At 43.8% G+C, this 226,502-nt stretch overlaps 3 protein-coding genes across 11 annotated transcripts; 1 reads left to right on the top strand and 2 right to left on the bottom strand.

The window, feature by feature from the left end:
- The first annotated feature begins 40,319 nt into the window (after positions 1–40,319).
- Positions 40,320–81,372, top strand: LOC143335895 (uncharacterized). The gene is made up of 17 exons (XM_076755562.1): positions 40,320–40,603; positions 43,515–43,736; positions 46,302–46,468; positions 48,348–48,385; positions 50,586–50,620; positions 50,858–50,994; positions 53,306–53,455; positions 54,782–54,840; positions 56,777–56,797; positions 59,334–59,527; positions 59,788–59,843; positions 61,104–63,999; positions 64,282–64,988; positions 70,814–71,033; positions 73,397–73,604; positions 80,005–80,087; positions 81,230–81,372. Exons 1-16 carry the CDS (start codon positions 40,540–40,542, stop codon positions 80,042–80,044), a joined length of 5,214 nt encoding a protein of 1,737 aa, XP_076611677.1. The 5' UTR covers positions 40,320–40,539; the 3' UTR covers positions 80,045–80,087; positions 81,230–81,372.
- A 1,338-nt stretch (positions 81,373–82,710) lies between these two features.
- On the bottom strand, positions 82,711–197,717 carry LOC143335896 (unconventional myosin-VI). 4 transcript variants are annotated; one of them, XM_076755563.1, is made up of 34 exons: positions 197,520–197,717; positions 178,993–179,127; positions 174,769–174,838; positions 173,987–174,060; positions 172,707–172,836; positions 172,068–172,173; positions 171,605–171,660; positions 171,419–171,516; positions 170,389–170,553; positions 166,204–166,284; positions 158,405–158,585; positions 152,784–152,928; positions 137,400–137,557; positions 136,570–136,661; positions 135,166–135,238; positions 130,994–131,121; positions 130,115–130,210; positions 129,491–129,661; positions 124,405–124,443; positions 124,027–124,120; positions 119,471–119,601; positions 119,288–119,365; positions 117,683–117,812; positions 115,343–115,433; positions 112,714–112,864; positions 109,846–110,054; positions 107,316–107,394; positions 101,898–102,058; positions 100,935–100,973; positions 96,337–96,440; positions 94,118–94,249; positions 92,609–92,635; positions 89,448–89,666; positions 82,711–86,164 (listed from the first exon to the last, which is right to left on the bottom strand). In XM_076755563.1, the coding sequence occupies exons 2-34, from the start codon at positions 179,107–179,109 to the stop codon at positions 85,965–85,967; spliced, it is 3,825 nt and encodes a 1,274-aa protein (XP_076611678.1). In that variant the 5' UTR covers positions 179,110–179,127; positions 197,520–197,717; the 3' UTR covers positions 82,711–85,964. The 4 variants fall into 4 exon arrangements, with proteins under 4 accessions (XP_076611678.1, XP_076611681.1, XP_076611682.1 ...); XM_076755566.1 differs by lacking the exon at positions 92,609–92,635; XM_076755567.1 differs by lacking the exon at positions 100,935–100,973.
- Positions 197,718–200,409: 2,692 nt separating this feature from the next.
- Positions 200,410–221,739, bottom strand: senp6a (SUMO specific peptidase 6a). Of its 6 annotated transcripts, none has more exons than XM_076756031.1 (24): positions 221,588–221,739; positions 216,152–216,245; positions 215,068–215,131; positions 214,153–214,259; positions 213,782–213,934; positions 213,236–213,256; positions 210,749–210,819; positions 210,018–210,112; positions 209,395–209,785; positions 207,875–208,113; positions 207,031–207,171; positions 206,813–206,846; positions 206,352–206,540; positions 205,472–205,665; positions 204,816–205,030; positions 204,558–204,674; positions 204,347–204,469; positions 204,164–204,256; positions 203,746–204,083; positions 202,654–202,742; positions 202,461–202,543; positions 202,278–202,346; positions 201,315–201,465; positions 200,410–201,209 (listed from the first exon to the last, which is right to left on the bottom strand). In XM_076756031.1, the coding sequence occupies exons 1-24, from the start codon at positions 221,616–221,618 to the stop codon at positions 200,973–200,975; spliced, it is 3,339 nt and encodes a 1,112-aa protein (XP_076612146.1). In that variant the 5' UTR covers positions 221,619–221,739; the 3' UTR covers positions 200,410–200,972. The 6 variants fall into 6 exon arrangements, with proteins under 6 accessions (XP_076612146.1, XP_076612147.1, XP_076612148.1 ...); XM_076756032.1 differs by having other exon boundaries at positions 213,236–213,253; positions 221,588–221,725; XM_076756033.1 differs by lacking the exon at positions 213,236–213,256 and having other exon boundaries at positions 221,588–221,725.
- Between the last annotated feature and the right edge of the window lie 4,763 nt (positions 221,740–226,502).

Below are 226,502 nucleotides of genomic sequence, written 5' to 3'. Positions count from 1 at the left end.
CCTGAAAAGCATGTTTTTTTAATTTCTGTAGCACGAAACCTGAATTTGATGAGACCTTTGAGGTGAACAGATTTTCCTGGTCGTGCTTTGTTTTTCCCTCATAAACAAGAACAAACCCGGAGCCAGAGGACAAGACAAAGCTGCTGCAGTTACTGACAGAATACTGAAAAGGCTTTGACAGCTGCTGCAAGGAGGCAGAAATGTAATTTTTGCTTTGGTGTTATTAGATGTGGTGTCTGCTTCGACTTTTGTTTTAATGAAGCGAAGGATTAAACAGAATCTGCCTGCGTGTGAAGGAATATTTATTATTCAATGTCTGCATTTTACTCCATTCTCCTGTTTGCACGTCTCATTTTGTAGACTCACACTGATATTTTTGAATGTCAGACTTAATGCATGTATTGCATGTACACGTCGCCCACTCCAAATGAGGTTATTGGTTCATTTAGTAGCAGGCAAAGTGTCATTTTCCTCGTCGTCCACGTGTTTGTCTGTGTAATCTGGCCTCATATTGTTGCCAACATTTTCAGCCTTCATGAAACCCATTATCAGTGGGAATTTATGTCCTGTGCCAGCGTTCATTTTAACACCAGCCAGTGTAGGAAGGAGGTACAGAGAACCTGTATTTCATCAGGTAATCTCATGGAGATCTTCTGCAGGAGAGACTTGGAAACAGCAGATAAACCGACAAACAAACAGCCAGACGCAACAACAGGACGTTCAGCACCAGAGACAATCACACACACACAGAGTCAAAGTTCAAAAGTTTGTCCAAATCAGACTAAAGACTGAGTCCTCCTACCTGTACTGAGGAGCTACAGTGGAGGGCGGGATGAAAAGCCTCCAGGCAGCGCTCCTATTGGCTGCATCCAGCTGCTGTGTCTTCTGTGTGTCTTTGCGTTCTCGACGTGATCAATTGATCGATCGTGGTGTTCCATACATGGACTGTAGAACACATGGAGTCCCCGTGACGTCACCTGTCAAGCTCAGTGACAGTGGCTCCACCCGCCGCCATCTTGACTCCTGGCTAATCCAAAAATGGGTGGAGCCTGGGTGGAGCTGAGGTGTCCATTTCTGCCATTATCTGACTCAGCTCCTCCCGACCACAGACGGTTAACAAACCATTTTTGATCGATTTGATCAAACCGTAAACGATGCAAAACAGGCGTTTTGAGTGTGTGTTACAGTGCTTCCTGTGCAGAAAATCACTTCCTGCCCTCCATCTGCAGGTCACGGCACACAAAGAGTGAGATGACGTCATCTGCACACGAACTATATCAACACTCTGTTGAAACTTAGTTTTATAGTTTACTTTGTTGGACGATGAGTAATGCTTCATGTCCCACGTCTTGAATTTCCCGTAAAGTAAATATTAATTAATCATTTTTAATTAAATTAAGGTAGAAACACATTAATGCTATAAAGAAAATAGAGCTGTGTTCAGTCAATTGTTAGTGTAACTTAGAGAGTCTTTTTAAATAATGAAACAATGAGCGAATAATGAATTAAAACGTGCTTGTGTTGGACTTTTTTGCCTGTCCAGGCTATAAATCAACTGGTTTGTCCTCTGACGGCTCCTTTTAACCGTCCTCATAATAGACTTTGTGAAGTTTGAAGTCTGGTCCTCACTGAAACGGGAGCAGAGGGTTAAATTGCTGCGACCGTTCTGGAGCCAGGAGTTCCCCTTTATTATTCAAAGCTCTGAAAGAAGCTGGGAATAATGTCCATGATGTGACCAAGAAAGCCTCTGCAAAGAAACTTGTCAGATGAATCTTAGTCTGATTTCATCCACGTCAGCAGAAGGACGGGAAGCAGAGAAGGTTCCTCCCGCCTAATTTCCACCCTGAGCGTCTGCCTTGTCAGGATTCAGCTCGGGCTCGAGCACCGGAGCCTCTCGTGACATTCAATTTGCAGGAATAACGTAAGTGCGATTATCCTCTGACCCTCACTCTGCTTTTGAGGATTACAAATAGTCCATTTTGAATTCATGGAGAATGTTTTAAACGAGCTAACGCCGGCGGGGCAACGATACGCCGTCCTGCTCGGCGCATGAAGTGGCCTTTTTGATTCGCTGCATGTGAAGGCGAAATTAGAAAAGCTTTGTTCAGACGAAATGTCACGCCGGCATCCTCGACGTCTTAATGCAGGAGGGAGGAGACCTCTGTAATTTGCTGGCCATGCCGCTGCATGCTGCCTCCTCTCTGCGGAGACCTAATGCGTCCGCCGAGCTGCAGGTCGACGCCTCTCTGTAGGTGTTTGACTTTTAAAAGGAGCTGATGTGCAAGACGTCACAGATCACCACAGAGTGCTGTCGAAAAGCACAATAACACATTAAAAGTGACCTTTGAGGCAGTTAACGGACTCACTTATCCGCAGCTTCAGACCCTCGATCAGGAACACCACAAACAAACACTCAGGGGTCAGAAGGCTGTCCTGTACCTACAGAGTAATCAGCCATTTTAAATATATCATAAGCAAAGAAGTGGAAAGAAGAGAGAGAAGCTCACTTTATTATCCTTAAAAGGCCAATAAATATTTATACCAGGTCTAATGTTTTATTTGTTCTGAGCTTCAGGCTGATGATGGATTCAGGAGCTCTGTGAACCTAAATCTGTGGTTTCATCACTCACCTGCCTCTGCAGATTTCAGCCCAGTCACGGTATGACGGGCTTCGTCTCCTGGAACGAAGTACTGCACCGAAGTACAAATCTTCATGGAGGTACTTTAAATTCCATTTTATGTAACTTTTATAATTTACTACATCTTAGAGGAAAATATTGAACTTTTTACCCCTATTAGGTACTTTTCAGGTGATTTTTTTCCTGTCCAGTGGAAACCACGTATCTCCAGATGTGTTGATGTGGAGTGTTTGTGATAAGCTGGAGGATGAAGTGTTCCATTTCCTCCTTCTTCAGCTAAATAAACTCTTTAAAAAGCCTCTAAGATCAGCTGGAAATGCATCGTCACAAAGCTGAAAACAGGCTTTTTAGAGATAAGTGGTTCTCACAGGACGGCCACGCTACAAACACACGATAAACCAGCCAACAGTGTACAAAATACTTCAAATGAGCTCAGCCTTCAACATCTACAGCAACAGTAATGCAGCCGTAATATTAATCCACAAACAGCAGATAGAGGAGAAAAACACCAACAGGGATTTTACTTGTCATGCAGTATTTTCAGTGCAGTATTAGTACTCTCACTGCGGCTCAGGATCTGAATCCTCGTGTACTCCGCAGCAGCCGTTCAGCAGGTTTACAGTGAAGCTCGTTTTTCTCAGACTCATCGGCGTGCTGTTCATCATCGCCTCTGTCCATCTGCGCCCGTGTTTCTCTTTTAGTCATCCTTGAGTCATTCTGCTGTTTCCTCACTGATGTTTCTGCTTCTGCGGTATTTAACCAGCGCGACGATGTTTGGAAACCGCTGTGCTTCAAACTGACACTCGTTCTGCTTTACCTTCATGTGATGCTGCAGCTGCAGAGACGCAGAGAGGAGTGCGGGACAGGAAGCCAGTGGAGGTTCTTCAGGACAGGTGTGCTGTGATCACCTGACCTGGATTGAGTGGGTGAGCAGCAGGAGCGTGGGTGTACTGCACGTCTGCCTCAGTTGTGTTTATTCTTCTATTCTTCTTTATTCTCTGCATCTCTCGTTATTCTCCTCACCTGACCCTCTCTGCACACCTGCTCACCTGTTAGGGTTCGGTTAGCCCTCAACACAGTCTGACAGGTTGAAACTGAGCCGACCTTTTATAACTGAGCCCTGATAACAACCTGTTCTTCTTCTACTGGGCGTCGGATGTTCCTGAAATATGACTCAGCCCAGGTTTGCCGCTTTTATTTATTATTATTATCATTATTAATATTGTTACAGCAGGCCTTAATGAGCATTTTCAGCACCTGTTGTCGGAGGAAAAGCTCTAAAAACCACCGTACACGAGCTGTTCAGCACCACACAGCAGTAGCTGGTGAACATTCAGCAGCCAAAGAGGCAGATATCTCCCTGAGGAGTTGATGGAGACCAAAAACGGAGCTAAAAGAGTGAAACTTAGCTTCATCGACTCCAAATCAATCATGATGTTGCTGGATGTGTAAATTAGCAACTGTTTGCTAACAAGTTCAGCGAGTTCACAGCTTGTTTCTGCTGCCCTCAAGTGGCAAAAACAAAATGTGTAAGATCCTCACGTCATTAGACGTTGTGCTTAAGTGGCCATTTTCCAAAACTTATCACGAATCATATCACCCCCGCGGAGAAGCTGAGGCCTTTACCCGAAGACGCCTAATTTGCCGGACTTGTAATTAAGCCTTAGCCGGCCAATTAGCTCTTGATATTTCTATCATTGGCCCAAGGGTGGCAGTGAAAGAAATATCAGGTGGGGTCACCAAAAGCATTAGAAACCAGCCTGCAGGGATCGTAGCTATTAACACCAACATCAGTCCGGCCAACAGTCTGTCGCTGGAGCAAAGCTCAAACTGAAGTTAGTGAAAATCCTCTAAATTAAAGCAACAATCACAATTTGTGGACACTTTCTGTTTCTTTTTCCTCTCTTGCTGCTTTTCATTTAGCTTCATTAGTTCGCTGGGTTGCAGAATCGGAGGCTGATCTGAATCAGTGATACTTACCTGGATCTGCTCACAGCGCAGCAGCACCTCAGGCTGCTCTGCTTCGTAGGCTGACTCAGAAATAGAAAGAGCAGCTTCGTTCAGCTCAGCCCTTCAGTCCTGTGTGACCGCAGGCAGCTGGTTTTCACTCCTGTATCCATTCTGCTTGATTTATTTTGCTTCTTTATATTGACGACTGGCCAAATGCTGATGACCCGACATCACGTACAAACATCCCCGGCAGCAGCGGTGAAGTCTGATATCAGAAAACTCTTCAGTGATGTGAAGTTATCAAATAGAAATGTCAGATTTTGGCGTCAACGCCTCGGGATCAGGCTTCTCTCTGGAGCCTCCGTTTTGTCCCGAACTGGAAGAAATCCATCAGAGATTAAGCACAGAAACCGATTTCCACACTCACACGAGCAGAAAGTAGGACAGAATGCAATCAAGCTACGAGACACTTTGAAAAAGAAATTCTGGGAAACAGGAAATCACTAAAGCTGATGAGTCAGGCTGAGAAAATGAGCACGCCGAAAAGTAAATTACAACATTTTATCACAAAATGACCAAAGCAGAGAGCGACCCTGGCTAATGGCAATAACGATGCTCATTACATCGAAGTACTCTCTCCTGATGACGACCTTTATCCAAACGTTATATTAAACTGAGAAATAAAAGCTTTTGATACTAATGTGATTTCGATGTTTCATTATATTTAACAGTCTGAATTACTGAGAGCCTGTTTGAGGTCACATCAACAGATCAAGACATGCAAAATTGATGGTTTTTATGCTCCTTTATTTAAAGGATCGTATTTGAGGCATTTAAAGTCTGACAGGATATTTATTATTGGTCGATGACTGCTCTAAAACTGGTTCTAAAAACCTGTATTTGCACTGCTATGGACCTTTATTGGGGCAGCACTGAATGCTTATTTTCTAAATGAAATAACTCTTTAAAAGATTTCAGCAGACATTTGTGCATCATTTATAAAAATTCATTTATACATGTTAAATCAAATAAAACAGTTAATCTGTGTGAAATCTGAATCAGGAGCTCAGGTGAAAGTTTAAGAAGATGAAGTCAGCAGAGACACATTTTCTTTCCCTCTTTGTTTGATTTGTTGATTTGAGTAAAACCAGAATTGTAAAAGAAAAATGAATATATAAATAATGAGAGAATAAATAGTAAATGAGATGAAATGATGATGTACGATGTTGTGACTGACCAGCGTTAGCATCTTCTCAGCCTGCTAGCATGTTAGCATTGCTGCTTCCTCATGTGACCCTTAATTATTCCCCCGGTAGCTCAGGATAAACAAACAGTGCTGATGCTGAACTTCATTATCCCGATAAATGAATCTATAAATCTTTTGCTTTTACGTGCTCGCAGCTGAAACGTCTCGTCTCCGGCTTTTGTCCGTCACGGTCCATCAAAGTCAGTCTGATCATGAAGTCATAACTCGGAGATAATGAAATGAGTCACGAGCGATTGTTATTGAAAAAAGTGGATCATGGAGTCATGAGAACAAGGACACGGTTTCTTATGTGGAGGTAACAAGATAATTAGGTCTTGATCTCGGGATGACAGCCGTTGAAAATGCATTAGGAGCAGCGCCCGCTGTCGTCTGGACGGCTGTCGGAGGGCTGAGCTTTGCAGAAGGATTCAGATCAAACAGTGTTTAAGGGGGATTTTAGCTTTTGTAAATGATACCTTAATGCCCGTCTTTACCCGACAAACACAGCGGCTCATTCTCTCCTCCAGCCTTCTGTACACTCACTAATGAAGGCTGATATGTTAAACATAAAATACGATGAAATGCATCTGCAGAGTGTGCAGATTAATAAAGTGCTGTAACTGCTTTGGAGGCACGTATCGATCCACCGCATCACACCACCAAAGTGTACATCAGCTGTTCGACTCGGGTTGAGATGTGTCATTGGAATAACTCCTTCAATGATGATAAAACTCATGAAATAAATGAAGTTTATGTTTAACGTGCAAACCCTCGCTGGGACCTGGAGCTTCAGGGAGGTGTCGCGTCTTCCTGCAGCCGCTCAGCACATCGCTGCCCGACCACACTGGAATAACACGCCTGGTGTCACCGGTGCAGCGGCAGCTATTCGTCTGCAGACTAATGGTGTTTACAGGCCCCTGATGCACACTTAAATTGTTTTTTAAATCATTTTTTAATTGGCCTGTTTTTGGTCTTTACCACTTTGGCACCTTATTATGTTTTCTCCGTCTCCCCGTCTCGCTGCGCTCCGCAGGGATTTGCTGTACGGAGCAATTTCTTCCAAATAACACAGGAGAGCTCTGCTAGTAATAAAGTGCCTATCTGTGCGTCCACCTGTCTGTCTGTCTGTCTGTCTGTCTGTGTTTCTGTCTGGATGAGATCCCCCTCCATACGTTTTAGGCCGCACTGCATCCACATCGAGTGTCCTCAGCGAACCTTTCTCTGCATAAATGAAACGTACACGTCTGTTTCTGTCCACCTGACCCGCTTCCCTCTCACATATCTGCGATGTTAACAAATCCACTTATCGCCCGATGTTATTAATCTGAGAGCAGCACTGACCAGCTGTTTCATGCTATCGCGGTGATTTATCTCTCAGGAGCAGCAGGTCTAATCTGATGGTGATAGCACTTCGCTTTGCAGTGGCCTTCTTCCACAGAGTTAACCCTTAAGGAACTATTTAAGGAATCAATACCAAGTCTTTGCTGGCAGCTAAGTGTTGATACGAAGGTCTGCAGCAGCGCTGAAAACCAAACAGCTGCTGCTGCATTGATTTGGAAAATGTGGGCCGATACATCCTCCTGACATCAGTTCAGGAGCCCAAAGTGGTTTTCTAATGATTTGTGCAGTGGCGGGATGCTGGACTCTGCTGCCTCTGGTGTCTTGTTACGTGTTTCTTTCCGCTGCTCAATGAAAACATGTTTTATTTAAGTAATTTTAGTTTTTGCCAAATTGTGCATTTGATTTCAAGTTTTCCTGCGTTTGCATTGGTTGACGTATTTCCGTTCTCATTTTATTTTTATTTGTAAGATCTACATCCTCCACATACCCACATCCTCAACATGTACAATGCAAAGAGAATGCACATCTGCACACCCGCACACACACTCCACACCAGCACGGGGGCATCACCGCCTCTCACGCATTCATCTTAACTGTACTGCGTGTATTTCTGTGCAGTTCGTCCCTCTGTTTAATCCCTCGTGCTCTTCTGTCTGTATGTTTATGTATCTTTTTAAGCCACTTAACCTCAGTGCCAGTGAACTGGAGCACTTCTTGCCCTGAACATGTGCTTGTTTGGGTTGCCAGCAACTTGCACATTTTGGAGCTCCGCCAGCAGAGTGTCTCAAATAGCCGATGCAGCGCCTCCGACCAGATGTGAAGCCGAGAGATTCCTGCAATTCAATGATAACACGCACGAGCAGACAGAGGAGAGGGTGAATATGATGATCCGACCCCCGATGGCTCATCCGGTCTCAGGTTGGAGGCCGTACCCGTGTCAGAGAGAGTTGATGAGCAAACCCTCCCATTCAAGGAGCATCAGCTGCCCAAGAAACCAAGGAAGTGAGGCTTTAAGTTCATGGTTCTGATGGCCTCCCACACAGCTTGAGTCGTGCAGCCAGTGGAAACGTGGTCCTCTGCCTGGCACGGCCTGTGCATAAGTACAAGAACTACAAGTTTCACTTAAGTTAAGACTGTGTTTTAACCCTAAACAAACCCAGACGGCAGCAGAGGAGAGTCATATCAGTCATTTTTACAATGTTTTGGCTGCAGGCAGCAGGTCAGAAAGTGACAAATGACACCTGTTTCTTTGCTTGGTGTGGACTTGCTGTTTCACACACACGTCCACCAGCCTGACCTTCACTGTCACGTTCATTTTGACCTGCTCGTGGACAAATGTCAGTTTCTGCTAACGCTGCCAGCACAAAAAGCCACATGACGCGTGATGATAAGATGGATTTCTTTTTTTTTTTTTTTTGTCAAGTCTAATTTTCTCATCTGTCTCTGCAGTACAACAGTAATCCAGAGACGGGAACTCACAGCTTCCTGTCCACATCGCCTGTTTTCTTCTTTCTCCTTCATGTTTAATTTCACTCTGATTTTACAGGTTTGGTTTTTGATTCAAAACGTTTTCTTCCCTTTTGGTTTCTTTGCTCAGGTGCACGAAGAGAAATGCAGGTTTCTGTGACTGGACCTTGCCGTGCAGTTGATTTTCAGTGTGTACATTAGTAAAATCTACTCTCTCTGCACAGTATTTGGCTCTGATGTGTCAATGTTAGACACTTCATTATCACACAGTGCAGGAATCCTGAGGTAGAAAGCAAAGAGAGTCACATGAGGTGATTTAAATTTAAATCCTCTGGCGACTGTCTGCTCAACCTGGAGTTCATTTCTGATTCGGTTTGATCTTCATCTCTTAAAAAAAAAAAAAAGACTTGATTTCATTAACCATCAGCTTGATTGAATTTTCTGCCACAGCTGTCTTGTAGTCTCAGGCGATTTGGTCTGACAAAGAAATTAAGAGATTAATTTAAGGATCCGCCGTTGTAGCTGAAATGATGGCTGAGCTTCATTTGCAGAATATTTTGATCGTTAATATCAGTCACAATTATTAACTTCATAATTTCAGCTGCAGTGTTGCATATTTCCTCTGTTCCATAATGTTTTGCAGACTGATGGATTAACCTGAAGCAACCATGGAAATAGAACATTAATTGTTTTCAGTGGAGAAATAAACATGAATAAGTACAGAAATCCCCACTTTATGTGTGTTTATAAGTGCAATGTTGGCCTCTCTGTTGAAATTAAAAACTGCTCATGTTCGGACATGCTAACATTAGCAGCAGATAAACACACATTTAATCCGTTCTTTAAAATTTAACTTGACTGAAGGTAGAAGAAACACTCCACCGTCGAAGCTCCTTGTATGGCTGCTGGTGTTGTCCCATTCCTTCCTCCCGCCTTGTCTAGTTATGGTTGCTTTGATTGTTTGCTTCCCCCAGAGCCGCTTCCACTCAGAAATGTTAGAGCTAAAACTGGTGTTAGAGCTGAAAATCCACTCTGTTCTTCTCTACGATCTTAAATTTAACTCCCACTGCCACGTCGACCCCACTGGGGGAGAACGTTGCGTATGAACTTCCTCCAAGTTGGCGTTGGAAGAACAGAAGCCTTAAACCCTTTTGCAAATCTGCCTGTCAACAAGTATTTATTTAGCCATTGGATATGTTCTGGTTGTTTCCAGCTGTTCAAGGCTAACAGAGATAAAAGAAGTTTGAAGAAAGAGGAGACGGAGTCGAGCTTCAAATCCTGTAACTGTGGGAGACGTGTTGACTGCAAGCTCTAATGGAGAAAAATATACAGAGGAGGATACAGGGGATTTTTCATGTGTAGGTTCGGCTTTGTGTGTGTTTAAAGAACAAGTCTGTTGATATTCTATGTCTTTTCTTATTCACAGCAATTCCCATGAAGCTCCATTGTTCCACAAAAACTAATAAAAACACATCAGTGAGCCACAGTACACACACTCAGTCCCGCACACACACATAAACTCACCAGAGCACCAAATGTGGATTAATCCACCGCTGAAAATAGTCCCAAACAAATGCACCACTGCCTCCTGCTTAGAGACATTAGCTATGAGCCTTTATTGCTTTAAGGTTCAAAACGTGTGAGCTGGTATTATGAAGAGCTACATTACTTAATTTTCTTTTTTAATCTAAAAGTTTTTTTAGTGCGTCTTGAGTGTGTCTTTCAACTTCAACTTCTGCTTATTTAGTGGATATTTTATGTCATAGGAAAGTTTTAAAACACCTGTCATAGGAGTGCCAATCAGGAGGACAGACTATACACATAACATCAGTGGTTTCTACCCTCAGAAATACACCCACAATCTGACACGTGGCATTTAGGAATTCCCTTCTTTTTCATTCGAGTAGTGAAGCTGCTATTGACATATCCAGACCAAAAACTACAAATCCAACCCAGAGAAATGTAGACCTTTAAATGATCTCAGGTCATTTTACACCTGCTGAAAGAAAAGGCATTAGAGCCGGAGTAGATAGTCACATTCTTCAATCCAAAAAAAAAAAAAAAACAGGCTTTTTGCAAATAGCTGGTTTCCATCCAACAAAAGCAAAGCGCGGCCCTTGAAAAGCCATTATACGGCCTTCAGTGTGATTATGTGGCAGTTTACGGCGGAGCTGTCGAGCATTCAGACGGGAGGTAATCCGAGGTCTCCTCTGTCATCAGCAGTCGGGTTGAGCTGTGTCTCCTGCAGCTTTATGTCTGGCTGTCCTCAGGTAGGATTCACTCTGACCTTAGTCAACACTGTGATCAAAGTAAAGCCGCAAAGCAAAAAACACATCACTTCACCTGATGTTCCTCCTGAATGCACAGAAATATTAAAGCGAGATGTTTACTTACTGCACCACAGCTGAGGCTGAGGGGGTACAGCAGACCATGCAGGCGCCTCTTGGTCCAAACAACAACTATGCAGTGAAAATACACACGATTCGCTTTCTGTTGTGATCACAGTAAACAGGGTTAGCATGCATGGCTGAGCAGCCCATAGCCTGAGCTGCAAGGCCATTTATATACATTAGAAACGCCCCTTTCAGGACAGGATGTAACACTGGTTCCAGCTGGATGTTGCAGAGTTACATACTGTCTGTATAATACTGCACTATAACACTGAGGCTGACTGGATCTGCACTGCAGTTGTCCTCCATGCATTCTCAACACCGAGCCCATTGTCCTGACTTAACTGTAGTGGCAAATATATCCTAATATACACATGCAGGGCAAATACAAGACGGTCACCCGGGCATGTGCTCACCTGTTCTTTAAACTAACAGCGATGCATTATTGAAGGCTTTTTAATTCACTACCTTCTGAGCGCCTCAGACTTATTGACCAGTTCTGAACTATTTATTTACATCCGAGCAGCACTCCAAGTGTTTTTCTCCTTTTGACTGAATATTCTGACATACATTGCATGCAGATTATGTTTATGTACTAATACACAAAATAAAATATATCCAGGTGTTAAAATACATCCAAACACTTTTATTAACGTGATAAGAACATAAAAACAGAGCATGAAAAGTTTGTTTCAGGCTTTTCTAAAAGAGGAATTAAAATGATTTTATCCACATGAGGCTTCATGTTTGGAGCGTTTGGAGCAAACAGCGACAACAACAACCAGACAGAAGGATAATTATTTTCAGGGGATTGTTTAGATTGTGTGACACGCATATAAATCGTCGTGTATGTGTTGAAATCCTCTGCAGACCTATAAATAAACAGTCGTCCAGGCGTGACTGTATTTTAACAGTATTTTCTGGCTTCATTAGCGATCGGTTTGGTAATTGCACATCAGCGAGAGCTTAATGTTCTGTCGGTTAGAAGATCGACAGTGAGAGCGGCAGTGAGAATAATTAATGTGTCAGTCGATAATGTGTGTGTGCTAATTGTTTGGCCGCCGCTCTGCAGAGAGGAGGAAGCCTCCTGCCTGTGAGGTTCACACTGTGTCTGTTCTGTCTGACCACTGACTGCAGTGGGCGGTCAGCAGGGAGGCGATGAGGGTGACAAGTTTGTCCCACATGTGTGAATCACACAACACACTCCTGTCTGTAACACAAATTAAAGAAAAAAAACCTGTGACTGCATGGATCATAAGGCTCTCCAGCCTCCTCAGGTGTGCTTCTGTGCCTTGGTTATTGCATTATTTAGCAAGATGATACAGATGTTTCTGTTGGATCTTTGCTTATTATCTTTGTGTTTTTGCTGTTGTATTGTTGGTGTTGCATTTAAACACTACAAATAATGACTGTATCCCTTATCGTGTCACCGTAGACTGTTATGATGAATCTGACTGAGCTGTGTGAGGCTCTGCTCGGGCACAACGGTGCTTTGAGCTAAACGATCGCGTCATTTAGCTCCGAGGCTGATGGGACTGCCATTGGTTTTGCAGGAATTTGATCATAAACCAAAAGTATGTGACAAAAGAGTGATAACAATCCACCCTGAGGGGAACATGAACGTCAGTACAAACTTTCATGGTGATCCGTCAGATACTTGTTGAGATGTTTTAGTCTGGATTGACCAGAGCCTTGAACCAAGCTGCTAATAGTTCAACAAATACAGCAAATGTGCGTATTCACACTCATGTAACTGCATTAGTTTGATCAACATCAACATCCACTGAAAGTGCCCAAGGATCAAAGCCCTGATTGCACTTTAATTGTTTTGTCCGAGCAACACTTAAAAATCCTGAAGGGATTCAGTTGAAATGAATCTCAAACAGTTCCCGTAAAGCACAGCCCACACAGACCGCTCACACACTGTGTATGAGTCAGCTGGTTTGTGGTAATTCGATTAAAAGCCTCATCATTAAGTTTTTACCATAAGCTTTAGAAGAGTTTCACATTTACTGGAGTCTGGATCAGAACACATAATCACTTGTTGTTAGACAGTCATACGTTCAGATGGAGGACTTTTTTTTCAGCTGATTTTATGTCTAATTGTCTGAATTCCCAAAGAAAACTCACAGTTTTTCCCATAAAACTCTCCAATATACAACCAACGTGGAGGCTCCAGGGTCCTTCAGGTCTCCACCTCCTGGGCCCTGCTTTGCAATGCAGCTTTAATTTGCTCTGAAATAATCAGCTGAGGTGTCGCTGTGTTTTTGACTGTACAGCTTCAGAAAAGTGATCACACCTGCCGACAGTAACGAGCTAATAATAATGAGCCTGTTGGAGGTTTGTGATGAACATGAAGTGACCTTAAAGGACTTTCGTGAAGGAGGTGGACACAGATTTTTCTTTTCACGGAGGAGGAAATTCTGCAAAGTTCAGATAAGCAGCTCAGAACAGACTTGGCGTCAATTTACTGTAAAATATTTATTGCAATGATATCCACAAACAGGCAAAGATAAACTGACTCGCATTCACAGATTTCAGACGTTCAATGGCCGTTTAAACGTTCGGCGAAGCAAACAGAAGCATCTCTTCCACATTTGCGCTCGCCTGTCATGACATTAGTCACGCTAACCTTTACATAATTGCCTGTCGCCTATGTCAGCGGACTGTAAACGATAACTTTGAAATGGAAACGAGCATGAAGACAGCCCGAGACCAGCAGCACCACCGTCCCCGCTGACTCCTGTGTGTGTGATTCAAGAGACTCCACATCAAAGTAAGGCCATTTCCCTCCTTCACACTTTAACATTTAACTCAGACACTCAACGGTTTGGACTAATCCATGTCCGAGGGCACAACTAGAATAATCAGCAAGAATATAAACGTCCCAACGACAAATTTAAATAGAAATCCAAACAAGCGTTGAGCCGCTGAAATCGTCTCTCAAAACTGAGGATAGAATCAAATCTGACACTTTTCACACATAATCAGCTTGAACTTGTTAGATATTTTGGTGTAAACAGACCTTGTGCTGACCTGGCAAGATTAAAACTAAATGCATGAACAAAGCGCTGATACGCCTTGTTGAATTTCAAAAGCATCATTGTCATGCAACGTGTTGCTCTCCTGACCACCCGTTGCCTAGGGGATATACTGCATGTATAAATCAGAGAAAAGCTTATTTTTCCACATCCGAGGCTTGCCTTTCATCTGCACTTTTACAATCTGCGGGTACCAGAATCTACTTGATAAAACATTTTCATCTTTTCTCATGAACGTAATTGATCCTTGTGCATCGTGGCGTGTTTCCTGCGGACCCCCGCGGGCTCCTCGACGCTCTACGACAAACTGCAGAGGTTCTTGTGATGCACAACTTTTGCAGAAACCTTTCCCTCTGATGCATTATTCACCTGAGGATGAAACGCTCTGCACCCATGCATGCCGTACAGCCAAGCAGCGCTCTGAATCCAAGTCACATCTGCAGCCTGTCGTCAAACCGCTCGTCCTCAGGAAGAATAAAGACTCTGATAAAATTCATCAGATGGACGTCTGGGCGGCGTCTTCGCCACTGAAAGATTTTCCTCCTGAGTTTTGTATGAAAACCTTGAACACTGAGAGGAGGACCGGCAGGCAGCAAAGCAGAGATTTTTGTTTTTTTCACTCAACAAATGGAAAGAACAGAACATTAAAAGTCATCAGTCATATATTTCAACACAGTGCAGAGCTGCAGCTCCCACTGACACCGAGGTCATGTCCTTGGTATTGTTTTGGGGAATCTGGGACTTTTAACAACCTGAGAAGACCTTGTGAAATGGCAGGAGTTATTGCAGACATCCAGGAGTCTGGAAATAAAAATCTTGTAGACAATGTTGGATTCATCGGTATGACACAGAGGTACAAGCCGGTGCATTTCAGTAAGAGACGTCCAATCACGGAGCTTAAAATTCAAAGAATCAAGATCATTTTAACATAAGCTGTTATAGCTGCTTCAGTAATAAGGTTGACAGTGTCATGCTCTGTTGGCGTTAGCTTGTGTTCTGTCGAAGTCTCTCTCTGGTCAGCGCTCAGCATCTCTGCAGCTTCTACCTGGATCTCTGTGGTCTGGAGCTTTGTGTCACTCCTGTGTTCCTGTTTGTACTTTCCAACATCAGCAAACCGAACACTTCTTCCTGCTGCTGCTTCACATTAAAAGCTTCCCACTGGATGACCAGAGCGATGCTTTTAATGTGAAAAGTTCTATGAAATGACGCCTCAGTCACCAATTAACAGACCTTCAGAAGTATTGCTGTTCATGAAATATCATCGTCAATATGAAGCGATGAATTAGCGTGATATCATGAACGCGGCCATTAAATAACAGAGGAGTCGACTTTAGGTGCAGCTGATAAAATCTGACATTTCATCCGACAAAATCAAGAGCTGACGACAAAAAAGAGAAGCTGCTTTTTTCTCCTTCTGCCTGACATCAAGGATGCAGCGTTTAAAAGAAAAAGAAAAAACGTACAACACATTTTCAGAGGCAGACCGCACACAAAGCTCGACAACAATACCGAGGCTCAGCAGAAGGTCGGTTAGCAAAATTACACTAACTTTGAAGCAGACCTGAGCAGTCGGCCTCATCCTCACGTCGTACTGCAGCTCAGATAATTCTGAGATAAGGATAAGACTCACCCTGAGTGGGATTAAGATTAAGGAAGATGAGTCTGTCTTAATGTTGAAAGGGAATTTGGATTCATGACCTCAGTGTTTCTGAAATCCTGGATATGGCTCTGCCACAATGCGCAGTATCTGGCATGAATGTGTGTGAGTCACTGGCAGCAGACTGCAGCTGTGTGTGTGTGTGTGTGTGTCTGTGCGTGTGTGTGTGTGTGTCTACAAGTATCTGTGGTTTTGTTTGGCTTTGTGTGTGGGTGCACAAGTGACTGTGCTTGTGTGTGATTGGCTGTGGAGTAGAGCTGTTAATGGCCACTACAGCTCCTGCTTACCAATGATGCTACAAAGACTCCTCAGTTATCTCATAATAGGATTTATTCAAATTGCCGACGACTGCTAGGGGAAATTTTGGGGCTGCATTTTTGAGTTTTTAAACGCTATTCATTTTAATAATTCAATTATCCGTACTGACTGCAGGCCAGGGACAGTTTACCCGAGCTCTGGGGATGTTGTTGCCCAAGTCTATTTTTACAGCTTGATAGCAGTTTTATTAGACAGTAGGGTAGGAGGCAGGGAGAGACAGGAAATTACAGGAGAGGACCGACGACAAAGGTCAGCAACAGGATTTGAAGGTGTGACATTAAAAATAGACGTGTGGCTGCATGTTGAGCCGCCAAGAAACACCCAGCGTTTAATTTCTTGATATTTTTCAGCATTAAATGCAGTTTGTTTGACATCTTTAGCTGTCATTATATGTAATGTTTGTCACGTTAATTTATTCGTTTGTGATTTCAAATGTACAAATGGTGTAAAACTAGTAAAAACACATATCAGAACATGTTTTTGTGGTGAAAAATCTATTTTTTTTATAGATATATGTCGCTGTTTTAGGCTTCTTGTACAAATTTTAGATATGTTGTGAATCAGAAAGTGTATATCACTTGCAAGGCTGCAACTTCTCTAAGTTTGTTCATTTAATTATGGGAAAATGTATAAATCAGTTCAGTTTTAATTGGATCTGAATCAGAAAAGACACAGAACACTGGTGCACATGCAGGTGTTCCAGTTCATCCAGTTTACGCTGTGCTATCACACCTGCACAGTGTTGACTGCAGCCCTCTGAAGGCTTGTTGTTGATTTGTTCCACAGTAGTTCTCCACTGCTCTTCTTTTGCAAAGCATTGGTTGTCCTCATGGATTCAGAGGTATCTGATTGGTCTGCCTGACCAATCATGATCAATCCGTGCCCCCTGAAAGTACCTGAAGCTTGTATTGACTGTACTTTGACCTCATGAGCTCTAGTTTACTTTTCCTCAAAGTGTGCAGAGAACAGTCCAAACCAAAGCTGTGACACGCGACCATGGCCTCTCGGGATACTCTGCTCTGATTGGCTGGAAGGTGTCAGCAAACACCACCAGCCACAAAAAGGATAAACAGCTTCTCGGTGAGGATCACACCGTCAGGTAGAACTATTCTCTATTCTGTTTCATTACATATTGATGGCACGCAGTCATGACAGAAGCGAGATAATTCCCTCACATCAGGTTCTTGGTTCTCAGCCCCCGGTCACGCATCGCAGTTATGGAGTGAACAACCTGTCGGGTATTATCCATTTCTTAAGTTCCTGTACTTATTAAGTTTAATTTGTTGATGGAGGGGAAACTTTTCCCAGCTGCTTCGGAACTTTCTGGTCATTATCTTCTCCTCTTTAGGTTACACCTCCATATACACACAGGAACAGCTAATTGAGCTACTCAGGAGCATTATGAGGGTAGTTTCTACCATAAAGAGCTGCTGTAAACCGCTCTCTGAACTCCCTCCTCCAGGTGTTCACGCTGGCGGGCTTCCCTAATGCAGCAGGAAGAAGTTGCTGAACTGCGGTGAAAGTTGACGAGTTGTCCGGGCCGATGGGAAAGTGGGCTGAAACGGGGCCGGAGGTTGCTTCTACATTTACCTCCTGCCTCTCACCCCGAGGTGCTGCAATTTGTCTCTTTGACAGGTGCAAAGTGTAAGAGATAGATCACGGAGAGCTCAGCTTATCCCCGAAGATCACGAGGAAGAGCTTCATTAACGCCTGGAGCCTCAAGGAGCAAAAGTACACAAAGAGGAGAGGCGCCTGAGAGCTGCTTATATGATGCTAATGACTTCCCCAGAAAATATTTATTAATCTTTTCTGAGACGTTGAAATACAGAAGAAGACATCATGCCGCCACCTGCTGCCGGCCTGCACCATTAGAATAAAATGGATTGTTTCACATCGTCATTATCCCCTCATTAATGATCATTATCTCTGTGTTTCAAATGATCAGGAAGCATTAAATGTGATTCTGTAGTTTTAATTGAGAGTTTTTTTCACACACAATGTCTCTGAACTCATAAATTTTACATTCTGATTGTAGATGCAGTGAAAAAGATGCAATCGTCAGCTGCAGGTCTATGACTGGACGTAGTTGGACTTGCTACATCTTCGTCCTCCACCTCCACCTCTACCTCTGCATCCTCCCTGCACTGCTGCTGGATTTCAATTCAACTGCAATTTAATACAATTTGCATGTAAGGCTACTGTTCTGTATCCTGTTGTTAATTATCATTAACTCCAGGTTTCAAATGTTTGTGAACATTTCTAAGTCCTTCCAAAGGCAAAGGAATTCAGCAAAACCCTTAAAACAATACACGCACTGAAGCGACAAAGAGCTCCAGTGGCCGTAAGAAATATGACTCCTGTTCTTTGAGACGTTTCTATAGAGCGACAAACAAGATTTCCCTGTTAATAAATCATCTGTCATTCAGCTGAATAAGACCGTGTGTCACAGTTCCTGAAAGTCTGAAATTTCAGAGGCACATTTTAACCTATAAATGCCGGAGAAGTATAAAGTCTCTCAGACTAGAAATATTCCAGTACCGCAACATCTGAATTGTTCATAAGCTAATGTACTCAAAGAACTCAGTACCCTGTGAAATACACTGTGAGTACAGCTCTGTCAAATACTTTTCCAGATGATGACCTCTCATCTGCAAGCTCAGAATATATTACATGCACTATAAAGGTATACAGTGTGTGTACCATATAATAAGCTAACCCAGTTTGCAGGGCCATCAGTCATAAGTGGACAGAGGAGGGCTTCCAGCCACACAGAGGACCAAACCCAGAGACAGAGCTGCCAATGACAGTATGACCCAGTTCAAACTCCACTGACTTAAAAACAGCCTTTCAAAGACAGAAGCTGCTTCACAAGTTTCTTTTATCTCTTTTTATGGAAGCAGTGGCTGGAAGAAAACCAAGTGGCTCCCAAAGCAGAGTCTGGGGCCCCGCAGGGGTCCTTGATAGGGTTCTTCAGGGTCTGCTGCACAATGTGAAGAGGTTCCATGTCAGTATATTCTCATTTACCGGGGAATTATCTGCAGAATGATATCATGTTTTACAGTGTCTTTCCTCTCACTACTTCATTGGGCCTTTAGAGAGTCATGAAGTTCTGCTCTACATAATTCCAGACAATCCAAATCCTGCTCAAAAGGGTCCCTGCTGGAGTCTAATCTGATGTTGGCTCACTAGTGTTAAACTGGCCGTAAATACCTGTGAGGACAGAGATAGTAGAGTAATGATAAAAGGAACAATAACTACTTTCCAGCCACGAGCCAATCACTTTGTTCCACACAATTATTGGATAGATTACTATGAAATTCCGGACATACATCCATGGTGTTTGCAGGATGAATCCCACTGACCGCTTAATATTCTAATTTGTCCATTACTGTGGTTTATGACCAGCTACCTGATGACAGTCTCATCGGTTCAGTGCTAATTAGCAAACGTTAGCATGCTAGAGGGTGCACATGGTAAACCAGTGTGTGAAATCTAACGCCAGCGTCTTTATTCTCACTCTCTAAAATGTGGTGAAGGATGAGAAAACATTGTGGCTACAGACACTAAAAAAGCAAACGTTAACTGCAGAACTTCTGCGTGAGAAATGAGCTACACGGCCATCCTCCACCTCCACCTCCACCTCCACCTGCAACATCATCACTTTCTGCTTTGCCGCACAAAGGACAAACTACTTCCTGCATTCTTCTGGTTTGATCTCCTTCAACCTCTCTTGTCAGATTCTGGCTTCTCTTATTTCCTCAGTTTCACATGTCTTACCTGTTTTTATGCTGTTTGTAAAGGTACAAAAGGAAACGGTTCCATCCAGCCCTGAATCAAGGTGTGATTCCCTCAGTACTGACACAAACGTGTCCTTGAACATGGCAGCGATCTCCTGCCGGGTTCAGTGGATCAGCTCAGTGAGGAGCAGCAGCATCAGGAGGACGAGCATCTCTGGAGGGACGACACATACGGGACACTGCATTTCTTTTTCTCTTCAGGCTCAAACCTTGACTTAATCGCTCCACACAGAGGAGCATGAGGACTATTTCAGGCTGGAGGCAGCGCAAATAAGATGTCTTTAGAAAAGACCTGAGGGCGACCATCATTAGCCACACCTGCATATTAATCAGACCCACCGTCGAAGAAGTCATGACCATTCAATGATATGATGGCTTAAAAATCCACAGGCGTGTTGTCTTTTCATTCTCTCCACAGTCTAATGCATATTTACTCTCGAATCTGAATTTCATAGGAATAATTAGAAGAGGCAATTTACCCAGAGATAAATTAAGACAGAAATTCAATACCTGTGTGGCTCAGTGCATTTAATCCACATTTGACAGGTAAATGGAAGAACTGCTGTAAACCAGTGGAACCTGAAATACTGCAGTTCGGTGCTCCTCATTCATACTTCCACCATAATAAACAATCAGTAAGTAAAATGAGATTTCATCAATCATGACATTTGACATTTTTCATACGAACAGGAGAATAAATACAGCACAAATCTTTCAGCCTCAAGCTTTTGAATGTCAGTGAATGCAGCGTTTCTGTGTGGTTGACCCAGCTGCCTCAATCATGAAGTGATTCAATTAGATGTCACAAAAGATAATCCACCACTACATCAGACGAATCATCGTAATGTATAACCAGGGACATCCTGTTTATGGCTTCGCAGACCTAAAACAGCCCTTTGTTTCAACAACACCAGGGGCTGCATTGGTGGATGTGCTCCACAGATACGAGCAAGACCTGATGATCCATGAAGTCCAGAGTGAGCGACAGAGCCATGCACAGCGGCTGTTGCAGTGCAGCACCTGCAGGACAACTCTGTGCTTTGTCTTTACAGGAAGCAAACAGGAAATGCAGCAAAGGTCCCTATTCTGAGTCAAACCGGAGACAACGTGGCGTCCATGTTCACCATTTGGCCATCCAGACACCTTCTCTGCTGTAACACGTTAGGTCATGATTATATCTCACTTCACTCCGACTGTTAGTGTAGATGTGTCACTACACACGAGACTCATCACTTTGGATAGAGAGCGCTGCATTGCTCCACATCAGTCCAGTGTGAACGAGTGTGTGAAAGGGTGAACGCTGAAGCCCTTCGAGTGGTCGGCAGAATAAAAAAGCGTTATATCAAAGCAGACCATTTACGACTCGACTCATTTAGGCAAAACAAATGACCCCCCCCCCCCGCTTCCAAACAGAGATGGATTAACGAACATGGCGTCAAGGCTGAATATATTAAGCGAAACAAAATCGCACTTCAGTCTAATTATGAGGCCATCACTTCTCAGCTGAGGTGGAAAAAATTCTGCATTGCTAAAAAATAGAAAATAAGCACAGCATGAAACGTGACAGAAATATCCACTGAAACGTATGTTTCACTGGAGAGAGAGAGGACACTGTGACCTTCCTCACATTATTACATGAAATATGCATAAATACCAAGTATCCATCACGTTTATCATTGTCTGAGGTTTGAAAAGCACTCTTTAATCATCTCACTGTGTCCTCTTCCTCTGCTGTGGTTTAACAGCTCCCAACTGGAGAATTAGCACCAGCAGCTGTTTACCTCGATCCACCCAGCTCCTAATATTCATATAACAGCAGTGGATGAAAACAGATTCATTTGCATTTTCTGGAAAATTGGTTAAAATTTCAGTTATATTTGCCCGGAAGCTTGACTCGTGTTTGGCAGCCACCTTTTATCCAGACATCCGAAGGCAAACAGTTTTTGTGAAATTGAATCCAGTCAGCCTTTCTGTCCTATCCAGGTAATTTCAGCTAACAGCATTCACCTGGTGTCCCAGGTGTGAATCAGCTAGCAATTAGCTGGCTGGAGTGACACCCAGCAGGGTTCAGAGTCCAGCGCTGCAGATCACATTTAACATATTTAACTTTGCATTATGTAAGAGCTGACCGCTGCACCTGAGGTAAAATGACCATATTTATAATGCCGACCGTCTGCGAGCGAACTCCTCTGGAGCTGCGATGGCGTTCCTGCACAGCAGAGCCGCTCTGGCACATCAGGCTGCACTTGCAGTATCATGTCACATACTGCTCTTTGTGTCTTCCATCTAAATTATGCAGCATTATTCTTTTGCAAGTTTAAACAGCTCTTACGGCTGTTGGAGACACTCAGGGAAAATCCAATAAAGCCACAGCTGTCAAAGCAGGCGAGGTTCAGGCTCTGAGGCCTCCGGCCTGGTGGAGCAGCGTCGATAGCATCTGCACTTCAGCGGGGAACTTTTGATATGAATTCACTGGACCCGAGAGAGGCTTTATATTCACCTATATCCCCACATTACCTTCCCTGTCATGCCTAGGCTGGAACATAACTGTCACAGGCTAAACTGACAGAGGGTATTGAAGAGGAACTGACCTCCTGTGTGAAATGAAATGAAATCCCAATGAATAAATACATCAGATGACAACATCACGGCTCCACTGTCTGATTTCTGTGCAGGGACGAAAAATCCTTTGGCTGCAAAAGGAGATTTAATCTGTGGTCAGAAAAGGTTCGACATCCCATCAAGGTGGAAGCACCGCTAATGAGTGCATGCAGAGTAGAGGTACGTGTTTCTCTCTGAGGATGAATCCTGATTATATTAATGACTCCTCTGATCTTTCCTCTGATATCAATGTGTAACGAATAAGAATATTTTGATATACACAGTATAAATTATAACATACCGGGCAGGTTGCTCTTATCCATTGTCCTCAGAGGATGAACCTTTCTTATTCTGGATGCTCTGTGACCTTTCCTCTAGCGCCACCACCAGTAATATTAGGTCTGGTGTTCATGGTTCCCAGAGGATGAATTCTGCAAGGTGAGGCCAACTTTTTGAAAAAGAAAATCTGAATAGACTGCTTTTATCATCATTGTAACCTCCTCATGTGCTGAGCTTTGTGTACCAGATAACGCACTAATGTGGGATTTCAATGATATTAGCTATCACAAACACTCAAGGTCCCCAGAGGATGAATCATAATGGTTTCAGTGACTTGTGATGTTCGTTCTAGTGCCACCACCAGGTCAAAACCACCTGGAAAATGTAATTTGAAGATTTCCATAAAAGTGTAATGATGTTTATTCATGCTCCCCAGAGAATGAGCCAGAGTAGAACTGTGGGACTCTAAATAAAGGTTGGCATGAAATTTTACTGAGCCTAATTATTCTCCCCAGAAGTTTAACTATTCCAGTGCTGGACACTTCATGACCTTTCCTCTGGCGCCAAACTCAGGATGAATAATGGTGTGATTTTAATTAAAGGAACCGTTGACATTCATGGTCCCAGTGGATGAACTGTACTGATATTTATGATCTTGTTCACAACCAATATCATATGACACATGGAGTTGATTTAAATATTCACAGGAGGTAGTAAAGATATTTTTCACTGTGTGTTTGTGATATTATTCTGTTGAAGATAAATGCTTTAAATTACATTAAAGCTGCAGTGCAGACCACTCTTTTGTTAAAGCCTTGCAGTTCATTTATCAAGCACACGTTACCTTCATTAGAGTTGTTTTGCTGAATCTAATGCACCTGCTGTGTCCTGTACACACTTTATCTGTACTGTGTGTCATGGCTGTGTGTACAAAGCAATAAGGTTGGGGACCCAAAGGCACACTGAGGCAGAACAGGTCAAAAAGAAAGGCTTTACTGAATCAATGTTCAAATTAAGACACTGATAGTCTGGCATGAGGAGGCGGTCCAAACAATCAAGGAAACCCAGAGGGGCAGGGCAGGCAGGTCATAAACAGGAGGCAGGACAAAACACAGGAAGCTAATCATCAGGGACGGGATGGCTGGACCGCAGGTGCACAACATCACCAACTGGAAGAAGGAAAAGGCTGGTTTTATACACTGAAGGTCTGATGAGATGATGAGGGGCAGGTGTGTCGCAGGTGGGGATGATTTGGAGTCAGGTGACCAGGATTGGTGGGAGGGTCTGTTACAGAGTACTGGTCCAAAACCATTTCTCTCTTTTTACCTCATTTAAAATCTATTAAACTCTCTGTGGGGAACAAACTATGATCAATCTTCAGTGTGTGTGTTTTAACTGATGTGAGGCTCTAAGTTCAAATCAGTTCTTAACTTAATCCTTCAATCTTTTGTTTTTGTTTTGCTCTTTTGTCTTTTTGTCCTCGTTGAGCTGTAAGTGCATTGAGTGCAGTGTTTAAATCAGAGTCAGATTCCTTGCATGTCCACACATGCTTGGCCAATAAAGCCGATTCTGATTCTAAACTACAAGAGAAGACGTCAACAAACATCCTTTTTTAGGTTTGTGCAAAGTTTACTTGTGCTGTTGTTTATGAAACCTTCTTGTCTGGAACATGTGACACACGCAGTTCGTCCTGCAAAATAACTGCTGTGACGGACACAGATCTGACAAACCGCAGTGAGGAATGATCATAGTTGGTGTTTGTGCTTCCACACAGCAGTGGGGAAAAAGCTTCACTCAGCATAATTACAAGCTTCTACATCTCTTCTCTGAACTATGTCACACAGCAGAAAACAGCCCCGTCTCTTAGAAATGACACTTTTATGTGTTTTTGAAGGAGTAAAGGCATTTATTTATTCACTGCACAGAAGTCATATGGTGATGGCCGGGGTGGATGGTGGGTGTACAAAGCACAGGATCACTGAAGACCAGGTTTCACATCCTCATTCCTGTCTGTGGCTTGATTTAGAGGGAGAAAAGCATTTCAGTTAAGGTGAGTGAAAGTTTGTTACAGGAACGACCCAGAAACCAAGCAGGTAAATATAAAAGACTGTCTTTGTTTGATGTCATAAAACAGGCAGACAAACGAAGACAGGTGAAGGGCAGAAGATCCAGCTGGCAGGTAACAGACAAGCAAATAAAGTGGCTGCAACACTTAACAAGGAACACATAGCACAATGTGACAGAGAACAGGTGTAAATAATAATAATAATGGCAGCTCAAAGTGCTTTACAAAAAAGAAATCACATGCACCAAGTGAGTGCTTTCCATAGAAAGGACAGAATGGACATAAAAACAGGAATAAAGGACTAATGTAGAATAAGACGGACAATAAAACCCACTTGGTAAAAAATAAAGACAATGCATGAAACCACGGAATAAAATAATAAAATATAGGTAAAAATAAATACTAACACTATCAAACTGTGACTCGGAGGACTGCTCTCTGTTTCCAACCGACAGTTAACACCAAAAAACAACAAAAAAAGGCTCTTTCTGTAACTTTAACCACGTTTATTATCGTCATCCACTCATTTTTGTGCCTGAACCTGATCTTCACTGCAGCACTGACAGATCATAAAACACATTTTTTGATGCAATGCTTCCAGTTGGTCACATCAAAACGCACGTACAGCAAAGCGTACGCAGGAAATGAGCTGCATGCATCAGAATTACTCACTGCATTACACGAAAGGAGCAGAAAAGAAGATGACTGAACGCGGATCGGTCACACCTGACACATGAGGTCAGTATCAGCGCTGACAGCGACGTTACAGAAACACAGACAGAATGAAAGCATTGAAAATCCTCCAGAATAAAACCTCATCAGGTCATAGTCGTTTTAAATAATCTGTGTTGTTATTACAGCATAAATTAACAGGGACTGAGAATGTGAATGTCTGCTCAGATAAGCATGTCTCTGCTTAAAGGTCAGAGAAAGGAAGAATAGAAATGGGACAAGGTGGCAAGGACGACACCATTCTTCCCATCCTAAAGATAGAGGTTTGTTCCTGATCTGCCCCACTTGTTTTCTATCTATATCAGCGACCGACTGTGCAGGATCACGTCATATTAAGCGTAGAGGACTGGAAAATGTCTCTGCCCTCTCCTCGTGTGGAAAAGTGTCAGAATTGGACAAAGAAATCTGGAAAATTGACGTTTCTTGTTGCTGCGAGGAATGATTTTATGGCTGAATGAAAATCACTGAATGTAAGTCTTTGTAATGCTGCAAGCGTACTTTAGAAACTCAAGCAGCACTGCAGCTAATGTGGAGCTCCTCTGAAACGGTGTCAATGAACGTGACACTGAATATTAATGGAGATGAAACAACACGTTTGCCGAATTGTTGTGTGACTTCTTCTTCTTCACTTCTTGTAAATCCTGTGATCGTTCTTACTTTTTATAATTTCTTCTGAGAGATATTTCTTTCCACCTGAAACCCAAAGTTCTTTGTTAGTTTGATCTTAATCACCATAATCACCAAAGCCAATCTGTCAAAGCCTCATTTTAAGAATTATTTTTGGCTCAGTGCTTTGGCGTTTCTGCGCTGCACTTGGTGCTTGTTCTACTTCTGCAAGCCTTTTGTTGAAGTCCGTTCTCTATTGCAGATAATGTCTTATTAAATTTCCTTCTCGCAGCTTGACTTATAATTACTGTGGGCATACATTGACCTAAATTGTGGCCCCCTTCTGAGCAGGACAGAGACTAACCGGGATATTGATCTTCCCCTGCTCAGTAATTCTTTGGCCTTTGAATTATGACTGCCACAGAGGCTGATTAGTTGTATTGTGCGTGCAGAGGTAGACTCACCGAGCCGGACATGTTCTCAGAATCTGAGCGCATGCAGAGGTCCAGGAAGGAGGGAAAATATGTACAGTAAAGTAGAGAAAGCATAATTGTACTTTTCACGTCACTGCTTTTACATGACAGCTTTAGTTGCTAGTTACTTCACAAATCAAGATTTCAGCACACAAAAACATACGAAAAGCTTAAAAAATATGTCTTCTTATCGGCTATCCAGCTGGATTTACTGGTCGATCAATAATGTCGATTTTTACAGTACTTTTACTTAAATTAACAAGCTGCATATTGGAACATGGTAAATGTTATTACGTGGACGTAAGCATGTTAGCGTTGTCGTTCTGAACCTGCCTTTGAACTCACTGGAAAAACATTCACACTTTGGTGTTTGCTGCCTTGAATGTGTGTTTGTCCTTCTCTGCACTGGCCTCATTAAATTAGCCACACACTATCATCTGTTTTCTGTTCTATTACTGTCAAATATGCGATTTAACCTTTTTCCAATTAATAATAATGAGATAGTAACTGCAGAGAGGCGAAGGACTTGTGTTAAACTGAAATTGAGGACTGTGTGTTAATGATATTTCCATCCAAGTGAAGCATGATATCTAAAAACGAGCCTCCATTAATCTTTTTTACTTGTGCTGAGAAATTAAACGTTGCCCTGAGTTGTTTGTATTCTTCCCAGCTCCTCTTTTATTGCCCTTATTAAGGACATTTCCACAAAGACATGGACGGTGATAATCTGGCTTGTGAAAAGGCGGCAGCTGCCTGTGAAATCTCTTCAGTTTGGGCTTAAAAATGAAACCTCCAGCAACTCTGTGAACTCAGCTGAAATTATTAAGAAATAATGCAGGAGTGTGCCTTTATACTGCAGTATTCATTAGAGAGCAGGGCGTCTGCTCAGCCCTAAAAGGTTTAGGATCCAAAGGAAAGCCCTTTAAAAGCCTTCAAACTGAAAGGGCATGGCCTAAATTTTTATTAAAGAGAAATTAAAGATAGTATTTTTTATTTGCAAGATAATTATGGAAGAGAGTAGGTGTTCCACATTCAGACATCGACTCAAGAAAAGGTTTCGGCAAATAGAAATGTTGCCTTGAGTTGTGTTATATCCCTGCGTGTTTCCCACCCTGTAGATTCTTCTGTTTTCGTAGCTCATCTATAATTAAAATACTGTGATATGGTTAAATGCTTTAAAACTCCAACTCGTTTTGAAATATTTCTTGTACTGGCAGCCTTGGGTATTCTGGAAGTCTTCAGAAACAAAGTACGTGCTGCCAAATAGCTTGTCGGAGTTTTCACATTTTTTCATTTGTCTCCAGTCGAAAACAGCGGCTCTTATCTGTGAGCAGGACGTAGGATGCATGCGTGAAATGTGTGAATGCACGAGGCTCAAACTGAAGCAATGACTGACTGAGAATGAAGGCTGAAGCAGGGACTTAGAATTAGCAATGATAACAGAGAAGGAAAAGAGCGCCACCTACAGAGACGAACATTTTGGGAAATACACTCAGGTTATTTGCTTTCTTTACAAGAATGTCAGTGTGTTACGGGAACAGATGGAGGTTTTGGGAAGTCTGCTTATTCGCTCTCTGGTGGAGTGTTAGATGAGAAAATGACACCGCTAACGTGTGTGTACCATAAATATGAAACAACTGTGAGGAGCTGGTTGACTTAGCTTAGCATAAAGACAGGGAACGGGGGGAACAGTTAGCCTAGCTCTGTCCAATCACTGCCCACGCCTCTAAAGCTCACTAATTATCACGTCATACCTCATTTGTTTAATCTGTACTAAATCCAAAATGTAAAAAATAACAGTTAGGCTTTTAAGGTGCTAGACTTTGTTGTACTATTTCCAGTATTTTTGCTAAGCTAGGCTAAGCTAAGCTAACCTGCTGCTGCCTCTAGCCTTGTATCAAACACACAAGTATGTATTGTTTAAGCACAGAGCTGAAGTCAGGACGTAGTTAGCCTAGCCTAAAGTCAAGTTTCCAAACCACGTATACGAAAAAATGTTGCATCTGGCTGATAATGATTGAAATACACACTGTGCTCCAACATGTATGTATCATGTAACATGTATTTATATACCAATTCATATATGTACATGGTAGCTCTATGTTCATCTTTGCCTCTCGTTGTTCAGCCTTGTTGTCCTTGTTTGTAGCTATATGTTTATTTCTACGTTCCTTTAAGTTCTTCTGTGTGAGACACTGAAAACATCTTAAGATCTGAGTCAAATTCAGTGTGTGTGTGTTGAGTCAAATCAAAAATCGAAACGCCACACAATTGAACAGTCAACACCAAACATGTCATCAAACTTAAAATAGAGATCTCTTCCTTCAGTATAACCAGACTGAAGTCAACCTTCAGCTCCTGTCACAGACCTACAGAACCTTTGATTTCATGAAATCAAACAGAATGGAGGATTCCAAACCTCATTATAAATGCTCCAGCTTCCTCTCAGCGTGAGCCCTGTGCACAGAGATGAAGCTACATTGAAAAGGGAATTCGATCACCCCAGTCATGCCTGAGAAATAAAACAGCGTATTTGTCTGCTGTGTTTGTCTGTTTGTGTCTGTGGAGGCTTTCTGTCCTGACAATAAACATATACCTCACACTGCATCTCTTTACCTTGATGCAGCAGATTCAGTGGTGGTCATTTTTTCAGTTAATCGTGTAGTTTTTCCCTTGAGGATCGATGAGCTCATCATGTCCTCAACACACACTTCTGTTAGAATAGAATGAAACAACAAAATAGAACAACGCATGTGAAAGTTGCACTAAAGGAGGAAATAAAAAGGAAGGCTAGATTATTATTTACAATAATTATTTACAACAATTATATTTACACACACAGGTCCTGCAGGGATGGCAGATTGCAGCCAATCACCTCGTGAATGACACACTGCAGTCCTCGGCTGTGGCAGCAGTTTAGCAGATGATGATGGAGGAGGTGAGGAAGGACTCACAGTAGACTCACATAGTTTTTGCAGATGGGACTTCTTTCTCGGTCATGGAGCTGATGTTCACCTCCCACTTGAGGTCCCGGGTGGGGATGGTGTCCAGGATTTGGAAGGACTCCACAGCGTCACAGTGTCCCATCTGCTGGTGGACTCATCTTCACCAGACATGAATCCAGTGAGGGTAGTATCCTCTGCAAACTTCAGGCTCTGTATTGGTTCTGTAGGCAAACTGTTGGGGGTCCAGATATGCAACGAACCTGCAAGATTGCTGTTATGACACATCATGTGCAGTAGAGGCCTTTAAACTTATAAATGGGAACCTTATGGAGGACAGAGAAGAGGAAGGGGGAAGATTGTTGGCATGCTTGGTTGTGGGCATGTAAAGAACGAGATGTATGTTTGCATGCTTGTACTTTTTAGGAGTTTAATTTCTGAAATGCATGTATCATTAACAGTAAGGATGTACATAATGTGTTTGGTTACTTTAGTTTAAGCTGCTGTGCAAGCATGCTTTCATTTACTTCATTTCATCCTTATTTTACATCCATTTGTATCTGTTCATATGTCCATTCTGTCTTTTTTATGCAAGGCACCCACTTGGTGCATGTGATTTCTGTCTTGTGAAGCACTTTGAGCTGCAATTCCTGCATGAAATGTGCTATACAAATAAAGTTTATTATTATTATTACTGTGACATATCTGTCTTTCATGCAGTAATTCCTCTTTCTCAAGATGTTTTATTTTTCATATAAATAAATCTTCCTTCCTTACTTTTTTCTCAAGGGAGACAACGAAAGTAACCTTGACCTTAAACTGAAAAAATATTTTCCTGTGTTTTCTCTCTCATTGATGCTTCTTGTGTGTGTTTTCTTTATGTATTTTGAACATCTTACCATACCAAATTTTACAATGCCAGAAATGACTTATGGGAACATTGGTGGTGATTTTGTCAAAATGTGACCTTGTAAAGTTAGTTTGGAAAAACAGCTAACTGAAATATTACTCTTCCAAAAACAAAAGTTATCCTTCAGTGACACATTAAAATGCAAACACACCTGCAGCTGAATCTTTAAAAGCATTTACACCAACCAGCCGACAGGTGGCGACTTGTTAACTTACTGCACCTGTTACCTGCTTTGGGTGTGTGTTGGTTACCCTGTCATGGATGGAGATGGAGAGCTTATCATTCAGCTTCTGGAAGCTTCTCTTCTTCGCGGATTTAGCCGTTTGGCGAAGGTTTGGACGATTGATAACTTAATTTTTGCCATCATGCTCTTCTCTCAAAGCAAAGTGGTGAGTCAGTTTTCATTTTAAGTAACTTGCTTGTTTACCGTCGTGAATTTTCTGTGATTTATCGGTGTGGAGATGTGTAAAAACTGCGTGTGATGGTGGTTAGCTAGCGGTTAATTAACGCTAATGCTCGGACCGTTTATACCGTAGTTACCCTACAAGCTAACGTTACAACTAACGTTAGCTAATGTGCCTACAGGGCTTTATTGCTGTGGTAGAACGACTTTTCTCCCCTCAGTGTGACCAATATTCGTAATACAATATATACTTCAATATTCGTGTTGTTGAGAGACGAAGGGAGACAGAAAGTTTGGACTTGGAAGTGGTGTTTTCACCCGGGTTCGGTGATTCGCTAGCATAAATGTATTAGCTAGCTATCGTAAATATGTTAGCTTTGTTAGCGTCTGGGCTGGATTAGGCTAGTTAAACATGAAGGCATCAGGCGGTCGGATAAAGTTTATTTTATAACTAACGTGTCTTAAGAAGTCAGTGGTGAAAGTTATATTCACTCAAGAACTGTAACTGTTAGTACTATTTCCATTTTCATCGCTTTCAGAAGAAATATGCAATGTAAATAGGCTTTTTTGTAAGAAAATTGAATGTTTTCTGGTTGCATCACTCCTCCATGACAGTAAACTTAACATCTTTGGGTTGTGGACTAAACAAGACATTTGAGGACATTATCTTGAGGCTTTATTTATTTTTGAGTGACGAATAGAGAAATTCACAAGCTACCCAGCAGCATACTATATAAGGTAGATAAGATGAGCTCCGCCTGAAATGGACTGTTCTGCATATTGAGTACTGTTACTTTTTGTATTTTAAGTATAAAATGATGCCAATCCTTTTGTTCTAACTAATATTCTGAATGCAGTATTTTGACACTGATATTGTTACTCTTATTACTCTTACTGTAGTTTTACTAGTCAAGGTTTCAGTGGTGACACTAAGTGTTTCCTGATGCTTTTCAAAAGAGTCCAAAATCCAAAACATTCAATTAGAAATCATGTAAAACATAGAAAAGCTGACTTCCAGAGTGCTAGTAAGGTGATGACAGAGGGTTTTTACTGATCTCCACCACAGAAATTCTCCAGAGGAAACTGTGTAATGCTGTCGGACAGACTGCTTCATCATCTCCTCTTTGGTAGAAGGCACGAAGTCAGTAAGAGCACAGATATAATCTCATTACACAAGCAATCACTAGTGGTCTGTGTCCATTTATCATAATTAAGAAAAAACTGAAACGGCCCTAATATGGCCGTAATGAAAATCGTACTCATTAGCAGGTCTGTCGGGTCATTTGTTGCTTTAATCGTGGTCACTGATTCAGTGGCTGAGACAGAGATTTCCTTGTTAAACTGTTCTTCATTTTGGACAAAGTTTGCATATTGCAAGCTGATGGTGGAAGAAGGACTTGGACTCAAATCCTGTTTAAATCATATTATCCCAAAAGAAAAAGTGCCAGTGAGGTCTTACAGTACAAAAAAGTGCTGTATAATGGTATGTGTATAACACTCATTATAATATGATTCCAGTGAGAACTGGTGATTGCTCAGCCCTATGACACCAGTGTTTTCATCATGTTGAATGTAAAATGTAAATGTACAGTAACTGTATCCTTCAGTTAAACGTCATGGAGCAAAAAGTGCCATATTTTCCTCGGAAATGTTGTGGAGGAAAACTGGAAATACTCCTGTAAAGTAACTTCCCTCCCCTGTCTAGCAGTCTCCTGCCTCAGTGACAGTTGGGACAGTGTGACTGGTGTTAGGCTCAGTACACAAAGTGATTTTTGCAGTCACTGCTGTGTAAACAGGCCTTCGGCTCTGTGTTTACCCTCTCTGCTGAATTCATTTTCGTCTCACTGTTGATCTGTTAGGTTAATGCAGTCTGTGCTTCTGGCTCGCTTCAAGTGTGCAGATAAGGCCTGAGGGCAATTTATTGTCAATTTAATCATGTTAAACTGTAAATATGGAGTATATAAATTGCATATTATGTGCTAATGATGGAGTGCTCAGTCTCAATTACATCTTAATTGGGTTGATGTGACAGTCCTCTACAGTTTTCAACTATTATGTCTTCATGAGCAACTTAGTGCACCCACCAAATATTACTTACTGTATCTCTTATGTTGTGATCAAATGTGTCAAGATATGTGTCAGTATGTCAAGAATTCACATAAAAGCAGTTTAGATACATGCATGGTGGGTGTTTTACAGATTCTTCATTAAATTTAACATAACTCTGACTGAAACTAATAATTATTCTTATAATTGACTAATTATCTTTTTAGATTTTAAAATCGTTTAGTCTATGAAATGGCAAGAAGTGTCAAAATGCCCATTTCAATTTCTCAGAATCCAGGCTGGTGTCCTCAAGTGTCTTGTAAGCTGCAATGATTGATCTTTTAAATTAAGCGCCAGCTATTTTGACAATTGGTTGGTTCGAGTAATTTCTTAAGAAAAATAGTCAATTCTCTGATCCCAGCCTCTTAAATGTGAATATTTCCTGATTTCTTTACTGCTCCATGACAGGAAATATATATATGAATTTTATAATATAATCCCGTATCGGTCAAAGCTGTCCCAGTGCATGTTGAGAAAATATCTTCATCAGTGTTTACAGACAGGCTGCTTCAAATCACACTGTCTAATTCAATCAGACTTGTGTTTTACATCACAGCGTGGGGAGGACTGTAAACTGTACAATGTCAGATCAGTTAAGTAATAAACTGCCAGGATTATATACTGTATTTCTTCTCAAGGTGAAGTTTTGTTATTAATATGATTTATGTGACCAACAGTCCAAAGCACACAGTAATTCAGATCTGTTAAAGAGAAAAGAGGAAGCCTCATATTTGAGAAGCAGGAACCAGCACATATTTGGCATTTATGCTTGAAATCAATATAGCTTGATTGTCAGAATAGATGTAGATTCATTTGAACTAAAGTACCTAATTGTTGCAGCTCTAATTTTTCTATACATTCAGAGTGATTCAGACCATTATGTTTCCCATGTAACAGCCCTGGCTTTTTAATCCTGTTATCCTGCTGATGTTTCAGTGTTTTCATTGTGTTTTCACTTAGCTGTTTTGGCATTTATGACACAAACCTGCATCATGGGAGGATGCCCATCGAAGCCAAGGAAACGTAAACGTCTCCTGTAACAGCGGAGCTGATTGAAGTCCTCTGTTTCTGTACAAACCCTGAGGCATTGGTGCTGCAGAGCTTGGCAAACATGGTTTTGACTTATATAAAGTCTTTTCAACATTGTCTCGAGAGGAATGAACGGCTTTCTGATTCTCCTCACCCAAGGTCATGGAGCCTGCAAAGGAAAAAGGATTTGTCAAACAACTTCATCTTCACTACGTCCTCTGAATGTGAAGGAAGCTGTCTCTTGGTTTTGTTGGTGGAGAGTTAAACAGCAGATAATAGAGAATATACTGACTCACACGGTGTGGGGACAGCAGGGCTCAGCATACCTGTATGATGCCATGTGATGCAACAGAAGCATAAACTATGTACAAACCGTTCAATCCTTATATTTGTCTGTAGCATTTTATTGTGTTGTTAAATTCTGCAGGCTGGTAGTTTGGATCTTTAGAACTGGAGTCTTTTATTTTCACTAAGAAATAAAAGTTATAAAGCTAGACAGCACTCAGAGAGCGTTTATGTCCACCAAGGCTACACAATCCTCTATATTTATTATTTCAATAATAAGAGATGTTTGACATTTATTTATCATTTTTTCATCTGTATTTGTAAGTGCTGTGTCTTTTTTTCATCTATCTGTCTATCTGTAGAGGTAGATAGATATAATAATATGCTTTATGTAGATATACATATCTGTATCTTATCTATCCATAGATATAGATCTTATCTATCCACAGATATAGTTATATCTATAGTTAAATTTTCAGTTTTCAGTTAAATTTTCACCACAGATGACAGTGTCTAAAAATATGACTCTCGGCTAAAAACTCATCTTTTTGCTGTGACTTTCAGTTAGTGCCCATCCTTTGATACCTCAGGTACCTGTTGTACAGTCTCAGCCTCAATGAATCTGTTAACTTTAATACTTATGGTCCATGTTTATCCTGCCAACGAGAAACTCTAAACTTCAGATAACTGCTGTATTCCCCTCACTTCTGTGACCTCATTTCATTTCTCTTTGCCACAAGCAGCCAAACTCTGAGTGTCTCTCTCTAGTTTTTCTTCTCCTTTCTTTTCGCTCGGACTCTTCTGCTGGACCATCATGCATCCTGAGACCCCTTTCTCTCCCTCCCTCGCCCCCTCCCTCTCCCTGGCTGTCGATGCCTCATCCAGACATTTGGATCTGGATCATCGTCCCCCGGGAGATTCTCCTGTCCTCCCAGTTTGCATGCTGTCATGTCTCTCTCCCCCTCTGAGTCTTTGTCTGTCTCTTCCTCTCTCTCCTCTGTGTTTGTGAGGTCTGTCCTCCTTCCAGACCTCCACAGTGCAGAGGAGCTTGTCTGGCTCAGCTTTTACCAATCAGGCAACAACCGAAGCTGTTCATGGTCCTCCTGGATGCACACTCTTCACTTTACTGCTTTACAATCTAAACATATCTGTATTTTTGTGGGACAGTGGGTGTCGTAAGATAGCCTGGAGAGACAAATGTGGATTTGTGATACTTTCATAAGATGTCCTGCTAATAGATAAGCAAATAGAACATAGTAAAAAATTAAAAATCAAGGTCCCAAAACTACTCTGTGTTCACCTGTAGGAAAACATGTCGACATATCACTGCCAAGGTTGGGATAGGTTTCCCACTGTGGTCTGCTGTAGTAAATACTGTAGCGTACACACGTAAAATATTGTGATATGATTAGCTTCCAATTACCATATTTTAAATTTCAGTGACATTTTATCAGTCAGTCGTTCATTGCATGCTGAGTATCTCCCACTGAGAGTCAGAGTCCTCTGAAAGCTAAAAATGTGTTTTGTTTTGTTTTTTTTTTAAAAAAAAGCATTTTTGTTCAATCTGACATTAACCTGATTTGCTATTACAAAAATATCTCAGACTGAATTAATGTTTGGTGAACAACATGTATATCAGTCAATATTAATGTATCACATCATATAAATTAAAGCACTCTTTCTACTGATCTTAAAATCCTCTAGTAGATTCAGAATCTGAAAAATGACCTAGAATTGCAACTAGTCGATCTATTTCAATAAATTAATTAAATGAATTGATCCTTATAAATCTTGCAATGTTGAGCATTGACAGCCATTTGCCTTATATCTGAAATCTATATCTGCCTTCAAAAAACATGCTACTGCATGAACACGCTACCACTTCAAATGATGAACTTGTCCTTGTTGGCACAGAGTTAACAGCACATAACACATTTTAATCTGTACAGTATACGACACCCTCGACCTTAGAGTCTCAATTAAGATCTGGAAAAACTCCCCAAAAACACTTAAACTGGGCAAAAACACCGTGATGGACAGCCAGAATTTGATGTTGTATATACAGAGTAAATCAATCATGACAGAATTATACATTGTAAACATATATATACAATTAGAATATAGATCCAGAAGGACATTGAACAATTTCCAGGTATCACCAAACACACCTGAGTCAATGACCTCCTGTCCACCATGGAGACCTAGAAGAGGACACACAAACACTTAAGAGGCAAAACTCAAGCATTCACAGAGAGAGAGAGAGAGAGAGAGAGAGAGAGAGAGAGAGAGAGAGAGAGAGAGGCACGAAGAGAGGATGAAGATCCAGATCCAAACATCTGGAGTGAGGCATCGTTCCCAGGTCGGCTGATGGTCCAGCACAGAGAAGCCCGAGTACAGACTTTTAAGAAGGATAGCTCCATCTGAGACTGTCTCATCCACTTTGTGACCAGACGGGATTTTAAGTAGCCAAAGTGTCACCCCACCACTGATGTCCTGTTACTTTGTTTATCCACTTTGGTTGTTGTTGTGACTGTTGAGCTGACCCTTTCTGTGCCAGCGTTTCCTCTGGACGAGCCTCTTTCATCTTTCTGTTCAGCTTTTCATACCAAAGCAGTAGCATATTTAGCTAACTCAGTCAGCCTTGTTGAATTGATTTTGGGAAGCAAGCTCCAAAAGCACTGCCATATTATTGGTTGGAAATATCTTTATTTTTGTGGTGTTATTGGCTGTTTGTACAAGCTTGTATAAGCTAGATACGCTTATCAGCGTTACTGTATGTTGAGGTGTTTCTCTGTGGCGATCTGCAGTTGGTATCATTTCCACGTGGATACGTTGTGTGTGAGATCATGCAGAGTCTGCTGCAACAGTAATGAACTGAACACACATTGAATTTTCTTTCTTAAGAACGTAAATTGGCTGATTAATCTGTAAATACACACAATTTACTGGAGTTGATCCGCAGCAGGTACAGATCAGAAACAGGAATTTGTCTCGTAACCTGTGTTGTTGCCGGAGGAGACGGCTGCGGGGGAGTCTGGAGGATTATTTTTAGCGGTGAAAGGTTAAACAGAGAGGCTTGACAGACTAAATTAACAGGATTATCTGTCATTCTTGTCTGGATTTCAACATAGTAGGATTCTCCCAGAGAAAAGCCCTCATAGTCATTTCACCTGTACACAGGGTTACCATGCTCTGTAGACAATTGGCCACAAATTGCTTATTTTAAACTGGTGAAATTCACAATAAACTCAGTGGGATCTGGAAAACAAAAAAAAAGGACATATTTGATTCCACCAGAAGCCCTTGAGTCACATATTGAGACTAAATTCTGTCTCTTCCCAGCAGGGACACAGGGGACATTTATTTGAATTCTAAATTATTTCACCCATTTTATTAAATTGCCTGCAACCTCAGAGAGATTCCTGCATATCGATTCCTTTTCATTTCCGTTCTGTCACATGCCTTTGTGTCTGCGGTGTTGAATATCAGCTGTGAATTTTTAAGCATTTAATCAAATGTCAGAGTCTTGTAGTTTGAGCCCAGATAGTGGATTTTATAAATACTCTGTTAGTATAATATTATGATAAGTGAAGCTGAATTTTAGTGTGTGAGGTGAAAGTTTTATTAGCAGCTCCCTCAGAGGTTTTCTGCTTTATTAGATCAAACAGCTGAGGGGGGCGAGAGGAGAGTTGTGCACCATAATGTACCACAACACTCACTGTAAATGAACTCCCACAAAGAACTAATGCTTGTTCCACAAATAACCACAAAATGCAACTACTACCAACAGAGCTGCTACTAGTGCCTGTTCATACTGCTACTGTTACTACTATTACTGTTACTACTACTAATCCTATTGTTACTACTACAGCCAGTATAACCACTTGCGCTGTTGTGCCCACTTCAAATACTATTACGACAACTACTACTACCCCTGCTTCTGCTGCTACTACAACCAATACATCCACTTGTGCTGCTGTGCCAAATACTATTACTACCACCCACAGTAAGTTGTGCTAATTCTATTCATACAACTTTTACAACTACTACTGCTCCTAATACTAATCCTACTACAACTACTACCACCACCACTGTCATTACTGCTAGTGCTGCTCCTAGCACCAGTACAGCCATTACAGGTGCTACCACTGGTGCTACACCTTGTTCAAATACTACTGCTACTTCTGCTCCTGCTTACAGTAGTGATTCCACCACCCATGGCCAGTTCTGCTTATGAATGGAGCCTCTACCACTGTTGCTGCCACTACTACTACTACTACTACTACTATTATTACTACCACTACTACTAGTACTACCACCACCACCACCACCACCACTACTACTACTACTACTATTAGAGCTGCTGCTCCTGCTGTTCCACAGAGGCAGGGCTAAAACAAACAGAACAGAGCTGGACAGCCAGCCAGCCACCGGATTAGAGATTAAAAGCAATTTCTAATCTTCTTTGCTAGGCTCTTCAGATATGGCCAAACTTGGTGATGTCTGAGCTTCAGCTGACCTACAATAACGTAATACCTTCAACTTTCCCCCACTTGTTCACTTCAAAAAGGTCACTTGTTGGTTTTCATCTTCAACCCCCGCCCAAACCCCCCAAGAAAACACCAACTATAAAGTGGCCATTTTCTTTCTGGAAAACAACAGGGATGCACCCAGTGATCTGTCCCTCTGTGAAGAGAGTAAATCCAGCCTTATTTCTACTGCAAATCCACGAGACACAACACACAGTGCGCCACTTGCCTCTTAACCCCCAAACTCACCGGCCTTCCTCCACATTTCGTCCTCCTCCTCTGGGAATGAGTGTGAAAAATGTTCAGCACAGTTTTTGTTTGTTCGGTTCACCTTTTTGAAGAGTTACATGGTTTAATGTACGTACAGTTTGATGATTTCCGCAGTGGTCAGCTAATCAATGAGGTGATCGACAGGTAGCTATTTTGATAATTTAATCCTTGTTTGAGTTATTGCACAAATACGAAATGCAGTGTCATTTACTGACATGTTATGGACTAAACAGGGCCTCACAGGTCCACTAAATTATCCAAAAATATCTTAACAAATTTAAGTGTATATCATGTAATAATATATATAAGTATATAGTTCCTGTACATAGCATCAGTACTTTTGTGTTTTACACATAAGAGCCAGATTTATCTTAAAAAGCGTCCCTCTTAACAAACATTTGTCTGAGGCTTCAACTGGGACTTAAAGCCTAAAATGGCAGAAGCTTTTGGACTTCTGGGATTTGAAACAAAGCATGAAACTACAGTCAGCAGAGGATTTAAGTATTCATTTATTTCTCAGAGCCAGACTGCAATGTTACAGTTCTCACAGTTTATGTAACGATCGCCTCTGCAACAAAACAAAACAGCATTATGGACGTAATCTTTATATATTTAAAGTCTTTTTAATACATTGAAGATCAACACAATGAAAAAAATGAGTTATAAAAGCAGCAAGTCCAGTGAAATAAAACTGTCAGGAAGGATAAAAATAAGTGAAACCAAGAATTTAATGGCCTGGTCACCTGTAGGCTGAACGCACGTGTTTCTCCCTCCAGGGTGATGTGCTTGTAAGGACCACTGAGACCAGTAATGGCTGTCAGACTGGTGGTGAAGTGAAGATGTTACTTCAGTGGGTAAGTACAAGCTGTCAGTTTACAGGAGCCGTCAGCGCTGTCAAATAATGTGAGTTTTATTGGTTTCAATGGTGTGTTGGGTCATATCCTCTCCACGCTGCTTGCCAAGCCTGCTCAGACTAAAAACACCAGGGAAACACCAGTGTAAAGCGGGTGGTGGGCTGGGAGGGGGTGTGCTGAGCAAACTGGTCACCGCGGTTGACAGATGCCCCCAGAAAGCCACTAACAGGATGACGCCAGCGCTGTGAGGGCTGCGGGGTAAAGACGGATTATGTCTGAGCAGTAGATAAACAGATTATTCCCAAAACGGTGCCTACTTTTTTAACCTCGTCACTCTTGCCACACTTACAGCCCCCACTGTCCCACAATTCCCCTGGGCAGGAGGAACGCCTTCCTCCATCAGATGCGCATCCTGTGATTCATTAGGAGTGTTTCAGCGGCAGATCAGGGCCTTAAACGATCTGCCATCTCAATGCAAAGTGAAACCCAGGCAACCTGCAAACTGACGGCACCCATGAGCTCCACCTGAGCTAGAGGACGCCGCTCCCACCTTCCCTCGCCCCGCTGGATTTATTGTGACATTCAGATTTTGGGAACTCTTCTTCCACAATGCTGTGGGAATTTGGACTTGCGCTGGTGTTTGTCCTCGCTCCACAGGCTGCTGGAATTAAAGGTAAGCCTCGTTTTGTTTGCAAAGCCACAATCCTTTGAGCCTTGAGACCTCAGGTCCTTTACAACTTAAAATCTCATGATTCAAACTTTTATTCTTTGCAGAAAGAATTAGGTTGGCACTCCTCAATAGATAAGAGCAGTTAGATGTAAGTATCTGAAGAGTAAGACTATCTGTACACGTACTAAAGCAAAGCCTATTACGATTGCATAAGTACTTGGCTGTGAAATCACTAAGGTGTTGGACACTGTCACTGTTTCACCCGAGGATACAAAAAGGCTGTTTAAATGCATATAAAACAGCAAGAAGTTGAGTAAATCCTCCGTCTTGACCTTCTTCAGAATCACAGCCGATGTGAATTCAGAATTGACGACGGGCCCCGAATATCTACAAACATGTCCACGATGCAAATAAAAATGGAAAAGGGATAATAGCACAGTTTAGATTTATTGCCAGCTTGGTGACAGCTTGACAATTTAAATTCCAGTACTCCCCACATTTGTTTGTTAGGAAAAGCTGTAAACATGACAAAAGATACAGAGTTATCAGTTCCTTGTATTACAAAGCCTGAGTCGTCTCGGCTGAATATTACAAATATATCAATATATGCCTGTGAAGTCCGATCTCTAACACCTGAGCCTCACCTTCACAACAACACAACAGCGTGGAGATATACAGGCTGCCTGGTGAATTACAACACCCACTTTAGGTAACGGCGTCCTAAATATATCTGCTAGATTGTGTGATCAAAAACACGTACGTACGGTACACTGGGTAGATGCTTGTACTCCAAGCACCCTTCAAGTACATTGAGTGCTTATATTTTTAGTGCTAGTGAGCATAAGGAGAGAGAGTGAACCCCAGACCCTGGCAGGCAGATATAATACTAAACCCATGGCCACAAATAACACCAAACAAAGACAGACAGGAAGAGACATAAAGTTCTACAAACAGCTCTGTACAGGAGAAGATAAGCCAGTGTATTAAATAAATGATGTAAATTGTTGTTACACTATATTCCATTTAGACTGCGCCAAATCTGTTACCCGTATTCTCAGTTTTGCCAGTATTCACTAATGAGCTGCTGTTTTAAATGTATATTTTACTTATTTTGTGCATCTAAAGGTTATTGTGTTTCATTCTGCAGCAAGAAACTGCGCTGTACAGTAAACACGGTCCTCTAGCAGAGAGAATAGCTCCGAAAACACTCAAAATAGGTTTCCAATAACAGAAAAGGCAGAGAGAAAACTCAAATAAGCTGCTGGTTATGAGACAGAGTCCCTGGAAGAGAATTAGGAGAAAAACATGGAGTCTCAAGTGCCACGTACGAGTCATTTAAGACTCGGTCGCATTCACCAGATTTCTCGTATGTAGAATTTCTGACTTTTCAAGGCGTGCCAAGTCCTGTACCCATTTTCTGCCACAGCTTGAATCAGAAATTGAAATATGTCTCTGAAATCTACTAAAAAAAATCAACATGCAACCTCAAATGATCAAAATGTAAAATGAATATTTTGTTGTATTCATGGTATTTGCTCGTCAGTCTACTAAAAGGATGTTATGATTAGATGATTCACGATGAGATTTTAGGATTCTCTCGTGTACCTGCGTGTCTGAATGGCCGTCTCTTAATGGAAGTCGTGGTCTGCTTTGCTTTTGAACCATGTTTTTTTTTAGCATCTGAAGGAACTCGATATCAAACCATTCCCTCTTTATTAGTGTCACAGAACAGAGATGCTCTGATAACACTCATAATTGTCATATTGATTAATCTTCAGATTATTTTCTCATTCAGTTGATTAATCGGTTTGTCCATGAATTTCAGGAAATGGTGAAAGCTGGCTGCTATGATTTCCCAAAGCCCAGAGATGATGTATTCAGATTGCTTGTTTTTATTTGTCCAAAACTGAAAAACATCCAGCTTACAGTCCTGTGTGATGAAGAAAAGCAACAAATCATCACATCTGAGAAGCTTTAACCAGCAAATGGTTAATCAGTTATCAGGATAGTCGTTTGAGTAATCCATTAATCAAGTTATCTTTGCAGCTCTCGATGACGCGTTCACATTTCCTCACTTTGACTGATTTCTTTTCGTCTGCTGCCAGCAGAACTTGATCCTCCTCAGTGGGAATTTCTTCTTTTGACTCTTTGGAAACATTTTTGTGAATGAAACTCGCCACGGGAGCGGAGCAGGCCGCCTTATATGGCAACTTGGAGGCGCTGATTGTGTTAATGATACAAGCAGTCTTTTTGGCATTTTGGCAAGGACTCAAACGTTTTATTGATTATTCAATTTGTTGTTGATTCATTTTGTCTGTTGATCGATAATTTCACATCTTTTTCACGAGGCCTGTTTTGGCCAGAATGAGTTGTTGTCAGTTTAAGTCACTTGACGTGGCTGCTGGTTACCATCACTGCAGAGGTGATGCCAAACCGTCATCATAGATCTGATTAAACATGATATGTGTGTTATGAGTTTTTATTGAGTGAAATATTTGACAACTGTTTATGAAATGGAACATTTACCACATGCAGCAGGAGAAACTGCTGCAGTGGACACATTACACAGGGCTGGAGCAGCTGGCTGATCTATTTCGCTTATTGAAAATGTATTTTTTACTTCTCTTTTATTTACTTACGCTTTTAAAACCGATTTAAGGACAAATTATATGACCAAAACACCTCTGCTGTTTGCTTTAAGCTGCTTGTAGTGCCAGATGGGTGGGGTTTACAGTAGATAGCGTTATTTCTGTTGTCAGTGACAGTAAAGGACACTAAATCCAATTTTAACTGTCTTCAGATGTTGCCTAAATCTTAGCTGTTTGTCCTTTTGTAGTAAACACAAGCCATCTGTTGCCTTAGCCAGATGCCAAGGATTTGGATCTGGGTTTGACCCTGTCTGTTTCCTGTTCAGAGAGCGGCGTCACGCTGGACTCGGGGGTGAAAATGGAGGCCGTTGGCTCTGGACGTTTGGTGGAGCTGCTGAAGACGTCCACACAGACTGAAGGTTCAGGGTTTGAACTGGACGTACGTCGATCAAAGAGGTCGGTGTTTCTACACTCCGGTGTGAGAATCTGCCCCCAAGAGACCATCGAGGAAGTGATCGCCAGCCACCAGGCTTATTACCAGCTCAGAGGTACTTTATTCCAAAAACATCACATCGACTTACATTCACACAGCTACAGAGACATTCATGCCTCTTGCTGCCTTTACTGCTTTATATTTCTTGGTTGTTTCCAGCTTGTCATGGTGTTTTTCTGGTCATAAACTTGTTCTCCTTGGATTGACACCTCAGAATTTAAACAGGAATACGCAGCATTTATTATTATAGTCCAATTTTCCAAAGCAAACATTAGGTTTTGATTGATTGACGTCCTGCATTACACTGGGCAGGTTTCCATTCCTTTCACTCTGGTGGGATTGAATCCAGCTTGAGGCTATTGTTGCTAATACAGCTGCGAACAGGGACCTTCCTGTAAACTTCTTGTGCTGGAGCACCCAAGGACATCCTGACATCCTGTCGGCAGCAAAAAGCGCTGCGGTGATAAGTTGTGTTTGTAGAAATTCAAACCCTGAAGAGAGAAACAATCAAACCGTTGAGTCAATGAAAAGGAAAATGTCAAGTTTTGTTTTTTCTGGCATTACAAAGGTGTGACAGCCGACTCAAATGTCATACCTTGGTTGAATGAAAAAGCAGTGACAGTTTCAAAAAACCTTCATGGCTCACAGCTTTATTTACCAGGTGAAGATGAGACGTGCTGCTCACTGGAAGGTTGGAAATCCGTGTGGGCCTTAAAATTGCACAAACTGTAGAAAACAGATGAATTAACTAAATCAATTAATCCAGCCGGGGACAGTTGTTGATCTCTGTCTCTGTCTCTGGCCACAAAATCCTTCCCTAGTCCACATCTTTAATGAATTATCTGATTTATCACTGCAGCTTGAGGCAAACTTACAGGAAAGAGTTTTCTGTGCACTCGTATGCAACATGGATTTAAACAAAACATGAGGATCGTTCAAACTCAGCATCTGCTGGTCACCTCATTAAGATCGCTAAGAAGTAGAGATCAACTTAAAACGGTGTTTTACAAACTGTTGTCATTGACGAACGTGGCTCCATAGTGGCCGACGCTCCGTCAGACACGTGGGGATGTACGTGACTGTTGTGCATGGAGCCTTCCTCATGGAGTCAAGGTAATATCATTCCTGAGATCATTTCTATTTAAAGTGCCCCTCCACTCAGAAATATATATATTTATTTTGTTTTTTGTTCTTGTTCTTAAAGTTGAGTTTTTGACCTTCACTGTGCAGAATGATGTGTGATTCATGTACTGATAGTGGAAAGTTGCTCAACTTGTTCAACTTACACTGGTGTGATGGGGAAACTTCAAACCTACAGTGCACAAACACTGAGAATGGACTTTTGAGTAAAATAGGAGACATCTCCTGTGAAGTAGTTGAAATAATTTACATAATGAATAGATTCAGGATATTCTAATGAGGGAGAAGGAGTACACGTAATTTAAAGGATTTTTAACAAGATGATAGAACTGTTTTTGTTGTGGAGAAACAGTAGGGAAAGAAAGCGATTGGGAGGGGGGGGGTGATGTGAGACGAAGGTGCTGGACCAGGTCTGACCTCAGGACGTCTCAGGCACTTGATCTCCAGCTCCTCAGGGGCCCAGAGACCCCTCAGGAGTGACGAAGTGACTCCTTCACCTCCTCCACACAGGTTGTCAGTTACAAGTTTGTTCCTGTCAGTTCTTTGACAGAGAAAAATGACTGAAGCTTTACGGTTTCTACAGGCTGCAGTTTGTTTTTCACCTCTCACTCACCACACAAACAAATCCACAGGGCGAACCTTTTGTTTTCCAGTGAGATGGTTTCAGGTCCTGTGACACTGAACACTGTGAATACACAAAAGTTATGAGGTGCCGAGCTGCTTGACATTGCATTAGTGTTCCTTATTGGATGGATGTAAATGTCAGGGACTCTTGGGGGCTGCAGGATGATTATACAAACGTGGTTTGACAGTTAAATTATGTTCTGCAAATGAGCTTTTTATCTCCACTGATGTATGTATATGCAAATACCTGTTTTTATCTTTTTCTTCTTTTCGTCTGTTACCTTGTCTTCTTTATCTTTCTCTTTCTGTAGTCATTGTTTTTTTATCTTTTATTTATGTCTAATATGGACTGTAATGTCAAACATAAAGCAATACTGACTAATTTCTTTTTTTATGATTAAAAACAAGTTAAATATTTACTACAGGAGATTCATCTCAGCTGCTTCATTGCACTGTATTTCAGTCACATGCACATTCTGCAGGGATTCTTTGAAAACACTTCATTTACAATTTTCTGAAATTACAATGTGTCGTTAGAGATCCCACTCGTGCTTTTGAATTGAACCACCTGGATTTTGTTGTGTGCATGAAATACTTTGGGGACAAAAGTAAGAGAGAAATCTGTTGACAATTTAGAGAGATGTCCTGCCAACAAACAAACACTTTTGGCAGTTGGATCTCTCAGAAAAAAAAGTGCAGAAACATTGATCAGAGACAGAACTGGGAATCTGTCACAGGCTCGTTTATTGTGGTTTGCAGTGTGGAACTGATTGTTACTGTGCAGAGGAGCTCCTGGCAGCAGTGTGTTTCGTGTTGAAAGTCTAAGACCCTGCGGTGTGTGTGTTTGTTTGGTCAGTTTGTCAGGAGGCTGTGTGGGAGGCGTTCAGGATCTTCTTCGACAGGATCCCGGGGACGGCAGAGTACCAGAAATGGGTTCACACGTGTCAACATGAGTCGCTCTGTATCTCTGACCTCGCCAAAAACTTCAGCAGCTCGGAGGAGCACATGAGCATGATTCACAGGGTAAGAAAACCACACCAGACTTAGTCAGCGTTCTGCCTTCAACACTGTGTCGACAGACATGCACAACGTTGTATGATGATGATGACGATGGGAGGTAACCACGTGTCCCACAAATATATGACAAACATGTAATATAAGCCTTTTTCAAAGATGAAATGTTTTTATCGAACAAAACATTCATCTGTTTTCTGCATCTTTGCACTAAAGCATCAATCATGGTTTTACGGTTCTGTTCAGGCAACAGGTAAAGTTAAGGAAACATTGCAATCATAGTGAGCTCAGGGAGCAGAAAACTTTTTCAAGTTCAGGATTTTTTAATGTAATAATCCTGATAGCATTGCATGTCCCACAAAACAACACAGTGCAGTTGTTGCATATAAAAGTCATTAGAAGAGGACACCTGCTGAACCAGTGGAGGCTCAACGTCTCGCTCGAGATGGAAAATTAGCATACTGAATTATTATTAGATTTTGAAGGCAGCAATAATCGCATCGCTTGAGTTCAGCATTAAGGTGCAGAGAGGCCGAGCAGCTTGTTTTCCAGGAAAGAGAAATTAGCTTCCAGCCCGGTGAGGATGAAATAATAACACATCTGAACTCTGGTTGTGAGTTAGTGAAGTGAAAAGCTATAATGTGTCTCCCTTTATAGAGGTAACAGGTGAGTCACTGTTAACAAATAAAGTTGGGGTCCTGGTTGAGGACATTTGCATGAAGGATGGAGATTTTGTGGAACCAAACCTGAGACTTCTCGAAACACAGAAGACTCTCTGCAAATTCTAAACCATCAACATGCTAAACGGGGATTATTTCGGTTTGTTGACCAGCATTTGTGTCGTTAATTCCTCAGTAAACATGCAAACATGTCGCTCTGAGCACATTCATCCTGCCTGCAGAGCTGCCACATGGCCTCGAGTTACGCCAAGAGAAAAGAAGACATTTTCAGTCTCAGCTAAAGATTTGCACTCAGTGGCCAATTTGTTAGGTACCTGAACACCTGCTCTTTAATGCAAGTAGCTAATCAGCCAATCATGTGTCAGCAGCTCCTTAAAGTATGTGCACGAGGTGAAGAGTTCTGTTGTTTTGACCAAACATCAGAATGAAGAAATGTGATCCAAGTGACTGAGGGTGGATAGACTGTTGGAAGAAGTACTCAGATCTTTTACTGTAGAAAAAGTATTAATATTACAATGACCTGAGTGCTGTTGCTGCATCTCTTTATGTCCTCAGCCTAACCACCTCACAAATACCTCCAGCAGGAAAACGCACACAAAGGGGTGTCAGTAAAAGAAAAGTGTACTTAATATTCCTGCATATTCCCCTTGAATACCAAATTAGAAAAACTTCTTTATTGAATGTGAATACACTGAACTTTTTCAAAACTACCTGTTAGAAACCACAAGAGGTCTGAGCAGATTTGTGCAGTTTGGGTGACCGAACCCTTTAAAACAGAGAGGAAAGTTTTCTTTTCTCATTAACATTCTCGCTCATTTTTGAAATTACACTGTGGAGATTTAATGGGTTTTATGGCCTGAAGGGTTGTTCAACTCCCTGAAGGCTTCAGCTGGCTGCAGCAAAATGTATTTTTAAACCGCTACACACAACAGGTAATTTGCACATAATTGCATTCAGTCAAACTCGAGTCCTGAGTGCGACGAAAACAAATATCAGTGAACAAATCAATGAATCAGTTGTTCAATCAGTCATCAGTCTAAAAACAAATGACTGCCAGTGAGAGCAGCAGTCCCTGACATATGACATCATCACAAACAAGACAGTCATTGGCCAATTAGTGCTGAAGTGTTGAAATGTGTGGAAGGACAGTGTGTGTTCGTGTTTGTGTGACACGTAGAGTAACTTATTGTTTTGTTGTTTGTTTACAGAGGATGAACCGGAGGAAAGACGGGAGGCCTCCAACACGGTAGGTGTGACACATAATTATGTCTCTCTGACTACAAGTATCAGATAATATGAACATGAACCATTAGGGAGCGAGAGAGAGAGAGAGAGAGCGAGAGCGCCAGCGTGGGTCAATCAAACTTTATTCAAAGAGCATCTTTCATACAGCTCAAAGTGCTTTACAGTGACAGAGAATAGAAATAAAAGAACAATGTGCACAAAGTGGCAGTATTCAGTTCCTTTACTTAAGTAAAAGTACTAATACCACTCTGTGAAAATACTCCACTATAAGTAAAAGGCCTACATTCAAAATCTTACTGAAGTGAAGTGTTATCAGCAAAATGTACTTCTTCTCTTCTGTCTGCTCTTTGTGGATTAATATTACTTCTGCATTAATGCATTTGCTGCATTTAACTGCTGTCGATGTTTAAGGTCATCTGAACTTTAAATACTGTTGACTCGTTAAATCTACAGCAGTGCATCATGGCCGTCCTGTGAGAACCACGTATCTAGCCTGTTTTCAGCTTTGTGACGATGCATTTTCAGCTGATCCAAGAGACTTTTTAAAGAAGGATGAGAGTTTTCTCCAGCCATGAAAGAACACTTCATCCTTCAGTTTATCAGAAAATCTGGAGATACATGGTTTTCACTCAAGGGTACAAAAACTGTAATCTGAAACTAGTAGCTAGTAAGTAAAGCTGTCAGATAAATGTAGTAAAATAGTACCTCAAATTTGTCCGAGCAGCAGCTTGTACGCTTCAGCAGAAGAAGATCTTATTGATAAATCTGTGTTTTAGAGGGATAAGTCTGCATTTCTCCTGACGAGTAAATGTCGCTTTAATAAATTACATAAATGACTTCAATCAGACTTTTGTAAGTAATGATATAATTTAGAGTATATAAGTGTAATTTCCTCCTCTAGTCCATCTCAGTCATGTTTTCGTTTTTTAATCCATTTTCTCTACGGGTGTCATCATCAGTCTGTTTGCTTCTGTCCAAAGTGATTTCACAAATGGAAACGTGACTCCGCATATGTGAGGATGAAATCATGTGAATCTGAGGAGTTATGGGGACACGAACTGGTTCAGAGAAACAATCACACACTCAACTTTATCACACGGCTCGGCTCGACTCTGTGAGCACTTCAGTTAAAAGAATGAGAGAACTGAACAGTCTCCTCAGACTGGACCTGCTCACAGTTCCAGTCCTGTAAAACCAGCTGGTGGATTATCTCCATCCTCACTGTTTGACCTCATTCACTAAAGGACAGTTGAACTGTTAAACACGGACCGTCATCCGGGAGTTGCCCACACACACGTCCTGTGTCACTGATCTGTATGTCAGTGTTTCAGCTCATGCTGCCTTCTCCAGGATCACAAAGATGGTTCACTCGAGTGTGGCTCTTGATAGAAGAGGTACAAGGTTATACAAGATGTATTCATCTTAATTAAAAACACTTAGAACTCAATTAATAACGGCATATGAATGATGATTTTTTTTTTACTTGCAAAAGAAGCTGTTACAAATTTGATTAGAACTTCAGCTGCGGTTGGATATTTGCCATGTACTTTCAGAAATGTGTGGATGTGTTTGAATACTCTGCTGCTAACGTATACTGAGATAAACCTCCTTGTTTTCATTTGCTGCCACAGCGAAAATCAGCCGACAAGTGCTGAAGTGAGCTAACTACAGCTGTTTTTGGCCGTGTTACAGCAGCGCTCGCTCAGTCTGAAGACCAAGTGAAAGCCGTGTGACGCATTTTATCTGCATTCTGTTTAGAAAAGAGACTCGATCGAGGCTGAACAGCAACAGTGAGCACTTGAAATACAGCTGTAGTCCAAAAGACATTCTGCTTTTGAGCATAATGTGGTTAAACTGAAACACTCCATGTTGTGCTCGTGACATGTTCTCCTGTTGTTGGACCCAAGTCTGTGTATTCAACAAATCCTCCAAATGAAATGGCATTTAACTGCTGATCCCCTCCCTCTGTGGGCTGTGTGGCTCTGTAATAATGTCACACTGTTACCGCTGCTAATGGGCTGTCTTCAGTTCAACGTACCGGCAATACCAGATCCCCATTTTTATCACGGTCAGTTAATCAAGTTAAACAATTTAGAAAAACCGTGAAGATGTGTCACAAAAATCACAAGAACAGATGCATGTAAGTGAATGTACTTTTTAAAATTTGATCCTAATGTGCTCTTTGTTTTCTTCTTCTGCAGACGAGTGACGAGTCCTGCACCGACGGAGATAACAGGTAGACCGTTTACGATGATCTGATTCTGATACTGTTATTTAGATCAATACTGTTATGATGTCTTGGTAATGTTATCATGAACCTCTCATGATCTCTCCCCAATCTCTGCTGTGAAATGTGTATTGATTTTTGTGTTTACTGTATGTCCAGTGCTGTGTGTTTGAGAATATATCTGCAGGCAGCTTCACTTCCTGCTTCATTTGCTCTGTGACTAAAGTTACTCTGATGTCACGTCAGGTGCAGAACTTCAGACCGTCGGCCTGTCAGCGGCCCCGCCAACGACGGCCGCCACCACCACCGTCCTCCTCAGCCCTGCGAGTGCCTCTCCAAGCCCGGGCATCGGTCAGACCCAGCCAGCAGAGGAGGTTGAGGAGGTACTGACAAGCACTTACATTTACATTTTAGGTATTCAGCCGACGCTCTTATCTGCAACAAGTCAAAGGAGGCAGCAGCTGGACGAGGAGGCTTTTGACAGGACACAGTAGCTCCTGTGAGGGCTGGAAATGTCACACTCAAGTGCAAACACTCGTTCTCTGGAAATTACACACCAGTAGGAGTTAAATTATATACGTTCATTTTTTGAGTTGAAGTCAGCAATTTATGCATTATCTGTCTTCTTTCAGCCTCAATTAAATAAGATTTTATCCAACTAAGCACAAATCATTTCTACTTTTATGACTGCTGAACATTTTCCCAGCTGCAGTTTTCTCCAGTCCAGCGCTGAGCCGCTCCCACGGAGCACCTAAGTGGATTATGTGCCTTGCTCAAAGACACTTTGATAGTATGTGTTGAGCAGACAGAGATTTTCATCCACTTACCTTTTGTGGATTTTCTCAGCTTATCGTCGTCCCTAAGAAGTGATTTTCTGGTCCGAAACCTGCTGTCCATAGGCTTGGAGCCTCAGGATTTAGACTGATTACTCACCATAATGATGGTTTTGCATGTTTTAGGCCTGTAATTACAAATGACATGAAGTTTCTTTATGTTAATGTCAACTACCTTTTTAAATATTTAGATTTAGGCTGTAGCTTCTCGGCAGCCAGTGGTTTCAGTTCTTCAAGCACGCTTTCAAAATCATCCTGAGGATCGGCACTCAATATAGATCAGCCTTCACGGTATTATTGTTATTATTTTACTGGAATTTATAAGGAGCAGTGGTCTTCATCACACGGCAGAGGGTTCGATGAGTGGTGCCACTGTTTTAACAGTCGTCAGGCACGTACACTTTGCAGTAAAGCTGCACTGATAAGTTGATTAATCGATGAGTTAATGAGCAGAAAATAAATCCCTGACTATTTGTACACTCAGTCGTTTCGGTAAGTTTTCTCAGCTTGTCAAAAAATGAATTTCTTTGTCATGAATGAGAGCTGACGTGAAGATACTGTGCATTTTATGATCCCAGATAGAGAAGTTCAAGCCCTGCTGGAGCCCTGCTTCCCAGTCCTGAACCAGTACGGAGATTTACAAGTTAGGAAAAGTGGACTCAGACGGGCTGAAGTTTGTTTGATAATCAAACCGGGACACATTTTGCCCAGCTGAGGTTTTATCACAGGGGCTTTCCTTTCCTTTCCTTTTCACCTCCACTAACCAAACCCTGCATGCGATACCTGATTTTAAATGCTTTGTGCAAAAATCTGAAAATCCTGAAATGATAAGAAATAGTTTTAAAGGATTCCAAGTTTCTTGAGTCACGCCTGAAAGTTCAGTAGATGTCACTGAAAACTTCTCACAATTGTCCTAATAAACCACCTGAACCTGCTCCTTGGCATTTTATAGTGTATTGAAATGAATGGAAAGAAGCGGCTGCCTCAAAGTGAAAAGATGAAAACCAACATTGTGTTTCTCCTTTAGAGACCCAAAAACCATGAAAAAGGGAAGAAAGACGCTGCTAAGTGATGAATGTAACTGGACTCCTGTACAAGAGACTGTGGTCTCTGCAGTTTGTCCTGTGGTTGACTAACAGGAAGGACAGGACAGTTTACCTGCTGCAGGTAACAAGGACTTAGTAAGCGGCCTCCCAGCTGGTGCTGTTCCTGCTCTAGAGTTCAGTCCAGGCTCCTCGTGTGTTTGTTTGTTCCAGCAGCAGATGGTTGCAGCAGTGCATCGTGTCTTTCCAGAGATAATTACCGCTTTCGCCTGTCGGTGATGTATGATCTGGTTTGTACTTGCAGAGTTCATTATAGTTCGAAAGGAAAATGTATAAAGCCTTAACTGAACTTTTACATTGAATTCCTCTAAAGATGTTCCAGATACAGACTGGAAATTACCAGAATAATTTGAGTTTTAGCTCTCTGTCATTTTATAAGAGCAGGTTATTACTCTTTTCATCCCATGAGTCTCTTTCTTCAGCCAAACTGGATGTGCAGCTGCATGTATTTCTATCAGTGGTTATTTTGTATTGTGTGATGCACCCAGTGTCCTGGTGTCAGAGGTGGAAAGAATACATCCTTAACTTCTATGCTTCTGTGCAGTTCTACTGCCTAAGAAACAGCAGAAGTGATTAACAGTGGCAGTAAATATACAGTGGCTAAATCTGGTTTGCTCTGCTCTGAAGTGTATTTTCATATAAAACTCTACATACCTGAAATATGATGCTGTTGCCTTCAGCAGACCACAAGAAACCACACTGTTACCCTTTTCTCTCCGGTGTTACTCGACACTGACGCGTATTTGTTTTTCCTGAAGGACTCGGAGCTTCCTAATGTGGTCCCTGAGAGTCCGGTGGAGCAGATCGTGGAGTTCAGTATCGACCTGGTGGATCCAGGTTACAGAGAGCTGCTGGACGATCCAGACTCCCCTCAGTACATCGATCTGGCTCACCACCTGCAGGACCAGGTGGGACTTTTCTATTTCTACTTTTACTCTGTGGTCTTGTTTATAGTGCCTTTATTTTCAGTCAGGTTTTATCTACAAACTCATATTTTAATGCCACTGTATTTGATCATACCACCTTTCTAATTACATTTTTGAGAAACTTTTTTCTGTAGAAGAATTAGACAGTCATGATGAATATTGGACCGTTTGCCTTCTCTTTTGAATGTTCTGCTCATGCTGGCTCAAAGAAAACTGCTAAGTAACTGCTAGCTGACTCCACTAATACTTACCTATCCAAACAAACATTGGTGGAATGTAAGTAACTACATAAACTCAAGTACTACACTTAAGTACAAGTTTGAGGTACTTGAGTATTTCCATTTTATGCAACTTGTACTCCACTACGTCTCCACTCCACTATGCAAATATTTTAGTTTTTACTCTGCAACATTTGTCTGACAGCTTTAGTTATCTGTTACCTGTTCGGTGAAAACCATGTATCTCCAAATGCTAAATAAACTCTTTAAAAAGCCTCTTGGATCAGCCGAAAATGTGTCGTCACTAAGACTAAATAAATCACAAATACAGCTTCATATCTCAAAGTCTGCCGGACCATCAGCTCAGGCAGGAGTCCACGCAGATGCAGGTACAGGTTCAGAGTTCAGGTCTCAGTCCTCACAAAGACGGCCTGGATCAGGCTGATATGAAACACAACTGCCAGCTTATTAATTCTTGCAAGGCAGTAACCTGTGGAGGTCATGACCGGAGTATTATCAGTATTTTCCTTCCTCTTTTTTGCAGTATTGGAGGTATTGTCAGCTGTCTGAACCACTGTATCGATCACCACCCACCACAGTCTGCATGAGTCTCTCCTGTGTGTCCTGATAGTAAAGAAGCTTACACCACAGGGCCAAAAGGTCAGGGCCAGAGAAAGGGAGAAGATTACCCACAGTCCTCTCTCTCTGCGAGTGTCTTCCTTTTGTGGAGATCTTCAAAGAGAGTCATGTTGAGAAATGAACTCCTTCAGTGTTATTTCCTCTTTAAAAGACTCTTAAAAAGGCATCGGGATCATTTAGAGGTGCACGCGATTCGCAGCAGGGTGTTACCTGATGGAGCACTTAAAGACGATTATGTCATAAGAGTGTCCAGGTGCTTAACTCACCCAAAGATAGATATCATTGAGGGTTTCCCATTCATGCAGTCCTTTTTCTGTACTGACACGCTGGCGTCTTGCCAAGTTATTAACAAGCTCAGAGTTAATTACTTTAGCCTCTGCGAGGGGACGGTGATGATGAGAGGCATCTTGACTGATGTATTGGCCATTAAAAAGCAATTTTTCTTTTGCAGATGCAGCACGTTTTTGACAAACTTCCAGGATTTAAAGCCATCCATGTGCTGGGAATCAGGTAAGCAGGAAACACACAGCTGAATATTAAAGGGTCTGAACGAGCAGATGAGAGCGGGGACGCATGGTTAAAGCGTAATCAAATCTTCGCAGTGGCCACAGCGGCGGCGAGACATTCCACTGAGCCTCGATAATTTCATTAAATTTTAAATGAGCAGCTCGTTGGGCATGGACAGCCATTTGAATAGATAAGAGGCTGGTTGTCATTGGGATTGTGTCAGATGCTGCTGCAGGCGAGTGTTTCGTTCCACGACTAACCAGACAGAATAGAAAAGCAGATTTTTTTTCTTTTTGGCAGTTGTTTTTTTCTCACAACAATATAACCACCAACAGTGAAGAAAATCTTTAGGAACAAGATGTTGAGACATAAAACTAGATGTCTTCTTAGAACAGAAAGAAAGAAAGAAATGAGCAATTTGACAGTTTCTCTTGAACTTATACCAGTTTCTTTATTTAATCTCTTCAGGAATACAAACAGTATGAATGACTGCATTTATGTCTATAATCAGAAATGGTGCACCAACACAATAAAAGAACCTCTGATGATAAAGGAATCTATTGAAAACAAAAGAGAAAACAAAATAACTAAATTTTCAGATTAAATTTGGGAGAAGCTGCCAGAAAATGCTATAAAAACAAATAAAAGTGTAAGATTTAAACCAATATATGTACCACTGATTAAAAATAGTTCTGCAGAGATTTTAAACACTTAAAAAAAAAAATACCTGCATGTTTCCTCATGGATTCAAACAACAACAGTTTCAAGTTTTCAGGTAGAATTGAAGCAAAAATATGACCAATAATGAAGGAAAACGTTGATAAATGTAGCTCTTCAGGTGAGTATCATGCACTGTACATACTGTATTCATGGCTATATTTGCAGTCAGTATTCATGTTCAGCCAACAGTAACCTCAGATGATTAGAAAGGTGTTGAGAAATTAGGGATTTAACACATTTCCCTCTAAATCTGAACAATGTAAAAGTTTGCTGTCTTTTCCCATTAAACAGTCCACACACCAGTAGTTTCAGGTTAAACTGAAAAGATAAAAAAAAAAAAAACAAACCTTGTCAAACCTTTCACCAAATCTGTGACGGATGTGTGATCATTTGCAGGGGAAACGCTGCAGCGATGGTGTATTTGCTGGTGTCAGTCACTGCAGACTCAGACAGATCAACATGTTCCTCATGAATATAGTTTCTAAACGATAAATATAGAAGCATTTAGACTGATGGATACATGAAGAGTTCACGCAGTTCAACGTCTAAATGTTTGACAAGTTGGATTCAGAGTTTAACTTCTGTGTTTTAGGAGACATGAATCTGATGTTGATCTTCATTTTTCAGTGGTGAAAACTTAAAGAAATGAAATATAGTAAGAAAAGGAAACCAAAGATGGGACCGTAACTCGAGTATGTCTTAGTTGTTTGTGAAGTGAGGACACGAACACACGGACAGTACACCAGTTACGTGCTGTGGTTTGGATTTGGATGTGGAATGATACGTTTTGGTTAGTTTAAAGATGAAATTGTTGGATTTCATCTTGTTTTGTGTCAGACTTGGTGTTTAACATCTCGTTGGATAGAAATGTTCTATCTTTTATCCCTCAGATTAAATGTGACTTCAGTCAAACATGAGATTCACACAGCAGATTGATGATGATGAAGCAGATTAGCAGAGGCTTTAATTGTTACTCTAACTGATTTATAACTAAGTTTGTTTTCGTATAACTTTAACTTTGATTTTGTCAAAGATTCTTCATTCTATAGAGAAATACTTTAGATTAGAAAACTAGTTTTCAGATGCTTAGTCAAGCAAAGTGTTGATGGGTTTGTGACACATTTTGTGGCTCTTCCTCATCCTCGTTGTGTTACTCTTCCTGTTGCAGTTTTCATTTCCAGCTCTTATAACTTCTTTTTTTTTTTGTCCCCAATGCAAGCGAGACCCAGGACACTGACGGGTAAATGACACAGAGAGATGAGACATTTCCTGTGGTATCCACCCCCCTTGTGTGTTTGTGCAGCTTCCTGCCAATATGCAGCTCGGCGTTTATTTGGATTCGAGTCAGATGCAGAAAAGGGGATTATTTTACCTCAAACTGTCCAGACAGTTCAATACCAAGTGAAAATTGCACAGTGATTGGCAAGAACCAAATAACTGCTGAGACAAGAAGCTATTTGCCCTGTGAATGTCTTTCTTGTTAAAGGTTAACAAGAGGCCTGTGGTGCTGTTTTTCCCCAAAGTTCGTTAGAGCTCTTGGCCTTTTCTCTCACTATCAGAGAAGGCAGGTGAGCAGTGAAACAGGAAGACTTGTGGATACAGTAATTGTCAAGCTGCTCCCCCTGTTAATTTGCCTTCCCCTGTGGTGTCTGGCGCTGTCACGGCCAATAACACGGAGGCGAGGCCTCAGCGGGAGCTCGTCCTCTAATCTTATGAAGGATTCACAACTCCTCCTGCCTTTGTCTGCCAGACTCCAGCACTCACAAAACAAAGGAAACTACCCCAGAGCCACATTTCGTGTAAACTTCTGGGATTATTTACAGAATTCATTTAAGTTAAAAATCACTGATGATTTTAAGCTTCGCTAATCAAAAGTTTTATATTGACAGCAGATCAAATGACTACGTCTAATGTAAAAGGGGAAGCTTGTAGTTCAGCTGACTCTGTAGTTGCTCTTAGCCTTTTAGTATCTTTCAGCTCATTGTTTTGGTTTTAAGGCCAGAAATGGTTTTACGGTTCAACCTTGTTTCCAACAGCAGCAGGTAGCTGCTTTCAGCCATCGAGCTCAGCACAGCGTGAATGATAATGCTACTCTTTGTCTGCTGGATGTGTAAACTGTCGTATGATAATATGTCAATGTTGTGTTTACAGCTTGTTCTGTTACAGAAGCTCCTCTTGCTGCCAGGCATTTGGTATCCTGTGTTTTAGTGTGCATGTGTGGAAAATGTCTGCATACACACACCCCAGCTGCAGTATGTGTAGATGCGCGTCCATGGATGCATTTTGCGTCTGTGCTGCAGAACGATCAAGCCTCAAGTCCACTTTTCACTCTTCTTTCAGCTGTTGTTTGGTCTCCGGTGACTCCTGCGAAAAATATCTCTTTTTGCTAAATGTTCCACTTTGTGCACCAGCTGGAATCTGGCTGTGTCTGTCTGTTTGGTGCTGAACAGGTAGTGTATTGTGGGTTTATAGAGCTTGTCTGCAGGCATTAGTTGCCTGCTGATGAAAACACTGACACTAAACCAGACAGTAAATCTGCCATAAAAATCAAAACCATGAGCCAAAAAGGGGCTAAAAAGAGTGACTTGCTGTGGGATTGTGACTGTGAGCAACCACTTACAGACTAAAAGCAATTACTGGAGTCGTTGTTAATGTAAAAACTGTTGATTGGTCGAGCTTTAAGTTGTTGACATCGTCTAGGACACCAGACAAAGAGGATGGGGAGAGGAGTGCTGCTTTGTGCACCAGATAAATGAAAAGACCTCTGTGAAACCAAGGTGTACACATAAAAAGACAAAAGGGAATGAATAAAGCTGATTTGCTTGTATTCATGAAGGTTGATCTCCTCAGAAGAATAGTTCAAGGCACATGTCTTTGTTTGAAAAGTTAAAAGGCCTTTAATATGCGAGCTGCACCCACGTACCCCACCGCCTAGCTTCATCAAAAACAAAGAAAAGCTCAACTAAGATGCTTTGGAACTGATGCTGGGTGATGACATGATTGGTAACAGGTGTAGGATATTCAACAGCAGGAAGTGGCTGTGTGCGCATTCTGCCTGTCACCCTTTAAAATGACCTATATTAGGCGCCGGCGGTAAAACTGAGGACAGCAGCCACCTACAGAGAGGAGACGAGGCATCTGTTTACAGACATATGGACACAATCAGGTCCACTCCAGACAAAGAGCTGTCTGAGTTTGTGATGTGATGCAGTTGATGTTTTAGACACAGAACTACTTCTGCAACCTAATGAAGATGTGCTTTTGTTTGGCAGACCTCAGTTTTCTCACAAAAGCTAAGAAACCCACATGATCGCCATTCTAATCAGTCACGTCTCAGCAAATCAGCTTATTCTCTCTTGATAACAGCAGCTGTGCAGAATATTGATGAAGCTTTGAAGCAGTCTGTCTTTCTTTCAGATATTCATACCTGGTATTCTGAATGCGCCTCTCCTTACTGCAGCGCCACGCGACTTTTGATTACCTTTATGTGTCACCTGCTGTGTGTTAAACTGAAGTCTTCTCTCTGCAGCTCGTGCTGACCGTCAGTATCCCTTTAATTCAGTCATTATTAACCTTCTCAGGACTTGTGACACTGACAAATTAGACTTTCTGTGTTGAACATCACGTAATTCAAGGGACAATAGGTGAGATTATTACTGGCCAAAAGCACAAAATCATCAGAAGAGAAGACCTGTATTCACAGAGGGTTGGTATAGATTAGTCAATCAATGAATTTAATTCACCAACTCTGAATCAGAACGATCTCCTCTTTTCAGGCCCGGAGGAATCTCGGTGCACTACTCTCTTGTCTTTGAGATAAATTCACCTAAAATCAACTCGGAGAATTCAGAGACGGCGACCGGCACCCCAGAGGTTTCAGCCAACTTCGGACTCAGGGAAATGGTGACCAAGGCTTTGCGTGACGAAGCCTCGCTACCAATCGATCTGGACTCACTGAACTTTGAACCAGGTACAGTTGTAACACCTCTTAACAAATGCTATTGTCACTCTTTTGTTTTTTAATTATAAAGTTTGACAAAATGTAAATTACTGTCAATGAAATGGGTTTGCAGCATATTAGAATGATCTGAAATGCCTTGATTTCATAAACCCTAAACAGTCCACTACAGCTAGCTGGTGGGAAATTTTATTGGTTGGAAATGTGATTTGTTTTCATCCAAGGCATGTATCTGAAGTTTTAAAATCAGTGTACCCCTTTCTTTTTGACAGAAACAATCCTTCTACCAGCATTGACATCAGACTCTTCAGTAGAAGTAGTGAACGAGGTAAGAGGTTTTGTAAATGCCACAGGAATAAGGACTCAGGAAAGGACATTTTGATATAGAATACTTGTTTTCTTTCATTATACAGTAGCTGTTATCATAGAGAATACAATAATTAGGAAAAGAGCACAGGTAGGTCGCCTCCTTTTACTAGCATGATATTTTGTGATTGTTGATTTTGAAGTCTTGGGGAGAGAGACCTTATGTACCATTGTACTCTAAATATTTTCTGGCTTACAAATCAGCAAACTACTTACACATCCAGCAGACACTGAGCAACATTATTATCTGATTGGAGTCGAGTTTCTGTCCACCTGATGAATGTAAGTCCAATATTCACTCTCCTTTACCCCTTTGGGTTGCGACCAACTCCTGAGAAAAATATCTGTCTTCTTGGCTGCTAAGTGCTCCACTTTCTTTGCCAGCTAGTCTCTAACTGTGTGTGTTTGCATTTGGTGCTGGACAGGTGGTGTTCAGTGAGTCTATCAGAGCTTGTTTTTTTTGGGGGGGGGTTGAGAAAACTTCTGCTGAAGTTCAAGTTTTTCAATATGCAGCTGAAGAAGTCAAGTCAGTTTTATGTGTATGGGCCAAAATAGCAAATCACAAATTTGCCTCAAAGGGTTTTAAAATACAGCATATGACACCCTCCTTCCTTAGACTTTAATTAAAACAACACTTGGGGGGAGAGGCAAACAACTGTGCTCAAATAATACTAATAGAATAAAAAAAAAAATCACTTAATGCACAGAGGCTACGATTTTACAATTCCCATAATTTCCTTAATGGAAGGAACAATGCAGATGCTGATTGTAATCAAAATTGGCGTGAAAGAACTAAAATATTAAAGACTGGAAAAACTAACATGTCTGTTTAAATAGATATCTATTTAAACCCAAGTAAATATGTTAAATAAGTTTCTTATTTAACACTTCATGAATAATCAGCTGAGCTGTTGTGCACTGACTAAAAGACTGCTGATTAAGTGAGGAATTAATTGAACGTAATTAATAGGAAATGTACCAATTATAGTCTATCTCCATTTTTCCAATATATTGTGCCAAATTACATAATTATTTTTAGAAATCTCACTAAAAATATGTAATTACAAGTAGTTCCTTTTAGGAAATATTAAGGAAACTGTAAAATAAAGTGTTAATGTATATATATTTAAAGGTTTTCGAATAGTTTTTGTGACATCAAATGCAGTGTCATTGACAAATGACACCTTTTTCATTGCATTAATCATGTCATATATCCCCACAGTCCAGTGAGCCGGACTCACACAACGAGTTTGAAGTTTTCACTGATGAGCCAGACGTTGATAAACCACGGCTGGTGGTTCCCCTCAACCCCATGGAGAAGGAAAATGCCCTTGTGACCCTACTAGATCCCACAGCTGTCCCAGATGATGAGATGATGGCAGTGACTGGTGGGATGGAAGAGAACAGCGATCATTCCCCGGCCTCAGAGGATATTAATGATGAGTCTGAGGCAATTCATGTGAGTGAGTCTGAGCCATCAAATGAAGAAGTGGAGGAAGAAGAATTGCTGATCATTACACATGAGATTGAAACCATTCATCATGACGAAACTGGTGAACTTGTGAGAGACTACATCCCAACCCCTCCTGTGGTTCCCAAGCTGCAGACCGATGCACCATATATCAGTCTGTCTCCAAATCTGATATCAGAGGCAGACCTGACTCCTGTTGATGATGAGAGTGAGAATCCTAGTTTGGATGTTGATACCCCCACCACACAGATTTTATTAACTACAGCTCCTGTTGGAGAGGAGCTGTCTGATTTGGGACTCCCAATCACAACACTTCCAGGTGTCACAGGCCAGCCGCCAACTGAACCAATAGTGAACCTTCAAGCAGACGAAGACATTAACGCTCTTCCAGTTGAGGAAGAGGCTGAATTGGGAGTCCCTGGCCCCTATGACCCTGGTGAGTTTTCAGAAACAGAGGTGCATGAAGTTTCGGAGTTGGAAAGTGAAGCTGAATGGCTAAAACCAGGGGGAGAGATGGGACTTGATGAAGAACTTGAGGTTTTGCAGCCGACACCTGAACAAGTTGAAGTTTCTGTCCCAGAGGAAGGGAATTTAGAAGTGTTAGAGCCTGAGATGGAAGTACCTGAAATTGCAGAACCAGGAGAAGTAGCTGAAGAGGAAGAAGTAGCTGAAGTTTTAGAGCCAGGAGAAGTAGCTGAAGAAGAAGAAGTAGCTGAAGAAGAAGAAGAAGAAGTAGCTGAAGAGGAAGAAGTAGCTGAAGTTTCAGAGCCAGACGAAGTAGCTGAAGAGGAAGAAGTAGCTGAGGTTTCAGAGCTAGAGGAAGTAGCTGAAGAAGAAAAAGTAGCTGAAGTTTCAGAGCCAGAAGAAGTAGCTGAAGAGGAAGAAGTAGCTGAAGTTTCAGAGCTAGACGAAGTAGCTGAAGAGGAAGAAGTAGCTGAAGTTTCAGAGCCAGAGGAAGTAGCTGAAGAAGAAAAAGTAGCTGAAGTTTCAGAGCCAGAGGAAGTAGCTGAAGAAGAAAAAGTAGCTGAAGTTTCAGAGCCAGAGGAAGTAGCTGAAGTTTCAGAGCCAGAGGAAGTAGCTGAAGTTTCAGAGCCAGAGGAAGTAGCTGATGAGGAAGATGTAGTTGAAGTTCCAGATCCAGAACCAGCTGAAGAGGAAGAAATAGCTGATGTTTTGGAGTCAGAGGATGAAAATAAAGAACAGGTGGCAGCTTCAGAGCCAAAAGAAACAGAGAAGCAGCTTGATGAAGTTTCAGAACCAGTTGAGGTTTCAGTGCCAAAAGAACCTGAACCAGAGGCAGAACCAGGTGAGAGCACAGTGTTGCAGCCAGAAAGGGAAATTGTTGAGGTTACAGAAGAAGAACCAGAAGGTGTATTTGAGGTGTCACATCCAAGTCCAGAACCTGAGAAAGATGATGAGGTTTCAGATCCAGCTCCAGACGCAGAGGAAGAGTCAGAATTCGGTGGTGATGTAGATGAGGTTTCAGAACAAGTGGAAGAGGTGGTTGATCCTGCGGGGTCAGAGGAAATAGGATCTGAAGTTTCTGAGGGGACAGTACCTGAAGTTGTGGAGGAAGCATTTGATGCTGTGAAACCTGAAGAAGAAGAGGTCGCTGAGGTTCCAGAGATGGTAGAATCAAAGGAGAAAGTGACTGAGATTTCAGAAGTAAAGGAAGAAGTTGTCGAAGCTGTGGTGCCAGGTGAAGGTGTGGTTGATGTATTGGAATCAGCATCTGAACCAGAAACGGCATCAGAACAGGAAAAGCATGCAATTGAAGTGATAAAAACAGGAGAAGAGATAGTTGAGGCAGCAGAGCCAGGGGAGGAGCCAGAAAAGATTTCAGAACGAAGTGATGAAGTGGTAGATGGTGTAGAGACAGCTACAGAACCAGATCTAGGCAAAGAGCCAGAAGAAGTACCAAATGTACTACAACCAAAGGACGCAGTCGAGGATGTAAAACCAGAGGAAGAATTGGTTGTGGTTCCAGTACCGGAGAAGGATCCTATGGACATTTTGGAACTGCAGCTTCCACCAGAAGCTGAAGAAGAGGCAGCTGATGTTTTAGAAGAAGAAGACGGGGTAGTTGAGAATCTAGAGGAAGCATCAGAACCAGGGAAAGGCGTAGATCATATTGTGCCACCAACAGAAGACTTACCCGGGGTTTCAGAGCCCAAATCAGAAGAAGCAGTGGTAGTTGATGTCCCAGAACCAGAAGGGGAAGGAGGTGATGTTCCAGAACCAAATCCAGAGAAAGAACTAGTTGAGATTGTAGATCCAGAACCTGTGGAAGATGTTCCTGAGCCACCAGCCGAATCAATTAAAAATCTTTATCCTTTGGACGGCAGGCAACGTATTCACTTTGAAGAGGGCACTGTTCAGGTTATTGAAGACAACGAGTTCCTTCAACCAATCAAACCTGACTTTGAGCAGCCACGTGAGGAAGATAACTTACCCATCATACCAGTAGACATCCACCCTTCTGAAGGAGATGTAGGTGAACATGACCATGAATATCCCATCATTGATGACTTTTACATCGAGGAGGATGTTGACAGCATAGACACACAGGTGGAGAGTGACAGTGGTGCTGTCACGACAGAAACAACGAAAAGTGATCTACAGTTTGAACCAACCTCTGATATTTCAGGTGAGGAACAGGCATTGGTTGTGGTGCAGAGCATGAAATATTTGTGATTTAAGGCAGTGAATTATGTTAATAGAGCAGAGTTTCTGGATCCTTTCCTATAATAAGAAGTAATATCTAGGATGTTATTTCTATGCAGAAGTGGGCATTCAAACTGAAAATTCAGCATGAAGCAGTTTGAATGTATTATGTATAATTCACTCAGCAGGCACATTTTTGTAATTTGTGGAAATCCTTTGTGAGTGCTCATGACTTAATTCAGCCTTTTTGCCTGACATTTCAAAGAGGTGACAGCTCCAGACAAGCAAGATACATCAGAGGGCATTGAAGTCATAGAAGACTTGCTGGAGGAGACGCAAGAAAGTGATTTATCCCTAGAAAGAGACATCAGTCTAACGGTAGCACCGGTTTCAGACCCCTTCCCTACACCTCCGGCAACTTCTGTCGATGGGTCTGAAGTGTCTGCACCCAGCGCGACTATAGACTCTGGACTCTTTGAGGTAGCAGAGGAATCTGTAATCCCCTCTGCTCCTGAGTCTTCAGAGGATGACACCACAGAGCCAAAGCCAGAGGCAGAGTCAGAGCAAAGTGAGCCAGCCATCGTCATTATCGATGAAGACTTGGAAGAAGGAGTGCAGAAAGGAGGTGAAAGCCAAACCATCCCACCGGCAGCGACCGAAGACGTCATTGACCAAGCTGTGCAGGACCTGGCGGTGGAGCTGGATCAGACGGACTTGGCAGCCACAGAGGCAAACGAGCTGCCGGATGAGGGGAGTGGCTCTTCACCTGCAAGTGAGGAACGCACCACTGTCAGCGTCACAGCCCCGCCTCCAGTGAGATACCTGACCACGCCCTTCATGACCACGGCCAGCCAGGGCAGGGAGCTGGTGGTGTTCTTCAGCCTGCGTGTCACCAACATGAACTTCTCTGAGGACCTCTTCAACAAGACGTCTCCAGAGTACAGATCCCTGGAAAACACCTTCTTAGATGTGGTGAGTAAGAAAACAGAAAGGTTTAATACAAATCAATGATTTTTGAGAAGTGGGATAACAATTAAGGAAATATATGTTTTCTTTTTTGGTGAAAAAAATTCGATAACTTTAAAAGTAATCACTACCCCAAACTAGAGTCAAGTAGGACGATTTTATATGATTGCATATTCACACTATCCAGAAAAACCTTTCCTTAACCAAGTTTTTATAATTTAATTGGAAAAAAGAGTCAAATGTTTAAAGACAATTTTGACATTGGGCAGCTGACACATTTGAACTTCTAAACAGTGTGTGTTTTGATTTTTATCAGGATCATACATTCATACAGAAACATGTTTTCAACAGGAAATCCTTATTAAAAGCAAACAATTCAGTTTTTTTAACCTCAGTACAAAGTCTTGAGACACGTAAAACAAAGACAAGGTGTGTTATCCTCCCCAGTGAATTTCATAATGACTTGATGGGTAAACAGAAAGAAACAGAAGGACAATTAATGAAACATGAGCAGCTGCTCTGTTCATTTGTAGCTTTGCTATCTCTCTGAAAGAGCTTTCCAGAAACCCACGGAGTCAGTCCTGCAGCTCGTTGTGTTGTGAATGGATATGTTTTTATTTATTTATATTGTTTTCCATGAAGAGGAAGTGAGACAATAATTTCAAGCTCAAGTAGGCACAATACAGCCTTCATTTTCCTACAAACAATGACCCGGCTCAATTAATGAGGCAGGGACAATGCAAACGAGACAACACTGCTGTGATGCATTCGCTCTTCTTGAGAGAAATACTGACATACTGTAGATGGTTGCAGCATTAAAACGGCCACTTAAAGTCTGCTTAACCTTTCGGGAATTATGTGAAGACATTTAAATGTGTTGTTTGAGTCTGAAGATAGTAAATGCTGTATTTCATTACACTTTCTTTTTCAGATTATTAGGAACTATGAACATCCAAATTTTAGATCAAATACTGTCTCAAGATAGGAGCTCAACTTTTATCTGTACCCTTTTTATTAGCCCAAATGCTCAGTGGGATGCTCACACACTCTCCTTTTTAGTCATGTACTTCTTAATTTAATGCCGGTTACTCTCGTTGGAATGTAGCTCTGCTTGGCACTCTTCCCTGAACAAACATGGAAATCCCTTTAATTAGCAGGCAGGCAGCAGGTTGATTTAGATGCCCTTTTGGCTGCCTGCACTCACCTGGTTTGAATCATTTGGATCAGAGCAGCAGCAGTGTGGTTTCTTTGTGCGATGAGAAACTGAAAATCAGCTGCAATTAATTATATTAATTAATGATTAATCCAATGATTTTTTTTAGTCTGTAAGATGTCCAGAAAATGTGAAATCACATTTTCCTGAAGCCTGAGTTGAAGTCGACCAACAGTCAAAAGTCAAGAGATATTCAGAAAAAATCTCTGCAAATCAGTGAAATACCCATCAGCCTCAGCTGTGCCTTGTGTTTACTGCTAATTAGCAAATGTTAGCATGCTAACACACTAAACTCTGATAGTGAATACGGCAAACATTATACCCGCTAAACGTCAGCATGTGAGCCCTGCCAACATATCAGCTTGCTAACGTTAGCATTTAGTTCATAGCCTCACAGAGCTGCTAGCATGGTGACAGACATTTCTGTTCATGGCTAGCAGATAATTTTTCTAGCTTAATAAAATCAAAGTGTAGTGCACTTTGCGACATTTTTTGCATCTCCTATATTTGAAATATCTATTTTAGTAGTGTATTTAAATATACTGTTAGAACATATTTAAATGTATTGTATCATATCCCTTTCAGCTGTAGTTCATCCCTCTTTGAGTATGTGCTCAGTGTAGCATTAAATTTAAATGTTATTTCATTTTATTATTGTATTATTTCAACTCTTTTTCAAGGACTTACCCTAGATCTGTTTCTGTTGACTGCTTTGAATCCTGTTCTCTGTTGTAAATATGTTTTCCAATCTAACTTCTCAGCTATCTATAATTCATCAGTAAACCTTTCATACTGGGACGTTCCCAGTGGCCTCTATTAGAAGGCCGTGGTTCTACCAGGAAGCTCCCCGGTGTGAATTTTAAACAGAGCGGGAAAGATCATGCATGGTCAGCATACATTCACTCGATAAATAAAGAAAGAAATCTTTGAGGTTTGTGTCCCTCTGAGCCTCAGCGCCTTTTAAAAATGATAATATAACAGAAAAATTCGACGAAACAAAAATCATTCACCATGTATCTGTGGTCTCGCAGCTTTGATTCATCTAGGCATTTGTCCAGCGTTCAGCCTGTAAGCGGAGAAGAAAATGCAGAGGCACACATACAACAGTCAGCGACAGTAGTTGGTGCAAATTAAGATGAAGAGCTGCTTCTCATGTGCGAAGCCTTTGAAACTTCGACAAAGCAGCACATGGGTCCTTCTAATGAGCGCTGGCAGATGAGGAGAGGCAAATGCTGGACTTAGAGCAGAAGGAAAGATCTCAGGGACTTGATGACGCTGAATTCAGCTTTGACACAGTGACTTGGTGTAGTGATGGCCACAAGGAGGGCGTATGTGTTTAATTTACCAATCACAGTAAGCGTGTAAACAGAAGAAAAACCCGCCAGAGTGCAGTTTTTTTTTTGTAGACTCTTTACAGAAAAACTACACTTCCATTCAAGATGTGATTTTCAGCAGGAGCGCAGCTAATTGTAAACCTCAGCCCGGAGTGAAGGCGCATAACATCTGATTCACATCTTTGTCATTGAAGCATTCAGTGAGTCCTTGTATCCTGCTGCATGATTTTTGCATTACCCATCTGTATCTTAGATTGCAGGTAACCATAGAAACAATACTGATGCTCTTGAAATTTTCAATACAGCACATGTTTTTCTTTTGTGGCCATGTTCTAGCGATGAAATACCCCCTTCCCCCTTTTTGTATTATGTCCCAGTATAAGAAAATGGACTTGGGAGAAGAAATGCTTCCCCGCTTCATGACCTGCCATTATTCACCTTCAATTGATCTCAAGGTTCAAGGTTCAGCTTTATGGTCATTATACAATACAGGACTGCACAATGAAATGCAGTTGGAGTTCCCTCCACAGAGCACACACAGAAGATGCATAAACAAACACAGCATCGTCAGCTAGCTCAGATGGTAGTCTATGCATTACCAGGCTTGTAGGTCCACATATTATGCATCACAATTTGTTGGTAAACTGGTCACGAATGTCACTTTCCCGTTCAACAAATCTCCTCTCAGCCGTTTCAGGTAGATGCTTTTCTCCCGGAATCAAACTAACAACCTGCTCTTTGTCTCTGTGTCCTCGGGTCTGCTGCTTTTTAATGCTGACAGCAGTAAAAATTCAAACACTGAACCTCAGAGTAATTATCACATGAATAGAATATATTGGCTCAGGCCGAGATACTTGCCTGTAAAAAATGCTCTAAATCCTTAAGAGACCCTCATTTTCTGAATAGATTTTCTATTCATTCCGCTGAACAGTTTTGTTAACTGCATCAATAGAGGTAATTATGTGCGGCCATATGGGAATTAGAGAAACAAAATTGTTGAGCATTTCTGTTTTTTTTCTGTTTCTGTGCTGTGCAGACATGTAGCACCTCTGAGTGTGTCTATGAGTCAAAGTGGATTTTGGAAGATGCTAATTTGTTGATGTGGTGTCTATTTTGAGGTGAGTGACTCTCAAAAAATGAACGACCTTGATGACAGGAAATAAGTGAAGGAAGCGGATGACTGAAACGAACTGAAGCAACCGTTAGTCATCTGAGCGAGTGCTGTGCTGCTAAACTGCATCTTTCCAGTAAACAACATAATCACATCAGTGGCAGCCGCTGCCAGTACCACTTAGTATTTATCATTTTGAGATGCACACACACATACACAGCAGTGACAAAATAAATTTCCTATTGCTGCTTTCATGCAAAGATGTCCACGAACATTTGTGAAATGTAGGAAAGCCATTCTAATCATCCTAGATAAGGTAGAATTAGTTGAGACTTAACTCGAACATGCAGCTGCCTGACTGGACGTTGGGTTGTGGTGCACTTTAGGATCCCATTATTACAGGAACACCAGTTGCTTTAATATACCTTTAATAGCTAACAGCCACGATAAGCCAACTGTACAGGACATGTTTTCCACCAACCAGTCAGTTATAACACCTGAACACCACCTGCTGCGATTAAAAGTATAGATGTTTAGATGTATTATTACATTCAACATATATTGTGTTTTTAATGAGCATTTGTAATATCTGTAAGGACTACAGATGTGGCTCCTGTAGCAGCTAAATTCGGTATACCTTTTCTTTGTATTGTAATGATAATAATGTCAATAACTTTATATGCATAGCAGAATTTCATGCAGTTAAAAGACTCAAATAAATAACAGCACTAAGTAAAACTTTTGATATATGACATCATGCTGACTAATAATGTTTCACAGAGGGAAAACCAAGAGGGCCCAGGATGCTTCCTTGAGGAACACCATAATCAATATTAAATGTTTGTGACATAAAATCACCTAAACAGTAAATTTTCTTCCTGACAAGTATGAGTGAAACCAGTAAAGTACTAATAAATAGTAGTAAAAGAAATAGAAGTAAAAGTAGACGTAGCTAAAGGTAATGGATGAATGGTTCAAACGTTCGGTGTCTGCCGCTACAAATGGTCATACTAAAAAAAGAAGAGAAGAGATCAAAGATAAACATGGATGATTCCAGAATCACTAAGTCCTGTAAGACAAAAATATCATTGCAGTCCTTACTTTAATATAATTAATGGCATTAAATAACATGCAGTTTAAAACCAGCTCAGATTGACACATTTGGAACTGACGAGTGGAGTTCGTTAAGGCTCATTAGGGCTCATCTGACAGGCTGTATTATTTAGGTACAACTAAACTCCAAAGAGTTACCTTAGAAAAGACCATGACAGTAATTCTTCAAGACCAGTAACCATTTTATTATATAAAAATAGATTTTTTGAATGTTTTCCATTATTAATGAATAATCCATAAATAATAGATTGTGCAGCCGTGGTGGAAATTTGTGTCCTTAGTTTAAAGGCACAGTTCAACCAAATCACAAAAAAGGATTGGATTGAACGCAGTACTTTCATCTCTTTCACCACATCTACAGATAAACTGCCGTTCTTTGACATTTGACTCAGTGAGGATTAACTCAACCAATCATGTTTTTTTTCCTCCAAAGCAGCTTTGAGTCTTTGAGATGATTTACAAGCTACTCTGTGGTCTGTGCAACTCCTGAATGACCATGAAAACCTTGAATTCAAGTCACATGAGAATTAAACACGTTGGAAATAAATGTGTGGCGCTCACATGAAATGCAGGACAGAGTCAGATTGTATCAGTTAATTTGTGGCATGAAGAATGTTGATTTATTGAACATTTTGTAGTGACCTAAAAGGCAAGCATCAAGTTTTTTATGACTTCAGTCTGTTTAGATAGAAGAGAGTTTGGAGGCAAACAACAACGAGGTGGTAACTCTAGTTCTCTGCAGTTTCTGTTTCTTTTCTTTGGGAAAGTTTTGAAAATTCATTGAGGATGGGGGAATCTGTAGTTTTTAGCAGTTTAGTTTTCTTCTCATGTCTGTGACTGTGAATGAGTTATGGGGCTTCTCATGTATAACAGATGAGGCGATTTGATAAATGAAACCAAACAGTTGGTCATTAATATCAAATTAACTGTCAAATGTTTAACAGCGTCTTTCCTTTAAGGGGTGCTCAGTCTCCCACACACCTCAAAGACATTCAGGATCAAATCTTTTTTCCAAATGACAGAAATGGACCACAAAGTGATTTTACTCCTCTGTCTCCAGCTGCTGCCGTTCCTGCAGGCGAACCTGACGGGCTTCAAGAAACTGGAGATTCTTAACTTCAGGAAGGGCAGCGTGGTCATCAACAGCAAGATGAAGTTCACCAAGTCGGTGCCCTACAACATCACGGAGGCCGTCCACTGCGTCCTGGAGGAGTTCTGCTCCGCCGCCTCCAAGAAACTGCACATCCAGATCGACACCCGCTCTCTGGATGTTGAACCAGGTACAGTTTGAGGATTTTCATCAATTGTCGCTCTGAGGTCACGTGAGAATATGTTAAAGCACCAAAGCACGTGACCTTGTGAGGCGGGCAGAGTGCTACACCGGGCTGCCTGCCTCGAATACGAAGCGGAGACACTGAAGCCGTTTTCCCGTATGACAGTGTCCACATGTAGCACGTTTGTCCTGTCAGACGCGCTCTCACTTACAGGAAGCACTGTTTGGTTTAGGCGAGGGGTGGAGCCTGGGTAGAGCTTCCAGGAGGAGCATGATGATAGTTTTTGCCATGCTATCAATACTACATGTATTTGGATGCATTCGCAATGTCAACGAAAGAGTGGAGAGCAAAATGCAGGTGAGCAGAAAGGAATATGAAACAGCTACACCCCATGAAATGTCATCACGCCCCCTCTCTCGCTGTAGCTGGGTAGACGTGCGGACACTGTTAATGCCAGGGTGTGAATAGGCCTTAAGGGATAGCCAAACCTCCACCTGTGGACGCACTTCTACCATTGCAGGATATATGGTGTCATACCACCCAGCCTGAATCCTTGTTAGGATTAAAGCTGGTCACAATTAAAAGAAAAAAAATCATTCACAAAAACAATGAAATTATAATGGTGAAAATCAAATAATTCATTGCTTTTATTTCATTATTTATGTGGTGTAAAGGAGCCAGCGTGGCCTGCCACTTCAGCGGTGTTCAGAAGTCAATGTCAAGGCGAAACAGTGAGGAATGATGCTTCCTGTGATTAGGAACATGATCAGATCAAGTCTCAGCACACATTTCATTCAGTGCTACATTAGGTTGTACTACTCTAACTTCACACAAAGGGAAAAATCTTTCATTGCCTTTAAGATGCTCGTTCATTTTGTTCAGTGATGTCGAATGATATCTTTTTATCTATGTGATAAAACACAAACCAGCATCTTATAATAAGTCCCTTTGTTGTATCAGCGGTGCTTCTTTGTATGCGTCTCATACATTATAAGCTTTGTATTGTAATATTCTCCTCAAATGAGATGCAGGCAGAGCGCAGAGATCACAAACACATTCAAATAGACTCAGTAATTAGGTCTATATGTCAAATCTACCAATACGCAGTGGGACTGTACCGAACATTGTAAGGCTGCAGTAACAGTAATGAAGATGAGAAGTGAGCAGCAGGGAGGAGAAGTGCTGCTGCGTCTTTTTCCTCGGAGGCAGCTGATGGCGTTTCAGCGAAATCTTGAACCGGGATCAAGTTTTTGCAGACACACTCATGCCGTACTGATTAAATGCACTCAGTACTGTAATATGCACCCAGCCACACGTCCCTCCAGAGATCTCTTACTCAAATAAATGTAGTAGTGAAGTCATCTTTCTTTATGTAGTCCAATATCACACGTGACAAATTTGCTTTAAGGGGCATCACAGTCTGTGCAGCACATGACACCCTCTGTCCTTAGACCCTATTGTTATTATTGGAATTGGAATTGGATGGAGGAGGAGTATTAAAGCAAAGAGAAAAGACCGGCCAATGACTGCAAAGCAGAAATTAATTTAGATATTTGACAAGGATGAATATCCAACCAAGTGTCATCTTCTTAAATAACTGTATGTATGTCTGAAGTCAGAGTGCAAGCATGTGATGTCTGTATAATTACTCTCCTTTTAGAGTATGAAGAAGTATGAAACACCATAAAATACCCATGCACAAGTACCTCAAAACTGTACTTAAGTAAGGAGCTTTAGTACTTGAGGGCCTGAATGACAGCGGTTGATATGTGAGAGTATAAAAAATCCCATAAGGATGTGCCAGCTGATGTTTGTTACTCAGTATTAACAGAGATGTTGTTGATTAGGGGCCTTAACGAACTTAAACGGTGACACTGAAAGTTCACGTGTGACCTTGGAAACAGCAAACATGTCTTCCTGTGCTGCAGCCATGTTGATTTTCACACCCGACACACAAAGATACTGATAATGAGCTGATCGTCCCCGCTCGTCCATTGGTCCGACTCCTGTTGATTTCTCCCTCTGTGCGTCCACGTCGACCTCTCGCTCAAACACACACACATACATGCGATGTACAGCTGCACAGACAGATGTTGACCATTCGTCGTGGCATCACACAGTGGACGCTTCATCCGTGAAACTCCCCAAACATGCTGATTTCCTGGGAGCGTGTCTGACGTTTAGTCTCGAGAGCCGTCCACGCCAGAGGCTGAATCTTACATTTCAATGCAGACCAGAAGCTGAGGATCTCATTAAAATCAAACACTCCTCAGCACCTCCTGGAGAGAGCAGGGTGGTTAGAGGGAGGCGCAGACACACACTTCATGAATACTAATGTGGACTACGTTTTCTCCCTCTTCTCCCTGCAGCCGATCAGGCCGATGCATGCAAGTTCCTGGCATGCGATGAGTTCTCTCGCTGCGTGGTGAACGGCTGGACGAAGGAGGCTCAGTGTCTGTGCGAGCCGGGCTTCCTGTCGGTGGACGGCCTGCCCTGTCAAAGTGTGTGTGTCCTCCAGCCAGACTACTGCCAAGGAGGGGAGTGTCACATAGTTCCTGGACACGGAGCCTTGTGCAGGTAAATAAATGAATACAGGGCTTGTTAGGATGTTGAGTTCTCATTAAGTGTCAGATGGCAGCCAGCAGCCACAGACAAAAATAGACCTGCAACCAGGGTTTATTAGAGAAATAAATATTTTTGGAGCTGCTGTAAAGCCAAAAGCTGGACATGAGAATCAAACTCAATAGGAAAGAAAAGGTGTGCCTTATATTCACACAAGGTCCACATTAAAGCTGCACCAGTCACTATTTTTATAGACAAATGACTGACAGAGACATTTCACCTGACTGTGCAGTTCCACGTTTTACTGTCCCTCAGCTCATTGTTTTGGTTTTACAGCACAGAGATTTACTCTTTGGGCTCAGTCTCATGGCTGTTATCAGCCTCCAGCCTGTTTTCAGGTCTGATAAACACACTCTACACTGAAAGGCCAGATACAGTATTTACCTCTGAAGCTGGTGACGACCAATAAACTGGAGCTCAGAGAGTAATCTCTGGACATGCATATATTCATCAGGTGGACACAAACGACTTCAAATGAATGTTAATGCTCCGTATAGGCTCGATGTGCAAGTGTGTCCAGTAACAACTTTACAAGGTGATAATGTGTCAATAATTGTTTACAGTTCCAACAAAAATCAATGAATGCTGCTTGTTACTGGAACCAGCTGCTTTATAATAAATAATTTGTGGTAAATTAATCGTCTATTTTAATAATTCATTAATCGTTTCAGTTGTTTTTCAAGCAGAAATGTCAAATGTGTGCTGGTTTGCTTCTTTAATGAAAGGATTTGCTGCTTTTCTTGTCACTTATTTAAGTAAATGAGCAGTTTTTGGGGTTTGGGACCAATGAAATAGAAATATTCAACCACTTTGTAAGAACAGTAACCTGAAGTGTCTCAGGTTGGTGAATGTTGACCTAAAAGTGATGAACAGTGATGATTTCCAGGCGTCTGCAGCAAAGTAAAAAGTTCTTAAAAACTGGCTTTAAATCTCCACAGTCTCCGTTTAAGACCATGGGTCCGTTCATCTAAACCTCATATTCCTCAAAAGCTTAATTAGCACTGTGGCTCATTAACGGTGCATCAGTTCACACGCATAGCGTTTCTGTCCTCCGGAGGTTTTATTACATTATGAAACTTTAACTGGATTAAAAGTTATTGCCTGGGCTGTTTAATAAACTGCGTTGTGGGGAGCCTCAGCATCGCCTTTGCATGCAGAAACTTTAGCTGACAGTTTGTAATCGTCCATCCTCTGCGGCTCTCAGCTTCAGGCACATCGGTTCCTACTGAAGACGTTCAGCAAGTCCTTCAGGGAGCGTGTCTTTGTTCTGCAGCTCAACATTCAGAGAGAACACTCCTGATGTGTTCAGGTCTACTTCCTAAAACGGCTGGACACTGGTTTTTATCAGGACAGGAGGAAATAGTGCATTTGTTGGGGACTATTTTCAGCGGTGGATTAATCCACATTTGGTGCTCTAGTGAGTGTTTGTGGCAGCAGCGTGGTGTGTCACATTTTTTGCCCCCTAGGATGCATTTCTGCTCCAAATGGGGTCAATCTGGGTGATTTGATTTCAGCTTGAACACGTTTCAGCGAGTTCAGCGGAGTAAACTAGCACAATGTAATCTGAATGTAATGCATTCACTCGTATGCACCGCCTCTGTTCTCTTCCCTGTCTTCTGCCTTTACTCTGTCATGCTGCAGTTCTGTGCTCATTCACACTGATCTCTCTTATCACATCTCCAGCTCTCACAGCTGTTCATCAATGCTAAGCTGAATTTTAACAGATAGAAAGCGTTTCTCTTATTAAGTGCCGCCTCACAGTCGCTGCCCTTCTACTGCCAGAAAAATCTAATTTCAACCCTGTTAGACTCCAGCACCTCGGCTCCTGACACAGAGCACCTCAGAGATTTTTCTATTGAAACATTAATTTCTCATCATCTGGACCTTTGCAGAGATATTTTTAGGTTACATTCTTATTATCTGTATAAGGCCTGTTGCACTCGCAGACAGTAGACATTTCTGAATTTCCATTTAACCCCTGGTCACGACTGAGATGTTACTGAAACTACAGAGAAGAAGTGCAATATCACGAACACCTCAGTGAGCTAATGCACGCCAATACAACAACATCCAGTGGTGGAAGAAGTACTCAGATCTGTCACTACCTTCTATACTGCTGTGAAGGATCAATACAGTGATCTTGTACAGTACTTGCGTAAATGCACTTAGTAACTTTCCACATCTGAAAACATCACGACTACAGTCTGATCAAACTAAACTACTGAACTGAATACCAAACGTCTGGGTTCAGACAGCTGTGAGACGGTCAACTGAACAGATATTTCACAAGAGAAAAAAAAAAGCAAATGCAAGAGGAAAGTCTTAAAAAAGCAAGAAGAATTGTGTGCAGCAGAAACATTCTCATTCTTTTGTTCTTTGTTAATGATCTTGTGGGTGTCCTGACCTAAAGATTTCCTGGAGGCGCCCTCAAGCGTTCATTACAGCCCACAGTATGAAAATATTGGACTGAACATTTTCTCAGGGGACGTGTTGGTTTGGGCATGTTATGAAAGCTGATCCAGGAAGTTCAGTCATTTGTCACGTTGATCACAAAGTGAACAGTACAGTTAACCCGCTTGCTTGTATTTGATTGGTCAGTGCATTAAGAGGTTTTTAACTGGACATCCTGGTGAGACATGACAGGACGTTAAAAGAGAGAGAGACCTTTTCAACTGATTTAGTCTGGAACGAATGCAGGTGACATCAGAGTCAGATGGTCACTGGATGATTCTGTTCGTTGCAGCGAGCTTTCTCTTCACTGAAATTAACCCATTTCTCTTCTCTAACTGGCACTGGTTGCTATTTGTTTTATAGCGATGTCTGATGGTGAATTCATTAAATCGAGTGGCGCCGGTGGAAGTGATCTGGACCGCCACTCGGCGGGTTTCAGGTTGTTATTTCTTCATTCTTGAGACGCATAGGGAGAGAGCCAATATGGGAGGATAAATGCATCGTGTTATTGCCACAATAAGTCTTTATGTTGCACAGAATTATGTTCACAGTGGCTTCAGGAATACTAATATTGTTTTATATATTTGTACTGTATTCTTTAGACATAAACAGGAGGCTGCAAATTGATCTAAAGGTGGCACTGGAGGTCCTTTTTGGTATTTCTTGTGCATGAATTGTGGCCTTGATTGTAATGTCGGGAAATAATCAGAATATGTTGGATTCATCCTCTGAGGACTAAAAATATTCACAGCAGAATTTCAGTGAAATAAGTCTTTAGTGTGAAGCAGACGTTTTGTTCTCACCTGGCGGATCTATTGGTTACTTTGAACCTGGCCTGTAGTAAGTTGAGACATTTTGCTTTGGACATTTTGGACATGTGCAGGGATCTGTGTTTGGCAGTCAGATCTGTAAGCTGCAGTGTTTCCACAACATGTGCTCCTCTGTGATTTGAGAAAACTCTGCATTAACATGAACCTTGATGCTGAAATGTTGAGACAGACACCTCTGTTTGACAGGCGTTCATGTTTTAATTCACCTGACAGCGAGAGAGTTACTTTTGTCCACTTAATTCATTCGATTTTTCCCACAAGATTTATGGCAAATGGCAAATAAACACCCCTTGTTTGTTTGGTGTCTTTTAAATAACAGGCTGTTTATTTTAACACAGTGAGGAGAACAGTTCATCGTATCTGAAGCTGGTTTGAGAGACTGAACTCTTTGCATGATGATGGGTTGAAACCACCTGAAGCAACATCAGACATTTAATTCACTGACATTTAGTCGATACGCTGATTGTTGTGTGTGTGTGTGTGTGTGTGTGTGTGTGTGTGTGTGTGTGTGTGTGTGTGTGTGTGTGTGCGCGCGTGTGCATGTGCATGTGCGTGTGTGTGGCATTGGCGAGCGAGCTGAATACACTCTGAAGTAATTTCTCATCAAACTGGACCCTTGGTGGTTTTGCTCCTCGTGAATATTTGATCAGTTCTACGTGAACAAACAGCAGAGAAGCTAAAGTTCGTCCACTCTCTGAAATTTAAGGTACCGGCAGCTTTTCTGTCTCGTCTGGGGGATTGAAGGGGGGTCTCGGGGGTTGCAGTCATCTTGGATTTGCCAGCTGTCATTAACACTGAACCCTGTTTGGTCTAATCCGGCATCCAGACCGGCCAAGAACAGGACAGGGAAGCAGAAACAGCAGTAAACACTGAGCAGAACCTGGAAGGTTAATACTGCAGAGCTGCACGTTCCTTTTAATCTTACCTGGCTGCTTGACAACACACAGAGCTGCTGGAGGAAGCTACAAAATCATTTTGGTGTGAGATAAAGGCTTGTTAATCAAAAGATTGGCTGAAAGCACATTCAGCGATAACCTCCGAGACGCTTTGAGTCCAAAACACAGTTGTTCAGGTTTTGCTCTCCACGCACCCCTGGTACTCCGGGTCACGTTTTTGTGCTGCAGCCACACACTTGCTGGCTCACCGGCCAAGATTTGTTGTGGTTGGACCGTTGCCCAGGTTAGTGTTTGTGTAACAAACAGATCTCTCATTTGTCAGGTGTGCGTGTGTGTGTGTGTGTGTGTGTGTGTGTGTGTGTGTTTTCACGTGTTTAAAAGTGCAAACATTTCGCTCGGAAAAGTTGCTTTTTGGAGTATCTTGGATAGAGTTTGCGGACTGTTCTAAAGTGGTGATCCTCGTCATATTTGCAGCACACTGCTCACATGTTTGTATGTTACTGATCTAAGTGTGATGCGTTTGTGGTCTTAATCATCGGCATTAATGTGGAGTTGACACAGCTGAGTTTCAGTCGGGTTTTCTGGATTTAAGATTTAAGTGATTATTTCAGTTACAGTTAAGATTCCCGTATCACTTTACATCCAAAGCTGTCCTGCACGTATCGTATGAATAATTAAATAAGTGCTTGCTGTCAACAGACTCCTCAGAGACAACTTGTCAATCAGCTTGTGGGCGGGCCTGTGATGTCTTTCCTGTTTATCTGGGGACAGTATTCATTCTCATCTCACCGCTGGAAGTTTGGGTTGAGTAATTCTGACAGATGGCTGAGATATTTCAGCACAACAAACTATTGTCCAGCTCGTGGAGAGTGCAGACCGCCGTCTCCAGAGTTTTTGGGTTGAGCTGACTGGATCCGTATTTACGTGTCGAGCATAAAAATCTGTTTTTATACATGTGTTATTGTTGTATTTTTACAAACCACTGGCATGAAGAGGCACTTTAGAGATTAAAAATCAAATTGTCATTTGTAAGAGCGTCAATAACTGAACATCCACCAAACACCGTTTCCCATAAGCCTTTGCAGGCTAAATGTCACTGCTCGCCCGAGGTGGCAAGTTCACGGACAAGTCAAGTGTCTGTAATCGGGTCTCGTTATGACCACAGACTGTTCATAAAAGTGGACGTAGCCTCCAGGTCTGAAAGTGAAGCCGGTGCCGAGGTGCCGAGCCGACTTCACAGTAAACATTTAGCTCATGAGTTTATGGTCTGTCACTGGTTTCACGTCGTCTTCACTGCAGCGTGATGCTCATTTTGTTAATGACGCTCATGTTTCCAGTTAATTAGAGCGTAAAGCAGGTTAGGCTTTAGGGCGGGGCTGCCTTGTGATTGACATGTTGCATCCACGGCAACCGGTCGGTCAGTATAGAGGCGCAGCAATGGGAGCTCAGTAATCGTTGTTTAACTCTGTCAAAAGAGTGACTGAACTGAGCTAGTGCTACAGACGCTGGACAGGAAGTGATGTCATGACTTCGGCTCTCTGTTGCGAGCAGGTCCCTGGATGTCCTCTCCCTCCTCTCAGACCAAAAACACTGGAGTCTTAAACTTGATGAAGTGTAAAGACATGTTTGGTGTCTCTGCTGCATTCGCTCTTCGAGCTCGATGCGTATGGTAAATGAAATGTAAAGCACATCCTCCCTCGTGCTGCAGACGACTTGTTGTGTTACATCCTGCTGATCGAATATGAAAAAGTTTCCTGTTTGATCTGAAATGAGGCGAGATTAAACACCTCACCTGTTGTTTGTTTGTAAACCTACAGCCCAAAAAATGAAGACGTCGCCCTCAGCGGAGCTGAACGTCTGCTTGTTTTAAACTCTGTGATTGTTTCATTCTGTCAGGAGAAATCTGAATGAAGAGGAGACAAACAGACCTGATCTCAAGTCACCATCGTGTCGAGTTTGTGTATTTTCACTCATCAGCTGAATGTGTCTTTGTCTTCTGGTTCAGTCCTGATTTCCCTGCAGGGACGATTCTCTGCAGCTCTTTTGTCTTCAGCACATTTACACTTTGTGCAGGTCTTCTGTGAATCTTCTCCCTCTGGCTTCAGGATGGAGTCTCGTCTCAGCTCATGTTGCTGTAGCTGCAGTTTTCACACCTGCTTCATTTTTCTCTTTTTCTAGGTACAAAGACGGGTACTCCCTCCCAGGCCTGGCCAGTTAAGAAAATACATCGGATTGGACGCTACCTGAGAATACTACAAAAGGTAAGAGGACGCCGGGAGCGAGCTTGTTCTGCTTCAATGTGCACTCGTGTGTTAATGCTGGAAAAAGACTCCGTCAGCAAGGCTCCATGTGAGTTAGAGCTGAATAAGGTGACGGTGTTACCTGATGGTGCAGAGGACACCTCGCCGCTTGTTTCGAGGTTTGGATTTAATCTCAGACACCTGCACACACCATTATCCCCCTGCAACCGTTTCATTTAGACAAAGTGCCGGACTGAAATCCTTCCTGTCAGTCTGAACCCAAATTGGTTTAGAGCTGCTGTGTGTTTAAGCAGACGCAGACGCTGAGCTGAGCGTTGAGTAATTAAACCTCCCGAAGGATGGAGGAGGACCGAGTGTCAAGACTGTTTTGGAGCAGAAACCGCAGCTGACGGGTAAACACAAGGATTTGTCCCAAGTCCACGTCCCCCCTCAGGGTGATTAGTCTGCTCCTCTGTGATCCTCTTTCGGGGTCTGAACCGCCGCCGAGCTGCGAGGGAGCGTCACGCTTTGGTCGCTCCCCGCAAAAACATCAACATGTTGCTGCATCAGATTCAGAATAAGCAGATGTTTACAAAAATCAACGAGGATGATGAGCTTAAACATTAAATATGTCGTGTTTGAGCTGTTTTCAGGTGAGTTTATGTCAGGAAGGATTAAACGATCACATTCTGATTTTTGACACAGCTCCCAGCGTCTCTGGAGGCAGGGTTGTAAACAGGTCTGTCATTTCTTAATAATTTCCTGGAAAGTAACATGTAATTTGGCACTAATTACAGGAAAGTGGTGCACTTCTGATTAATTCATTCATATTAACAGCTAACATTAAAAGCTGGTGGAACCTCAAATCATTTATTCAGTGAGCTGATTGCAAAAATGGACCTGTTTTCCTCCGGCAGGCGCACAGCTGTACGTTCACCTTCCTGTCACAAAGCTAAGCTAGCTGTTCCCCCCGCCTCCAGTCTTTATGCTACGCTAAGATAAATTATCCATCTTAAATTTGGGGACAGACAGATTAAAAGAGAATCAAAATGCATTCAGCAGAATCACTGTCGAGTTGCATTATGGGAAATGTAGTTCATCAGACCCTCCCTTCTACATCTTTCAAACTCTGTACAATTGATATCGTATCTTTTCCCCTGCAGACTCGTCAAGGCCTCACAGTCAAAAATCCAAAATGATGCAGAGCTGAAGAGACATCAGGACAAACCGTTCACTTCCAAACTCTTCAGAGCTCCGAGCTTCATATCAAAGGACAATCTCCCTTCAGGGGAAACGGACATTTAGGCCACTTCGTCTGCGGCCGCGAGCGGCGTGATGACGAAGAGGAGCTCAGCAGACGACTGTGCAGCACCGATCGGGCGGATATTGATCGACCCCGGACTGTTTTTGTGCTCGTCTGCTGACTCTGTTTGTGTCTCTGTAGTAGATAGGTTGCTCATTATTAAAAACACTCAGCATCTGATGTGAAATGATGAGGAGATCATTTGAAAAGTCAAATATGGAAACAAAAACGAACCTCGCATCAGGGATTTTTTACACCTGAACGTCGTATGTACTGAAGCTAAGGATCGCTTGGTGGATAAGCTCTGATGAACTGGCGAATGAGGCTGATTGGTCAGTTTCATGGTGATCTAGATCTGCAGTTCCCAGCCTCTTTAAGCTTGTGACCCCCTTAAAATCAAACATTTTGCACTCCACAAATTCTCCTTCTGGATGAGGTTTCAGCTTCTTAGCTATTAGCTCGCTCACCACAAAACCTGTTTTCTTCAGATTGTGGCCTCGTGAAAGCATCCAAACCCCGCTGAGGAGCGTCAGTTTTATCTGAGCGCGTTTGTCCTTGTAGCTCCTCCACTTAAGCACATTTGTAGCTGTAATGTCTCTCGAGATTGATCTTTTTCATCACTGTGAGCTTGTCCTCATAAACTAACTTGCGCTGGCCTTTTACTTGATGCATTGACATGATATCAAGTATGTTGCATTCAGGGACCACTCGGTAGAATGCAATGGTCTACTGTTTATTGCTGGAAAAAAGAAAAAAAAAAAAAAAGAAAAAAAAAAAGGCCATTACTGGATCGAACAGTCTCGCGGGCCGGAGGCTGGAGGTTCCCCCACCTCTGTTCAGCAGGTATGTTTACCTTGTTCACCATCTCTGTAAATCTTTTCTAATTGGCATTAAGCACAGCTGAGGCCGATATATCATTAGATTTTAGGTATTTGGTCATAAACCAAAGCACTGAACCTGATGACGGCACTCGATGTAAACTTAATGGATTAACGGATGAATCTGAGCGGGATCAATATTTTTGTGCAAATGCAACCAGTTTGTGAGTTTGTTAGATTTCTAATCGTCACCATGTTCTCTTGTACAGTTCATGTAAATCGACAACCGCTGTTCTTTTCTTTGAGTCTACAGATCGACTGAGGTTTGTTGCTGCTTTTGGGAAAAAAAAAAAAACTGTAATTTGGACTTTTGTTATTTAAAGTGTTAAAAAAAGTTTCATTATCAATAGTTGAAAATACAAACTGTGTTGAATAAGAGAAGTTTTTCTTCGTTTCTTGAAAAGGTGTTTTGCAGGTATATTGTTCATGACGCCAAACTGGAGCCAAAGAAAGAGCAGAGAGGTGAGTGAAACATGGAATGCATTTATTCATCTGTTAGAGATCAGCGTTAGAAAAATGACAGTGGACAAAGGCAGTGCTTCCCGAGGAAAGATCGAAGTGTGCGGAGAGGAACGCATCGTAACCAAGGCAGGACACTTTCTTGTACGTTTGAGGAAATGTTTCAGCCAACACTCAGGATGTGGCTCCTTAACCTGCAGAGTCCAGCGGCTCCGCTGGGCTGATCGCGACCTTTCCAGACCGTGTTTGTGATTCCACCACAAGAGCCCGGAAACACGCGCCAGACACAGGAACAGCATTTATTTTGAACTGCAGTTTTCAAAATAAAACATCCTGTGTGGACTCTCAAAGTTTAACTACGTAGTCTACGTTACCCATCGTAGAAGCGCAAACATCAAGGATAAAAACGACCAGTTGGACAAAATGAGGACTCTCAAACGCTGTCTGTGGGGTATGAAGCCGTGTGGAGGGCAGAACGTTTGGCTGCTGTGCCGGTGGGATCTCAGGGTTACACTCGGCATGAACATGCTTTTAAACGGCGACCTCGCTTGGTTCTGCATGAAACCTCAAGGCGTTTTGGATGAGACGCTCGGCGTCTGTTTACACGCTTTCCTCGATGTCAGATCCAAACCAAACGAATTATCTTTAAAATCCAGTTCAGATCTTTGAAGATGTAACTGTGTTTGTACCTGAGCTGAGCTAATTTGAAGTGCTTTGTCTTCAGTCTCTGTGCCGTATGTGATGTTACAGGCAGCATCAACTAAAGTAACACCGGCAGGAGACAAACGAGCCAATGAGGACGTTTGATTTGGAGGTGAAGGAATGCATCTTCAGCCGTCTTCAGTCAGAATAAACTGGTGAGAACTCACACGTTCATCAAAATGATTAGTCAGCTCACAGAAATACGCTAGAATCTGACGGCGATTAAAGGCGACATGTCGGAGCGGTGAAAGAACACTCAGAGCTTTTGAGTTTGAAAATGGTCTTAAAACCAGAATAAACAGCAGATTAGTTCAGCTGCAGATAATCAAGAACTGGACTGGATGACTGAGGTGGTCTGACTTATCCTGTTCTTCACGCTGTCTGTCTGTTCATTCATTCCAAAGTGTTCCAACAGCGTTCACAAACCAGGATAAATCAGCTCAGAGAGAAACAGACCGATCGGTTCTGTCAGACAGGCGATGGGGTGAACACCGATTTGGTGATTGACACATCAAAAGTCGTTAAGACATCTTGTCAAAGCTGGTTAAATTTGGTTAAAACAGTGTTTTTTAAGACTTCCAGTGCTGAAACTGACAAGATAACATCATGGAGTTACTTCATGTCAACATACAGCCAATATGCCGTCACTGTATTTGACAGATGTGTTGATCAAAGGGCAAGATGGACGACTTCAAAATATGTCTGAACCCACCGAAACAGAGACCTTCACAGTAAGCGCTGAGCTTAGCATTTGGCGAAATTTGATTGAAAAGTCAGTTTTTGGAACCTGTTCAAAGATCTTGTAACCTAGATGTCTTAAAAAAAAAAAAACTCTTCACCCCACTTTTAAACAAGATGTCCTGACGTCTTTTGACCTGTGAACCACCGAATCAAACTTTCTGTCTTTGCTGTCACTGTCGGACCTTCAGTGTGTCTTTGCATGCATTCGTTCATTCATGTCAGGCCTGCTCTCCTGCATGTTAATGCCATTTGTAAAAAGGGATCAGAGACTCTGCAGAGAGACAGATGTTCTTCTGATCGATCCTTCAGACGATCTAAATCACCTTTTTGTTGTGCAGAGAAGAAAAAGATAGAAAGCTCAGGAACAGACTGGCAGCAGGTGAGTAGAGAAGGTGTCACGTCGCAGCAGATTGTCTTTAAACCGTTTATGTACCCGTCAAAAGAGGCCGTTTTTTTTCTCTTAGCTTAGTTTAAGTGATTTATTGCTTCTCTGTCTCACATGCCCGAGCCACTGAAGTAGAAACTGTTCTTTCAAAAATAAACGTTTACATTCCGGCTGCGATATACGAGAACGTTTTCAGTGTTGTATGAATGTTCCAGTTCACGGCGGAGTACCAGTGATGGCACAGGGTTAATGACGTGCTCGTTAGCTTCTCTCATGGCAGACAAATGAGACTTGAACCTTTTTTTTTTTGGAGTCAAACAGCCACATGATTCATTTTTTCAGGATGACGTCAGTGAAAATGTGGACCTGCCTTGGGACTCACTGCATTGGCAAATTATGTTCCCCTGTGTGAAAAATTTGAAGACTGAAGGAATGAATGAGTATTTTTTTGCAGCGCTGATCTGGTCTGAAACAGCACAAGAGGAGTTGCATCTCAGCTTTTGCATAATTATTTCACATTTTCTGCTTTGCTTGATAAACGCAGACAAAAACTAATCACTGAGCTGAATTACTGCTCCGGCCAAAAAAAAAAAAAAAAAAAAAAAGTACCCACCCGACGACGGCGGGTTTCGAGTATCGAGCAAAGTTTGGTCTCAAAGTCAAACGTTTTTGGACCGTTCTCATTAGCTTTGAACATTACACACACAACGAGAAGAAAAGTGGAATCACTACATGAACGAGGTCTCAAGTTACATTCGGTTGGAAAGACGAAAGGTAAAATAAAAAAGTATTAGCAAATATTTGACTTAATTGTGAGCGCAGTCACGAGGAACAATCCGACACTCGTGCAGCTCGGCGAGGACCGACGGCTCCTTGTGCAAGTGTGTTCTGCCCTGTGAGAACCACATGAAGACAATGTAAACAGCAGGTTTTAAGTCGGAGAGGGATCACCAGCTAGCTGTTAAGAGGGAAGCGACACACCAGTGAGACTTCAGTGTCAGAATCAGGAATGCATAATTACAAAGGAATTAAGTTTTCTTGTTTGGGGAGGCAGCTTTGAACTAAAGAAAAAAACAAAGTCCTACTTCTGGCAATTAAACCCTGTTAAAGTAGTGTTAAGGCCTCGTAGTTACACGTTACAGAGAACAGAACTCCTTGGAAAACTTCTGGATGTGGTAATTTAGTGTGATTTTTCTGCATAGGGTTCACCGCAAAACTTCCCCGCCCTCGCCCCGCCCCCCCTTTGAGGAACTGAAAGCCAGCAAGAACAAAAAAAAAAACGACACCAGGAGAAAAACAAAAGGACAGTTGAGAAGAATCGCTGTTCACGCGAACGCCAGTCAGAACCTGGTGCGGTACGTTCAGACGCCATCTGTCAGGTAGCTGGTGCGTTTGTCCCTTTGTTTGCAGTGAGAAGCCCCCGGCCTCCGTCACTTGAACTTGCTCTGCAGCATGGCCGTGGCGTAGGTGGGTCGCGCCTGCCGACTCTCGATGGCGCTGCGGAGGTACTGTACCCCACCGCAGCGCTCCCAGATCTCCTCGAACTGGCGCGGGAGGATCTCGGCGCCCCTCTTCCTCGATAGGCCCGTCTCCTCCAGACTCAGCTCGCACATCTCCATGTCGTCCTTTCCTGTGAGGTGAAAACATCATTCAGTGTCAGTCATTTACTAGAAGAATCCAGAAAACTGTGATTAAAATCGACTGATAGGACGCTGGATCTCGGATCAGTTAGTCAATTTGATGATGCTAACAGCTAAACGTAGCATTAACCTGAAGTCATATGGTCTTTCTAAATGCACTGTGTCCAAGTTATACTGATATTTAGCATGTTAATTTCCTAAATGCTAACATACTAACTTGAGGATGTTAACAAGTTGACATTTATTATCTCAGCACACTAATATGAGGAGTAAACATCATAGCATGTGAGACTTTCTTGAGCTAACAGGCAACGTTAACATTGTTAACAGCCTAAATGCAGTACGTTGACTTTATTCTGACATTTAGCACATTAGCTTGGTAACGTATTAGCATGTCAACACACTAAAGTTAGCATATTAACATCCGTGACGTAACCTTTCCAAATATGCCAACATGTTAAATTCAACATATTCTAACTGCAAATGTAGCATAAAAATAGTTCACTTTGAGGATGCTAACATGCTAATATGCTGAAATTAGCAGGCTAAAAGTTACATCTGAGTATGTAATATGTTGAGATTTTCACTTTAGGCTATAATTGACAAACATCCTAGGAGCCGCTACTAGCATAGCAATAGTTATCGCAAAGGTATTTAGAAGCTCTGAAACTGTTCATATTATACTGCAGTTAAGTGACCAAAACAATTTTATCTTAAAATCGGTTTGTTGTCGTAATATCTGAAGTCACAGATCGCTGACTGTCCCTTAAACGAGAGTCAAAGCTGTAGAAACAGGAAGAGCTGAACCCCTGCAGGCTTCATGTTTCATTCCCTGAACACAGTCAACTGTGGCGATTTACATTCAGTCAGTATAAGGCAGCACATCTGCAGCTGGAGAAGCAATAACAAGTTCCAGCAGTGTGTTAGCCAAGTGTTATATGAGGCAGTGACTCACCCACATACTGCTGCTGTCTGAACTGCTCCAAAATACCAACTATTTCACTACAATATGAGGTGCTTTTTGACTGACGACCACGCAGGTTTTAAACCACTCAACGTGCGGCGACACGGTTTCATAAACCCAGAAGTCAGAAACATCCCTCAGCCCACGAACGACTTTAATCCTCCGAGTCAAATAAAGTCGGGAAAAACGCCGGCGGGAGTCGTGAGGGTTTAACTCATCAACACACACATACGCTGAGACAGATGGGTAAACAAAACAAATAGTTTTTTTTCTTTTCGTGCTTGTGTTTGCACTCGTCATTTCATTCAATCTGTGGTTTTACAGCTTGTCGCGTCGCACACGCCGTTAACACCCGAGCAGGTGCTTCCATTCATCTGAACACCGAGCAGCAGGTTGAGGGTCGTCTGTTGGGGGTGGGCTGTGCGTGTGGTTAAATTTAATAATAGCTGTGATTCTGACAATGTGTTAACTGTCACTGTGCAACATGAAGATGGTCAATAATGACGTACTAAAGGAAGAGCGCTGTATTTGGGGAAATTTCTTTCTACTCAAAGTGAGAGAATCGATATCAATCTCATGTCTGTGTGTTAAGTACAGACCTGAAGTCAGGACATGATTAGCTTAGCTTAGCATTAAGACAAGAAGAGAGGGACAGCAGCTCACCTGGCTTTCTCCAAAGATGAAAAATACACCTACAAAGGTCTCTAAAGCTCACATGTATCAGACAGTTCAATGTGCAAACACACACAGATATTCAAATTCGATGTTTATGGGGTTCAGCTATTTCAACATCTTTACATTTCTGTTTTTGGACTCGATATGAGGGAGCTTTAGAGATTTTGGTGGAGGCGAGCTGTTTTCCCTTTCTTCCAGTCTTTGTGCTAAGCTAAGCTAAGCTAAGCACATAATGTTCACCAATAAATAATCATCAGTTTGTTTTTACAACAAAACTTTTTGTTCTTTTCACTAATAAAACAACAAATCCAGCATTCATAATGGATTTTTCTTTGCCTTTGCAGCGAGGGTTGTTAAACTGAGTCTCTTGCCTCTAGAACTTTACGTCCTGAACTCTTTGCTCTAAGTATAAATTAAAGTCATGTGACGTGAGTCGGCGTCTGCTGCACATTCGCCTCAGTCAGTCAGTTCTGAACTCAAATCCGGCTCGATGATTCGTATCGAACGTCCAACAAGGGACTCCTAAAAAAAAATAAAAGCCTCTTATTCTTTACAGCTGGCCGGCAGTGAACGACCTGACTGTGCATTATGATCAGAGATGATGATGATGATGATGATGATGAATCTGCTGCTCTGTCACAAAGTCAAATTCCCGAACGTTTATTGAAAGCGGCCAATGAAGTGTCACTTTTGATTTCTTCTGTCGGTGTCTGAGTATCGACTCATCGATTCTGCTGCTCCCTCTCTCCGTCCTTCAAGCCTCCCTCCTCCTTTTCTCCCTCCATGCATCCTTACTTCCTTCCCTCTGTCCTTCATCTCTTCTATCTCTCATAACTTCCTTCAGTACTGATCAAAACCACAAACACCAGACTAAGAGTTGAAGGAATGATTTATCTGTTCTAACACAAGATGCTCAAGTTAGCACACCTGGCTAGCAGGTTGATCACTGTAATAGGTTAGCGTCACTTCCAAACAGTTAGCATATCATTAGCTAACTATTATTATTCAGGTTACAAATTACAACAGAAAAAGCCCCATTCAAGACCGACACTGCTTTGCAAGGCTCTGTTCTTCATACAAGTTGTTAGCTAGCTAGCTCACGGCAGCTAATAATCTGCCAACAAAAATTGGCTAACAGCATTAGCATCAATCTTTTAGCATGATATCATGTGTTATATAGCTATCAGATGCATATTTAACCCTTTTGCAGGCTTCTGATTTTCACAAGTTAGCTAGTTAGCTGTAGCTAATATTCTTCTTATATGCCAGCGACAATGTGCTAAAAGCTTTAGCCTCAATCCTTTAGCATGATATCATGTGTTATAAAGCCATCAGATGGATAGTTTGTAAGATCTCATGTGGGCGTTCTTGTTTTAAAATGTCCCCTGGCGTCAGTTTTCAACAAACTCACAGAGTTAGCATTAATTAGCTAGCTAGCTACAACTTATAAAATTTTCCAGTAACAAAGTTAATCAAGTGACTGTTTCCAGAGTGTACTTGTTTGCTCATGTGAGGATTTGTTAGTTTATCTATTTCTTTGTTTTTATGTATTTTCCTGCACTGCCTCCTTTCTTTATATGTTGTTGTTTTAAATCTGGACTTATGTCCATAAACCTCCTTTGTGCTGTACTGACCTGCCACCAGCAGGATGGGATGTTTATCTGGATGCAGCTCCATCTGCCTGGCGATCCAGGGCCCATCGAAGTGAGCGTACCACCAGCCCTTCTTCTTGTTCTGGGGGTCTTTGTATTGGTCGCCCGGCCGGATGAACGGGATGCGGAAGTAGCGCTGCTGCCGGTTCATGGCCACCTCGTACTGCCGGGCCGGGATGGGCGGGGCCGGGTTCTGCTGGGCTGTTGATTGGATGGGAAAAAAGTTAGTTCCACAGATGATGGCAACCAATCAGGAGCCAGCGACCATGTTTACATGCAGCCTGGGGTCAGTTGATGGGAAGGACAACAAGGTCAACAGCCTTATTCCTGTTTATCAACCTGTGTATTAACTTCTGGAAGCGCATGCAGACAGCAGGGAGCTTCATCAAATGTGGCCTCGTCATTCATTGTCTTTCCATGAGGTTCATCTTTTAAAGGCTGAGAAGATGCTCAAAAATCGGTTTTGGTGGCTTCACTACAGAGAAGAAAAAGCACCAAAACACCAGTCAAAATGTACATCGTGACAAAATCAAAAAAAAATTCCAGCAATTAGCCAAACATGTTCTAGTAAACTCAAAGCCCGTAGCTAGTTAGCTTAGCTTAGCATAAAGACTGGCAACAGTCAGGCTCTGTCCAAAGGTAATCAATCCACCTCTAATACTCCCTAATTAACACTGAACCTTGTTTGTTTAAACTATAAAAAAAAAAAATCTGGATTAGCTGCCTGGCAACCTCACAGATGACTTATAATGTCTTAATTTGGGAGCTATAGAGGTGCTGGGAGGTGACGGCCATTTCTGAGCTTTGGACAGAGTCAGGCTACGTGTTTCCAGTGTTTGTGCTAAGCTAAGCTAACTGACAGCTAAGAAGCAGATTTCTGAATATGTCGTTCAACATTCCCATTGAATTTGGCTTCACCTCAGCGCTAACAGTAAAAAGCATGAAAGCTCCCAACGGCAACAATGTGATGTTTTCTGCTTCTCCCCATTTTGCTGAGTTTTGCAGATATCTGTCTGCTGCCGGCGCAACAAAACGAATGAACAGAGTGTAGTTTGTGCTGCTCAAACATTTGACAGACTTAACAGCATCTCCTCTCTGTGATGATGTGACAATCACTGATTGTTAAGTTGTTAACACACAGGCGGATTCACTGGAACAAACATGGAACAAAGAACCCCAAACAGGTTGACTTAAAGGACCCTCATCACTCAGTGGGTACGCCTCCATGAACCCACTGCATGTAAACATCAAGCCCTGCTCTGCTGTTCTCAGATCAGGTTTGAATAACAAACCAGTTCCCTGGCGTCCATGTTTGGTGCAGTCAGTGAGTCCTGCTGTTAGGGAGGGTCAGCAGAGGGAAGAAATCAGTGAGACAGGAAGCGAGGGTGATGTTCTCAGGGGGGTTTGCACATATCACATGAAACATACATGATTTGCGTGTTTCTACAGATTTCGAGCGTCAACTAAGGATCTACAGAGACTGAAGAAGCTTCTCTACACCATAAAGAGACTCGAGCTGCAGCCTGTTGAATCAGCGCTCTGCAAAAATGTTCATTTGAACAAGTCCTTTCATCTTGAAGTTCAGGTTAAGACACAGTTTGTTTGTCTATAGAAACACTTCCTTGTTTTATTCCATGTTTCAACAGCAGAACAATGGAAACAAGAGAGACGTTGATCCTCTTTCACTTCTGAAACTGAATCCAAGACTGAAACATCTTGTTAAAATGAATCTCTGCAGCGCCTGAAAACTGTTTCACCATTACCAACCACATGGCGCCCTCACACCACCTTCCAAAAGGACTTCACCTCCACACCAGCAGCGGAAAGGAAAACAGATTCCCCAAACAAACAAAAAAAATCAGGCGTGTTTGTTTCGAAATGCAGAATATTCCTCAGAGAGGCTGTTGAACTTCACTCCCGGCTGGATGCTCTCAGCTGCTTGATTACTGTTTGTGGTGCCGCTGCAGTTCTTTTAGTGACTCATTGAGGGGTCGAGAGCTACATTCAGGTTTCAAGGCTGACGAAAACAAAGTGGATCTGCGACCTGTTCGAGCCGATGAAGATCAGCCACCCAACGCTGACGCTCGCAGCTGCCCGACGCTTCAAGGTTCACCGTCGCCTGATGACGGCTTCATGAACAATAACAGAACTTCACCTCGGCTCTCTGTGCTGCTCTGAATTAGCAGAAGAGTCCAAACGTATGTGGGAGTTAAAAGGGAAAGTTCACACAAACAGGGAGAAGAAATCCCACTTCTGACGGCTGGTAGTCTGTTTATTTTCTAGATATAAGAGTCGTGTTTTCTGCCCCACCGACACATAATGAACTTGAAGTGCTGTTGTCATTAAAAACCCAACAGCAACATCGACATTAGCTCATCCACCGACGTCAGTGCAAACATCTGGACCGGAGCTGCTCCTAAAACGACCCAGTCACTCCAGCATGGAACAGCAAAATGACTTCGGCGTGATTTGGGTGAACTGACCCTTTAAATTACTTCTCTAGTCTGGGTTACAATCGATCTTAATAGAAAAGAGGACGACAGACTTCTGGATGAAATGCATTTTAGATCAGATTCAAACAGATTTATTCGGCGAAAAGCCTTCAAATGAACCCACATCAGCTCTGTTCTGACGCTTGCCACTGGACGCTTCCTCCAGCCGAGCAAGCTGCTGCGTAACTAAAACCTTCATCAAGTCTGGGGCGTCTGCTCGAGTGGCGGCACCTTTTACAGCATGTGACGCCATCAACCGGCCTCCTGTCTCTCCCTGTCCTCCATGAGAAGATCTCCATGTGGGAGCATCAATAACAGCAGCCTTAAGAGCTCAGAGGAGTCACGTCTTCATCAAACCCCTATGGCTGTCTGGGAGGCGTCTTGCCAAACGGGCGGTCATGAAGACGAAACGCCGGCTCCGAGCCTCAAAATCTCACGTAATCTCCTCCAAACACGTCTCAACAGAGGCAGCAGTCGCCATGGAAACCCATCCACCCTCCTCCGCCCAAAGGGAAACTTCTCCAGCAAACTGAGCAGCACAAAGCACAGAGCCGGTCAGGAGCAGACCTCTGGCGTGTTTCGGGGGTGGGGGGTTAATAAGGGGGATGCAGCTCTGCGGTTAGTAGCGTCACACACTGGAGGAGCACTTACATGCTTTTTTCACAGGAGGCGCATGATCTGAAAGTAAACACGGCAGGTTACACGGACCAACACTGCAGGAAGTGATGCAACACAGCAGCAACAGTCAAACAAGTGAGGTGCAAGACAACACAGGATGAACCAGACGAGAGAGAAAACTGTCCACGTGTGACGAGAACTGAGTCTCACGCTCTTCATCATCGTCATCATTGACCCTCTGTCTGATCTTTATTAGTGAGGTGTGTTCAGATATGATGACAAGATGATGAAAAGAGGCAGAAGAATGAAGGAAAAGTCTCATGTTTTCATTTACCAGCTAATTATCAGTGAATTCTTTAGAGCAAATAAAGGACATTGCAATGTGTAAACGAGAAGGAATGTGAAAATTAAGCAGCAAATTCCTGAAAATGATCTGAGAGCTCAGTAAAGGACAAGGATGGTGATAGACCAAAGGGTGTGTGTGTGCATCGAAGCCTGTTTGTTTGATCAGAACTACGCTGAGCAGCTGCTCAGGGAGTTAAACGATGTATCTGTGAGCTGTTTTTAACATTCAGCTGGAACCAATGGGCTCGAAGCGGAGAGCCACAGACAGGAAGTCAGACCGGACGAAGCTGCGGTTCACGTGGAGGCGGAGGACGAGGAGTGACGGTGGGTGTTTGGGGCTCGCGGTCCAATCGGCAGTCAGAGCGGAGCGCACGATCGACGGCTCAGAGGAAGAGCCCTCTGTCTTCATGACAACTCGACACGCGGCACAAGGAGACGAGGCGACGGCGGTGGAGAGTTGAGAGACGGCGTACGTTTGTTCCTCGTGTCTGAACACGGCCTGGACGCGACGGCCCGTCAGTGACCCTGAACGCATCGCGTGCTGTTTAATATGCAGCATAATCCGCTTCATTCTGTACGTTTTGGCTGCTTTAAAAAACAGATATGAGGATTTCTTCTCAGTGAAACATCGACCTGTGACTGCAGAGTTACATCAAAGCCACAATGTGTGACGAGCAGCATCCACACACATAATCTGGCATCTACACAGGAAAAACATGCACAACACGAGCGACATGAGTGTGATGTGAAAAATAAGAGCGAGAATGTGATGATTAGAGGTTGAACGATGTGAGAGCTTCTGGCTTTATGAAGCAGAACTACACGAGCGCATGTCTTTAACAGCCTGATGGAACGAGTCGGACTCATTTTCTGTCTTTGTGGCTTCACAGAGCTTCTCTGGTGAATCTTCACTCAGCTTTAAGTGTCTGATCTGGATTGTTTTTCTCAGTTTTCCCTCAAATTTTCAAGATTTTCAAGCAGGATTGTGAACACAAAAACAGAAAAGTGAACCAAACGTGGTTTAGGAAAGAAGGGAATCGGCCTGTCTTTGTACTGTGAATGCAGCTTAAACAGCTTCTCACTGTTGGAAAAGCAGACAAACATCAAATAATAGAAAAACTGTTGGTTTCCTGAAAACAGCAACACACTGACCCTCATTTAAAAAGCCTGACAGCTGAAATGAGCTGCAAGTCGTACCGTAGTCGGTGACGGATTTCGGCGCTCGCTGCTCCGACTCCGTGTTTCTTTTCTTGTTCTTTGACTTCCAGGCGTGGTAAACTTTGAGCCGGCGGTGGAACTCCTCTCTGCAGGCGGCCAGCAGCTCGATGTCTGGAGGAAACAGAGCGATGAGACTTTGACTACGAGCAAATGTTCCACGTTTTCTGCTCGGACACAAGCGGCTGAGCCTTTCAACGTTTATCCATGACTTTGTGCTTTTCAGCTACTTCCACCTGTCAAACCTGGTGTTAAACGTTAAAATAATCTCCTTATTGAGAGCTGCTGGTTATTGTGAAAGTAAATCTCCTAAATATCAGCCTCACTATTTATTATATAAATAGTGACTCTTTGTGCTGAAATAAAGAGCCCAGAGCAACAGCGAGTGGGCGTCCACACACTTTTGTCCACTTTTGGAGCACGTTTGATCATGATGAAACCACAGTGATAAACTGTTAAACCTTCAGACGACTATCATCAAAAAAAACATTAACTTTTGTTAATTTCACCTCCAAACTGCCATCGTTCATTAATATCTTTACAAAGATAAAGAGTGTACGTGAACACGCACACACGCACACACACACACACACACAAACAAAAGAGGTTTTACACAGCCGCAGCATTAAGATAACATATTTCATCAGGATGATTCAGATAAATAGTGGAAAAAAGAAAAAAAAAAACATTCAATTTGTCATCCAAAGCGAGGGCTAACAGTGTGCAATGAGATGCTTAATGCACACTAAGTGCTTAGGTAACGTCAACTGAACAAAAATACTTTGGAGGCAGACAAATGGGGAGAAAAAAAAAAAAAAACACAACTTCCATTTACTGTGCAGAGCTGAAATCACTGCGGAATAAAGCCGAATGTGGCAGGTGTCAACAGCCCTCGTCGCTCTGTTATGTTGGCCCGTTATTCTGCCGCCGCGGATCATCATGAGCGGCGGATGTGATCACATCAGTATTCAATCTCCTGCTCCGTCTGGGAGGCGAGGTGAGCGGCCTGTTAACAGCTAACCCACTCATTTCTGCGTGCTTATATGCGGCCGCCCGCCGGCTGCCGTTGGTTCGTGGGAAGCCGCCGCGGGGGGTCGGCCCTCTTGTCCGCGTCCTTCACGCTTCCTGCTGCGTGGATGAGGCCAGGCGAGCTCTCAGGTGAAACTCGGCATCATGAGGACAGAGCCTGTTCTCCCCTTCACTCTTTTCTTGAATCATAATCAGCCCAGAGAGGCAGGAATATTTATACATCCACCATCAGGGCGCTGCCGTCCTGACCTTTGACCTCCTTTATGCCGACGTGTTATTTATTTATTTCATGTAAATGTGAAGGGCTGCATTTATTTACATCTTATAATTGAGTAAAAGTACTTTAAGTCCTGCATTAATAATGTTATTAATGCGCAGTATGAGCGAGGATCTCTCACTCAAAACAAAGGAGCAGTTTGATGACATCATGAAGTACTGTGGGATCATGGGAGATGTCCTCGCTGTCATGACGTAGGCAGGAATCATGTTCATTTTAACATTGTTGGAAAAATTCATATAAAGTTATATATTATACCTTTAAAGCAATATTTGAACAGTTTGATGTCTGTACACTGAATACAGCCAGCAGCTGGTTAGCGTAGCTTAGCATAAAGACTGGAAACGGGGGTAAAGAGCTAGCCTGGCTCTGTCCAAAGGCACAGCAACACCTCTAACTATCACTAACTGTGATGTGCTGAATCTGTTGCCCATAGCCTTGTTCTACTGGAGCACTCATTTTAGCAAAATCCAAACATTGAAATTCATTTGTCAAACTGACTGTAGCAGCTACACATAGCAACTAACGCTAACTGCCCTCCATTAGATCTGATCTGGTCATCAGGAGACGATCAGACATTGTCCTACTTCGCTTGACAAAGCAACACGCTGTGGTTTCATCATGATGGGTCTCGTTAAATGAGTCGTACTCTGTTCTGCTCGACCCCCACATGAGCCAGGTGGTCATAAAGAGAGGCGGAGTTTACAAAAACCAAAGGTAGTGGTGTGGAAATTGAGCTGCGGCAGACATTTCTGTCAAAGCTGCTCTCAGAGACAGACAAGGTAAGGTTTGTCCAGTTTTCCAATGTTTGGGATCCAGCAACCCCCCGTTGGCCAGTACCACGCCGGTTGAGGAGGGATATACTACAACGTGTCATATGCTGTGTGACACTCACCACATGAGGTATTAATGGCGTCCCTCAGCTCGGCGTACTTCCACTTGCTCAGCTCGTACTTCTTGGCCCCAGCAGCGGCCTTGGAGGCCTGGACCTGTGGACCTCTGATACAGGAAAGAGACAAGAAGGGCGCAGGAAGTCAGCAGCCGAGTCCCACAGCAGTGACCTGTGGGATAGCGGCTGGGCGGGGTTACTCGCTTCAGTCTGGGTCAGAAAGGATTTACAAGTAATGCAGTATTCATTTGAGAAGAGGAAGTTGATGGGTGGAGTTTACAGTTTACTTTCTATGAAGACTGAGGAAAGAAAATACACCTAATGGAGAAGAGGCTAATTTAAAGGAGCTGCGTCCTATTTTATTATTTTAAATGACTTTATATGGAGGTAAAACTGACAGCGAGTCTGCTGAAATATGGGTAAAAAACCCTCACTGCACAGCTACAATTAGTCGAGTTCAGCCAAAGTGGAAACAGGAAGTAGATCTCTAAACTGTGCTGGAAGTTTTTTCTTCAAAATGTTTAATTTGAAGGATGTTTACAGAGTCACCTGTACGTAAACTCCACCCACCGGACAGCCATCAAAGTAACAGGAAGAAGAATTACTACATCAGGTGCAGGTCAGTGGTTTGTTGCAGCTACAGGTTCATTGTTGAGGTGAGAGCGAGGACAAACAGGGGAGTCAGATTAGCGGCATCGTGGTTAAGAGGAAAGAGAAAGAGTGCTTCAAAGAGCCATGGAGGGTTTGAGAATGACATCATTAAAATGCATGCTGTTTCAGTCGCCACGAAGCCAGGAAGCCACGAAGCCTCTGGTAGGCTGGCGTGGAGCTGCTGCTGTGGATGGCAGCTCACTGTGCTGAATTCTAAACGACAGTCTAAAGCGTGCAGCTCCTCTCCAGCTGTGGGCCACGCTGTTGGCATGCTGCTCGCTCCTCGTGGCGCCGCTGACAGGCCTGATTAATCCGTGACCGGGATTTGCCCTGTTTAGAACACCGGGAAGTTCGAAGCGGGACCGTGCTGGCTCTCTAATCCTATTGGGTGGCTCTGTTTTATGATTGGCGGGAGCTGGCCTTGGACCTGAGAGGCTACACCGTGTTCCCAGAAGCACACGGTGGCTTTGGCAGCGAGCTAAGCGGCTGAGCGCTGCAGTCACCTTCTGCTCCTGCTTCCTGTCGCCACGTGTCGGCGGCGTAGCGAGAGGCGGCCGGAGCCAATTAGCCTCGGACAGGAGAACACAGGAAGCAGGAGGAGAGGCTGGCGTCGCTTCAGCTGACATCACTCATTCACACCTGACGCTAATGCTGAGAGGAACACGCGTGGGAAAGGCAGCGGCGGTAATCTGATGAGAAAGTGCACAGTCACTCACACAGAAGCAGCCAAGTTAGCTTTAGCTGCTGGGAAGCTAAAGGTCCACCAGACCAACAGGAGCCGAGTTCACCTTCGCTCCCTGGAGCTGCTGGGAAAATTTACCTGCAAGCTTCACTTTAATCTATAACCGCTCTAATAACCAAATTTGTAATCGTAGCGCTTCCAGCTTTCAATATGCAGCTTGCTATCAGTGCTGATTTTATCGACAGGTGTTCGGATACCTGGGGCTGCTCTGCTGCTGTTAAAGGTTTGTTTACAGCTTGTAACAACAGCAGCAAAAGGCCAATATTCAACACGTTTTCATACATCCTCAAGTATAATCAGCCCAGAAACAAAAGCGTTTCCGTTGGTGCCTGAAGCTCTTTGTATCTGTGGATTCACCTCAGCTTTCTATAAGAGCCAGGCCTTTAAACACCAACCAGCTGCTGCAGAGGACGACTGGTTGCACTGGGCAAACTGGATGTGAAACAGGCTGCTGGTGGAAACACTTTCACTCAAACTTCGGTTTTGTTTAAAGATAAAAACGCCCCATCGAGGAATGCCCATCAGGCTGTTGAGGCGGCGGCGCTCCTGCTGACAGTGAAAACGACACAAACACTAAGGTGCTCCTATTGGTCCTTCCTGTCTGTGCTGTATGTATGACTGCATGTATGTGGACGCATGCACGGGTGTTTGTGTTTATAAGCACTTTTATTTTGCATGCAGAGCTCTGAACTGCTTCTGTACGATGTGGATGTTGCTGTGTGTGCGTCTTTGTTTATCAGCACTTCTTTGCTGCTTTATTTTACATAAGAGCACTTCAAACAGCTTCTGCATGAAACAGAGCTCCACACATAAAAACCTCAACTGATCTGAATTTGAACACTAAATCGTCTCTGCTGCGTTTTGAACTCGTCAAAGTTCCAGACTGCAGCTCTGAAAGCATCAAGTGATGAACAGGTTGGAGGTGCTTGCTGGAAAGCAGCTGTTGTTTGGGTTTAGACTCAGGAGCAGCTAAAACATCTGCACTGGAGGAACGGAGCGAAGAACAGCAGCTCCAACGGTTTTTAACCAGCAGGTGTTCGACTGCGGAGGAAAGTGTGCAGCAGGAAAAGGTTCAAAGCAAACAAGAAAACAATCAGTGACCTACAACGGAAACTGAATCAGAATCAGCAAAATCTTTAGGAGGATTTCTGCTTGCCGTGTTCTTGTTCTGATCAAAAATCTCGAGAGAAACGAAGCGTCTGATTGTGATTTACACTGAAGACAGAGACGTGAGGTCGACGAGCGATTTCTACCCACCGAGCCAGAAGTTCAGTCATTTCCTTCGCCATTTCCTCCCTAAAAAGCATGACGATCCAAGTTTGACAACAGTTAGTGAGATGTTTGTCTTTACAGCCAGTGTCATGAAATACTGGCTGTGCAGAAATGTGCAGGAGATAAAAAACATGAAGAACAAGGAGGTGAAGAGTGTGGACGTGTGGAAAACAGGAAAAAAAACTCAAAAAAACTTTAATGTCTTTATGACTAATTTGAAAATGAAAATTCATTTTGAGGGAAACTTAACGAATTTAAACACTTTGGTTCACGTTCAGGAAAGATCCTGGTTTTAGTCAAATACTGACTCAAGATGAAACCACAATCTGTCCTGAACCTGGACTGAAGTGTTTGACCGGGCTGGACGTAAGAGTAGAAATACTCCTGTTTCACGCATGAAGCAGCTCGTAAAGGTCAATTTAAACGAGACAACGAAAAGGTGAGTGTGTGTGTAGATTTGAGGATTAAAGCCTTCATGTCTGACTTTCTCTGGACGGATCTGAGCTTCACATGGTTTACATGTTCTCCTCTCTAACGTGGAGATTTTGGCTCAGATTGTGGAGAACAAACGCTGAAAACGCTGCAGTAAAATCTGTGATGAGTAACAGGAAGAAAAACAGAGTCGAGGAGAAGAGGAGCGCGGATCAGAACCGCCTGCTGTGCAAAGTGCTGCCATGCACCACTCCAGCATCCTCAGAGGGTGGAACAGCGTAATGTGGCCACTACTCGCGCTGACTCATGACGTGAAGCATCAATTTCAACTTTCAGAGTGACTTTGGATGTGGGTCGCTTCGGGGTGAGAGCAGAGAGGAGTGCGAGGGAGGCCGCCGGGCTGAGGCTACCAACCGACGCTCCGCCGCCAAAACCACAAACCACACGGAGCACTTTAACATTCAGGACGCTTCGGCGAGCTGCTTCAACCCCTCGCCGCTCGAGCCGAACAGATGGCGGTAATCAGACTGTGATGTATGCAGCCTGGCTAAGTGAACACGAGTCCGGCGCCGCGCCGCACCGCGAAGCCGTGTTTGGTGTGTATGAGCGTTGAGAGGAAACCTACATGGTCCAGCTCTTGAGTTTTGTGGTTCCAGCAGTGCTGTAAAAAGAGGATTACAGGATTATAAGACGCAGCAGCACCGAACAATAGAACAAACCAATCAGGAGGAGGGGAGGTGATTCCTCCCCCCCGCGGCTCATTGAGGAGCGATTCTCCTCCCACACTGATCAGAGGACACGGATTCATCAAACTGCTCAGAGGAACACGGACGTAAGAAGAAGAAATGTGGCCTGAGACGCTGCAGACACACGTGTGACATCAAGTTCTGATGTTTTGACGTCAGTTTCTCTGATGTGCTTCTTCTACGAGCAGCAGACAGTTTGCTTTTCTTCTGTTTTTCCATTTTGGATCACGCCTGCTATCATGGCTGGAAGCTGCTTGTTAATCTTATTTCGCCATAAAATCAACTTTTATTTTTCCTTAAATTATACAGGATTGAGTTTAAACTGTAACTTTGCACTAACACACTTTTCTAAATGACTAAAGTCACTTCATTATGGCTAAAAACACAGTGTTTAGCTTCCCTTTACTGAATTTATTCCGAATGAGACCATGGGACCGAACAGTGCCCCCTGTGGCCACAAGAGAATGGCTTCGTATCGTCCTCAGAGGTTTGATAAATACGAGCCCTGATCGTGTTTCTGCTGGACGACAATCACGTTGGTGCCACAGTTAAAACTGGTGCAGATTACAGAAGTTCTTGAATTTAAAATAAAACTAAAAACAGAAGTGCTCTCTACGAGACTGGTGCCACTGCTAACTGCTGACAGGCTCTGTGCTCGGCTGGCAGATTGTTACAGCATGCAGGGGTTGGTTATGGTTTGACAGGTCAGAGGCAGGTGGGACTGGGGAGGAAATGAAAGGGTTAAATCGCCGGGGTCTTACGCTGCTCTCTCTGGGGACGATGGAACTGAGGAGCCGTTACTGGGAGGAAGAGAACAGAAAACAAAGAAGAAGAAAATGGTTAAACAGGATCGAACGGACACGCTTTCTCCAGAAGTCTGAGGCGGATTTAAATAACAGTTTCTGAGAGAACTTGTCAAGAAGTTGAAGAAGTGCGGGAGCAAAGAGTCCGACAGAAACTCCTCATCCACAAAATGTCAGAGTGTGAAGCTGAGAAACAGGAAATCTGACTGCTCAACCTTTATGTCGACAGACTGTGATGTTTTATCAATGGCTTGTTTGGGCTTCAGGGTCATAAAACATTCAGTGTTTCTCAATCTGAATGAGTAAAGCACCGAATCAACTGCTCCTGACTGATTAGTGAGAGTCTGTCCTGTCAGTCCGTCAGAGCGAAGACCTGAAGCTGAACCCGTCACAGCTCTGTCCCAGACCGGGCTGTGGGAGCCCAACGAGGACCATGTAGAGAGCAGAAAACATCAACTTACCGAAACCCGACCTTAACATGAGGCCCCCACAGCTGGGCATCACCGGACACGTCCCTAAACGCCTCATCAGACACCTGAGTGTCCGTACCAGCAGAGCAATCCCTGTTCAGTACTACGTTATTTAGAGCTTTGTCTACATAACATACAGAGAAAAACTTTCAATCATAATGAAGTTTAGCAGAGCCCAAATTAAGTTCCAGGATCTGGTTCAGTGAAAACCAGACTGAGTCAGGGTCATTACGCTCCATTAGTTTTATCGTTAGGATAATTTCATTGGCTGGTGGGCGTAACCAAAGCTCGCGGTGTCTCGTCCCTTTTTCGTCCAGACCTCCTCGAGCTTGAGGAGAAAGTTCTGCAACATGCTCCTCTTCCTCACTGCGCCCCTCTCCATGATGAAGAGTGACAACAAACTGCGTACAGTGGAACACACACACACACACACACACGGCGGCCGTGTTACCTGCGCAGGCCCGAGTCGTTGGCCGTCTCCTCGGGGATGAGCTCGGCCTCGCTCTGGGCGATCCTCAGCGCCAGCTCCCGGTCCCTCCTCTCCTGCTCCAGCACGGCCTGCCGGGCGGCCTCCTCCTCGCGCTCCGCGTGCAGCTGCAGCTCCATCTCCTCCTGAACGCACATCACACATTTCACATTTCAGCCGTCTGCTCGTGCTGCTGTTAGCATGTTCATTTGTACAACTGTGTTTGTGGCTCCTCAGAGCCGTCGACCATCTGCAGGTATAACATGTCGGCCAGCAAACTGTTTTTTTTATTTGAACTTCAGGACAGCATCAGGACAGTCGTTCTTCTGAAAAGTCATTTTTTCAATATTTATGTTTTGAAAGCTAAAGCTGTAGTTTGACCCACAGGACAAAGGTGTGACACAGCCTGCAGGTTATTAGAGCACATTTAAAAAAGAGTGTGAATTAACTTAAAGAAAAAACGGCGAACACGCCGCTCAGAAACATCTCCAAACGCACAGCGGGAGGCAGATTCCCAGATTCTCTTCATGACGTCTGAGTCCTGATAGTCACTCAGTCAAATCTCTCTCATATCAGCGCGGGAAAAACAGTCATCGATCAGGGTTTCAATCAGCGATCTATGATCCGAGCCCAGCTGCGGACGTCTTTCTCAGCTGCTGCTGTTTTAAAGTTTAGTTCAGTCTGAGCAGGATAATATTTCACACTCTGTTGCTGCTGTCGACTGTTTTTCTGTCAATCAACTATAATCAAACACATGAAGCCACTGAAGTCATTCATGAAGCAGAAAGCAGAGCGTGAGCATCTGCTGCCTTTCTCTTCGCTTTTATTCCGTAAACTGAACATATTTGGCTTTTGGACTGTTGATCCAACAAAACGAACAATCTGAAGATGCCGCTTTGGAAATTATTTAAGACATTTTTAAATATTTTATGACATTTATTTGGCTAATGTGAGAAACGTTCCCCCTCGCTGTTATTTCTACATCTGCACACACACGAGCGTCACTCTGCGCTTCATGAACTGATCAGTAATGATCGATCAGCTGCAGATACACTCCTCCTCCTGCAAAGACCTGAACTCTGCTCTTACACAGAAACAATCTGAGCTACGTGAGGAGATGCAGCACCGGCCGACACAGGAACTTGTTGGTATTCATGAAAGCAGAAACTCTAAATCGATGCACCGGCGTGAGCGCACAGACACCCTTCGACCCTCCCACAGCCGGCGGCCGAGGAGCTGCAGCCGGAGGCGGACTTCATGTGCTCCGTCCTGCTCGTTAAACACGGGCCGAGCGAGGGGCGGGGCTAACCTGGATGATCAATGCTTCCACCTGCCTTCATGAAACGTTTTTCACAAGTCAAACGTCTCCTTGATCGACTCGGAGGACACGAGGAGCTGAAGGCGCTCACTTCATCACCTGAGGTTAAAGGAACAGCTGACGACCTTTGATTTTTTTTTTTTTTTTTTTCATATACGACTGAATTCAGAAACAGTCGGGACACCTGAGTGCAGTGTTTTTGGATACTTATTCTACACTCTACAGTTTAAAAGCAATGCATCAATGGTGTGTAGATTACCCACAATGCAACTCAAACGGGAACAGTTCAGCCAGAGCCTGGAGCTCTGATCAGATCACTTCTCTCTAACTGCACACCAGCAGATCTGATTCAGTCTCAAACTCGCAGTCTTCAGCCGACGCTGACTCGAGTGACATCACTTGAGGACTTTTATCAGACGTCACACATGCAGTAAACACTGTGATGTAACATGAGATGACATGTATACATTCACTCCGCCCACACAGAGCAGCCGAGGCTCCTGCGTGACTCACAAGTTTATCAGCAATCAGCGAGTGACACTCATTTGTGACACACCTGAGAGCTGCAGCTAACCAGCGCTCGCAAATCACTTTTGGGAAACGGGTCCCGGACTGACAGCGTTACCATCCTGGATCAGCCTGATGGATCGGCTGAAGTCGCCGCAGCATCGTGTCTTTGTCGCTCTGGTTTATAATAAAAGCCTTAAAGTTATGGATATGAACTTTGCTTTTACGGCGGCGATCATTTAATGACAGTAAACGTCACTTCCAAATGCTTGGCATCATATTTCGGATCACAAGTGCGAACGTGTGGATAAAGAGAGGAATGAAGCTCCTGCATGACTGATGTCACCTCCTCTCCTTAAAGCCTGGCTCTGCAGAGGGAGTCATGAATATTTAGAGGAGCGAACGTGCCGAGAAGCCCAACAGCTCGGCGCCGGTGGAAGTGCAGGAGATTTGTGGGTAACCCAGCCCGGGGCTCCGGGCCCCCGGCCAGCAGCTTTGATCTGAACTGCCCGCGCTCGCCACTAAAATCTGCACTTGATCTGGGCCGGGTCGACGCTCCGGGGAGCCACGGGAACCAGCCGGCACAGCAACAGATGTGGCAGACGGAGACGCGGCGGATGATAAACATAAAACCCAGCGAACCGTAAAACACGCTATCTCTCCGTCACACACACGCACAAAGCGGTATGTCAGTATCTGAAAACAGCATGACTGATGCATCTGCTGTACGGCTACGAAAGCACAGATCCAGTGTCTTACAAGCCCAAACTTGTCCGCATAAAAAAAGAAAAAACACACAATACAAACAGTAACAACAGTATTGATTCATGTGTTCACAAACCCACATGAGCACAGAACACGTCTTCATGTTCATCTGAATTATAAAGCAAAGGAAACACTCCTCACTCCTCTGTGGTGGCATCGATCCGCAGAGTTTTTAGATACGTCTCTCTGAGATTTCTGCCTCCAACACAAAGCACAAACAGCGTCCCTGCGACTGGAATCCACAGGACACACTGGTTTACTGATAATCTCCCTAACTACCTCCACCTGGATCCAGACCACGAGTCATGATCCACCGAATGCCTTCACTTCAAACAGCAGAGCGCTCCGACCGGTCCTCGCAGAGACAGCAGAACACGGCGCTCACGCAGACTCACAGAGGGCCATTAGAGTGTGTGATGGAGAGAGATAAAGTGCGGCCATGTTCCTGCCTGAACGTGGATTAGAGGGAAGCAGGGCTACACGGGAGGATTTCAGCTTCTGAGTCCGTCGGCCCGCGAAGACAAATCTGTGAGGAGCGCAGGGAGACCACCACAGTGCTTCTGTTTTAACTCACATCGTTCACTGCGTACAGCCACCCCGAGTCCCACCGGAGGCTCCTCACACTGTTTAAACTGGACTAACATCATCTGTGGTGCTGGAGAGAGAGACTATTTAAACACTCCATCACAAGTAAAAGTCCTGCACTGCAAACCTTACTCAAACATGGGCTCCGTCAGAGTCACATTCTGATCTCATACCAGTGAATTTTCATTACTGATGCATCAACATGCCCGCAGCATTTAGACGACTGCGGCAGAGCTCATTTTGCTCCTTTTATATACTGTCAGGGGGTTTCATTTACTGCATAACTATGCACATAATCACCACAGGGGACTCACGTCTCCACAAATACATAACATGGAAATTTGTCCCCCCAATATTGATAATTGACACATTAGATTCAGATTTGTTCTCCTCCATATTCACAGTTACAAGCAGTGGATGTGTGTCATTCACAGGAAATCAAGGCTCTGGGTTCAACCTGCAGGTCCTGCTGCGTCAGCCCTGAAAGTTTGAGCCTCGTCCTGAATGTTTCTGCTCCTCAGGACCGATATCTTAACGCCGCAGAGCAGAGCTGAACGTGGAGAACGCAGGGCTGCATAACGAGGCCCACAGCACAGGCCGAGCGTGGAGCTATTATAAGACCTGTGAAGTTATTTTTACAGCCGTCTCCAGAGCAGTTCTCCACCTTCATGCACAGAGTCCATAATGAAAACTGTGCAGAGTTTGTGTGGGTTCACTCAGCAGAGGTCCAACATCACAAACTAACTTTTGCTTTTAGCATCACATCTGTAACGTAACCTGCAGTGAAAACACAGCTTTGAATGCGACTCAGCAGGTGTGAAACGTGTTAGATTGATGTCTGAAACATCTGTCCTGTCGTTGCTGTCCACAGCTGGCTGTGTGTCACATCCTTCCCTTTAAGTTTAAACACCTGCAGCGTCGCACGGCAGCTGAAACGGCTCGCCCGTCTTTACATCGAGCGAGCGGCGAGCGCTGTGACGCGCAGCAGCTGCAGCTTCGGTCGAGATCTGACGGCAGTTCATGTTCTGTGTTCTGCTTCACACCTGCAGAGATCAGATGCGGCGCACAGACTCCAGGTTCACACACTGGATTTGTTTGAAAGCGGCCATCACGGCTGAACGATGAACTCCAAAGCAGGAAGATATTTACCTCCAAAGCAGTCCGGATACAAAGCAGCATCAAATTAGTACTGAAGTAAACGTACTTGGTCCTTTTGCACCACTGATCATCTGCACATGTGGAGCGATGAGCAGGAACATTCAGCTCATAACACAAAGACAACGGCCCTCTGACGGCAATAATCCAGCAGCTGTCTGTTCGCTGCTCCTCTTTAATATTCAGATCGAAGCTTCCTCCTGTCGTGAACGATGGAGGCAGTAATTCATCTGCACAGCGAGGTGTTTGAGTTTAGGTGAGAGTTTCAGAAAGTGACGATGGCGCCTGTGATTACAGCAGATTTCATTAAAGTGTGGAATAACTGCAGAGTCACTGATCAGAGCGCAGCAAACACAGTTTTATCAAACCCGCTCTATAAGGGAAAATAACCTATTACACTATTGACTTATGATGTGTGCTTCATCTCCGACCGACACCTGATTTCTGAGTGTTTGTGCAGGAGGAGGTCTCCTGTTTCACGCCTCACGCTGACGAGCTCTCTGCCTCTGGGTATCAGCATGATGAGCTCTCTGGATTTTTAAGAGTAAATCAAAATCTTTTTAATCTGGCTTTTAATTCATGTTTTAGCCTTAGTTTTTAAAATTTTAATCATTAATTGCTTAAATTTTTAATCTTTGTTTTTATCTCAATATTGTCAAAGCTGCTGCTTTAATAAAGCTCTGTGTGAAGAAAACATCCTCTTTTTTTATTAAATATATTTCTGATGAGCCTCTTCTGCTGTTTTGGTGGAGGCGGTGCTTCCTGGTAATTATGGAGAGCAAACCTTTCCAGGCTGTTAACAGAAATGTAGAAGGTGCCATTTAAATGAAAGTGTATTTGTGTTTTCCCAAACTAGCTGCAGTAAATTTAACTTTCCATCCCGAACAGCAGAAAGCCACAGGTTATGAAGCGAGCCATCTGCAGCCTTCAGTTCGCCTGGTTTTCTGCACCTTGGTGCTAAACTGAGTGTTATAAATCCATCGAGTGAACCGTCTGCGAGCAGCTGCTGGCTTAAAACAACAGAGGCCAACTCCTGTGTGCAGAGCGCCTGCAGCGACAGACCCGCAACCCACCTGAATCCTCCTCTCCTCCTCCTCCCTCCTCTTCCTCTCCTCCTCTTCCTGCTTCCTCTTCAGCTCCATCTCTGCTTTCCTGAGAGAGAGAACCAGGAGAGGGAAGAGAACAGACGGAAGCAGAGAGACGGAAACGCGAAGAGACAGAGAGACATAAAGAGGGAGAGAAGGGAAGAGACATTGATCAGGATGAGGAGAGAGAGGAACATGACTGAAACTTAAACCTGGTCACAGAGCAGCGTGATCATCCCGCCGGAGTCCTCTTTGAGTCCACCTGATGAACGCGAGGCCAACATTTACTCCCTTTTAGCCCCGTTTTTGGTCTCCACCACCTCCTGAGGGAGATATCTGACTCTTTCTGCAGAGCTGGGTGACGATTCTGGACCCTCATTAAAAAATGACACCTTTCACATCAGCTCTAATGTTAACTGTTTGCAGTATCATCCAGCGCAGGGCTGCTCTTGGTTAATTAGCCAATTATTCTCATGATCTGATGAATGGTTTGGTCCAAAGAGAGTGAAAGAAAGTCCAAGGTGATGCCATTAAACTGCTTGTTTTAGTCTAAAGCCTGAAGATGTTCAGCTTATTATCACACAAGGCAGATAAAAACAGTACGAAGCTTCATTAAAAGAACATTTAGCATTTTTTTCTTGAAAAGTGCCAAACGATAAATCAACAAACTGTCAGTACTTTTCCGTTGAGCCACAAATCGACGTTAAATTCCCTTTTCCTGTGTCTGTTTCAGCTGCTCTCAAACCGTTACTCGTTCCTCGCTCTTCGCCTTTTTATTTTCGTCGTGCGCTCACAGAGGAGCTCCGCCGCGCTGACATCTGCACGTCTTACAGCCGACCGCGTGTACTCTCCGGTCATCCAGGAATTGAAGGTTATTCTGCTGCTTCACACTCTGCAAAGTGCTCTGAATAGAAACATCAGCCCAACAGAAAGGAAAACACCGTCTCTGGGGTCACAGCGTTTAAGGCGTTTAAAGCATCTGAAGTGGAGCCTGCTGGGAGAAACTTCCATCCACGGACAGGCTTTAACACACCCTTATAAATAATGTTTGGATTAAAGCTGCACCGGATGTATGATTAAATGGGAATCCTATAAAACAAGGAATTACAGGGTCGGTGACTTTATCAGGGTCTTCTAACGCAGCTCGGGCTGCTCGTGACCTTCAGTCTGTGACCTTCAGGTGAATCTTGAGAATTCATGACTTGCCAGAGGAGGAGGGTAAAGGGAAGGGAAAGTGGATCATAAAATTTGGGCTGTCGTCTCTAATGTCTTATATTAGCGGGTAGTGGTTTGTGACGAACACAATGGCCCCCATCAGTCCTCCTAAAAGGCTTTCCATGCCGCTGAAGGAGGGGAGGATTGTGGGGGTCAAACGTGAGAGAGGAATATGCCTGCCACAGCCGAGGCAGAAAATGAAATTTTCTGTGAAACCATGTGTGGAGCGTGATGGATTCAAAGGCTCGCCGGCCACTTACATGGTGTCATTTAGGAAATAGAGGGGGACACGTCAAGGATAGCTGGTTCCCTGAGAAAAGGCCTCGAAGGCTGAACAAAGACAGAGCACAGAAACCGAAGCAGGCGGGTTTTCCTCCTTCTTAAACCGATCCTCCTCTGCAGCCTTTAGCGTTTTTGTAGGATTTAGGACCCTGATGTCAAAAAAGCCGAGATGCTGCGTAAAATTTAAAAATCGATGAAGTCGATGAGGTGAAGCATTACACGTGTTGTCTTTGTGCTGTTCATGTCAAAAGGGATTTAACCAACCTAGCCAGCAGTAAGTGGTTAACCCTGCATGTCACAGACGCTACGTCCACATTCATATGCTAATCCTGTCTCATCCCTTTTCCTCTAAATCGCCGTGTTTATAGTTACTAACACTAACAGCTGAAGAAATCAGCCTTCCCTGACAGAAATGTGAGGGACTGTAACCTGCTGAGAGCTGAGTTAATTAGAGATTTGTGCTTCACCATCAGACCGTGAGCTAAGTCCAGCAAATCCTGAATTAAAGGAGTCAATAAAATTCCTTGACGCTGCCAAAGTTGCATCGTTTAAAAGTGTCCTGATATCTTTCCATCAGAGCTTTTCATCCTGCGTGCACAAAGGAAGGCTTTGTTAAAGCTTGTGACCCTTAATATTGTTGCTATTGTCGTCCTGTAATGGTGGACACGGGGGAACTGAAGCTTATTCTGCTGCTGTGCTCGTTGTAAATCACCCCGGACGAGAGTGTCAGCTAAGTACAGAAAATGTGGAAAGCAACAACCCCGCCTGATAACACTTTTTAACGTCTATAAAAATAAATCCTTTAGGAGCAGCGATCTCATTACGTAAATCCCGACTGGCACCTTTAAAAATGAGTCGACAGCGTTTTTCCCTGAAAAGTGGATTCTGCCGGCTTGAAACACGCCGACTTCGACAAGTGCCTCTTAATTTTTGGCTACAGCAAAACAAAAATGTCTCATCTGCGCCTCAGCTAAGAGGCGGAACTGTAAAAGTCCTCCAACCTGAACCCCCTCCCACTTACAGTCGCCTGTCCTCCACCTCCTGCTTGCGTTGCTGCTCCTCCTCCTCCCTCCTCTTCTTCTCCCTCTCCATCTCCTCCTGGATGCGTCGCAGCCGCTCGCGCTCCTCCTCCTCCTTCTTCTTGTTCTGCATGGCGGTCAGCAGCTGCTCCGACCGGACCATCAGGGCCTGGTACTCGTGGTCGATATCGATCCGGGTCATGTGGGTGTTCTGAGAGACACAAAATCAGAATCAGCTCATGAAGACGCTTCCGGACTGCAGGAGTTTACTTGAAAGGTTTAAGACGTGTGGGATCATGATGCTTACTGGCAGAAGGGCTTTTATTTGGGACAGACCTTTATTTCTCCAGGGCACAAGTAATTTCACCTGTTTCAAAGTTTTTCTTTTCATGAGAAGAAGAACCTGATTAAGAGCTTCTATTGTCAAGAGGCCAGAGTTCCTGAATAAGACTCAGAGACCTCATAAACTCCAGGATTCATCAGACCGTGACCTCAACAGAAAACTCAACAGGTCTGGTCCAGTTCAGGCTGTCAGTTCTCTCCAGCACAGGATGGATTTCATGCGTCACTTATCTCGATTTTTCCCAGAAAAATAACCTCTGAGGACGACTTGATGCTGCTCATTTCTCGCAGTAATAATGAAACAGAGACGCAAACAGCCATAAGGATGAATGTGAACATTTCTGCCTTTCATTGGTTCTGCTGGTGATGCGTCTGACAGACAGACAGATGGAGTCAATCAGCCTCTCTGACAAAGACGCCTCCCTCTCATTCTCTCAGTTTACGTCTCGGTTTTCCCATTCTGGTGTGCAGCGGCTGTGATCTGAGGGTGATTCACACGACTCTAATATCTCCCACTTGATAATGTCCTGCTCGGACGTGACTGAGCTTGATCTCCCGTCTTCCTTTGAAAAACTTCAGAACACCATGGCAACGAGCTAGCAGCCTACCAATACACTGATGCTTTGCAATGCAGGGCCAAAGCTGAATGGACCGGAGCTGAATCGACCAATCAGCAGCAACGGGAAACTGTTTTCTGTCATTCTTTGAATCACTTTTGAAAGCAGCTTCACTGGTTTCATCCTCTCAAAAACAGATATTTGCTGATTTTCTTCATTTTGGATGATTTTGGCCTGTTTCCAGACATTTCTGATGGACATTTTTCACTCTTTTATGTCATTCTATACAACAAATGATTGATTAATCCAGAAAACAATCTGCAGATTAATCACTAACAAACATCAGATTTTGCTGCAGCGCTGGCATGAACGTATAATTGAGTTTACTTTTGGTCTCAGGCTGTCTTTCACGGTTCGGGCTCATCCCTTTAGTTCCAGTGAAGGGAAATCTTAATGCTTTTGCGTACAGTAATAATTTAGGTTGTATTGCATTTCCAGCTTCGTGACAACAGTTTTGGGAAGGCCCACAAGCACAAAGCCAGGTCCATAAAGAAAGGCTTTTCCCAACACGGCAACTTCAACATCCTGGATCTCATTAAAATTCTTATGGCTGAATAGGAGCAAATCTTTCTCACAGCATGTTACAGTTAAGGCCTCTTCCATCGGTACGACAGCTGTATTTATATGAAACGTAATACGAGGCTTATCGAGGTTCATTAAAAGCAAGCAGTGGCACCAAATCACACAGCAGAGGCCCCACATTTAACGAGTGAGGCTGTTTAAAGCGTCACTTGTTATTGTCATTGTTATTGTTATTAAAGCGTCAATACCTGTCGAAGGAAAGATGTGGAATTCTCTAAAAACACCTGTTTGGGACATCCCACAGGTAAACAGGTTGATTGGTAACAGGTGAGAGCATCATGATTGGGCACTAAAGTTTATTTCCTGTTCACACTGCCTCAATGCGAAGCTGTCGACATCTACAGTCGTGGACTGAAACGCAGCCATCACTGAGGATGTCAGGGCTGCAGATGCTGATACATCTCAGTCAATCTCTACCAGAGCTTAAAAAAAATCCTACAAGAGCATCAACAGCCTCACAGTTTACAGTCACTGTATGTTCAGGCATCATCGGAGCGCAATCTGACGCTAAAACAAACACACAAGGCAGCGATGGAAACCTGAGGAGGGACACGTGTTGCCGTCCCACCGCAGATGAATATTCATACGCATCTGTTGTCACTGCAACCTTTCTCCTCCGACTGCCAGTCACTCCACCAAAAAGCTGCATGACGGGGGTTTATGTGGCAGGAGCGTCTCACTGCTGAGTCCCTCGACCGGCGTTTGTCCTTCTAATACCAACATTCACTGCGGCGGCGAGCAACTGCCACACTCAAACCTCAAGGACTGCTCTCCAGTAATAAAGCTGGGGCAGATAAGAAAAGACAGCGATGCTAAATTATGAAAATTACGCAAAAAAAACTGTAGGATACTAAAGATTCATGGCATTCATAGACAAGACTATCTGACTTTAATCCATTCATCCATTTCTAATCAATTCAACAGCAAATACCATTATGTTAATGAGAAGTCAAGAGTCTCCAGTCGGTTCGTGTCAATATCTGACGATCACACGCTCATAATGTCAGAAATCACTCTCTTTATCCAAACACATGAACTGTATATAAACTGGAAAACAACCTGGACTTCATCATTCATTCATTCATTCATTCATCTCTTCATTCACGCTGCCCATCATGCACTGAGAGTAGGAGGCACTTTACATCCTATTTTTAAAACAAAGCTCTTCGTCATGTACGTGTCTGTCAGAGCAGACAGCACAACAAAGGGCTTTCACTTAAGGGTGTGGACGAGTTTCGGCTTTTTGTGCAGCACACAGTTGATTACAGCAGCTTTAATGACACACACGCCGCCACAGAAGGGAAATGTCAAACTGTGCGTCTCACCCACCTTGATTTTGACCACCAGGGAATCAATGGCGCCCTCCAGGTCCTTGACCTGCTTGCTCATCTCCTGTTTGCCCTCCTTCAGCCCGGCCACCACCTCGTTGAAGCGGTCCATCCTCTTGCTCAGGTTTCGCACCTTGACTAACCCGTCGATCCTAAAAGAAGGTTTAAAGGCACGATTCAATAAAGTCGGGTTTAGATATTCAAAAAAGTGAACGCTGATGCAGCAGAGGTTGAGAGTTTCGGTCCAAGATGCAGAAAAACTGGATTCTGCATTTCCCATAATGCATTTCTCAAATGCTTCATGACCAAAAGAAGGCCACATAGTCGCTAAAATTGTTCCAAAATCACCACAAAATCCAGAAGAAGCCGCCATTACCAGCAAATGTGACTGAACTTTGAGCTTGATGATCAGAAGCACTTGGAAGGACCAGATAGTTTTCAAACTCCGCTGCACCAGTGATTAAACTGGAAGAGGTTACAGCTGCTTCAGCTGGGATCAGAAGGGGCTCCAGTTCAAACTCTGTGAGACCCCTTCAGGTAAACACTTGAGCCTGGTTTATAACAAGCTTTTTGTTATAAATGTGTCGTCTCAAAGCCCAAATCCCAGATGATGCTGATGACACCACACAGATGTCATCAGGGTTTTTCCTTCAGACATCTTAAAGCTCCATCCACAGCCAAAAAAGACCTTATAAAACACTGTTCACAGGCTGTGGAGCTCCTCACGACTGCTAAACTGACCTTGATGCACGACATTGCCGGCCTGGCCCTTTAAAAATGAGGACGAGCGGCAAGGAAGGAGCATTTGTCTGAACTCTCCTCATGATGCTTAAGTTTCAGAAGACGTCAGGCTGACTTTCGGGGGGGAATGTGCATAAATGATGAGCCATCTAGACTTTTTTATAAGATGAGACAGCGCAGCCGTATAAAAATCAGATTGTGTCGAGTCGGATTTGAACGCCACTCCTTGAATAACGCTCCTCAGCTCAGCTAAATGCTGGTAATCTTGTGGGCAATAAGATAACATACCAGTCACTGCTGCAGGCTGGAAAGCTTCATCAGCTCTGCCTTCTCCGTTGAACAGCTGACAAATAACTCATAATCTCAACAACAATTATTTCAGCCACACTGTGATCAGCTGTCGTGGCCATAAGCAACACAAGCAACCTGCGTGTGAAACACACAACAACTGCACTTCAAGGAGGAAGAACTTTTATTAGGTTCAAGCTTCGGTGAAGTGATTAAAACTGACTCCAGTGTTTGTTTTTTAAATCAAGATGTATGAATTCGCAGTCCTGTTTGTCTGTTAGAGAGCAGAAAATGTCAAAAACTGACATGTTTGAGAGTTGTTTTCTGCTCAAGATGTGGAAGCTGAAACTACTTTGTGCCCCAGAAGATGTGACTTCAGGGAGACTCTCTGGGGACTCCCGCGATGTGCAAGGCGAAGGTAACATGATCGGCGGAGGCACCTGAAGGCATCGGGCTGTTTTTCCTTACACTGTAAAGCGGCAGTCGGTGGAGCAGCAGACAACACGCCTGTCCTTGAAATTAAAAATTAAGGAGTGTTTTTGTTGACCTCCAGTAGTTCAGCACACTGTGGCCATGTGGTCAGACTCTATTTATACAGTGATGCACACAGAACTTCAGCACCTGAATGCATCATAACCTCTTTCTCTTTGACATGTTTCAGCTTGTGACCGACTCGTTTGATCCTTAAACAGACTTTTAAATAATCTCAGGCTGAAATTGACGACAGAGACACTTTGAACATCAGCTGATCGTCACAGAATCTGTCACTTATCTGACTTATCTGTAATTAATAAAATATTTAAGAAGCATCTGTAAACATAATGCAGCAATTATCCAACTTTAAATGAACGTAGGGTGCTTACTAACTTATTTAGGACTTGCAAACCAGCTGCTCATTTCACATTTGTCACTCATGTTGCTTAAATCTTCCCAAACTCCGCCCCAGTCATTAATACTCCACCCACCCCCTGTAATCACACACTCCACCTCATTAGCAGCACACCCAAACACAATCACACAGCCCATTAGCAGAGACCAGCGGGTTGCCAGATCAGACTAAACCCCCCTACAGAGAACACAAACCCTTCTTCACCTGCATACTCCATCTTTCCTCCCACCTGCCTCCCCCCCCCAGGGCTCTGTTATTTATCTCGAATATCAGAGGTGTCGCCAGGTGTGTGTGTGTGTGTGTGTGTGTGTGTGTGTGTGCGTGTGCGTGAGGCAGACTGACACTGCTGAGCTGTGAAAGTGGCAGATAATGAGGAAGAGGAGGAAGAGGAAGAGAGGGAGGAACTGGAGGAGGCAAGGACGGAAGAGTGCAAGAAGGAGATGAATGTAATGAGGAAGGATGAGAGGAAAGGAAGGCAGAGGGAGAGAAAATGAGCAAGAGAGGAGAAGGAGGGAATGATGGATAGAAGGAGAAAGGGAGGAGAGAGCTGCCGGCTGAGGGAGGTGAGCTTGAAAGATTAGTGTGAAAAAAGAGGATGGGTTGAGGATAGGTACGAGCAAAGAGGATGACGGAGTAAGAAAAGACAGGTGGAGAGATGGAGGAGAGCAGGGAGGAAAGGATGGAAAGAGAAGGAGGAGGAGAGGATACCCACCGAGGCTTGTGCTTCTTCCTGCAGAGCCACATCCGGACCGTCTTTTGCATCTTGATGCAGGCGCTGGTCCGGTACAAAATCTTGTTCTTCACTGCAAAACACAGAGAGAAAAGAGGAAAAAGGTTAAGTTCCTCAGACTTAACCTCTAAAAGTCAGGCCAAGCTAGAAAAGAAGTAGTTTGTACTGAGAACATTCAAAACACAGTCATAGTGTTACACCAGGTGGTTCAAACCCCGCCTACTTTCCCACCTCCGCACAGCTGACCAATCACAGCCTGGAGCGGGTGTGAACGTCAGACTGTCAGGAAGTTGGAGTCATTCTCAGATGAAACATCTTGAGATGTTCTTAGCTCAGGTCAGATGTATATAATCCTCTAATTTTCTGACAAGAGTGAAGAGCTGAGCCATCGATCCATGACCAGAACATGAATCCTCAATCATCTGGAGTCTGTTCTCATGGATGGACAAACTGAACCTTTGACTTCAGCGAGCTTAAGCACAGAGATACGCTGACACCTCGAGAGCATCCTGTTCATTAAAACCCGTCAATGCACAGACACTGTTCCAAATGACAGCGTGACGTCCTGTCATCCCTCTTGACATTCAGTATTCTTGTGCACTGATTTACGTTGATTACAGCGACATGCTTTCATCGCTGATGCGGTTTACACTGTAGAATTTCTTGACGTCTTTAAATAAAACGCATCATTTGTCTCTGGCGACGTAGATTTTTCTTTTTCTGCCGCGCCAACGAAGCAAGGTTGAATTGAATTGAAGTGGGAAAATTAAAGGGCGAGAGAGAAAAAAACGAGGGAGCGCTCAAGAGATGAAGGGTGAAAGATAAACAGAGACGGAGATCGATAACATCACCACAAGCTGCCAAACTCATTTCATCTTGTTATAACCTCCAAATATTTAACTTGTACACCATCAATAACAGAACTGAATTAATGACTTTGCATTTTCTGAGCAGACTGGTTACACTGAACATACTTTAAAAATCCAATAAGCATTTTCCAGCCACTGCCTTTACAGCTGCTGCCGCTGTAACACCATAAGCCCTGTGGATTGGACAAATGTATTCATTTTTAATGGGATATGATGATATGCTTTGGCAACAGTTGCTTCTGTTCCTGCCAATAAAGCTCGTTTTGTAGCTGATCGATACGGAGCACAAAGAGTGGGAGACGGAGATAAGGACAGATAGAGAGATGGAGGCAGAGATGGAGTGACATGATGAGGAAGAAAAACGAGATATAAAGGCAGATACTACTAGAGATGAAGACAGACGGGGCCAGACACCAGCAGAGACAGAGAGAAGTGTTATGATAGCAGCCTGCAGTGACTGACATGAACTCTCCTCAGACACTGCAGTGATAAACAGCAGAGAGCAGACAGATACAGCACTCCTCCAGGAGCTCAGCCCCACATTATTAACAGCAGCCCGTCTCTGCTGCAGATACACCGCCCATGGTTTGTTTTGCTGTTGTACTCCGCTCCGTCCACAAGGCCCTCGGGTGTTTTTGCGAGCCATCTGTGCATACTGATCCGTCTCTTGTTTGCATGATCGGATTTCAAACGCGCCCGCCTGCATAAAACTGAGAACGATAAGGAGTGAATGTAGTGAAAGTGACGGCTGCGCTCGACGTGCTGCTGAAGCCACCCAGCTTTAAGTCATCAGCATGACTGAGTCTGTGTAACTTACTCATGCTGGGATTTCATGTAACGATGGCTGCCTCACTCTCACTCTGAAGCATAAACACAAGTCTTATCTAAGGGGTCTGATGGTGGGCTCTGCTTTATATGAACTGATGGAGAAACTGATGCAAGTCCTGCTGTATCTGTGCAGACATGTTGGGTAAAACATGGTGCATCTAATCCTTTGCCGGCCTGTTTAAAATCAGGGCTTCCTTTTCTCCAATAATGCAACAAGTTGTTTAATGATCACCTCACGGTGAACATACGATAAATCAACTAACCACACATCTCGTGTGGTGATCATTTCCATCACTGGGTGATCGTCTCTATCAGCCTTCATCTGCCTTTTGAGTACAGATCACTCAGTTTACAAGCTGCACATGAATGCACCATGAGGTCCCTGTCGAAGCCTCTGCAGTTTGCCGTACAGTGTGTTGTAGATTTCAGAGTTTGTGGGGTACACCTGAATGCACCACGAAGGCCCCGCTGCTCTGTGCGCCTGTAAAAGTCACCAAACAGCAGCAGAGACTCAGCATAGTTTGTTATTGTACCACTGCTCTGCTCTTTTTTCTAGGATGTGTTTAGGATGTTGTTGCCGGGATAACGCCGCGTCGACCTGCAGACCAGAACAGATGCTGCTTACGTTTGATGACGGACAGAGCGCACCACTGGACCTTCTTCCAGCGGCTCTGGATGAGCCACTTGTTGACCTTCTTCACCAGCTCCGCCAGGTGGTCCGGGTCCGACTTCATGATCTGGTCAAACTCTGCGAACTGAACAGAGGTGAGAGGAAGACGTTCAGGGCGAATATCAGCGGCATTAAGGGTCGAAAGCACGAGCATTTTATCAAGACCAACAATTAGTTCATCGTTTGATCAAAAGAAAATTAACATTCAACTCTTCTGTTTAGTTTTTTCTCTGATTCCAACTTCTTCAGTGGAAAAACTGCTGCTTTTCTTGGTCTTGCAGCCCTAAAAGATGCCTCATATATGATAAATCCTACAGCTTATTGCCCTAAAGTGGTCCAACATCATAATACAGTACAACTGCACACTGTACATCATGAGGATAGGTGCATGCGTCCTCACGGTGAAGCTTAAACGCTGGTGGTTGGCAAACTTTCTCAACATATATCATCATACTGTCAAACTCTGCTCCTATTGTTTCCAATACGACTGTAATTAATATGGATTAATGTCTGTAGTGTGTGAGAAAGTATATTTCACTAAAGCACAGCCAGAGGCACAGACGCAGTATGTACTGTATCTATTTGAGCAACGGTGCATTCACTTTCCCTTTCTCCATCCCTGTATCTTTTATAACAAAGTCAGAGATCATATCAGTGCTGCCGAATGCTTTCTAACACTTACTACTCTTGATGTGAAAGTCTGCTGAAAGCTACTCTGCGATGGTGCAGCTGATTTGTTGTGCTGTGATCGCGTCCTCTGAAAACCTCTGACTTCCAAACCTTGAGCGTCCGCTGCTGCTGCCTCAATAATGAAAGAAGCTGCCGAATTCACATTATTATTTTCTCGACGTCCGTGTCGGCTTATTGTCAGTTTTCCGAGTTTGGCGTGAGTGCAGCGCTGTCGGGCCGCTGACCCTCGAGTTTCAGGTGTGGTGTGCTGGAAAGCCTCTGAGCAGTCTGTTTCAATTCACCACCACTATGAAAAACAGCACCAGAACTGTGCCTCTACCCAGATACGATCACAAAAACATCATTTTCTGCCATCTTAAGTTTGCTAACGCTGCACACCTCAACATCGTGGGTTCCTCGCAGGCTTAAACAATTATTCACAGGCATCGTGTGATGTTAAGTCTATCTCGGAGGGCATCGTTGCCTCCAAAGCAAACATCGGAGCCCCGACGCTTCCACAGGGACGTGAAGAGTAATGAAAGCATCCGAGTTCAGCTAACAGAGGACACAAGCATTTATTTCTTCCTGGGAGCTAAATGTACGGTGTCAGACGTACAGTTCGCCGCGTCCTCTGTAACAAACGTATGCACTTTCACAAACCCCCCTGGAAACCACATGTCCAACCCAAATGTGATGAATTATTCATCCGGTGGAGAAATAAAAAACCCCATCTGCTGGCTCCGGTTCATTCCAAAACCTCATCTCCCCTCCTTTCAGCAGCCAAAATGACGAATGTGCTTTCCCTCTGAATCTATTGTCTTTCTTTAGGGAAACAATACCTATATTAGCTAGTGCGAGAGGGGAATAGAGCAGGTTTCCACAACGTCTCACCTTCCCTGGCCTGAAAAACACTCTGGTCAGGCCAAACTTGTAGTCATTCTCATCCAGCCCCAGAGCTTTGAATAAAGCCTGCAACACAAACATGAAGTACAATGATAAACGTGGAAATGTGGCCGCGTTAAAAGGATGATAAAAGCTTGGATCGGGGCCGCCGCTGAGGCCCCGAGGACTGACCTTGCAGAAGAGGCGGGGGTCGAGGCGGGTGAGTTTTGGAGGCATGTACTTCTGGTACATGTTGTAGAGCTCGTGGAAGGGAGCCCTGGAGGGGAAGCCGCCCTGCATCAGGTCCAGCACCGACACCATACCTGCAGAAGTCACATTGGACGAAAAGTTCAAATTCACCAAAATCACGAGGATTCACCCTCTGAGGACAATGAATATCTGGGCATTGCATCCATATTTGTCAGGATATTTCAGTCTGGAGCAAAGTGGTGGACACTGCTACCTGCTAGTGTGGCTACATGTCTCAAAGTAGAGTACAAACCAGGTACAGTACTAGTACTACTCTTCTAAAACTTCTAACAATTCTCTGTTTATACAACAGACATCAGCTTATCTCAATCACGGCAGATCCAATAACGCACCTTGTACAAAGAACTTCAAACTAACTGAATCAAAACACCAAAACACTGCGAGAAAATTAAGATTCAACAAGGCTGCAATTAGCATCGTTTGTCATGCCTGTGCACTCTACTTCTACCTTCAGCGGTGACATTTTTCCCTTTCTGTCGGAGCCGTCTGTCTGTGTTTATGTTGTAATGACTTCTCAGACTGTTTCCCCTTGAGTTATTAAATTAATTTGTTTATATAGACCCCCTGTAAACATGGATGATTTGGCCTTTTTGAAGCAGTATTAGTCATCGCATTTTGCTTTGAAAGCTTATATCAAAGGCCAAAATTTCAGAGCTTTCACAGCAGACAGATGTTGCAGATTGCCATTCGGTGCAAATGAAGCGTACCGGCAGCAGAGTGTGTAACTGTCATTAAGTTACTTCAGAGGGTTTTTTCCAATGAGTGTTCCTGCGTCATGTTGTCAACCCCCCGCACACCGTTAAGTACATTCACAGAATTACTTAACAATTAAAGTCACATAGCACACAGCTGGGATCAGAGCACGAGACTCAAAACCAACACTTCAGCCATGCTAGCTGTAGCATGTTAGCATTATAACAATTAGCATGTTGCCAGCAAGCAGGCGCTACTGTGACAACACGAGGCAGCCACAGGATCGCAGCTAACTGAATTTAGCTAACATTAGCCACAATAAGCTAACGGTCACACCTGAGCAACAAGGCTGCAGCAGTACAAACTCTGCGTGAGCACGGACGTGTTTTACTGGTTAAGTATTAAACTTAACGTCACATAAGCATAATAAGAATTCCCATTATGTGTTAGCATCAAGCTAACAGACTTGGCATTACCTATTTACCACACAGTTTTAACACCTGTACTACTCCTGTTGTAGTTCCATTCTATGTGCTTCTGCAACATGAAATAATTGATTGTACTTTATTTTGTGTGTATTTTCAGTTTTACGGTTCTTTAACTTGGGAAACAACCAATGAACGGCCTGAGCCTGGAAGGCGTCTCTCATTTGGAAAACTGTTTATCCATCAACCAAACTAAACATCAGCAGTCAGGGAGAGACCGGGGTAACTTCAAAAACAACCCAACCTGGGTTCGCTTCATGTTCCTCTTTGCGTACACAAACAGAAATTCACTAATAAGACTTATTTCCTCATGACTTTTTGGTGGAAAGTGAGCTGCGTGTTGGACTAAAAGAGCCACACAAGCTGACTCACACAGCCGCATCGCTAGAAAGGCTGAAGACTACTGTGATTCTTTGGAGAAGCCTTAAACCTCTTCCACAATGGGCTGCAGGTAAGGGTAATATAACTTTCCTCTTGTGTGTTCAGTTGGAACTGAAACCCTGTTTGCGTGCCCCAAGCTGCACATATCTCATATCAGACCTCTTGTTGTAATTGCTGTACAGTTTCCCAAAGGACACCATAAAAGCTCAGGAGATCTTCTTCAACAATTCCATCCAGGTTATTTCCAAAAGTGTGCATGTTCACCTCGGAGCCCTTAGACACTTAAACCGGATCCGACGCTTCGCTGCTGGAAGTATTCAGCTTATTCCAGCCAAGTGAACCTGAGTTCCTCAACATTTTATCCCAGTGTTAGACTCCCTCCACTGGTTCCCTGTGAAATCACTCACTGGTTATTAAGTCCTTCTTCTAACTTACAAGGTATTACACAGCTTCAATATGTCACTGATTTACTTAAGCCTGCTAAGCCTATCTACACTTCCTGCTCAAAAGAAAAAGCTGAAGGCTGCTCTGATGACAGAATCCAGTCCTGCATCCAGGATGCCATTAAATCCACATCCCGTTTTCAGGGGTCCAGGGTTGTTTTTGTGTTTGTTTAGGCTCCCAGAGTATCCAGCAGTAAGTGTTCGAGCTTTATGTGAGACTGAAAAGCGGCAGAATCCTGGAGTTTATCATCATTGTTTGGGCCTGCATTGCTTTTCATGAACATCAGCGCTGAGAACTGTGGACCAGGACCGGGAACAGATCTGTGTCAGTGTGACTAAACAGTTGTTGATCTTACTTAATAACACTAAATCCTCATCAGTAAACCATCAGCAGAGTCCATTTATTATACTACCATTTGATCCTGGTGGAGGTCTGCAGTGTTAAACTGTACTTATCTGCTCTTCCACAGAGAATCAAGTAAAAAAACAACGAGACGACAAGTGTGCAGCTCTGCGAGGCTGTGCTAAATGAGCCAAATCTGAACATTAGCATGCTAAGATGCTCGTATATTAGCACAAAATACAAAGAACAGCTGAGGCTTTTGGACCAACGAGAACCTTGACCACAAGAGGGAAAGTCAGCGAGGACATAAATGACCACTAAAGACTGAAAAGATCATACAGCATTGTGGGTAGTTTCTCTGCTGATGTCTACTCAGCAGATTTCCATCCCCCCCTAGGCTACACGACCTCGTGTGCGGTGATTTCCAATTTAATACTCACATGAGCTCCTAATCATCAATCAGGCAGGAGGTGCAGTTTAAAGCCTTTTCAAAGTAAAGTCAGTCTAAACCTCCTTTAAGAAACTACAAACTTTAAGAAACAGACTCAGTGTTCAGGTGAAGAGTCCTGTTCAAAAACAGGAGGATCCCTTTTGGATAGCAGCGAAAGTTTACTATTCAATATCTTTAACAATAATAATAATAAAAACACTTGAGACTACCTTCTACTGCTTTACAATAATTGGTTTCCACACTGCAGGTTTAGGCCTTTTTGGTTGCTGAACATCTGTTTTGGGTCTAACCGGGTGGTGTTGGTACACAGAGGCGTCCCCCGTCTCATCCAAACTATCAACGCCTCCATTCCCAGTCCAATAAAACTGATAAAGAGCTTGCCGGGGTTCAGTATCAGAACAGGGCATCGCTGAGTTTGTGTGGATGGAAGCAGAATCGGACTCTCTGAGGATATTAAACCCGGGCTCATAAATTCTTTTCTTCCAAACCTGAGGGGAGTATCGCAGGCGCTTTTTGGTTTGGGGGGAAAAGGAAAAGTTTAAGAGAACGATCTCAAAGTCACAAAGATTTCAAGACGGGAATCAAGTTCTGCAGCACAGGATGCAGGAAATATCAGTCACCAGCAGGTTCACAAGTCAAATTCAACACCTTTTATAACCTACTTAATATCTCATGGAGTCCCGTTTCACGATTATATGGTCAGGATTTCTTTCTCAATTATGTGGCCTGGAAATTTAAGGTCATTTACGTCTTTGGTAAAAATGTCACAACGAGCCTCTGAGCTGCTGTAGCTGCAGGGCTGATGGTGCTGAATGAAACCCCTCAGAAAAGGATTGAACGGCCTCCTGCAGCAGTGGACTGTGTGCAGCGCGTCCCAACGGCAGAACAACAAAAACACTGTAAACCATTACTACTGCAGCGGGACACACTTTCAATGCCTGCTAAGGCTTTTTTTTTCCTTCAGGACACTGAATTCAAGAACTTTAAAGCTCTGCAGAAACCCTGGTGGCACTTGAAACTTTTCTTATATTACATGGACGTAATACAACAACGTACTTAGTCCTCAAGGCTCAAGGCAGCATCCATGAAAACATCTGTGGGAATCAAAGCTAAAGGTTACTGGACTCGGTCTGAGCAGCCTTAACAGCGTCCTTTGGACTGGGTTTGTTTTCCTAACATACAGCATGTTCTCAGGACTTTCAGTTTCATTGATGCGATGTGTAACCTCTGAACTGACAGTGTAACTCACAGGACTGAAAGGCAGCTGGATGCTGCATCGCTGTCCTTTAATCTGCTGGTGACGACTGTGACACAGACGAAAGCTCACCTCCAGTTTGACTAAGCTGAACTTTGAGTATTTCTCTCTCAAAGTTCTCGCCAGAGTTTTTGCAAACACTTTCGCTTGAGATTGATGTGGTGAACTTCGGTGAGACGTGTTTTTCCTGCAGGTGCATTTCAGAAACAAGTCGTCTTTGTTGGTTGTAAGTGTCGTGGAAGGTGACTCACTGCATGTGTCCCTCTGTTTGTCCTTGGTTCTTTATCTTTGTGTTAGTCATTTTATAAAAATTAACAGATTTTCTTTGCAATCAGTGAAGACAGAACACTTGTGTTTTACTAAAGACCAGCTCAGACAGACTTGTGTAGAAGTAAATGAGGAGCAGTCTGCAGAAAATCCCACTGACCGGAGCACTGCAGCTGGGAGAGAATCTGAGCTCCTTCAAACTGGTGGCTAACCATCTTCAAGTTTGGCTTAATGCAGCGGATGAAGCTGGAGCCCTGCAGGAGTGAAGGAGGGATGAATGAAGAGAGAGACAGACAGAAACAAGAGAGAGAGACATGAGGAGAGGTGCAGAGAAACAGAGTCATTGCAATAACAGCAGGAAACACAGACTCAATCAGAAATTCATGACATCCATCACAGCCTGAGTCAGGACGTGACGCTCTGCGCCTCTCGGGCAGATGGAAACCGCAGGCGTTTGTCTCTCCTGACATGTACAGAGCTGCATCACAGGAAGCTGATCTGCAGCTGGACCACAAGAAGAAGAAGAAGAAACACTGACCGTGCTGCGGAGCTTCTCCAGAAGAATATTCAGCTGCATCTGCAGGAAAAAGAAGAAGAAGAAGAAGAGTGTTGAACAATCTGTGCGATCAAAGGAAAGCAAATATGAAGAGGCCTTTCCCTCATTTCTCAAACTTTCTCCATGTGTTTGGCTAACATGAAGGAACCCTGTGGAGGTCTGACCTTCAGCACACGCTGCCAATGGATTCACACCAACAAAGGTAGTGAAGAAGAAGACGGCTGGCAGGTAAACCAATGTATACAACAAAACAGGCTAACTGCCCATTTCCCATAGACAGGGATATGTTAGCATGGCTAGGGTCAATTTGAAGGGTAAGCCAGGACAGCTAACCTTCAAACTGCATCATAACATGCAAACGCTGTCTTCACCAGACGTTGAATGTGAGACAGACACAGTCTCACCTCCACTGTTTCGTGTTCCACTCCAGTCAGAAACAGTGACAACAGACCAAGAAATGAAGAGATTTGTCACAGTGAATGATATAAAAGAATATCGATGCACCTGCTGAGAAACTGAGGCTTTATTACGGTTTGTCTTCTGTGGGAATTATCAATAAAATCACAGGATCATATGAATTTTAAATAGACACAGGTAGGTTTAGGTTTCTGCTTCTCTTTAGGACTTTACGGGACTCAGAACAGTCACAGTGAAGCTCATCTCTGCTAGATACCATCTAATTTCAGATATGAAGTCAAACGCACGCATGATTAAGTCAAGGTCAAAAAGTCCTACACCGTAATGATGCATAACTTCACTGGCAATCAGTAAAAGAAGCCGAACACTTTGGCCGACAGTCCTTCTCGCACCAGCAGTGCCAGACTTTCAGCGGTTATTGTATTACTGTCTGGAACAAGAGGCAACAATTAATCTGAGACTGTTGAGCTTCACAGTTTGTAGCTGAAGATGCTGCTGAGGTGGACAGTGAGGAACAAGAGGGGGGAAAGAATTTGATAAGCTTTTGTAAAGAAAAGCCTTTCAGTCTGGTCTGCATTAGCAGGAATCCTCTTACTCTGCAGGCTGTCACGGGTCAAGACGGATTAATTCTTCATATTTCATGGGACTCACTCGGACTACCAGCAGGAGAGTTTCCGATAAGCAAAACTTTTCCAAATTTGCATCATCGACATCTTTGTTTAACGGCTGAGCTGCAGGCACTCGCAGGGCCAGAGAGTTTTAATTCATGGCGTTTGTTTTACCCAGCGTGGAGGTCGCTGGGTGGGGCTTCAGATAAGGTTCCGTCTTTGTAAATCTTCCAGGATGTGCACTTTTAATTTTCTTCCATACAGTGTTTCCACCATCATAATTCATAAACATCGAGGCCGAGTCATGTTCAAACTAAAAAAAACTGGAACAAAAGAAATGTTCTTTCATCAAACTGCTTTATTATTGATGAATCATCAATATTCCGTCAGAAGTGGGCTGTCGCCACATTCTTCACCCTGTAACGTCCTCTCATTATTGGTGCCTTATAGTGTTGATGATGATGCATAATTCAAGATTATTCCAGCAAGTCATTTCAAGTGGCGGCGGCGGCGGCCATGAGGAGCATCTGCGTTATGTGAATGTAAATATATGTAAATGTAGACAAATGTACACTAATCAGGGTGAATAATGGGACGACAGAGGAGCGTGCGGGAAAGACAAACAGTGATTAAAAAGTGACAGATTGCACAGAGGACATGCGGTGGCTGCTAGCCTCCATTAGCATAACAACAGCGTCCACATTTGTCCAATCTCATCTGACGATATCTTCAAATCTGGGTCCTTTGGCTGATGCTCGAACGACAGTACGGCAAAAAAAATTCATGTTTACCATCAAGAAGTTTCCCTCAAACCACTGAAAAATCGGTAACAGCAGATTTAAAAAAAGTTTGTGTTAAACGATAATAAAACCAGAATCATTCATTTCCAATCGAACTGTGTTTACAGACAAGTTTTACAAAATGTCCCTGAGTCCATGCGTTAACATCCTTCATCCAATCATGTGTTCACAAAGTGGTGAACCTCGCTCCTTCCTCGCTCGTGATCGACTGAGCCTTTCCAGGATGCCCCTTTCATACCCGATCATGATCATGATTTACCTGTGGAATGTTCCAAACAGGTGTTTTTGGAGCGTTCCACATCTTTCAGTCTGTACTATCATTAACAGAACTTCCTTGTATCTGTACCAGCCTACGTGTGGTGATGGCAGATTTGTCCCGGCTGCTATAAAGAACAAACAGGAGTCAATGGCTGACTTGTTTCCAATCTCTTTTATGGTTTGAATGTCTGTTAAGCACTCTTGTGTGAAACCGCCTCGTGTATGAATTTGAATATTCTGTATAAGTGAAGTCTTTTTCATATGAAATGAATTACATCCTCTAGTGACTTTCCCATCCGTCCCGTTCATCTGACTCAATTTCCAGGGAATAAACTGATTGCAAATATTTCATAAATACAAATATATTCAGGTGGTGTGTGCTGAATGGACCACGCGGTGACTCTCGGGATGCTCGGCTGCAAAGGAAACACCGCTTTGTCTTTCACAATCAGGCTGAAGAGGGTTGACTTATCAGCCGTGTCTGGGTGGATGGCTGTAATGCGACACCCTTGTTATGATGCTGTGTGTCCCTGAAATGGGACAAAGCTGCCCTGTCTGGTTATAATGAAAAGCTGCAGACCCTCCACGGCTCACGATTCGCCTCCCCTCGGCAGCCAGGAGGCGGCTACTCCCGTCACCTCGACTGACTCAGATTTATCACCGCTCATTTTCACCGTCCCCCTCTCCTCCACGCCCAAAGCTCTGCTCCTGTCTGCCTATTTGGATCCTCCTCGACACCTCTGAACCTTAATCATCGCTCGGATAGAGAGAGAGGGGACCCGGGACAGAGGAGGCGAAGATCCCACCGGATGAGGAGGCTTCAGGAAAACACCACAGGTAACAGAACTCACAGGTAATAAGAACTCAATCTATCCTGCATCAAGTCCAAATCCACCCTGAGACGAGCTCAGTCCTCTCAAATAACTGCCGGATGTCCTCCAGTGTGACATGATTAGTGACAGTTTCCATCTGTTAGTGAATGAACTTGTGAATGCAACCCAAATCCTAAATGATCAGCAAGGCCAGTGTAACTCGCTGAATGAGACGAGGATCAGGCAGGTTGAGAGCTGATGCTGAACGTGACCTTGACTCGTAACGTCTTTAATGGATTTCATTAAAATGCTCATTCTGACAGCGAAACTTCAGAAGAATCACAGCAGCTCTGCGAGTTTTCTCCACGAGCTTACAGGCACAGAGGGACGTTAAACCTGCAGGGTTCACTGCACATATCTCACATGTAAAACTGGACTGGAACATGCAGCATTCAGCCTCACACAGCAGCACAAACTCTCATATTTCTCAGCTTGCTTCAGCAGAAAATAGACTTACTTTGTCCAACCGTTACCATAACTACATATGTGCAGCTGCTCTGAGCGAAGAGCAGCGGCCCTCAGCTGGACAGAGATCTAATGGAGAGTCGTGGCTCAGTGCAAGCACAGGTTGACCTACGCTGCTGACAATCGGTGTCTGACAGATGGTGGGTGATCTAAGTTGAAAAACTGTTACACTTCCAATAAATTGATTAATTCTAACTGCTCCAATACATGAATGTTTACTAAAAGAACGACTGCTTTTAAATTCAACAACAAGCGTCACTGCCGCAAAAACGAAAACGCCGAAAACAACATTTTCAAGAGAACTGGTCCGAAAAAAACCTGGCTCAAAACACACAATGCAGTGTTTTCATGAATGGAGAACTTCTGATCTAACGCGTCGGTGATTGACAGCGTCCGCACAGTCTCAGCGAGGATCTGCGAGGCATCGCGCATATCAATAACATCTCCGAACGCATGAAAGCATCAAATCCCTTTACATCAAACACACCAGCATTCCTGTGAACCCATAAAACATTTCCCTGCTGCTCGCTCTGTACTGTACGCCATCATTCCCTCGGGTTATGTGCTTTTTTTTTTTTTGACTGAGTGGAGCCAAGCGCTGTGGTGTTTGGCTCACCTTGCCTTTGGTTAGGTGACACATTAGAGCTCATATCAAGGTGAGATGCTGGATGAGTCACAGCGCAGGAGAGCACAAACCCTCCCTCCACAACTACAGCTGACAACAAAGACGCTGCTCTCTCTGTTCTCTGAAGGCACTCTGGTGAAATTTCTGTGAAAGCAGTGACGTCTTTGAGTTCAGGTGAGATGGAATTACAGCCGGATGAATGTTGACGCGGATCCTGAAATCAGTATTTGAGAGTCTAACAGCACATCATCTCAACTTCTCAAATTTCAGCCTCCACATCCTGAAGATGTACTTATTTGACCTTGGTTGAGGTGAAGCTCAGTGCTGACAGCTTCACTGTGACCAACAGGACCAAAGACCATCAGATCAATATTCTGTGAAGCAGCCAAAGCCAGAGCTGCTTATTAAAGGTGCTGCGTGAGGCGTTTCTAAGCCTCCGTAAATCACTGTCACATTAACTGTGATACCTTGATAAGTCGGTGTCATCGGTACAGTTTTTGGCAAGAGCGGCTCCAGCAGGTCTGGTGTGACTTTGCAGAATGCAGATTTTGTGTCCTGTAGCTTAGTTTGGTGGTGCGTTTTATTTTTCTTGCACGATTAAAAATAGAAATGCTGGACGCCAAAATGATGTTTTCCACAGAACAGGCCCCTGTGAGACCTGGACGGTACTTTCTAGTCTACCATTATGGATTAATTTCTATGTATTAGTTAAAAGTTTTTAACCTCTTTCATCAGCCAACCTGAGGGTCAACAGACAAGACAGTTCATGCAAAGTCTTTTTCTGAATGCCCTCATTGCCTTAAAGCAGCTGTATTAATGCCACACAGGCGCACTGATCCCGAACAAACCATCCAGTAAACTGGAGGGCTAATTCAATAAATCTTTACTTTTCTTCTTAAAAGCTGCACCCATAAAAACATCTACACAGAAAAATGAGTGAACAGACAGAAAATCAATCTGGGATGAACACTTCTCATTCACTTCATTTCACCTGAAACTCTCTACTCGCCGGTTTCTTCTCACCTTAAACTTGTTGCCGACGCTGATGAAGCTGAGCTTTCCCGCCTTTTGCTTCACGTCTTTGCTGTTGTTGGAGTTTTCAAAGAGTTCCCGGACGAAGCGGTCCTTGGACTCGCTGACCAGACACTCCAGAGACATGTGCAGGGCGTCGTTGTTCTTCTCCACAAACTTAGTCTAAGACGGGACATTTCCAAACAGAATCACAAACACGTTCTCACACTCCAGGGATGTGCTACACTGCCTGGCTGCTCTCTTGAAGGCCTCTGTTTCAGCTAAACCTCAGTGCACCATCTCTAAAATTTTTCATTTTTTGCTTGGCTGTTGTTTATGACTCACCCTGCACCTTCTACCTCTGCTCACTGCGCAGGTGAAGAATAACACTGAGAGCAACAAACACCAGAATAACGACACAATGCAGCAGTCCTGCTTCCATGTCATTTTTCCCTGCATTTAAAATGAACTTGCAGCTATCTTGGGTGTATTTATCTGAATATCACGTTAAAAAGCTCCAGTTAGGAGTGTTTTCTGCAGTCCAGTGATCAAAGAAAAAGAAATAAATAATTTAAGGGGGCGGTATTTTAAAGATGGCTTCGGGGAAGCAGAGTGGAGTGTGTTATGTGAACGCACCGTTTCGTAGCACACGGCTCCTGCAAAGTGTCTGATAATAAATCCTTCATCATCCCTAACGTTCCTGTGGACGGCCAGCTTAGACTTCCTGGGTACCTGAGGGACGGACACACACACACACACACACACACACACACACACACACACACACACACACACACACAGAGTTAATCACGTGTGTGCGCACACACACAATAAAACACTTACTCTCAGCGGAGTTCCTGCATATTTTCCATATGAAATGACATGCTAATTCCCCGCCCTGTCAGTCATTCTCGGCTGGAAATGAAGATTAAGAGTCAGCGTTCAGTAATTTAACTGTCAGCGACACCACATCGCCCTGAGGCTCAACAGTAGTCCAGACTGAAACTCACTGTATCGGCCCGAATATGAGACGTCACTGATCACGCAGGAGACTTCAACCACCTTTTGAAACCCTTGTTTACGGGTTACAAAAACAACTCCTACACTGAGTAACATGTAAGAAAAGATTCCACCTTAAAGTCCTGCAGGAAATGAAAGTTAGCTTATCTGCATTTTCAAAGCCTGTTAGATGAGCCTGACCTCTGCCCACCCTTCGACAGTTTGGAGAGGACAGACGGATCGTTCCTCTCGTTCACTCGTGGAGTAACCTAACTTTCTTTACTGCTTGGTATTTCTCATTGTCTGTACTTAACAAGAGCAAACTCAATAAGACTGTTAATGTGTCGCTGATTTGTGAGTCCTGAGCGGTGGAGAAAGGGCAGGCAACCCTCAGCGATGTATCACATCCTCTCTACAGTAAATACGGGCAGTTACCATCAGGATGGAGGAACAAGGGGCCGTGATTGGCTACTTTCCAGTCTCTATCTCTAATTCTTCTTCTTCAGAGTCGCTCACCGTGAGGCGGAAGTGGTCCTTGTGTTTGTTGTGAACAGTGTCGGTAAAGTGCTGGTCGCTGGGTTGAGGTAGTCGGTTCTCTTCGTCCAGGATGTCCAGGATGCCGACCAGCTTCGCCTCCACCAGGTCTGGAAGGGAAGAAGAATGAGAAGCATGAGAAACGCTACACCGTTGATGAAGCGGCTTCAGACCGCCTGAGGCCACTGGCTGATGGGACCAATTAAATCAAGAAGGAGTGATGTGGATGATTAAAAATCTAAATTACAGTTCAATGAAATGGGAAGAGCCGTGGATCATAGCGGTCGGTCCTTGACCTGATCTGACTCTGAAAGTTGAGGGAGTGGGCATAACGCCCCCTAATTGTGATTAGCATCATGATGTCAGTACAGTGTAGAACACTTGGAAGGTGCATAAGCGGTTCAGTCATTTCAAAGTCCAGCATGTTTGACACTAGATTAAGGAAAGCCTTAATGTCTAGAGAAGCTTATTGTGAGCAGGAAAAACAAGCAGCATCAATGGAAGCTTCAGTTAAAGTGCAGCTCAACTGAAGGACATAATGAGCATCTGACGGCTGGCTGATGGAGCTCAGAGGAGCCGAGGAATTACTGCTGACACTGAAGCACTTACTATCATCACAACTGCAGTACTACTACTACAACTATACTGCAACTACTTCTGGACCAAAGTTTGTCGAATCAAACATGACACAAGTTTACAACTTTGAATCTGATGCAATGAAGTTTTAACAGCTGTATAAGGAAGGCCTCAAAGTCTGTGAAAGCCAAAATTCCCAAAATTCAACACTTTATTCCCATTTCATCATAGTCCATGTGAATTTGGTTCTGTGTGTGTGTTAGATGAGTCTGAACACACCTCTGATGGACGCTGATACCTGCTGATGCATTTCAACCACTGATGGCTGCAAATAGGCAGAACTCCCCAAAGCTGCCAGCACACTCCAGCAGAAGTGCTTGTTGGATGATTAAACAGCTTCTGAAGCCCCCCCCCCCCAAAAACCTTTCCAATGCCAAAAATGGCTTTGTTTGGTGGTCTATTCAGAATTCACACCCACTTCATGCAGCAATCAGCCAGGTGTGTGGAGGTGTCAGAAGGTCTGAAGGGTTTGACCTTCCTTTATTATTTTCATGACCGCTTTTCACGTCAGCAACCAAGTGCAACACCTGAACGTCTTCGAGCAGAGACGGCGGCTTCACAGTGAGTCTGAGCTCATTGTTTGGCTGTCAGCTTTGGCTGGAGCACCAAAAACCCACAGCTGGTGAACATCGTGGAGTGTTTAGCAGCTTAAGAGACAGATATTTCCTTCAGGAATTGGTGGAGAACAGATTGCTGTCAGAGGAAAATGACAATAGCGTTTTGATGGGAATCAGGATTCAAACAGCTGTCTTCCAAGTCAAAGTCTCACCTTATTGACCCAGCTGTAGACTACAACTTCCTCCCTGTGACGCCATGACAACATGATACCACTACTGCCTTTGTTCCTCACAGAAAGAGTCATAACTCACATCAGCAGTAGAAGTCTGTGTCAGGTAAGTTGAGGACAAGCTCAAACTATATAAATAAACAGAGTTTTAGAGCAGCAGCTGAGTCCATGTAGACTTGGCTTGGGGACCAGTTCGAGGCCGGCGTGGACTACTCAATACGGAGGAGGTCTGGTAGGAGGGGAGCTGCCTGTACATAGACTGCATGTATAGATTTCTCTTTGTACCTGTGTGTGTATCAGCAGCAGTAGTAGAGAGGTCAGTGCCACAGTGACCTCACGACTGCCTGAGAGGAAACTGCGAGCTCACTATAAAAGAGCAGCGCTGATGAGAAGGAAGCTGAGAGGACGCTTCGCTCCAGTAAAATTTCCTGATGTGAATGGACACGGCGAGCTGAGAGAGGCCGTTTGATGCAGACGCCCACTCACAAACCCGCTCCATCCTGCTCACCAAGGCCAGAGGAGCCCTGAGCGCCGCGGATTCAGCTCTGACCGGCAGCCAGACTTTCAGCTGAAAGCCCCGCAGACATCCTTTCATCCCTTCATCCCTTCATCCCCCCATCTACCCCCTCCACCTGCTCCCAGTCACAAGGACTGTGACCAACTTCCATGAAGAAAACTGAATGAATACATGAGTGCATGGATGAATGAATTCAAGGTGATGTCAGCTAAAAGTAAACTGAATGGATGACTGAGTGAATGAATCAAATTCAATGACCAATATTCTGAAAGCTGCAATAATAATGAATTAGTTAAATGAATGAGTGAATGCAATTTAAATAGCGCTTGAAGAGGTGAAAAAATAATTATTTAATACATGAATGAGTGAAAAAATGAACATAAAGCTCATCAATGAGAACGAAGAATGAATGAAAGAATGAATGAATGAACACCTGATGAACAATATTCTATCATTATGATTCATTCTATTAAACAATACTCATCTATGATGAATGAATGAATGCCAAAATGAATGCATGAATAATTCTTGAAACATATGAACCCTCTTTGACTTTGATGGACGTCTTGTGAACCTTCATTCATGAGATTTTCCATCAGTTTCTGATGTTTGTTTTCATTTCTACGCACAAATCTAATTTTCTGCTCCATCGAGTGTGATCTTAATGTTCTCTGGTTTTTGTGTGGACAGAGCAGCTCCTGTTTCCCCGACACACGACAGGAACCCAAACAAACAAACAAATAAACAAACCCATTAGTGATGTACAGTTTGGAGGCAGTGATCGAGCTCATGGTAAACTGTCCGCCAGCCGCTGCCTCCCTCCAGCTGACTCCGCTGTAGTTAAGCATCTAACACTGATGCTATTTCACAGAGCTGGACATCAGCGAAAACATAATTAACCTCCTTCACATCTAATCACCTCACATCCATCTCCCTCCCTTTTCCTGGAATAATGAAGACGTATCTCAGTCTGGAGAGAAGATCACATGCTCTGGGGCTTCGTCGCTTGGCCTCTTCGTTTCATCTGCCCATGAAACAGCGCAGAGGCTCCGGGGTCAAACTGTGGAGAGGCAGCTCTCACAAAACCGAGGGCTTGGAGCCAGGACCGCATTAAGGCCGACAGGAAGCAGCGTGCCGCCGCTCGTGGCTCGTAAACACGACTGCTTGCACCAGTAGAAGAAGAAAATTACCAACATGGACTCTACAAAGCACAACCAGCAGCAGCAGCAGCAGCAGCAGCAGCAGCAGCAGCAGCAGCAGCAGCAGCAGCAGCAGCAGCAGCAGCAGCAGCAGCAGCAGCAGCAGCAGCAGCAGCAGCAGCAGACATCCAAAACCATCCAAACAAGAAGTGACAGATCAGGTCTGTGACCAGAAACAGAGCTAACACAAAGTCAGTGAGTCGTCCCAAATTAAGAACTTCAAGTCCCCCAATGAAGGAAAGTCGCAAGTCGATATCAACAAGTCCAAAGTCAGGAAAGGAAAGACACAAGTCAAACCCCACAGCAAGAAAGGTACGTCCAAGTCAAGACAGGAAAGCTCCTCGTTCACGAAGTATTATCATATACTCTGAATATACGCTGAATATACACCTCAACCATCAGTCAGGTCACTCTGGAGGTGGTTTAAAGCAAATTAACCCCAATCTGTACTGAATATTCACACCTAGCTGTTTCTGAGTTTGACGGCTATCTAATTCCCCAAAAAAGCATGAAGTGAGTAGAGATGGGCTCTAATTCTCTCCCATTCGTTACTCGGAGAGTCCTTCCTTCTGCACGGCACTGTTTCTCCTTTTCTTCTGCACACGGCAGCCGTGGCACCGCTCACTAGACTCAAGCCAAGGAGAAACGTCCCTTGTACAAATGCAATGTCTTCCCAGTCAGTTGAAAGCCTCGAGACATTTCAAGCACCATCTGGATATCTGAAAGGAAAGCTGCACTGCTGACAGCACCAGTGTTATCTAAAGTATCCAAACTACAGTGTCTGAATGGGAATCTGTTCAGTTAAGGAGGCCCAGTTTTTGTCTTGTGAGTCCTCTTGTGTACATTCTGTTCTACGCGTGGGTAAAAAAAAAAATCAAACATCACTTATGCAGAGGAAAAATATTCAACAGATTTACAGAGAAACACCCTGAACCCAGCGGCACAGATATGAAAGGTGATCAGATGCCCTGAATGCACCGTCATGAACGCAGAGCGATGAGCGGCGTCTTCATACCTATGCAGTCCTGATTGTCGACATAGTGAACCTCGTTGACTCCGAGCCCCTCCCTCTGGTACAGCTCTTGCTCCTGGAATGCAAACGAGATATTTCTAATGAGAATCCATAACGATATTCGCAGCGTGTACGGCATTTGTGTAATGAGGACGGGGACGACGCTGTGGTTCTGCCTGGAGGGCGTTCCAGCTCCCTCACAAATGGCACTTCCACCAGGCTTTCTGCTATTACACTTTCATGCAAAATGAACATCTTAAGGTTAAGGCTTTCATACTGGATGCCGCTAACAGATGTTCGGGTGCCAATGTCTCCGTATGCAAATGAGCAGTTTTAAGGTCAAATGAGACATCTAACATTTGGGATATCTAACATTTGTGACAAAATTAAAGTCAAACCGATCGGAAATATGCTTTAAGTTGTCCTCTTCTGAGCGAGTGTTAATGATGCTGCGGTTCAAAGGAGCCTTTCTACAAAGTCCAAACAGATACGGCTTCAGTTCTGCAGACAGATCAGATGACTGTATTTTGCTATTGATCCAAAACTTTGGTTTCTGCGATTGGGCGACGATCACACCATTGCACAGCAGCGACACCGGGGACCTCTGCGTTGTCAGCTGGAGAGCTTTTCTGTCACAATTTACTTTGTTAAAACACTGCTCCAGTAAACCACAATAAACCATTACGGAGGCTGCAGCTTTCCAAGGTCAACGACTGCTCGGCGTTGGTGGAGGTTTGAGAACTCAAGTGCCTTCTAGTTCATTATATGACGACCTTGACTTACAAAAAAAAATTATATATCAAGCATCATTATTTTCCAAACAGAAATGTGGTGTTTTGGAACATTGTAGTTTGCACAGCTTTAGCTTTCATGCCAGCTGTTGCTAATGGCTGTTTGGGTGCTGCAGATTCACCCGGAAATAAGACGCAGACGTGGTGTCAGAAAGTTTACTGAAAGCAGCATCAAACTTTCTATATCATGTTTCTACCGCGGTTTGCGACCTAAGAGGTGGGATGTGATCAGGATGTGATCAGCCAGGTTTTTCCTCCTTTGTTTAAATAGACAGTAATCATCATAAAGCATCTTTCAAAAGGGAAAAATCATGTTTTCGAATGAAACTCTCAAAGTTCAGGTTTTATGTTCTGATGTGTCTGGGCTTTGGAAAATCCCTACTTTAATTCAGGAACGAGACATCTGTAATTTGAAAATACGACACCTACTCTTAGAAAATAAGCACTTACAAGAGAGAAGCACCTCTATCAAGGTATAAATCAAAGTCCTGAGTCATTCCAAGACGTTTGCTTTGATTTGCTGCTGTCTGTACGCACTGGCTAATGGCTCTGAGGTGGCTGATGGAGTATTTTTTGCAGATTTTCAGAGTGAAACCCGCAGAACGTCGGCTCTCACCTCCTTCAGGATGCGTTCATTGAAGAACTGCTGCAGTTTCTCGTTACAGTAGTTGATGCAGAACTGCTCGAAGCTGTTGTGTTCAAAGTACTCTGCAAAAAAACAGTAATAGAAGCAAACAGTCAAGGATGCTGCATCACAATCAAAGAGCGTCAGGCAGGAGACACTATTTGAGGAAATCACACACTGTATAGATGTTGTTTTGATGTTAGTACAGTGTGTGCCAGTGCAAAAGGAGAACAAATGTAAAACAGTGTGTGTTTGTAATAAGGACTGTGAGACAAACTCAGATCTGTTGCACTTGCAAACTAATGGAAGCAAAACCAATCTGTGTGATAGTCCATTTGAACTCTTCGAAGGAATTTAATTAAAGGTAATAAGTGTATTTTTTGGTGAAATGGAAGCTCTCACTACATTGACATGTACGATTCCAGTGAGTAAAGTCCAGTGAGAAACATGCTGTCTTCACTTAGAGACTATTTTTCCTGGACTGATGGAGAGCTTCGTCACACGGTGCAATGTCACCAACTCAGTGTCTGACCAAATGTATTACATGGTCACAGCCTGCCTTCTGGTCCAGAGTTATGGTGCTGAACAGAAAAGTGTTTCTGCACAACATGATGATGTCACAGTGAAGCTGACCTTTGACCCCTTGGATATAAAGTGTCATGACTTCATCATATTGTCCTACGAGACAGTTGTGACCAGAATTCGATGAATCCTTTCAGATGTATCCGGATCAGCCCGGACACAGACACTCAGGATCGTCTCGGGACATCTCAAACTTTTTCAGATGTTATTGTCGATGAGAGGTTTTGACGGATACTAACCAAAGCCAGCGATGTCCAGGACGCCGATGAAGTTGGCGGAGGAGTCGAAGGGGAAGCACTGGTTGACCCTGGTCACCACGTGGTCGAACAGGCGGCTGTACACGGCCTTTGCCAGGGCGTCCCGAGCGTTGTTAGCCTGCTCCACTTTGAGTGGCACTCTGGCAAAGACACACAGGGACAAAAGGGCAAAAATTATGTATCGTGTCCTGAGTGTTCAGGGTGTTTAAATCCTTAAATCCTCGGGTTCCAGGTTCCATCCCCTGAATGAAAACAACCAATCAGAGCCAGCTGACTGCTGAATCTCATTCCCAGGACATCAGACGCCAACGCTTCGGGTCCAGTGGCCAATCCAAAGCATCGGTACTGAGACTCCACTACCATCTTTCTCCAGAACCACCTACTGCACCTTTAGAGTGTTAATGATTTGCTCCCACTCCACACGGTTCACTGGTGATACAGAAAGTTTCAGTTACTACTCCAAAAGTGTCTCAGCTTAAGTTGAACCACTTGACTGAGTTGAAGGGTCAATTAAAGTTAAAGCACCCGGAGGAGTTAAAGTGTCACTCGAAGGTGAAGTGCTGAACGGGGCTGGAGTGTCAGCTGAAGTATAAGCAAATGAAAACAAAATAATCTAAGCTTAAAGGTCAATTTAGCAGCTTTTAGGAGCACAAGAGATACTGAACGGGAGGAACAGTCGAAAGCTGGAACTGTTGGAGGACCACTGAGCTTAGATCATTGTTTTACACAGACAGCAGTGTTGCTAAAGGTGAAGACAGTGTTATCATGCACACTGAAATGCCAGCAGCCAAAAATGCCAAACATTCACTCGTTCCAGCGTTTCAAATGTGATGATTTGCTGCTTTTTATTTGGTCACCTTCCTGTAAAATCTTCGGGTTTTGGACAGCTTGAAAAAACAATCTGATTTGAATTTTACGGATGGGACAATTAAAAAAAAGGTCAACAGTACATCTGTTAAAAACTCATTTTATTGTAGCTGCAGACACAATCTGCTTGGTCAAAAAGTATTACAGCTCGATATGTTGCCCTCTCAATCACTAGGTCATAAAAAGGCCATTAAAAGCCAGTAAAGGCGATGCACCTCTGACCTCAGCACTCTCTCATGCTGCTGTTGTCCTTCACGTTGCTAACTTAAGAACTGATGTGTATTCTGCTGTTAAACACATTGAGCTAATTGCCTAAAATAATAAGCGTGGACATAAATCTGCCTCTGAGAGCAAAGTGAGTCTAATTATTCACCTGCAGACCAACATTCAGCTTAAACGAACAGGGTTTGCCTGACTTTCCAAGCAGATAATTGTGTTATTGACAGACAGAGAAAGAGAGATTGGGTGTGAGGTAGCGGCCATAAAACGGTGACAGAAACCATAACCGGCAGCGAGCGCTGTGGAGGTATCGTAATTGCTTCTGACTGTGTGTGAGTGTACGGTTCAATAGCAGTAGACAAAAGGAGCGACCCGATCGCAGGGGCCACATAAAATGCACCGCATTAATCTGCTGCGAGGGTGACGTTTCTGCACAGGCTTTACCTTTGGATTTCACTTCAGTGCACTCAAGGACACATCGGGAAATAACTCCACGCGAGTGGCACTCAGAGGCTCCCAAAGCTCCGAATAACAACTTCCAAAATCCACCTCCCTCCCCTCTCTCGTCCGCAAATTATCTCCTCTGCACATACTTTTTTAAGCCACATGCAACATCACGGGGAATACTGACGCCTGATCCCTGCAGGTGCCTCGGTGGTATTTTTCAAACACATTATGCTGTGATGGGACAACCTACTGCGCGAAGGGCAGAGCCCCCAGAGCTGCAATCTGCAATTTACTGCTACACCTTCACTCTGAGTGAATTCCAATCAGAATTACTATGTGCTGTAGATACACATACGGCACGGTTTAAATTAAAGCGCATACATAAACAAGGCTTTAACAGCTGTGTTTACCTGCCACTAACCTTCAGCCATGTGAATAAGCTTCAGCGCCTTCAAGCTAATGAATGATTGTGGGAAATTTTCCATTAACATGCTGCATTTGTGCCTGAAAGACAAATCTGATGGCTGAATCGTGTCTTTAGTTTGGCCTCAACTTTTTGTTCTCTTTGGTTTGGTGTGTTGTTCCTGTACTTTAAATATCTATAGATATATCTTCTTTCAAAAATGGATTTGATTCACTTCCTGGCTTCGGCATCCCACCCTGAACTCGAGCTCATTGTCAGGAGCATGATATTCCTGTTTAAACTGAGCGCTGATTTTTTTTAAGGGTGCTGCTCAAAATGATTCCTAAAACACATAAAATCACACATGCACCTTTAAAATGATCATGTCCATGTCAACACTTACATCGCTGCATTTTAATGTGAGAAACTTCGCTCTGGACCTCGGACACAGTTTCATTAAAAAATCTTTAATAAGCGCAAGTTCGACTTCCAGCCTTTCAGCTCTCAAACCCTCCATCTGTTTAAGCAGATCATGACATAACTACACCTCGAGATGAGTTACGTGGTCAAACTCTGTCACCTGTTTTCAAGACATTCCCTTAGACTTCTCGGACTATGATTCCCACATAGCAAAGATTACATGTCACAGAGAGTTAAAGCTCTGGGAACTATAACAACATTTAAAAACAAAAGAAAAAGAGCTTCAGCAGCTCAGCAAAGCGACAACCACAGAGTGCACCCACCAACACTCCCACAGCTCCTCACCTTCACCCCTGCCCTCTGTCCACTACCTGCCATGTTTAATTCATGCCGCCGGCTCCTCCGAGCTGCAGCGCCGCAGCCAGAGGTTTTAATACTGCGGTGAGACCCTCTCATTTAAAAACCAAGAGGTCTAAATGCCAGGGCAGCATAATGTCAGAACACTAATCGTACAAGTAGTCTAATATGTATTCCCTATGAGCCTCTGCACCGTGAATGTTTTTCCCTCTCTCACAGTGTAATTACTGACGCCGCTTTGTGTAGAAACTGCGCTCTCCGAAGACGCCTGCTGGTCTGCAGCTGCTTCCTGGCTCCAGAGGCCACATGGGAAAAAAAACTGATTTTAAAACAGTCTTTTTGGTCGTCAGAGGAATGTCCTGACATTAGCTGAGAGATACTTGAGGGTTGTGTTAAAATATTTGGATTCTGTTCTGCGGCACTACATTACATTGCACTGAGCCATCACTCATTCATGCAGACATTTAGGCCTACCTCCACCTGAGCGTGACGGCTTCCTCGCTGAACTGCTACGCTGCTACTGCCAGCTCCATCTTTCTACACTGAGTCCGCCAGACGACGGCCATCAATAACGATGATGATGTTATTTTTGTTTGCCCTCACTCAGAGAGAGAGAGAGAGAGAGAGAGAGAGAGAGAGAGAGAGAGAGAGAGAGCGGAAGACGAAACTGCCCTTCACCTGATATTCTTTCATGTCTGTGGCGTATTCTACAGATACAGGCATTAAAGCTGTAGTGAAAGGCTGCTATGATGCTGATATGACTATCAACAGATCATTTTCACAGTCTATTTTAGCTGAGAGCCGCGCGCGTCACACGGGGAAAAAATAGGCGATACTCTGAATATCTCAGATGACGCGCAGTGTGTCAATCTACAGGTTGAAACTAGCACATACATCACGACTGAACCAGCTCTTCCTCTCTGTTTCTGCCCTCTGAACACAGTGAGAGAGAATTTTTTGACACTCAGAAAATGAACTTTTTGAAAACACTCTCTGGAGAGGAAAAAACTCTGAGTATGACTCCCATGTGTTTTAGTGCATATGTGGAAAACTGCACTTTTGGAAGGTGCAGGAAAGTCAAAATGAAAACTTTCTGTCACCTGTAATATTCTGTGACTCATTTTAAATGTCAGCACAGTGCAGGTGTCGCACTGATCATTGCTGCCATCATGTAGACTTCTCCAGTACAAATTGTCCTTGACGCTGACTGGCAACCACTACAGTATGTCCAGCAAGGACACAATGGGACAGACTGTGATGCAAATAATTTATCAATTATTTGTTACAGCCAGTGCAGAAATGCTTGCACTTGTATGACTATATACAAATATCTCAAATTAACTCAAGGCAAGGTAAAGTTATAATATGAATGACTAGTTATCACTAATGCTAACAGAGACACTTAGCTAACTAGCCATTTTAGCTGGCTAGTGAGCTTATGAATGTCAATGCCATTCTATGCTAGCGATAAAGCTAACAGCTACATAACGCTTCAGATTAACAGAATAAACTAAACACTAGTCCAAATACTCATAAACAACAACTGAATAAGTGACTTAGATTTAGCTTCACGAACAAAAAACACTCTGAAAAGTAGAGGTGGCTACCTAAGGAATACCAGCAACTTCAACAAGCAGCAACATCAGCACAATTGAGGATGAAAGCCCCATTTGCAAAGGAGGTCCTAATTTTAGGTGACCACAAATATGCCCAACAGTATGTATGTCCAGCCTAAATGCAATTACAGTCTGGCCTTTTTAACAATTATCATTACACATGTTGTTGGAAAATATCTACATCCCAAAATACTGAGAGTAGTAATAGCAGTAGTAGCGGTAGTATTAGCGGTAGCAGTAGCATTAGCACACAAATTTTCCTGTGACTGCTTTCCCCTGCTTTAACTCGTTGTATATATTTTGTATTTCACAATATCAGTTGCTCTAATCAGAATTTACTGACTTTGCTCTTATTTTGCCAGAAAATGGGGTCTCTTATTAGCTAGCTTGGCGGTTAGCCAGCAGTTAGCATTGACATGACTCAGCATTTTCCGCCTGCAAATGTGTTTTTTTTCTACTTTTCTAAATCGTTAATTATCTCACAATCCCTCAGATTTACAACTAGTCTGGCAATGATAGATAGAAGTTGGGGCTTTAAGGTGGAAAACGAGCCGAAAATCTGAATTCAGGAGAGTGCTGGGTGAAATTTAGAGCAGGGTTTAGGCTGAGGCCACAGAAGTTTCTGCAGGTTTGTTTAATGGCACGTCTGGCTGCCAGGTTGACGGACTAATCCCCCTTTGACTCTCACAGGCTGTTAACCGCTGACCTCGCCCGGCTGGGTCGCCATGATTGGCATCTCCCATTTTCTGCACTCATTCTTTCCCTCCGTCCCTCGCTGTGTTGAGATTACACTCACGTTACTCTTCCCTGTTCTGAGTTTAAGTACGGTACAACCCTGCCTGTCTGGACCCATAATCTCCCTGCTGTCACTCTCTTCCTGTCTTTTCGTCACTTATCCTTCATGCTACCTGATGCTCGTCACTCTCTGTCTCTTTCACTCTACTCGATTTTCCTTCCCTCCAGAACTTGATTTTCTTCCCATCATCTCATCTTTGCTTCACACAAAAACGCTCTCTTCCTCTTAAAGTCAAGTAACTTCACTCTCCTTTTACCGAAAGACGAAATACGAAACTCCATCCGGCTGCAGGATGGCTTTAATATGAACCATGCCTTTCACATTACACATAGCAATCCATTGTTATTATAGAAATATCAGCCATAGCCGCTTTAAGGAATGACTGTGGTTGATTAAGTTTCCCAGTTTCTAAATTAAACTTTGTTTTAAAGTTTGACATTTCACTAAAATGTCAATTATCGTATGTCAACTCTGTGATTATTCCAAAGATTGGCTGATGGATTTTGTTGCTTCTCTCCATCTGTCATATATGTGACGCTCACGACTGAATGTTTTTCTGGTGCTAATTTCATTTTTTGTGTTTTCTGTTGAAGCAGGAGGAGGCCTGTGAAGGTGGGTGGCAGTAATATGCTGATAAGTCATCGCTTAAATACAAAACACTCACAATACAAATATCTATTTCTCATGTGTTCCTAATCCAAAGCAGAGACATGGATCCATCAAAATCAGCTAAACTGCTTGCACTGCTAATCTATATTGTTATTTTCAAGGGAAAACCAAAGAAATGGGAGAGAAAAAAGCAAAATGTGGATTAGATATGGATGTGGAGACTGTAAACCGCAGAGAAAGCTGCCAAATTCAGCTCAGCTGTGGCTCAGAGCTGAAACCTGATGAACTGCACAAGGAAATAACTCTCACTTGTGACACACAATAGAGAAAAGCAACAAATCTTCACATTTGAGACACTGGAAGAGAAGAATATTCAACGTGTTTGCTTCATACATGTCTTACATGATTAACCAAGGTAGTGCAAACAACACAATGTCGGGTGGACACTCATAAAAAGTAGCTGAGATACGGGAATGTAGCTGGGATGTGCTAACTGAAGGAACAAATGTCGTATAATTGGTGATTTTCTGGAGAGTAGATGTGTTGGGAAATAAATACACTGTGGTGACACCGCTGGGTTCAGGGATTACATAGAAAACAATGTCTGTATGTTCTGAAGAACATCATACGCTGCTACGCTCCGTATGACCTCATCAACACGAAGTGACCCTGACTGGATTGGCCCACCATTGTAATGTGTGTCCACAAGTGTTACTTCATTAAACTCTCCCTCGAGGACGCTGCCACAACCCAACCGCACAAGTTCAAGTCAGTCTGCTGTTAATGACTGCCTCAGTGCAAACTGAGCAGCTCTGTATGTGATCTGTGGCCACACAGGAAAATAACTGATCTTGTTGACTAGAGTGAAGTGTCTTCTAACTTCTTCACAACAAAAACAGACTAACTGAGGCTCATTTATCCTTAAAAGCATCAAAGGTTCCTGACAGCACTGGTGTTGAGTCACTTTGTTGACTCGCAATTAGGTGACTCAGGCTTGAGTGCTTCTACAGCTTCATTATGCATTTAGTGAGCGATTTCTTTGATTTATTCTGAGCTGTCATCTTGCAATTACATTCTTTTAGCCTGAGTAATGATGACCTGACGCGACTGTTCAACTAAGGAATGAGACACTTTTCATCCATTTAGAAACAATCAGAGTGCAGCATTATGTGCGTGAGAACAGTCAACATATCAAGCACACTTGATGGAAGGTAGACCATATAGTTAAAGGACCAGTATGAGGGGTTTAGTGGCATCTAGTGTAGAAACTGTATTGTAGTGTAGAAACATGGTGGTGCAACATGGCGGACTCCATGGAAGAGGACCCGTTTCCTCCGTACCTATAAAGAGCTCATTCTGAGGTAATGAAAACACACAAGTCTTACTTTCAGGTGATTACACTGCAATGAAAAGATAATTATTAATATTATATTGTATTTCAGCCAATAGATCGTCCTCAATCCTATACACCGGACCTTTAAGGTTAAGGTAATCGTCAAAGTCCAAGAGAACATGTCGGATTGTGACGGGATGGGAAGCCCGGTTTCCTGGATACAAGCCCAACCAGCACCCTGACCTTCACACCACTGACTTTCACGTCAGTACAAAAGGACAGATTACTTCCTGTACTGGCACCGAACATTGGCGCTGGAAGTAAATCATAGGCTGCAAAAACGTCCGAGATACCGAGCTGGACTGGACTGTTTGTAACAGTGATGCAATGACACGGTGTCCTTTCTCTGATGCAACCGGTGACTAGAAATAAAAATATGAAACAGATTTTTTCAACTTTCTACTGTTTCCATTCTGATTTTCTTGAAAATAAGTACAAAAGGAGTACAAAAACTCATTTACCTGGATTTCTCTCGTAGTTTTTAATGAGTATTGTAGCTGAAAAGGCTGATTTTAAAGCAGCTTTTGCAAAACATTAAACTAAACTAAGACGTCAATGGCCTCTTCAAGGACATTTCTGTCAGCAGCTGTTTGCCCGACAGGACTGACTTTTACAAGGAAAACTGCTTAAACTTGCAAAAGTGTTTGTGCGATGAGTTCCATAAAGATAAATTATTTCAGGACTCTCTTAGTATTTCCAAAATAACCAGAGGCATTTCAATCAGTAGCCTCTGGCCAGGATTTTAAACTCTCTCTGAATTTGGTCTATAAGGTTATCTCAGTTCATCGTTTCGTTTTAGGTTGAGGACAATAAGAAGTGGTTCCATTTTGGTAACTTTTTAGAAAAGCATATTTTGAGTTAGACCTCTGATTCGCAGCGATGAGCTGAATATGTGATAAATCCTGGAGTTTCTGTCAGATATGATCCAGTATTGATTCTTAAATTCCCAAGATTGGCTCTGGTATTTATTCCTTTTTATCAGTGTACATTTGGGCTAAATGTTATAAGCAGACTGCAGTTAACCTGTTTTTAAAGGTGCAGCTCATTTGTAAAATGTCAACAGAGGCAAAAAGGGTTTTTTCAGTCAAAACTGAACTTTTATAACAGCTGCTTACTAGTGGAAGAAAAAGACATTGAAAATCAAGGATAAATGCTGAGAAACACTTCGATGTGAAATTAAATCTTCAAGAACTGAATCAAATCTGGAGATTAGCGTCATTAACCAGCAACTCCTTCCCTCTTCAGCTTCTCCTCTTCCTCGCCTCCATTCTCCTCCACTAAACGTGTTTGCATGCACACAAAGAAACCAGATTACTTGGGGAAATGAAGTTACACAATCATATCACACAACACGTTCACTGGCATGTAAACACACTCTCTCACACACACACACACACACACACACACACACACACACACACACAGTTTCAATTTGCTTTACTGTCATGGCACATAATCCGATTTCTCCAAAGTATGTGGAGCAGAAAATAATACACAAATAAAAGAAACAAAAATACAAATATCAGATTTTAATTCTCTCTCTCTAAATCTACTCTTCCTCCCACGCTCTCTCTCTCTCTTCCTTCCCCCTTCTCTCTGGCCGTCTCTCGCCCTCTCTCAGAGCCGTCTGCACTCTCGCTTACATAAGCCAGACAAATAAATAACCAGCTTAGGTGGCGCAGCCAGCTGGCAGGCGTCCAACCTGCCACCTCTCTTAAATTCACCTACTGGTCTCATTTTATCCACTTCCACCAAAGCGATAATCTGTGAAATTTGCATATAAATAAATAACCGTATGGATCAGACTGTGTCACCACTGCCTTCTTGCTATAATGCAACACTGACTCAACCTTTATCCAGTTCGGGAAAGCTTCTGCATCTGCTGCTCTAAATACTGGTGGAAGAAATTCTCTCTGAAAATAATGTTTTATGTGTTTAGTCGGTTTGGATTATGATGACAGCCACCGTCGACGGTGTCACAAAGAATCGAGAGCCGGCTGCAGAAACGTCTTTCACAGCTCAATGAAAAGGATGCCACTGTCCCATCTATGCGCTTTGATTGACAGGTGGTCCGGACAGCGATGTATGCTTTCATATGATGTAAAGAAAGTCATCCAGCAAAGAAAGAAGTGCAGTTAACGAACATCTGAATCAAATCCAGATGAACTCCACGTGTCCAGGTGTTGAGAAGATCGACTGCATATGTGAATAAAGCCTACTGATAAATGTCCTCAGGTGATGTCACTCGAGGCGGCGTCAGTTGAAGACTGTGAAACTACCCCAAATCTGTTGGTGTGGAGTTTGAAGAACGTCTGTAGCTGCTCCTCGTTCATTAGCTTCCGATAGCATCACATACCTGAATTTCCTGACTGAACTATCAGCGGTTGAGTTGCATTGTGGGTAACGTGGGCAGCATGTAACTAGAGGGCTTGCAATTAAAGTTATCATCTACGAATAATGCGTGAATATTCCCAAGTCAGTTTATGCCAAAATAGGCTAACACAAACTCCATATTTAACTCACACATTTCCCAAAATGTTGAGCGATTCCTTTAACTTTTCAGACAGCTGACAGAGACGTCTTTCATTCAGACATCGGCATGAACACTTATTAGAGCTGACTGGATGAACTCATCACTCTCTGGACTCTCGTCGTCTTCACTTCAATCCGGAGAAACACGCCGTCACCAAACTTCTCCAAATCCTCATCAAAATATCCTTAAAATCTCACAGGTTGACTTTTGAACCTCTTCAGTCATGAACAGACCTACTTTTATCGTCACATTATGTTCTTCCTATCAACAGCTGAAAAAGCCATCCAACTGAATTACAACAAGTACCACTAATAGCACTACTGTCTGAATATTACGACTGCATTTCCCATAAAACTCGTAGTTTTATCGTGCAGCCTCCTCAGCCCTCCTCCTCTCTGAAGGGGATGAACTTGTTGGAAACCATTTTTCCATCCCTCCAACCATCTGCCGCCACCAGAAAGTCTGCTGCCTCCTTGTGCAAAGAGGATCTTTCGCTTTCTCAGTCTAAAGGTTTTTCTTTTTGGCTTTAATGGAGAGAATAAACATGTTGGAAGTGTTTTTTTTCCCCATCAGCTTTTCATTCCCTCCACCATCTGCCGCCAGCAGAGAGGCTGAAAGCCTTGGCTCTGTTTGCTCTGAAAGAACAGCGCCCTCTTCGGGTCATAAGTCAAAAAAGCACTACAGCAGATTTTCCTCCACATCAAACTTGGTGATCTTGATATAAAAGGAGTAGAGGATTTCAGAAGGCACTCTCCAACCCGTAACAGGGTCATCTATCAGCAGTCAAACACCCAGAGGTGATAAACTACACACTACTTAACTTGTTACTCCTCCCAGTAATGGTTTTCTGTTGGTTTTCCTGCAATTATACCAAATCACAGTGATACCAATGTACAGCTGTAGGACATTTAATCTGGGAGAAGAAGCTGAATAAATGCAGTAAGCAGAGGGATAAAGTGTCACCGGCATCTGTCAGACACATGTCCCTTCACAGAGAGTGTAACTGACAGGCAGGGCAGCGTCAATGACACTCAGAGAGACGGACAAAGACAGGAAGCAGCTTTTAATTCATCTGCCCCGGCTCCTCTCTCCACAGATGAGAGAGGAGAAATAAACATTAGCGTGGGAGGCTTGAAATTGAAGCGAGTGGCTTGGCATTCAGATGGTGTGTGCCGGGGCCGAGCTGCCAGCAAAACAGTTAGAGGCTTTACAGCTTTGCAGGCTAACTGCAGACAGGGACCGGGCTTGAGGGGGCTGTCACTCTGTCTGTCTATATGTGTGCATATGTGTATATATATGACAAGGGCTTAGTAGGTTAGCTCGATGCTAACACATAATGGGAAATCCCATTGATGCGCTACGGAAAATTAGCATTGTGAGATATTATCTGAATAGAGTCCTACTCTGTATTCTGTCAAAACTTATAAACTAGCCAAACTAGTCATATTAGCCAGACGTTGGTCAGTTTGTGTATTTATTAGAGATAAATCTTGTTTTTCTGTAGCTCTTTCATTCAGACGTGTCCTCTCTTAAACTGCTCAGGTGGGCCACAGTAAACCCTGTTAACAGCCTCCTGGGTGGTCTGGATATGAGCGTCATATCATTTTCTCATCACTGCCTGGTGGTGTGTGGCTGTGTCTCTACCCTCCCGTCTCATCTTCTTCATCGCTCTGAGGATTAAGTTATTAGCTGTACTGAACTCTCCGTGAAAGAGCAACGCAATCTGATGCGGGTTTGTTTAGGTGTCCTTTCGTTCCAGCTATGAGCCCAAGGTACCTTCTAATACCTGAAGCTCTCCCTTGGGGTCGAGTACTGAGCCGTAAAAATGGTCTAATACTCAGCCCAGCTCCTCCTCCTCCTCCGTAACGCTTCACAGGTTCACATTTATCTTCTTAAGCTGGAGCTGATCGGTGAAGCTGTGAATGGCCCGAGCTGCCTGTCTGCCTGTTGATGCTTCATTTCTTGCCCTCAACTTTGTTTACGTCTTTATCTGCCACCAAGTCACGCTGGTGTCCACCTCGTTTAAAGTTGATCCCCTCACAAACATCAGCGCTTTCAACTTTAGCCTTTTTTTTTTTTACGGGATCCTTCAGCTGCAGTTACTGAACAGAGATGGTGGAAATATTTAAATCAAGAGTTTAAATCAACAGTTTAACGAGATGAAGAGTCTGCAGCCCCGCAAGCGGCTCCGTGAGGCTGCACCGTACGAGCTAAATGCTAACATATCGACAATGTCAGCGGTAATGTGCTGAGTTGGTTGTCTGGTTGGAAGACAGACAGTAAGACAATTTATTATCTATAACTGCAACAATTGGCCATTGGGTCAAGAGGAAAAGTTGTTTTCTCGTCGATGAAACAGATGGACATGATTTTCAGATTGTCTGAAAAAAGCCGTTAGATGATGCGAGAAGCACTAACTTCAAAGCATACTGTGCTCTCCAAGCCTCTAGATGGCGCACATCAGCCTGCAGGTGGTGCAGATTGGACTGGAGACTGCGGGTGTGCTCGTGCTACTGACAGTCTTAAATTAATAAACGCATTAAATTAAAAGCTTGAACTCATTTCCAAAAGCCTGATGCCTCGATTGGAAACAAAAACATAGCATGACGCGAGGTAAAGGACTCTAAATCAAACCCTGGGGGATCAAATCCACATCAAATGCGACCTCCTTTTCCACAAACACACATCAGTGACTGTGTGAAGTTGCAGCGGGAGGAGAGCGCCATGTGTGCTCCAACATACTAAGTGTCCCATTTAATCTAACACAGCAAATGTAAATTAGGCCTCTCACAGTTTAGCATGTGGCGCGATCAGTAACTGGACAGAATTTCAATGCATGTAAACAAGATGTGCAGCCGGGCGGTGCAGAAACCAGCTCTTGTTTTAATCCCTCCTGGACAGAAGACCAAAGGATCACAAACACTTTGCATCTAGCATACGAATCACATATACAAAGTGTTCGAAATATAAATATCTTATGAGAGAGCTGATATAAATGCGCCAACGAACAGCACACAAACTGAAACCTGCCATGTTTACCGCCCCACACGTCCTCCCGCCTTTTATTTATCTCGCCTTTCTAAATAGGAGCCATTGATAATATTAGAGGACGATGTTTTCTATCAGCGTAATTTGTGATCCCTTTCAAGCTGCAGAAGCCCATGAAGGTCACCCTCAGCGAAAAAGAGCCTGTAAACAGGAATTCCCTCCTTTTCAGAGGAGCTGGGGACAAAAAAAAAAAAGCAAACGAGACACAAAGATTTGTGGGTATTTTGACTACTTGTACTACATTTTCTGCTATAAATTATCTTTGTTTATTGCAGAGGATCTGTGAAGGAGCACTGTTTACAATAAGTACATGTAAGGAGCTTTGGATTTCAGAGTTCATTTTGTTGTTTGGTGGTGTGTAATAACTCAGAAACACTCAGAGATACCAGATGTACAAAAGTGGAATTACCACACAAATGCTGAACCAAAGCAGCCGCCCCAAAGTTTCCTCAGAGTCACCAGCCGAGCGAAACAAAGGGGAAACATCAATAAAGCTCACACAAAACCCAACTGAGCACGAGCTGCAGAGCTCACTACCAAAACTGCTCGACTGAGATCCCGAAATGTGGATATGAAGCATTTTAAAAAACTGAAAGCATGCCAACACATGCCAGTCTCAGAACTTTGTCTCCACTTTCCCTGTAATTTCAAAGCTTTTCAAGGCAATTTTAGACATTTGTGTGAAACTCTGCCATGACTATGTTCAAAAATGTGCTTCACGGTGACCTTCACCTTTGACCTTAGACCGCCAAATTCTGATCAGTTCATCCTCGTGTCCAAGTGGACTTTAGTGCCAAAGCTGAAGAAATTCCCTCTAGATGTTCATAGAATGGACGTCCAAACTGCCACAGCTGCCGCCGGCATGGAGGCATAAAAACACCTTCTTCATCAATAGCAGCGGTGGATATGTTTCAGATTGAATGCGACAGTCACACCGCCTTCACTGCGTTGTCACACATCCGTCTAGGAAACGACTCACTGCAGCAGAAGAAGGTGCGTCGACAGTGTGCCTTCTAAACGTGAACAGAAACCTTCCAGCGAACTAATTTCAGCATCCAGACGCTTCGCTGGAAGTCCAGATGGCTGACCACTTCACTCATAATAACTGTTGGCAAAAACATTCAGATTTGATCCGGCGGTTATGTGCGGATGTCTTTCTGGACAATAAGACGGGGAGACGAGCAGGCCAGCTGCTGGAGCTCCGACAGGCCGCTAACCAGCTCTGCAGCCGCTCCTGGGAGCCTCGTTTCAGTTTACTGTATATTCTGATGTCAGCTGGAGGGAGCGAGTCTCTCCCTGGACAGAGATAACAAGACCAGCAATACATCAACCATCTGCTCTATCAGCATGTGTGAATGCCTCCTTGTGCTTATATGCAGCCCTGTTGATCAGTGTGAGACTGCAGTGGCTCCCAGCCTGAGGAGCAGGACTCCTCCAAGGGGCACAACGTTATTCTGAGAGGTCACGAGGTGTTTACGGTGAAGTAAAAACAATCTGCTGCACAAAATTCAATCAGTCTTTTTCGAACATTTCTCAATTCTTTGGGTTCTTCTTGAAATGTGTCTCGTCCCAAGGTCCATTTAGCAGCTGCTCTGGAGCCATCGTGTCACAGTCTTTTCCAGCTGTCATGGAATAGGTCGTTTGCAGCCTTATGACTTTAAATTCAGATGGAGGGCAGGAAGTTTTATTGTCCTGTGGACGAACCGAGCAGCAAGCATCCAGTGCTACGGGGTGAATGATGACGTTTACGTTACGGTTGTTTGCTTGGTAAACGACTCACAAAGGTCCATTGAAAGGCCACTAAAGACGCAGATCGTAGCTAAACAAGACGTTAGACAGGGTATGTTCACATTAGTTAATGTTACATCATTTCTACCATTAGCGACTCAGCTCCTCCTGACCGCAGACAAGCCATTTTTTCTGACATTTTTCAGTCAATTTTTTGCATTTTTCACCCTTATGTACAAACAACACTTGGTCCTCAATAAAAGCTCCTCATGGTTTCTCACTTTGATTGACTTGAGCAAGCGTAAACAACGCAAACATCGGCATTTTGAGCATGTTGTAGTGCTTCCTATTCAGAAAATCACTTCCTGCCCTCCATCTGCAGTTTGCTGCTGTTGCTCTGTGACGGTTGGATGTGGAAGTATGTGAGTGCTCCTGCTGCCCCCATGTGGCCAAAAAATCAGTTGTTACAGGTTTCAGAACTTTTCGTTCGTTTCCTGACAAGCTGAGATTGAAAGTTGGATCGCCTTGAAGTGGTACAAATTAATCAATCTAAGACAGTTACCAGATGAAATCACAACTGATGGACATTTGTGTAACCTGGGATTAACACACACAAACAGACATAACAAGCCCCTTGAATTCAATGGCTGGCACCTCTGCTCTACTCTACATGTGCATGTGAATCAACAGAGTCCAGGAATTACTTCTGCTGTGATCCTGATGTAAAGACAGTAAAGCTGCAGGTGATCAGACGACTGGACGACGTCACACAACCAACAAATCAACACAGTAAAAAAGTGCTTAATACAAATAGCTGATGAGAAGCTTACACTTCCAAACACACTTATTTCTGGCAGCACAGAGCCTAAAAGAACAGATACTAATGTTAAAATCTGAATGTGCATGTGTGCATAAAAGCAGGCCTCTTACTTGATGACTGTTCCTTTGGCGCCCCCTGCTGTTGTGAGCATGACCCTGGTGGTGAGGCTGACCCTCAGGTCCTCCTCCTCCAGGCCCAGCAGCTCTGCACAGTGCTCCAGCGTCTGACTCGACTGGTTCTTGATGGTGCAGCCACCTGGAAGACAAGGAGAAGGGCAAACATCAGCCCCGGGCATCGGAACTAAGAGGCAAGGTGAGGTCCGAGGAGACAAGAGCCTGCGGGTTAGTTTAGGTATAACTTTCAGGAACCAATCAAAGGACATCTTTGCTGGGAAATCCAGCGTTTCCCTAATGTGCACATTTGGGAAATAAGGAAAAATTTATGAATCAAAGTTCCTCATGTGTTCTTAAAACTGAGCTGAGATTAAATCAGTGCGTATGAATGTTTCATGAGCGAGGACGATTGTCTTGCACTGTCCATGGCTTTAAGTCAAGTCGTGCCAGTTTTATTTATGTAGTCCAATCACAAGTTTGCTTCAGGGGACTTCACCGTTTGTGCAGCATACAACACCCTCAACGGCTGACCTTCCATTCGAACCCTTTCGCAGGTAAAAACACGAAAGGAACCTGAGGAAGAGCAACAGACGTCTCATCTCCCAAATGAACTGATGTCATCTGATGTTTAGTTTGCAGCGAACATCTTTGAGTTATCGCTGAGGTTATATTCTCAATACAGTCTCCTTCCACATACCATAAACACACAAGTCAAGCAGGTCACAGAGAACTCAAAGGGTGAAAGTGACCAGGTCATCTCTCTCTGATCGATGCCGGAATAAACCCTGCTAACGACATGCCAAAGGATTAAGTGGGTGTAAATTATGAATGAAACAATCCTTTAAGTCCCCCGCATCTCTGTAACAACTTGCACTTCCATGATGACAAATTGACAAGCCGGCCTACGTGCGCCCCACTTAAAGGTGAGGGCAATACACAGAGCTCATTATGTATGGAGCGAGCGAGAGCAACACCCACGAGCTGTGAACTGTGCAGGTCCAGGGAGGAATGAACAAAGCCGGAAGAAACTGGGTGGGCTGAGAGTGGAAGGCAGTGGAGCTGACACACAGGGAGCTCTATTCAAAGCGTGACGTGAAAGAGAGGGTTTTTCATACGGAAGTTTGTCATGACAGCTAGAGGGCTACAGCAGCTGATGAAGGGCGTTAAAGATGATAAGAGCTGACATCGCAGATTCATCAGTGTGTAAAAGCTAATTAAACGCACAATCACGACCTTGTTAATGAAGTTCTTCGCCAGGCTGGACAGTAACGTCATCCTGTCATCCCATGGGGTGAAAGCAGATGTGTTTGGGACAGAGCTAATAATTAACGGGGCTAAGAGTTTATCGTTAACGAGACTAATGGAGCTAAAGGTTAAGGGCACTAATACAGCCAGCAAAGTTAACAACTAATGGAACTAATAGCTTGCAGTTAATGAAGCTAATAGAGCTAACAGATCAAAGAGATTACAGTTAATGTCACAAATAGAGCTACCACAGCTAAGAACCAACGGGACTAACAGCATACAGCTAACGAAGCTAAAAGAGTGAACCGCTAATTGAGCTAATAGCTTAAAGTTAATGGCGCAAATAGAGCTACCAGAGCTAAGAACTAATGGGGCTAATAGCTTATACTTAATGAAGCTACTGGAGCTAACAGCTAATTGAGATAACACAGCCAATAATGTTAACACCTATTGGAGCTAATCGCTTACATTTAACAGTGCGAATTGCGCTGAAAGCTACTGGAGCTAATAGCTTACAGTTAACGGAGCTAATAAAGCTACCAGAGCTAACAACTAATGGTGCAAATAGAGCCAGTGGAGCTAAAAGCTAACAGAGCTAATAGTTTACAGTTAATGGAGCTAACTGCTAACGGTTGTAAACACACAGCAGGACTGAGAGGAACATGAGGCATCAGACAGTGAACTGCAATTCAATGTGACAACACAACAAGTTTATAGTAAAAAAAAAAAAATGTACTGAAGTACTTCCGCTAACGCAAATGCTAATACTTTTACTTGTTGTAAAGAAACATTTTGATTTTCGGACAATTTCCATTCACTTTGGGACAGTTTACATGTTGGTGGATTTCATCTGCAAGCAAATTGGTCAAACCTGAACAGCATCTCCAATCAACACCATCTTAAGCTAATCTGTCTAATTCCAAATCTGGGGCAACTCATATTCAAGTAATGACAACTATGTATTAATAAACACCATGGGAGTGTATCTGGGATGTTTAGATCAGTGGGTGAGCAGCCTATAAACCCAGGTGCTGTTTGGTGACAACTCTCCACAGCATTTGGAGGTACTTCTCAGATCAATGCCAACAATCGATAGCTCCTGATAGCTAAGTGAGTTAATATCAAATCAATGCTCAGACTGAAGGGGGACTCAAGTACAAGTACATATTAAAGTAAAGCCAAAGACTGAAGGACTGATTCCTAGTTAATTAAGCTTCATTATCTCCAACTTGTCCTGATAGATTTCTCTGTTTATTTTGAAATAAGTTGAGTCCTGAGGAGAATTGAGCTCTGACTGTCAGATCTGGCCCCCAAGCACCGAAGGTCCAGTGATTAATGGGAAGACAACTCCGACAATGAGCTTTGCCAATTACATACAGATCGGTTTGACCTCTGCATCTACAGCCTGCAATCCAGAGTACGGTTCGCTGAGCGGACAGTAGGACTCCTACAATATCCGAAATGCTGCTATGCACAGATCGCATGCGGAGATGAAGCTGCTAATTAATCTGTTCATAATGTTGGCAAAAGAACGGAGTTGTCAAAAAATATTCTGCTGAGCCAGATGACACTTTCGGGACATGATTTGGGGGCACAGAGAGTTTCTTTTTCAAAAGGGTGATGCTTTTTACAAACCTTTTCAAACCTGCCAGATCCATCAGTGAATCGATCATCACGCACACACATGCTGTGCAGACAAGCTTCACTCAAACACACTGAACACAGTTTTACATTGTAGGCTGGAGATCCCAAATAAGTCAGGCTGAATGTGTTTTAATGGATGCACGTGACACATGGTGCAGCAAAGTAAGTTGAACAGCTTATCGGCTGATCTATGTAGTGATGTATATACAATACTGTTAGCACGATGCAGCTCTAAGGCCAAATCTGGCTTTCAAACAATATTTAGCCCCTTAACGAAGCTCAAAGTTTGCATGAAAACTCTTAGTTTTATGTCCTGTAAATCCCAATAAATATGACCTTGTAGCATCTAAAACTTGCCCCACATGAAGGCAGGCGGGCTGCTCAAACAGCACATGGTGCAGGATGAAGTCTAATAACTGTATGAGATTAAGAGCAAAAACTATACTCAGGCCTGTTTGACCACAAAGCAGATTTGTGTCAACGGCAGTGTCCATAAATGAATGAGGACATGTGGGAAAACATCAATAACATCTCCAGCCTCCTGAGTCCACACTCATTAAAGGGAATTACAACATCTGCCCCCATAAGCGATTTTCAAAGTGTCTATGAATCAATGCTATTCTTAAATGAGTTGACATAAATAACCGTCAGTCCATCAGATCCGTAATATTCTGGGAAAGCTGCTATTTATAAAGGTCTGCAAGTCTTGGTATAATTAGATTTAAACAGGCACGTCTTTGTTTGACTTCTGGAGGTTTTTCCAAACTTAGAAAACTCCTCTGGTCTCCCCAAATACATATAAATATTGTTTAAGAGCTCCCTAAAATCAGCGTCTCAACAGACTCTATCCAAACCGCGAACTGTAAGTCAAGACCATCTCAAAAACTGGATGATTACCCCCTCTGACTGAACACAGTCTTCTCAGTTGCTGTAAAACACGCGCCTTGATCGCCACCCGCTGTGAGAACCAGTCTATTTAATAGGCGCCCCGCTGAGCTTCCTCTTCTTCCCTGCCGAGGGAGAAAACGGCGGGGAGGGACCGAGAGCTGAGGAACTTCACTGGTGAAGTTCAAAGGATGGGTTGATTTTCATGGAAACTGAGTCTCCCTGGAGGGTTCAGTCTGAATAATGAGGCGAGAGATGGGGAGGAGCATCTGAGACAACCGTCCCGCAATGTGCCACTTGAAATGTGGAGAACATAATACTTGAAAAGATCAGCTGAATAATTATTTTTGTGACTTTTTTTTTTAAATTATATAATTAATTTCCCTTTAGTAACAGAAATATAATTGATGAGACGCAAACCCAAGTTGGCTGTCATGATTCCTTTGGGTTTTAATTACATCTGAAAAACAAACACAACTGGGCGCCCTCGCCTGACACCAACGCCACATATTATAAAATCATCTGTCTTTGGCCACAATGAGGCTGAACTGAGAGGAAGGGAGATGGAGGCTGAATATTACAGCGATCAATCAACGCGCAGAGTCTTGAGGGATGAGATCAAACTGGCGTCTGCCTCTTAGGAACCGAACTGGTGGCGTTTGGGACTGGAGAAGCCGGCGAGATGGATGGTTTCTGATGTAATCACGGACCGCTGTAGGCCGCGGTCTGAAAACTCATCGGATAGAGCCGATGATGAACTATCCTCCCCATCACACCTGTGGCCTCTGGTCTGAGTCCAAGTGACACAGGAACTTGTACTTAAGTAAATGAACTTTCTGCTGTCCGCTACATGCTTCTGAACACACACCCACGGGCATCAGTCCGGTGAATTAAAACACCCAGAACATGAAAACATTCAACTCCAAATGTCACCTTCCCTTTTCCTTTTAAAGTTTATTTTTATGACATTCTGTGTGTGGTACGCTTTAATTCACCCTGGCTGATTACAGGGAGGCCGGGGATTCAGCGTTAGCTCGTTGCTGACTTTCAGTAAACCGACATCCTGCCGGTTTTAGGGTCCAGTCGCAGTCAGTGTGGATTAGATGTGATGCTCGTATAATTTACCTTTGCGGATGTTGTAGAAAACAGCTAATTCATCGCATTAAACCCGGAAAATCACAGATTTTGGGGCAGTTTCCTGTCACAGATTCACATGACTTCCACAGAGTCATTAAAACAGTTGCACAAATGTGATGACGAGCACGTCACAGCACATTAGCCGGTAACATCTTCACCTCTGAACTCTTTAATGTTCTCCAACAGGAGCCTCTAACGATGCCTTTGAGGTTCTGTGTCCTTGTCAGAATGTGCAGTTTGCATTTAGTTATTATCTGCATGTCACACAGAGCAGTTCCCCTCACTTCCTGCTGTTCATGTCTCAGTTCATTTGAGGTTTTCTTCTCTGCATCACAACGCGAGCCAGATATATCTCTGCATCAGAGGCAGCGAGGACAGCGGCGGCTACATTAACCGTGAATGACAAAGGTGACTAATGAGAGGGCTTTCGACTGTAGGAGGGACGATTTTTGATGTTGACTGATTATTCGAGTAATATATGATGAGATTCAGGCCTTAACCGTTCACCGTCATGACGAGGTGCTTTAAAATATGAATCTAACATATCTCCACGCTGTCTCAGTGGCTCCCAAACGGGACCAAAGAACAATCATATCATTACATTCACTATGTTTAATGTTAGATTTTCAAACATGTCAAAACTCAGGACAGGAAGTGTGACTTTTCAGGGTCTTCGTGAGTTTCACAGGTGTGTCGCTCCAGCTCACCTGACGTGCTTCCAGCCTCCTCAAAGTTGATGTTGCCGAGGTGCAGCACGCCGGCCACCACCCTGAACAGGTCCAGCTTCTCCGTGTCGTCCAGGCCGATCTTCTTCATGGCCACGCACATCCTGTTGAAGTCACCGTGGTCGTCCAGCAGCGGGTCCTTCAGAGGGCCCGACTTCATGTGCTGAGAGGCGAGACAGAGCACAGACAGTCGCTGATTACTACAGGAGCTACATTTTCAGCTTCACCCCTCTGACTTGAGCTCTGCCTCCTAATATTTACCCTTCGTTTTCTTGCATCCATTTGCATTCACTCTGGCCTTTCAACTTACTGTCAATGTCACTTTTATCCTCACTTTTTCTTCACCTTCTACCAATTGACCTTCCTTTCATTTCTCCCTGCGAACAATTTAGCTGCCTCTCCACCAGCTCTCCTCTTTGTGTGCTTCCTTTGCTGTGGCATTCAGGTCAATGAAAAACGTGTTTGTGTTATCTTAAAGCAAAAGTGTGGCTTTGTCAAAGCAACCTTTTGAAAATCAGAGTGACCTTAAGCTAAGCTTCCAATCATCCTTGAGAATCATTTCATTTCATTTTCCAGCTGCCAGATGAACTACTCTTTGGCTTCGCTTTGAGAACAACAAGTACTGAGCACATACATGTCTCTGATTGCTTCAATATACTGTACAGTAGAAGTCTAAAAAGCAGCGTAAGCAGTGCATGAAATATCTCAATGTGCAGCAAAGATAAAGAAGTAGGAAACACACACACACACACACACACACACACACACACACACACACACACACACACACACACCACAATAACCCACTCAAGAATGTCACAGTCTGATGGTAACTGCAGGCTAAACTAGATGCCAACCACTGTGTGTCCCCTGTGGGAAAATTAAGTGGAAAATGAATTCTATTGCTTATGTGGTTCCACTATTTAATCAGGTTCTCATTGGATTTCATTTAGCATTTTCACTGAGGCCCATAAAGTCGAATAAATCAACGCCAGGAAGGTAACAATGGCTGCAAACCAAAGCTCCGAGGCAACCATTTCGGAAGATACAGATATTATTTACGTCTACATCGACGTCTTCGAGCATTTTCTACATTTATGTTTTGGTCAGGTAAGAAAAATGCCATTCAAACTCAGACGCAAGGGAATAAAGTGCACAGACACTTGGACATCTGTCAAGACAAAAAATGTATTTTGTGTTATTTAACAACAAAGATTTTATGGGTTAGTGAGGACAGCCAGCAAAGACGCCTTTAACGAAGCAGTCTGGACTGATGCTCACGTTCACAGAAGGTGAATCCTGTCAAAGAAGTTTTCTTTCTTTTCTGCATCGTCACTTCAGCCAAGGAGGTTATGTTTCTGTTTGTTATCTGAAGTTGAATCATTTTTGGTGCAGATCCAGGAATCCCTTCAAGTTTCTTAAACCTGCATAAATCATATTTATTGTGAGCTTGTTCCCGTGTTTTTCTGCCTCCTGGGGCCAAAACATAGTAGTGCAGCTTTTATACTGCAACATTGTAGCTTGTTGCTTATAAAAAATTGTGCTTCAGTGAGGAAAGTTTGATATTTTGTGTTTTGATTGTTTTTCTTCTAACAACTTCATCAGAGGATATTTGGCTGCGGAGTAATGAGACGTCAGCACGATTATTATGAAAGAAAAAACTGTCATCCAGCTTGAATTGCCACCAAAACCTGCTGGGTTTTGGATCTCAGGGACCCCGGGGGTGGGGGGGGGGGGCTGGTGATCAGCAAAAAGACAAAAATCAATCTTTACAATTGAAAAACAACTGCTTTCTTTCTGCATACTGTAAAAGTATTGATCCGATGAGGCTGCTGGTCAATAATGCAGAGCCACCAATAAACTGGATTTTCAGCTAATAAACACTGCGTCCTGTAATGAGACCATTTCCTTGAACATAAAACGTAATCATCGACACACGAGGAGACTTTCAATTTCTTGGCTGGGTTATAAAAAACCAGGAAGTGGACACGAACAGCTGCGGGAGGCGTCCTGAACACTGCACTGTGACATTCTGAGACACACAGAAGCAATCGTAAGAGATTTCTGTTCTACTGAAACGCTCCACAGTTTCTACGCAGCAGAGCAAAGTAGGAAGCAATACAAAGCACTGGAGAGGTAAAAGAAAGGTGAAAATCCAGCATGCATTAACCCCCAGACACTCAGAGAAGATGTGAACCCAGAGAGTCCCAACATTCACATCGATGTCAAGATGTAAAAGAGTTGCTTTTCAAATCACCTGGTCATCCTGTGAGATACGACACGGAGCAGTGAGGAGACATACAGCACATCATTCAGCAGTGATTACAGCAAAGAGCACCTGCCACTACACCTGGTCTGACACACGTGTGCAAATAATCCCTTTGTGCATTTGTTTTATTCACCCTGAAGCAGCAGGTGGGAGGGTAAGACTCCACCTTTAATCCTCCTCCAGTCCACATATTTGTTTTCTAATCTTATCTCACCTGAATTTGTGGCTACTTTAAAGTGAACGCCGAGTACTTCTCTGTGATCCTGGATCTTATCGGATATTATCTGAGCCATCCTGGCGCCCACTCGTCCCTCCTGGTGAGAGTCGAGCGAAGGCACAAAGCTGAGGATTGTTTGCAAACGTTATTTCACTCGAGTCTCTGCGGGCTCGTTTTCTGAAGCACTGAAATAAAGAAAAAGGACTTCACAAAACTTTCCTGAGGCCATCTCCCCGGACGAAACTCGTCCTCATATCCGACTCTTTGTGTGCTTCCTCGATACAAACACTCAAACGCTATCAGGTAGCTGCGTCATGCAGGCCCGCAGTGATTAAAACAAGGGATGGGGGATCATTTTGCTGCTTGCTTCATTACGGTTATTTCTTATTTGTTGCCTTCCTTCAATTTCACCTATCTTAATGAACTCAAATTTTCTATTATCTCTTCTCCCGGCTCGTTGTTCCCGCTCCTAAAAAAGGTCATTACATGAGTTTATTCTGGAGAGAAATATCTGCTCTGTTTGTCGTCGGGGGGGGGGGTGTGCGCATATATCATTTGAATTTAATTTATTTAACACGAGGAAGTGGAAGACAGATCTGTGCGCTGATCATGCAGGATGTTCTCAGTTCATCCATCTCAGCAGGTCACTGTGAGAAGTTAGTCCAAAGGGAGTTTGGTTTATCTCAAATGGGTCTACTTTCCTGTAATGAGTGTAGAAAAGAGCAGCAGCAGAGGAAGAACAGACAGGTTTAGTTTGAGGACTTTAAAAGTGACTTAAAGGTAATAAAGCAGGCGTGACGCAGGCCGGTTATTTAACTCATCTGAGAAGTTTTAGCTCCAGTTTCTAGAAAATAAAGTGTGTTGAGCAGAACCAGGTGGCTGCACACTTTATGTCTGCACTACATCACCACACTCAAAGATAACTGGCCTGTGGAGAGGCCACTAAACTGATCTCACGCTCCCATTTCAATCTCCTGAACCATCAGGGTGAAGTCTGCTCCTTAACTTTATAGTTACGACCTCAATTAAAAGCATATTTCTGCTTTTTGGTTTGAAGGGTAGGTTCGCTGTTTGCTGCTCGAGTCCGGCGAGAAGCCGCAGCTGCTGGTGAAGCTGTAACACGCTGAGTCATGAGAAACAACATTTTCATCGTGCGCAGGCTGAAAAACTGGAAGTGTTTTCAGAAACGACCGCGACTGCAAAAAAGTTGGGATGCCAAGCAAGACAAACAGCAGAGTTCATTCTGAATTTGATGCCTGCGACACATTTCTGAATCGATATCGCTCCAGAGCCTGCACGCAGCTTTCAGCACTAACGGCGCCTCCACAGATGTGCTAACACGCCCCTGCACCGTCACACATGCTGCTAACAGTCTGGATGGTCCATTTCCTCTTCAGCCTGGAGGACACGACATCCATGGTTTCTAAAAACCATTTGAAACTCGGCAGACCACAGCACACTTCTCCACCTCGCGTCAGTTCGTCTCAGATGAGCTCGGGTCCAGAGAAGATGGAGGCATTTCTGAGTGTGTTGATATCTGGCTTTCGCTTTGCATGGTAGAGTCTTAACTGGCATTCGCAGATGCAGCGACGAACTGTGTTTCCGAGCACATGGAGTAATAAAATGTTGGTTTTTAATGCCGTGCTGCCTGGAGGATCACAGGTCGTGGTCGGTGACATCCCAGAATTCCTTGCAGCTGTGCATTGAGAAACGTTCCTAAGCTGTTGGACAATTTGTCCAAAGTTTTTCACAAAGCAGTGAACCTCGCTGCATCCATCATGATCCTCTCACCTGCTACCAATCAATATATAAATATATTGACTTTGTGCTGTTTTTAGTTGAGTTTATGTCAAAAAGAAGTTTTATTTATGTTTTACAAAGAGTCCCAACTGCTTTTGGAATTGCCGTCACAGAAACAGGAACCAAGTGAGGAAGTTTGTGTTGATGACAAATCAGGTTACATTAGGTAAAATTACACTGTGTTAGGTAACGCTATGTGACGCTCGGGGACGTTCTGTTACGCTTCATCACGTTATCGTCTGTGTGGTGAAGAAAAACAAGTGTTACTTTGTGTTACGGTGGCGTGTTTTTGATTTGAATGAAGAAAAACAAAGACAAACGTGCAGTTTTGTTCATATCGGAGACACCAGAGCAGGAGTTGAAGAAGAAACCCTGCAGTTACAGCCAGTATCATTCCTTTGGCAGTTCATGTGGAAATGCACTGAACAGTTACGAACGCTGAATGAACGGTTATATGAACAAAATGCAAAGACTTGCAGAGTTAGATTTTCAGAGAAAGCGATGAACTTAATTATGAAGCTATGTGGCTGGTTTAATGAGTCTCAGTGGAACATTCTCCCATTTATCCTCCATCTTCAGCGGGGACGGCAGAGCACCAGTCTCTTGTCCATGTCCCTCTTAATGGCTATAATAATTAATAATGCTGTACTGCGGGGAATGCCATATACATCGGCAGTAATGGAATACTTGTGCATAATTAATCAAAGGCTGAAGGCAAAGGAAGGAGCTCATTTCATGTGACGAGCTTTTCTTATTAGCCGCCTTTGTGCTGCGCTGTGGCTCTCAGCCAGGCTGCTAATTAAAATGTTTGCTGTTTGAATAAAAGCTCCTAACCTTATTCTGAAAATTATTCGATTATATAAGCATATGGCTGGTTTGCAGCGAGGGATTCCAGCCTACAAAACATAACACCACCAATAAAATATCTGAGAGGGTCTTTGTTGTTGAGATAATTTGGTCGTGAGGCTCATGTCTTTAAAGGAGCAAGCCCTCACAAATACACACACACACACACACACACACACTCTAACGTGGCTTTGCTAACAAGTTTCTGCAAACAAGTTTTTATGAAAACAAACCGCAAGCAAGAAAGGTCCTTCATCACAGCCACAAACCAAAGTCATGTGCAACAGCTTTTCAAAACAATTCCTGCAATGAATCCAACTGCGGAGCTGCTTATGGTTAGCAAATGTTAGCAAATGTTAGCAGATGTTAGCAACAGAGCTCAACAGAGAAATCAGTGGGTCCATTTTATTGGCTGATATGTCAGATAATGCAGAAAAATATGCTTGTGGAGATTTATTAGGATTAAATTTCCAGTGAAGTTTAATTTTCAGCGCACTGACGTCACTTCGGACAACGAAGTTCATCTTAAATTGTTAAACTTCATATCAGAATTTCTCACTCCTGAATATTGGCCCCTAAAATCGAGCCTCAGCTGGGCTCTAGTTAGCATTTATATATAATCTACATCACTGTGTAACTGACGTCAGTGGAACTTCTGTTTAGTTTGCAACTGGCAATTTAATATAGTTTTTTTTTTCCCCAAAAAATCCCTTTTGGAGTGTTGATGCAGTGAGCACAGTCTTGCATCCTGCACAGTCAGTCCATAAAATGTTGTATTTGCATATATGATTAATGAGCATGTTCATGTTCATCAGCCGTGACCTTTCCTCTATCACTCTTACATTTCTAGCTCCAACACCGGTGAAGCTCAAGGACTCGCTAAATGATAAGTGTTGTGATATTGGCTGCAATGAAGGCTGCAGCCTCTAGGGGGCACTGGCACGTCTCTAGCTGTACAGAATACTCTTGTTTGTCTCTGGATAAAGGTCCATGTGCTCTCTGGTTTCACCTCAGAATTGATTTTTGATGCTTTTATCAGCTGAGCAAAGTAATTTCACGACTTGTAGAAACACGTGTGAACATTTATGTTTACGTTCAAAGGGAGAAAAAATAATTCTCTGCTGCAATAAGCAGTCAGATCAGAGGACTGGTTTGATGTTTCCACGTTCAGGGGGTTACACAGAAACCATTAACCAGAATCACACCTGACGAGGAAACGAGAGGAGATACTGAGCGAACAGCACGAGGATGTGAAGGAGACGGAAGAAGAGCGTGAGACAGTGAGCGTGAGACAGCAGAGGAGGTGACGGGCTGTAAATCAAAGGTGCAAACTGTCCCGCACACTCAGGGAAACACTGGGTAGAAAGCAGGAGCTGGAGGCAGCAGATCTAAATTGAATCTGCTGAGTCAGCGTTAAGGAGGCGCTAATGGAGTTTGAGAATGACAGTTTCCTTTGTTACGAGCCACAGGGCGATGAGAGGTTCCGCTTTTTCTGCTCTTAGTTTGCATGAGCTTATTAAGACTGAGACTGAAGCACGGGGGGCAGGAACACTCTGCAGCTGCTGTGTAACACTAACACAATAAGAGGACTCGCTGGAGGGAAATAAAAACACTTGAAAGTTCATGAACTGAAGGAAACTGACAAGTGAGCTTCACATCTGCAATGCTGTGAAGGAAATTTACTCAATTAAGCTTCCAGTATTTTAATTTTATGCTCCTCTATGTTTCTGCTTCGCTACATCTCAAAGGTAAATGTTGTACTTTCGACTCCACTTCATTTATGTGACAGCTGCAGTGATCCTAGAAAATTAAATTTTATGGAAAGTTAGATTTGTATAATCTGTAGGTGTTCATATACTTACAGGTTTTTTTAAAATTTTATTTATCTTGACTCTTCTGTGCCACTGTTTTTGCCATTTCCTGGCTGTAGGGACTTCATTTCCCTGCTTTAAGAACATTCTGCAGATATTAACGGAGTACCTTTTAATACTGTAGTATTACTAAAAGATCTGAGTACTTCTTCCACTACTGGACAAAACTGCTCTTACAAGACAACAGTCAGAGGGAGCGATTGGTGGTGACTTAAGATGCAGCAAAGAGAGAGAAACTGATCACGAGGTTGTTTATTCCAGGTAACCAGAGGGGAAACGTCTTCCTCTGAATGAACTCTCTCATTCTCAGATTTATCTGATCTCATTCGAGGCTCTTTGCTGTCACTTTATGTCCAAATTCGGAATATCGAAACTCTTTCCGAGCACATGGGGCTGCTCGGTTATTCACGAGTGCTCTGTGAGGGTGGTGCATCTTTCCCAGAAGACCCATCTTTGAACAGGTGGCTTTTATTAGTATTCTGCTCGATAATCTCAGTAATGGTGTAATCTGATCAAACAGCTGCCTCACTACCAAAGCTCTGCAGTGAAACAACAGAAACGTCAGAGGCGGGACGCGTCGCTGCTCTCCTCTGCTGTGCTGACTGTAAACTGAACGTTTGACAGGCATTTTTCTTCATTCTGTGACATGAAGTTTTATAATCGCGTCATCAAAACACATGAGCTCATCATTAAATTAACTTCTGCCTCTTCCACTCGTATTGTCCACATGACTGTTTACCCTCTTGCACGAATAACAAAAAAAACTTGGATGCTGTACCTCTGGGCTCTTGCGATTCTGCAGGATGTGTTTGTCCGTGTCTTTGGAAGCGAAGAAGCGAGTGCATCCTCTGTTCAGGTACTGCAACACACAGGAAGAGAGAAACATGAGCAGAAAGCATCGATTCCCACTGAACTTCATTTAATTAATACAATGATTTAAACCTTTTTACAGAGCACTTCCATGAATAACAGTTTCAAAGATCTTTATAAAATGAGGAACAAGACAGAACATACAGCAGATAAAAAGGCAGATTTGATTAATTATGAAAGGGAATTCATCCGACTTCCATCCAAGATTTAGTGGCATCTGGAGGTGACGTTAAATGGGCGATGGGAATTTAACACTTGGGACAAGATATGAAGAGAAAGCTGCAAATAATCACATAAATAGCAACATATTTTCATGCGTGTTTCATCTTCCGTGCTGCGGCCCCGTTGGGTTCTTTTGTTTCTTTGTCCATCTGCGTTCTACGTGAACGCAGCATGAGAACGTTTGCGGCGTTCGTCCACTGGAGACGTCAAAGGAAGAATCTCTCGGCTTCTGGTGTCAATTGTTCCGAATGCATCTCAATAATCACATTTGCCTTTGCACATTAAACAATCCCGTCGGATTAGCCGCGGGTAACTGATTCCACATCAGTTTTAACGGCTTTCCACCAGCTGGCCTCCCCCGCCATGTGCAGAGAATCGAGGTAATGACGGCCGCGACGCAGACTTCCCAGGTGTGTTTGGACGGGAGGTTGGAGCCGGGGTTCATCTGGTTTGGAGAGGCGAGTCCTTCGGGTGGAGCAGATGGACGTAAACAAAAACTGTGATGACGGGAGAAGCCGGGGGGAGGGGGGGGGCCTTGAGCCTCGTTCAGCCCTCCATCTTCAACAGGTTGCAGATGGAACAGCCTCCATTTTGTCCCTCTTGCTTTGTGCTTGTTCAGTGGATCAGAACAGGCCGGCGTCGCCCTGCAGGCTGCTGAGCTGCACAGTCACCGTTCGCTCCAGCACAGAGAAATATTGCACTTTTAGCTCCACTGCATTCGTCCAGTGGCCACATCTACTGTGTCACAGTGTTCCCTCTCATCCATCCACGGTTCCTCCTTTCCCTCCATCGTTATCTCTCACTCCTCTTACTCTTCTTTCCTTCCTTCTCACCTGCTGTCTCTTCCTTATTTATCTAGTTATGTCCTGCCTTCTTATCTTCTTTATTTCCTTTACTCCTTTGTCTTTCTTTCCTTCCTCTGAAGCCATTTCCTTCCTTCATAGCTTCCTCTATCCTTCCTTCCTTCAGTTTCCTTCTTTTGCATACTTCTTCCCTCCCTTCTTCTCACGTCTCCTGCAGATACACAAAGTACTGCGCACACCTCTCTCATCTCTGGGTGTTTGCACTCTCTCAGGTCTTATCTGCTCGCACTGAATCACTTTACACCAAAGACATTTAGAAAACGCCCTGAACAAACTTGCTAGGACCTGAACGCACCTCATCCCTCCCTCTGGCACACAAACAAAAGTTAAGGAGCTCATCACGGCCGCTCAGCTCATCCTCGACCGCTATTATCAGAGAACTCAGTGAATTTTCTTTACTTTCCCCACCAGCAGGGAAAACTGTAGATATATGAAGCCATTAGAAGCTACTGAAGTGATTGCAGGAGGTGTAATAAGTTGCAGGGGGACACTGGCGGAGACCACAGAGCGAGCGTCGGCACTTTAAGACCCGAGAATGACGCAGGTGAGAATAGACTATTGAACTGAGACGCTGCCTATAAAGGGATGACTCTGTAAAAAAGAAAGTGTTCTCAAAAAATGTTTTGTTTTTTTTTTCTCCTCCAGCAACAGAGCAGGCCGGTATGACTCAGCTCTTTTCTGAGAGGATCGGGTGAGCAAAGATGAAGCCTGTTCAGGGTCTGATGTTGGCCCTCCTTCCCCTCCTCTAACCTTTCTTCAGTTTTCAGTCCCTGTATTTAGAGGCTGACGGCTGCACGTCACACTATATCCTCAAATACTGAGCAGGCTGCTCATTTACCTTACAGAAGGTAACAGGTTTTCACCTGAAGCAGGCTTTTATTAGAGACAACCCTTCATTTCTACTTGGCTCTACGGTAAAATGTTGGATTTTGCATGATTTTATGCCTTCTATGAACTCTAGACTTTATTTTATTACTATTATTCAGTGGTTTTATTCTCCATCTTGTGTTATGCACCATCTTCATATTCATCCTTATTCTATCTTATTTTTACTGTTATTATCAAGTTTTTTTTATTCTCCATCTTTTCACTCTTGTGAAACCAGTTTTGAACTTCCTGTGCTAACTACTACTAGAAGTGCAGCACAAATTTTCCATGTTGTGTCTTTAGATGCACGTCACCTGACAGTTACAGGACATTGAACGCACCACACTGACTGATACTCTCAAAATGTCAAACTACTACTCAAAACTCTTATTTATTGTGATGTAAATTTTGTTCCATTGTGATTAATGAGCTGTTGTCTTTTGGGTTTCTTTGTCCTCTGAACCATCTGGTGTCTGGATTTGTTTTGTTTTTGTGTTTCATCACAATTCTCTTGACATTTAATTTCACTTTTTCCTTTCGCATTGATCCGGACACACTTTCATGTCTGCACTTCCCCTCGATCTCCCTCCACCTTCACACCCATGTAACATTATCCAGTAAAGGGTTTACAGTGTATTTGCTGTCAGAAGAGAAAGCTGCTGTTTACTCAGAGCATCTCAACAAATTAAATTTAAGCGCAGTGACAGGCGAGTCGGCCAAAGGTCAACACCGCTCTTTCATCTGAGCAACAGCAGAAATGTAACAGCCGTTATCTGTGCATTATCCATTTTTATTGCAGCCATTACTGCACATTTCTCTGTTTATTACTAGAGGTGAACACTTTATGTTTAATGGGAGACGAACCTGATGGTGAACACGGCCGTTTGATCCTACACAGCACAGAGTGAGTTCAGCAGGCAGATGGGCTCCAGCTTTAATGAAGAGCTCAAACAGCTGGGCTCAGCGATGGCTCAGTGCTGCCCTCTGGTGTCCATCACAGACACAGACGTGAGAGCAGGAAGTGGCCAGAATGAGAGCATTTTGCTTTACTTTGAATGTTGGAGTGTGCATAAACAACAATCACAGTGATTCAGAGGTCGTCAGAAATCCTCCTGGCAGCTTTTCCATTGGTCCGTTTGAGAATTCATGGGCACCAAATGTTGGAGCTCTACAGGAATCTGGGAGAAGAAGCTTTCGCGCTAAAAACGCTGGTTTAATTTTGACTCAGAAAATCTTCAATGTTGATCACAAAGGATTTAAAAAAGAACTAAGAAAGTGGATTTTACCTAAAAAAGAGTCAAAACGTTGCTAAAACAACGCAACAAGCCGGACAAGCTTTGTGACAGCACATCTCTTTTTGCCTCGTCCAGATGTTGCAGAGCATCGATCGGATGAAAACACAGAAAAATCCTTTGCTAAATATGTTTCTCTCAAACATCACTTAAACTAAACATCTCAAGGCTGTTGTTCACACTTACAGGTGGAATCAGGTGGGACACTTTTACATAATAACACATGCACATGAATCAGTATCAGTATCTGTATTGTGCAATTAGCACTGCACATCGTTTGCACCACCAAATGAATAATTCATGCCCGTAAATGCTGAATGTGCATTGTACTGCATGCAGGCTGCTGGTTTAAACTACTGCCATGCAGAAACAGAAGCTGCAGGGACACAAAAAACAGCACAACACGACTTTCTGAAACAGCTCAATTTGGCGATAATCAATATTTTCCTGACCGTCAGCAAATCCCATTAAAGCCAGCAGCGGTCGTCCGTCCCTCAAAGGTTCCCTCCTCTGTCTGTGGCTCTTGGTTCCTACTATCGATTCAATTTGTTTTAAAAAGCTTCAACAACAGCTGCGCGCTGTAGCTTTTATCACACAGGAGGAAAAAGTGAATCTGCTGGGGACTATTTTCAGCGGAGGATTAATCCACGTTTGGTGCTCCAGTGAGAATTTATGGCAGCAGGACGGTGTGTGTGTGTGTGTGTGTGTGGGACTGAATCAAAATAAACTTCAGTGTGTGTGTTCATGGTACTGAAGAATGATGTCAGCCGGTGCGACAGTGAGGCTCACTGATGTGTTTTCATACTTTTTGGACAACCTGTAACGACGGAAACGGTGACGTGTTCGTACCCTGAACGTGTCCGGGGAGCTGAGGTGGAACTTCTGCCTGATGTCCTCAGTGGCTCCGGCGCACAGTCGGTAGAAGATGTGGTAGTTTCTCTCCTCGGGGCCTTGTCTGCAGATCCTCGACTTCTCCAGCAGGTAGTGCGACACAAAGCCGCCAACGACGGCATTCTGGCAACACAAACACAGACAGGAAACACGTTTTAACATCCAGTGGAGGAAGAAGCTTTCAGATCCTCCACTGAAGCAACAGAGAAAATACTCCACTACAAGTACAAGTCCTGCATTACTTTGGAAAAGTAATGTAAAGTTTGCAAGTACTATCAGTGAAATGCACCAAAAGTATTAAAAGTTTAAGTATTGATGGTGCAGAAAAATGTTAGTTTAATCTACAGGCTCACATGTGGAGATACGTGGTTTTCATTGGACAGGAAGGGAATGAAAAACTGTAATCTGAAAAGTAACTAAGTAAAATGAAAAACATAACATTTGCTTCTGGGATGTCATAAAATGGAAATACTCAAGTAAAGTACAAGTACTAATTTGTACTTAAGTACACTACTTGAGTTAAAGTACTTCGGGCTGTCAGGACATGTTGATCTGATCCTCTTTATCATTATAATTAATGACCTACTTTTAAAGAACATGTCAGTAAAACAGCAGAAACATCAGGTTTTGTATTAGTTTACATGGAGCAAACAGTTAATAAAGCAATAAATCAAGAATAACACAAACAAAAACAACAACAATATAACAGGTCAGACTGTGTGAATGAAAACTACATGGAAATACACAACAGATGCAGAGACAAAAGAGTTTTGCTGTGTCAGCCTCTGCGGTGATTCGGGGAATATTGTGTTTATTCATGAACGCAGAGACGCTCATAAATAATCATCACTGGAGATCAATATAAACTGTTTATGCTAAATAACCATAGCTGTTAGGCATCATATTTAATTCATAACGTTGTTTTTTTTTGTGGAGCTCTGTGTTAAACGAACTCTGACGCTGTTATTCCTCTCCAGCTGCAGCGCACCTTCTCGTTGAAGTGGATTTCCACGAACTTTCCGAAGCGGCTGCTGTTGTTGTTCCGGACAGTTTTCGCGTTTCCGAACGCCTCCAGCAGCGGGTTCGCTGCGGGATGAGAGACGGGAAAAAAAGCGGAGTCACAAACAGGAGAAACGCTGACTTCAAGCGACTGAGGAGCAGAGGAGAATCTTACCCTCCACGATTCGCTCGTCGATGTCCTGGCCTGTTCCGTACGAGGTCGTCAAGTATCTGTCGGGGGACACAAACAGTCGGGGCGAAGCTTAAAATCATCTTCACGATGTGTGTTACAGCAGGTTGCTGAGCTGAGACCGCAGACCGGATCCAGCCGAGGATCATCAGCAGTATTTTTACTACGCTGTGCATTTTTTATCCTATACAACATTTGACATTAGTCGTTTTCTCATAAGAATATTGGCAATAGTACTTTTTTATGGCATTGACTATTTTTTATAATCTGTGCAAATGTACAAACACATAGTTGTTTTTCTAACCTTCACACTTTTTCCTTTTGACCCCTTCATGCCACAAATTGAAAAGAAGAAGCATGACTAACATCCGTTTCAGGACATCTGATGATCAGACGCCGGCTGAAACCTGCTGCGACTCGTCTCACAAACATGCAGCATCATCCTCACCTGAGCACAAACTTGGTGTTTTCGGTCTTGCCGGCCCCGGACTCCCCTGAGACGATGATGGACTGGCTCATCTTCAGGACCTTCATGTCCCTGTACGCCTTATCAGCTGGGCCGAGCAACACAGACGGAAGCAGCTGTTAGATTAGACTTTCCTCTGCCTCAAGGACACGAGCCTGACCCCAATAATGGAGCAGATATTAAACTCCAAAACAGCCTTTTTTCCTCGCCGATATGGAGGCGATAAGTCAGTCTGAGTGATGATACAAACAACTGTGATGTTCAGGGGACTGTGGGAAATCTGAGCGCTGACTGCCTCCTGGTGGACAGATTGGAAACTACAACAGGAGATGATGGACATTTGTTGCAGAGGATCAATGATGTTCATTGATACAGCAGCGTAAATCAAACAGATTGGTATGAATTTAGATTTAAGAGAAGAGATCATGGCGGTGAGAACCATCTTCACTTTGACATGACGTGTTGGCTGATAGCTAATCAATAATAAATCCTCTCAGGTGTCCCTCATCTGTGACTCGGTGGATTTCTCCTCTAACAGCAGAGTCAGTTCAGCCTGACGAACGCGAGAACACAAACCAATAAAACAACAAGAACTAGACTTTTTGTTTGGCGTCCACTCACCGATGGCGTAGACGTGCGGCGGCAGCGTGCCCAGAGACCGGCCCCGGTACTGCTTGATGGTTTCCGGTGAGTAAAGCTTTGGGATGTCAACGTACGGGTTGACTGCGATCAGGATGTTGGCTACAAACGTCTGGACGAGGAGAAGAAGAAGAGAAAGCCCGTCAGGTGACACAGAAGCCGGCGTGCGGCCTCGTTACCACGTTTCACGTTTTCAGTGTGTCCCAGCTGATGTGCTGTCATCTACTTTTCAGACCGTAATCTGAAAGGTAACGAGTAACTAAAGCTGTCGGACAAACCTGAGATTTAGTCTGAGATGTAGTGGAGTAGAAGCATAAAGCTTCATCAACTGGAAATACTCAAGTAAAGTACAAGTACCTCCAGGTTGTTGGCAAACGAGACCTGACGTGGTGTGTTACACTTGACAGGCTCAGAGATAAGCAGGCCTGTTTCTGACAGTCACACAAACACCTGCATGAACCTCTGCTGCCCGACAGTCGGCGGTTTAATTTCTGAAGCTGGAAACGGTCACGTGACCACACTGCGTTTAGCCGCGGTTTGCTTTAAAGCTGTGAAATGAACAACTCTGAATAAAAAGCTTGAAACAGTCCTTTAGAGTTTAATTCAGTTCCTCCTTCAGCCACTAGATGTCAGCGTGAGTCAGACTCACAGCAGCTGGATCACATCAGAGGATGAAGCTGGAAACACACCTGAGCCCTGTGTGTTGACCTGAGTGTTCAGTTCTGTCTTTGTGAGGACCGATTTGAGCTTCACATCAGGAAAGTTTCTACAAAGTCAGAACTTTCTGGGCATTTTCAGGCATGAACCCCTGCAGGTAAGAGGTGTGTGTCTACCTCCCACAGCTGACCGGCGTATTCGTGTCTACCTTCACCTGCTGATCCCACCTGTCTGGATTTTAAGGTGCATTCATTATCTACGGTATGTGGAGGAGAGAGATGAGTGTCGGCGAGTGAAAGTGAAAAAACGAGTGTTTGCATATAAGTACCTGTGTGTGTGTGTGTGTGTGTGTGTGTGTGCGCGCGCTCCACCCAAAGGTGTTGCAGGCAGGTTAAAACAGACATTTTGTGTGATACTGCAGCAGGTTTCCCTCTGTTACATCACCTCTCTGAGCTCAGAAAGAGGCTCCAGGTTTAGAATCCATCATCAATCAATCAATTAGTATCAAGATGACCATTAAAATGTTGTAAAACCTCAATCAGAGTACTTTAAAATACTGTGGACGAAGTACAAAGAGCAGCTTTGCTCCTCATGTCTGTACTCACATAAATTTTGTCTTTGCTGTATCTCACTCGGACGTTGTTGAGCAGAGTGGCTTCATTCAAGTACATCAAAGAACCTGAGAGACACAAAGAGAGAAGAAGAAGAAGGTGATACACGGACGACCTGGAGGTACTAATACTTCACTGCAGTAATACTGACACACACACAAAACACCTGCCGAAGATTTAAGAAGTGAGCATCTCACAAACACCAACATCAGGAAACTTTGCACAGTCAAATCTCCACGAGGCCTCTGAGTACTACTGCTACTACTAATACTACTACTGCTACTACTAATACTACTACTGCTACTACTACTACTAATACTACTACTGCTACTACTAATACTACTACTGCTACTACTAATACTACTATTACCACTACTAATACTACTACTACTACTACTACTACTGCTACTACTAATACTACTACTACTACTACTACTACTGCTACTACTAATACTACTACTACTACTACTAATACTACTACTACTACTAATAATACTACTACTGCTACTACTAATACTACTATTACCACTACTAATACTACTACTACTACTACTACTACTGCTACTACTAATACTACTACTACTACTACTACTACTAATACTACTACTACTACTACTACTACTACTGCTACTACTAATACTACTACTACTACTACTAATACTACTACTACTACTACTAATACTACTACTGCTACTACTAATACTACTACTGCTACTACTAATACTACTACTGCTACTACTAATACTACTACTACAGAACAGCAGCAGAACACTTACAGTTGTCCTCCACATGTTTGTTGACATCGTCCTCTGCAGGGAAGACCTGGTTGATCGCAGCCAGAAAAGTCTGCAAAAAAAGGGAAATTTGAAGAATCAAGCAAAGGACAAAGATCACGCGGTGAAGGATCTGATTTACTTACGGACAGAAACTTTTAAGATAAAAACTTTAAAATGAAATAAAACCACATCGACACAGGAAACCCGCAAACTGACGCTGTCGACCACATCTGATTGAGAATTTAACAGCTTCTACTCAAACTCTTCTTCTGTGGTTTTCTGCCGTCCTGAATGACCAACATTCACTTTGCAACAAAATCACAGGAAGCTTTTTCTTCACACTCTCCATTTTTGGAAATCTACGTCTTTCTGCTCTCGGATTATTTCCAGACTGGAACTTTGAATAAAACATTGATCCGGAGGGATCAATACGCCAGCTGCTCCAGCTGGAGGCCTGATGAATTATTTGGAGGCAGCAGGTAACAGGATCAGAGCGAGAGGCGGCCGGACGGACGCTCTGCATTATTAACTGTCTGATAAACTCACAAAACATAAAAGATTTCATCTGTTTATCTGCAGGTCAGACGAACCGGAGAGTACCTAAGTACAATTACTCAAGTACCATATTATGCCATTTTGCAGGGAAATACTGCACTTTTTACTACATTTATTCAGCTGGAGTTCTTAGAAAATGCATTAAAGCTGAGGCACTGTTTGGTTTGCGTTCTCAGCTGAGGTTCCTCGTCACGTTCCAGATGTCTGAGTTCCACCATGGCGAACTGGTACTCAGCCTCATTGTTCCACCTCAGGTTAACTTTTACTCCCCAAGGCTGTGATGCATTCGCTGTCCACTCATCTCACGTCCTTGAAGCTGAAACCGACCATGCTGAACTAATGCAGGAGGGTTTATGGGGACATGTGACCTCGGTGTTTTGGAGAGGGGGGTGCTGGGGGTTGTATTCCTGTGCTCTGCAGGCCAGTCGCTGCCAGCTCCTGTACGCTCCGACAGGCCCTCTCTGCAGGGCCGAGCCATTTAATCTGCCCCATTAAAGGAGGCACTGCAGGCCTTCACAGCGCCAAGGCTGCAGTGCCGAGGTGACGTACAGTCGATTCATTCTTTCCAGTGGTGGCATGTTCCACATTCTCAGCCCAAACTGGACGGATTCCACAACACTGCACCGCGTGAGGAGGGCGGAGAGGAGAAAGAGGAGGTGGGGGGAGGTGACGCAAGGCCAATAAGCTGAGGAAAAAAAGCAAGCGAAACACTGTTCACCCTTTCATCACCGCCAAGGTGGAGAGAAACACAACTGGTTTCCCAAAATGTAAAATGTTCCTTTATGTCGAGCAACTAGCCTAACAGAGTGTTTGCTCCTTGGTCAAGGCTGAGATGTTAGCATGCACAGCTTCTACTGCTGGCTTAGCACACCCATCACCACAGAGCAGGCTCTGTTCAGGTGTTAGCTAACAGGACACTACTACCTGAACAAGCTAACAGCATTGATACTGCTATCTGCTACCAGGCCACATGGCACTAGCACAAGCTCTCAGAGAACCAGGGTTACAGGAAAAGTAACCTCAAGATGTTAAATCTCGTATTAATCAGTCTGTTTCGCCTCGATATCTGTTAGTGTTACGATTCGTCCTCTCCATCACCAACGCCGAGGCAGATCAAACTGTGGACACCTTCTGGATTACACAGACACTAAAGAGTCAGCCATTGTGACTGACAGCATGACGGGGTATCATGCTCTCCGTCCCTCTCCTGACGTCCATCGCAGGAGGTCTGCCAGCGAGTGAACACATCGTCAGACACTGGCACAAACTGGCTGCAGCAGGACAGACTGGACATTGTTCAGGCCTCCGCTGCAGCCCGGAAACTCCCTCTGAGAACAGATCTGAAGAGTACAAGTTTCCAAAGCAATGCTTATAGTGTAAAACACTGCGTTTCTTCCTTTAAACGGGACACAAGCAACCAAGAAAGGGCATTTTTACCCTGATCTGAACCTCCCAGGAAGCACTACGACGCAGGCTTCGTTTGCCCTCATCAAACTCTACATATTAAATGTTTTGGGTTAAAGACAGCTACAGTTTGGGATCTGGTTGGATTGTTTCTGCCAGTTCCTTTGAGATAAAACTCAGGGCAAAGAGATCTGATCATATGACAAACAAAAGGCTGCAGCAATCATGTTTTATCAGTTCTGATCTACATCACGTGGCTCCAAGGTGTAAAATCAGATACGTGTGACTTGCATTACAGCCCTGCCACAACAAACCGGAGGAAGCTGTCAGCATTTAAAAAAACCTGAAGATGACAAACATCAATGGAGAAAAAGCCAAACAACAGACCTGCACTTGAGAAGACAAAACAAGATTCATCCAGCAACCGAAATGTGTTGGAAGACATGAAACACGCATAATATGAAACCTGACATACTGCCGTCATACCCGTATAATGCAGCTGACATCCAAGAAGGTTTGTACTTGCAGCATTTTGAAAATTAGCACCGTGTGAATGTGGCTCAAGAGCACTACGGTGACCCACATAATGTGCATACCAGACCAGAAAATATGTCCAGGATCCACCACTGAGCAGGGACGTAAAGAAGAGGGACGCCAAAATGTAACCTGCTGCATCTGCTTCTTAAAACATAACCAGAACAAAGAGGCAGGAAGTACAATTCCACTTTATTCCACATTCTGCTTCTCTCTTCTCCTTGCTGTACTTCATGTTAAGCAGCCTAAAGGAATTGTCCCCTGAAAGTCTTTGTTTTGAGTATCACGTCTCCCTGTTTAACCTCCAGCTGCAGTCAGCCTGGATTCAGTTACAGTGGAGACCCACCGTCACGGAGCCACAGTTACAATATCAAACATACTATAAAAACTCCTCTCCTGCAGCGTAGTCCATGTGCCAAACACACGGCCGAACACGCAGCGCATGTTTATACTGGCTGCAAGCGATTTGATCTTCATTTCTGGGACTTCGGAGCACCGTAACCACTTTGAGTCAAAGCTGACCACAGCTGACCGCAGCCTGCAGGGGACTGGACTGCTTCATACCCAAAACACAGGAGTTCTGTGGAGGCCTGGTCGACTTGTGTGAAGCTCAAAGATCAGAGTTCTGGTAACTGGTAAACCAGTGGAGTGGACGATGATGTACATGAGGGCTGTAAAAACCGTGTAACTGCCTGCACCGCTGTCACAGTGTCGGATTATAACGTTCTGATTGATAACATCGTAAGATTTAAGAACATAATCAAAGCAGATGGAGAGACACATTAACGACGACCACCGCAGGTAAAAAAAAACATTAGAAACATGTGAACTTTTCCACTTTAAAGCTCCACATGTGATGGACGCCGCGCACAGTTCAAACACACTGACAGCCCCGTGTTTTATAGGCTGACAGGACACAGAATTAGCGAGGAGGCGCTCTCAAAGGGAGCGCTCAATCACAGGGGCCTTCTGGGAGAAGATTACCGAGACGGACACAGAGCTTTAGGGGTTTCCACGGCATCCGGCTCTCAGGGATGTTAAAAGCTTTGCCGAGGGCGAGATGGCACCTCGTCCTGCAGAAAAAAGAATTAACGGTGAACGGGGGGGTGACAAGAAAAGCCCGTTTGTCTTGCAGCGAAGAGCCACTTGACTTCAGGTACCGCTGATTCATGTCGGACCTGCAGGCCACAAAGTACAGGGTCTGCAGGTGAGTCAGCGAGTGAACGATCCTTTACTGATGCTTGAAGTGCAGCCTCTTCCACATGAGATTAAGAGACACATTCAATCATTAACACACTGCAGGTAAATGCAGATGGGAAAAGGTAAAATAATAAATAAACCTCTGAGAGATCCAGGAAGGAACCCAGTGAATCTGTCTGAGCAGGAAATACTGACCGAGTGCATTCGGCCTATTGTGAGAGGTTCTTTAAACACCTTTAAATGCTCTGTTATCACTTAGAAACAAACACAGAAGAAGAATATTTACACCTTAAAAGAGTCATTTAGCTTTAACGTGGATCACGACGGACAGCTGGAAACAAAAGGATCAAATTCAAAGCAGCGATCTGTTTTCACTCCACACATTCTTCTTTGTGCAAACATTACCCACAATGCAACATGATCAGAGAGTTCAGTCAGAGATTCGGATGTGTTATGCTAGTAGCGGCTAACGTAGCCCCACTAGCCTGCAGCAGAGTTGCAGAGGTCCACAGCAGTTCAGCGCTCGCTCACCTTTCCCTTCTGTTTGAGAGGTTCGATGGTGAGGCTGTCGGTCCCGATGTCCACTATGGTTCCCAGCTGGAACCCGTCCGTTGGGTGGGGCGCCCACACCGGCTTCCCATCCTCCATCGCACCGCTCTGAGGGCTCTGGAAAACAGGGCACACAGAACAGTCAACATTCAGTGATGGCTGAAAGTGAAAGTAACATCGCTGCTGGCTCCTCGGTGGAGGAGTGCGTTCCAAAGAGGGGAGCGACTGCAGAAGTGGTTTGGTTAAAAAGATCACATGTACAAGAAACCACAGCGATGTGTAAGAAGTACAAGAAGACTGAATCATCAGCAGGAGGCAATACAACAAGCTTTCAGCAACCGGTTGAGTACGAGGAGAAGCAAAAATCAGAGCCAGAGGCAGCTCTGAACCACAAATACCTTTCACCACTATCCCAGAAATACCCTGAAATATCATGATATTAAGAAGAAATACAGCAAAACCACAAGAAAGACAGTTTGAGGTGCTCTTTCATTCTAAACTCCAAATTAACTGAATCCTTATGAAATTAAGTGAAACATCATTGTTTTCTGCACTGGAATCTTTCGGTCATCAGGCGATCCAACGCTGAACTGTAGCTCAAAGGTTGGAGGAAGTATTTCCAAACAAAATGAAAGTAGATATCTTAATAATATCTCATGAGTTTTTAGGCTTAATGTTGTTGAATGTTTTCAATAAACCAAACCAACAAGTGGATCTTAAACTTTAACGGCTCATTTAAACTTTTTAGGGCATCTTCACTCCTTTGAAAGGTTCGTTTGAAACCACTTCAAATGAATCTCAACACCTTTTTAAAGGCCGGGGCAACATTTAAAACACATTTTCTTACTTTCCGAAGACTTTTTATTGTTGGATTAACTTGCCTACATCTGTAGCCGTCGCAGTAATAACTGTTATGTGGTCACGAGATGAATTATTGAAATTCAGAAATGGAAGCGATCCTCAAACTGTGGACGACAGACGAGCTGCATTGACTCATGAGTCCTGAGCTCTCTGTGGCTTTGTGGTAGCCAACAAACCAATTACAGCATTATTGAGTAAAACCAGCAGCCGATCGTGTTACTGCGCCGGAACAGAATGAGGTCTTTCCCTCTGGGACAACCTCTGACACAAAACATCAGGGAAAAGTCGTAGCTCAGGTCACGATCTGCTGCTTTGACAGTGATCTGAACTCTGAGTTAAACATTAAGATAAGTGACGGGAAAGCTCAACTTATTTTGAACTTTAAATTTTAACCTTTCAAAGTAAGCGGCTGCAACTTTTACAAGTGCTGAAATGATATCCGACACTGGATCAAAGAAAACTGTCAGTCAAATGCTAACATTAGCATGCTAATGGCAATGTTAAGCTGTTCAGTAGGGTTAGCATGGTCGCCATATTTGCTCAGCAGAACAATACAAAGCAGCACAGATACACTCCAACATTCATCCACCTGGGACATAACACTGAACACCAGACTAATTACTACTAACTACTGTAGTTCACTGCTTCCCATCTCTGCTGTCTCCTCGAACATGAGTTGCTGGAGGGGAAAAAAGACCACAAACTGCCACCATGTGTGAGAAAACAGGAAAAACAAGGCTGCAAACCCCTGGACGACAGCATGTTTACATGCACACTGTGTTCCAGGTCAGAGATCTGAACTGTGTGGGGAAGTCAGGGCTGCAGACGATGCTGTTTACAGGCCAAGACCTCAGATGAGCTTCAGAAATCCCAGGGCACACAAATGCAGCAGAATGTAGGAGTTTAACATGCTGAGAGTGTTAAATTAGTATCAGCGATGGTCACTCAGACCAGCCAGCGGCAGAAACAGTAACTCCAACCACTTCTCCATCTGCTCAAACACTGTAAGTCATCCAGCTTTAAGCATCAACCCAAAGCCAACAAACACGTTCAAAGCCAACTGGAGCATCCCGACTCCATGAGATCTGAGACGCTGAGCCAAGTCGTGTCTTCCAGTTTCCGTCCACATAACAAGAAGCTGCTCGCACGGCGCTCAGCTGCTCTCTGTTCACACGGTGGCTTCCTGCCAAACTGCAAACCTAATAACAGAGCTACGACTTCAACGGGGACTTAAAATAATTACCCCAGAGCTCGGCGCTATCTGCCTGCCACTCTAAGAGGCTATCAAATTCAATTACAGATATTAAACCATAAGCGAGGACAACTGTCTCTTTTATCAGCGCCGCCTGATCACAGACAGGTTTGATTCCCTCAGGAGCTCAGATGTTCATCGCCCTCGACGTGACGTCTCATTTGTATTTGTGACGGTAAACAGAAGGCGTCTGGTTTTACTGTGTGGATGTTATTGTGTGAAGGTTAGAGACTCTGCCCCGCAGCCAAAAGGTCACCGGTTCAAGAACAGTGACAACAAAAGCTGCGTTAATCATGTTTTGTGTTGAAGCAACCTCGAGCTGTAGACTGAACCAGTTTCAGACATTTGATGGTTGAGTTTAAAGAAGAATTCTACACTTTTCTCCTCGTCAATAAATCCCACGAAAAGACCGAAAACCAGCTCTGAACGTATCACAGCCTGATCGATCTTCTTCCTCTGAGCCACAGAGCTCCATTGTTGTCCAAAAACTATTAAAAACACATCAATGAGCCACATTGTTCTGCACTGAGATGTTCCTTCATCACCATGAACACACACACACACACTGTAGTTTATGTTGACTCAACCCCACACACACACACACACACACACACACACACACACACACACATCGTCCTGCTGACACAAATCCTCATTAGAACTGTGGATTAATCCGCTGCTGGAAATAGTCCCAACAAATTCATCATTTCCTCTTGTTTGTTGGATAAATAAAAAAATCAGACTTGATTGACATCCCTACAAATATCTTCCCCAAAAAGCGCATCAAGGGTTTATAACCACAACTCAGGTTACAAAAAGGTTGACAACCAAAACCTTATCGCTTTAACGTGCCAATTAGGTTACGGTTAAGGTTAGGAAACGACTGTAGCTTTGGCTTAATAAACCATCTTGTGCACACAAAGGTGAGGAGATTCTCACCTGGATTCCTTTCTGAATGGAGCCTTGTAAAAAGGCCTGAACAGTGTGTGGCCTGTTTCAGGGACGGCACGACGTCTATATGTAGACCAAAGGTTGCTGGTAACTCATTGTCAGGGCTGTAAAACTTCCCAAGCCAACAAAGTACTGCAATGCATTTTTTTGTGATATAAAAAGGGACCAGCAGATCAAATACTGCTTTAACAGTGATGCCTGTGAAGTCAGTCAGTAGGTTATTAAAGGCGTACGTTGGTTTGTAGCACTTACACAGCCAGGTAACGTACGTGTTTGGGTAGGTGAGACGTTTACACAGGTAGGATTTTAGAAAAAAGTGCGTGGGTAGAGGGCGTTTTCAGTGGATAGGTAGGTCAGGTTGTTTCTTACTTGCGTAGGTTTTATGGGAAGATTAGCCTATTTTTTAAGGTAGGTGAATAGATGATAACGTAGGTGTGTGGGCAAAGATATAGTTAGGTATTTAGGTAGGTAGACAGTCTGGTAGGTAGGTAGTTTTTTCAGGCAGGCGGGCGGGTTGCTAAAAACTAAAACTGGCCTCGTCAAGTCAAGAGACCCTCCAATATCAAAGTTTCTATGAAGAGAGTTTCCTCTGCTGCTCACAGGACAGCTGGCTGCGACCACAGTTTGGAGGTCAGACCGGAGGCTGATGAGTCACTTCTGGTGTGAAATTCGGGTTACAGTGACTGTCTGCACATATTATCTGACCCACAGCTCACAGACCAGGATGTTTAATTCAGACCTCACTGAGAGGGAAGCTGCACTGACAAACGGATAACTGAGGACCAGGAAGACTCACAAAGATATCTCTAAAACGGCAAAGATAGGACGTCAATATCTATCCATCGCATTTCCTGGTGAACCCAGTCAGGAGGGATCGACCTACTGTTTCAATCAAATAGATGAAAAAAATGGTTCAATTTCAGAGTGAAATGGCGCCATAATTTCTACCTCGACAGCGAACACAACGTCAACGGGAAGACTCACCGGGATTCTTCAATAAAGACAAAAGACAATATTTCAAAGTGAAAATGAAAAACCATGTCAGCATCCCTCTGCTCCACCATCAGCCTCACAACGATCAGCCCACATTCTCCAACATCTCAAGTACAACTGCTAGTGAAGTGAACACAGCATGAAAAGTAAAGTCCACGTACCTCAAAGTACAGTACTTGAGTAAATGTAGCCGGTTAATGAAAACATTTAATACTCCCGCAGGGAACATTCATTATTCAAAATGTCTGCAGTGCTGCTGCTGCTGCAGGGCGCTGTGGCTGAACGTGTCAGCCAAACAGCTTTCAGCATCGGCCTCCAATCCACATCACAGTTTTACATCATAAACTGCTTCAGCTGAAGTTGATGCATTTCTGCAGAGCCATCAGGTTAGAGGGTACAGTCAGTATTGAGTCTGACTGCAGCGCTGCAGGCTGTGAGAAGACGAGTTCAAACCTGCTGCAGCTGCTCTGTTCGGCCCACACACGTCACATCTTCATCACACAGGAAGTGATCGCCTCATCCCCTCCTGAGCTGCTGAACCGGGCCGAGCAACACCAGCAAAACCTCCGCCTGGACGAACGTAACGCAGACGTTATAATGTGGGTCGTTCCAGTTAATGATGTTTGGCTGCGTTCATGCAACCTGGGAAATTACACACGTGGCTTCCTTACGGAGACGTGCAGCGAAACAGCTGTTTGAACAGTGGATGAATCTCCAGGTGATGAGGCGTTCACTTCCACATCAACAGAACCTGTGGCCTTGAACACATCACGACCTCAGAAACTGCTGTTTGGCTGTTTTGTAAACATACACACTGAACGCAGCACTAATGAGTGTTTTTATCTCCACTCCAGCTCATATTTTGGGTTCAGTCTCAGCGCTCTCATCAGCTTACTTCCAGCAGCAGCAGGCAGCTGCAGCTCCGCCTGCCCGGCACCAAGCAGCCAGTAATGAAGGGAGGATGTAGCCAGAAGCTCAGGTCCAAACTTCGTTTTCAGGGATAAATCTGTTCATTATTTTTTCGGTTAGCTGCACAATCTCTAAATGTAGGAAAAAGCAGAGCTGATCACAATTTCCCAGAGGCCAGTTTTGTCCGACCAGGAGTCCAAAACCCAAAGATATTCTGTTTAAAGTTCTACAAAACTTAACTGTGGCTGTGGAATAGAAGAGGAGATACATGATATAAAATACACTCATGTAATATTAATATATGTATTAACGTACAGCGCACGGCAGCTCGGCCCAGTGTGCAGGTGCACATCCTGATGGCCTGGCGGCGAATTCCTGACTTCAAACTGAAATTTTCTGCCACTAAACTTGAAAAGCTTACCTTACTCCACTGCTAAGTTTGACCAGAACGAGCTAAATTTATCATCCGAAAGTCTCATCCAATTATTTCTGGTTTCACCGACAAACCTCCAGCTGATCCGTCCGGTCTGCGGCAGCTCATGCAGAAAGCACAAAGTACCAACAGCAGTCAGCTAATGGCAGAGCTGAGCCTCGACTGCAGCACTTACGATCACATTAATGTCTTTTTTACCAAAGCCTTCAACTAAAATGGTACACTCTATTTGCAGCCGCTGGCCTAAATATTAAAATCCTGCGAGCGAAGGCTTCACAGCTAACATGTATGGAGCTGTCAGCATCCTCTGGAACATTATTTCCATTAACATCCTCAGTCAGGTGAAAAATTAAAGATGCAACCAGAGCTGAGAAGTGAAAATCTGCCGCTGATTCCCAAAGCAGCCACCAGAGAGTGAGTCAGACGGCGTTACTGGTCCAGCAGACACACAAGCATTATGCTAATGGCAGTGCCACTAAATTGCCTTTTAGATTTTGGACTGGGGGAACAGTGAGTGAACACGTTAATTAGAGGATGAAAATGCAAATAAAGCGGCAGAATAAGTTCTTTTTCCTTTAGTGAAACAGTCAAAGAAGCTGAGAGAGAGAGAGGTTTCTTTATCAGCCGCTCGCACCTTTAAATTCCTCCCTCTCCCTTTAAATAACACTGATGCTGCACACGCAGGTCGAGTGATGCGTGTCACATGTTCTGAAGGCACAGTTTACATGACCTCAAACATCGTCTTCTGTCCTACCAACATTTACCATCAACGAAGAACTGAACTGCAAACCTTTTACTCCTGTTTCAGCATCTTTGATTATCAGCTGTGACTGGAAAACATGGGATTTCCACACAGTCACACAGATAATAAGTGTGTCCTGGTCATAGTGCAGTAATAAAACCACAGGATGAGCTGCTGACAGCTGCGTCGCACCGGACGGCAGCAGAGAGGGTTCAACCAGCGTCCATGCTGCTATCTGCAGCTGACGCCGACTCGACAGCCACGCTAGCAGCTCCGTGAGGCTGCACTTACACACAGCGGCGCTTTGAGCTAAATGCTAACATGTTTAAAAATTGTGCTTTTGTTAAGCAGGAATAATGATTCCCATGTCCAGCGTCTTAGCTTAGCTTGTTAGCATGCCATCATTAGCAGTCATCAGTTCTGCAGGAACGTGGTCATAAACCAAAGTAAAGGATCATTAAAGTTATATTATATTTCATTCTGAGGGGAGCGTGAGCCAAACTTCATGGCAGTTCATCCAGCAGCGAATGTCTGCACAAACTTTCATGAAAATTCACTCAACAGTTGTTGAGATATTCCAGTCTGGACCAAAGCGGTGCACCTAGCCGTGCTGCTAACATGGCTAAATGTGCTATGAGCTGAACTGAATGACTGGATTTGATGCCAGCATTAAAGAAAAGGCTTTTTTCCTCTTTCTGTCTACATAACGCAGCTGCCCTTCACAGAGCTTTGACTTCTGCAACTAAGAGCTTCAGTATCTGGTTAAAGCTCAAAGTCACTCAGTGTTTACATATTCAAATACACCGATGTTAAATTACCGGCTGTTTGTTCTGCCGTGACACCTGAGCCCAACCTGCAGAAGAGCAGCAAAAAGAAATGTGACATAAAATTCATCTTCGATATAATATTTCTGACTGCGGACAGAATCACCATTTAACTAAAAAAAAAGGTGTAAATGAACTTATTCCTTCACAGATGGACAAACTGTTTGACATAGTGGACGCTGCAGCACTAATTCATATGACAGGTGATATAAAAGGGGACTTTTGTGGGGACGGTCGGTGTGTCTGAAGCGCCGGTGCAGAAGGAAAGGTTGTCAAAACTCATCTTTCCAGTCTGCAGCTGCCTGGATGCACTGAAGGCCAACAAGTGTGAATGTGAGCACGATGAGCATCAGTTCATGTAAATTTTCCCACGACGTGAACAATGTTTGATTCATCCTCTCAGCTGGGTCTGTGTGAACCAGCAGGCCCTCGAGTCAAACAGTGGCCGATTATTTTGGGATGGAGTCACGCCGGCAGGTCGTCTTTGCTCTGTGGAAACGTGAACTTTACGTTTTACGCACTATAAACCAATCAGAGCCTGTTCAGCATCTGTTACTGAACATTAGAGCTGAGCTGAAGACCACTTAGGCCAAGACCAGCGAGGCTGAAGGGGGGCGGCCCGGGCGGTGGATTACCTGCAGTTTGGGACAACATTAAATTAATTGCTTCAGCTCTGATCCACCTAATTGTTCCTACTGGCTTTTTAAAGTGTCTTAAATCAAACAGACTAACAGGTAGTGCGTATATACTGTATGATCTGTGCTGTCACACCTCCTGACTGTGATGAGACGATCCCTGCGCTCGTGGACGTATGTGTGCTTAAAGCAGCATTACGTGACTATTTTACCATAAAATACATAATTGTGAAGCTACGCTGACTTTTAACGGGGACAACGGTGCCTCCTTCATTCCCACCATGCACCTGAACGCCTCTTCTTGCACTATGAAGCCCAGAGGACGACAAACACAGAGGACAGCTCTGCTCTGACATGTCAAATGAGTGGAGCGTCACCAAGCAGCTCACAGCAGCGTTAAAGTCTGCGAGGGGGGGATCCTCCCCGCGACAGAAAATCCTTTAAAAGCAGATGATGCGTTCCAGATCAGAGCGTAAAGAGCAGCGCCGCAGCAGCAGCTGTTGCTTTGTGCGCCCGAGAGGACGACACATTTCGCAGCGGCGGCGGAGGAAGCGCCGCTTGAATCGCCTGCGGTTATGTGTGTCGACCCACTCCTCCGCTGACAAACAGCTGATTGTTGGATCTGCGTCGCCGCTCTCTGAGAGCTCACTGTCCAGGCCGATCGGTCCCGTCACGTGGTGAACAGAGAGCCTGTGATGTGTTCAGGGACAATAACCCAGAGGGCAGATTGACAGTAACAGAGACACAGCAGGCTAAAAAGGCCTGACCTAAAATTAAACTGCACTGCTCGATTTTTGGACCACTTGTTTCTGAAACATCGGCTTCCCCTGAACCACTGGACATAAACACTGTGGAGTTAAGCAGAGCTAAAAATGGATTAATCGATTAGTGGAATGACAGCCGATCTACGGCAGCCAATTAATCCTCAAAGTCATTATTAGAGGAAAAATCTTATACAATTACAACATAAAACTGCTCTTTTAATTTCAGTTTTTACTCTCATCATGAGGCTTTGAGCAGCATTTGTGTAGGAAATGCTATAAATAAAGTTTATTATTATAATATTCTTAATAAAGAATACACAAAAACAATACTATATCAAACTTGAACTGTAAACATACACATTATACACATTATACACATTAAAATATAGTCAATAAAACTTAATGTACTGCTTTATTATCCACAGCTGATAAGCTGTAAGCTGACATCAGAACATGTGCGATAAACCAGAGCGAGACAATCAAATCAGCCTGTTTGTGTGCTGGTCAGACACAGTAAACTGCTCAGATCTGAAGTGATGGCACCTCATTAGATACCTGACATTTCCAGCCTGCCTCACTGGAGGATAATTAACATCAGCTGTCGGCCTCACGCTGCTCGGTTTTATCATTTATTCTCTAATTATGCAGAATCGACGGCCCGCCGCTCGCTGCAATGACTCATTGGTACCTCTGATGGGGCTGATGAACTTGAACTTTGCACAGCTGATGGCCTACATGTCGGTTATCTTCACACGAGCGATCATAACGATTCTATTTTCTGTTAACAAGCCTCGTGTTTCCTCCTCCGTCTCCCACGCAATCGCATCGTGACATTTCAGGAAATGGAAAAGTGGGTGCAGAGAGCAGCCGACTCTAAATGTGTCGTGTTATCTGAAATGTAGAGGGATCTTCTCATGAATCACCCAGCTTACATCACTGTACTGGCAGGTATGACTGCTGTCCAGCAACAAGAAGAAAAAGGCCTGAAGCTTTCAAGTTGGCGGAAGACGCTCGTATTAAAGAGAGAAGATGAAGATTAAAATGCTGTTAGGACACTTAAAACAGCCTCTGAGTCTTATTTCTACTCGTGAGTTTGAGCAAATCAACAGTCTTCAACATCACGTTGGGCTTTCATAGCATTTGCAAATCTGCTTCAATCCATTTTGCTGTCTTCACTTTTTACAGACTATTTACAGAGGACTGATGGGGAGCTTCATCATCATGGAATGACAACTACCACCTGAAGATCAATATCAGCTCAACCAATCAGCTCATGGTGGACTGCGATGCTTCAAACATGGTCGCTGCTGCAGACTTCAGCAGGACAAAGTGGAGCCAGTTTGGCAGCCTGCTGAGGGGCTGGAGGTGCGCAGCCTCTCGCCTGCAGCTCCTGGTTTTCCATTAGTCTCCGACAGATTTAAAACTGATGCTCTGATGGAAGAAACCTGAAAATAACTGCTGTCTTATTTGCTTTAGACATAACCTCTGAGTCCAGTTCATGTGGCTTCCTGTGGCTCCTTCACAATAAAAGCCGCTCCCTGTTTTGCCAACAGAATGCTTTAACTTTGAAGCAGCAGCAGGAAGTGTTGTGCGGTCGTTCAATCCACCTCCTCTGCAGCTGCAGGTGAGCGTAAAGCAAACAGTGAGTCACTAAACAAACCAAGCTTTTGGCGTGTGATCAGACTTTCAACTCTCTTTCTGTCTGAGCCTTGTGGCTTCTATAGAAAACGCTGCTGTGTCAGGACTCGACAACGTCAGGCCGCATTCTTTGAAGCGATTAACCTGCTGCGGCCCCACCCTCGGCATAAAGTCACCACAGCGGGGTGTGTTAAAGGATCAGAACATGAGCAGGTGATTCCTTTCACTGAACCACAAACTAATCTGACACTCCCAGCACAGACGCAAACACACACAAAGCAGGCTCGAGGTGAACCATTAAAAATCTCTCGCTCGCTCGTCTCTTCTGCGACCAGGCCGGAGCTTCATTTTGATGATTTCAGCAAAGCCGTGGAATTTCCTAAGTGCTGACGCTTTACAAAGTCCCTGTAATACAGTTTAAAGATTGACGAGAGTCATCCTGCTGAAGGCGAAGTCTAACACCAATAAAATGTGTCATAAGTAGCTCAAAGTTGTACATTACACAAGGAGCCAGAAGCCCTCATCCTCTGCAGCGCATTAAGGATTCTCTTTGACTGCTGACAGCAGCGAGGAGGCGTTCAGGCACTCCTCCTTCCTCCTTCAGACAATCCTTGGCCTGCAGGCAGGTCAGCACTGTGGAGGTCAAGTTGTGACACGAAGGTCACCTTTCAAATCCAACTCATTCAAAACGTCACTGCTGCTTAAACCATCAGCGGTCAGCGGCAGGTGACTGCAGCCTTACGGGGCGTTTCCCAGGTGTGACCGGTGAGAGCATGAGTAATCACACCGACAGGAAGAACAACATCAACAAAAACTGGGTGGAAACTGGTTCTCAGCTGTGGAAGAAGCATTCAGACCCTTAGCACCATACCACAATTTAAAACAGTCTATTTAAAGCCCTGCATTCGAGTAAAGGTGCATAAGTTTGATCAAGTAATATCAAAATGTACTCAAGTATCAGTGTTGTTACTATTATGGGACTAACCCTTACCCTAACCCACGCTATCAGCTCTTTAATCTCAATAACACTTAATGTGAATGCATCCGGACAGTCATCGAGCCTTCGCCTTTAACACACGTGCTAGCCAGATGTTGAAAATGTGTAAATGCATCTGTCTCGGTGGACGCATCCACTCACGAGGTCTGTCCTGTCTGTCCACTGCGCTAAAGCTACCCTGGAATTACACAGTATGGGTGAGCTAGCTAGCGAAGCTGTTCCTGTTTTAGTTACCAAACAGCTTCAGGCGCCTTGAAGATGGACTGCAACCAAGTGTGTGACGTGTCGAACCAGGAAGTAAATCCATCTGGATCTCATCTGGAAATAAGAGACACTTAAAAGACTCGTGGCAGCTCGGACCGTCGCCCTCACCTCCTGCCAGCAGTCCATGTTGGTTTCTTTTAACCGTGACCGAAATCTCGACCTAATCCAAGTACCTTCACCTGCCTCAACTTGTTCTTGCAGTGGTCACATGGGCTGTTTTGGGTGGTGCCGACAAAAACAACCTATTTTATCTTGTAAGCATGAAGAAGAATTAAGAGATAAAAACAGCAGTCACAGCCCGCCTCATCTGTGGCTGATAAGGTCGCTCATTATGGGCGTCGTTGCAGTTTGGGCTTGACTTTGTCTTCCAGAAATCAGTCTGACAGGTCAAATACTGTCCTGGCGGTGAAAATCTTCCCCGACCCTCACGTTTTCTCATAATCTTGGTAATCTGTCCTCTGTGCGGTCACTTCCTCACAGCAGATTATTACACTGGCGCATTATGCAGACGCCCTAAAAAGAAAGAGAGGAAGTGTTTAGCTTGGCGTCCTCTCCACCGAGACACCGAAAGACCAGGCGGACACTGAGGACAGCGCGGATCAAAAGACCAGAGCTGCATTGCCGCGTTCAGCCAAAGGCATCTTGGGAAAGCACACACATTCCGTGTGTTTGCAGTCAAGAGAAAACTGGTTTCTCCTCAACGTTTCCAGTGTGGACGACAGTGCAGTTGTGTAACAAATCACATAGCAACCAAGTGTGGAGGACCAGTGGAGGACTGGCTGTGCACCAGTAACTGCTAAATATAACGAGCAGGAAACAGAAGGTACCTGAAGGAAAAGACCGCTGTGATGTGGATGAGACGGCTCTAATTTTAGAAACGTTCTGAATTCAAAGTCTGGGTACAAATCCACCAGAACGGCTCCGTTCTGATTAAATGGTGTAAAATAGCAGCTTTTCTCGTCCACCGGTGCCAATGTGGTCTCAAAAACTCCCCGACACAAAGACAGGTTTGATCACGGAGCTGACGGTTACAGGGATGATAATCACCGTCGCACCGACAGCTGAGGATCTGTCCTTCTTTAGGCCTCACAGCTGATGTGACTGACTCTCCTTTGACGGACACATTGGACGTATGAGAGGACACAAACTGTCTGTGAACTGGTTTGGCCCAGCCATACGTTTGCACATAAATGATGCATAAAAGGGTGATGTAACTGAGTCAGATTGGCACATCATTAATTGTCTGAGGAGAACCTGGACCGACTGGAGCTCATCGCTGAGTACATGCGAGAGGAAAACCACCAGCGAGGCCTCGGGAGACTCAGAGGAACGAGGGAGGAAGGAGGAGGAGGAGGGTGAGAAGGCCAACATGTTGAATATTGGACTGAATACAGTTAAATGACTATAAAAATGTTTGTCTCCTGGTTCCTGGTGTTCACGTCCAATCACGTGGGAAGCAAGCTGGACATCCGGCTGTGGATGGGAAGCTTGGCTCCCAGTCAGGTCCTCTAAGTCAAGTCCATAAGACCTGCTCTGCAAACGTTTGGGCTGATCAGATGGTGAAAACAGCTCAGACAAGCTGAAGGAGGATGAAAGAAGAGGCACCATAATATATTAAAATGTTGTTTCTGCTGTTTGAAAGCAGCTGCACTGGTCTGACAACCACTGCACGATGGCACTAACAAGCTACGGCTAACCCTGCTAGCTTAGCTGCCACAAAGGTACCACAGCGTGCTCCGGTCACATCATGCAGACCATGATTTCAAGCAGCCGAGAGGTCAAAGCTCTCACATCAGACTCCTGCTGTAAACACTGAGTGAGCAACGCGCTAAGCTAAAAAAATCCATTATTGACACGAAACAGTGTTATTAAAAAGCAGCCGTGAATATCAGAAACAGTAAAAATGATTTGGGCCACTTCTATCGAGTGTGACTGGGATTGTTTCCATGGTGGGATGTGCATTGATATACATCATTTATCTGTATTATCAGGTGCCAAAATATGTCAAGGATTGAAGGCTGATATGAGGGTTTGCTCAGATTCTTGTTGTTACCTGACCAACGTCACCTTTCTCCCACTGACCCCTGAGCTGATTCATCAACAGAACATCAATTAGCAACTTTTTAGATCACTGACTGATCATTTAATCATATTTTAAGCAAAAATGACAACAATTTGATGGTTCCTTCTTCATAACAATCTCAAGTTTTCCTGTTTTTGTTGTCATATATCACAGCAAACTAAATATTTTTTGAGTGTTGGTCTGACAAAAACAGAGATGTGAAGATGTCAAGTTGAGCTCTGGAAACTGTTGATTACCTGATGAATCAAGACACAAAACAGCTAATTAACCCATAATGACAATAACTATTCATGTGCTTTCTCATCCAATCATTGAATTAATCTTCAGAAATATTAGTAAAATACTTTATTATGAAAACAGTCAACAGTTGCAGTTAAATGCATTCAACATTTAGAGGCATTAAAGTGACAGTTTGGTCTAAAACGCAGGTTGATCTCAAACTCTCAAATCGACATTACAAGAACGCAGCAGGTACAAGTACAAGGTTCAGAGCTGTAAAACGCTGCCAGCAGCTAAAAACAAGTACTCCTGTGTCATTTGAATATTTAAGAGAAGTGTTAAAGAGAGCCGGATTAACTCGGGTCAAAGTCCTCTTGGAGCGAAGCCACAGAAACTAATGAGCAATGTGACAGAGCAGCGCGAGGAAACAGCACTTCAGCTGCATTCAGCAAACAACAACAACGACAACAACAACAACGACAGCACTGATCGGTGTGGATGATCAGCTGGAAGCAAAGGAGGGACAGTTTTTCACAGCGCATCGCTCTCATCATCATCTGAAACAAACCCGGCCTCCTCCCTCGTTATCCCCCACAATTCAGCGTGCGTGACACCAGGGCAGCCGCGCAAAGGCCTCCCTGCTCACACGGAGGCCTCCGGTTTCAAAGGTCACCAACATGTGATCCTGCCGGGAGGAGCGGACCAATGGCTGCGCCCTCCCTTGCCCCGGTTACGGCCGTCGCCATCCTAATGACGGGCTGGGCTCGTTTGCATGACGCGGCGGTTCGGCCGCGCACGCGCCGCACGGGCTGAAAGGAAGGCGTGTGTGACAGAGCAGGTCTGCTGCTCGAGACAAAAACCGGTGATTAAGGCTGACAGAAGACGGCGACGACCGCGTCTGCTGCTAAAAATACACGTCTGCAAACATGACCATGGAAAGCAGTTACACAGGATGTTTTTGGACACAGAAGCTTTGACATTCATAAACGCTCTGATTCTCTCTGCAGGCTTCTGATGTTTCTGATGTCTGAAGGTTGACCCAGAAACACTGATGGTGTCGCAGCATCTCAGGGAGGGAACTAATGCTTTTTAAGCCGGCTGACTGGCTGATACAGCTGATCTCCAGGTGACCCAGAGGTCAAAGTTCAGCCCTCGCTGAAGGTGAACAGAGCATCCTGATGAAGTGTCACTGACACCGCCGGCTAAACGCTGTCAGTGTAAGCAGATGGTAACTGTGGGCTCTTTTGTGGGAAAAGCTAATGCTGCTAACTTGCAGCTATTTTCAAGGAATCGCTGACGGATCCATCTATCGCTCAGACTTTCACTTAATCAGCTCAAGAGTTCAATCTTTCATCAGAAGATTTCATCATTAAATCAGCAGCTAAAAACATGTGTTCATTCTTAAACGACATGATACAAAGAAGAGCAAACCGATGACATTTTTGAAGCTTTAACTTCGACTCGACTTGATTAAAGGCCTGAATAAAGTTAATTTAAATGCCATTTGAACTGGTCTTTAAAGAGGAATGTAGCTTCTCATCTGGAGTGAGACGGTAATCCGACCCAACTCCAGGAAACAACTTCTAAAATGCAAAGGTTTACGGGTATGAAGGCACAGATGTCGACATTCGATAGCCAGCGGAGAGTTACGAAGCCGACGGAGGGAAAATGTGAGTTAAGATGATGCGATTTGAAGCGTCGTAGAGGCTGAGGAGCACATCTCCACTTCTTGATGAAGGTAAAGTGATAGTCTTGCCAGGTGAGGCTAACGTTAGAGGCTGGATTCAGTCCTGTTTTCTCTGCCTGCCCACCAAAAAAAGGGATCTACACGTGAGCCCATGTGACTTCTGTTTACGAGCCCTGGCTCACTGCGTGAACCACAATCCACCACCAAAGTGAGCTCCTTCCTGGGTGTCTCAGCTCCCTCAGAGACCAGAAACTCCCCCCCGGAGCGAGGAGGCCGGGCTCCCAGACGGCATGTAAGTCGACACTCTTCATCGCCATCAACAAGTCTGTGGTCTGCCCAGTGTGGCGTGACTAATTCAGCTCACATTCCCCTAATTACAAGGGCTGACAGAGGGTGGGGGGGGTCCCAAACCCTACATAACCACCTCCACCTCCTTTAATATATCTCCATCAGAAACAAGATATGTGTGAAACCTCCTGCTCCATCATCCGCGGTGAGGAGAGAGTGGATGCTGCAGGGAGGTTAGCGTTCGCCTCTGAACCAACACCCACATCTCACATTCTGTCGCCAATTAAAACAGGTCAGTTCTCTCATAAATGGCTTCTGGAGGAGTGACGGAGCCAATCACGGCCTCGGAGAGCGTGACTGAAGTGATGTAACGATCACACTGGGACGTTTTAAACGTAGTTACAGTCAGCAGCTTAATCGCTGCTCTGACGGCCTGCAGGCAGAACCCATAACAGCAGACGTTCTGAGTGGAACCAGCTCTTTTCCATCCGCCCGGCTGGCTAGCAACTAGCAGTTAGCTCACCGGCTGCAGCAGAAACAAATGTTTGACAAAGACACACAGACTGAACTCGCTTTCGGAAACTTAGGTGCACTCTGGGAATCTGCATTGTCATACGTACTTTAAAACATGCATTTTTCAAATGTAGTCTGGTGTTGCACCGGTGCTGCGTAAGAGGAGAGAAACGTTTCATCGCAGGATGAAGGTGATCGCTCAGAACAACTCTGTACTGATTTACAGCGACCCTTCCCTCTAAAGGGGACACATGGATCCAAGTCATGCCAACAAAATGCCCCCCACAGCATAACAGGGCCACCAGATCCCCTCACTTCAGGGGCCAAACATTCAGCTCTGATACACTCCAACTTCCACAAAGACTCAATCTCTTACATCCACAATACACTTCCAGGATATCCCAGGAATTCCTTGACTAGCTTTCCTGACAGTCTTCCACCCCCAGCTGCTTCCTCCTCAGTGTTACAGTACGTGAGGACACAACACAGCTGTTTACAGAGAGAAAACACAGAGCCAACATCCACATCGTGATCCATCATTCATACTGCCATGCGCTGAAGTCAACAAGTTTTATGAATGCCCAGCTTCCTCATGCGTACTGGGATATCTTAAGTGGATGAAGATGCATATAAACAGCTTATCCTGAGTTTTGGACGCGAGCCACTACCCGGGATGCCAAGCACATTTCATGGGTCACATCTCTGCAGCCAAAAAGAAGGCGTGTTCACACGTCTTACTTTAAACCATTTACTTGTATTCTGCTATATGCGTATCTGAGGCAGCAAGAAAGCTCAGTGTCATCCAACTAATCCAATAACCGTGCAGTCATTCAGGATCATTTCCTGAAGAGGACTTTGATCCCTGAAGTTCCTGAACTCAGGAAGTTACAAGAAGTACTATTGTGTTATGGCTTTCTGCTGCTAAAAGTCAATACGGCCATAAAAGAAGGTGAGCAGGGAGCGAAAGTCCATGTCCCGTCAGAAATAAGGTTTGCTGTAAGAGAGGCCCTCACCCAAACAAATGCATGTTAGAGTAACACTATTCACAGCACTATGGGGGTGATAAATGTACACCACGGGTGTTAAAAATAAAATAAACTGCATATGCATCCATAAAGAAACATTACAGTGACAATGCAGGATGTAGTAAAAGCACAACATAATGTGCTTTTTGAGTCAGATTTGCTTTGGGAGAATGAAATGACCATAACAGTGATTTCAAAGCAGCTTCAGCATAAAAAAAAAAAAAAAACCAAGCTCAGGACAAACACAATGAGAGCTCTTATGTAATCGTCCAACACAGATAAAAGCACTGGCCGAGTTTGTTCCCCGCATCCAGACTTGTGAGGATGCCACACTGTCTTTTCTTATCGCCCAGGCAGTAATATCACAATGGCCAAAGCCACCACCCTCAGCTTTGTTTCTTATGCAAAGCATGTCCATTGATTCTTCTTCCCAGGCTCAGCAGCAGCAGCGGTGGGTGTGTGTGTGCAGGCAGGCCGCAGCCGTGCTCATATTGTGAGATCTGACATATTGGTGCTGCTGCTGTACAACAACACGGCCTCTCATGTCATGAACGCACCACTGAATTCTGCCAAGCTCTGTCCCCTTTGAGCTCCCTCTCATGTAACGAGGCTCGTGCTGAATGCTCGTTGTGATACGTGCCCGACTCTAGCTGGCTCACGCTGGACCAAACCTCCTTGAAAAAATCTGGGAATTTGGAATCGCGTTGCTTATCAGCTATACACACACGCTTTGAACAATGAATCATCACTTTTTCTGATTAAGGAGACAACTCTGGTCAAATCGGCAAGCCTATCATCCACAAAACGTGGCTATTCTCAAATAATCCAACTTTTAAATGTTGTTTGCCGGTTATTTCCACTACGTTCTTTTACCAGAATACACCGTTTGGAGGCAATGGCTGCACCGTTGGCTGTACTGAAAAAGTTGAAGCCGTACTGAAATTAAAGGAGGCACTGTGGCTTCTGTATATGCCGAATTTTAGCTTATCACCTATTTTTTCAACTACATATTAAGCGATGTATACTTACGTACTTGCCTCTGCTGATTGTCCAAAAGAACTTTAAATCGACAGATGTTTGAAGGAAGTCTGGGGCGACTGCTCTAAACAAAGCTAGACAAATATAAGCACGACTTCTGTTGATAAAAACGTTAAATTTCGCACCGCCGAGCGCAGGAATGATAGAAACCTGGCGGCTACTGTGGTTTGAGGTAAACCACGGTTTCTCTAAGGATTTGTACCTCAGCTCTCTGCTGTGTGTTGACGGTTTTCCTTCTGGGAAAGCTACAGTGTGTGTTGACAGCCTCCCTGTGCTGCTCGCTGCTAGCACCGGGACGCCGCTGTGTGTTGTAGCCCTTCAGCTAGCTAACATCACCGCCTCACTGCGATAAATTCTCCCCGGTGCACGCAAACGGCTGCCGGTGTTGCCTACCTCGTTTGCGCGTGAACTCCCGGGACTCCTCGACTCGCTTGAAAGAAATTGTGTCTTTTGAACAAAAAAAATCCCAGAAAGGAAGCGCACGTCCCAAACGCAGCCGTGCCGGGTGTCTCCAGATGATAGATGTCCGCTCCGGCAGCCTGGGCCACACTCTCCCCGCCCTGCAGCCTCCGACTCCCGCAGCAATCCTGGGAAACTGGCCCCGTGACGTCACGAGCTGGATAAATAGTCTCGGGCAGCGGGAGTCTCCCTGCAGGGGGCGCTGTCCGGGTCAGCGGGGCTTTTATTCACGCCAGGACATCCAAGGTGGGGCACATGAGCCCTGGCAGGTGCAGGCACGCGTGCAGGTGGACTTTAAAGACGCAAATGATGGTCGTCAAAGAGTAACTCACCCAGAAACAGTGGTGGATGAGGTACTCAGTATCCAGCAGTCATCCTTTATTCAAGTAAAAGTATTAATACCACACTGTGAAAATACTCCTGTATTGAAAATGTTGTTTTAGTAAAAGGATGTTAGTGTACTCAGGGAAATGTATTAAAAGTAAAAGTGCTCAATGCAGTAAAATGTCATGTGTGAATGTTCTATTATTAGATAATATATCATGAGTTTATTATGACTCATGCATTCATATAAAAGCAGGATTTTCCTGTTGGAGTGGGTTGAGGTGGAGCTCATTTTGAACTCTTTTGAATGAGACTGAAACTAATGATTATTTTCACTCAGGATGAATCTGCTGATGATTTTCTCCATCAATCGGTTGTTTTTAAGCTCATCTTTATCTTTCATTCTTGTGGAAAACAGTCCTTTCAGGATGAGATGATGAGCGTAAACAGCTGTGTCATCAGCATATATTTGACAAGCAGCTCTTTTACAGCATCTTTGGAAATCATCGCAGTACGTACAAGCAGAAAAGCAGAGACCCCAAGATCGAGCCTTGTGGAACACCTCTTCAGTTCTTCACTGATTCTAATGTGTTGAAAAAAGGGTAGAACAGAAGTTGGTCTGTAATTGCCTAATTGGTGCTCAAAGGTGGAGCCAAGTGTTTGGATCAGTGCAGGATCGCACCCAAACACATCTTTGCCTTTGTTTTACTTGACTTATTGAGCATTTTCTCCACTTTCTCTTGGTCGGCAACCTTAATATAGAAAGACTGCGATGAATCTGCCACAATAACCTGTGGTTTGTGGAGTGAAGCAGCCCTTAAGTTGTAATCTCCACTGCTTCACACACTCTGCTGGCATATGTGACATGTGAGTAATACCTTCGGGAAGGTTGGGGATTAACTGGGATAATGTCAAAGACGACAACAATGGTGCTAATCTCTGTCTGCTGCTGCACTCTCGGCCGCTCACTGAAGACAAAGCAGTCACATTAATGACTGAAATATTAATGATACAATTATTTTCATGTCAGAACAGTAATAGCAAAAGGACCAGATGAGACTCTGGCACCATAACATGTTTAGCACTTGTGAGTACATACTTGAGGACACACCCTCATTTAGTCTGAGAATAATCTGCTTCGTTGTGGTTAAACTGAGCTAACTTCATCCACTGAAGAAGACCGTGAGACGTGGCTGAAAGCCCTGAAAATAGTTGGAAGTCTTTCATAAATCGAGCAGTTAATTTATATTTTATACTTTACTTTTGTCAGGATTCACATGCGCGAGCTCATAAGTGGGACGACAAAACACAATTCAAGAGTCATGAATGTTTTAGTGTCCAGTAACTTAACTCTGGGTAAGCCCTCTCTGTCTGAAGAATAAGTCACTGAACACCAGACTGAAAGCCGAGAGCCGCATTTCATAACAAAGCACCTGTGACAGCACGAGACACACCTGCCCTTTAAAGACAGCACACCTGTCTGCACCTACATGACAGTCATTTAACTGATGCCACTTTTCAAACAGACCTGGAATGAGGCGCTCAGGAGAGTTTAGTCCTTCATGAGATGATGTTCAGACTAGTGGTCTCTCAACACTTTGACTTCCTGTCTGAGGCTCTCAGCTCCCATTGGTTCCTTTTAACAATGTAAAGCTTTGAAAAAACTGTAGTTTTAATCAAATGTTATTCAAATAAGAGGAAATAGTGCAGCTGTCGTGTGTCAACAGCTAAGCTCCTCTGCTAAGGTCCACGTGTCACAGGTATTCCTTACATACCTGACGTCTTCCTACGAGGCAAGTTTGTTTTCAGCTTTAATCGGTTAGCATCTGACGAGTTTAGCTGCAGTTTCAGGTAATTAAGCGTTCGGCTGACGACGTCACAGACTGAAGAATTATCACACAACTGAAATAATTTAGTGTTTTATAACTTAAAATTTGATTTTTCCCTGCAACTCCTGTACAGTAACTCAGCAGCAAACAACTCACACATTAACTGGTTTACAGGTTTAAATGTCAATTTACAGCTTGAATTGGCCTCAAACCAGCAGCAGGTTTAACTCAAATCTCAGACATGACACCTTTAGAGGCATTCAGGTGACACAGCAGGTGGATTTACACTGAGCCACAGGTACAGGTTCAGCTGCAGCTTCTGAAGTGACCGAGCAACAGTGAAAAACTTCTAAAAACCACCATTATTACTAAATTTGTCCTCTGTCGTGTACATATATTAACTCTGAATTCTTCTGTTACATGAAGCACTTTCTCTTTAAAAAACAAACAAACAAACAAAAAAACGCATTGATTGCGTCAAAACTGCGTCTTTTACCGAAGCATCTCAGGACCTGGACATAATCATCTGTATTCAAGACTTTTCCAGGCCTGTGCAGCAACACACACACACACACACACACACACACACACACACACACACACACAGTCTTATTTCTGTAGAAAACTACCCGCTGGCACACAGCACAAATGAAAACCTACAGCAAAGGAAGTGCTCTTGCATCTAGAGTCGCTTTTAATGCTGAAAGTTCATCCACTCCACATTGAAGAGACACAACAAGAACTCAACTACGTATGTGACTCGTGAGCTGGAAGTCGACTTTCCCGAAAGTTTCTTTTTTCCAGACAGGTGGATTGTTGACTTACAAATAACAGCAACTTGCTCTATGTCTTTATAGTCTTTGTCTTCCTCTACACAACTAACGCATAGAAAATAACGATGCAAGAGCGCAACAGTATCTTCTGCACAGATCCTCCTGGAGAGGAGAACATCTATGAAAACATAACTTAATGGGCCACTTCATGACTGAGTCATAAAGCAGTAAATTACAAAGGCAGCGGAAAAACTCCGGCATATTTACAGTTAATGTTTTATTCAATACAAATTTAAAGGTGTGTTTGATGTCTGTGGTTAATGGAGGGAGTTAAGGATCGTTTCAGACATGTTTAAGTGAAACCAGCAGCGTACAATCAGGTTCGGCCCCCCCGCTGGGCCAGGGAGTGACGGGGAGAGGAGGAGGAGGAGGGGGAGGAGGAGGAGGGGGGTGGGGTCGTTTCAGGGGCTGATGGGTAAGTTTGGCGGCTGGCCCTTTGACCCAGAAGTCTCTTCGATCTCCGGCTCTTCAGGAGAGCTGGGTGGAGCCTCGACCCGGTCGGGCTCCTTCTTATCCAGTTCTTGTTGCTCTTGGATCTTCAGGATCAGCTCCTTGATCTCCTCACGCTTCGTCTTCATCCGCTGCTGAGGAAACCACTCGGACAGATTCACCGGCAGATGAAAACTGGGAATCGGATTCTGGTTCAGGGGACAAGACACATTTAGGATGAAGTTGACGAGAAAACAACAAGAGACAGCAGAGTGGAGGATGTTCAACAACGTGCTTCGAGCTGCTGCTCTCACCTCGAAGAAGCTCTCCACATACTGCAGGATGTAAACTCCACAGTCGCTGAAGTTATCCTGCTGAGGCACACGTGGGCTGGAGCCCTTCATCACATCCTTCCCGAAGCTCCGCTGAGTCCCTTTACGCACCTCCCACTCCACCTCCAGGTACCTAAAACAAACGCACACACTCCGTCTCAGTCATCGATCAAAGTTAACCTGAGATCTGAATCCAGTTATCTAGAAGCTAAATTCTGAAGTCATCGCTGATCCATCAGGAGGGCTTCAAACTAAACTGTAGCTGCTCTGCAGTGATGGTGTCGCTCCATTGATGGAGTTCTGGAACTTTCTTGTGTAGTGTGTATTTTCAGGCCAGTCCAGCTTCTTATCCAGGTGAACAAACAGGTACCTGTCGACTCCACCATCTTAACGCCCGTTCTCTGGGTGTTCACTGGTGGAGGAAGAGTGTTTGCACCTGCAGAAGTCCACTCTTTGGTTGGACTTCTGCAGGTGCAAACACTCTCCATATGCAATGTACTCATTTATGTACAGACAACTATCACTGGATCACTTTGACATAGAAGAAAAGACGAGTTCTGGAGTTCTTGCATTTCTTTTCTATGATTTTAAGATGACTTATGGATGCTGGAAATCTTTGATCCTTGATCAACCCTCCTGTGCCTTCAGCCCACCCTCTGCTCCATACTGACTCCCAACATGTGGGAGCTGAGATCCTGACATGATTAATGGGATGTCAAAAAGAATCCATTATCAGATTCACCAAATTATGTCTCTTCTATAATGACTTCTTGTGAGATGCTGGATGGTTTGATCCCCTAAAGGTTAATAAAAGTCACTCAGATGCAATAATCTGAGAAGTGAAAATCACTTATCAGTTCATGCATATGAAAAAGGTTGGGAGCCACTGCTTGGTTGAATCAGAAAAAGCAGTAAAAGCTATGAGGCGCAGCAGCAGACACTCACTCTCTCAGAGTTTTCACCACCGTCGACCTGGCCGGACCTCGCAGGGAGTCCATGATGAGGATACAAGGCCTGAAGGAGACACAGAAAAAACTGAGTGATTACCACAAACGTTTCCTCTGCTGTTAGCTTCAGCAGAGCAGCGCTGCCACCTGCAGGTGAACATTCAGAAGTGCATCTACTCACTGTTTGCAGAGGCTTTGTTTGGAGGCCAACGCAGAGGCGTCAGAGCTGAGAGTGTCTTCAGTCCCGTCCTCACTGCAGTCATCCTGCAGGCACAACATTCACCAACATGAACTACAATTCCTCCAGTTTATTCAGGGCTGATTAATGGACAGACGAGCTCCATCACATCGAAGAAGTAAAGAGAGTTGAGCACCTGACCGGAGCTTTGGTCGTCAGAGAAGGTGAAGGTGTCGTCGTCTCCTTTTCCTGAACCGTAGCAAACACTGATTCTGTGCAACTCGCCTAAAAATCACAAAGGAATAAATCATTAATGTGCTCTTGGCTTCTTGCAGATGACGTTTAGATGAATGTAAATGTCAAAGCTAAAATCAGAAAAACCCAATTCCTCCAGCTGATTTCTCTGTTCTACATCAGAGACACAGCTCCTCTCCTTCCACTCATCAACTCATCCATTTGTCTCACCGCAGCACGGTCATCAGCTCGCAGACAGAGTGAAGTAACAGGAACTGATTTAAGCCCTTTGATGGAGCATTTACGGAAAGATGGACGGTCTGAGAGCCGAACACATGATCCCTTTCACCACATCGACGTTTGCTTCTCAAAATGCTGAAAAAATATTTACTGCAGCCTCTTCTTCTTCTTTCCTTCCTGCAGTCGAGGCTCAACAACTTTCATTTTCTGGAGCATTTTCAGCTGAGTGTCAACCAGAACATGAGGGCTAGAATGAGGTCAGCTAACATCAGCTCATTACGCAGCAGTGCTGCCTGATGTTTAAGCCAAACGGAGGAAAAAAACTTCATCAGTGTCTTCTTCCCTGAAGTGAAAATCCTGTTTCATCCAGTGTTTGTCTTCGTCTACAACCCTGATTCTAAAAAAGTCTGGACTGTGTGTGAAACACTGCGTGTCCTGGTGGAGGTTCACTGGGTCTCTCAGGCAGACAGTCACACCCTCTCAGGTATTTCCTGTATACCTGTTTGACTTTCTGAGCATCTAAAGTTTGAGGGGTTTTCTGGATTTGACATCCTGATTCGGCATCAAACGGCAGGGATACACGGTGGAGATCTGACTTCAGCTGCTGATTCACAGACAGCCTGGATGAGAAGTCTACACATCTGTCGTTATGACGAGCTCCTGGACCGCAGAATGACTCAAATAAAGTGAAATCAGGACGTCTCTCATCAGACAGAAACTAAACAACGTTATAAATCAGACCAGACGACTGTCATGTGATGCTACAGACTCTGTTGGCTCTTTGAACTCTGCCAGTTCAACGTCAGTGACTCACTCGTGTACTGTTGCTCTGTGTCGGCCTGGCTGTTGCCTGGTGCTGCGGGGGCGTTGGAAGGCTCGTGACCCCCCTCTGTGAAGGCGGCGCTGTCCTTGGCGGGGTCGCCGTCGGTTTGACCCTCCGCGGACGCCTCGGGGACGCCGGGGGACGGGTCCTCCGAGGAGCTGTCCAGCCCGTCTCTGTCCGGGGACAGAGGACGACAGTGGTCTGGGATGCTCTCCTCTGACGGCGGCTCTGCGGCCGAGGCCGGGAACGGAACGTGGAACAGCGGGTTCTGCTCGTACACTGGACCCTTGAGGCCCGGGAAGCAGATGACGGCTAAGTACCAGTGAGCTCTGACAAAACAGGAGATCAGATCAGTTACAGAGAGTTAAAGAGCAGAATTCACGTTCTGTGAAGTGAAGTGAAGACTCACGACTCGTTGATGGGAACAAAAATGAAGTCCTTCTGGAACAGGTCCACGTGCCGAGTCCACGTCTTCACCCTGTTGTGCTTCCTTTTCTGGATTCTGGAAATTGGAAACCAAAGATTGAAGCGTTTGACAGCAGAAACGTGTGAACATAAGGTGAAGGGAGAGTGTGCTGTGGTGGACGCTCACGGCAGGTTCGTCGTGTCGGGGACGCTCCTCCGCTCCCTCTGGTTCAGCCTCTTGTAGAAGAAGGAGCTGAACACGTGGATTCTTTGTGCATCTTCTTTTTTCAATTTCTCTAAAACTAAATATCTAACAGAAAGACACCAGGAGGACTCGTTTCAGTATGAAAACTACAGCAGACACAATAAGCTCTTTGACAAACGACCCAAAAACTTACTTTAAATAAAAGTCTATGATAACGTCGTTTAGGAATTCTCCATCATTAAGGCAGTGGAGGTCTTCATTAGTGACTGATATGCCGCCTTTGGCTGGAGGAGGGGGGTACACCATTAACCTGGAAGACAAACACCAACAGCACCGTCACACTGGGTCTGCAGCACCAGCAGCATTACCGCTCCTCTCCACCGGGTGGAGCTGTGTCGCGCTGACTCCATCAGCACTGACAGGGAAACACTTCACTCCAGCCGACACTCACTTGATGATTGGTCCCGAGAAGGTGGGCTGGAGGTCAGTCATGTCCTCGTCTTCTTCTTCATAGTAGGCGCTGGTCTGCTGGCGGGTGGCCATCCGTGTGCGCACGGGCATGGCGACCGGGGTCACCGCAGTCACCTGCGAGACCTTGCTGACCGGGGACACCTTGGCAGCCGGGGAGACGTGGGTGATTTTGGGAGGAATTTGCACCGACTTCACCTGCAGACAGGGACAGCAGGCGTTTGTGAGGAAGAACAGCAGAATTACGGCCTCATGGTCGTCCGCCTCCGCCAACCAATCGAGCTGCAGCTTATGTCCACGTCTGTCCAGAGTCATGTAATGCATGCAGTGGAGGGTTTGGAGGAATTTAATAAAAGGTCTTAACGTACACGCAGCGCTCTGTGGGCTCTGCTTGGGAGTTTCAAAGCAAATGAACTTTTTATGAACTTCCTCCACTTGCTGGAGGAATGTTCTCCCTTGTGCTCTAACATGAGGCTTTTGATGTTCTGACTGTTTCCTGGGAGGGACAGAGACATACAGTGTCCCCTCAAAGCAGATGTGTGACTGTCCAGCAGGCCACAACCGCGGGAAAACTGGTCATTGATCTGACTTCTTGTTATTATAAACTGAATACGTTTGGGTTTTGGGCTGTTCTCTCACCTTCTCCTCCTTCTGCTTCGAGGCCTTGTTGTAGTTGACCAATCGGATGTTGGCCTCTTCGAAGGGCAGCTTGGCGGGGAAGTTGCTGAGGTTGTTGTTGCGGCCGATCTCGCCCAGGATGTCCTCCAGGATCATCTGCTCCTTCATCACCAGACCGTTCTCGAAGATCAAAACGATGTACTTCTCGTCCGACTCTGACAACACAACGAGAGACGTCTGGATGATTTTACAGCTTCAATTAAAATGCATCAAATGTGTTTCTGTGGCAATTAATCTTAGTGTAATAACACATAAAACACGTAGATTTTTGTTGAAACTGATCAAAAATCTAAACTGAAATCTCTCGTCATGCTGATATTTGGGCTCTTGGCTCTCTGTAATCTCTCTTTCTAGACGTATATTTGACTGGTAACGCTCAAGGAAACACTTCTGTTTCCGCTTGAATGCACTGCAGCTAATTCAGACTGTGAAATGAAGTTGGCAGAATGCGTAAAAGGAGAGCAGGATATTAACTCCGCAGGACGTGAAGCCCAGCTCCGTCCAGCCGAGCAGAAACGATGAATATTCAACGAACTCTGCTGTTTGAATTAACGTTACGCAGCACAAACTGACAACAGGACGAAACATCTCGGAGGGTTCGTTCATGACATCGCTTCACTACATTTAAGATCTTCAATCCATTCGTTTTGAGACTTCAAGCAGCACAAACATCCTCTTTTATCAGCTGCCTTCATCTATGCCTGCCTCTTCTATACAAACATGGCTCCTGAATGTATTTCTGTAGTAAATCAAGCTGCAGAACAACGAGCTGTGACATCAGCAAAGCAGTGAGGATGCTGGACGTATTCGATTGACTGTGTGCGTGTAGCTCTGTACTCACGGTCTCCGGCACAGTCGTACCACTGGTCTCCCGTCTCCTTGGACATGTTGAGTTGCGTTCGCAGGCGGACGCACTCCTCCGGAGTCGTCTGGAAGAACAAGACCGGAAGTTTCCGGACGCTGCACCACTCGCAGCTGATCAGCTCCGATGACTGAAGGCAGACCTTCTCTATGCTGTTGAGCTCCGGACCTGAGGACAAACACACAATAACAACTAAAAACCACAAAAGACCACGATGAAGTGACGCTGCAGCCGGATTTAAGAAAAACAACATCGGGTTCATATTTCTCCCTGGTGTTTCTGGGGTTTTCCGTATTTTCAGGTCTTAAAAGCTGCCACAGGTGTGTGACTCTCCGCTGACCAGCGTGGACGGTAAGCGCACACGATGTGGTGCCACCCCCTCCACTGATGTCTGATCCAGCAGCTCTGCACACACTGAGCTCACCACTGCTGGGTCTCACCTTCAGTCTCCAGCTGGATGTGGTCGATGGAAAACTGAAAGACAAAGAACAAAGACCGGACGTTAGCAGGGACGTCGCATTCATCATGCACGATTTTAAAATGACCCGATCCCTCCGCTCAGTGCAGGAGCTGCCTGTTATCTGGTCACATGTGGCTCGACGTGCTGAAACGAAGTCCGGCGGCCATATTGTCATAACAAACACGGTGAAGTACTCACGATGACGGGCTTCGTCACCATCCTGCGTAACGTTCCTACTCTCACACTCCGACACTCCAGGATGATGCTGTCACACTTGTTGGACATGATTTTGGGCTTCTTCGTCTTCGGTGAGAACGGCTCCGGGGGCTGATTCCCAAACTGCAGAATTCAAAAAAAGCAGTAACTTCAGGGAGGATGTGAGGTTTTTGTTTTACTTCACCGAACGCTGAAGTCCAGTTTATTCAGAGAGAAACGCAGAAATGGATTCTGCTGCTTTCAGTGTGGCAGAGTTTCCATGCCGAGCTCATTAAAGACTGAAAGCGCTCATCGTACTCAAGGTCGTCCCAGTGAAACTCTGCATCGAATACATCAAGCTTCACGTCACTTTGTGGTTCTTTGTTTTGCCTGCAGACGTGTTTCACTTCAGTGCAGCACCTGCTGGCCTAGTTTACACTGGGTGGAGTTTAACTTTCCAGGCCGAGCTTTGAGCGACAGACGCTACTGAAGTCCAGCTAACACGCTGCATTTCCTCCAGCTGGTGGAAGGCTTTTAATGTGAAGGGGCAGGAGGAAATGCTCTGTCTGCATCAGCATATTATGACAGCTGATGAGCCGATATGTGAAGGTGTAAACACAAAAGTGCAACCAAACTCCAAGCCACAAGTTCGCAGATCAAAAACAGCTTCGTCGTCATTTTCCCAGCTTGGTCAGATTAAAGCAGGCTGAACGGAGCCTGTGGAAAAACACCATTGGACAGGTTTATTATGGCCGTGACTGGTTGTGTCTGGAAAGAAAAAATATTAAGCTCAGCTCTCATCTCACAGCGTTCCCAGCCGCCTGAAGTCGGCGGGATCTCCTCTCACCTGATCCTTCATGCGGGCCCTCCTCGGTATTGTGATCTTCATGTTGACGTCTTCGAAGAACGCAGCGTTCAGCTCGTCCTGCTCTCCGGCGCTCTTCACCGCAGCCTCCACTCTGCCTCCAGAGGGCGCCGGCGAGGAGTGAGCGGAGTCTGCGGGACGAGGGGAAACGCTGTCGAGTCTGTTGGCGCTTCCTGTGCTGGCGTTGTCGGCGTCCTCCTCGTCATCGCTGGACAGGACGACTGGGGAGGAAACGTCAGAGAAGCTGTTTAAACACTCTCTGATACATGTTGAGTATTTCTCGCTCTCCTCTGGATTTATTTCACATCTAACTCAGTGATTTGAGATTCATTTCGACCAAACTAGAGCTGGTGATGGGTTTTATTTTGTTTCTGCTGAGTTTGAATGAAATTCATTTTACATGATTAAATTGCTGTTTTTGTGAATGGAGTCTGGTGTGGTGGTGAGAGCGATACAGAGGCTGTTTCTGCTTCAACAAAAAGGATGTTTGACTGATGTTTGTTGTATATGAGTCAAATTAAAAGCAATTTTTAATAAAAACATTATTTAAATAACAATATTAGGAGTGTAAATATACTGTCAGATGATAGAAACTACATGCTGCATTCAGTGGCAGCTACGCCTTTACAGACCTGCTGGTATCACACCACTGTGGACAAAGCTCAGTTTGATGATGTAGATTTTTAGATTTTTAAGGTAGTTACTTCATTTTCTTAACACAGAAAGTTATATTAAGGCTTTTTTTTTTTTTCCAGAAAGCCCAACACCCTTCAGTCTGGCTCTGAAAACATGAAAAAAGGCGTTAAACTGAGACAGTTTGTCTCCACTGGCTGAAAAACTGGTGCCAGAAGACAAACACCCACTCCTGATCTGCACTAACACTCCTACAGATGTTTCAGCTCACGGCTGTGTTTTTACAGCGCCACCCCCCTTTAGGTGAAATGTGTCATGATGACCTCCTCTCCTGTCAAAGACTGCAGCCGCCGACCAGCTGACCGCTGACGAGCACGTTCTGAGCCTGCATGGGAGGACAGAGCCGAGTCTTTGTTCATAGAGAGAAAATTAGACACTATGAGACATAATTAGGGCCCTATTTTACAGCTGATTCTGTTTTTATAATCAAATTCCTCGATTCTGTCCGTCTGTTCTGCATCGAGGGAATCATAAGGGCCTGCGTAACGCACCGAGCAGTGAACTTTGTTTTCAACCCTCATACTTCTACTTTCTATTTATCAGTCGTGAGTTTGTTGTTGCTGCCTTGTTAATTGTCTGTTCTAGAGAGACGTGAAGAACTCTGCTGCTGTAGATGTTAGAGGCACTTCAGCTTTAACCCTCGGCCTGACAGCAGGTCACTTAGTGGTAATGATGATGATGATGATGATGATGATGATGGGCTTACTTCTGCCTGCTCTAATAAGCAGCTTCTGTTAGTGTGCATCACTGGCCTTCACCCTGCTGGGACTGTTGTTACTGTTTAACCGGGAACACTTCTTTTTACTCACTGGGGTCGTTGAGCTCGTGCTGCTGGCCCGCCGTCCCCGTCCCCTTGGGCGGGTTTCTGGCTGTGCAGCAGCTCGACGTCCCGGCTAACAGGGGGGGCCTGCTGTTGTTCAGAGGCGGCAGGGTTCCCCTGGTGCTCGTGATCCGTATCGGCAGAGTCTCCCCGCGGGGCGCCCTCATGGTCGTAACCGGTTTGTAGAAGTTCTGCTGCAGGCTGTTGGGTCTGGGGGAGGGCTGGGATCGGATGGGGGGTCGGGGGGTCGGGGACGACAGCGTGGCCTGCTGACAGGGCAGCAGCGTCGGACCGCTCCCGCAGTTCTGACACTTGCTGCTGTCCTCGCTCGGCTTGTTGCACTTCCCGCATACTGTGTGGTAGACGGTCGGCCGGAGAGGCTGCCAACGAAAAACAGCTGATGAATCTGGATTCATGGATTCACAAGAAGCTGGAAGAACTGTCTATTCAGCAATCCAGGCCTCACAGGACGACAGTATCATGTGATTTTGAGATGAATGTGAGTCCAATATAAGTTACTAAGTGAAGATCATCTCAGCGTCTGACGGATCTCTGAAAAACTCAAACCTCGATCATCAGATCTTCTGTACTTCTCTGCCGGGCTTCTCTTACCTCTGCTGCTTTGACCTGCGAAGGAAAACTACAGCAGTCCTCTAAGGGTTTCCTCTTCTGCTGGATGCGACGCTTTATGTTCACGTTCCCCTCTTCTGAAACATTAATAACAAAAGGATTAAGACAAATCACTTATTCTTATTTATTCTATTTATATTTCACACCTCTCTGAGCCTCCACAGCCTCCTTTTACTCACATTTTAATCTTCTAAACTAAAACATAAACACAGTGAGTGAACAGGCTGATGACAGAAAAACTGCCTCCAAGGTCACCTTTTCTTTCCTTTTTTATTTTTTTTCCCCCAAAATCGTCTGTTTTTTTTCTGTATTTGGGGGGTTGTGTCGGTGAGACAGCCTTTATTAACACAGCAGTGACTCATAAGCTCTCCCCCCTCGGCCGGCAGCTTTGAGGATTAATGTGGGAGGCCTGAGATCTCCTCCTCTGCTGGCAGGAGCAGGGAGGAGGTTCAGATCTGCAGCCCTGCAGACGCTGCTGACTGTCACACACACACACACACACACACACACACACACACACTTTCCACAAATACAAAGATACTCATCAGTGCTCATCCTGCAGACACACACTTTTCCCACAGATGCTGCGTACACAAGCCAAAACACACAGACACATACACACACATGCGCACGCGCGCGCGCGCACACACACACACACACACACACACACACACACACACACAGCGTGATGTTTGGCGAGCTGTGAACTCCACCTGGGATCTCTGGACAGGTGAGGATGATGCTGTCCACTTCTCCCGCTTGCTCTGTGGTGGAAAAGTCATTTCTGCCGGAGGAAAAAAAGACAATGTGGTTCTTCAAGGAGCTTTCAATGACTTTCAAGGTTTGACTTTTTGTATTTAAGGTGATATGACGTGAGAGGTTTTGAAATGATTCCTTGCCAAAGTAAAACTGTCTCTCTCTGGTAAGACTCTTCGCTTCAAAGCAAGAAACCTTCCAGGATTTTCCAGGCTTGTGGAAATGGTTTGCCTGCACTTAAAAATAGATCCACTTTTTCCAAATTTGACCCTTAAATGGCCAAATTCAGCCACCACCTCTCTGGCTGGTAGTAATTACATTTGTTTAAATGTCAAAAAGTCTCATGAACAGACCAAAACCAACAGCGTGTTCGTCCGTCTCTCAAAACCTTCTGACTTCCTGTCTGTGGCTCTCGGCTCAAAGCCCATTGGTTCTTCTGAAGCACATGATCTTCAGAAAATGGCTCACTAACGTATAGTTTCATTTAAAAAAATAATCCTAAAACAGCTGCACACTGTACTCTTTGACAATCTTCACTCAAACAGGAGGGAACAGTGGTTTTGCTGGGGACTATTTTCAGCAGCGGATGAATCCACATTTGGCGAGTGAGTATTTGAGGCAGCAGGATGGTGTGTGTGTGTGTGTGTGTGTGCGTGACTGAGTCAAAATAAACTGCAGTGTGTGTGTAACGAAGGAACATGTGTGTGCAGCTGTGTGGCTCATCGGTGTGTTTTTAACAGTTTTTGGACTCTAATGAGGCTCTACGGCTCAGAGGAAGAATCAGGCTGTGATACACACACACTGCTTATTGGACACATTCAGTCATGGTTTTGTCTTTTTCGTGGGATTTGTTGACTATAAGAAAAATGTAAAACACATCAGACTTGAGGAGCAAAGACGCGCACACACATCGATAAACCTCAGAGGGAGAGACAATCAACTGAGCGTCACCTTTTCTTATGAAAAGCAGAATATGGAGGTTTTGGTGCAAACAGACTCAACAGATGTGGGTCAAACGTCGCTGGAGGTGACAGAGATCACAGGCACAAGCTGAGCCAAGGCCGGCTAATCATCAGCCAGACGGCAGCGATAAGTCGAGTATCCAGACTGAATAACACGACGTCTTACTGAACAGCAGCGACAGATCTGACCGGAGACCAGACATGAAGTCTGTACTGAAAGGTTCTCCGGGACGTTCTGGAGGCAGCACTGTCGTATTTTCTGGTCTCATCTCGAGCAGCAAAGGCAACAACACTAAGAAATCCCGGAAACATATTAAAAGATAAGACTTTATTGATCCCACGGCGGGGAAATGAAGTCGTCACAGCCGGCATGTGTTACAAACAGCAAACACAGAGGCGCAGAAGGGTCGAGCTAAAAGTACACAGGATGTAGAATAAAACATCAACTGTGTAGAAGTACATTATGTACAGGTTCTAAAAATACTGCGCTCAGCTTTCTCTGTGAAATGACGCCACGCTTTCTTCTTCTCTGCTGTGCAGCAGCGTAGACGCACGAGTCTGACGTCACTGATTTGCGATGTGCAAAAACATGCCGCCATCGATAAAAGGAAGCGATCAGCTCACGCGCAGACGATTCTGATTGGACCAGACGATTCAGAGTCGGGTCTCCACTGGAACCGGTTCTTGATTCCCCTCCTTTGTCTGATCTAGTTTGTTATTACTGTTGTTTTTTTAATCTTTTATTATTGTCGGATGTTTTATTCCATTTAGCTTTCTCACGTTTTTAAATGATCTGATTTTATTTGCCAAATTACTGCAGTCACATCTTTTAATCCTGGTTCGACCATGTAAACTTCGCTTTGACACCTGATGTATAAATACACTTCTCCCTCTTCTTCTTCTCCTTCTTCTCCTTAACCCTCTTCTACTTGACCCTTTTCTTCTTCTTCTTCTTCTTCTTCTTCTTCTTCTTCTCTTTCACTTCAGGTACAGGATGAACATCTCTTCAAAATACTTTTGGCAGCTAGCGAGAAAGTTCTCACACAAAATGGAATAAAGGTTCATTTATCAATAGATCCTCCTCCAGATGTCAGTGAATTGAGTTGCTCATGTCATCCTACTCATTTAACTCTAAAATATGAATAAAATACAGTAAATAAGCACCTGCTTCTGCTAACACTGAACTATTAATGAAGTATATGAGCAGTGATCGGTGTTACGGAGCTCAGAGGTCTTCCAGATCGTCCTCATGCAGTCAGGTTTTGTCAGTCGAGTATAAACTGCATCATAACACACATGATGAAAGGGAGAAAGCCCACACTGACATCGAGTCTCACAGCATGTCAACAGAGACGCTGCTGATGCACAGAGCAAAAGTGAAGTGAATGAAATGAGCGACGATCTGAGGACGTGAATGAAGCGTGAAATGAGATCCGGTCTGTTAAGGTTCAGTCGGAGTGACGCGGCTGATCAAAGCCTTACCTTTCCTTCAAATCGAGGCTGCTTGAAGATAAAAATCAAAGAGAAACGTCTCACTAATGCAATTAATTCTTCTGCCATAATTCATTTTTTACAGCCTACATTTCAATTTAAGTGATTTTCCTCAAACCAAACCTCAAAACCAACCAGCCTCATCGACCCGGGCGACGAATGGAATTAACCAGAGAACATCTTCACATTCACGCCACTTTCATCTACATTAAACACTCGTGTGTGCAGATTGATCTCATCCAATTCGAGAAAATACACTCTGTCTCCTCTTGTTCAGCTCCGTGAAGGTAAATAATGTGACTGAGGACACACGAGCTCAAAGTCACGTCTCGTTTCCCTTTTCTCTGGAGGAAATCCAGTGCGGCCAGAGGCTTACAAACCTCCACAGAGAGAGGACGAGAGGTGAGGTGAGAGGGACAGGTGCATGATGGTTATCTGAAAACAACAGGAAGTTTCTTCTCCTACGCTGTGTCTCTGAACCAATCAGGAAGTTGAGAGGGGAGGACAGAGAGGTAAAAGCCGTGCAGCCCGTCTTACCTTTGGACTGGCTTCCTTATTGCGGAGGGCATCTGTGTGTGCTGAAAGTGTCGCCCTTGTAAAACGATCCCTTGTGAAGGTGTCGGACTGATGATGAAATAGTTGTTTCTGTTGGGGATGGGGGAGGACGTTGCTACCGTGAGAGGGACCTCGCTGCGGGACAGGAAGAGAGAGCCAAACACTGCGTTCACTGGCTTCAAGCTCAAACAAACAAACACCTGTTTACAGCCATTTACAGCAGAAATATAAGACAACGTACGAGAGCGAGGAGTTAAACATCCTCTCCTGCTTTCATTCTATTTATTACATTTATCCATTCATTCACTGAATTTTACTTTTGAAGGAAGCAGCAGAGTTACAGCGTACTGTACCTGAGCCTTTTGGGCGCCAGCTTGTTTAGAGGCCTCATGTGATTATTTGGCCGGTTTTCATACGTTCTCAAAGGATCAGAGGAAGTGAAGTGCCTAAGAGACGGAGACTGAAGAGACGGCACACACATCAATCAAAAGGTCATCAGAGCAATTCAGAATCAACATCGACATGAAGGGTCACTGAGGCTGATAATACTACTACCTGTGTAATACTGTGTACTGTGAAACTGTGATATTTAGTCATTGCACCATGAAAATCTCACACCATCACATCCATCCTACCATCCTACAGCTGAGCACCATGTCTCTGTGTTCATTTTAGCATGTTTGGTTGTTAGCATGATGACATTAGCAACGTTAAATGTGGCCAGTTGGGATGTTATGATGCTAATATTTAGCATGTATTGTTTAGTACGGTTGCACATAGTTGAGATATTTCACCCTGGACCAAAGTCTTGGACTGATTATAAACATGAAGTGAGCAAAGCTGCTGACGTTACAGAAACATGCTCATTAACTGCTTAAATTCCCTGAAGTTTCATGTTTTTTCCTCCCTGACATAAATCCAATTTACTGTAAATGATATCTTTTACTAACAATCAGAGGCCAACGCCCAACACCTGCTCACAATCCCCCCAGAACAACAACAACAACAACAACAACAACAACAACAACAACAACAACAACAAACACAGCAGCAGCAGCCGCCGCCCCCCTGAGGCGTCCCGTAGCTCCCCAGCAGCGTGAGCTCATGCCCCGGCGGGGTCGGGCGCCTTCGCTCGGCAGTGCCAGGCGCCAGCCGGGCTGTGGCTCCGTCTGCAGGGCTGCTGACCGGAGAGCCCTGCAGCCCGCTGGGAGTCACGTCTACCAGGAGTGAGAGTCAGAGGACAGGCGGTTCGGGGGGGGGCGGGTTACCTTTTTCTCCTCGGGGGAGGTCGGCTGCTGCCTGTCCATCTCCTCCACGCTCACCACGCTGGCGCTGAGAGGAAGGAAAAAACAAAACACAGATTCATCTACTCGGCTTATTTTGCATTGTTTAATGTGTGTGTGTCAGTGTGTGTGTGTGGAAAATGGCACGTCTGTAATAATTAAGGGGACAAAGTGGATTCTAGGGTTTGACCGATATGGGGTTTAAATTACAGCTGCTGTTTCTGTTCAATGGTTTTATCATTTTCATTGTATAGAAATGAATTCAAATGAGCTCCATGATGAACACTTGAATGCATCAGTAACTACAATCTAATTACATAATACATGTGATTATGAAATGGGCCGTTCTCATTATGAGCGTGTTTACTTTTGATACTTAAAGTCTAATTTTGATGCTAATGCTTGTGAACTTTTACGTAAGCCTAACTTTTAATGCAGGACTTTTACATGTAACAGAGTATTTTTAAACTGCAGTATTCCTACTTTTACTTCAGTCAAAGATCAGAGTACTTCCTCCAGCATTGGTGCTACTTTAAAACTGACTTCACCTTGATGCAGACTCTATCAGGACAAACATTTTTACTGTTTGTGAGGAAAAAAAACATGAAATTTGACTATTTTCTAAATAACTGTACAGACTAAACAACTGATCTGCACTTTAAACAGATTAAATCAATAAAGGAAATGATCAGTGGCTGTAGCCCCACGACATTTAAATACATATTAAACGTAGAAAAACCCTTTAAATAATTAAAAAGGGGCAAAGGAAGCTGCATTTCTCTGCAGGTTTGCCTCTTTTTCTCTGCATGCGATCAGGAGGAACCTCTCCAGCATATCGGTCCAACCCTAGCACATTCCAACGTGTAAAACAGAGGGGAGGATTTAGATGCAGGGCGCACAGATCTGTATGAAAAGGGCCGGCGCGTGTGTCATCAGAGACGGGAATAGCCTGCTCATCAGCAGAGGTGTCGCTGGGGTCTTCTCCTGTGTGTGGAGGGAGCTGTGTGGTGGAAAAGTGATGCAGTGCAGCGCTGGTGGTGCTGAAAACGAGGGCTGGAGAAGTGCTTACTCATGTCTCCTTTCCTCTTCACTGTCACCAGAGAGAGAAAAGCTCCAGTTGTGCTTGTACCCTCCATCTCGCCTGGTCTCTGACCTACCCAGGGCTTGGATTGAATAATAAACCAGACTCACATCAGTGCAGGGACACAGGACCGACACACAGCCATCAGCTGAAATGACCATTTCCATGTTTCAGGGCTGATCATTTCAGCTGGATTTGACATTTAGAAAAAGGGAACCTTGGGCTCCTTGTTAATTTTGTACATATTCACCTGCATCAGCGTCATATAAACACACTCTAAATTTGGTCAAAGCAAATCTGTTAGACTTAATAACTTTTAGTAGGTGATTATATTCAATAAGCATATATAAATATATTTACTGAATAATACCAATATCCTTCTGCAAATAAAGATTATTACAACACCAAATACAATGATCTGTGACATGAGAGCGGGTATAAAAGTACTGTATTCAGTACTTTCATCACAGTGTCAATTGCATTGAAGTCATTATCAATATTCAGATTTTGGGGTGAGAGCCAAAGTAAAGGCCTTGGTTAAAGGAAAACAAGTTTATCCAAGTGTTCACCTCCCATCAGAGTGTTTGTGATACGTGAAAAAAGTGCAGACGTCCCCTCTGTATCACCGGGACGTGTGTTAATGAATAACAGCGTGTTGCACAAAACGGAGCATAAACGGTCCAATCCAGAAAAGTTCAGATGGACGGCTGCTAAATCCAGTAATGAGCAGCTGAATGAGCTGCGCCTCCACCTGCAATCGCCGTTTACGTGACTATCCTGTGAAATGAAAGTGAAGGAACAGAACTGTGTGGAAAATAAAAAGCAATGCAGGTGAATAATAAATGGTGTAAAGTAGAAAATAACAGCATGTGCACAGGTGAGTCTGTGCAACTGATCTGCTGTTAACGAGGCGTGTAATTTATGTGGTGGCCTGAACGCTGGAAGAGCAACACACTAGACAGTCTGACACGGTTTTTACACAAAGAAAAGATTAACCTGAAGTATAACATTTGCCGAATTTACAAGAGCGGACAAATGAGTAAGAATTTGTCACAGCCAGGGTTTCGCAAAGCTATCCAAGTTTCCCTGAACGCAACAATTCACAAAACTCGATGATTTCTTAAGGGAGTCTGGGGCTGATGTGCTGCCACCTCAACAGAGTTCCGGCATCAATGAGGATGAATAGAACACATTTGAAATAGCAGGTGTGAACACGGAGGCAAAGATGGGATGGTTTATGATCCAGACAACGGATCTGGAACAGATCCCACTGTAACAGCAGGTGTGAACCCTCCACCTGAAAGAAGGAAGCTCCACCTTCTACCCACAGGGGCTGCTGGGTAAAGAGGTGACTGATGTGAGGTGAATTTGGTTTGGTTTGGTGAAGAGGAAGACATCAGCGCTGTCAGGGGTCCGATTCCCCACACGGCCTCTGAGACGACGCAGTCACACAGCCGAATTATTTTACTGTCTTTACAAGATGAACTTCGATTTCGTTTGATCGGTTTGTCTGAAAAGCTGAGAAACGTATATTTTCCTGTGTGTTCAGAACCATTTGGACAGCTCGCAGAGGGAGATCTGACACCATCCAATGAGACGCGTGCGTCGTTCTTTATATTTATCCTTCAAAAGAGTCGGCGTAGAAACTTAGTTCAAAGCGTGGACTGATTAAAGCCTGCTGCTGCATTCATGCGCTGCTTTTAAGTGCTGCGTGATAAAACACGGATCATCTCAATATTTTCTTCTCAATGCCAAAAAGTAACCATCACCTCGACCGTTCTGCATGAAGTGGAGTGACACCGTCTTCTATGAGTAACAGCTGAGGGGCATCTAAGCCAATCAAAGTGGAGGAATAAAGTAAATGTGCTCCCAGCAGCTGATTGTGTGGAGAGAAGTCGACCTTCTGACAGAGTAAACAAACCCGAGGAGGGTCCAATGCCTTTCCCCCGTTTCCCCCAAACTGAGGTTTTGTTTCCTGCTAAAAGTGTATTAATGCACTCTGTGTGTGTGTGTGTGTGTGTGTGTGTGTGTGTGTGTGTTGGGTCACACTGAGTGTTAAACAGGGCTGCAGCTGATTAATCGATCAGTTGTTTGATCTAGAAAATGTCAGAAAATGGTGAAAATGTCAATCGGTGTTTCCCCAAAGCCCAAAAAGACGTCGTCAAATGTCTTGTTTTGTCCTCAACTGGAAGACATTCAACTTCCTGTCATTGAAGAAGCTGAAATCTGAGAATTTTCCTATTTTTTCTTTAAAAAATTAGTCAAACTGATTGATAGAAAACACTTCATTAAGGCAGGACTTTTACTAACTGACTAACCTTTGCAGCTCTATTATTAAATAGCACAAACTGTGCAAAGAGGAACATTTTACGACCAGCGAACGACAATCAGAATTTATCAGCTTGTGCTGAAAACACGTCGCTGATAACTCCACACGCAGCAGCTCGTACCAAGACGGACAGCTGCTTCCTGTGTTTTCCTCTTTGTTCTCTCCAATTCGTTTATTTTCTCCCACAATCAACTGAAATCTGTGACGTGAAAAACAGCAGCCAAGAACAAAACACAGAGAAGAAGAGCACCGAAACCCACGTAGGCAACAAGCAGGCTTCTCCTCTGTTTTAAAGGCAAAGCGAGCCCGGTGACCTCCCAGACATCACCTACATGATCACGTTAATGCGCGATAACCATCTGGCTGCGAGCCCAGCAGGTACATATTACCTGCAGCTCGCTCTTAAGAGAATCGTTTTCTGTTATTTCATCCGGCACATGTGGCTTAAACACAGGCCTGAAAAGCTGCATCTCTCCGTCCCCCAAAACCAGATTTGAAGCGTCTCGGCCTATTTTCCTCCCGGCCTCAAACATAATGCTTCTGGCCTCCCTGTGCAGCTGCAGAGGTGGATTAGCAGACGGCGAGGAGACGAGACTAATGGCAGATCAGTGTGAGCGTTCACTGTGGTCTGTTTTTAATGAATTATCCATTTCTAAACGACAAGAGAGATCATCTTCACAAGTTCAGAAATCATACGTTATGATCCCGGAGCTCTTTCGTTCAGTCCTGCAGGAGCCGAATTAAACCTGGTCCAACGTCTTCCAGCTCGAACGCAGCGTCATCCCCAAAGTCTGCCGGACTCATGTTGTGCTCCATTTTCCAGCTTCATAAATCACAACAAATGCCCTGATAATGTTAGCGAGGAGTCGTTTAGGTTCCTGCTGAGCTTCATTTATTTTGTCTGTGGAGGGCGTGACGGCGGATTTCCTGCAGGACAAATCCACGATCGGGGATCTCTGACGACAGCTACGACTACACAATTTATCCAAACAGAGCGAAGCGAGCGGCGCTGACGCAGCTGAAAGGGAGCTTTGACTCTCACATGATGCTCACATCCAAACAGCTTGTTGTCACTCAGAGCTGCACTCAGCCCTCGGAGGAAATGCAGCTCATCCATATATTAAACATGCAGTTAATCCATCAAAGAACACATGATTCCTAATGCAACCCTGGGGCCACTTTCGCCTCATTTGCAACATGAGATCATTTCCTCTCCTGTTAATTTTGACATTTTTCAGAGACTAACAATGAAAAGCAGCTAAAGTCCGGCTTTTTTTACATCTCTACCTCATTTCCTGCCATCTCTCAACTATTCCTATCTAATAAGCGCCCCAAAAATGACAGTAATTACAAAAATGTACATGTTTCGCTAATTAAAACACATCAGTCTGGCTTCCCACACATGAGCACACCAAAGCCCCGCGCGACTCGCAAATTTACCTGCAGTTTACAAGCGACAGTCAATGGGGAAACTTGACCCCGCCAGCATCTGGCTTTTGTGAAACCAGGCCAGCAACGACAAAGTCCTCCATGACACCTTATGATGGCGGTTAGAGATCCTTTATAACGAGGCCGGTTGTGCTGAACCTCCGATATGAACTGAAATGAATCCAATCGGCTGAGTATCAAAAACTGCTGAGTACAGGAAGCTGCCATCAAATGTCAAAATAATAGAATGAACAAGCTTTTTAACTTCCCTCATTAGACGGATCTGAATTTGAATTTAACTTTTGCCATTTTTGAAGATTACATTGATATAACACTGTTATTATCGTCTATCCTCCTCAAGACTTCCTGTCTGTGGCTGCCAGCTCCAAGCCTCCAACTGAAGATCTAAATCTTTAAAAAAAATCCTCGCAAATACACAGATTCAACTGAAAAAGACTTATTTAAAACAGCTGCTCGCTGTAGTGTTAAACAAACACACAAGAGGAAATAGTGCTTTTGCTGAGGACTATTTCCAGCGGCGGATTCATCCACATTCGGTGCTCCAGTGAGTGTTTGTGTTAGCAGGACGGTGTGTGTGGGACTGAGTGAGGATAAACTACAGTGTGTGTGTTCATGGTAATGAAGGAACATGTCAGCCAGTGCGGCAGTGAGGCTCATTTATGTGTTTTTAATCGTTTTTCTGACTCAGAGGAAGAAGATCTATCAGGCTGTGATACAGTCATTGTTGATTTTTGGTCTTTTATTGTTAAGTGTGTGAAAACTGCTGCACATCTCCTAAAAACTGTTTAAAATTATTCTTCACAGTAACACCTTATTTACTCTTTCAAACTGTTCTACTGACCGTTTGAGTTAAAATCAACTGTGCACTGACACATACGGTTCCAGCCCTGCTTCCTTGTGCTGCTGACACAGCCGTTGAGCAAGGCAGCAAATACCTGACATCTTTAACCCCGTCAACTCTTCCTCTACCTGTGTGGTGGCAGGTGAGCCCTTCACTAAAACCCCTTTAACGCTGTTTTCATTTGATTTATTTACGTTTTTAGCATGGACATCTTTTGCCTATTTTTGTTAGCCGGCTAATATTTGAAGCTAGGACGTTAGCAGGCTAGCTTGGAGCTAGCGCAGCTCGGCGGTTGTCAGGACTAACGCGACATGTTTTCGTGTTTGTTGCTGGGATGTTGACGTGTTTTGCTGTGTTTTCAAACGTTATGTGGCAGCTAGCAGCCTGGCAGAAGGCAGGAAGGCCCGTCTCGGCTATCGCTACATCCAGCTCGCACATTGCAGAACCAGCTAACGTCAGCGCTAACGGGGCTAGCTCAGGCTCGCAAGCCCAGCTTCGGTTTAAAAATCCAGCGGACCGGACCGCCCAGCCAGCGCTTTGTCTTCCCCTTCAGCCCCCGGCCTGACAGCGCTGCTTTCACCCCGACTAGCTGAGGATGAGCCTGTTACCACAGCAGGCATTACGGGGCTAACGTTAGCCGCCTAGCCAACTGTGCACTCGCTCTGGATCCACACATATTTTGGACCGATTATGTGTAACACCAGAGGACCCCAAATCTGCCTCGGCAAGCAGGAATCCGAAGGCTGTGTGCGGGAGAAATGACTGCTGGCCGCCCGGAGCAGCGGAGCGGAGTGTCACAGCTTACCTTCAAAGAAAAAGCGTCTGTTGTGGGCCATGTTTATTCCATGATCCTCCTCGGATGATAGTGTTGCTCATCAGCAAGCGACCCTGGGCAGCAGCAGCTCGGCTCTATGTGGCTGCCTGGCTGCTGCTCCGATCAGTGTTGCCAGGTTGGGTTGATGTTGTTCATAATTGCTCCAAATCCACCCAAATTGATAAAGAAACGCGCAAATATTATATATAAAACAATAAAAATAAATCAATAAACAATAGCAACAGTATTGTGGTTCATCACAAGTTTTCAATATGACAAAATAATAAAACAATACAAGTGTTCACAAGTGATGGGAAGCTCCATCATACAACGCAACTGTAAAACTATTTTCCATTTCTGTCCTCTGCCTTAAAAATAGAAAAAATAAACAAAATAAATGAGCAGTTCAAATTATAATGAAGTAAACTACATACAATAACCTGGTAAACTGCTACAAGCCTTGACAGGAAAACCGCCCAATCTGGCAACACCGGCTCCGACACGCTGACAAGAAATTTACCCGCAAAAACCCACGTTACTGCCGGAAGTGTAAAAAGTGTGTCTTCAAAATAAAAGCTAGTTTTCAATACACCTCACATACACACGTTCAAGTAAGCGTGCGAGTGCCACCCTGTTATTACTTAAGTAAATATAAGATAAGATAATCCTTTCTTTATTTTATCAAGTATAATCAGTATGATTATACACACGCACGCACACACACACTCACACACACACACATACTTATACATACATACATACATACATACATACATACATACTTTAAACACATTAAATATATGCAATAAATTAGGGAAATAATTAGCAAATCTTCACAATTGAGAAGCTGGAACCATGAAATGTTTTTACATGAAAAATAGTGAAAAACAAGTTCAAATAGTTGTCAAATAATTTTCTGCTAGTTGAATAATTGATTAATCGACTAATCATTGGAACTCATAACTAAAGTCGTCAGATAAATGCTGTGAAGTAAAAAGTACAACAGGACTTAAGTAAATGTACTCAGTTACAAACTACACTTGTTAGTCAACGTAAAGGCCACTGTAACAGATTTAGAAACCCACTACAAAGAAACTAAATGACTTAATGTAAGTGATGATTTCAGTTCAGCCAAATAGGAAATTATCAGCATTAACCCGACTATGTGAGGGAAAAGAGAAATTTTAAAAAAGGAAAAGAAAAAAGAACCTAATTAAAATGTAGGTGGACATAGACAAATGCCACAAAAAGCGACAGACATGGAATTACTTTAAACTGACTCCAGATTCCTGCTAACATATAGCGTATTACTGACTGTGGAGGACTGAATCAAACTGTCCATGTTCTGTGTTTTATTTTGAAGGTCCCTTCCGGAAATCCAGTGTTGTAGTTTCGTTAAAAGTGTCAGCCTCTAAACCTTCACGGCACTGTGCACAAGCTTGTATATGTTTGCATATGACATCTTTTTATTCGGGCCGCTGTTGATCACACCTGAAGCGACACACGGTGTGTTAGTTTCTGCAGGAATATTCATTAAATATTCAACCACACTGAAGGAGATTTAAAGAATAAAGAGAAAGAAAGCAAAATAAGCTCATTATAAATCATACTTGAGGAATTTATAAGACCCTGTTTGGAAAATGACATGTTAGAATAGATTAATAAAAGCGCAAACAAACATAAAGTTTAAATCGCAGCAGGAATATTTCACTTTGTTTTCACTGGGCATGTGAAGCTACCACAGCAGGACCACGTGATAATGACAGATAGACTCATTGAATTAATGGAGAGACGATGATGTAAGCTAGATGGCGATGTTCCTCATTAAAATGAGATGCATAATCAACATCAGGACCATGATGTCCAGGCGCTCCGGTGGTCGTCTGCAGTCACTTCAAACTGTTATTATCACTCCTCACACCCTCAAATGTTGAATGCTGTAATGTTGCACATCATGTGTAAACAAGTTAAAAGTTTATCATTGTTATTTTTGACATAATATATGATGGGATATGATAGAATTGAGGCAGATTTGTTGTTCTAACTTGCACAAAATCATGAAGAATTCGTCATTTTTTTAAACACATCCCTTCAAAGAGTGTAAATATAGTCAGTTTACTGTCGTATAAAACCAGAAAAAAGCAGAGCTGGAGACAGCATGTGTATGTATTGCATTAAGAATAAATGACTTAAACATTAAGCACTAGTGATATTTTGTCTTAATGGTTGTTCTAAATAAATGAACTATCTGTAACTGATTGAAGACGGGTGCCATTCAAATGCAGTGCAAAGCTTTAACTCCTCATAATAAAACAGATGTGTGTTTTAAGGAGCCTTTGTTTGAAGACACACATATTAAACACTGGGTGATACGTTCCCTTCTACATTTCTGTTTGTGAGCAGATTAAACAGATGCAACACGTTGATTGTTGAGCTTTACAGATGTCGGTAGGAGCATCTTTTTATGTTTGGTTGGAGCCAGGCTAGCTTTTCCCTCTGTTTCCAGTCATTATGCTAAGCTAAGCTAATGGCCTCCTTGCTCTAGCTCCATACACACTCACGCCGACAGACTGGTATTGATCTTCTCATGTAACTCTTGGAAAGAAATCCAATAATCGTGTTTCCCAGAATGCTGAACTGTATCATTAAGCTTCAGACTTTACATAACTCCATGCCGTCAGCGAGCTCCAGCTCCTCGGATGAGGGCGCAGCACTGAACCAATGGCAGGCTTGTATCCTCAGATTCCAGCGGTATATATAGTCCATGATAATTCACAGTGAAATGTGCAGAGTTGCAGCAGCAGCAGCTCATTAGAGTGAAGTGAGTCATGGCCTTCCCCTCCGTTAATGCACTGTGATGATTATCGCACAGCAGTTCTCTCGTTCATCCGCGGTCCCTCCACAGGCTCAAATTAATGGAAACTTACAGATAAAGCAGGAACGGTGAAAGACGTTTAGCAACCGTGTGACTGCAGGAGGAAGCCTGGGTGTGGCGAATGAATGAATGAATGAATGACACCTCTGCAGCTGAATGAAAACATCCAGCGTTGTCATTTTAAGCAGCATGGTTTCATACATAGCAGTTTGTCAGTCCACCTCTTTGGCTCAGACTGAAATATCTTTGAAACTACAGGATGGACTGACATGAAGTTGCGTTCATGTTCCCCAGAGGATGAACTGGAGTAACTTTACCTCTCCTCCTCCTGTCTAATGGCTGGTCTGTGACTAAATACCTTCAGACCTGATGACATCCTCACCAGCCTCAGATGTATTTTGTGCTTAGTGCTAATTAGCAAATGTTAGCGCGCTAACATGCTAAACCAATGCAATGAGCATGGTGCAGATTATACCTGCTAACCATCAACATCGTCACTTTGGTTTAGGCGACAGCCTCCATGCTTTCACCATAGACTGAAAGATTAAAGGCCAAGAAATATATGATATTTTGAAATAGTAAAATTATAATTATAGCTTATATTTAGTTATAATGGGGAAGGAGTGTGTGTGTCACTCCAGCCGAGAGAAAAATGGACGACCTGACCCTTTGTCAGTGTGTGTGTGTGTGTGTGTGTGTGTGTGTGTGTGTGTTTGTGTGTGTGTGTTTTTGTGCTCTGTCCAGCAGCTGTTTTATTTCTTGGAATGATCCTTCACATGACAACATTAATATCTGTGTGTGAACATATTTGTCACATTCGTAAGATTTCCAGGAAGAACTAAAATCAGGACGACCTCCGACATCTGTGTGTGTGTGTGTGTGTGTGTGTGTGTGTGTGTGTGTGTGTGTGTGTGAGACCTTTTTTTTGTTTTGTTTTATGAAATTATGTGACTATTTTCTTAAGCGCTAACATGTTTTGAGCCGTTGAATAAAACAAAAAATTCCTCAGTGTGTTTACTGGTACGGATATCTTCATAAAGCCCCTTTGTGATCAGTGAATCACCGCAGCAGTGACATAGAACACCAAACACGGAGCAGCTGAGGTTTTAACATCAGCTGTGTTGTGTCTGCCGAAGCTGGATGTCACACTTTGTAACAGCACACAGCTCAAATTCTCACTGCTTCTCATTTATAACCCCCAGACTCCGACTCGCTTTTATTAGGAACAAATGTTCCTGAATTTACAGGCGTGAATAAATCATTCGTGTTTGAAAAGGCTCGCCTGGCCCTCGCCGGCTCCGGCTTACGGCAAAACTGCTGAGACAGGAGAGCAGGTCCAAGAGGGTTTTTTCTAACTGCAAAACAATGAATAAAGAGAAATGAGTGACCCACACCCTTTCATTTACAGAGCTGAGCTGCACTAAACGGAGCTGCAGGGCTCCACAGAGTGACTCACAGTTACAAGCTGATTGACGACAATAATAAACTCTGCATGCTTTCTTCTGCTTTTTGGAAATTATTCTCATTATAAATAAAACAATATGAAACTTAACTCTATCATGTCTTAAGAAGTGACTTACATTCATTTGTTTTTCGGCCTGAAAACATTTTTTTGTCTTAAATGTAAATTTGTAATGTAGATCAGATTGATCCACTTTTATTAGTTTTAATAACTGAAGTATTAACGCTGTTTCTCGGCCCTGCAAACAGTAGTTTGACAAAAAAACAAACAAGCAAACATATGAGCACAACGCTAACAAAATCCTTCAGAACAGGAAAATGAAAAAAACATGAAAAACAAATAGAATTTTCATGGTAAGACAAAATGAAAAGATGTAAATCAAAATAAGGCTTTTTAATCAAAACTATGAGACAGGAATCAGAATCAGAATTCCTTTATTGATCCCCGAGGGGAAATTATAGTCCTAATTATTATATAGGAGGTAAAATTTTATTGAAATTTCAACCTTCTATCTTATTGTTTGTCTTCATAAATCAACATTTTGAGCATCTCGTTGTTCTGAATCGTTG

This window comes from Chaetodon auriga, chromosome 18, assembly GCF_051107435.1.
Source record: "Chaetodon auriga isolate fChaAug3 chromosome 18, fChaAug3.hap1, whole genome shotgun sequence".
NCBI classification, from domain to species: domain Eukaryota; kingdom Metazoa; phylum Chordata; class Actinopteri; order Chaetodontiformes; family Chaetodontidae; genus Chaetodon; species Chaetodon auriga.
The sequence above is the reverse complement of the archived record's forward strand: the minus strand, read 5'-3'. Positions and strand labels throughout refer to the sequence as shown.

Bases quoted from the DNA above. Each gene is read 5' to 3' on its own strand.
- LOC143335895 (XM_076755562.1), top strand. From the start codon at position 40,540: ATGCTGTGGGAATTTGGACTTGCGCTGGTGTTTGTCCTCGCTCCACAG. The intron at 46,469-48,347 runs GTAAGAAAACCA...GTTTGTTTACAG, and splicing joins ACATGAGCATGATTCACAGG to AGGATGAACCGGAGGAAAGA. The intron at 71,034-73,396 runs GTACAGTTTGAG...TTCTCCCTGCAG, and splicing joins CTCTCTGGATGTTGAACCAG to CCGATCAGGCCGATGCATGC.
- LOC143335896 (XM_076755563.1), bottom strand. From the start codon at position 179,109: ATGGAGGATGGGAAGCCGGTGTGGGCGCCCCACCCAACGGACGGGTTC. The intron at 124,444-129,490 runs GTGAGAAGAAAC...TTTTTCCTGCAG, and splicing joins GCGTCGGCAACAAGTTTAAG to ATGCAGCTGAATATTCTTCT. The intron at 94,250-96,336 runs GTGAGTGTCACA...TGTTTCCTCCAG, and splicing joins CGCCATTAATACCTCATGTG to ACATCGAGCTGCTGGCCGCC.
- senp6a (XM_076756031.1), bottom strand. From the start codon at position 221,618: ATGGCCCACAACAGACGCTTTTTCTTTGAAG. The intron at 213,935-214,152 runs GTACAGTACGCT...CCTGTCCCGCAG, and splicing joins CTGGCGCCCAAAAGGCTCAG to CGAGGTCCCTCTCACGGTAG. The intron at 205,031-205,471 runs GTGAGAGAACAG...CCCTGTCTGCAG, and splicing joins CGAAGCAGAAGGAGGAGAAG to GTGAAGTCGGTGCAAATTCC.